At 37.1% G+C, this 288358-nt stretch overlaps 1 protein-coding gene across 3 annotated transcripts; it reads right to left on the bottom strand.

Moving 5' to 3' along the window:
- Positions 1-138374: 138374 nt before the first annotated feature.
- MTX2 (metaxin 2) lies at positions 138375-274537 on the bottom strand. Of its 3 annotated transcripts, none has more exons than XM_056794028.1 (11): positions 273951-274534; positions 231824-231871; positions 230781-230827; positions 198859-198931; positions 195493-195569; positions 194246-194338; positions 193042-193080; positions 192500-192625; positions 191137-191213; positions 169581-169748; positions 138375-138393 (listed from the first exon to the last, which is right to left on the bottom strand). In XM_056794028.1, the coding sequence occupies exons 1-11, from the start codon at positions 273988-273990 to the stop codon at positions 138390-138392; spliced, it is 792 nt and encodes a 263-aa protein (XP_056650006.1). In that variant the 5' UTR covers positions 273991-274534; the 3' UTR covers positions 138375-138389. The 3 variants fall into 3 exon arrangements, with proteins under 3 accessions (XP_056650006.1, XP_007494483.1, XP_056650007.1); XM_007494421.3 differs by lacking the exon at positions 138375-138393 and adding an exon at positions 153943-154215 and having other exon boundaries at positions 273951-274537; XM_056794029.1 differs by lacking the exons at positions 138375-138393; positions 273951-274534 and adding exons at positions 153943-154215; positions 207198-207349 and having other exon boundaries at positions 231824-231877.
- Between the last annotated feature and the right edge of the window lie 13821 nt (positions 274538-288358).

Below are 288358 nucleotides of genomic sequence, written 5' to 3'. Positions count from 1 at the left end.
TATTACCTAAGAGAGTTCTCATTTACTGATAAATAAGAAGCAGTTCTCCCCCCAGCCTGTAACAAATGTCAGTCCAGTGTGATGCCTTTAACCTTGTTATCTTTAACAAAAACAAAAACTCTAGGCAAAAAAAGGGAGGACCCAATCCAGAAGACCCAATTTCAGAGCCTGGGGGAAAGACTATTTTATAGTTTTAAAATCAAGCTGTTTTGGGGGGCAAAAGAGGGAAACCAATTCAAAATCACAATTCAATATTAATTTTCCCCAGTTTTGACAGTAACTCAAATTTTAGGATCATAGATTTAAAACAGGAGTGGGCATTTGAGGTCATTTTGTCCAACTCCTTCAGTTTAACAGATGAGAAAACTGAAGCCTAGAGGTTGAAGAACTTGGCCAAGACCACAAAGATGTAAATCTAGCAGATCCAGGCCTTGAACTCAAGTTTCTTATATCCAAAACCATGTTCTTATTTCTTAGGCTTCCATTTCACAAAAGGGATTCAGTTTTTATGACTTTCTGCCTTGACACTAACTCTCTCTCCCCACCACGTAGTCCAGACCTGCAATTTTATCAGTATAGAGAAATTATAGCATTGAAACCTCCTCCTTCAATTTAGATAGGCCACTCATCTGTAATATAATTTTACAGAATTGCCTGGAACACTGAGCAGATAAGTGATTTGCCCATGGGCACCAGATTGTAGTATGTGTCAGGGATGGGACCTGAGCCTTGACTTTCCACTCCAGCTAGGCAGCATTTCCTCTCTCTAAATCTATTTTTTCCCCTTCAAACCCTTCCCTTCTGTTTTAGGGCTAAGCAATAAGATTAAGTGACTTGCCTAGGGTCACACATCTAGGAAATGTCTAAGGCCAAATTTGAACCCAGGTCCTTCTGACTCTAGGTCTGGTGCTTTATCTTTTATTAAGTCTTTTATCTTTATCTTTATTATCTTTATCTTTATCTTTATCTTTATCCTTATCTTTATTAAGTCTTTTAAGCAAGCTTATTAAAAAACCACTGAAAAGCATGAAGCTAATTGCAGCTGCTAATAAACAAAACCACAAGTCTCTCCAGGAACTGGGTCCATTCAAGCTGCCATAAAAGAAAACCACTCCTGACAGAGTCAGCTTCCTGCTTCAGAGCTAAAGTGGGTACTTCGTAATAACTATGGCTGTCACAGGTAACCATTATTCTAATTCCACTACTCCTTCTGAATTAGTGTCAGGGTATGTAAACCCAAATTTATATTAGCATAAATATTGAGGAATGTTTGGAGCAGTGCTGTATTCTTGATTTATAGGAGGACAAAAGAAAACAGATAAATCATTTTCCTTAAGTGCCACAGCAATACATCTTTAAATAACCAGCCCCTCCACACCAGTTTCTAATCTCTCCTTTATCCATATTTGTAATTCTCATTAGTAACCAATGAGAGTTATGCCCACTGGGGAAGAATAAAACTGCCTGCATCCCTCCCATTTCAAAGAAGATTTTTCGGAGCAGCCTGAATAAAGAAGCTTTCTTTTCTTCATTCTCCAGTAAAGCGGCCTGCCCTGTGGACAGGGAACAAAGAGCTTCAGAAGCTCAGAACCTATGGAAAGCTTTGAGGTTCTTAGTGTCCTCTCCCCAGGGGAAAAAATGTCGTGACCTTCCACAAGATGTCTCTTTTACTGAGCTATTACAGAGAAGGAAAAAGAAAAGAGCATACAAGGAAACTCCTTAGGAGAAAAACGGATCCACTTTTGCTTTTAGACCCTCTTCACCCAGCAAATTGCCCTCCCACAGCTGACGCTAATCCTTGGCTTGTGAAGCACGTGATGCCCTGACTCATTCACGAATGGGATTCAAGTGATGCAGAATTGCACAGAGACTGGGTCTCAAAGTCCAGTGGCAAGACAAAAGTTGATGGTCCGGCATGCACTGGGTGGTCTTGGTGACTTCCATGTGTGGCCAGGCATTAGGCACTCCACAACCCTTGCTTCAGCCCTCTTCATGGCCATTGGAACAAATAGTTCTCATCTGCCTGTTCTGCCAGAGGAAGTCTTCACATGCTTGGGCAGACACTACCCTAACTCAGTAACCCTCAGCCTGGCTTTGTGGTGGGAGACCTTTGAAGTAAAACCCCAGATCTGGACAGGTGCCCTTGTCAGAAATGACACGCTCCAATAGCTAGCTGAAAAATAAAAGAGATTTATTCAATTGAATGTAAGTTGAATCAATAAGCCAAATGGCTGTGCAGGTGGGATACTGCTTCCCTGAGGAGATGGAGTTTGGAATACTTTACCCTCCTGACAACAGAGGTTACATGGGGGCAGCACAGGGGGGAGGGAGAGGGAAAGAGGGCAATCAGGAATGAGAGAATGTTTGGGGGTTGGGAGGGCATAAGGAATGTCTGGTGATGGTTGGGGGATTAGGTACCACCCAGTGCTTATCAGGATGGAACTGGGAGGTGCATATCTATATTCATGGAAGATGTAGGGCTCTCAGGGATGAGAAGAGAATTGCCTATGTCCTATTTGACCTGGAACAGTTCTAGAGTTTGGGGCATCTAGAGGGAAACCCTGAGTCCCATACCAGTTTGTCCCTCAACATCCATCTCATTATCTTGCCATAATAAGCACTTACAAAACATTTGTTGAAGGCATCTGTGGTGATTTTAGAGTCATAATCCCTGAGCCAGAATCCTGGTTCTAACTTATTACCTATAGAAACTTGGCCAAGTCAGTTATTAATCACTCTGGATCTCATTTTCCAGCTCTGTCTTTAGAGGAAGCTAGGTGATGCAATGGACAATGAACTGGGACTGGAGTTAAGAAGACCTGAGTTCAAAATTAACCTCATACTATTGTGGGAGAGCTTTCAGGTAAAACCCCAGATTCAGGAAAGGTTGCCCTTTGCAAGGATGCAAGACTTCAAAGCTTAGCTTAAAAATAAAATGAGAAATTTATTAATTTGGAAGCCATATTGAACAGCTGGGAGACAGTGTGCAGGTGGAACACTCCCTCCCCTAGGAAGTGGACTTTGGGAGTTTTATACCCTTTTGACAAAAGGGATTACAGGATAAGGAAGCAGGGATTTAGGTGAATCACATATGAGGTAATTCATTGAGGCTGGGGGTATAAGGGATGATCAGTGTAATTCAAGAGATGATTAGATTTTGGGGTATCCAGAGGGAAACCCTAGGTCCCATGCCAGTACCAGCAGGGTAAATCTGAACCTCTGCCTGCCTCAGTTTCTTCAATTCTGAAATAGGGATAACAATAGCACCAATCTCCCAGGGTTGTTGTGAGGATCAAATGAAACATTTAGCACATAGTGCCTACAACCATACCAACTTTGATAAATGTTTATTTCCTTTCCTTTCCGATGGATTGGACTAGTAGATGACACTTAAATGCCCTTCTCACTTTATACATACCATGATCAAAGAATTGAATTGATGAATCCACCAGTAGAAACTTCATTTTCACTTCTGCCAGGGCAAGTTTATTTTGTTTGAAGAATTGAAAAGTAGTATAAGTAGTTATCAGGGATGTTGCCAGTTTGAATATGTCAGACAGAGCCAAGCCACTTTAAAAATCAATGAGATGCAGAACACCCATTTGTATTCTAAATGGATAGGCAACAAGTGAGGAAGTGGCTATATGAAATCATAACCACTATGTAAAGGAGAAATCAGGAATAGTAGTAGACTGATGATTTTCAAGTTGCTTAAAACAATTCCACAGAAATTCTTTCTCAAATCCACAAATGATGCTTCATTTTTACTCCCTGGGCAGGTCCATATACATCCTCTGCTCATTTTCAAAAGCATGATGCTCTTAAAATTGAGCCATTTTCTTCTATGTTATATTTCAATGAACTAAGTACTGCCTTGCTCTCTTTTTAGGCCATGAAAATACTAGATACATACTAGATTTGACTATACATACATGTGTGTATGTATAGTCATATATATGTATAGTCATATATATGTGTGTGTGTGTGTGTGTGTGTGTGTGACTGACTTGCAATCCCAAGTGAGTCACTTAGCCCTATTTACCTCAGTTTCTCATCTGGAAAAGGAAATGGTAAACCACTCCAGTATCTTTGCCAAGAAAATCCCAAAATGGAATCACAAAGGGTCAACAACTCAGCAATGGCAAATGCACACACACACACACATATACATGTAAAAACATCCACAAATATATATATATACATATATATTTATAAGTCTCCAATAGAATACTTCATTATATCAGTATGGAATGGTGTTAGGATAACACTGGTTTGCACAGTAATTGTTCATGTGTATAAGTCTTCTCTTCCCAATTGGATTCTATGCTCCATATGAGCAGGGACCATATCATTTACTTCTTTAGAGTCCTTCAAAGCCACAGCAGGTGCTCAATGACTAGTTGGAATTCAGTACAGAATAAAGAGCTAATTTTCATCATGTAGAGACCAAAAAAAGAACTTCCCAAGTTTTCCCAAGTTCTCTTGAGAATCAAAGGTGTATAATGAATAAATCATGCTACATTTAACTCAGTTGCCATCTTATGTTACCCAGTAATATGTTGTACTGTACATAGCATAATTTTATTGGATGGTAGAAAGCTATATGGAGGAGTGAATTAATAAACAAATTACTTCTATTCAATAAAAATAGATTTCATCAGATTTTTGGTGAACACCATATCTGCTTTTAAGGAAGCATTCCACTTGTTCCCAGATCTCCCATTCTTCCCACATACAAGAATAATAAGCCACAGAATGGACCTTCAAATTAGAATTCTGTTCTTTCAAGAAACTACACTTTTTTCTATTCAGTTCCTTAGAATTAATTATCTTAATGAAAGAGTAACTAATAAAATGTTTATACTTGCTATATACAAGGTAGCCATAGCTATATCCCTGAAATCCTTGGCCTCGTTTCCCTTTCCTATGACTACCTGAACACCTTCTCTAATGTTGGATACTAGTTTAGAAGTCACCCTGACTTGTTCTTGTCCCCTCGCCTTTAAAGTATATTCAAAATTCACTTTCTTTCTTAAAGGCTTGGGTTGATGTAAATATGTAAATTCTGCCTTTACACTGAATTATCTGAGACATGAACTTCAGTGTGATTTAGTGCTCAAGAAAGTTAGTTCATTGTCTTCTTCCCCTTCCCTACGCTCAGTGGTATCCCCCCCAAACTTTCCTGTTTCTTTTGAAGGTGCCACCAATTTCTCAGTTCCCTGGATTCTTAACCTTTAAAGACTCTCCCTTATCATCTCAACACCATATTCAACCATTTGCTTAATCTTGTTGACTTGGCCTCTGTATCATATCATCTCTCACATCAGTCGCAGTCTCTATAAAATAACCTTTTGCAAGCCTTGAAAAAATCACATATGAATGAGTTAATATTATCTTTCTTTCCACTCTTCTCATAGCTACCAACTACCCCACCACCACCATCATCACATATTCTGTGATCCAGTATCACTGGCCTCCTTGATATTCTACTCACAAGTCACTCTATCTCCTGACTTCATACATTTTCTCTAGCTATCCTCCATGCCTAGAACTCTCTCCTTCTTCATCTCTACTTCCTGGCTTCCTTCAAGTCCTAAGATTCCACCTTCTACTAAACATACTAAAAATAGCAATAAAAGAAGAACAAGAAATTGAAGGAATCACAAAGGACAAAGAGATAATAAAACTCTCTTTTCACAGACAACATGAAGATATATAGAAAATACTAGAGATTCAACTAAATTAGTTGAAGCTATTAATTTAGCAAAGTAAAACGGATATAAAGTAAACCCACATAATCACCAACATTTTATATATCACCAACAAAATTCTATAAGAAGAGATAGTAAGAGATAATCCATTTAAACTAACCATAAATATCTAGTATATCTGCCAAAACAAACACAGATACTACATGAGCATAATTATAAAACACCTTTTATACAAAGAAAGCCAGATTTCAATAATTGTAGAAATATTCATTGTTCGTGGGTGGGCAGAGCTAATATAATTAAAATTACAAACCTACCTAAACTAATCCACTTATTCTATGCCATCCGAATTAAATCACCAAAAAAAGTATTTTATTGAACTAGAAAAAATAATAACAAAATTCACATGGAAAAAAGTCAAGAATATAAAAGGAATTCTATAGATGTGTATATATAAAGAAAGGATGTCTAACAGTATCAGATTTCAAATTATATTATAAAAACCATATGGTACTGGCTAAGAAGTAGAAAAGTAGATCAGTATAACAGAACAGACATACAATAAGCAATTGTAAAAGATCATAGTAACCTGTTTGACAAAAGAAAAAGATCCAAATTTTTGGAATAAAAATTCAGCATTTAGTAAAAATTGTTGGGAAAACTAGAAAGCAGTTTGGCAAAAACTAGATATAGACCAATATCTTACATCATTTATCAAAATGGACACATGATGTAGGCATTAAGGGAAATATCATAAATATATTAAAAGAATAGAAAACATATTTCCTATGAGATTTTATTGATAGAAGAATTTAAGAATAAACAAGAGATAGAATGCATTGCAAAATATAAAATGTATAATTTGAATACATTAAATTTAAAAGGTTTTGTCCAAATAAAATTAATGTAGGCAAGATTAGAAAGAAGGCAGTGAATTGGGGGAAAAATAAAGTTTCTTGGATAGAGATCTCATATCTAAACTATATAGATACCTTTATCAAATATATAAGAAAATGAGCAATTTCCCAATTGATAGTCAAAGATATGAACAGATGGGTTTTGGATGAAGAAATCAAAGCTTATTTATAACTTTATGAAAACATATTTTAAATCATTATTGATTAGAGAAATGCAAATAGAAATAACCCTGAAATATTTTACACTTTTCATATTGATTAAAATGATAAATATTGGAAGGCATGTGGGAAAACAGGGACACTAATGAACTGTTGGTGGAACTATAAACTGATCCAATTATTTTGGAGAGAAATCCAGAATTATGCTCAATGTGTTTTAAAAACCTTGTATACCTTTTAACCCAGCAATTCCACTATTAGGTTTATTTCCTAAGACAATCAAGAAAAAAAGGAAAAGAACCTACATGTTCTAAAAAGAACTGACAAAAATATTTTAGAACACCAATTGGGGAATAGCTGAAGAAGTTGTGGCATGTGATTGTCACGGAATACTAACTATTGTGCTGCAGAAAAATGACAAGTAAGTTAATTTTGGAGCTTAATTATTTTATTAAATTTAATTGAACAGAACTAAAAAGTGAAAGTTAGCATCAATTGGAAGATACAGGTTCAGATTCTAATTCTGCTACTTTTTACCTGTGTAGCCTTGCCCAAGCAAGTGACTTCACTTCTGGGTCTCAGTTGCCTCATCTATAAAATAGGTGCTTAGACTAAATCTGGGATTCTTTACCTTTTTTTTTTTTTGGTCAAAAACTCCTTCAATTGTTTGTTGAAGCCCTTCAGAGAAAACTATTTTAAAATGTTTCATTTATATAGGATTATAAATGGAGCCAATTCTATTAAAATAAAGCTATAATTTTTTTTTCACATCCAAGTTCACAGACTCTCTGAAATCTATCTCTAAAGGTTAGATATCTTCAAAGGATCTGGGTTAAGAATATCTATAATAATCTCACAATTGATAGAACCTGAGCCTGAAGTCGGGAAGACTCATCTTTCTAAGTTCAAATCTAACCTCTGACTCTTACAAGCTACGTGGTCTTGGAAAGTCACTTGACTTTGTTTGCCTCAGTTTCCTCATCTGTAAAATGAGCTGGAAAAGGAAATGGCAAACCACTAGTATGTCTGGCAAAAAAACCTTAAATGAGATCACAAAGAGTCAGATACTACCAAAGTCACTACACAACAATAAGATGCCATTAAAAGTTAAACAACATGCCTGAAAAGACACCATGCCAGCAATAGAAGAGGGTTTAGAAGTGGAAGAGAATATATAGATCATGTAGTTTAATGTATCTTTTATAGATATGCCCAAGGTCCCCCAGATAGTAAGTGGCGAAGCCCAGATTTACACCCCACTACAACAATAAATTCATGCAACCTTCTAGTCTTCCCCCAACCCTCACTTGCTTCAAATATCTCTCCTTATTGTAGGTTCTTATCTAGTGGTACACTGGTAGAGGTTTAAAAAAGTATGACTTCTTAAGTTAAATCTGCATCATTAACATTTTCTCCATCCCTTTCTTAAGACAAGACAACCAAACAATAAAATAAATCTAGTCCTGATTTGTAGTTTTGCAGCTTTCTGGGGTAGAAATACTCATGTTGAAAATTTAACCACCAGCTTATAGGAACTGATGGGAGCAGGTCAATTCACCATTGATAGCGTTCCTTATTTAGATCAAAAGTCTTCTCAAAGAAATACTTAGGTCTTTGGTGGTCTCTTACCAGCACACTCACAAAGATTTTGTGATTACTAAACATATGAGAGGTAGTGAGCCTTCTGAATACCTTTTCACTCTTCCAGATGCAATGCAAACCCAGACTTTCTTATGGTCCAATCCAATCCATTAACTGATTTTATTAACTAATAAGCAAATTGTAGCATGAAAATGCTACCTGCTCTTAAGTAAAGCTGCAATTGGTCCATCTAGCTATTCTTTGGGGTAAAGGCTGAAAGTGCTCACTAATGGATCCCAAGAGAACACGATGGAGGACTACTCAGTATTAAAAGTACCAATTCTCCTCTATACATCCACAGACTCTTCCTGCAGCTGGACTAAATTCTAGGAGAGCCATGCTGAGACATGTTAATTGTAGGCTTCCTACACTTTCACTCAGGATATGAAAGGAGTCCTTATCTTCTCCATAGGGATGGAAGTGGTGGGGTAGGACCGTGGGGGAGAGAAGAGAGCACTGGAGAGAATAAATTCATAGAATCTCTCTTCCTGGCCATTTCCAGGGATAACTTCTGGCTCTAGCTCCCATCTCCAAACTGGAATTCAAACTCCCTTTCCTGAAACCCTGGGCTCTTGATCTGTAATCATTCCTCTTATATGGCCTGGCCCCAAACCCACCTAGGTACTTTCTGGTTGTCTTCATGACTATTAGAATATAAACTCCTAAAAGTCAAGTGCTGTCTCTCTTGCTTTATTTAACACAGTGACTGGCACAAAGTAAGTGCATAATAGATGCTTTTTCCATTTGGGTATAGAATTTTAGAGCTAGAAAATCCAATTCCTTCGTTTTAGAAATGAGTGATGTTGAAAGCCCAGTGAGGCAAAGTCATTTTTCTCAAAGTCACACAGCTAGATAATACCAGAGCTACAACCAGAATTCAAGTTTCCTTAGATCTTTGCTTTGCACCAAGAGGCCTCTCAAAATTTCACAGGAGAATGGCAGGAAGCCAACATATTGTACACATACTCTCGCTCCTGAGAAGGATTCCAAGCTAGGCAAGGCTGAGCCGAAAGATTTTGAGCAACAGTGATTTCATACCACTGCAACCAATAATTATTTTTCATCTACTTCTTCTAATGTGTACATAGAGGCCTAGGGATGGGCGACATCTTTATAAATCTGAGAAAGAAATGAAAATGAAAAAGGAATGTGACTCCTACATTCTTTCATTTTAACCTTTCTCTAACTCTCTCCTTCTCCCAGGAGACACCGTTCTGGGGCATCCATACAGAAGAATTCAATCTTGCCAAATTGTGATTCTTTACTGGCCTGAGTTTAAGGGTTTCAGTCTGGGTAATAACTGGATCTTTTCTTTTAAAGTGACAAAGATTAGCCACCAGGTGCTCTTGGAAATATTCATCAACGTCTGAAACATGCAGAATGTTACTTAACATTCAGCTCTGTATAATCCTGCCTTTTCTTGAATCTTGCCATTTGATTAAATGGCATTGGTATTAAAGAAATATAAACAATGTTCCCTGAAAAACCCATAGATATAAGATAGCTATTGATTCATTTTGAGAGTAATAGCAGCCAGCCAGAATACTCCTATGAAATTATCAAATTTGGGCTAGAAAGCCTTAAAGAATGAGGGCTGGGGGAATTTATTGTACAATCAACATAGTGCACCTTTGCAACAGCAGAGAGAAGGTGGGGAGCTGTTGTGATCGAAAACATCAATGTAAATGTTATTATGCTGTGCTAGCTCTCAGTCATTTGGGCTGATGACATCTCTTAGTTCTGGCTGATTGTCGGCAGCAAGAAAGCCGGCTGTCTGTTGGCTTGCCAATGTCATACGATCCCATTGCCTGCTGTCCACGTAAATCACAAAGTGAACTGTTGTGTGAAATCATTCTTATACCCTTTGGTGAATTTGCAGTGTGATAGCTCATACTGAAAATATGTCAGATGTTTTCTGACCACATTTACACTCCCAGCAATCCATATGAGCTGTCCCTGAGCTCTGTCTGCCATTGAAATCCTTATTCTCTCTCTAGCTCATACATTCATTTCTGAGAACTATGTTCACTCATGTGCCAAACACCTTAATTGAAATTTTAAATTAACCCCTTCTGTTTTTTATCAGTTCTAAGACTGAAATGCTGCAAGGGCTAGGCAGTTGGAGTTAAGTGACTTGCCCAGGGTCACACAGCTAGGAAATGTCTGAGACAGATTTGAACCCAGGTTCTCCCAACTCAAGGCCTGGTCTCTATCCATTGAGCCACCCAGCTGCCCCTTAATCATTTTCTTTTTAGCCTTTCTTGAGGGATAGGGATAGAAACTGGATCTATAATTTCACTGATGTGGGTAATTCCTTGGTGACTTGAAATTCTTTCTGCTAATGAAGATTCACACCTTCTCTGAAACTTTCAGACTTAGCAGTTTAGACTAACACCAGAGATTAAGCAATTTCTCTAGGGTCACCCAACCAATATATGCCAGGGACAACGCTTAAATCCAGGTCTCTCAGCTTCTAGACTGACTCCTTATTCACTTCCCAAGCTATCTCTCTATTCCTGTAGAATGTCACTGGGGACTCTTGTGGAATGTGGACTGTCTTACAAAGATTCCTTTTTTTTTTTGCTTTTTCTTTAATCTTACTAGATATCACATCCTACCAGAAGCCTTCTCTGCCTATCCAAGTTGTTTGTACTGTCTGTTGTTAGTGTTCAGTCACTTCTAGTCATTTTGAACTCTTCAGGACTCCTTTTGGGGTTTTCTTGGCAGAGATACTGGAGTAGTTTGTTGTTTCTCCAACTCATTTTACAGATGAGGAAACTGAGACAAACAGAGCTAAGTCACATGCCCAAGGTCACAGAGCTGTATCCACATGTGTATTCATGTGTATTCACAGAGAAGTATCCAAGGCCAGATTTGAATTCAGGAAAATTAGTGTCCCTGACTCCATGCCAGCTGCTCTAGGAGCTACATCACCTAGCTGCCCTTGTGCTGCCTACAACTTTAAATAATCACATTAACTTGTTATAGCTTCCCAACAGACTATAAGCTCTTTGAGGTCAGAGACCTTATCATTTTTGTCTTTGTATTCCCTACACCCAGCACTTGCAGTAGGCATAGAAATGCTTGTTGGCTTAGATTGGACAATTTTTTAAATTGGAGAAATAATCTTTGCAGCTACAGATGTTAAAAGAAAAAAGAAAAAAGTTGTGACTCCACTTGGGAGAAATACAAAAAATGAACAGACATCCTATTGTAGGTTGTCTGTTTTCTAAAGAAAACCTGTCAGGAAGCAAGATGGCTTAGTGGCTTGAAAATCAGAGATAGAGATGGGAGAGCCTGGGTTCAAATATGGTCTCAGATACTTTCTAACCATGTGTCCCTGGACAAGTCATTTAATTCCCATTGCCTAGCCCTTACTACTCTTCTGCTATAGAACCAAAATACAGTATTGATTCCAAAATGGAAGGTAAGGGGAAAGAAAGAAAGGAATGAAGGAAGAGAGAGGGTGAAGAAAAGGAAGGAAGGAAGGAAGGAAGGAAGGAAGGAAGGAAGGAAGGAAGGAAGGAAGGAAGGAAGGAAGGAAGGAAGGAAGGAAGGAAGGAAGGAAGGAAGGACCTAAGGACCGAAGGACCGAAGGACCAAAGGAAGGAAGAGAACCTGTATAATGTCTTAAATAGACCACATAAGCAAACTTCTAAAGGAAACCCATTATAATGAATTAGCAACCATCCCTTTGCCAGATAAATGATAGCTTTGTTTACATGTTTATATTTGGAAATATCCAAATGAATGACTGATTTTACCCCCTTTTTAGCTGGGTCTTCTTTCTGAGGACTTGGTCTACTCAGAGGAAAAAAAGAAGCCAGATGTTCTAACATTCCATCAACTGGGAAATTCCATAAAGTAAACCTGTGTATCATTCTAGAAATTCATGTTCCCTCCAAGGGAATTTTGTTCCTAGCTTTCTGATTACAAATATATTCATACATTAACATGTCATTCTTAGAAAATTATAATGTGCTACCAATACCCTGAAAAACAACAACCCAATAAGGGGGAAAAGGGGGGGGGTCAATGGCATTAGAATTGCCTACCAGTTGAGCAAAAGCCAGGAAATTCAAAGTGAAGTTTTACACTCCCTCCTCAATTCCACACTATTGTGAGATAGAAATACAAGGCACAATGGTTTAAGTTGCAGATGCCACGTCAGCACTGGGGGAATTTCCAGACTTTTATTGACTTGTGTCATAACCTTAACATTCTATAAACAAGGGATTTGACTTAACACCTGGCTTTTCAAGAAGAGAAATGTCTTCTGGAAATCACAGACTGGGCAAATCCAAAGAGATTTCCCAGTCTCCTAGGTGTGTACAGTACATCATTATGGAGAAGAAATAGATAATGTTATTATAGAGATTACAGCCTTCTGGCCTCTTGGGTAAATATATAATTACAACAAAGACATTATGAGACTAGAAGAGACTCCTGAGTCATTTGGTCCAGCAGCTAATTATTACTGCACATTCTCTGATATACGGCTCTGCATTGGGGGAATAAAAGTACTGCTCGGCGGTACTTTAAAAAGGCTAATAGTTTACTATCTCTTTTTCTAACCCCTTGCCAAATACTGCGCTATGCAGCAAGCCTCTTTGGAATAAGACATCCCTGGTATTCCAGCCAACTTGTGGACATATTGGAACATAGTCCTAAGGCTGCATAAAAATCCACATAATTTCATTACAAGGCAAGGAGACATCTGGAGCTTTTTCAACCTGGTTTCCAATATATATCATTATAGAAGTTCAATTAGTAACTTAATGAAGTTCAGTTTCATTAATTCAACTCAATAAGCATTTTTTAAACACCAGAAGCTAGGATCCTAAAGACCAAAATAGGAAATCATGTGTGCCCCTGGGGTGGGGTGCTTATTTGAAGCTGGAGAGAACTCACTTGCATGCAGATAAATAAATGCAAAACTAAAAGCAGAGTCATCCTAGGTGTGGGTGTAGAGCACTGCCCCTTAATGAAGGTATTTGATAGATCAATAAGGCTAGGCTGGCAAACAGTAGGGTTTTCAGTAAAAATGGGTGGAGAAGATCTCTTCCCACAGAGAGAGGCAGAGATAGCTCTAAAGTCCTCAAGGTCAGAAGAAAAGGAGCTGTGCTCTCTGAACAAAGCAGAATTACAGAAGCTCAAAAGCAACACGAGATGCACAAATTTAGAAACCTTTCCTTTCCATACACGCTATTTGTGCCTGCCCCTGAGGTAGAGTCTATATTGACTTATATTGGTCTGATCTGTCACAGTCAGACACACTGCGTTTTGACCCCAAAATTATGATGCCATTTTGGTATTCTTCAGGTCTGAAGGACAACAACCAACCGTGGTTTTCAGCAAGGAGGGAATTCTGGGAAAATACCACTTTTCCCCTGAATCCTGTTGTCAAAGGTGCATTTTGACTTAGTTTAGCACTGTTTGTAGAAGAGGGAGCTAAAATTCAGATTATAAGTAAGGGACAGATTTGAAATTAAAGTTCTGCTCCCCAAAGAAATACAACCATCTTGGCAGTGTTAAACACTGGACAGTGACAATGAAAAAAAGGAATACAGGCATCCTTTCCACATCTCGACTTTCCTCATCACAGTTTCTATATATAGAATATATAAGATACTATATAATAATAATAAAATATAAGAGGTAGCTGGGTGGTTCAGTGGATTGAGAGCCAGGCCTAGAGGCAGGGGGTCCTAGGTTCTGATCTAGCCTTAGATACTTCCCAGCTGTGTGACTCTGGGCAAGTCACTTAACCCCCATTGCCTAGCCCTTACCACTCTTCTGTTTTAGAACCAATACACAGTATTGATTCCAAGACAGAAGATAAGAGTTAAAAAAAAACTAACAAACAAACAAACAAAATATATATATATATATATATATATATAATGACATACTCAAAATTAGTTTGGCATAAGAAGTTAAATGGGGGAATTTTTAGGGAGTTTTGCAAAAGCTGAAGATGACCTGAGAAGGCCAGCAGACAACACAGAAAAAGTTTAGAAACATTATAGTCTATGACCAAATACTAATCCAAGTTTTGCAATAAAATACTGTAAACACCCCATTAAAGAAAAAGAAAAAAAATCAGGATTCTTCTCTCGTACAAACAGGGAGCCAAAAAATATTACGCAGTTTTTCCAAATCATGTGGGACTCTTTGACTAACCACCAGATGGGGAAAGGATACCTGTACTAATTGAAAGTCCTTTGCTAGGAATTCTACAGTTCCAAAGTATTGAGAAACTTGGGAATGTCATCAAGCAGGATTGGCTGGAACTATAGCCTACATACATTATTCTCCTCTCAGGGAAATGTATATTGATAAAGAGTTAATGTCTCAGGGGCTCTTTCCGATATTTCCAGTGCATGCTATCAGGTCCTCCAGGTTTGATTGAAGGGATCAATGACTTCAATATATCTGCATCTAGGGAGTGAGGGGACCCAGGGGAGTTTGACCTGCGGATGCACCCCAAGGGCTGGCTGACACAGTTCTTCTGGAAGGAAGAAAAGCCAACGATGCAAGCTCTTACAAGTAATAGACTTTCTAATAAACCAGACAGGCAGCCTCTGAAGCCACATCTGTATCCCAGTTGCCTCAGGGTGCTAAGAAAGGGAGATTATGGTAGAATGAGGACAGTCCCCACCCTCTCCACCCATCAATATCACTTCTAATACCACTTCTGAATACTTTTGACAAATAAATGCAACAGAATCAAGACAGAAGCGAAGTCCAATTTCTTAAGTATTTAAATACAAGCATGGCCTTTGGTTCAGACTATTCCTTTTGATAATAAATGCAATGAGGAGAAAAAATGCCACTACCTGATCTTGTCAATTGTAAAAGACCTATAAATATATATATATATGTATGTATATATATATGCTTATTGATATTTATATGTATTCTTGAAAGCTTTGCTACTATGATTTTTTTGCTTATTTTTTTCTTATTTGACCCCTCACAATTGTGTATATACTTATTGGAGATATCTCTTTGAAAAATAGAAACATTGCAAAATCCAACATCTTTAAATATTTATTTTATTTTTTTAAACCCTTTACCTTCCATCTTAGAATCAATACAGTGTTTCAAATACAAGGCAGAAGAGCAATAAGATCTGGGCAATGGGGTTTACGTGACTTACCCAGGATTACACAACTGGGAAGTATCTGAGGGAAGATTTGAACCCAGGTTCTCCCAATTCCAGGCCTGGTTTATATCTACTGAGCCACCTAGCTGCCCCCATATTCAAATTTTTAAAAAAATAATGAGCCAAACATTTACTGAGTGCTTCTGGTATGTAAATAACTGAGAATAAAAAAGACAGAAACTAAAATGTCCCTGCCCTCAAATTGCTTACATTCTACCATATGGATTCAGATAAATAAACACAAAATGGGCTGACTGAGCAATAAAAAGAGAATACAGACAGAAGACCTGAGTTTAGGGCCAATTCTTTCATATATTGAATTTGTGACCTACAATAAATACTTAACCTCAGCACCCCAGGTGCCCAATTACATTGGTGAAAGGAGTTCCTTCACCAGAAGTTTTCCAGATGGAAAAAAAAATGATATATCTGGACCAAAAAAAAAACAATTTAATGAATTAATTAAAATGGGTAATGATAATTACCGATAATTAATTAATAACAATTAAAAATAAATACAAATAATTTAGAAAGAACCAATGTAGGGGATGACACTGGGGCTTTGAAGGAAGTTAAGGATTTTTGTTTTAAATAAAAAGTAAGCAAAAGTAAGATGAAAGAGTGAGTAGTTCTCATTTTGGATTTTTTTTCTTTTGATGTCATGAAATTTAAATAGACTCTATTAATAGGGTATTAGAACTGGAGAAGACTTCAGAAATAATCGAATCCAACTCCATCATTTTACAGAGGAGAAAATGGGGGCTCAGAGAGGAAAAATCTCCTGCTATGATCACACAGCTAATCCGTAGCAGAGCCAGCCTCCAAGTTCAGTGTGCTTCCTACACTCCCAGACTGCCTCTAAAATGAGAGAGGGCTAAAGGTGAGGAGTTCAGTGTGAAGGTAAACATGATGGGTGAGATCTATAATTCTCTCTATATCCCCAGGGACCTTTTGTGTGTCTGGTTCTCACAAACTTCAAAGTGAACTCTAGAGGGAGAGTTTTACAACAGAAATGAAATCTTGCTCTACCTTAGAAGTTAGTTTATTGAAGCTGAAATTTTATCTAAATGCCATTTTAAAAGAACTCTCAAGATTTAGTAAAGAACTGAAATAGCCAACCTAGTCACAGAAATGTTCAAAGGTAGTATCTTCAGCCCAGCTACCAGGGCCCTTGTTGTCATAATAAAGGTATAAGAGGACATTATCGAAGATGTGTGAGCAGACTTCAAGTGGCACATTAGTACCTTTCCCTACCCCAAGAAATAAAAAGATCATGAACAGAACATCATATCTCTAGATTATGAGGAAACTTGGGCAAGAATAATTCAGGATACAGAGCCTAGAGGAGCTGTAGTCCATGCCTATGAAGAGAATACCCACACCAGCAAAATCACAAGCCCTTCAAAGAACTGAGTCCATCAATAGCCCAAAGCCAAATGGCTCACATCTAAAAGGAACATTTTACTTTTGTGTGAAATGTTTCCTTCACTGAAATACTTCATGCTAGTGTGGAAATGATCCCGGTCATCAAAGGGCAACCTAATTCAACCCAAACTCTAGCAGGTCCTGACAAGTGGAAAGACTTGAAGAAAAAAGCGCTTGTGAGTAGCATGGGGCACGGACATGGAAGAGATTGGGTTCCTGCTGAGATGACCACCTCACGGATATCATAGTCTCCTGCTAGCCCAAGCCACCATGCAGTACCCTGGGGCACCAAAGTCCCATCACCAGCTGGCAAGGCAGCTCTCTCCTAAGGTACTCACACTGCCCATGGAACAAAGGTACACTCTTTGGGAGACAGACCTACACTCTTTGGGGGACAGACCACTTTCTCTCCCCTTGTGACCAAGTCTCATAGTCAAACCCCACCCCCATTCACTAACCTTGTGTTCCTTCCGGGGAAGGGGAAAAAAAAAAAGAATTCCTAGTCCTAGCTCTGCCTTTGCCTATGGTATATGGTACAAAGAAAAGACTGCTGGATCTAGTATCAGAGGACCTTGGTGCAAATTCTGATTCTGACACTACTAGTGTGACCATTTTATTGTTGCTTGTATATGTCAGTTGTCTCCAACTCTTTGTGACCCCATTTAGGGTTTTCTTGACAAAGGTATTAGAGTTGTTTGCCATTTCCTTTTCCAGCTCATCTTACAGATGAGGAAACTGAGACAAATAAGGTAAAGTAGTTTGCCCTGGGCCATGCAACTAGAAAGTGTCTGAGGCCAGACTTGAACTCACAAAGATGAATCTTCCTGACTCCAGGTGGAAAGAAAGGAAAAAAGAAAGGAAGGAAGGAAGAAAAAGAAAGAAAGGAAAAAAGAAAGGAAGAGAAAGAAAGAAAGAAAGAAAGAAAGAAAGAAAGAAAGAAAGAAAGAAAGAAAGAAAGAAAGAAAGAAAGAAAGAAAGAAAGAAAGAAAGAAAGAAAGAAAGAAAGAAAGAAAGAAAGAAAGAAAGAAAGAAAGAAAGAAAGAAAGAAAGAAAGAAAGAAAGAAAGAAAGAAAGAAAGAAAGAAAGAAAGAAAGAGAGAAGAGGGAAAGAGAGAGAGAGAGAGAGAGAGAGAGAGAGAGAGAGAAAGAGAGAGAGAGAGAGAGAGAGAGAGAGAGAGAGAGAGAGAGAGAGAGAGAGAGAGAGAGAGAGAGAGAATAGGGATAGGACATGCACTTGTTATTTCACTGGCACAGAGAAATCTTGGGTAAGGAAGCTTCCATCTAGCAATATAGTTCAGGACTGAGACTTTGAGTAACTTCTCAAGGATCAAATAGCCAATAAGTGACTGAGGCAGGGCTTGAAAACTTTCTGGCTTCAGGTAGAAGATAGCATTTTAGTAGAACCCTTAAAGGAAGTCAAAAAAGTGAAAAAGTGGAGAAAAGGAGAACGAAAATTCCAGATATAGGGAATAGCAAGTGAAAATGCATGGAGTTGGAAGATAGAATATCTTGTTCCAGAAATAGCAAGATCTCAGAGTACACGGAGGAGAGTTTGGTGGCCTTGTTGCAACTCCTCCTTGTTCTCCTGACGTATACTAGCCCCTAAGAACCTTTTGAATTACTTACTCCCTTTTTCTAATCAGTTTATGATCTAAGGGCAGAAATATTGAATGGCCTATTATTCTCTTACCTGCATGATAGCTTTAAAAAAAAAAGCTGTTTCCTACATCCTCGTGTTACCATCATTGATGGTGAACTCTTCCTCTCCTTATCGCACGAGTTGGCTCTGGAAATCACACACATCTTGAATGAGAATGATCCAGTTTGCAGAAAGAATGAATGCCAGGTGTTGAGTAAGCAATGTTCAGCCAGGAAACTCAGGGCCAAATCAATACTCCATCAGGATATTAGCAGACATTGGGTTAGTTCCCACAGGAAAAACCAAGAGGCAGTGGCCATCAAGCATTTACAAACTTTCTGTGTGTTTTTTTCTTATTAGTGAGAGCCATTAGGTCTACTAATCAGGTGAATGTCACTTCAGGATTTCATCTGAAATCTCCATCTTCTCCATCTCCCATTCAAGGGCAACAGGATGGCGTGATAGGAAGAGTATTTGCAGCAAGCATTTACTAAGTATCTACTATGTGTCAAGCACGGTGCTAGTGTCTGGGGATAGAAAGACAGCCTCCAAGAGTTTGAGTTCAGTGGGGGAAACAATGTGAACTCAGATATTAAATACAATTTTAAAAAAACCAGATCTGTAATTTCATTCATGTGGACAATTCCTCCACTAGTGAAGCTGGCACTGTCTTGGAAACATATAGACTTAGAGAGTTGTCTGAGGTGTTAAAAGGTGAATGACTTACCCAGAGTCACACAATCAGTAAATATCAGGGAGAAAAGATTTGAACTCAGGTCTTCCTGATTCACAGGCCAGCTCTCTATTCACTATTCAGCTGCATTTATATGTACAAGACATATATAAGTAATCTGTGGGGTTGTCTGGAAGGCACTAGTAATTGGGAGGGAAAAAAGGTAAATAGAATTCATTAAGCCCTTACTAAGCAGGCTAAGCAATTATCCGATCCTCACAACAATTGAGTAAGGAACACCCAGTTATGATCCCTATTTTACAGTTGTGGTTAAATGACTTACCCAGGGTCACATAGCTAGTGTGGATGCCAGATTTAAACTCAGGTCTTCCTGCCTCCAGGTTTAATTATCTATCTGTGGTGCCACCTAGCTACCTGGAAGATCAGCATAGGTTTTTTGGAGGAGACAGCAGATGAGCTGAGCCCTAAGAAGAGCTCCAAGAATTCTAAGCAGAGGTAAGAAGGAAAATATTCCAAGTATAGCTATATCTGTGCATGTTCTCTGTATAAGTGACAAAGAAGGAGAAATCTGAACATGCTCTAAGAATGAGGTCTTCAATGGTCATTTCTCCCATTACTTCTCCCTAGGTAAAGAAGACAGACTAGAAATAAAAAGCTGCGAACAAGGAACAGCTAGAAGGTCATTTTGGATGGAATCGAGGGGGTATTTTGTGCAGTAATCCTGGAAAGGTAGCATGTAACAGGAGTGTGAAAGGAGTTAAATGCCAAGAGCACTGGTTCTTAGCCTAGGGTTCATGAATAGACAAGAAAAAATTAAATCTTTATTTATATATATATATACATTTATATATGCACATATAAATTTTATTTTATTTAAATATAAATTTTATAATATTTATACATGTATAAATATTATACATGAAATTCTTTTTATTTAATCTTTGATTTCCTTTGTAAGCAACCCCAAATATTTCACTGTTTGTATTTAAAATCATTCATCTGAGATGAGATCTATAAGCTTCACCAGACTGTGAAAGAGTCTATAATACATGTAAAAAGAAAAAAAGATGAAGAAACCCTGTCCTAAGACAATTGGGAGCCACAGAAGCTTCTTGAGGAAAGGAGTTGCATGCTCAAACTCTTGGATGCTTGGGTTTGAATGGGGACTCTAGCACATATTCATTATCGAATCAATCAGTTTTTCTGAAATCTAAATTCCTCTTCTGTCAAATAGTATGATAATACCAAGACGACTGAGCTCAGAGAGCCATCATGAGGAAATCATTGGACAAATATGGCTTCTTGGTCCTTCAAATGAGTTAGTAATTTTTCATCCATTCTTCCAAATGACTAAATACCTGCCTTTGGCTTAAAAAGACCACAGGTAACAGGGGATCAATTGGGACAGAATCCAGTCCAAATGGTTGCGGACATTTTTGAATCAAAGAATTGTCCTAAGGCAGACCTTCTGCCAGGCACCAGGGTCAGCAGAGGGATTGGCAGCAGCTGCCCTGACGGAATGGCCCAGTCAGTCAGTGTGTGTCCCCTCAGACCTCTTCTCTAAAGAGGTCCCCATCGCAGCAGCTGGCTCCCAGTTTCCTGGATCAGGACCTCAGGAAACATACAGCACAAAGGAGAATACGGCAAGAAGGAAGGAGAATCGCTTCTTGCCCATATCCCTAGTTGGCTGGCTTTCAAATTGCATGAGGAGGAGAAGAAACCCAGGGAGAAGGAGATGATGAGGGAGAATGGAAAAGGTGGGGTCTCTGATATCTGGTCATTTCCTAAAGTAGCCCTTGCCCAGGGACCTTTGTGTCTCCTAATTAGAGAAACTGCTAGAGGTATACCTAGCCTCTCACTTTTAGATGATTATATATATATATATATATATATATATATATATATATATAATTCTGTGTATAAAGAAAGAACCCCAAGGGTTAGGGAAGAAGTGAGATTCATGGGTGATTTGCAGGACAACTCCACTATTAGAGATTCACTCTTTTAGATGTGAATTGGGGGACAGCTAGGTGGCTCAGTGGACTGAGAGCTGGACTTAGAGATGAGAGATCCTGGGTTCAAACATGAACTCAGATACTTCCTATCTGTGTGACCCTGGACAAGTAAGTCACTTAACCCCTATTGTCTAGCCCTTACCACTCTTCTGCCTTGAAACACAGTGTTGATTCCAAGACAGAAGATAAGGGTTAAAAAAAAAAGTGAATTGCATTGTCTATGCATTATCTTTAAAAATATAACTGTTGCTAGCAAAAATAACATATTAAATATTGATTTCTGTTGGTTTTTTAATTAATATTCAATAACTAAGTATTATATCTTAAAAGTTTTAGTAATAACAACTAAAGTAAAAAATGAACTGGCTAAAAAGGTGCTAACCCAGGCCACTTGCGGAAAAGAGAGGGAGGGAAGGGAAGCCTCAGAATTATACAAATGTGACCACAAATTGTGGTGGAGAGATTAAAAGGAATTTTGGGAAATACTAAGGGGCTTCTGGGGGATGAAGTCCAAAGGTTCAATATCTCCATTTATACAGTTCTCCGATGTGATTTAGTTGATCTGCGGAGGGAAAAAGACACCTCACTAGAGACCTGAGAGATTCCCTAAAATGGGAAACTCGTGGAGGGAGCCAGTCCTGCTGAGGCAGTCCCTGGGAACCAAAGCAGCTTCCTCCAGGGACAGATTTGGTCACATCTTTATTAAAAGCCAAAGAACTTAGCTAAGGGCAACATGGCATCTGAGTGCTGGGAATGGCTCTGACTTTGTAGTTAGGGAACTCAGCTCTGCCAACTGGGTGACTTTGAATAAATTACCAAACTCCTCTAACCCTGGATTTCTTCATCTGTAAAAAGGGGTTGTATTATATAGTATCAAAGGTCCCTTCCTATTGTATATCTGGGATCCCATAATCAGAATGGAAACATGCATCTTCAGACAATAGACATATTTATATATGGTATACATGTAAATACACAAACATATATATACGTGTGTGTGCACATATGCTCTCTAGAAGTAGTTGATGGCAAAGTCAAGAAAATCAGGAAGTTGTCCTTCAGTCATCTGAGTCATGTCTTGCTTCTTCTTGACCCCCTTTGAGATTTTCTTGGCAGAGGTACTTGAGTGGTTTGCCACTTCCTTCTCCAGCTCATCTTACAGATGAAGAAACTGAGGCAAACAGTGTTAAGTGACTTGCCCAGAATCATATAGCCAATAAATATCTGAAGCTGGATTTGAATTCGGATCTTCCTGATTCCAGACCTAGTCCTCTATCCACTGTACCACCTAGCTGCTTCTAGGATTAGGAAGTCCTGAGTTCAAATCCAGTCTCAGACAACTGGCCAGTCATGTGATCCTGAGCAAGTCACTTAATAGCTAGCTGCCTCAGTTTCTTCATCTGTAAAACAGGAATAATAATAGCCCCTGCCTCTAAAGTGTTTCTTGGGAAGCTTAAATGAGATATTTGTATAAAGCATTTAACAGAGTGTCTGGCACATAGTACGGGCTCAGTCCATGCTCATTCCCTCTCTAGGCAGGTCTCTACCACCTAAATTAGTAAAAGGAGTTTCCTTATCTGGGAATTAGATAGATAGATAGATAGATAGATAGATAGATAGATAGATAGATAGATAGATAGATAGATAGACAGACAGACAGGCAGGCAGGCAGGCAGGCAGGCAGGCAGGCAGGCAGGCAGGCAGGCAGGCAGGCAGGCAGGCAGATAGATAGATAGATAGATAGATAGATAGATAGATAGATAGATAGATAGATAGATAGATAGATAGATAGATAGATAGATAGATAGATAGATAGATAGATGGATGGATGGATGGATGGATGGATGGATGGATGGATGGATGGATGGATGGATGGATGGAAGAATGGATGGCTGAACAAATAAATAAAAAAATGAAATCACAACTTCAGCAGCTATCCCTCTATGTGAATCTATTTCCATATCATATCGTATGTGTATCAAACAGAGCATGTCAATTTCATATACCCATTAAATTGTCACAGACCATTTTCAAAATCTGGGGTTGAGTTACACATAAAAGGATCCTGGCCGGGAAGTTGAAGAAATTAACAGATGATATTTAGCAAACATTTTGACGGGTCATAAAGAAACATCTGCAGCGAGTCTGGGAACTTGAAAGTGCCTAGGAGCGGGGCGTACTGGGGAAGGAGGCCCCTCTGATAGCCGACAAAGCAGCTGCTTTCGGTTAAACGGCCAGGCAAGGAGCTAGAAGAAGCCTCGTGGTCGGCCAGGCTCTAGTGGGGAGAAGGAGGCTGCAATTTTCCGAGTCGCCAGCAGGGAGAGCCCTTCTGCAGTAAACTCTCGCCTTTTCTAAACCCGCTCTGCTCTGCAGACCAATAGTCTTTGGGGGTTTTCCTCACAGCCAGACACTTTGGGAAACTGTTCTTCAGCGGGAGGTGGATGAAGCCAAGGGAATAAAAGACAAAGTACGAACGAGCCCCCGTTTTCCCATCATTTTTCAATGAGAATAACGAGAAAATAGGAATGAACTTCAGTGTGGAGATCCCGCCATTGACCTCTAACCGGGAACACAAAATTGGGGAAGATTGTCCCCTGGGGTTTTCTACAGAAGAATTTAGTTCAACCCCGCAGTAAATGAGTAGGTACCTACCGAGCACCAGACACCGTGCTAAGCACTAGGGATTGTTGTTATTCAGACATATATAGCTGTGACCCCATTTGGTATTTTCTTGGCAAAGATACTGGAGTGGTTTGCCATTTCCTTCTGCAGCTCATTTGACAGATGAGGAAACAGAAGCAGAGTTAAGTGAAACTTGCTAGGAAGTGTTTCAATTCAGTTTTGAACCCACAAAGCTTAGCTCTCAATCCACTGAGTCATCTATCTGTCCCCCGAACAACTGTGTTGTTTTTTTTTAAGGCAACCAGGGTTAAGTGACTTGCCTTGGGGCACATGGCTAGGCAGTGTCTAAATCCAGATTTGAACCTAGGACTTCCTGTCTCCAGGCTTAGCTCTTCATCCACTGAATCATCTAACTGTTCTAATAACTGTTGTTTTTTTGGTTTGTTTAGTTTAGTTTTTTTGTTTTGTTTTGTTTTTAAGGTAAATAGGGTTAAGTAACTTGCCTAAGGATATATAGCTAGGAAGTATCTAAATTCAGATTTGAACCCATGTCTTCCCAACTTCAGACATCCCTTGTGCCAACTAACTGCCTGATTTCAGTCATTTTCTTTTCTTCTTTTCTGTTTCTGGCATTTTAAAAACTGCTTTCCTTATACATCATTCCAAGTGCATTTCTAGTACTCTAGTATTCTAGTCTTTGTTTATTTGAGGTGTGTGGGTAGCTTGTGTGTTTGTGTATACATATGTATGTGTATGTATCTGTATTAACTAATCTCCAACTCATTTGTTAAAATAAAATTCTACTAAATTCATTACATTTCTGCTACACTGCTCTACAGATAAAAGTCTGTTTTACAACCTACATTTGGACTTTTTAGAGCATATTCTGAGGAATATAATTAGTAGTTTTTTTCCTTCCCTAGACTCTTTACCTATCTATTTTCTATAGTTCCCTCATATTTTAGTCTTTTCAGAGCCACATATCAAAAACCAGTAAAGAATGCTTATTTGATCATAACCAAATGAAATTAGCAAAAGAATAAATGCTCTAAATATCCAGGACAGGGATTCTTAACCTTTGTTTCATGAACCCCCTTTGGCAAGCTAGGGAAACCTATAGACTCCTCAGAATAATATTTGTCACCTACATTCATAATGGAAGGAAATGCTATATTTCAATTAGATGGTTATGAAAATAAATGTTTTTTTTTCTCATCCAAGTCTTCTTCTTAAAATGTATCCACTCTCCCCTATGGGAGATTATGGACCACAGATTAAAAACCCCTATTTCAAGATGATTCACTTTCATTTACAGATACAAGAACTCGGATTCTGACCTGCTATTGTCTTTAAAAAGACTGGCTACTGTCAAAACAATTGTCTGTCTGAGAATAAGAAGTTTCAGTTCAGATCAAAGAATACTTTGGGATCTTTAAGAAAAGATAAGAGGTATTTGGTAGTCAAAGCTGATGGCATTTTAGAATTGCAAAATGAGAAATAAAAAGCAAAATAATTATAGCAATCACCAATACTTTAGTTAGGTCCGATTTAACTTGATGTCTTTAGTAGCCTTTTTTCTTATGTCCAATTTTTGGATGCCAAAGGAAGAATGAAAAACCATGTTTTCCACTTGCATTGGAAATGAGTAAATATTGAGAGGATGTCCATCACTTGTGGAATGGCTAAACAAATTGTGGTATATGGTATTGATGGAATGTTACTATGCCATAAGAAGAAATGAGCAGGCTATTTAAAAAAAATTTTTTAAGTACTATACAGCATAATGAACAGTGAAATGAATAGAACCAAGAAAATGTTATACTCAGAATTTATTATTTATAGTTGTAATATGTATAATAGTATAATTATTATTAATTATACTATAGAATTAATACTAGAAGAATAAATTGTGAATGTTACCTCCGGAGAGTGAACTGAAAGGTGAAACCATGAAAGACTTCCTTTGTATGAATGTGTCCATCTCCCAGATAACAACTTCTGTGATGCAGGGAGGGCCAGGAGGGACTGAGACACTTGTGGATGGGATTTATTATGTAGATTTGAAGAAGAGAAAGTTAACCGTGTAAGAGATGTGCAATTTCATTCATGTACAATCTTCTTTTCCTTTGTATATGGAAATGCTTCTTTTATTTGGTTTTATAAAATTAGGAATTAAAAATAAAATTTTATATATATATATATATATTTTTTTTTTTTTTTTAAGTGAGTAAATAGGAAGAAGAGGTCTAAGATGATAAGGCAATGGAGGGCCTGGCTTATCAAGCCATCTCATCTCCTCGTGTTCCTTTTTCCCCCAATTATATGTAAAAACATTTTTTTTAAGTTCCATCATCTTTGCTTCTGCTTAGACTTGGTCTCATTTTCTCCCCTGCTCCTTGTGGCCTGACTCCTCTCCTCGTCCTCTCCTGGAGCAGCTGTTGAATCATGAAAGAGACTAATGAGTTGGTTTTGCTGCTCAGCGGCTATGACAGGGGGCAGGTGGCAGCCAGGGAATGGGGACAGGATGGAGCAGTCCTGGCTTGAGGTGGTACCACGGCACCTCAGCTTCTGCTGAAGAGCCTCCCTTGTGGAAAAAAATGAAATTGGCAATTAGGTAAGCAGTAGTTATTCTTAATATTGGATTTCAGGCCATAAAGGAAGCCTGCTTAAGCTCACTCAGACTGCAGTAAGATTTTCCAAAAGTTATATCTGGCTCACCAAAAAACAGTATTTCTTTATTATTTGCTGGTAATTTGCATGGACTGCCACCCAGAATCATTCTGCCATGGCTACCACTTTTGGATAAAGGTTGCAAAATGTGACCAGTAAATTGGGTAATGGATTGAGAGTCAGGGATGAAGACTGGAGTTCTGGATTCAAATTTGGCCTGAAATACATCCTAGTTGTATGATCCTAGGCAAGTTACTTGACCCTGTTTGCCTTGGTTTCCTCACCTGTAAAATGAGTTGTTCACACAAGAGTACCCTGCTCTACCAAAATCCCAGATGGTCCTTGTGCCATTATGCTAGTTTATGGACTTCTTTCTTCTCTATTCCTTATTACTCCCTATCACCAAAGACCTTACCACTCTTCTGGATTGGAACCAATACATTGTATTGACTCTAAGGTGGAAGATAAGGGTTTAAAAAATCTAACAGGTAAATTCCTAGGCATGGAGTTAGAAAGACCCCAGATGACACTTGCCACTGGACTTTGTTGACTTTGGAAGGATGAGGCTGATGACTTTCTGCAACTCTGCCTCACCCAAATCCAATTCATTCACAAGCCAAGACATTCCCCTGCGATGCTATTAGTCCTCTTTAAAAGTAAAAGACAAATAGTAACACTTACTCAGGGAAGCTTGGTGGCATGAAGGATAGAGAGCTGGGACTAGGGTCAGGAAGACCTGAGTTCAAATTTGGACTCAGATACATCTATGTGATGCTAGTAGGCAAGTCACTTAACCCTGTTTGCCTTACAGAGGAGTTTCCTCCTCTGTAAATGAGTTGCTCACACAGGAATGCTCTGTTCTTCCAAAGTCCCAGATGATCCTTGTACCATTATGTTAGTTTATTGACTTTTTTCTTCTCTATTCCTTATTGCTCACCCATTATCACCAGAAGGGATTTCTTTCTTTTACAAAGCACATATTGGAAAAAAGAGAAGATGGCACAAGAGGGATGAGGAAACAATGAGACCAACCAAAAATAGTTATTACCAATCTCATCTTGAAGAATACTGGTGTACGCAACAGCTCTTTTTCTTTGAATAGAGTATTCACAAGAGGTGGCTTCATGTAGCAGATAGAATTTTTGAATTTGGTTAGGGAAACCTGAATTTGAAACAAATTTCAAGCACTAACTAGCTGTATGACCCTGGAAAAGTAACTTAACCTCTCTCAGACTCAGATTCCTCATTTGTAAAATGAGGAAAATAACAATACCTACATCATAGGGTTGTTGTGACGATTAATTGAAATGTTCTGTGGATAGAGTGCCAGACCTGAAAGACCTGAATTCAAATTTGGCCTCAGTCACATAATAGTTGAGTGACACTGGGCAAGTCATGCTTGTCTTCATCTACAAAATGAGCTGTTAATGCAAGAGTGCTCTGCTCTATCAAAATCATAGATGACCCTTCTACAATATGTTAGTTTACTGATTTTGTTCGTCTCTATTCTACTAAGCCACAGTAAAACCTGATCTGTTTCCATATCCTCTATCCCACCAAATGTTAAAATTTCAGCTGAGAGATCAAAGGGAAGGGAACATCAAATATTGAACTGAAATGATCAAATAGGAAGAATCTAAGTTCTTGAATTGATTTCAGAAGGGTAGCAAGCTGTGTGGCACTAGATTGTCTGAGTTTCTTTATCTGTAAAATGGGGATAAAAATTATAGCTCGCTCCCAGAATTGTTGTAAGGTTCAAATGAAATTATATTTGTAAAGTGATTAGTACCGTGCATAGCACTGTGCTACATAAATGTTAGCTATTATTATTGTTATTATTATTATTATAAGGGCTTTGTAAATGTTAATATGTTGTATAAATGAAAGCTATTATTATACTTATCCTTATTATGAGATGCCACAGGGACTACACCAAGGAAAATTTGGAATATGAAGTCATTTATTCTAAAAAATAGATTGCAGAGAATTGTTTAAGGAGACAAGGCCATTTTGTATCATTGTTTCCTTAAGGAGCCTTATTCTACAAGCAGTGCAACAACTAATTAAGGAGCCTAAAACCACCCTTTAGAAAGAGAGCACTTAATTCTTCCATTAAACTGAAGTCCAAGGGATGCTGCTTTGAGTCAGAAGGTGCACTTAACTCTATCCCAGAACTCAACGTCTTGTTCTGACACCACACTTTAGTGTAAAATCTGGAAATGGAGTGACAGACTGTATAGAGCTACACCAAAATTAATACTGTCTGGAGAGTAAACATGCCCCATTTACCTACCATGTGGAGAAAGGATTTGTGCTGCAATTGTCTGAGTACCCTTCCCTCTGGATCGCCAATTAGAACCCTGGACTTTCTCTAACTTATGCCTAAGCATAAATGCACTGCTCTGGTTGATGGGACATCAATATTAATTCATAATTCATGATACGGTCAGACCTTTTCACATGTAATCACAACTCTGTCTCAGGAAATGTTCTTACTGCTAGCTGGAAAGACAGCTTTCTCTTCAAAGCCTGATCATCTGTAGCATTTCTATGAATTCTGAAAAAAAATGCAAAGAAAATGATGCTGGTGACAAAAATTTTGTCCACATAATATATGGCACATTTCTATAGAAGCACTCAGTTTTAGAATTGTCATCATTGTCATCATAGTCGTGTTCTTCATTGGCAGGGATGGAGGTGATGGCATTTATATAACTTTAAGATTTTTTAGTCCTTTATGTACATTATCCTATTTGGTGCTTACAACAACCCCGTGGGGTAAGTGCTATAGCTATTTATTATTTCCCTTTTACAGATGAGGAAACTGAGGCTGAGAAAGGTTAAGTCACTTGCCCAGCATCACACAGCTAGTTAAGTGTCAAAGGTAAAATCCAAACACAAGTCTTACTGAAGGCAAGTTCAGCCCACCATTCACTAAGTCACAATAAAAAAACCAATATTTCTATATTCTCTATCCCGCCAAATGTTAAAATTTTTCAACCAAGAAAGCAAGGGGAAGGGAGCATCAAACATTGGATTGAAAATGATCAGATATGAGGAGTTGTTGAATAGATTTCAGAAAGGTAACAAGTGTTTTGCTACAAATGTTAACTGAAAGAAGATTAAAATTTAAATTATATGTAAAAATTTACAATATTTTTTTAAATATTAACTAAATCTGAACCTCTAAGACCTTTTCTCTCTCCCTTTTTTTTAAAACCCTCACCATCCACCTTAGAATCAACACTGTGTATTTGTTCCAAGGCAGAAGAGTGGTAAGAGCTAGGCAATGGGGATTAAGTGACTTGCCCAGGGTCACACAGCTGGGGAAGTGGCTGAGGCTAGATTTGAACTCATAAAGATGTCTTTCTGATTCTAAGTGCAGTGTTCTATTTGATGTGCCATCTACCTATCCAATTAAATTGATTAAAGCCTCGCCTATCCAAATTATGTATGTTTAAAAGATTATATATACAAAGATGTACTTTTCTAAAAAGTTAAATGCTTGAATTTGCACTGGAGGACCAGGTGAAAGGAAGACTATCTTTCTCCACTTTCTTCCTTTCTCAGACACCACCTCCATTAAAGACTTTCCAATTCTGTAAGAGAATTTTCTGTCACGAGGAAACTTCAGTTGGTTCAATAAGCTCAGAATGGCAGCTCTTTGTCTTAAAGTATTGGAAACCACTCTGAAATTCCTATGGTCATGTTCACTGATAGTCTTTGGGGAGTTCTGGGTGCTAATTTGTATATATAACAAGCCAAAACAATTGACAATGCCCTTCACAGAATAGAAGGTCCACTTTTGCTATTCTTTAAATTGAAAAGGAGTTTAGTCAAGTTTCTTAATGGAAAGCCATGATGGACAGGTGCTATTTTTTCAAGCTAGATCTTAAAAAGCCTAAAATACAAAATAGTAGAGTTAAAAGGCAAAAATTGCATAACTAACATAATACCTTTCATATGAATTGTCTGCTTCATATTAAATATTGGCCATGCAACTGTTCCTACAATGAATTGACAAAACAGTTCAATACACCTCATTTAAAGCCATTATAAAGCTTTTCATCAAAGATCTGGTTATGAATGTCTCCAAAGAAGTAATGAATGATGGTTTTTATTGTGGTTGGGATAGATTTCTTTAGGAATGAAAATTTCTAGTAAAATGAGTGCATTCATGTTGCATCAAATGCAAGCGATATCAAAGATACAATCTCCTTTATTTAACTTAAGGTAAATGTATTATTTATATTTATAACAGTAAACTTGCTTCCATCATGTAAGATCCATGTCATTTCTTGTGTCAAAAATAATTCCCCTGATATAGGTTCTATAACAATATTATACATAAGCCTTGCTATGCTATAAACCTTGAGCATCTCTTAGGGAGAATGGAAAAACTTCCTTTAGGCTGAAATTTATTTCAGCATTAGCTTGTGGTAATTCCTGAAACTAGTTTTGGCCCCTACCTGAAACTTCATCTATGTAGGAAACTCTTGGTGTGAGAACTTCTATCACCTATTCAGATTAACAATTTTTCTAGAATGTTGAGCCCTAGAGAGTTGAGGGGAAGGTAGAGGAACTGCATTAGTGACATGTCCAGGCACACACAGTGGGTGCTATATGTGTCAGAGATGGGATTTGAACCCAGATCTTCCTAATTCCATACTTTATCAACTACAGGAGTCTGTTTCTATACTTCAATAATTATGGTCACATCAATTTTGTTACTGATTCCATTTTGCTGACTTTATTAACTGCCTTCTAAGTACTAAAGACTCAAAAAATAGCTACAACCCAGACTCTACTCTTATAGTTTAATTAAAGGAGTGAAAATTATACAGGGTCTTTCCATTGGCAAGGTCAACAATTATTATTATTATCCATACTTTTAAGAATTTATTCATGTCACTGTTTAATAAGAGATTATGTTAATTCTGAGTTAGAGCAACTTGATTCTCTATTTTTCATTTTGAAAAGAAAATCATTTCTCATTTACTTTAATAGTTCTTCATTCATTTGTACCTAATTATAGTTAACAGTTTTCGTTTCATTTTATAAACTTAAAAAATTTACTATTTTTGAAAAAAGAGAAATTTCCTCTTGACAACTCCCCAGCTTTGTTCATCTTTATCAGTAACGATATTTGGTATTGAATCATAGAATCAATGTCAAGTAGGCCCACAGACACCATGAGCATCTGAACAAAACAGAGTCTGGATGCCTGGAATTTGCTTCATATAGTCATGAATTCCTGCTACAATTGTGGTTGAGTCATACCTACCTCTAATAGGGCAATAAGCTTCCTCTAAGGTCAATGACAATGATGATAATAATAATGATAACTAACATTTATATCTAACTTATTATTTGCCAAGCCCTATGGTAAATCCTTTACAATTATTATCTCTTCTGGTCCTGCCCTTTTTTCTTTCACTATTTCCTTCTACACCAGTGTTTTGCTTTTACTCAGTCCCCCTATTCCTCATCCTTATTTTACTTTCCTTCCCACTCTCTCCCTTCTTATTCCCCTTTTATTTTTCTTTGAGGTCTATTAAATGTACCCCCACTATTTTTCCCTCCCTTTTAATACTCCCCACCCCACTCCTCCCCTTGGTTTTTCCCTCTCAATTTCCCTGATAAGATAATGTAGAATTCTATACCCCAATAGATCTGGCTCCTCTTCCTTCTCAGAACTGATTCCACTAAGAGTACAGTTTAAGTATTACCTATTACCACTCTCTTCCTCTCCTTCTTATAATAGTATTCCTACCCCATGTGCCTATTTATGTAGTATAATTTATCCTATTTTTCTTCTTCAAGTTTCTCTTAGTGTCATCTTCTATTTCCCCCCTTTTTTACATATCATCTTAAGCAATTTAGTACCCCAATTTCTGCTTATGAATAATAACTCTAAAAACCAGTGAATCTATGAATATTTGAGTCTATAAAAGGCCGCTAACATTATGCTCTGAGACACATAGCAAGTGTTCTGGTGTGTTCTTCCTGTTCTTCTCCCAAAAAGTCATGTCTTTAAGCCTGAAAAATGATTGGGTTATATGACATAGATCCCTTCCAGTGCTAGAGCTATAATCCCAATCTATGACATTAGAAGTTTCTGCACCTCGTCTATTTTTCTAACCAGATGTACTGAAACAATGTTGTTGTTTTTTTATTATGATTAGGGATACCTAAACTATATTAGATAACAGTGTTTTCTTAGAAGCCTGTCTGCAATATTCTAATTTTCAATAAAGGCTTAATGCCTCTCTTAGTCATTTAAAATAGAGGAAGGGAGGTAGCATTAAGTGCATTCTTTCCTGAACAAACTCATAACAGAATGTATAACAGATGTCATGGCAAAAGACCAACAATAGGACATTGGCTGGACCAAGGAGATGGCTTTCCATAGTAGGATTTTCTCAATTAAAACTGGCCTACAAAATTCCATATTAGGAACAGCCACCCAGCCAAACTCTCCCAAAATTCCCCTCCAAACAACTTTAAAATAAGTTAAATCAAATTTTGAAACATCAGAGCCAACAAAAAGTCGGAGTAAGACATTTTTTCTAGTCTAAGAAAACTTAAGAGGTTGGCAGGAGAAGTATGTGACACCAGATGTCCAGAAACCATGTGGTAGCAGCAACAGCAGCAGCAGTTTTGGGAGCTCTCAGCCCAGACATGCTAAGGGGGGTCAAACAACTGGTCAGAAGGAGATTACAGAGGGCTCTTTGCTGGCATTGGATACAAAGAATGCAGATTAACCACTCTATTGCCCTTTCACAGTTACAGGGTGGAGAAGAGTGCTGAGAGTTGGGTCTAGTCATAATTCCAAAACAAAGAGAACACTAGCACTTATGAATATCATAACAAGTGTCTCATCCAGCCTGGAATCCCAGAAACCTGCCCATGGACAGTGGAACCAAGCACTCATCCATTGCCCCACCCCATTCGCTCTCAGAAGCTTAAAGAGAATCAGTCTTCTCACACAACAAACCTGCCTTTTCCTAGACATAAGATTGTATCTCTAATGACTGATAAAACATGTAATAAAGAATCTGTGTAAGATTCAGTACTTCCTTTGGTCAAAAAAAATTGATGGGGAAGAACAAAGGACCTTTCCTGGGTAAAGACTGCATGCAGACCAGGAAAACATTAGCCACACCTCTATCAGAATCACAACATCTGGGAAAGAGCAAAATCTTGCAGAACCCCAGAAGTAGCTCTGAAAACAGAAGTTCTAAAAAACCTGAAATTTTGGGTGATGTCTCCCCACCTCTGGGTGAACAGAACCCAACTTTAATATTAAAGTTCAATGTCAAAATGTAGGCTGGAAATATTAGGAAATAGAAACAAAAAGGATTTGACTGTTTAAAAAAAAAAAAACCTATCTCAGTGGCACAGAAGATCAAGACAAACTTGGAAGACAACAATTTGAAAACAGTTACCAAAAAAGACTCAAAGAAAAATGCTAATTGTGCTGAAACCCAGAATAAGAATTCCTGAAAAATTAAAGAAGGAGTTAAGAGAAATAGAGGAGGGAAATAGGAAAATAAATTAGAATACTGTAAGAAAATAATGAAAAGAAAATTAATAGCTCAGTAAAAGAGGCGCTCATGTGCACGCACACACAAAACCCTGAAGGAATTGGTCTAATGGTTTAAAAAAAGGTACAAAAATTCACTGATGAGAACAACTTAAAAAGTAGAATTGAACAAATAGAAAAAGTGGTACAAAAGCTCACTGAGGAAAACAATTTCTTAAAAGTTAGAATTGGATAAGTGGAAGCTAATGATTTTATGAGACATCAAGAAATAATAAAATCAGAAGAATAAAAATATAGAGGAAAATATGAACTCTCTTCAGAAAAACAAGTTACCTGAAAAACAGATCAAGGAGAGAAAAGTTAATAGAAAACTTCCAAACATTCCTGGTGAAAAAAACCAAATCTCACTAGAAAATTTGACATTCAAACAAAAGAGCATAAAAAGTTAAACATGAAAGAATAACAAGAAAAAAGTTAAGTTGTTTATATTCCTACATGGGAGTATAATATATGTAATTCCTAATAAGTTTATCATTATCAGGACAGTTAAAAGGGGTTTATATAGACAAAAGGCATGAGTGTGAGTCAATTATGTGGAATAATTTCACCCAAAAAATAAAGAGGTGAGAAAGAGGGATGCATTGAGAGAAGGAAGAAGAGAGGTAGAACAGGGAAAATGTTTTTACAAAGAAACAGATAAGGAAGAACTTTTACAATAGAGGGTATGGACAATACGTAAAACTCATTAGAATTGGAATTGGCTCAAAGAAGGAAGAATATATCATCAAACACTTAATGGTTTATAGATATGTAACTTACCTAAGGAAGAAACAGGGGGGAAGTGGGAACAGATAAAATGGGACAAATGATAAAAGGAAGGGCAGATTAAAGGAGACAGTGGTTAGAAGCAAAACAGACTTTTGAGGAGGGACAAGATAAAAAGTGAGACAGAAGAAGAAATGGAAAAAAATGTAATAAAAATACAGTTAGTGATCATAAATGTGAATGTAAATGGAATAAGCTCAGCCATAAAATAGAAGCAAATAACAAAATGGCCTAGAAACCAGAATCCAATGATATATTGCTTACAAGAGACTCAAGAAACAGAAAGACACACACAGAGTTCAAATAAAATGTTGGAGCAGAATCTAACATGCTTCAGCCAAAGTGAAAAAGGCAGGGAGAGCAATCATGATTTCTGGCAAAGCAAAAGGAAAACTAGAACTAATTAAAAAGATCATCCGTGAAACTACATTTGCTGAATAGTATCATAGACAATAAAGTAATAGCAAAAAAATTTACAAAAAGTTTCTCTGATAAAAGCTTCATTTCTCAAATATATCATGAATACAGAACTGATTCAAAGTTATAAAAATAAGAGCCATTCCTCAACTGATTAATGGTCAAAGAATATAAATAGGCAGTTTTCAGAAGAGGAAATAAAAACTATAATCATATGAAAATATGCTCTAAATTATTATTGATTGGAAAAAGGCAAATTAAAACAATTGTGAGATACTACCTGATACCTATTGGAAATGACAAATGCTGGAGGAGAGGAGGGAAAAATAGATAAAATAATGAACAGCTAGTGGGGTAGTAAACTTGTTTACCCCATTCTCAAGAACAGTTTAAAACTGCCTGAAGGGCTATAAAACTCTGCATAATTTTTGACCCAGCAATGCTACTACTAAGTCCATATCCCAAAGAAAAAGGAAAAGGACTTATACATGCAAAAATATTTGTAACAGTTCTTTTTGTGGTAACAAAGAATTTGAGATCAAAGGAATATTTATCAGTTAGGGAATGACTGAACAAATGTGGCATGTGATAGAGTACTATTATATTATAAGAAATGTCAAGGTGGGTAGTCTCAAAATAACATGGCAAGACCTATATGCATAAACTGGGGCAAAGTGATGTGAGAAGAACCAGAAGATCATTGTTCACAGTAACAACAATGTTGTAATGATGACCAACTGTGAAAGATTTGGATACTCTGATCAATACAATGACCCAAAATAATTCCAAAGGACTCCTCTGTTCGACTTTTTTTGTTACCATTTATTTTTATATGTAGCATATACATATTTATGCTATATGTACATATGATTTGTTATAAGTATATAATAAATTAAAATAACTATACTTCTCCAAGAAAAACAAATTCTCTCATTAATTATGTCCAAAAATCTGTCTCATTCCTCTTTTTTTCCGCTTTCCTACCCTTCCCTTCTCCCCAAGAAGGCTGATAATATTGTACAGGTTGTCCACATTTAATATATAATACATATTTTCCTGTTTGTCATGTTGGGAAACAAGATACATATTGCTCACACTAGAGAACAATTCATGGAGGAAATTAAGTGAAGAACGGTCTGTTTCAATCTCTGTTCAGACAGTGTCTGTTCCTTCTGTAGTGGTGGATATCCTTTTATGTCATGAATCCCTTGGAGTTGTCCTGGATCCTTGCATTGCTGATAATAGTTGTCATTCACAGTTGATCACCATACATAATTGTTGTTACTGTATACAACACTCTCCTGGTTTTGCTCTCTTCGCTTTGCTTCACTTCATATAAGTCTTACCAGCTTTTCTGTTTGTTTTGTGATCATCTTGTTTGACTTTTAAAGCCCTCCAATCTGTGGCCCCAACCTATCCATTCAACCAGCCTCATTTTATATTATTCCACTTCCGAAATTCTACAATTCAGTCAAAGGACATTTTTTTCTACTCTTCATCTCCTCTCTCTTTGCCTTTGCTTTGGTGGTCATCTCCCAAGCCTGGAATGCACTCTTTTCACCTCTGCCTAATAGAATCCATCTATTCTTTAAAGAGTCCATTTACGTGTCACCTTTTACATGAAGCCTTTCCTGATTCCCCCAATTGCTAATGCCCTCCCTACCAAACTACTTTGTATTTAACTACCCATTACTAATTTACTGATAATCACACATGTTATCTCTCCCAAATGCAATGAAGTTCCTGGAGAGGAAGAATTGTTTTATTCTTTGTACTTGCATTTCAGGCAGTTAGAACAAGTCATATGTAACTGTAAAGGAAGCTGGATCTAAGCCCCTAAGCTTATCATTAGGAATTTGAAACATCTCCATGAGTTTGAAGTGTTTTCAGAAATCACACAGATAAACCTTACCTACTGGCTGCAAAGAGCAAACGTAAATTACTGCTTTTCCCAGTGTTATTGATGGAAGAAAAATCAAGAATGGTTGATCAAATTCTGGTCAGTCCCCCACCCCATGGTTATAGGATATCTCAATGTCCTATAACAGAAATTATTCTTTGAATAGAAAACTCAGTGTCTGGTTTTAATGTGGTTCCACTACACTTTGAATCAGTCAATCAATGTTTATTAAGCCCCTTCTATGTGCCAGGCACTGTGCTTAGCTTCAGAAAAAAAAGAAGCAAAAGAAAGTCTTGGCTCTCCAGGAGCTTACCATCTAATGGGAGATAACATGCAAACAAATAAATTCAAAGCAATATACAATAACAAAGCAATCCAAGAGAAGTTGGAAACAATAGTAGGAAGGTGCTGGAACTAAGAGAAGTTGGGCAAGATGGACTTTTAATTGGAACTTAAAGGAAGCCAAGGAGGTCAATAGTCAGAGTAGCAGAGAGAGAGAGAGCATTCCAGACACAGGGAACAGTCAGAGAAAATGCCTGGAGCCAAGAGATGGCACGCATTGTTTACAGAACTGAAAGACCAACATTAATGGAACAAAAGATGTGTCTTGGAAATAAATTATAAGAAGACTGGAAAAATAAAAGAAGCCTGGGTCATGAAAAGCTTTGAATACTAATCCAGAGCATTGTTTATTAAATTTATTAAGTACAAAAGCTGAGGAGGTGACTTGATGGGACTTCCACTTTAGGAAAATCACTTTAGAGGTTGTGTAGTTCAGGTGTGTTGGAGTAAGGAGAGATTTGAGGCTGTGTAGTTCAGGTGTGAAAACATGAGGGCCTATACCAGCAGGGATGGGAGTGTCAAAAGAGAGAAGTGAACATATTAAAGAAGTGTTGCAGAGTTGAAATCTTCAGACCTTGACAACAGATTGGATATAGGGTAGGGGTGAGAGAACATGAAGAATCCATGATGACTCTTGGGTTGTGAGTCTGAGGGACTAAGAAAACAATGCTACCATCAACAATCATTGGGAAAGTAGGAGGTGAAAAGGGTTTGGTGGAAAAGATATTGAATTCTGTTTGGGACATATTGAATTTAAAATGTCTCCTGGACATTGTAATTCAAGATGTCTGAAGGGCAGTTGAAGATTGGAGCTCAGCAGAGAGACTGGGGCAAGAAAGATAAAATTGAGAATCATCAGCATAGAGATGGAAACTTAAGAGATCACCAAGTGAAGTGGTATAGAGGGAGAAGAGGATAAACAGAGGAGAATGAGGGTTGAGAAAAAGCCTTTGGTTTGGATGATGATTATTTTTGAAAAAGTGGCTTCTCTCAGCAATGCACTGATCTGAGATAATCTTGAATGACTTATGACAGGGAAAGCTATACACCTTCAGAGAAAGGACTGTGGAAGTCATCTTTCACATCAGTGTATTTATGGTTTTATTTTGGGGTTTTGGTTATCTATGAATTTGTTCTTACAATAATGACCAATATGGAAGTGTATTTTACATGACAATCAACAAATTAAAAAAAAAGAAAAGACCATTGAATTTGGCAACTAAGAAAAGATGATTAATAACTTTGGAAAAAGCAGTCATATGAAATATTCAGGAAGGACTAACACCTCTGGTATGAGGACTTGCCAAGCCCTTTTCAGGGCTGCTCATACATTTTTTTATTTAAACCCTTACTTTCTATCTTAGAATCGATACTGAGTATTGGCTCCAAGGCAGAAAAGAGTAGTAATGGCTAGGCAATGGGGGTCAAATGACTTGCCCAGGGTCACACAGCTGGGAAGTATCTAAGGTCACATTTGAACCCAGGACCTGGCCTGGTTCTCTATCCACTGAGCCACCTAGCTGCCCTCATGCTCATCTATTTTTGGTGTCCACCTTTTACCCAACTCTCACCTGTGGTGCCAAGAAGCTATAGCACAAGCAGTGGCTATACTTAGGCAAAGCTATCTCAGCAGATGTTCTAAACTAGGCTGAGGGTAACTGACCAGCCTCAAATCCATCAGTGAGTTAGCGGGATGTCTACCCCAAATTTGCAGAGACTTTCCCTGGCAGAGTGGGTAGTTGAGAACAATTTTTCCAACAGTCATAAAATAGATCAGAGCAACTGATTTGGAATGCTTAGACCTTGGTCATACATCAAAGATGCCAGAGTCATCCACTGCATCCCAGACCATCACCAGCCATCTTGACTTTTGTCCTGCCACTGGACTTGGATGGTTCTAGAAGAGACAACAAGGCTGATGATTCTGTACAAATCCACCTCACTTAAATCCAATTCATCTACAAGTCGAGACATCACCTGTAATGTCATTAGTCCTCTTCAAAAACGAAGGTAGGAACAATAGTGCTGGCATATTGTAAGAGCTTAATAAATTCAGACTGATTGCTCTGACCCTGGTGCCTCAGGTAGAGGAAAAAACTAGTCAACCTCTTTTAGGAGAGCAGGAGGCTTAGTGGTCTCATGTACCTAGGACAGGTCTACATTTGTAATCTAGGTCCATCCCCTTTGCAGGAATGAGTGGATACCTGTACCTTTGAGGTTGGTAAGGAATTTTAAAGCTCATTTTTGTGGGATTTGCATTTTTGCATTGAGCTAGAAGGTCCCCTGAAAGCCCATGTACTTACTAGTCCTAATTCTACACCCCCCTCTCTCACTCTCCAGGAAAGCTGCTATTGTTCAATCATTTCAGCCATATCTGACTCTTTGTGACCCCATTTGGGGTTTTCTTGGCAAAGATACTAGAGTGGTTTGTCATTTCCTTCTCCAGCTCATTTTATTACCTGGGATTCAGCCTTCTACATTGTTATACATTTTAAAAGCCCTAAGAGTTATCAACTGGAAAGAGGAATCAATTACATCTCAAAACCTCTTCCCAGTTTTTCAAACAGATTTGTCCACATGAACACTTTGGGGCAGGAAATGTATTTTTAGAAATCATAAATGCTGGAATAGAAATCTTGGGGCCATAGGATGGCTCTTGGCCCAGACTTGGGATTTCTTATCAATGTAAAAACTCCCTCCATTGATATAGATTGGCAACTTGTCTATAACTTATAGCCTTGGAGATTTGTGTGGGCCATGGAGAGGTTAAACAACTTTCTCATGGTCACACAGCTAGAACATATCAGAGGCAGGATCTTAACCCAGGTCTCCCTGACTTCAAGGCCATTTTCTTTGGCATGAGGCCTCTAGAACCATGGGATAAAGTGGGAATTGGGAGAGGGGGAGGCAAAAGAAAGTAAACTATACCTATTTTCACATTGAAAAAATGTTGTATATTAATATTTGCAGAATACGGTGATGGTAATAGCATTTCCCTCTGCCCCTCCCAGGGAATCAGTGCTTACACACTCGGAACAAACATCAGGATTCCAGAGCAGAAAGCTTTTAGTTTAGGACAACCATTAATGATCCACACTAACCAGTTCAATTATATAATATCTGGCTTCATGGAGATGTTGAAACAGAAGTGTGGAGCTTGAAAAGCAGTTGTCTGTTACCATGATGTGGTTTAAAAGGCACTGGAGTAAAAGTCAGGAAATCTGAGTGCTAGGACCAGTTTTTCCATTAACTTTCCATGTGATCAGAGGCAAGTGAATTCTCTTGTGGTTCTCAATGATTTCATCTGAGAAACAGATTTAGATGACCTGTAAGGTCCCTTCCAACTCTAAAATTCTATCATTGTTAAGACAGCACCTGTGACGTTGGGCTCCTGGACTATTTCCAACTCATTAGCTCTGGGGCAGAAGCAGAGTAAACCAGTCTTGCAAATAACCATTTGACCAATTGCCCAGGGCAAATAATAATTTGTACCAGGCAGTTAGGAAGAATCTTACTTTTATTCTAGTATATCGATGAGTGGGAGCAGGCCAGTGGGGCATGGAGATGGGATGGGGTAAAGAATAAGGATGAGGATTTGGTTTGGCAAATACAATGACAGAGTTTTTAAGACTACTTTAAATTTTGTCTGATGTCACATATCTCTTCTACACCATAAGTCATCAAACCATATAATCTACTTCCTAATGAATTCATCTTCCCTTGGAAACTTCCATCATTTCATTCATGGACCTTCTCAGTACTAATAATGGGGGTCCTAGTTTGGTTATGTATTAGACCCCTCACTCAGCTACTAGCAGGCATTGCACACTAGTCAAATGGTTATAGTTTCCAAACGCTATGGGCCTAGACAAGTGTTTTGGCAATGAAAGGCTTTAGAAGATTCTATTAATTCCTCAGTCACTCAGTTCCGTATCCTTTTGCTTTTCAAAAAGGAAAGAAGGAAAGAAGGAAGGAAAGAAGGAAAGAAGGAAAGAAGGAAGGAAGGAAGGAAGGAAGGAAGGAAGGAAGGAAGGAAGGAAGGAAGGAAGGAAGGAAGGAAGGAAGGAAGGAAGGAAGGAAGGAAGGAAGGAAGGAAGGAAGGAAGGAAGGAAGGAAGGAAAGGAAGGAAAGAAAGAAAGAAAGAAAGAAAGAAAGAAAGAAAGAAAGAAAGAAAGAAAGAAAGAAAGAAAGAAAGAAAGAAAGAAAGAAAGAAAGAAAGAAAGAAAGAAAGAAAGAAAGAAAGAAAGAAAGAAAGAAAGAAAGAAAGAAAGAAAGAAAGAAAGAAAGAAAGAAAGAAAGAAAGAAAGAAAGAAAGAAAGAAAGAAAGAAAGAAAGAGAAAACCATGATGATCAAAAGTCATTTTCACATAAATTGTTCTATGGGTTTGACTGGCGGTTCTGTGATTTAGTTTGGTCATAGCAGTCATAGCCAAAAGCCGATTTCTCTTTACCAGTTCCTATTATGTTACTTGTTATTGGGACATGATAAATACCAGGTAGTATTTGCTCCTTAGCACTCCTGCAGTTTAATCATCTATCATCTGTTCTGGTGGAGGGGGGAGAAAGACCTGCTCTTTCCTTAGTATTAAGGCTCAAAAAAGGAGTGCTATTGGGCCACCATCAAATCAATTTGTTGGCCCAGGAGATAGAGATGTAGATCTGAAGATGGGACTTCCTAGGTTCAAATCTGACCTCAGACAATTCCTAGCCCTATGACCCTGAGCAAGTCACTTAACAACAATTGCCTAGTCCTTACAGCAATTCTGCCTGGGAATCAATACATAGGAATGACTCTAAAGCAGAAGGCAAAGTTTTTTTTTTAAAGAAAGATGGCAAATTCACAAGAAGATAAGAGATATGGATAGTAGGCTGGTTTCCTAATAGGCAGTAACCAGGACAGATTGTCCTAAACTTAATTAAGATCTCTGCAGATACATATGCAACAGTGACTGCCTTGACCCCCATTGCCTGAGGGCTGCGTGTGTTACACCCTCCCCTTCCCTATGGGTTCTCAGGATCCCTTCAAGGGGTAGGGATATGTAGGCTCTGCTATCAGCTCAAGGCCCCACTGACTATCTTTCCCACTTAATAATCAGATTAGCTTTTACATAGGGAATATTTGCTTTAAAAATAAAGCAATAACAAACATAAATATTACTCCCCCCAATATCTGGGGGGGGCATAATCTACCCCCACTAGATTACCTCAGTCTCTATGGAGGGGGAAGAGATTAGATTCACCTTTTAGCTCAATTTCTATCACTCTTACCAAGTTCCAAGTACAGAGCACCTCTAGGCTCAAATCCTGATACATTGGCTTCTCAAGACTCTGGGCTCAAGTGCTTCCCAAGACTTCCCAGCTGGGCTGGCAACAAACAAAATCTGATCTGGTCCCCTTGTCTTAATCTCCCTGATCTAAGGATTGCCCCACACGCACATAGCACTAAAAAGAACACAACAGATCAGAATTCCAACTTCATTTCCTGGGGCCCTGGGGTCTATAAGGAGGGGGAGATGATCCTTCCCCTACCCAGCTTGGAAATGCAAGGGAACAAAACCTTCACTCCTGGACAGCACCGGAGAGAGAATGACACTGTCACAGCCTGGAAAGTTTAAAGATGTAGGAAGTTCAGGCTGCATAGATAATGATTGGAAGCTGTTCCAATCCACATGATTGGGAAATAGAGAGTATGTTCTGTGAGAACCAAGTCCCTGGCATCTTCCTCCCAAGTAGCTCCATGATAGGTGATGTGGGCATTTGACTATAAAGAAACAAATATTCAAACATTCTTTATTTTTCTACTTCATTTCCCTATACCTCCAGAAATATCAAATTCTACTATAAGTATTTTAAAACAACATATGGCAATATTCACCCCTTTGACTTGAAACTGGCTTCTAAAAAGAAAAGTCTTCTTAAGAATCATCCAGAAAACCTTAGAGTAGTTTGTAGCTCTCCACAGTGGTATGATGGAAACTAATATCAGGTAAAGACTTTTGTCAGTAATAATAATAATGCTCTTGACGTTCTCATCACATTTTGATATATGGGAGGCTGTTGTCCCCCATGTTTGATAGCTTTTCATTGTATGGGATGGAGGGTAGCAGCTTTTTGAAGAGAGAAAAGTTGTCAATGATAACTGGCAAAAAAGCAGCTCAAGGATCTCGTGTTTTGCTCAAATGATAATATGTAAATAGAGCCTTTTTATCACTAACTGAATCCAAATATTTTACTCATATTCTACTTATCTTTAACAAATGGAGAAACCAAGGCACACAGGTTCAAAGCACTTAGTGGCAACAGCATAATGGAGGGAGAGGCTCACAAAACTTAGAACTGGAAGATCTGTTCCTGAAGCTCACTATCTGTCTATCTTTGGGGGGGGGGGGGAATCACTTGTCCTTTCTAAGTGTCAGTGTTTTCAATTGTTAATAGAATTAATAATACCTACCTTGCCTGTTTCACAGTGTATGAGGATCAAATGAGATGGTGTATGTCATCTGCTCAGAAACCATAAAAAAACTACCCAAGCATAAGCCATGTACTCTCCAAAAATCCTAATAAAAGTTTTCTCTCAACACACATAGTATTGAGGCATATCTTAGCCTTTCTAACATGTCTTTAAATGGAAAATACCTTGTTTCTCTAACAGTTGCAAAAAAGGAAGCAAGACTTTTCCTGATGATTGAAACAAACTTTTACTTTAGGGCTGGTCAGGCTCCTAAAATATGGGGAAACCCAGCCATCAATTGCCTTCCCCTGCCTCCATGAGAAAGAGATCCTGACAGAGACTTACACAAATGAGTACTTGACATGGATTTCCAAATGTTGGGGGTGGGTTTTTTTGGAGGTGGGGAAGGAAATGTACTAGCAGTTAAGATAATCTGTTGTTTTAACCACTTAGTCTTCAGCCCACAATACATTGTACACTTGATTTAAGTAAAATGGGTAGACTGAAATTTATATCTGGAATCCTAACTTCAGCTGTTACACTATTGCCCTCTACACTTTCAGTGAAAAGAGTTAGTAGATGAATAAGGGGAAACTGAGACGTCATGGGCTTTGAGCCATAAAGGATCTTTAAAGAGCATCTTAAAATTTAAAGCTTTCAACAATATGATTCCCCTGTACCTTTCTTACCTTATTTCCTAGTACTCCATTTTTCTCACTAGTCCAACTCACTTCATAACAGTTCCTTTCACATGACATTTCATCACCCATCTCCTCACTTTTGCATCATTGAATCCAAATATCTGGAACATGTTCTCTGTCTCTGGCTCTGTCTCTATCTCACTCTCTCTTACCTTTGACCTCTTAGAATCCATAGTGTCTTTCAAAACCTAGCCCAGAGGCCACCTCCTACATTAAATCTTTGTCTCTGTCTCTCTATCTCTGATCCTCTTCCCTTTTCTATTTCTGATTCTGTCCTCTCTTTCTGCCTCCCTGCTTGGCATTCCCCAATAGAAACTCCTCAAAAGATACTTTCATTTCTGTTTTTGTATTGCTAATACACCTCGATAAATGTTTGTTGCATTGATCAAATTGAATCTAGTCCAGCCTCCTGTGTTAGAGATAGGTAACTGAAGCCCAACAGCATGTTTTATACCTTGTTAGATAATTTCACTGGTGTTTTTGCTCAGCTGTTTTCCCTTGTAAGGAAGAATTTAATCTTGAAATGATGAGCAGGGGAGGAATATCTCTAGACATGTCAGGGAGAGAGACAGACAGTGGGGGGGGGGAAGAGAGAGAGACAGACAGAGAGAGAGAGACAGAGAAAGAGAGAGAGAGACAGAGAGAGAGACAGAGACAGAGAGACAGAGAGACAGAGAGACAGAGAGACAGAGAGAGAGAGAGACAGAGACAGAGACAGAGACAGAGAGACAGAGAGAGAGAGAGAGAGAGAGAGAGAGAGAGAGAGAGAGAGAGAGAGAGAGACAGAGAGAGAGAGAGAGAGAGAGAGAGAGAGAGAGAGAGAGAGAATACCCCTTTGGTTGTTATTGTCAATGCCTTGCCCCAAACCTTTTGTTGTTCATTCATTTTTTCAGACGTACCTGACTCTTTATGACTTATTTGGGGTTTTCTTGGCAGAGACACTGGAATGTTTTGGCATTTCCTTCTCTAGCTCATTTTACAGATGAGGAAATTGAGGCAAGCAGAATTAAGTAACTTGCCCATGGTCACACAGCTAAAATGCATCTGAGGCTGGATTTGAACTCAGGAATATGAGTCTTCCTAACTCCAAGCCTAGCACTCTTTCTACTGCACCCCCTCTTATGCCCAAGGTTGGACTTGATCCAAGGTCCTCTGATACCAAATTCTCTGCTCTTTCTACTACACATATTAACTCTCCTAAGATCCATTTGAGGGCAAACCTTCCTCCCCTCCTTGGAATAACCCCTCCAAACTGAGTGCTTCTACAATCGGAGTCAGTCAGCCTTTTGAAATGATTTTCCTTCAGCATAGTTGCATTTTCAAAAGGAAAAGCTTCTTTGACCCCCACCTAATGATAGACCTGCACCAGGCTGGTTCAGTATCTCCTGGAAGGAAGCAACTCCGCTGCAAGTGCCCAATTCTTGCTGCAATTTAAGCTAGAGCAAATAGCCCCGGTGAGATGAAAGCAAGAGGCTGGAAGAAATTGTTCTCTTCTTCAGCCCTGCAGTCAGCCAGCTTCCCAGAAGGACTAAAGAAGGTGAAAATAAATGCAAATGGCCCGAGAAAGCCTCGCAAACCTCATTTGTCCCCTTTTATATTCTGGCAGAAATCATCCACGCATATCAACCGTCCTTAGCTCCATCTGAGCCCGAGATGATTCCGACAGCATGGCGGCCACGGCAGCAGCCGCAGGACCCTTCCTTCCCTCCTTCCCTCCTTCCTTCATCTGTATTCACTTTCCATTTCAGTCGCCCTTTACAACTTGCTCATGTGGTGATTCTCAAAAGTAGGTTCAAAAGTTAATGTGAAAAAATGTCTATGTGTTTTTGCTATCTAATTTCCCTCTCATTTAGGGTTAAGCGTTTCAGCCAGGAGGGCTGTTCCCTGCCTCTATCTTCCCATCCATTTTACTCATGTTGGCCCTAGGAGAAGTCAGGCCCAATCTGCGGAATAATAGGCAGGCAGCCAGGCCCCTCACACCTTGGCCTGCCCATCAAGGTCTGAAATCCTGGAATGAGAGATTTGTTCCCTGGGGGTGGGGAGGACGTGCAGTCTTCAAGGACCCAGGAAAAGTCACCCATTTTTGTGAAAGGTAAACTTCTCATCCGGGAGCGGCCCCAAACTAGTGAAGAGCAAGGCCCTGCAGAGAGCGAACACTTTAAGAAGGGAAGGAGGGCCCAAGAAACTGTGCTTAACTATGTGCCAGGCCTTGTTTCAGGGGCTTTACAACGATCGTCTCCTCCGATGCTCACAACGACCCTGGGAGGTAGGGTGCAATGAGCATCCCCATTTTACAGATGAAGAAAGTGAGGCAAACAGAGATTAAATGACGTGTTCCTGAGCGCAGACCCAGAGCTTTATCCACTAAGCCACAAGAAGGAAGGTATCAAAGGGAACAGACCCCTCCTCAGGATTTTGTCAGGGGCCAGCCTGCATTTAAGTCGTAAGCCCATTGCTCTCAGGCCGTGGGTCCGTGTTCCAAAGAGCCCGTTTATGTGTGCTGGACACGGACAAAACAAAAAATAGCAACTGCATGCAAATGAATCACCGCGAATAATCGCGGTTCAGAGAGATAACAAATGTCCCTCCTCTTGGCAGAGAGCTTGGGAGCTCTGAGGACAGAATGGACGCTTTGCGGGTTCGTTTTCTTTAACTAGGTTTTGTTGTTGTTGTTGTTTTACAAGAGAATTCAAGGGGATGGAGGGAGTATAGTGGGAAATGACTGAGATTTTCTTCAACAGCATCCGTGAGCAAAGGGAAAATCACATTGAAGCGTATTGATGCTCCATAGCTGATGTATTTTAAAAGCACAGATACTAAACTTTTTAATCTCCATTTTCTGTCATGTCTAGGCACATTTACCCACAGATCTATCTTCCCAAATCACTACAGATTCTCATATAAAATCCCCAGGGTATAAACAGCAGACAACCTGAAACTCTCATTTTTCTTCACATCTGTTAACAAAGTTCCCTCTAGTCACCAGCCACAGCTTAATGACACATAACAAAGCTTTCCAAAGAGCATCCAAAGTGAGACCTCCTCATGCAAGAGAATGCCGCTTGGCCACTCCAAAGCCGCATGGCTACAAACCTGGCTAAGGGTCTCCTAGTTCCGCAGCTGCTGATACACCTCAGAGCCCTAGACACGGCTATCCTGGTGAGAGTTTAACAGCTGCATCTCCAGAAAAAACAATACTCACCCCCTTGTAAGTTTAATCTGCACTATTATCATTTCCCCATCACTTAAGTCTATACAATCAACAGAACAATAAATCAAGTCCTAATTTGTAGCATTTTCTCATTTCTGAGGTATAAATTGACACATTGAAAATTTAACACTCAAAATTCCCAAGCTGGTTCCAGCTGACTCCAGCATACCCTTAAATAGGTTGAGAGTTAAAGCACATATCTTTGTCATCCCCCCCCCCCTTTTTTGAACCCTTACCTTCCATCTTGGAATCAATACTGGGTATTGGTTCTAAAGCAGAAACTAGGCAATGGCAATTAAATGACTTGTCCAGGGTCACACAGCTAGGAAGTGTCTGAGGACAGATTTGAACCTAGGACCTCCCATCTCTGGGCATGACTCTCAATCCACCCAGCTACCCCCTATGACATTCCCTTCTTGAAGAAGTGTCAATAGCTCCCTATTCCCTCCAGAAAGAAAAAAGAATCTCCTCTCTCTGGACATATAAAACCCTTCACAGTCTGACTCCAGGTGGCTTTTCTAGACTTATTCGTGTTTTCCTCTTAGAGAACTGGTTTTTTTCCAAGAAATTTTGTAAAATTTTCTCAATTACATGTAAAAGCAATTTTTAACTATCATTTTTAAAATTTTTTGAATTCCAAATTCTCTCTCTCCCATCCCTTTCCTTGAGAAGGCAAACAATTTGCTACAGATTATACATGGAGGAGTCTATGTTCCATTCTAACTAGCATACATGATATTTCATCTGTGCCTTTGGGCAAGTACTCATTCATTCCTGCAACATTCTTTTTTCTCACCCTGCCTTTTGAAATTTACCTTCTTTCAAGGCTCACCTCAATTGCCATCTCTCATACTAGTCTTTACTGATACCCCTCATTGTTAGGGCTCTGGCTTGAAAATTGTTTGGGTTTTATCTTATTGTACTTTATATTCAATTATAGAGAAGCTAGATAGTGCGATGTCCTGGGTTCAAAGTTGGCCTCAGACACTTACTAGCTGGATGACCCAGGGCAAGTCATTTAATCCTGTTTGCCTTACTTTCCTCATCTGTAAAATGAACTGGAGAAGGAAATAGCAAAGTATTCTAATATCTTTGCCCAGAAAATCCCAAATGGGGTCACTATGAGAAGGGAACAACTGAAAAACATTCACAAACAAATATTCAATTATCTGTTTCTAAACACCAGGGGGATCTTAGGAAAATATAGTTCATTGCAGATATGTTGTTATGGAAGCTTTGCTATAGTAAATAAGCCTCAATAGTTCTAATTCTCCCCTTCCCTCTTGCAATTAGGTTTTTTAAAATATATATGTACATAGGCAGAAATATATCTATATACATGTGTTTATATGTATGAACCCAGCTCCCCCAAGCTTACGCTGGTGATGGCGTCCTTCTAGGTAACTGCTCCTGATGATTTCTCCTTACTCTTGCAATGGTCCTACCACAGTCCACAATTGTCCTGATTCATGTTTTGTACGAGTCACCCAGGATGACTCCTGATATCCTTTTTCATTCTACAAACCCATTCCAACTCAAGGTCAAAGCCAACCAGGAATCTTGAGAATACTGGGAACACTGCCATCAGCAGGTCATTTCACTCCTCTGAGCTTCTTCTGAAGATGGGGCAAAGGTAAATGTATGCAATTTATACCTCCTCCACTAGATCATAAATTCTTTCAAGGCAAAATCTATTTTGTCTCTGTATTTAAAGCACCATTTTTGACAAAGTGCCTTGACTATTTGTTGTTTACTCATTTTGGTCATATCCAACTATTTGTAATTCCAATGGAATTTTCTTGGCAAACATACTGGGGTGGTTTGATCTTTCCTTCTCTAACTCACATGGCAGATGAGGAAACTGAGGCAATAGGGGTGTCTTGCCCAGGATCATAAAACTAGTAAGTATATGAGGTTGAATTTGAACTCAGATCTTCCTCATTCCAGGTGTTCTATCTACTTTGCCACCAGCTGCCCTAAATATCATAGGTGTTTAATAAATACTTAATTTTTTTCAAGATTTTTTTCTTAAGGAATAAAGATAGCATTGGTCTATAAAAAGATTGGTAGGGAGAGAAAAAAATGTAAACTTTTTTAAAGAGGGAATAAAAAATTTAACAAGATTCTTTCCCTTTCAGACTTTCTTCTTTTACCTTGTTTCCTTGATGAATTTCTATACAGTATGACTCCTTCTAATGTTAGACATAAGAAGGGATTAGATAACTCACTTTCAAGTCATCCAAAGCATTTCTTCAATTCATGACCTTGAGTTTTCTTCTGTTATGTAATCTCTTAATAAAACTGTTTTATTTCATTGAAAAGGGATAAAAATAAATGAAGTATCTATAGACTTATGTAGGAGTCCTATTCCTGTAAAATAAAAAAAAACAGTTGGAAAAAAGTCATTCATCCATGGATCTCAGGGTTTTTCAAAGAAACAATCACCTGATCTGGCTTACTAGTTCAAAAACAACATCATCTCTATCATTATTCAGGAGGGTCTGGAAATTCATAAAAATCCTCATAGGTAAGATAAATGATGACAGATGAGAATTTTTCTCCTGGAAAAATTGAACATTGTTTGAATAACTAATAACATTTTTTAACATGGAAGATTTTTGTTCACTGGCAGCAAAATACTTCATTATGGGAGACAGGGGGCAGTAGGAATTTGTGGAGATATGCTACCCCAATAATAATTATGGCACAAAATAGTTTTTAGTGATATTAAAAAGTCCTTTCTATGTTTCATTTTGTGAGAAATATGAAATTATTATGAAATATACCATGCATTCCTAAAAATTGGATTGAGAGATGACAAAAATACAAAGTATCCCAAAAGTCATAGACAGCATCAAGCTACTAATGCTTCTAGATATAGATTTCCATATTTCCTAGAGATATCCCATTTCTCCTTATCCTCTTTTCATTAAGTAAAATATAGCTTCATTAAGGGATTAGATAAAGCTTAAAGCTATACTAAGACAATAGGACACCCTGTTTTTGAATTGAATTTTTTAATTGAACTGGTCTGGAAAAACCATAGGATCAGTTGAGTGAGTTGACACACAATGGCATTTTTTGCATTAGATTATTTTATTTTAGATAGTAATCTCCCTGAAGGAAGCACCACACTTGCCTCATCTCTGTATCCCATGAAGTGCCCTGCCCCTTGTAGTTCCTTAGCAAATGATTGTTGCCTTGACAATTGCTGCTGTTCTAACAACCCTTTCTCCCTCCCACAAGAAGAGAGAAATGACATCATATAGAACAGTCTTGGAGTCAGGCAAGTCACTACTCTACCTATATAACTCTAGCTGTACACGTTCCAATAAACCAGTTAACCTTTGGCTCTCAGTTTGCTTATCTGTAAAAGAAGGGATTTGGATTGGAGAGTTTAACAAAAATGAAAATACACTCCTATTGATTGCCATCCCTCATGCAGTTTCTAAGGACAAGATTTTTCATCTCATCCTGTTATCATATTTCTCATGATATAAAACAAAGAAGGTATTGTACAATATCACTAAACAGATTTTATTTTATGCCATAATTATTAATAGGATAACATCTTTCTACAAATTCCTATTGCCCAGTGACCTTGCAAATCTGATTTGGAAGGATGGTATTCTCTCAACAGAAATAGAGAAGTTAGGAAGAATATATTTAGGGGAAAAAGATGAGTTACCTTTTGGGCATGTTGAATTTGAGGTGCCTGGGAAACATCCAGATAGAGATGCTGAATATTCAATTGGTAATTTAGAACTGGAGTCAGGAAAAAAGATGAGATCTGAATATGTAGATCTGAGAATCATCTGCATAGACTTAATAATTGAACTAATGAGATTTAATGAGATCACTGAGTCAGAGAAGAGACAGTCTTGAGATACACACAGGCTTAAGTATAAGAAAAGGAGAATGAGGAGTGGTCAAGCAGGAAGAAAACTAAAAGGGAAAAATCACAAAATTTTTGTCACAAAAAATGAGAGAGGAGAACATGTCTAGGAAGTATGCCATCATGACAAAGGTAGAAAAGAGGTAAATAAGGATGACGACTGGGAAAAGACCATTTGATTTAGCAATTAGGAGATCATTGGTTAAATTCAAGAGAGTAGTTTCAATTGAGAGATGAGATCAGAAGTCATGTTACAACATTGAGAACTGACTGGGATATGATGAAAAAGAGGAAAAGAGTTTTGAACAACCGTTTTCCCTAAGAGTTAGGATAGAAAGTCCAGAAAAAGATACAGGGCAATAACTTAAGAAGATGGTGGGCTAAAGAAAAAGATATTTAAGAATCAGCGGTATTTGGGCATATTTATAGGCAGCAGCAAAGATCCAATGGATAATTAAAGATTATAAAGAAAGAAGTCATAATGAACAACATATTTCCAGGAGAGATAAAAGGGTCACTAGTAGAGCTACTGGCCTTGAAAAGAAGAGCTACCTTTTTCTTAGAAACTGGCACAAGACACAAATAAAACCCAGTGGAATTGCTCACTGGCTATGGGGGCAGGGGGAAGGGGAGGGAAAGAACATGAATCATTCAACTGTGGAATAATATTTTAAATTAATTAATTAAATAAAATTTCTCAATTAAAAAAAAACTTAAAGAAATAACAAGCAGGATGATTCTTAGACTTACATGAACTGATGCAGAGTGAATTGAGCAGATCCAGGAAAACATTGTACACAGTAATAGCAGTATCATATGATGATCAACTGTGAAAGACTTAGCTATTCCCAACAATACAATGATCCAAGACAATACCAAAGGACTCATGATGGAAAATGCCATCAATCTTCAGAAGAAAAAGTAATGGAGTCTGAATGTGGACCAAAGCATACCATATTTCACTCGCTACATTATTTTGTTCAGGTTTTCTACTACAAAATGACCAATATAAAATATATATATATATATATGTATATATATATATATCTTACATGATTGCACATGTAAAATCTGTATCTGACTACTCACTATCTCGGGAGGAGGGGAGAGGGAGGAAGAGAATTTAAAACTCAAAAGTTTTGTAAATGAATGTTAAAAGTGCTTTCACATGTAATTGGGGAAAATAAAAATATTAATAGATTTAAAAAGAAACTGACACAAAAGAAAGAATAGGGAATAATCCCGAGAGGATTTGAGATGTAGAATTAGAAAGAAAATGCAGCTTATAACAAATAGCCTATTTTCTTAATAGGAGGAAAGAACCTTTACTGACAGGGAAGGGGAAGGGTAACATAGGTCACCTGAAGAGAAAAAAAGGTTTGAAATAGAAGTTGTGGAGTAGAGAGTAAATCAGGGAAGAATGAAAAAAAATTTCCATGCAGCAGTAAGGGCCAAGTTGCATTTAAATAATGTGTTTGCAGGGAAGAAGTCTGCAGTGTTGTGTGATTCCTTTCAGTAGCACTGAGTAGGAGTGGACAAGGCAGATGGTGGGAGTACCTCAGTTCTGAGGCTTGTCCAGACTTCCGGTGTACTCTGTGGAAAATTATCATAGGATCCTATGTTAGAACTCAGAGGAACCTAAGACATCACTTAGTATAGCCCCAAGCAGTCATATGAGTAGCTGTAATAGAACCAATATTTGAATCCAGGTCCTCCAACAGCAAATCTAGTCCTTTTCCCACTGTGCCACCCTGATGACAAATTACTCCTAGTAAATAAAGTAGCCTCTTTCTCTCAAGGAAAATTTGCTCCTCTATTTTTTCTGTCTGACTTGTCCCAATGTCCATCAGTGTGTTGAGGTATCTTAGTATATTATTTTTAAGGAATGGTCAGAACAGATGTGAAAGCTTAGTTTATGCCCTTCAATTATAACTTTTTTCAGTCCTTTAAGAGAAATCTATCTATTTTGAATCTATACCTAAAATCAAAATGAAGAGAGTCCGTTTGAGAAAGAATATGCTAAAAAAAATCAGAACAAATTAATTATCTTTTCCTCTTGCAAAGAAAAACTTGTATGTAGTCTACATACAAAGCATCCCTTGAGAAAATGATATAATATTTGAGAGAATTATCTGTAACAACTAAAGAAAATCATACATAAAAATTGAAGAATGGAATATATTATAGAACAAATTTGAGACATGTTCAGTGATCTGGTGGTGAAAAGAAAGTTCAGGTCACTTGTGTCAAAGGCAAGCCCCCAAAATAGGAAACTCCTCCATGGTATTCCTTTATCTTAGCTTTGTAATTTCCTGAAATAGGAATTGTATAATTAAGCACATGATAGAAGAAAAAATGAGTTTAACAAGACAAATTAGCTACAATCCATCCGAAAAGAAGAAATCTATGCCATTGCCTTCCAAACTAGAGCTGGCTGAGAAATTGTCCATGTCCTCTCTGAAAGCCTAAAGAACAAATTTAAGAACCCTAGCAAATGGTAGCTAATGAAGCAAATAAGTCTATTTTTCATGAAAGGATAGCGTCATTGTCTTTATTGTTCTGGCAAGTTAAAGTTCAATACAGTACAAAGTTTGCTTAGAGATTTTTTTTCAATCAATCAACAAATATTTATTAGTTTCCTTCATGCCAGGTTAATGTGGATTTAAATACAATAGTGTGCAGGTATGGGAAGCAAGAAGCAACTCGGAATCATGTAGCATAATTGTGGGAGAAAAAGAGAAAACCAAAGACATAATAATAGCAATGACTTGTTTTTAGATAGCTCTTTATAAGCTGAATCTTAGATATATTTTTTAATTTACTAATGGCTAATATTATCATTATCCATAAAAGCTTTCTTGGGTTTCCAAAGCACTTTTTTCATAAAGGAAGAATAAAATCTTGATTAGATACTATAGGAAGAAATACAGTAATAAAAATAATAGATCTCACATATAATGTTTTAAGATTCCAAAGTGCTTCACATAGTTCCTTACTTTTTTCTTACAATAATTTTGTTGAGTTGTACTATTACCATAGTTTGTGTGCTGTAGTTCAGTTGTGTCTGACTCTTCATGACCCCATTTGGGGTTTTCTTGGCAAAGATATTGGAATGGTTAGTCATTTCCTTCTCCTACTCATTTTACAGATGAGGAAACTGAGGCAAACAGGGTTAAGTGGCTTGCCCAGGGTCACACAGCTATTAAGGGTCTGAGGCCAGATTTGAACTCAAGAAGATGATAGTTCCTGACCTCAGGGTTGGTACCTATCCACAGCACTACCTAATGGCCCCGACATAGTTCTACAGATAAGTAAATTGAGATGAGAGTGATAGCTGGTAAATAGCTGGTGAGGTATTTGGACCTAATAATCTATACACTTTGAATTTGTGACCTCTCAAATATAATCTCTCTTCTATTAAAGTTTAAGGAAGAAAAACAGATCTATAGCCACTGTCCCAAAACTATTCACTCTGGGAAGCAGAAGTTGAACAAAGGATTTGTTAGCACTGCTCCACTTCTCTAGACTATATAGTTTAGATTAACTGAGAAGTTGAGATGATATTCAAATAGGAAGAAAGTAGGTTAGTCACAAGATTTTCAAGAACCTTAGTAGCTCAGTTCTCTATTTTAGCAATAGAGTGGTTTTGATTTTATTTTTTTCTCCCAGTTTCCTTGTTCCTCTTTCTACCTGAAGTCTTGAAATCAACTAACCAGTTGAGTAACTGAAATGTCAATAGAATTATCTGTTAACTTCTAAAATGCAGTTTCCACTAGATCACAAATTAAATATAACACAATCTTTACTTGGTCATGGTGTTTTGATTAATCAGAACTGCTATCACATTCATTTGGTAAACCATAAGTGCAATTCTTGGGTTTCTTAATAAAATTTCCAGATTTCCAAGTTGTAAGATTTTCATTATCAATAAATAAATTTAGGAAATTCCAGTCCAGGGTTTTGAATATTTTTAGAAACTGTGACAACACCTAGAGATGCTTTAGCGATGTTTGACTCACAATATCTGGGGACAAGGGCAGGTAAGTGGCAAAGTGGATAGAGCACTGATCCTGGAGTCAAGAACCCCAGAGTTCAAAACCAGTCTCAGACACTTATTAGCTGTGTGACTCTGGGAAAATCACTTAACCCCATTTTCCTCAGTTTCTTCATCTGTAAAATGAGCAGGAGAAGGAAATGCCATACCATTCCAGTATCTTTACCAAGAAAACCCCAAAAGGGGTCACAAAGAGTCAGGCACAGCTAAAACAAGCTGGATAAAGTTTCTTATAGACTAGTGGTATCAAACTCAAATAGAAATGGGTTCACTAGGAAGGAAATAATGTGATTATTGTAACCAAGGAATAATGTTCTAAATTGACTAAATAAATGAATTCAAATGAAAAAAAAAAAGAAATAGGCTCACTAAAGTGGACATACAGATCTTTCAGGTTACTTATTGACTTAGTTTTAAAATGTAATATTATCTATATCATATTTTAATTTTTATTTATTCATTTGCTTATTTTCTTTAAATATTTCCCAGTTAAATGAACTCTAGGAACTGATACAGAGTGAAAGGGGCAGAACCAGGAGAACATTGTACCCAGAGACTAATACTCTGTGGCACAATCGAATGTAATGAACTTCTCTACCAGCAGCAATGCAATGATCCAGGACAATCCAGAGGAACTTGTGAGAAAGAATGCTATCCACATCCAGAGAAAGAACTGTGGGAACAGAAATGCATAAGAAAAATATGTGATTGATGATGTAATGTGATAGGGATGTGATTAGGGTTTTGATGTTAAAAGATTGCTCTATTGCAGATATGAATAACATGGAAATGGGTTTTGAACAATGATATGTGTATAACCTAGTGGAATTGCTTGTCAGATTTGGGAGGGGGAGGAAAGACGGGGATGAATCATGAATCATGTAACCATTGAAAAATATTCTAAATGAAAAGAAGACATTCTAGTGTGTTGTAGGATGGATGGACAGTGTGTTTGACATCTGCACTGTATATAGTGATGCAATTGTTATATAGCACACACAATTTTTAAGCAGTTTAAAATCATTAAGTTTTATGCAGCAGTAAATTTCAGCTCCTCAATTGGCTGAATAGTCATCATCAGAAACACATATTGCTGTTAAGTGAGGCCACAAAATGTGGAGGGTCTTGTAAGATCTCTGACTACAAGGCATTTGAAGGCAGTGAAAGAAAATATTACTTAGGGATTATTCCAGTCCATTCTAGGTTTGTACTCTCTACCTTATCTTAGCTAGATAGGATGACTGAAGGAGCTTTACAGGGTTTCTAATCCAACCCCATCACTTTTCAGATGAAGAAACTTGGTCCATAAAAAACAAATGATTGGTCCAAGTTCACATGAGTAAAAGTCAAGACTCAATTTGAACCTAAGTCATAAGATTGTAGCTTTAGACCTGAAAGGGATCTCAAAGGCCATCTTGACCAAATCTTTCATTTTATAGACCAGGAAACTGAGCCACGAAGAAGTTCAGTGGTCTGTCCCAGGTCACACAGGCAGTAACCGTCAAAGGTAAAACCCAAACCCAGGTTCTCTGATGCCACATCCAAAGTTTTTCTTTCCACTGGGCCATGAGCTTAGTTAGATTTAGCCACTACCTAAGAATTTAATATTTACCAAGAGATAAGCAAAGAACATTTCTTGACCTTGAAAACTCAGGAAATAAGGAATTGAGTCTATAAATTACATCTTGGGGGAAATTATTTTTCATACTAGAAGAAAAACTTAATCAGACTCTTGAAGTCATATAAAAATGTATTTAGTGTGGGGAAATTGATTTCTTTGATACATGTCAGAATTTCAACTGTGGTAAGCCTAGATAGGAAAAAAAGGCTCCTTTTGCACATATCACATTGCTCTTAAAACAATACAAAGAAATCTGCCAAGGTTAATCCTACTTCTGAAAACCTTTTTATTTTTTTTTGAGTAATATTTTGAGATTCTAACGAATTTAGGCTAGGATCTGATCAGAATGACTATTTCTCTACTAGAAACTATAATCCTGACTACATACAGTGCCTGGCACATAGTAGGCACTTAATAAATGTTAGATGACTGATTTTTTCCCATATAATTTTTTATCCAGTTCATATATTTAAATTGATATTGCAGACAAATATTGTCACCAATACCTTGCTATGCTATACCCTAGTGGTACCTGAGTATTGGGGCTCAACTCTATATTGGGGCCTCAATATCCAATTCAGGGTTTGGTCACATAGTCTGTCTAAGTGGGCAAGAAGAGAAACAAGAGGACAAGCCCAATGGGTCACTATGGAAGAATGAAATTTGGGTGAAATGTGTCCAGAGACTACTTATGTCTCAGGACCCAACATTAAGTGGAAAGATCAAAAATATTCAGGCTTTGGTTCTGACTCAGTCAGAACCTTATGTAATTTTAAACAAGTCACCTAATCTCACCGGACCTCAGTCTCTTCATCTATAAAATAGGAGGAGGTGGCTAGATGGAACCTCAGTTTTCTCATTTACTAAATTAGGAAGTTGAATCCCTTCTGCCTCTAACTTTATGATCCTGTGACCAGGTATTGTCTTGCTCCATTCCAGCTCTAAATCCCATGACTCTGTGTTGAAGTCAAGCAGAGTACAGATGACATGAGGAGTCACAATTGATTCCATGTGGAACTGCATGTGTTTGCAACTCTGCTCACAAACTATTGGGATTCCTGAGCTCTTCAAATTTATCTCACCCAGACCATGACTAATGAAGGTAGCTAACACTAACCCTGGGAGAAGCAGGTAGTCCTTTGTCCTGTTATCAAGATGTATGCTACTAATTCCATTTTTAAACAGATACATTTTCTTATTCTTGAATATATGAAAGAAGCAAATTCTGACCACAAAAACTACCTCTTTCTATTTTCATAAAAACCTTAGAGCAATTCTTTGATCTACCTGTGGGGTCGCCTTTGCACCTTAAACACCCAAAGTGAATCCTTTGCATTTTCATTCACACATTCATTCATTTACCAATTATCTATGGAGCAACCACTTACTTTGTATAAGACATATTTTCATCAATTTTCAGTGAAACCTGAGGAAATTAAGCCCATGGTGACATAGTCCTTTTTTGCTTTTCTTACCCAGTTTCAGAAGGACTAATTAAACATATTACCCATAACAGCTGTTTTAAAGATGGAGGGAATTAGGCAGGTGGCACCACCTGTGGCTATGTAATTCCAGGCCAAATAAACTGCTAACTCCCCAGTTATGGAGAAATACGCTTATTCAGGGCAGTGTGTGTGAAAGAAAGAAAGAAAACCTGAAATGACTGTGGTGTTCAGTCTCAGAAATATTCCTATGGGAGAATGGTTGTTGTTTGTCCTTTGTTTCAAAGAGGCCCAAAGACACCAAGGAGTGAGGTCTTGACTTATGAGCGTGAATTGTATTTAAGTGAGGCACCGTTGCACAAAGTCATCAGTTTCTCTCTTCCGGAGTCATCAAAGTAAAGTGACACGGCAAAAGCCAGGATGGCTGACAGTGGACCTGATTGCAGTGATGACCCTGGCATCTCTGATGTCTGACCAAGCTCTAAGAGCTCCACAGCACCTGCTTCAGCTGCCTTCATGGCCACTGGAACAAACCGTTCTCATTTGCCCATTCCACCAGGAAGTCTTCACAATAGAAGAATCATAACAATGATACATGCCAGAAAAAAATGCAACACTATATTGTCTCTGAAATAGTTGTAAGGGCTCGTCTCCCTTTCTAATTCTTCATTGATTGTGGACAAATATCACATTAACTAGCCATAATGTCTATGACAGCCCTCCACCAACGAATCGTTGTGATGACCATTCTAGTGAAGTACACCCTCTAGGAAGTTCTGCCAAAGAAGAAAGACTCTGAGTGTGGCCCCATTGACAGACTATTTGTCCATTGAGATCCAAGCTAGACTCTTCACTGGGCTGGCTGAGGGGGTGCTACTAGGCCAGAAAAGGATTTTAATATATGCTGGCAGATAGAAACCCTACACTGTCCAATCCATGAATACTTAAACTATTCAGTCATATTGATTAAAATCACAGATTTAGAACTGGCAGGGTCTTTAGGCACCACCAAGATCAAACTTCACGTTTTATAGAAAAGGAAACTGATCTAGGCAGTGAGGTAGTACAGTGGATAGATGGCTGGATCTAGGGTCAGAAAGTCTGGTTTTAAATATGGCCTCAGACACTACACTTATTAGCTATGGCATCCTGGGCAAGTTTTCTGTCTGCTTCAGTTTCCTCACCTATAAAGTAGGAAGAACCTGCCTCTCAGGGTTGTTGTGAAAATTAAATGAGATCATATTTATAAAGCATTTTTGAAGCATTATATTAATGCCAACTAAAAAGCAACCACAGCAATTAAATCCAGAGAGTCACAGTTGTAGGAAGTATGGTTGTTCAGTCGAGTCTGACTCTTTGTGGACCCCATTGGGGATTTTCTTAGCAGAGATATTGGAGTAGGTCACCATTTTCTTCTCCAACTCATTTTACAGATGAGAAGACTGAGGCAAACAGGGTTAAATGCCTTGCTCAGGGTCACACCATTAGTGTCTGAAACCAGATTTGAACTCAAGAAGAGGAGTCTTCCTGACCCCAGTTCTGGCAATCTATCCATTGTACCACTTAGTTTCCCCTGCCATTACAGAACTGGGATTCAGACCCAAAACTTTCTAATTCCCCAATCAAATGCTCTTTCCACTACCCAATAGCAACCACAGGCACTTACATATCCCAGGGCTGTCCTCTTCCATAAAACTTGCTGCTATGTGCTTAGAGTTGACTACCCAAGGATTCTCCTATGGAGAGAACATGTGTAGGCAGCAGGCAAGCTTCTGGCCATTTTTTGAGTCACCTCTCTGTGTATTTCTGTCTCTTCCAGGTTATTTCTCCCTCGAATACACCAAAGAGGTTAGGGAGAAAAATGCTTTCTCAGCCAGACTCTTCCATGAAGAGAGTCACCCCGTCAAACCCTCTCCATGGTGATGCTGACATTTCAAGGAATAAACACTTAGAGAGATCATAGTTTAAATTGCCTTTGACTGACAGCATTGAGCAGTTATGATATTCCCCAAGTCAACCTCAGCTTGCCAGGCATCCCTGTCCTTTAATTATCCAGTTTGCTTGTACTGTTACCTGCATGCTTTCTGGGACAGAGAGAAAGAGGAAAAAATAAAAGGCAGCATTAGCTCCTAGGTGTTTAACAGTATTTGATGCTTCATTTTAACCGGACTGTCACAGGGGCATGAAGCAATGTGCTTTTTATTGCTTGTGACTCCTTGTGTTTTACCATATGGTCCTGCTGCCAGTAATAACAATGGGACTATAAACTCCATTAGTTTACTGGAATGTACCACTCTATATTATATAGCTGTAGCTATCAATATCATTGCACATTATAAGTTCACAGAGGTAATAGGAGGCTATTTTAGCAATATATTATTTGCTACTATAGTTACCAAGGCTTAGAGTACAAGTAATATAGAAAACTTACAAGAATGTTATAGAATGTGAAGGTGCTTCAGCATTCCGTTTGTTCCTTGGGATTATGAATGCGTGCATCCTCCAGGCAGTCAGCCCCACAGAAAATAGGAAGAAGATTGGGTGATAATGCACCACCCTGGAAATTCTCAAGAGATCCCATTCCATCTTTATAGACATGTTACTTCATTTCTTTGCATTCTGACTTCTTTCATCCTGACAAACCAGATAATAAGTGGGACCAAAATCAAAACTGTTACAGGAGGCAGAACCAGTGGAAAGAATGTTGAACTTGGAGGTAAAGGAAAAGAGGAAGTGGGTGAAATCAAGCATTTACTAAGCAGTCTTTTTGTGCTGTAAGGGGGAAAAGTGGTTTAATTTTTAAAGGATTGGACTTGATTATTTAAGAGTGTGGTCTCCAGGAATTTAATCAATTCCTAAGAGATTTTATTTACAATTTATTTACTACATTTTAATTTTTTTTACTACATTATAATGTAGAAAGAGTGAAGCAAGAAATCAGAGAGAGGATAAGTTAAGATATCTAGCCTGAGCACTAATTAATTTATGCCTGTCCCCTCCAGGCAGAAAGAATTAGTTTCAGACAGCCTTGGCAAATTTGAGGACCCTGGAAGTATCTCTCAAGAGCAGGTTTCTCCAGAGGATAGTTTTTTCAAAAAAATCCAGCAGTTAAGAGTCAGTCTTTCACTCACCATATGTCAGTCCAGTCAGCAGATTCTTCTGCCCCTCTTCACCAGCCTCAACTCAAAAGCATGAAGAATTACTCCAGTTTCCACTTCCAAAAAATGAAGAACTATCTCTCACAGGAAGTAACAACTCCTTTTCAAGACACTTCTTTTGCTTCACTTCCTGTGTCTTCCTCTAATTCTACATCTACCAATCACAGTTGATGCTCTGCTCTAGGACTTCCCAAAAGGCAGCCAGTCAATTCTGATTCATTATTCACTATCACACACGTGGGTCACAGACCATCCCCACTCAATGTGTGAAATGAGGTGTTTACACCTTTGGTGATTAAATCTAAAAATGGGTAGATCTCCCTACTTAACTTTTAAGTACAGTTTTCTAAAAAATAGACAGGGGTTATAATTTAATCTTCACAATCAGGGAAGAGTTAAATATTTTCATTGTTACAATCAGGGGAGTGTTAAATTTAATCTTCATAGTGCTGGTACTAGGCTAAGCATTTTATGAATCTCTCATTTGATCTACGCAACAACACTGCATTATACTATTATACCCATTTTACAACAAACAATTCCACTGAGTTGTACATGTGTGTCAACTAACTTTAATTCTAAAGAAACTAGTCTTTCATGACTCGAATCCCTATACCACCACCAGTAGTCAACTGGTATTAAAAAGATGAGTTTAGGAGCAACTGGCTGGCTCAGTGGATACAAAGTCAAGCCTAGAGATAGGAGGTTCAGGTCAAATCTGGTCTCAGACACTTCCTAGCTGTGTGACCCTGGGCCAATCACTTAACCCCCATTGCTGAGCCCTTGCCTGGCCCTTACTGCTCTTCTGCCTTGGAATAATACATCGTATTGATTGTAAGATAGGAGGTAAGGGTTTTAAAAATATTTTTAAAAAAATTTTTAAATAATAAAAAGATGGGTTTTTATTTTCAAGACAACTTCAGAGTTTTTAACAGATCTTCATAATTTCCAAAATGTGATCTAACCTGTTTTCTTCCTATTTAATTCTGAACTGTACTGATCTCCTTGCAGTCTGTCCAAAACATACACAAATATTTATATATGTATACATATGTGTACGTGAGTGTATTTTTAGAGAATTTTATAGGGTTTTTTTTTCAACTAACTGCACAGTATAATTTACAGACAATAGTCATTCTTTATACACTTGTTTTTTCTTATGTGAATGGTTAAACCAAACTATTCTGAGTGGCTATGGATCTTGTCCAGGGTGTCTTGCATCAGATATCTACAAGCAGAGGTATCTGGAGTAGCTCATCCTCTATAGAGAACCACTTTTCTTTTTTAAGTGAAAAATACATTTAGACTCTTATTATTTCTTTCTCTGGATGTGGACAGCATTGTCATAAATCACTCAGATTTGTCTTTTTTCACTATATTGCTGGTAATAGGCAAGTTTTCCTACAATTCATCATCTTACAAGAATGTTGTTTCCCTGCATACAGTTCTTCTCACTTCACCTTGCATCAGTTCATCTAGAGCTTTTCAAGTTTTTCTGTAACCATCCTACTTATTCATTGCTTCTTGCAGTGTGATAGTATTTCATCACCTTCTATATCTTAATAAAAATCTGAGATTTTGAATTTTTTTCAAGAAAGATCTTCAAGGAAGAAGCTTGATAACTCCTAAATCCAGAGAATGAACTATTGCAGAAAGATGCCAGAAAACCTACATATATCAAGAAGATCCAGAATGAACTTTGGATATAGTTGATTGAACTGAAGTTTGATTGAACATTTATTGTAAATGTACACTTTTATGCCAAAGGGGACTGCCCCTAATTTGGCTTTTTAATTTTGCGTCTAGCAAAATATTGGTTTTGCTTTCTCTCTTTTCTACTTCTCCCTAACTATTGTAATTTCCTCTTAGAAGTTGAATATTGTATATATCTGTTGTTAGAAGTGCTTTTGGACTACAAGATGATTATGTTAAATGATCAATGGGGGGGGGTGGAACTAGTCTCCCAGTGATCATCAGGGGGGATTGTGAAGATTGGATTTAGCTATTTCCTGTTTGTACCAATGAAGATACTTAGTTTAACAAAATCAGGAATGTCTTGGGAACTCTAAATTACTCCACCCTACTTAGACCATACTTTAGGAGAAGATAAAGTTGTAATATCCTGATTGAACAATGAAGGTACTTAATTATCACCTTATAGTGAAGCTAGAACTTTAAACTGTCTATTTTTAGTATCTTAATACAAAAGATGTTAAGTAACTATAGAGGTTAAATTAATCACAAAAAGGTCAAGTAACTAACAAAAGATGAACTTAACAAAGAAGTGTTAAGTGACTCAAAAGATATAATCTAATCAAAGAAGATGAGAACTAAAAGTATGGGCAGTCCTGGAGAAAGCCTTTGATGTGATTGATAGATGTGAAAATTTAGAGGAGGAGACACAAGGGTGAAAGGTCTATATATTTGGGATTTTTCATCTCTCGGGGACTCTTTCCCTGATTGGTGGTGGAGAGTTATCTGAGAGCAGAGTACTGAGCTTTTGGCATCTTAGCATGGCTACAAGCTATTGTCCAGTTCAGTGGTGAGTTTATGGCTGAGTTTCCTCCTTTACTTTCCAACTTTATCCTCTTAGAAGCCTCTAATCTTCTTCAGAGAACTAGACGGGGATTTTAAACTCCCCCTGGCATAGGCCAGGTGGGAGAAATCCTATATCCTCTTCCCTACTTCTCCTTAAATTCCTTCTCTCTATATTAATTAAATTACCATAAATTTCCAGACTGACTTGGGTATTTTATTTGGTGACCAATCAAATCTAGATTATGAATTACAATGCTAAAATTATCCTTGCACTTCACATATCACAATTTGCTCAGCTGTTCCCTAATTGATGAATGAACATTCTTTCAATATTCAATTCTTTGTCACCACTATCATAAATATTTTTGTACAAATAGGGTCTTTTCCCTTTTCTTGATTTCTTTGGAATATAGACCAAGGAAAGGTATTGTTAGAGTGTGCCCAATTTTATAATCCTTTGGGCATAGTGCTAAATTGTCCTTCAGAATGGCTGGATCAGTTCACAAATTTACTAGCAATGCATTAGTATCTATCTCTATTTTATCACATCTCCAACATTTACCATTTTCCTTTCCTATCATATTAGCCAATCCAATAGGTGTGAGGTAGTACCTCAGAGTTCTTTTAAATTTTCTTTAAGAGAACCACTTTTCAAAGTATAATCTTTTCTGAATTTTCTCCATGAGACTAGAAAACCACTTTGTCAAGTATAGACTTCCCTTTTAAATGACTTACCTCATACCAATAATCAGAGAATCATCAAATTATCTTTACTGGCATAGCTTTCAAAGAATCTTTAAAAAGTTACACACACACACACACACACACACACACACACACACACACACACATATAGTAGTATTCTCTCGGTAACTGAGGATGACAATTGTCTTTGTGCATTTTCATCTATGATAGATGAGTGTGCACAAAGATACTTGTGCATGAAGGAGATTTAAGTGGAAAAGTCAATGCACAAAGACAGTCCCACTCTCTCAGCGTTGGAAGCCTGGGTCCAGTGGCACAAAAAGTCATTACACCTGGAGACTTCCTCAGCTGCATTGGATGGCCATGTTGTCTTTTGTGCTCCAACACACCCTAAGCACTCCACAGTGCTTTGCTGCGTCGCCATCTCAGCCGTTGAACCTTCTTATTGGTTTCTACCGTCTGTTCAGCTGAATCAGTCTTCACATGCTGGGTGAGCAAGGCCCTGGTGCACCAGGGATCTACAACCCGATGGCTATTCTCACAAGGTTTATATATACATAATATACACACATGCAAAATACTTTGTTGGAAAAGAGCCTTTAAAGCAACATTTTAAGGGAAGCTAGATTTTGCAGTGGTTAGAGTCCCAGACCTGGAGGACCTGGGTTCAACTCTGACCTCAGACACTTCCTAGCTCTGTGATCCTGGGCAAGTGCAAGTTATCTAGCCAATTACCTAGCCCACTCTTCTTAGAAAGGATATTAAGACAGAAGGAAAGGATTTAAAGCACACACACACACACATACAACATTTTGAACCACCAAACAATGCTTTTTTAAAAAAATAATATTAAACAATAAGTAAAGTGGGACCTTGTATTCCCTATATCTTTTAGTCAGTTGTGTGATGATAAGATGGAGTCTGATAGTACAATACCTGTACAATTATGAAAGCTGCTTGTTTCCTATTAATATCTTCATTGAGGGTGTTCTTGATATATGTGAATTGTATGTCAGGCGATTATTCTTTTTTAAAAAGGCATACATGGTGATGTAGCTTGGCAATTTGGCACTTTTTGTTGTCCCATTAATAATGAGGTCAGACTTTTTTTCCTCCACCTTGGCTATCTTTCCTTCCTTCAGATTCCTTTTGAATCAATCAGTGCCTTCAAATTGTATCACCAGCTCCTTAGTTCTCTTTGATGTACACTTGGACTAAGCCAGATACTTTTCCTATCTTTTTTATGCGTATCGAGTGTTCACTGTATGCCATGTACTATATTTAATTCAAAGAAGAGGAGAGAAAAGAGAAAATCCCCACTACTTTCCAGAAGTCCCTATCTTCTAGAAACACATGATCAAGTTGGAAAAAGAGAAAATATAAAAACAAGGAGAGAGACTTAATGAAATGGAAAAGAACAGTGGGGTTATCAAGAGAGAAATACTAGAATCTAAGCTGAGTATATAAGGGTTTGGAGAGTAACACTGAAAGCAAGTGATAGTTGTTGGGTAGAACACTTAGGCAGGTGGTGGTTACAGTTGGGATAGAACAGTGAAACCAGAAGTCAGAGGAACTAGTGAGAGGGGGTTGACTTTACTGCTGAACCTCTGTATTTTTCTTCTCCACTTCCACCTTGTAGAGGTACCTCTGTAGTTTTTCAGGACAAGAAGATAACAAAGAGCCAGATATTGGAAAAAACCTGGTTCTTGAATTCATATTTTCTTTTGAGGTATGGACAGCAACACTCAATTACTTGACAGTAATTGGGAACTTCAGGGCCAACTCTGTCCTTCTCTAAGTGATGGATTTGTCCAGAATGGAATGGAACTCTTTTAAAAGTACAAAATGGCAGTCTATAATAATGAAGCATGTCTCCCACCTCTTAATAGCTAGGTAATGGGCTAGAGGAGCAGGAGACAAACAATTTCTGACATGGTCAGTGTATGAATTTTTTTTCACTTGACTATATTTATTTAGTAAAAGGAAGAATTTGGGGGATAGAAAATGAGCGAATGGGAACAATGAAAGGAATAGTGGTAGTGATCTCCCTATTTCCTACAAAAGAAGAAAAGAGCAGCAATGAAATGTTGTGTACCCCTATTTTCTGTCTTAGAATCAACACTAAGTATTGGTTCAAAGGTAGAAGAGGAGGAAGGGCTAGGAAGGTGAGATTAAGTTGCTTGCCCTGGGTCACACAGCTAGGAAGTGTAGCCATGTAGTCCATGGTTTCAGGGTCCACCAGGAAGCATGGATGAAAATGATGAGGAAATTCTAGGACTTCTCATAAAACTTTGGGACTCATATACATTTATCATATTTTATTTTTGTTTCACATTTTTGTGTGCATGTATTATTGATCCCACCAGATTATAAATTTAATGAGGAAAAGAATCACTTCTTATTCATCTTTTCATCTCTGGGATTCTTTGTACAAGGCCTCGGTAACAATGAAATGAGACAATTATGAGTCATCTAACATTTAACAAAGAAAGGCTGTTCAGCAGAGATACAGTATTAGGTTAGGTAGATGCAATCCTCTTTGTTTGTAGATGGAAATACACTTGATCAGAAGAGAATGTTGCCTCACATGACAGTGGTACCTCCATCAAATCTCCCCTGATGCCTGGTGGGCTGAATTTTTTGTTGTTTTTTGGTTCTCTTTTGCTTGTTTTTTATGACATTGGTAACCAAGAAGATGTGTCCATAGCTCAAGTCCTAATCCTTTGGAATCAAAGTCTTGGAAATGGCTGTCTTCTCAAGTGAAAAACTAAACCAGCATACATGGCAGGAAATCTACCATATATTTCTTCTACCCTGAGAGTCAAACATAGTTCCTTGTACAGAGTACAAACTTAATGTTTGTTGAATTGAATGAAAATATGAATGCCCTAAGTAGAATTTCACGGCTATATTCAAATACCTAGAACCTGCTATTTTCATTACCTCTACTCAAGCTCATAGCTCACAAACCTCCATTTCCACTGAACTACAGCAAAGTGACAAAGTGGACCTGGAGTCAGGAGGATCTAAGTTCAAATCCTATCTCTGACAGCTTAGCTATGCTATGCTGGGCAAGTCCCTTCACCTCTCTCAGCCTCCATTTCCTCAACTTTAAAATGGGGATAATAATAGCACCTGGTTCACAGGGGTGTTGTGAGAATATAATGAGACACTATATACATAAATTTCTCTGCAAGCCTTGAAGAACTATATAATGTTAGCTATTGTTGAAATAAAAATTCAATGTTTGATATTTGAGGACAGTAAAGAGGATTCACTCAAAACAAAATACAAGGTAAAGAACAGTGTTAAATCAAGTAGCAAACACTCACATCACCCATTTCCCTAAATGATCACCTCCCAAGTCTGCAATTCCATTCATCTCAGCTCCCCATGCTGGCTTGCCAATCTGACATGGTAAACCTAGAGGGACAATGGGAGGAAAAAGTAGATAAATTCACTTATTTCCATTGTCTGTGTTTGTTTATCAGCTTGACTCTGTAATCTAGGAAATGATAACAGGATTGTACAGACTTGCCTATCAGATGTACATTATACTGGAGAGTGCTATTTTTTTATTTTTGTTTTTTGTTTTTTCTTAGTAGACAAATTTCCTTGTGGTTTACTCCCGCCTGGCTGAGAGGCAGAGAGACCTTTTACAAGACCTGCTGCTCTGCCCATGGGGACTGAAAGGAAGCCTCCTGCTGCCAGTTCTAGATTGGCAAAGTACAGACCCATCTTTAGAGAATTCTGCTTCTCAGGTGCCAGAAATACAGGGCTCTAGAATCAGGACTTTACAGCAGGATCTTTCTCTGCCATTTATTTCTTCTCTCCATCTCATCCTGTCTTTGTTATCTAATACCTTTTGTCTGCTGCTTCATCAGGCTGTCTTGTTCCTCCCCAGGCGTGCTTAAGGAGAGACATACTCAGAAGCCTCTGAAAGGTGGAGAGGCATCAGGCTCTTCCCATCTGTTACCAGCACGTGACCTGTAAACATAAGGCTTTGGTCTCTGCCTCATTGCTTTTGTCCTTTCCTCTTTTAGGTGAAAAAGATTGGGGATGGCTTTGAAAAGGGCAGAAGAGTAACCCATGTGAAATCTGAGTTGCTGGAGTCCATGCTGAGTTTTGTCAAAAGATAGACAGTGAGGGATCAGAGTCTAGAACAACCTGTCCACTTCAGTCCAGCAGTGATGGGGATGCAGTCTCAATCACCCATTGAGCCATGGTCCTGGACTTATAGTCAGGAAGACTGCAAAATGGGAATAATAATAGCATCTCCCTGCCAGGGTTATTATAAGGATCAAATGAAATGGTATTTGTAAAGCACTTAGCATACTATTTGATACATAATAGTCACTATATAAATGCAAGCTGATTTTATTGTGGTTGTCATCACCTGAATTCAAACCTGGCCTCAGACACTAATTTGTTGTGTGATCATTTTTGATCACACATTTTGATAAACTTTGTAAACGCTCAGACTCAGTTTCCTCATATGTAAAATGGGGCTAATAATAGAACCTACCTCACAGGACTGTTGTGAGGATCAACATTTTTTTTGCAAAGTTCTTTTATGTACCTATGCTATATAAATATGCTATATAAGTGCTATTATTGTTATTCTTTTCTGACATATAGGAAGCTGCAAAAGTGTGTATCAAGGATAAATTTTACAAAATTTTTTAGAAAGGATTCAACACAAGAAATATAAGTGTCAGAAGGAGGACTCAGAGTAAATAAAATAATAAGACGCACATTTAAAGCAATCCCACTTTGAGTATAGGAGAAATTGAGAATCAACAAATGGAATCATCTAGAGAATTTGAAGTGGGTATGGATTCAGTTTATAGAAAGTAATACTAGGAAAAGAGCTAAATGTAAACTATCTGCCCCTAGAAGAAGTCTAATTCATATTAACTGTAAAGGAATGCAAGAAGTGAGAGGCAGGTTAAGTTCAGGAGACGCAGAATGAGAAAAGAAAATTCCATTCCACCAGATCAGTGGAGCGGTTCAGGAATCCCTACACAGTCAAATCTGCCTTGGAAAGGGTTTCTCATGACTTTATTGTTCCTTCTGGGAATTCAGGTGGGAGGGATTGAGTTTATTCACAGAGTTTCCCACAATCTTGAGAACAAGAAGAAAAAAACTCAGATTTACTTGTGGAAGAATTCAACTGTTCTGATTCAGATCCTTACAAGAAGGCAAGAACCAATGGAGGTGGGGAAATAAGCAAGTCATTTCCCTTCCCTGGGCCTCATTTCCTGTTTCCAAAATGAGGCATTTGGACCAGATGATCTCTAAAGTCCCTTTCAACTTTAACATTCTATGAATTCTATGAATATCAAAGAATCTGCTTGAGAGAGATTCAATTTCACCAGCAATCTCAAAGGGTTTGTGATAAACCATTGCAGTTATTCTGTTTAGAAAACTGGTTTGTTTTGCTAAAATGTTTTGAAATCTTCATGGGGGGGGGGGGGGGTGGAAGCAGCCACCTCTCTACCCTTCTATGAATTAAAAGCATGTTTTCCAGAAGGTTCAAGTTGGTTGGAGGAGGAAAGGAGAAACAACTCCTGAGAACAGTCAACTAGTTAAAGAATTATCTGTAGTTAATTTCTCTAAAATAAACAATCAAATGCCTCTGGGGCAGGCTGGTGATAAGTATATGGACTAGAATATTTTCATGAGTGTCTCCTTTAAAGATTGAGGCAAAACCCAAGTAGAATAAGCAGTGTTCAGCTGGGAATGTTGTCCTCTAGTTGGTCTCCATACCTATCCATAATCATGACCATCCAACTTGTGGCAGATGTTAGAATGACAGGCATTGTGCCTAGGAGAACTTAACCAGCCTTTTAAAGGATTTGCTTATAAATACACACATTTTAAGGGGGAGCAAATGATGGCTCATTTAAAAGGTGAAAACATGTAACAACATGTGAGATTCTGGGTTCAAATCTGGCCTCAGGTAATTCCTAGCTGTGTGATCCTGGGTAAGTCATTTAAACTCCAATTGCCTCCCCCTTACTGTTTTGCTGCCTTGGAACTCATAATTAGTATTGATTCTAAGACAGAAGGTAAGGGTTTAAAATTTTAAAAAAGAACACATAGTAACTTTCTACAGACTAAATTAACAAAGCTCAACTTCCATTTATGGTTTCTCCATTAACTTGTATCACCCCAAATTACTACCTCATCATTCATGATTCCAAAATGCATTCTCTCTCTTCTATTCTTTTATTAATCTGCTTGCTATCCAGGACACACACCTTGCAAATTTTCATGTAGCTCCCACCTCAATGCCCTCCCCCTTCTTTTCTGCTAATCAGATTGTACATAGTTTTCATTCCTAAGCTCAGCATTCACCCACTTCCCAGGATCCTTTGGTGATCTCACCATTTTGATTATTCTGTCAATGCATGATCCCTCTCGGCACTTACATATGAATTTAGATCTTGACTTTTTACAGTATTTTGTTCCTATTCTCTACCTCTTTTCAAGTTGTTTTATGTGTGCACAGTTTTGCTTCCCTTGCACAGGATCTTGGTTCTTCTTAGCTGCCTCTAAACTAGTATAGTGCCAGGCGCACACAGTAGGAATTCAACAAATGCTTGCTGAATAAATGAATCAATGTGTCACCACCAATTTCTAACTAAATATGGCAAAGAAAGAGTCTTTCATCTTCTTCCACATCTCAACTACAGTGCCCTACTTATTCATCACCATGGCAACCCTGCTATTTCCAGATCCTCCCAAGCAAGAAATCTGTGAGTCATTTTTGACTCACTCATTGCATGTGCCTTTTCCCACCATCGTTAGACATTTTCCTTCTCCATTCCCATTCTCTTAACATCCACGGACAAAGCATTACTCCAAGTATTACAGAACCTCTATTAGATTCTTCCCTCATAGAGTCAAAAGGAACTTCAGAGTCCATCCAGTCCAACTTACAGAAATTTCTTTTACAAGACACCCAAAATGGTCAGCCAGCCTTGACTTGAAGACTTTTAGGGAGTCAATCAAGAAGTATTTTTCAAAGCATCTATTATGTACTGGGCACTATGTTAAGCCCTGGAATGTGGAGGACTAGTCACTTTTTTGTGATATTTGTTGTGCAATTCTAGTTGTTTTTTAATTCTTCCCTTTTTTCTTAGAATTAAAATTGTGAATTGGTTCCAAGGCAGAAGAGTGGTAAGGACCAGTCAATAGGGATTGAGTGACTTTCCCAAGTCACATCACTAAGAAGTGTCTGAGGCTACATTTGAACCCAGGAGCTCCCATTTCTAGCCCTGCCTCTTAATCTAGGGAGCCACCTACCTGTCCCTTCTAGTTGGATTTTGCTATTTCTAGTTCTGTCCTTGCCGAGGTCAAACAGAGCTATATGTACCTGAATTGTCCATCATGTCTTCCCTTCTCTAGGACAAACATTCCCAGTTTTTTCAATCAGTTGTTACTGGACAATTTTCCAGGGGTCACTCAAGCTGCTCAAGACCCCCAGTTTTTCCTCACCATTTCTAAAATGTCCTCAACTGAATACAATATACCAGAAATGGCCTCATCCTTCTAGCTTATAATAGGGCTAAAATTCCTTTATTCTGGACCCTAATTTTCTTAATGAAATTTAAGGTAATATAGGCTTTTATTTAATTTCATTTACTTTCAAGTTGTACTAAAAACTCAGATTGAATGCATTATACACTAAAACCTTCATATTTTTTTTTCTTTTACGTGAACCATTATCTAATCACACTTCCCCATATTGTAGTTATAGATTTTAGTACTTCACATGTATCTGTCTCAAATTTCATCTTATTAGATTTACTGAAAAAGGTCATACATTTGGAGCTAGAAGGAACCTTAGAGATGATGTATCCCAACCTTTGTTTTACAGGTAAGGAAACTGAGGTCCAGTGAGGATATATAGCTTGCTCAAGGATTATATGGCTAGTAGAAATCTGAGGTGGGATTTAAACCCAGGTCTTCTTGGGTCTGGGATCAGGGTTTCTAACTACTATACCATACCACTCGGAGATCTTTTTGATCCTGATTCTGTCATCCTATTTATTAGTTGTCTTTTCCATGTTTCATATTACATCTGAACATGTGATGTATGCCATTGATTCTTTTTCTAAGTCAGAAGTTCTTAACCTGGATTTCATGGATAGATTTCAAGGGGAGACACTATAAAATGTGGGCACTGTCAACGGAGAAAAATACATCTTTATTTTCCTACTCTCGATTATTCTGAGAAGGGATTCATAGGCTTCATCAGAGTGCCAAAAACAAAAGTTTTAAGACCTCTAATCTAAGTTATTGTTTAAAATGTTATAAAGCACAAGATCAAGAACAGATCCTCAAGTCTCCATAAGAGACCTCCCCTAAATTGGCATCAATACTTTGAGTCTGATCATTGAACCAGTTCTGAATGTGCCTAAGTGTTCCCTTATCTAGCTTACATCTCTCCATCCTGTCCACAAGGAGAGCATGGGAAACTCTATCAAATGCTTTGCAGAAATCTAAGCACATGATGTTTACAGCATGCTCCTCTTCCATTCTCACTCTAGTCTATCAAAGTATTAACTCAGTATTAAATAAGGAATTGAGATTCATCTGGTATAACTTGTTCCTGATGGTATGATCCTTTATATGATCTTAGTACTATTTGGAATATTTCATTCTACTATTCACAAAAGTCCATACCATAAGTGAATAAAGATCAAATGAGAAAATGGGGTCAACAGTATAAAAGTATGGGTGTCCTATTCAGGAAAAGACACATTCTTCCCTGAACTAATAACATGAAGGAGAATAATCACAGAATATGTAGTCTGGGAAGGAGATCCTATGTCCCACCTCTGGACCACTTATACTAATAAAGTCTATAGTTTCATTCTTCATCCTATTAGCATTCTCTCCTTCCTTTAATATATTTTTTATTTTTCATTTCTTACTTCTAGAAACCAGTGGGAAGTCCTGTTACTAAAAATGTTATCCTTGTAACAACCACAGAATGTGATTTGCTTTTTTTTCATTATTGACAGCAATCACCGTCATATGTGCAATAATCTACCATTTCCAAAGGAGAAAGGGAATGGTCTTCATCATCATCATCATCATCACTTCATCACTTTATCACTTGAATTCCCTCCCCTTCTTGCCCTAAAAGGCATGAGAAGTATTTGAATCACTTGCCATAGCACATCCAAGAAGGGCTATATAATGCTACTCTGAAGAACTGGTCTTAAATTTCTTTTTTTTCTCCTGGGAATGGGCCTCTCAAGGACCTTGGAAAATTCTTGATGTCCCAGATAAGAGCACAAATAGCCTGGGCCATTACCCAAAAGAGGCAGATTATTGATATACAAAGCACGAGACTGATGCAGTTACACTTTCCAATTCATACAGCTGTGGGAGACCAAGCTTTATTGCACAAGAATGGCATGTGTGTAACTGTTAGTTCTCAAGGTCCCAGAGAGAATAGATTTGGAATCAATACATCTAGGTCCAAATTCTACCTCAGACATACATACTAGTTGTGTGAATGTGAATGTCACATTACCTTTCAGAGATTCTGTTTTGTTTTCTCATCCGGAAAGTGGGGAAAATACCTCACCAGGTTGTGAGGCAGGTACTTGGCACAGCTTTAAGCACTGTAAAAAAGTGAGTTCTTATATTATAATCTTAATTGTGAGGAAGGAAGAATTTGTTTCCATTTTAGGAATGTGTCAAGAAGTATTTTTGAGCTTCATAAGGCAATAGAAAGAAAATTTGCTTCTGTCTTTCCTCCTCCACCCTTCCCTCACCATGCCACCAGCCACCATTCCACACCCTCTTGCCAAATTAGGACAGTGAATGGACTGTCTGGTTATCTGCCAAGGGATGGATCCTACTACAGAAGTTTAATAGGTGCTATAAGAATGATGAACAGGATGATTTCAGAAAGAACTGGAAAGTCCTACATGAACTGAGGCAAAGTGAAAAAAGCAGAACCGAGAGAATGTTGTACAAAGTAACAGCAATATTGTGGAATGATCAAATATGATAGGTGGATACTCTCAGCAAAACAAACAAACAAACAAAAAAAAAACCACAATGATGCAGGATAATTCTGAGGGACTTATGACAAAGAATGCTATCCACCTCCAGAGAAAGAGCTGTTGGAGTCAGAATGCAGAGGAAAGCACACAATTTTTCACTTATTTATTAGGGTTTTTGTTTGGGGTTTTGGTTTTATAAGATTAGTCACCTATAAAAATGAATATGGAAATCCATTTTGCATAATAATACACATATAACTCAGATTGAATTGCTTGCCAGCTCCAGGAGAAGGGGCGGGGGGGAGTGAGGGAGGGACAGAGACAAGTTGGATTTTATAACTTTAGAAAACTTGTGGTGGAAATTTATTATATGTAATTGGTAAATTAATTAATTAATTAAAAGTAAAAATTTAAAAAGCACAATAGGATAGCTTATGAATCCTAACAACCTGCTCTGAAGACCTCCGTCCCACATCAAGGCTTTGTTTCCAGCCCACCTATAGTAATACCACTGGTCTATTGAGGGTTGATGAATAATAGTTCAGAAAATGTAACTGATATTGACTGCAGAAGCCTATGGGACTTGCTTTGGGCAGTCTTTTTTGTATTTCAGCATAATCTAACTCAAGGTCAGTTTCTCTGCCAGGTCTTTGCCTTAAGGATTCAAAGAGATAATATCTTTAAAGCTCTGGGTGAATTGTAAAGCCTAAGTAAATATCTAGTTTAAGAAGTATGGCGCAGTGATTTAGATGGCATTAGTAGACACCTGGGTTTGAATTCTGCCTTCAATACTGTGTGACCATCTGTAAAGTAGAGATAATTATATCTTAAATACCTGCCTCACTGGCCACTGTGCAAGTCAAAGATTTACTGGATGAGATAATGTATGTAAAGAACATGACAAACCTTACTGTCAACAATTATAATTATCATCAAATGAGATAACACATAGAGAAGGTTTTGCAAACTTGAATTATTATGAGGATTTAAAAGCAGTACATGTGAAAATACTTTTAAAATATTTTATATGGCATGATAGTTTTTCCTTTAACCTGTCAATTCCCTGAAAAGAGGAAATCTTTTAAAACTCTGCATCTTCCCCATTGTAATGGGATGCAAAGCCTGGCAGAGTAGGCTCTGAATGGATTTCTATCGTTCTTGTAATCAACATTGCCCTCTCAATTTTCAACTTTCATCATATGGTCTACTTCTTTTGAAAATCCCATAGTGTTGTGCCCTGTAGATGTGAACCAAATTCTTTATTCTCTGGACGGGTCTTCACTGATGCTAACAAATCCTTCTACTGCATCCATTTTTACTCCTTATCTCCTTCCTCATAGCAATTGTCAAACATTTTCTTCTCTTTCTACTCCTTTCTTCCTTCTTCTCCTCCTTTTCCTTCTCCTCCTCCTCTTTCTCTTCTTCTTCACCTTCTTTTCTTTCCTTTGTTCTTTTTTTCTTCCTTTCTTTTCTTCCTTTTCTTCCTTCTTTCCTTCCTCCCTTCCTTTCTTCCTTTCTTCTTCCCTCCCTCCCTTCTTTCCTCTTTTCTTCCCTCCCTCCCTTCCTCCTTTCCTTCCTTTTTTCTTCCCTTCCTCTCTTCTTCTCTTCCTTCCTTCCTTCCTTCTTTCCTTCCTTCCTTCCTTCCTTCCTTCCTTCCTTCCTTCCTTCCTTCCTTCCTTCCTTCCTTCCTTCCTTCCTTCCTTCCTTCCTTCCTTCATGATCTCTCTGCCATGCATCTTAAGTTTCTCCTCTGCAATCTACCAACAAATATAATCAGGCCTCACCAATTTCTAGAAAGCCTCCCACTGATGCATCAATAACATTCAGCTATCATTCAGTCTCTCTCACTGCTAACCTTCCAAATTATTGTTTCATCTTTTCCAGAAATTCTTATTGAATTCATGCCCCAGCTGTGTTTTTCTCTGAGGCTTTACTTGTAGATGGTTTGGAGTCATTCTCTTCTTCGGGTTTTGTGTCTTGAGCATCTCTGTCACCAAAGCTGATGTTCAGGGTGGGGTTCTTTTATCATTTCCTCTTTCTTCTAGCTCATTTTCTGACTTCAGGTTTGATATGAGGTATAGACTTGTTTCTGGAGGGAATGTCTGGCTGCTACTTTTACAGCTTTCTTAGAGGTACTGAGTATTGTATTATTCTAGGTCATTGGGGATAGCTCAGGCTGGGGACCTGCAAGTTTTCATTTGCTCCCAAAGATGCCTCATCCCAACTGATCACTACCCCATTGCTAGAGTCCTGGGATCCAAGCCACAATGTGTAAAAATTTAATATTGAATTTGGAAATAATTTTTTCTTTGCCACACTCCATCCATTTTAAAAGTCAAACAGTCTCTTCCCCAAGTTATGAAATTAGGTTGGGCCCTCCCTTCTTTTGTCTAGATCTTTTGTCTTTGCCAAGAATAATAGGATTAAAGCATATTACTGGCATAAGATTCCAGATATAAAAATTATGCTTATTTATGGTTAAGTTCTGATCTCTAAGCTGAATGGTTAAGTTTATGACCCTTAGTTTAATAAACTTTCATCTTGGGTGGAAAAAAAGAAAAACCCTTACCTTCTATCTTAGGCTCAGTTGTTTCCAAGGCAGAAGAGTTAAGGACTAGGCTATTGTTACAGGTAGGGTGGAGACTTGCTCTTTATTTATCTATAAAGAAGAGCTCTGGTAAATGAAGTCAATCACTTTTAGCCACCAGGATGTTTCACTGACATGGTAAGGACGAAAGTATGTACTGGTGTCCTCATGAGACTTACCTCTTCCTGTGAGGAAGTGAAGTGGTGAGAGAGGAGTTGAGGTCTCTGAGGCTATTAAATGAAGGCCTATTTTCCAACCAGAAATGGTCCATGGAAGGATCTGGATGAAGATGATGATGCCAAAACGGATATATTTTGGCTAAGGCAGGAAGTCTCTCTCTCTCTCTCTCTCTCTCTGTCTCTCTGTCTCTGTCTCTGTCTCTCTGTCTCTGTCTCTCTGTCTGTCTCTCTCTCTCTTTCTCTCTCCCTCTCTCTCTCCCCCATCTCTCCTTTTTCTCTTATCTGTCTGACTGTCTATCTATCTATCTATCTATCTATCTATCTATCTATCTATCTATCTCTATATAGTTATCTATCTAGTTCTGTGATGTTGGAATTGTGGAGGGAGTCCAAACTAGTTAGGAATCTTGAGCAACTGATTAGTAAATTAATATTAAAAAAAATTTTAATGCAGCTCCCAGAGAATTTAATTCATTACACTTTGGTTCTGAGCTTCCTTCTTGCCCGGTTAACAAAATAGGGCCTGTGACCACTCCTTACCACAATTAAGCTGCTCATGGCATAGGTCCCCTCCTCAATCCTCTCTGAATCAGAGATCTCAAACTGGGTACTACTGGCAGAGCTGCTAATTGGCAGCTGTTCTCACTCCTTGTATTAAGTGGAGATGCCCCAGTTGTGGGTCTGAGACCTACTGTTGCCCTGGACATTGTCCTCTCCTTGAGCATTTTATATCATGCTTGTGTTATGATCCTGGCCAGGTCCATTCATAGAATTCTCAGCCTTCTCTATCTGTCTCCTTATGCCAATCTAGACTGGGGAAGGAAAAAAAAAGGTTCACTGTGACTTTTTTCCCTTTGAATTTCCCCATAAGGATTTGGTTTGGTACATTTTCTTGATGTATATAGAGGAGTTTGAATGGGAGGATGAAGTTTGGTTATACTTCTTTCTGTTCCTCTGCCATCTTGGTTCTACCTCCTACTACAAAACTTCTTTAAAATGTTTTTTATATCTAATATTACATGCTCAATTATCATTTTCCCAAACCTTATAAAAAGACTTTACTCCTCTCCCCACCTATACTAAAACTGCTCTTTCAAAGACCAATAGTTACCTAATTTCTAAATCATAAAATCATACCTTGTAGAGCTTGGAGTTAATCTAATTCTTAAATTAAAATTAAAAGTTAAAGTACCTTGGAGTTAATCTAATTCTTTTTTTAATTTAAATTTGTTTATTTATTATTTGTTATATTAAAATACTTGGGTAATTTTATAGATAAGCAAACTGAAATCCAGACAGATTAAATTACTTGTCCAATGTTACACAACTAGAAAATAAGAGAGGAATATGTTTTGCAGATTCTCAATTTCCTTAACTTCTTGGCATAATCTCCTGTCTTAACTTCTGTTATAACACTCTGTACTGCTTTCTTCCAACCGTTCTAACCATTCCATTTTCTACTTTCTGCTTCCTCATTCTCTTTCTATCCCCTTAATATAGATGTTCTCAAAGACTTGTTTAGTGCTATCTCAGCTTCATGGAGCTATCCCATCAACACCTGAGACACCATATATCCAAAGTAAAGTTTATTCTTTCTTCCTAAGTATGCTCAATATTTTGTTTCTTCTGAAGCCACTCTTATAAAGAGTTATAAGCTTTGGCATCACCTTTTCTCCAGGTCTCCCATGCTTGAATCTCAGTATTATTAGCAAATTTTTCCTCTTTTGATTTCATATCCAAGTCAGTTACCAGTCTTGATTCCACTGCCTTAGCATCTCTTAAATTTGTTCCATCATCTCTCCATCCATCCACTCTGCCTCACTATAGCAAAGCCTCCCTTTACCACCTATTTGAACTATAGGAATAACCATCCAACAAGTCTTTTTGCCTGCATTCTCCTCTACTCATCTATCAGTCTGGTCATACCATGCCTATTCAAAAACATTCAGAAGGCAATCTCTTATTACTAAGAAGCAAAATTCAAACTCCTCTGGGGAGCATTCAAGTCTTTCCACAAAATGGAACCACACTACATTTAGAAACTTAATTTATGTTACTCCCTTCCAAGAATCCTGCATCCCAGTCAAACAAGACAACTCTCCTGTCTCCACGAATATACGTTGAACCCTCACACAAATGTTCCTTTGTTCAGACCTTTCCTTTTTTCTAGGAAAGCAGCATAGTGTAGTGGGATTGTAGACCCCTGAATCTATATGAGACCTTTGTTGTTATTCAGTTGTTTCTATCATGTTCAACTTTTTGTGATCTCATTTGGGGCTCTCATGGAAAAGATATAGAGTGGTTTTCCATTTCCTTCTCCAACCCATTTTGTAGATAAAGAACTGAGACCCTTAGAGATCATCTCCTTTAATACACTCATTTTACAGATTCAGAAACACCTATTTTTATAGGATTATCATAAAGGAAAAAAGAAGATAATATTAGTAAAACATTTTGCAAACTTTAAAACACTATATAAACTTTATTATTATGAGGCAGCTAGGTAGTTCAGTGGATAGAGTGAAGGCCCCAAAATCAGGAAAACCTAAATTCAAATCTAACCTCAGATACTTATTAACTGTGCGACCCTGGACAAGTCACTTAACCCTGTTTGTCTCAGTTTCCTCCTCTGTAAAATTAACTAGAAAAGGAAAATAGCAATCCAGTATATATTTGCCAAGAAAACTTCAGATTTGGGTCACAAAGAGTAAGATGTGACTGAAAAACAACAAAATTATTATTGCCGTCTAATAATATTTTATGAATCAATCACAGGACCATAGATTGGAGGCTCTGACTCCAAATCCATCTTTTATCCCACAGAGATAGTATTTGTAAAAATATCTCTTACTTTCTGTCTTAGACTCAATATTATGTATTGATTCCAAGGTAAAGAATGATAAGGACAAGGCAATTGGGGTTAAATGACTTTACCAGGGTCACACAGCTAGGATGTATCTGAGGCTAATTTTGATCCCAGAACCACCTGTCTCTAGATTTGGCTCTTAAACCACTGAGCCACCTATCTGCCTCCAGAATTAGCTTTTAATACAGTTGTTCATAAAGTTTTGAGAAAGAATCTGAAATAAAAAGTCTACAAATGGAGGAGGTAACCAATTGGTATGGTTGAGTTTCCTGGCGAAGAGAAGGAGAGAAGAGAGCTAAAGAAAGTGAACAATATCCGATCCTTTCCTGTTCTATTGGTTGGAGAGAGGAGGAAGCTGCTCTTGAGACTCCCTAAAGTGGAGTAGGGTGGGGAGAGAGGGAGATGCCATTATAAAGACGAATTTCAGTGCCTTCCCAATTTTATAGCAGACCAGTCCCGTTATCTTCATCTGCCCAGGGACTAATAGAAGTTGCGGACTGTGCATGAAGGTATGTCATGGGCTACGATGTCACTCATGCCCTCTCTTAGGGAGCTGAATGTGTATGGGCTCACACTGCACTTGGCATATTGAACTGAAGTTGATGACGGAAATTCTACCCATGGAAGCTAGGGAGGAGTAAGAACACACCAGATTTTGTAAAATTGACCATCGAAACAGTCTTTTCTGGGGGGGGGGGGCTCCAATAAAATGGGATAGTTCTTTGATTTTCACTCATGACTACCTCTTCCCTGACTCTTTTATGTGTCTTTGCCACAAGCATTTCATTAACCGGGGAAATGCCAGGTCCCGGGGAAGGCATAGTCAGGAACAGTATTAATTACAGTAGCCCCTGTAATCAGATGGTTAGCATGAGTGATTCCTGTAGGAAGGTGACCTGACTAGTATCTAAAAACACTCACATGTCTCTGTTGTGTTGATGGAGGGCAGGATGTGTAACCTTTGACCAAGCAAGTGGTAACGATGTTGGTCCTTCCTGCAAACAAGAGCTGAAGGAATTAAAGTTGAGTCAGTCACCAAGTGGATAGCATTTAGGGTCACCTATAAATCTCTCTGAAGCATTTACCAAAATGTTTACTTTCTTAGTAATTTAAAACGAATGGGAAAGACCTTGCAGCTAAACTGAGCTTGACAAATTTGGTTTGTTCTCTCGCAGAGGTTCATGGTTCAGTCCTGGGATTTTGTTTACCCTTCTTGCATTATGATGATTGGAGCACATCTCTTCAACTTGTTGTAGCCTGTGATTTATCAAAATTCCTCCACTAAATAAGAACATTTTCCTGATAAAACTGAAAGTCATTTGAATTCCACCCCACAATTCCCAGCCTTTTGCCCATCTCACTCTGAACCAGCAGGTCAGGTCCTAGAGAAAAGAATACTACTGCTCCCCATCAGATATAACCAACCCTAAAGTGTTGTAACTTCTAAAGACATCACGTATAAGGCCCCCATCCTAGGTGGCCCTCAAAACAAACCAACTAGGTGATATCAACTGTCACAAAGGAATATTTACTGAGGCACGGCAAAACCAGAAATTACAAAAAATATCCTCAGACTGGGGGCACGTTCTTTCCTTGTACACACAAGGTGTGTGAGATGAGTGAGCCCAATTTTAAAGTAGTTGGTATGTAAAATATTCCTCCCAGTCTAAGAGTTTGCTCTCCCCTCTGCAAGCAGGCACTATTCCTAAGGAGAATAGGTTTAAAGTTGAAATACAAAGAGAAAGAGACAGCATGTAGTGTAGAGGACTCCCTCACAACTGCTGGTCTTTAGAACCCTCACCAAGTTTCTTCTGATAAAATGTGTTAGTGACAGACAAAACACTCCCAGGCTCAACGAGGCTGGCTCCTTGAAGGATGTGGTGCCTCAGATGATAGAGAAATCCACTTCTGGACTGGGACAAGCAGGACACTTTTCTGCTGCACTGGATAGTAGCTAGACTTGGGTGACCAGCAGCTACAGGGTCTAATGGATAAAGCACTGGGCTTGGAGTCAGGAAGACTAATCTTCCTGAAATCAAATCCAACCTCAGAAACTTACTAGCTGCGTGATCCTGGACAAGTCTCAAGAGTTTGTCTCATTTGTAAAATGAGCTGAAGAAGGAAATGGCAAACCACTCCAGTATCTCTGCTAAGAAAATCACATATGGGGGTTACAAAGAGTTGGACTTGACTAAGCAACAACGTCAAACTGACATCAACTCTGGTTGTCAGCAGAACTTCTTTGATGGAGCTCACCAACTCACCAGTCACTTAAACACTCCCTTTCAAAATACTCATTCGCCAAGATCAGGTGAGGATAAACATGGAAACGTACGCACACACTCACAGATACATGGCGACTGCCTGTGCCCATCCACATCCCCTACCTTGCAGTTCACAGCAATCTTCCGCATCTGAGAGCTACCAGGGAAGAAACTGAGAGACTGTCCAACTGGACTGTCCCTTCCCCCTCAGACCTTCCCAAGCCATCAGTCCTCCCAAGCCCAAGCCAGTTAGAAGGCTTTTCAGACCCTCCATCATTCATGACTGCAAATAAGATAACCAAGCGTCCGTGTGTTAGATGGAAGCCACACAGATACTCTCCAGGCATTCTTTGTATGACCTACCAGGAGGGGCAAGTCTAAGTATGCTCAAAGTACTTCTCCTCCCCACCCAGACACACACTCTTCAAGGATCTCCATATGACATACACAGTTTCTTATAGGCTAAAGAAGAAACAATGACAATCTATTTTACATACCCCAAATACATGAAGTGCCTGTGAGTTAGTCAGCTTTGGATATCCCATTTGGGGAACACCCTCCACTAATACATTGTCTTGAAGTGTGATCTAGAAGAAAGGACCAGGATGCAGAGGATCTGGATTCACATCCTAACTCTACTACTTACTACCCTGGGAAAGACACGGTATCTCTGGGCTTCAATTTATTCACTAACTTGTTGAACCAAATGACTCACGAAATCCCTTCTGTACCTAAGTCTATGATTTTATGCTCTGTCTAATTTAGCAAATAAGTCCCAGGAGATTGTCTGATGTACAAAGGGTTTAACAGATTTGCTCTAAGTCACAGAGCTAGTATCAGAGATGGGATTTGAATCTAGGTCTTCTTGACTTCAAGTCCAGCCATCTATTCATGAGGCCATTCTCCTGCCATGTTCGATCTAAATTTTTAAAAGCCCCCCTCTTTTCAACTTCTTTTTTAGTAATGTTCAAATTTTCTTTTGCAGTGTCATCAGAAATTCCAGGGGAAGATTAAAAAAAAAACCTCAACTTTGTGATCTGTGTTCATATTTTAAACTATTTTATTTGTTGGGTTTTTTTCTTTTTAGAGTGGGGTGAGGATAGAATAAGGGCATAGTTCAAGAGAGCTTTAAAAGGTAGCTTAAATCTAGCAAAAAGAAAATGTAAAAGTAACACAGAATCTATATTTGACTCCTGGTTCCCTCCCCATCCACAGTGGTTGACAGGCTTTGCAAATCTAAAGGCTTCATTTTTTTGTTGTTTAACAACTCTGGATTTTTTCCTTTCTCACAAGATGTACCAACATGGACCAGGGAGGCAAAAAAACTACAGCTTCTCCTTGATAACTTAAATCAAGGAAATTCAGTTTGAATTATGCTTCTGATTTTAACAATGTATCACCTCATTCTTTTAAAGCAATGTATTGATTTTAAAATTGACTTCCTGACTTTTAAGTAAATGTCAATTTTTTTTTTAATGGAATTGCTTTCTACTGGGTAGTCAAGCCAACCTCCACTGAAGTAAAACAAAAGAGTTCTGGCTCTTCCCAAGAGAGTCACTCCACTGGCCACGGAAGACAGTCTTAACATTTCCTTTCTCCTTGAACTTCAAAATAATAATTGTCACCTTGGGTTTTATATTAATTTCCCTAGGATTATTCACTTTCGCTGGTTTCTGCACACACTTTTTTCAGGGAGAAAGCACTGCAAAGTTTTTTCAGAAATACAATTCTGACAGCATAGCATCCTGACTCAGTGTCTACATCCTGTCTCATTTCCTCTTGCCAATATTTCATTGGCACTTTAAACTTGACATCAGTTCTTCCAAACCAATTTGGAGGACAATTTGGTTCCAGAAGTCCTTTGGGGTTTTCTTTGTAACTTTTGTTATGTAAAAGACCAGATTAATTTTCAAGGCTTCTCTTACTTTCAGTCATTATTCAGAAAATTGAGATGATCTTTCTATTAGACAAACTGGTAGGCAAACCTTTAGGAATACTGAAAGCCCAACTCTTGACTCTGTGACTTTTTTACTGGCTCTCCTCCATGCCTAAAATTATCTTCCTTCCCATCTCTACCTCCTGACCTTCCAGGCTCCCTTCAAAGCTCCACTCAAATTTTGCTTTATGTAGGAGTCTTATCCCAGGCCATTTTGTACCCACAGAACACTGCTCCATGCTAGTGCCTTCCCTCTGAGAGTACATTCCATTTCCAATCTACATATCTTGTTACAGATAATATTTTTTGCATGCTGTCTCATCCATGAGAATGTGAACTCCTCAAGGGCAGGACAATGTTTTGGTCTCCCTTTGTGGCCTCCACACATAGTCTACTGCCTGGCACATTGTAAGCACTTAATGGGGAGTGGATAGAGTAAAAAAAATTGAGTTCTAATCCCACCTCAGACATTATGTGACCCCAAGGAAGACACTTACTTAATCTTGTTTACCTAGGAGACAGCTAGTGGCTTGGTGGAGAGAGCACTGGGCTTGGAGTCAGGAAGAATTGAGTTCAAATTTGACCATAGATACTTACTAGCTGTGTAACTCTGGGCAAGTCACGTATTTTGTCTGCCTTAATTCACTGGAGAAGGAAATAGCAAACCACTCCAGTATCTTTGCCAAGAAAACCCAATGACAATATGGTGCCAAGGGTCACGAAGAGTCACACATGATTGAACTACAAAAGACTTAATGACTGACTGGTAAATTTTATAGAAATGGGAATTGAGCAAAACCATCCAATGTCCAATGTACCATACGAATAAAGGTCTTTATAAACCATCTAATACACCCCATCTCATGCTATAGATAAGGAAACCAAGAACCAAAATGGTGACATGATTTGCTCAAGGTCAGAATTGGGGGGAAAACTGAAATCCAAGTAAGTGACTATTAAGCCAGCCATGAGCTCTGATCATATGTGTGTGTGTGTGTGTGATGTAACTCATCATGTACAGGAGATCATTAGAAAAGACACAAATGTTTGCTTTACATAGCACACACACACACAGATAGAGGATACCTTTATTTGGTTGTCATACTCCTGAATGTTGCAAGGGATCCTTCTGTACATTTCTTTCTTTCCGAGCTATCTTTTCCTCTATCTTTCCCTCTACCCTCCAGAGCTAACTATGTACAGATCTGTAGAAGATAATCGGCCTTTTAGCGATAACTATTATGTGTTCTCTGTATAACCTCAAGCCCAGATAAGACCCTTTTTAACACCCTTCAGTCAAGTGTGACAGCCCAAGGCCCCAAGGCAGAGACCTGGAAGTGGGAGGAAAAGATAATATTTTAGTAACAGGGAGTGATAGACTGATAAATGTTTAACAATCAGCTCTCAGAGGAGAAGAAAGTAGATCTGTAAGACTTATTGTTTGCACTATTAATCTTTTGTTCACATTTAAATCTCTAAAGATTAGAATTAATAATTTGATGCTCCAAGAATTATTTTAATACTATTTATTAAAAATGCACTTGATTTCAATAGCAATTGATTTCTGAGGTGTAAATGCTCATGCTGAAAATTAAACAATTGAGTTCTGTTCCAGCTGGCTCTAGCACATCCCTCCGAAGCAGACCTCCCTCTGGTACTGGACATCAGAGAACAAGCCAGTCTCTTTGTTCCTTTGCCCACGAACGTCCTGTGCTTCGCATCAGCACTGGGTGACAGAGGCCCTAGAGATATGCCTCTGGGGGAATTGGAAAAGCATGACTCATGGAGCTGGAAGCAGCCACATCTCCTCCTACATAGGACCAGCTGGCTGTGGGCGGGTGTCCTTCCATTATTGCTGAATCAAAGTGAAACCAAGGACAGAAAAGCGAGTGCTTGGTTTTTATTTCCACTCCAAAGGGAGCACAATGTTTCCACGGCTGTCCAAACTTCTGAGGTGGAAAGGACTGAACATCTCACCTTCTTGGAGAAAGATAAGGACATGGGGGCTCCTTGAGGGCAGGACCCGTGCTGTTCCTTTTCATTGTATTCCTAGCACTTAACACAGTGTCTAGCAGAGTGAACACTCAATGCCTGCTGACTGACTTACCAACTCCAGTGGAATAGCCTCTTACCACTTCAGAACAAGCCCCTCTACTGTCATTAAGTCTTCCTACTACCCATCGTTGATCTAGACATCTGGTGAGTCAGTGTCAGCAAAGTCTGTCTTTAGCAATGCATTGCCCAACTAATATCTCTTTAAATTGAATTGTCTATCCAGTGAAGGATTCCAGATGTCCCATAATATTCTGTGTTGGTTTGGGCTTTCTTGCGTTTAGGAGCTTTGCTGATTATCTAAAGAGGCCACCCTCAGTGTCTCTTTGCTCAGGTGAAGTTGTCCAGACCTTTATCCAGCCCTAATGCACTTCTTTTTATTTTTTAAACTCTAATCTTCTGTCTTAGAATCAATAGGAAATATTCATTCTTAGGCAGAAGAGTGGTAAGGGCTAAACAATTGGAATTAAGTGACTTGCCCAGGGTCATACAGCTGAGAAGTGTCAGAAGTCAGTCGTGAATCTAGGACGTCCCGTCTCCATCTGGCTCTTAGTATGGAGATTTGGACCCCTTTCTGGGATCTACATTCAAGTTGTTCAATCCTTTTAGAGCAAAAATCACTTAGGACTGTGGATAGCATGAGCTCCAAAGGGCCAATATCCTTACTCCACATCGGTGGAGCTGCATGCAAGGCATAGATAGTCCTATTTACAGATGCACTGAAATCTCTTAATTTGTGGACTTTTGCAATATTTACATTCTGGCTGTCTTTGTTCTTGGCCAACATGGAATCTGGAGGTGTGTGAAAATGACAAAGTAAAACTGGGTATGACTTAAAACTAATCTAGAAATGGGTGGGGAAGAAAAAAAAGGAAAAAGAAATGGCTGGTTTTGTAGCCCTTCACTCTCAAACACCCCCAAAAAGGCTTGATTAAAGTTCATTTCTTCTTTTAGGTTCTAAAGGTCTTGTATGAAGAAAGTCTTTCTCTGAAAGCCTCACTCTGTGTGAGTCTGTCTCTCCCTTTCGGTTACTCATTGTCCCTCCACTAGTCTCTATCTCAAATAATGACTATAGGGAGAAAAGGCCAGCAATAAAGAATATATGCAAATCATCTATAATTCTATCTTTTTTTTTAAACCCTTACCTTCCATCTTGGAGTCAATACTATGTATTGGCTCCAAGGCAGAAGAGTGGTAAGGGCTAGGCAATGGGGGTCAAGTGACTTGCCCAGGGTCACACAGCTAGGAAGTGTCTGAGGCCAAATTTGAACCTAGGACCTCCCGTCTCTAGGCCTGACTCTCAATCCACTGAGCTACCCAGCTGCCCCCTATAATTCTATCTTAAAGAAAGGAGGGTACCTAAGACACTCTAGTCCCCACTTCAATAATAGCAACAAAAATTCAAAATTAGCATCTGCTATATGCAAGGGACCATTTGAGGGTGGAGTGGATAGAGCACTGGGCTTGGAATCAGGAAGACTCATCTTCATAAGTTCAAATCCAGTCTCAGACACTTACTAGCTATGTATTCCTGGGCAAGTCACTTAACCTTGTTTGTCTCAGTTTCCTTTTCTGTAAAATGAAAAGAATTTGGAAAACCACTCCAGTATCTTTGCCAATAAAACCCAAGATAGAGTCACAAAAAGTCAGGCAGTGACTGAAATGACTCAACTCAACAAAACCCTTTGCGAGGTTGTGTAGTGGATAGAGCACTATACTCATAATCCGAAGATTTAGTTTGACTCCTGCCTGAGATGCTGTAACCCCCAGTAAGTCACTTACCTTTCTCAGTTTTATAAAACTGTTTTATATATATATATGTATATATATATATAAAAGTTTTATAAAACTTATAAAACAGGGGTAATATGTAAAGTACTTTGAACCCCTCAAGTATTATATAAATATTAGCTATCATTTTTGTTGTTGTTTTCATCATTTTTTGAGCCCAGGGAGTTTAGACTAGACAAAGGAGAGAAGACAACATAATAAGCCCCAGGGAAGTTAAACAATATGCAATAATAGTGTAAGAAATGGCATGAAGCCGTATGTAATTAGTAACCGAATGGGAGGCATAGACAGTGGATAAGTTCTCCGAATTCAGTGGACAAGGGAGTCATTTGGGGCTGATGTGGTCTAGAATGGTGTCAATGGAGGTATATGAATCAAGCTGGAACTTGAAGAAGAGAAAGAATGATTCTAGGTGAGAATTCTTAGGGAATTCTTGCTATCTGGAGAAGTTTCTTAAATCTTTCCATCCAGGATGCTGGGATATAAGAGGATTTGTGTGAAGAAAATAAAAATTCTTGTACTTTTTGTCACTGGTGAATAGACCAGTCTATCTAGCAGAGAATGGTCCCTCATCCTCCCAATGTTGGCCATAGTAGCCAGGGAGTGTCAGCTAGACAAGTACAAGCACCAAGAGGGAAGGAAAGAGATCTTAGCTCTAGAGACTTCAGTAAATATCATTTTTGCTAATGATATCATGCTGCTTTCAAACTCCCCTTTACAAATAGCTCCTTTTTTTTCTTTTAGTGGTCCTTTCAAGGACTTTGAGTCCTAGGAAGTAGAAAAATAGGGCATCCCATTTGGCCATGCTCCTCAAGCACAATAACATGCTAGCCAGTGTCAAAACTAAGGAAAACATGAACATGCTTTTCCAGTGTGGCATCTATCCATTCACATTTAAATAGCATGACATTGTGTGTGTAGATATGTAAGGGGGGTAGTGTGTTCCTTTGAGAGCTAGAATGATGAAAAGAATAAGATTAATTCAGGGATCAGTTATTAAGAGGTCATTAGCTTTCCATTAACTAGTGCTGTAAAACTTCTATCTAAAAAAAATCAGGGGGAAAACCCTGCAAATAAACTGATCCACAATGGCGCTAACATCCAGTCATGGGCTGAAGCCCAAGTTAGCAAGTGTTGCCAGGAATTAAATGTATGTGAAAGTGATAAGTATCTTGACAGTGAGGATTCCCCTTGAATCTGAATTTTTTTTGCCTTCTGTATTGCCAGAAGTGTGGATACTCAGCATGTTTCAGTCATTTATCTTTGTTCTCCATCAGGTGCACACATTCTATTCTCTACCTCTTAGTTTTACTAAAAAGCTTTCAAAAGATGAAGCTCCAAGATAAAGGATCAAACCCTTGAATTATCTATCCTACAGTTACATGGAAGACATGGAAATCCACAGAATCATAACTCTCCGGGTGTTGATAAATAGCACTTTTATCCTCACCTTGGGTTTCTAGTATGTTATGGTAATGTAACATGCCACCTTTCTATATTTACTGTCTCTGTCGCTTTTTATTTATAGGGGAATGACAAAAACAGACAACTATATTTGGGGGGAGGGAGGACAGGGGGTCCTATAGAGATAGAAATGTTATTTTCTGGAAAATATAGAGAAAGTACAGCCCAATACAGTTGTTTTAAGGAGAGGCTTCATATTCTGATCAGGTAAATTGGAAGAGAAAGTGCAATGAGAATATTTTTCAAAATTACTACTGATAGCACAGTGCCCAGTGCTTTCTTTTTGTATGGACTGTCTCTGAAGATCTTACAATGACTTAATGAATAGCCTCTTGGGCAGCAGAATTTGAGAACTGGGAGGTAGTAGGTAGCCTAATCCCCTCATTTTGCAGATGAGGACATTTAGACCTGGAAAGAGTGAATGGATTTGATCAATATTATACAACAGGTTCACGGCAGACACAGGAATAGAACTGAGATAGTCTGACCATCCATCCAATAGTCTTTGCACAATAACATGACACCTCCTATCATCATCCCAACATCTCTGATAAGTCGCCTTAAGGCAGAAAGAAGGCAGCCATCTTTTCTAGTCAAAGTGCACTAACCTAATTCCACTCTCACTAGGGCTGACTTCCTCTGCGGCACCTGATGCATCCATTTAGGATATGTCACTTTTAAGAATTTGTTTGGTTTCATCTGAGACTTGCTCTGAATATTGGGTTGAATATCATTGTCCTAATTCATTGTACTTAGATAAATTTCTTACATTTTAAGGCATGTGAGCATGATATGCAAATTTATGCAAATCAAATGCAAATAGGTTTGGACTAATTCACAAGGTTGTCCTAGTAGCCTAGGTGAGGTAAAGGTTTGTGGGAACTCTTTGTGCTTTGGAGGTGCAAAGTCCCAGGGGAAAGATAGAGCTCTTAAGACCCACTCGGAGCCATTGATTCAGATCAAGGAAAGTCACATCTCCTAAAAAGCAGCTCTCTGCCAGCTACATTGATAAGTGAAAGGTTTCTTCCATGTCTTTCAACCAAATGCAATACACATAGCACCAGGGAAAACTTTATCCCACCACGTGTTTTCAGTCATGACCAAGTACCAGAGGGGCACTTAGAGGAGGAAGATAGCTCCAGGGCCCAGCCGACCTGGACCTCTCCCTGGTGGGTTGGGGCTTGAAGGAGCACCAGCTGAAATGGTTATCATTTGAACAATGTTTTCAGCTCCCCAGCTCCTGGCAGGGGCATGAGAAGCACCCACCTCATTTTACCAAGGCTCTCAGTAGCCCTCACATGCAATAACTTTTAGTAATTGCTAAGCACAACTGCGTTTGAACTGGGGTGACCTGGCAATCTTGAGAACAAAGACCCCCTATCCCTTTACAAATCCCCGGAGCCTCGCTATTAAAGATTCATGTCATTTCCAACATTTCTAGACCTACACTTAAAGGCATATTATTGAGTGGGGGAGAAAGCAGATCTTGAGTATGTGAATACTCATTTTGGCCAGGGCCAGCCCTTCCCACTGCACTCACAGCTGTGGCCTTAAGTTAAGGAATAGAAAATGAACACCGGCTATTTTGCTTGTTTTTAATATTTGCCTGTTTATTAGCTGTGAGGAAAATGGAGCTTGAGGAAACACATCTCAGAGCAGGAATGATCACACATACAGCTGAAAAATAGTGACACAGCAAGCCCCAAGCTTTCAGACATATACTGATAGCTTTTCCTGGACAATTAAGCATTTGTCAGTGATGTCAAACAAAGAAAGTTTTATGTTTCCAATGCCATTTCTGCCTCCAGAAGCATTTGTTTAATCCGTGACTAGCTGGCAGACCAGAAGAAGGCAAGCTCATTTCATTTCTGTTGGATGGGTCGGATGCTGCTTAGCTTAATAATAACAGCTTGAATTTCTCTAGCCTTTTAACACTTCCAAAGTGCTTTGTCTACCTTTGATCCTCATAATAGCCCTATGAAGTTAGAGCCATTGTCATGGGTCATAGAACTAGTAGAAGTCTGGGGCGAGATTCAAACCCAGGTGGTCCCAACTCCAAGCCTAGTGTTCTGTCTACAGTAGTCTGGGTCTTAAAAAAGTATAAGCTCCCTTCAGAGCCTCTTGCTACCAGTAACATAATGAGGAAAGGGGTAGGAAAAGGGAGGGGCACAGCTGGGTCTGGATTTGGGACTTCACTGACATGAGAGAATTTCCTCCATTCATTCATATTGGCAATTTATCTGTAACTTGTAGTCTTCAAGAATTAACCTGAGGCAATGGATTGATCGACTCGTCCATGATCATACATTAAATATATGCTAGAGGCAGGACTTGAACTTATATCTTCCAAGAGTGATCAGCCATCCCCTCTCTGCTTCTCATTAGAATAGAACATGCAAGGAAAAAGAGTATTGAATGAGACATTAACACAATAGCATAAAATACCAAACAGAACTGTTGAACAATACCAAACCTCACCAGACAATTGGATATCCTAACAGACAGCATGTCCCAAAAGTCTTGGTGCAGTCATAAGTTTCAATAGCCATATAGTAGAATATATTTGGTTTTCATTTTTCCATTTTTAACAACAATAACAGTGACAATAATAATAGCTAACATTTATATAGTACTTGCTATGTACCAGGCACTGTGTAAGCACTTTATAAATATTATCTCATTTGATCCTCACAACAACTCCTAGAGGTAGGTGCTATTATTATCTCCACTTTACAAGTGATTTCCACTAGTTGGTTCTTTATGGCTGCTAATGACCATCCAGTTTCTTCTCTCTCTCCTCCAGCTTCTACACATATACTATACTGAAAATCCTAAAGTATGGACCTGATCATGTCATTCTCCCATTCAAAAATTTTCGTTGACTTCATATTCCTTCTAGTATAAAATATAAAATCTTTAGACAACTTTTAAAGCTTTTCCATAGTCAAATTTCTACTCAGCTTAACTGTTCATTCCCCTTCACATATTTTCTTTTCCAGTCAAATTGATCAGACTATTACCCATATGTGACATTTCACTTACTGCTGCCATCATTTTGTACATGTCTAGAATGCCCTTCCTCATTTCCACCTCTGAGAATCCTTGGTCCTTCCAACTGTTAGTAAATGTTCTCTTTTGAAATTACATTACAGATGGTTTTCACTTTATATAAACTTGAATTTCACCAAATTTGACTTTACTAAAGAATTCTGAAAGAAATCTACATTACCAAAAAAAAATAGCTATGTTAATTTTACTGAACAATACTGTGCTCTCTCTTTGCTCCTGCTTCTCCACTGGGAGCATCATGGTCCCCTTCCACCACCACCACTCCCAAAAAACTAAAGAAAAACCAAAACCCTCCAAGTAAAAGCAGAACAGAAGAGTGGAGAGACCTCTACCGCTGTCCACTGATTGAGAGCTTGGTTTCAGTCCCTCTTGCACCCAGAGAGGAGACCTTTGCCCAGCTCTGCCAATCTACCAATATATGTGTCTCTCCCCTCCGCACATGTCACCTGTCCTTACCTATCTGTGTCTTGCCAAACCCCCAAGTGTCTGCCTCCCACCCAGGTTCTTCCACTCAGCTCCTTCCAGGCCCTCATGTGGCTGACCCAGCCCTGGTTGTGTTCCTTCTCCTGCTCTCAATTCTCTGTCCTTGGCCCCCAAATGTCCTTGAATCGTGGATTGGTCCCTTCCCTCCATGGGCAGCCAGAAGCCTTCTTTTTCTCTACCCTCCCTTTCCCACACCAGTGAGCAAGTTTTTATTATGTAGAGATTCACTTAGGTAAAGCAAGAACTGTCCGTATATTACTTTGTATATGTTTATACCTGCTTACTGATTGTTTAGCTATGTATTCATTCTATTTCTCTAAAGAATGTAGGCTCTTAGAGGGCAGAATTGATTTCCTTTTTGTCCTTCCATATATACCACCTAACACAGTGTCTTGCATGGAGCAGACACTAAGTAAATGTTTCTTGATTTACACAACTGAGTTTTTATAAAGTTCCCTTGTATGGAAAGCAAGTAACCTCACTATCACTATTTGTGCTATTATTGACTGATATTTATGGTCAGATCAGAGATATGTTCAAGCAAGCCTAAGAATCCTATCTCCTATTTTGTTGACTCACCTTTCATATTAAAATGGAAGTCAAAAACCTAGAAAAGGTCACATTATTAAAAGGATGTATCTTAAAGTGACTTCCCCAGGATTTCACTGTCATTGTCCATTCATTATTAAGTTTCCTGGGTTGGGGGTTGTTTTTGTCTGTTTGATGGAGAGAATGGTGTTGGTTCTATAGAAAAGAAACTCAGTAATCACATCTTAGATTTAGTGACAAGTTTAAATTCTGACCATCTCTGCTACAGTTTATGTAAAGGTACTTCCTCGAGAACACACCTCTTTTCCATCTTTCCTCTCCTTGCCCCTGACTTTCTGAATGGAGAATCCTTAATGAATGCTGAAGTTTTATAATATTAAAAATATCTTCCAAAACCACTTTTGCTTCTTTTTCTTCCTGGTTAATCTCTGTAATATTCCCCAAGAGATTTGGGTAAGGATGAAAATAGCGATTATTCCCAAGAGAGAAAGAAAACATCATGGAGAGAAATTGAAATCCAGAAGGACTTAGAGATCATCATATGGATGATAGAAAAAAAGTCAGAATTAGATCCCAGTTCTCTTGTCCCCCCGCCCCCCCCCCCCATCTGATGTGATACTGACTCCGAATGAGATTGTGGCCTGATAGAAGGGGAAGAATGAGACCAATCTGCTCTCCATCTCTAATCTTTGGGGAGATATTTAAAGATGTGCGAGAAAAAGAAAAAATTCAGTTGCTCCAGAGCTCTTACAAGGGACTTTCCAAAGAGGAAAGTTTTATGAAGGAAAACATTCAGCCCACAAAAAGTTCTGTATCTTATATCTGGCATCTCTGTTGATGATGCTTCTGTACAAAGATCCACTTCACTTGCAGAAGGAATTCTGGATATCAGTGTCCCTCATCAATGTTCACAGTGTCCCTTGAGGTCAGATAATTTTGTAACTCGGAGAAAGACGAGTACCTTCTTTTTTCATTTTGGATGCCCATTTTGGAGTTAAAGTTTTCTCTCGTTATCATGACTTATCATCAATGTGACCTAACTCTTCTTTTGTGTGGCATGCTGGCCCACTCGCTCTCCCCCGGTACTGGACATTCCACCTCCTGCCTTAGCACAGGTTGCCCCTAGTCCTGGAATGCCCTTCCTCCTCCCCTCTGCCTCCTTTAATCACTCACCCCCTTCAAGGGTCAACAGTACACATGCTTCCTCTGACTCAAGACTTCTCCTGAAATGGCTATCAGTAGCACCCTGGGCATCAGCCCCAATTATTTGGATTTAAGTATTTATATTTTGTATTTCTTTATCTGTATCCTCATTATTTTCTCTCTTTGCCCTAGCTGAATTGCCTTTGTATTTCTAGCACTTAGCACAGTGTTCAATACATTTTTGTTGTTGTTCAGGCATTTCAGTCACATCAAACTCTTCAGGACCCCATTTAGGGTCTTCCTGGCAAAAACCTGGAGTGGCTTGCCATTTACTTCTCCAGTTCATTTTACAGATGAGGAAACTGAGGCAAAGAGGGCAAAGTGCTTGCCCAGGTCCCACTGCTATTAAATGTCTAAGGCTAGATTTGAACTCAAGAAGTTGAGTCTCCTTGATTCCAGTCCTGGTTCTGTAGCTGCTGTTCCACCTAGCTGCCCAGTTCATTTAGCACAAAGGTACTTAATAAAGGTTTGCTGAAACTAAGGCAAATTCTGGGAGAGGTCACATGGGCATCTTGCAACGAAAAGCTACAACATATTCAGATGGATTACAGGAATGTGTCCAGCTGAATTCATTTGTAAAAATGTTTGATATGCTGTCATGTCCTATTGCCAGGTGCTATGGTAACATTGTCCTACAACCTAAACTGATATTTTGCAGTTACCAGGTATATTAAGTGCTTCTTTCAAATATTGGATCAGCTTATGCCACATTAAGAATTTTCCGTATGCAAACCAGTTCAAATCTGCAAGCACTCAACTCCCCATTTGTCAAACCAATGTGCCCATCACAGTCTCAACGGGTCCCAGAAATTCTTGGAATCACATTGCTCCTGTTTTTTCCCTGCAGTACAGTAGCAATGTGATATATTCTCTAGGCTGAAAACATCCCATTAGAGTGTTTTCTGAAACTCGAATCAAATGGCTCCATGTGGTTTTCTGTTAGATTTCTATCTTCATCTTGTCAGATCTTTATGTAGCTTTTAGCACACCCAGTATTGGCATCAGTGGTGAAAGCAAATGAATGGCATTGTCATCAATAAATGCTATGTCTTCATTTTCCAAGGATAACAACCCTTGTGTGCTCATAGGAGGACACTGGGGCATTTTACATCCTGTATAAATGCAGCCACATTTTATGCCACACACAAATCCACTATGAATCTTGTATACATCTAGGAAACTAGGCAGAATTATAGAATCATAATACTCATTTAAACTCAATGTACCATCGAGGATAGAAAACCAACCGCAAAGCCAAGAAGACCTGGGTTAGTGCCCCACTCTCACATATATTGGTTGAGTGATCTTGGGCAAGTCATTAACATATTTGTGTCACAAAGAACTCAGGAAGATATCTCTTAGAAATGCTGCATCCCTGGTCATCCTCTCTGGTGCAGAATTCATTTCTTTCATGCCCCTTCCCACACCCTCCTCCCCACCAATACATTGGATTGGGATGAATAGTAAGCATATTCCTTGCTCCTTGTTACTTCTAGACATACCTCTCCTCCTCTGAGGTATACTCTATCCAGAAAACGTCAACCTGCATTGGCAGAGGGAGTTTCCTCATGTGGGAATTCCCTATATCAATGAAATTCTAAGTCCAATTCATATCCTTCTAACACTCATCTGGGTTTGACATCAGACTCCATCTCCCTTCTTCCCAAGTACCTGAAAGAGAACTAGTGCTGACTTTTGCCAGCCACAAGATTCTTGAGGGAAGTGGGGAAGCCCATCCAAAAGGCATTACATCTTCATCCTATAAGTAGCAAACTCCTACTTTTCCCTCTGGGGCAGTTGGGCAGCATAGTGGATAAAGTACTGGTCCTGAAGTCAGGAAGATTCATCTTCTTGAGTTCAAATCCGGCCTCAGATACTTACCAGCTATATGACCCTGGCCAAGTCACTTAATCTTGTTTTATTAAATTTCCTCATCTGTAAAATTGATGTGGGACTTTAGGTTTGCCTTGCACCCCCAAATTATAGAAGTGCTTCAGGCCAAACTGTAAGCTGGAAAATTCCTTTGCTTCCTTGCATTCTTGTGACTACTAACCCTAAAACATCAAAGTACTCCTGATAAGGCACTGGACATCCAAGAGAAAGTCCCTTGAGAGAATTGTCCTCCTTGGATTCTCCCCTAGGTTTTGAGATGGACACAGAGATACACCTCCAGGTTATGCTTTGATACCATTGGGTTGTACCTAAGACATCTATTTGTCCCCTAAACTATGAGGGTCACCCCCCATGTCTTCAGGACATAAGACACTGCTCTGACACTGGTCAGATGACCAACCTTCCCCCCCTTGTACCTGAGTTCATACCCTCCTCAAGTCATGTATCATCTGCTGTAAGGAGTATAAAAATCCCAGAATTGATCTCCTCACAGAGGCGACTTTCCATCAGTGCTGTCCTCCCAGCCAAATTCAACATGAATTCCAAATTAATAAATTTCTCTTTTTCTTTCTAAGCTATGGAGTCTTGCATTCTTGCAAAGGGTACCCATCCTGAACTCAGAGGTTCACCTCAAGCCCACCATAACAGAATGAACCGGACAAAGAAATGGCAAGCTATTCCAGTATCTCTGCCAAGAAAACTCCAAAGAGTGACAAAAAGTCAAACAGGACTGACCAACAACACCTTTTCCTCCACTGATTTCGGTGATACAATTTTAGCTGCCTTGGTGAAAACCGTTCTCCTCTGCTACCATTTCCTATTCTTTTTTTTAAAATATATTTTATTTGATCATTTCCAAGCATTATTCGTTAAAGACATAGATCATTTTCTTTTCCTCCCCCCACCCCCCATAGCCGACGCGTAAGTCCACTGGGCATTAGATGTTTTCTTGATTTGAACCCATTGCTTTGTTGATAGTATTTGCATTAGAGTGTTCATTTAGAGTCTCTCCTCTGTCATGTCCCCTCAACCTCTGTATTCAGGCAGTTGCTTTTCCTCGATGTTTCCACTCCCATAGTTTATCCTTTGCTTATGAATGGTGTTTTTTTCTCCTGGATCCCTGCAAGTTGTTCAGGGACATTACACCGCCACTAATGGAGAAGTCCATTACGTTCGATTATACCACAGTGTATTAGTCTCTGTGTACAATGTTCTCCTGGTTCTGCTCCTCTCGCTCTGCATCACTTCCTGGAGGTTGTTCCAGTCTCCATGGAACTCCTCCACTTTATTATTCCTTTTAGCACAATAGTATTCCATCACCAACATATACCACAATTTGCTCAGCCATTCCCCAATTGATGGGCATCCCCTCATTTTCCAGTTTTTGGCCACCACAAAGAGCGCAGCTATGAATATTTTTGTACAAGTCTTTTGGTCCATTATCTCTTTGGGGTACAGACCCAGCAGTGCTATGGCTGGGTCAAAGGGTAGATATTCTTTTGTCGCCCTTTGGGCATAGTTCCAAATTGCCCTCCAGAATGGCTGGATCAGTTCACAACTCCACCAGCAATGAATTAATGTCCCTACTTTGCCACATCCCCTCCAGCATTCATTACTTTCCTTTGCTGTTATGTTAGCCAATCTGCTAGGTGTGAGGTGATACCTCAGAGTTGTTTTTATTTGCATCTCTCTGATTATAAGAGATTTAGAACACTTCTTCATGTGCTTGTTAATAGTTTTGATTTCTTTATCTGAGAACTGCCTATCCATGTCCCTTGCCCATTTATCAATTGGAGAATGGCTTGATTTTTTGTACAATTGATTTAGCGCTTTATAAATATGAGTAATTAAACCTTTGTCAGAGGTTTCTATGAAGATTTTTTCCCAATTTGTTGTTTCCCTTCTGATTTTAGTTACATTGGTTTTGTTTGTACAAAAGCTTTTTAGTTTGATGTAGTCAAAATTATTTATTTTACATTTTGTGATTCTTTCTATATCTTGCTTGGTTTTAAAGCCTTTCCCCTCCCAAAGGTCTGACATGTATACTATTCTGTGTTTACCCAATTTACTTATGGTTTCCTTCTTTATGTTTAAGTCACTCACCCATTTTGAATTTATCTTGGTGTAGGGTGTGAGGTGTTGATCTATTCCTAGTCTCTCCCACACTTTCTTCCAATTTTCCCAACAGTTTTTATCGAATAGTGGATTTTTGTCCCAAAAGCTGGGATCTTTGGGTTTATCGTATACTGTCTTGCTGAGGTCGCTTTCCCCCAGTCTATTCCACTGATCTTCCTTTCTGTTTCTTAGCCAGTACCAAATTGTTTTGATGACTGCTGCTTTGTAATATAGTTTTAGGTCAGGGACTGCAAGGCCCCCATCATATGTGTTTTTTTTTTTCATTATTTCCCTGGATATCCTTGATCTTTTGTTCTTCCAAATGAACTTTGTTATGTTTTTTTCTAAATCAGTGAAGAAGTATTTTGGTAGTTCAATGGGTATGGCACTAAATAGATAAATAAGTTTGGGTAGGATGATCATTTTTATTATATTGGCTCGTCCTATCCATGAGCAGTTAATGTTTTTCCATTTGCTCAAGGCTAGTTTTAGTTGTGTGGCGAGTGTTTTGTAATTGTGTTCATATAGTTCCTGTGTTTGTCTTGGGAGGTAGATTCCTAGGTATTTTATTTTGTCTAAGGTGATTTTGAATGGGATTTCTCTTTCTAGTTCTTGCTGCTGAGCTGTGTTGGAGATATATAGAAAAGCTGATGATTTATGTGGGTTTATTTTGTATCCTGCAACTTTGCTAAAGTTGTTGATTATTTCAATTAGCTTTTTGGTTGAATCTCTAGGATTCTTTAAGTAGACCATCATGTCATCCGCAAAGAGTGATAACTTGGTCTCCTCCTTGCCTATTTTGATGCCTTCAATTCCTTTATCTTCTCTAATTGCTACTGCTAGTGTTTCTAGTACAATGTCAAATAGTAGAGGTGATAATGGGCATCCTTGTTTCACTCCTGATCTTATTGGGAATGCATCTAGTTTATCCCCATTGCAGATGATATTAGCTGATGGTTTTAGATATATACTGTTTATTATTTTTAGGAAAGACCCTTCTATTCCTATGATTTCTAGTGTTTTTAATAGGAATGGGTGTTGTATTTTATCAAAGGCTTTTTCTGCATCTATTGAGATGATCATGTGGTTCTTGCTAGTTTGCTTGTTGATGTGGTCAATTATGTGGATGGTTTTCCTAATGTTGAACCAGCCCTGCATCCCTGGTATGAATCCTACTTGATCATGGTGAATGATCCTTCTGATCACTTGCTGGAGTCTTTTTGCTAGTATCCTATTTAAAATTTTTGCATCTATATTCATTAGGGATATTGGCCTATAGTTTTCTTTCTCTGTTTTTGACCTGCCTGGTTTTGGAATCAGTACCATGTTTGTGTCATAAAAGGAGTTTGGTAGAACTCCCTCTTTGCTTATTATGTCAAATAGTTTGTATAGTATTGGGATTAACTGTTCTCTGAATGTTTGATAGAATTCACAGGTGAATCCATCAGGCCCTGGGGATTTTTTCTTAGGAAGTTCTTTGATGGCTTGTTGGATTTCATTTTCTGATATGGGATTATTTAAGAATTCTATTTCCTCTTCTGTTAGTCTAGGCAGTTTGTGTTTTTGTATATATTCATCCATTTCTCCTAAATTGGTGTATTTATTGCCATATAATTGGCAAAGTAATTTCTAATGATTGCCTTAATTTCCTCTTCATCAGAGGTGCTGTTCCCCTTTTCATCTTTAATGCTATTAATTTGCTTTTCTTCCTTCCTTTTTTAAATTAGATTGACCAGTACTTTGTCTATTTTGTTTGTTTTTTCAAAGTACCAGCTTCTTGTCTTATTTATTAAATCAATAGTTCTATCACTTTCGATTTTATTAATGTCTCCCTTAATTTTTAGGATTTCTAGTTTGGTTTTCTGCTGGGGGGTTTTAATTTGATCACTTTCCAGTTTTTTCATTTGCATTTCCAATTGATTGATCTCTGCTCTCCCTTGTTTGTTAATATAAGCATTCAGGGATATGAATTTACCTCTGATTACCGCTTTGGCTGCATCCCAAAAGGTTTGAAAGGATGTTTCGCCATTGTCATTTTCCTCGATGAAATTATTAATTGTTTCTATGATTTCTTCTTTAACTAAACGGTTTTGGAGTATCATATTGTTTAACTTCCAATTGGTTTTAGATTTGGTTTTCCATGTACCATTACTAATCATTATTTTTATTGCTTTGTGATCTGAGAAGGCTGCATTCATTATTTCTGCTTTTCTGCATTTGTGTGCTATGTTTCTGTGACCTAATGTATGGTCAATTTTTGTGAATGTGCCATGTGGTGCTGAGAAGAAGGTGTATTCCTTTTTATCCCTATTTATTTTTCTCCATATGTCTATTAATTCTAATTTTTCTAAGATTTCATTCACTTCTTTTACCTCTTTCTTATTTATTTTTTGATTTGATTTATCTAAATTTGATAATGGTTGGTTTAAGTCTCCCACTAGTATGGTTTTATTGTCTATTTCTTCCTTCAATTCTCCTAGTTTCTCCATTAGAAATTTGGGTGCTATATTATTTGGTGCATACATGTTGATTAATGATATTTCCTCATTGTCTAGAGTCCCTTTTAACAAAATATAATTACCTTCCCTATCCCTTTTGATCAGGTCTATTTTTGCATTGGCTTTATCAGATATCATGATTACCACTCCTGCCTTCTTTCTATCAGTTGAGGCCCAGAAGGTCTTACTCCATCCTTTAATTCTGACCTTGTGGGTGTCAACCCGCCTCACGTGTGTTTCTTGAAGACAACATATGGTAGGGTTTTGGATTCTAATCCATTCTGCTATTCGTCTACGTTTTATGGGTGAGTTCATCCCATTCACGTTCAAAGTTATGATTGTCATTTGTGGACTCCCTGGCATTTTGATAGCCTTCCCTAATTCTAACCTTTTCTTCTTCGGCTCTACCTTTTAGTCCAGTGATTTACTTTGAATCAGTCCCCCTTGTCCCCTCCCTTGATGTTTCCCTTTTTAGTCCCTCCCTTTTTGTTCCCTCCCCCTCCCCCCACCATTTCCTATTCTTATACCAATCCTCTTCAACTATGTCCTTTCCTTCCTTCCTTCCATCCTGTTTTTATTCTTACCCACACCATTTTCTCCAACCTTTCCCTCATTTCTAGGTGACTTCACAGGAAGTTATCACTTTTGTTCTGACTTCACTTTCTCCCCCTTCCCAAACTTGACCCTATAGTTAATCTCACCAGTATTCTGAATTTAGTAGCAAACAATATTTATTATTGTGAATATATTACATAAAGGGAAATAAGAGCTAATCATTTAGATGTAGTAATTATTACAAGGTTTTTTTATTTTGTTTTGAATTTTTTCTGGGAAGAAAAATTGTCAGTATTCTAACAACAGTAATTATATCTCATTATAAACACAGATTGCACTAAGGTATGAATTATCCTGTATTTGGTTGAATAAAACAATTCTGTCTACATCTAATTGTCTTTTAAAAACACCTTTAATGATGAAAGCACCTTTTAAAATATATGAACTAGATTAAAATTATAAACAGATGATATCCACTCCTTTTCATTTGGGGGAGTTGCAATGCTAAGTAATTTTCTCCCTAATCCTATTCATGCCTTACCAAATTTGTTAAGATTAACCCCATTTTAACACTCCATCTCCTTCCTCTAAGCCAGGGGTTCTCAACCTCTCAATTTGTAGCAATGAGCATATATAATGCATATCAGGTATTTACATTCCGAATCACAACTGTAGCAAAATTACAGTTTTGAAGTAGCCACCAATATAATTTTTTGGCTTGGGATCACAGCTACATGGGAAATGTATTGCAGGGTCACGGTATTAGAAAGGTTGAGAACCACTGATCTAAGCCATCACATAGGTTCCCACACACCATGCCTGGAATGTATTCTGTCCAGTCTCCTACCTCTTGGAATCCCTTCTTCCTTCCTTCCTTCCTTCCTTCCTTCCTTCCTTCCTTCCTTCCTTCCTTCCTTCCTTCCTTCCTTCCTTCCTTCCTTCTTTCCTTTCTTCCTTTCTTTCTTTCTTTCTTTCTTTCTTTCTTTCTTTCTTTCTTTCTTTCTTTCTTTCTTTCTTTCTTTCTTTCTTTCTTTCTTTCTTTCTTTCTTTCTTTCTTTCTTCCTTTCTTCCTTCCTTCCTTCCTTCCTTTCTTTGAGGCTCATTTCAAATGCTACCTCCTACACGAGACTCATCTCCATCTCGTTCATCTCCATTTCCCAAGTATTAAAGCATCTCCCTTCCTAGAAATTACTTTGTATTGACTTTATAGCATTTCAGTTAGTCACTTGTGTATATGAGGTTCTCACCACACACGCCATCCCCAAAAGGCTGTGCATTCTTTGAGTGCAGGAATTACTTTATTTTTGTGTTTTTAAAGGAGATGCTTAAGAATAAATCTAAGAATTTAGTGATTGGAGGGACCTTAGAAATCACCTAATCCAATCCCTTCATTAGGGATAAAAAATTGAGGCCAAGAGGTTAACTAGCTTGCCCAGGTCGTAGGACTTTCTCTAAGCCACCACGGTTATAATGAATTTCTTACATCACTTACAGCCTACATTACACAATTTATAGCTTAATATAGACCAAGCTCAGGTTTGTGTTTGTATGTTGTTGGATCTTTTTGTTTATGTTCAATTCTTCATGACCCAATTTGGAGTTTTCTTGGTAAAGATACTGGAGTGGTTTGCCATTTCCTTCTCCAGTTCATTTTACAGGTGAAGAAACTGAGTTAAACAGGGTTAAGTGACTCCCCCAGGGTCACACACACTATATCCATGTATGTGATTCCAGATTTAAACTCAGTTCTTCCTGACTATAGACCCAGTGATCGAATATTTACCTGATCTAATTCTCCTAGAGCTTATATTTTTAATCTATTTTGTGTCATAGACCCATTTGGCAGTCTGGTGAAGCCTTTAGACCCCTTCCCTTCCACTCTGAAGCTCCTCCCATTCCATCAGCATTCTGAGCCCCTTCTCCCATTAGTATTTCTCATGGACATTCCATTTTGTAGTCAGGCCCAGGCCAGCCATACTTCACTCCCCTCCCAGCCATGTTTCTCACTCTTCTGGCCTTGGCCACCAGGTACTTGTACTAGTATCTTTGCCCCTCACTCTTTTTCAGCTCTCTTTTATGTCTTATCTTTCCCCACTATAATGTAAGATCTTTGTATTTACATCCCTGCTCCTCAGCACAGTACCTGGAACATAATAAAGATTTTAATAAGCATTTGTTGCTTTCCTTCTCAAAATAATGTTTTTAAATATGTAATATATAATTTCTAAGATTCTAAAAGAAACTAGTTTTTTAAAAAAATATTGTAAATATGTTAATATATTTAATATTTATTTCTATAATATATAAGTAAATACTTAAAATATTTAATAAGTATTCAATATTTAAATATTTTGGAATATTTATTAGAATACATTTTATTGTTTTAATTATAATTAATTATGTATTTATACTTATACATAATGAAATATAGCATGATTAATTATAATAACTAAATATTCTACATTTATTCATACAATACAAGTTCACAGACTCCAGGTTAAAAATTCCTTTCCTAGGAGAGAGGTGTTACTACATTAATAGTGAATTTAAAGCAGGATGGATAATTCTGGACTCAACCTACCATCATTTGAATTAAATGAGCCCTGGACTTTCAAAGACTACTTTGATTCGTGAGCACTTGCATTTGTGTAGACACCGAAATTATAGCTAGATTGCAGCTAAGCTGGTATCCTTGAGATGACTTGGCTAATATCCAACATTAACCAGAATAGGCAACCAAGAGCAGCCTAAAGATACAGTCCAGGACTGGGAGAAGGAATGTGCAAAGGAATATGGCCAACAGAAGATGGGAAAATACTGGCTATTAACATGGAAGTGTCAGTAAGACCAGCCTTATTGATGCATAAGCTTCCATAAGTAGATAGCTGCTCACCTGTTGAGAGTTGAGGGGTACCATCTGCCTTGGGACCTGCAATTCCCAGCTTTTAAAGATCATTCCACTGAATTGGAATGTTATCTGGTTGCCAGAGTCGCCTTTTAAAATTCAGTCCCTTCTGAGAAGAATGCACTGCCACTATTAGTCATTTATACTTTGCCATGAATTCATTTGTGGAAACAACAAGCCAATTACCAACAAAGCCTGTTGAGAATTAAAGCAAGAGCATGTAAATCTTATTGGTGGCATGAGAGAAGGCTGTAGATAAAACCCGAAACCACAAAAAGGGCAGGTTTAAGAGGAGTACTGCAATGCGGTTCCCCTAAGAAATCAAAGCACTAGCAGCTTGCTACAGGGACCTGGAGAGAGTGTAAAGAGTGGGTGAGGGATAGCGAGGTGGCAGGCATAGTAGACTAAGTGATGGACCAGGAGTCAGAAGGACCAGAGTTCAAATTTGGATTCAGACATTTCTAACTGTGTGACCTTGGGCAAGTCACTTAACCCCATTTGCCTATCCCTTGCTCTTCGGTCTTAGAGTTGTTACTAAGAGAGAAACTAAGGGTTTAAAGGAAAAAAAGAGTGGGTGAATACTGTGGGGATTCAAAGAGGAACTACTTTTCCTAGTCCCAGTATTGAGAAAGGGAAGGCAAAATAGAAAGAATGAGAATTTGTTCACTGTAATTTGTTCATTGCCACTCAGAATTAGTGACCCTAGGATAGGAAGAAAGAGGCTTTAGAAGACCTTTCTTGAAACCTAGTTCTTATTTTTTTAATGCAAATATTGATTTCCAGAATGTGTATCAGACATTAAACAATAGCCACAAATGATCAGTTGGCCAAATTGTGTTCAGTTCAGTAAACATTTATTAAAGCTTAAAGAGGTGTCAGGTGCCAAGAAAGAAAGGCAAAAATGAAAAGAGTTCTCAAGGAGCTTACAGACTACCGGGAGAACACAAGCACACACCGAAGTAAATGTTAAGTGGCCATCATGAGATGGGTTTAGGTTGGACTACAGTCATAACAGGAACTATGCTAAAGCCAGTTCACACTAATCCACAAATCCTCTTGTTAAATTTTCCCCTTGGAAATCAGTGAGTGCTAGAAATTAGGGTGTGATGTATTGCTTTGTTGATTGCCTAGATTTAAAAAAAAGTGATAGAGAAAATGCTAAAAATTAAATTAAACTTAAATATGTTGTGCATGCATTTTCTTCAAAGAGGCAATTGATAAACATCTACCAGCACACTCCTCTATGGGTGATTCTCAAGGAGTTGTATGCACTAGCAAAGTAATATGTTGCAAGTTTCCCATTGATAAGGAAGAATGAAATTCTCAATGTATTAAAGGGAGGGATAAATCAGTATAGAGAGAGAGGAGAAGAGTGGAGACACACATCCCCTAAGAGAAAGTCAGGTTGACTCACCCTGGGTTTGGCCCCTTGGCCACAGTTTAGACTCAGGGTAACAGGAGCTGAAGTAAAGTCAGAAAGAGAATTAAAATGTCTTTCTCAGGTTTCCTCTTCAATAATCTTTTCAATTGGAAAGTGCTGGGGGGAGGGGGAAAGATTTCCATTCACCAGGAGGAAAAGTGGGTAACGCTCAGGAGAAAGTTTTTTTCCACCTCTCTTTGGCTTCTCAAGACTGAGAGAGCAACTCCTCTACCAGCCAGAGTCTTCTCCTCCTCAAGATTCCAATCCCTTGGGGCCCTTCCCCTGTCAAGGTGATTAGTTTCACACCCTCTTCAGTCTGGCACTTTTCTTATGTGCCAGCCTCTGTCACAGCTACCATTCCCCATGGGAAGTAATGACACTGTATCACACACATACACACACACACACACACACACACAAACTTGAGGATCATTGAGTGTATATGTATGATGTGTATGTATATGCCTTATGGTATATGCACAAAATTCCAACTCGTACAATTAGCTATATGATCCAGGACAAATCTCTTTTAAAATGTGACTCAGTTTCTTCATTTGTAAAAAGGTTGCTATAATGTGATTATCCACCTCAGAATTAAGAGGAATGTGTAAATTTTAAAGCATTCTACCTAAAAAGGAAATATTGTTGAAATGAATTAAAAATATATTCCTCAAGAATTATAAATGACTGAAAACCTCTCTGCATTTATTTCAAACTTCTCGTTCCAGAATTCTGCCAACAAGAAAACTGTTTATCATCTCTCTAATTTTAAAAATCTTAAAGGTAAAAAAGATTCACTTTCATCGAGTATAAAGTATAGAATATTGGCTCTGTAGGCAAAGGACCTACAGATTCCACCACTGATGTGTCCATGTATGGTTCTTTGTGTAAATCACTATTTATACTCCTGAGCCTCCATTTCAAGAGTGTGCTGGTAAATGTTTGCCAGTCAACTCTCTAGGGAGAAAAAAGTAGACCCAACATGTTTAAAGTTTAATCTGCATTATTGACATTTCCTCCATCATTTTCCTAGATGATTAGTAAAACAGTAAGTCAAGCCCTAATTTGTAGTATTTGCCAGTTTCCAAAGAAGAAATGCTCACACTGAAAATTTAACAATTAGCTCTGCAGAGTTAAAATAAACTGACTTCTTGTTTGTTTTTTAAATAAATGAGGTTTTTGTTGGCATTTTAAAAGTATCTATTTTTCCACTGTACCTTTCAAAGGTAAACTTTCTCTGTTAACCATCTTTAACAAATTATGTTAATTTCTTTCTTAAATTTTCTAGGATCTTAGGATCAAAAATTTAAAAAAGCCATAAGTCACTTGGAACAAAAAGGTACAAAAACAGAAAGGAAAGTCAAGGATAACATTGGTTATGTTTAGGAGCTTGTATCCTCCCACCCCATCCACTCCCCACACATTGTCAATGACTACAAATTTGACACATGTCCATATTTCCATTTTCTTGTCACTAAAATGAGAGTTTTCAGTGAAATGATTTCTGATGCCTCTCCCAGTCTTGGAGCCCATGATCCTATTAATAGTGGAAGAAGATGCCATTAAAAAAGAATTTAATGCAGGATTGTGGGAGGAAAATTACCTCCACCCTGTTTGATGTCACAGATGGCATCCCCTGACACATCCCCTGGCATCAGTTGAAGCATCAGCGTACAACACCACTATGGAGGGGAGAGCTATGGGAGTATATAAGCCCAGAGAAGCATGAGACTCTCTCTTTTACTTCTACCTGTTGAACTGACTGAGGGCCGGCATTGGTGCAGAAGAGCCAGCTAAATGGAGATGCTAAAATCAGGGTAATGCTTCCTTAGAAGTGATGTATTTCCATCTCCTCTCTCATCTCTCACTTTCTCCTTTCTGTTAATAAATGATTAAAACCTCTGGCCTGGTCCCACAATTTTATATTAACAGAAATATACCTGTTTGGGCTGAGTATCCTAAGAAGGCTTCATGAGTTAATAGCTACAGCATAAATCCAGGAATCAAGATGATCTTTGGTGGGGGAGCTAAGTGGCTGAGTGGATGGAGAGCCAGACCTAGAGAAGGGAGTCTTAGGTTCAAATCTGCCTCAGACACTTCCTACCTATGTGACAAGCCACTTAAACCCAATGGGCTAGTTCTTTTCACTTTTCTGCCTTGGAACCAATACAAAGTATTGATTCTAAGATGGAAGGTAAGGGTTTAAAAACAAAAAGATGATCCTTGGTTTCACATCCCCCCTTAAACCATTGATTCAGGTTGTGTTTGCCTACATAGAAACCACGAGGAAAGGTATGAGGAGGAAAGTGGTTGAAGTCAAGCAAATGACTTTTTTTTAACATCCAGATACTACCTCATTTGATTCAATACAAACTTCTTTCCTCAACTCTTCGAGTATATAAACACATCCTAACTGGGGTGCTAGAGTCATTTAGCATCTATCTCCATCCCTGAAACAGATTCTCCTTTGAAATGAGGTATTGGAGCAAAGCATTGTCTTCCTAGGTCAAATATTTCTGAATGTCCCAGCCCAGAAAGGGCACCTACATCTCAGGACAAGGAAAGTTGAATATACAGCAGTGAATAAAATATTATTTTCTTTTTCAGTCCCTTCACCAGTCACATTTCATGCCCTCTTCCCTGAATGTTTATCACCACCAAGCACCATATTTCTGCTTGAGTATCTGGCAAGTGACTCCCTGCTGAACTGACAGCAGAGTAGCTCCATAAATCAGGAAGGCAGGGGTACCATAAAAGTCAAGCAGTTCACAGGCAGCCTTCCCTAGCAAGGGTGGAGATGCTTGAATATTCGGGAAAGCTAAGTATTTCAGAATGACTGGAGAAATTGTCAGGAACCTGTTAAAATAATGATCCAATTACTCAAAGCTGAATGACAGTGGAAATTCCCCAAATCCCCAAGATAGCCAGACCCCAGGGACTCCTCAGTTTCTTAAGATGGATCTTTGATGAGAGTGCTGCCCTGTGAGTTCAGGGAAAATACACCGATGTCTGCAAATTTGGGTTCTCCCTAATGCAAACAAAGTTACTACTTCTTAGGATGTTGAGTTCTGGTAAGACAGTACAAAAATATGTGACTAAGAAAGTCCAAAATGTTGTTTTGAGAAGTAATTTCATTGGTGCTTTGTCATTCAGTCATTTCCATTGTGTTCCACTCTTCGTGACTCCATTTGGGGTTCCCTTGGCAAAGATCCTGAAGTGGTTCGCCATTTCCTCCTCCAGGTCATTTGACAGATAAGAAATTGAGGCAAGCAGGGTGAAGTGTCTTGTCCAGGATCACACAACTAGTAGGTGTCTGAGGCCAGATGTGGACTCATGAAGAGGAGTGCTCCTGACTCCAGGCTCAGGGCTCTATCCGCTGCTCCACCTGGCACATAGTAGGTATTTCAATGCTTATTCATTTCCCTTCTCCCTTACCTAGTCCAAGTCCCTCATTTTACAGATGAGAAAACTGGGTTCTGGTAAGAATGAATGTGGTTTACTGAAGGTCAGGGGCAGAACCTAACATCAGGTCCAATACCTAACCCAGATACCTAACATCAGGTCTGATAGCTCCAAGGCGGACACACCCTTCTGGCCACTACGAGTTCATTGGCTCCTTTGCCTTTATGTCTCATTTTATCCTCATGACTGTGAGGCAGACAAGGCAGAGCCACGTTCTTGCACCCATAATTTGGCCCATGGGAAACATTTTTCAAAGGTTTGTGGAACTGAACTGAACTTAACAAATAAAGAAACTGGGGCTTATAGGATTTAATTGAGTTACTCAAAATCACATGACTGGTAACCCATCTGATTTTAAATCAAGCCTTCTACCTTGAGGGCCATGGATCCTTCCACTAAAGTACTCAGAGCAGCAATACTAAGTGGAGGCATCAGGTAGGTGCTGAACCTGGATCTAGGCATTGAAGAATGGTTAAGATTTGGCCAGGAAGGGGGAAGAAAGGAAAGCCTTCTAGGGGAGGGCGCCTCTATGGGCAAAGCCAAGAAGGTAAGAATAAACGTGATTTGGTGGGCTTGTGCCACTGGGAAGAGACTTGACTAGAATGAACAGAAGTGGAAAATAGGATTGACTTGATTTCAATTAACTTTAAGCACCCATTGATTACAGACACCTATGCCAAAAGACCGAGAAATAAAATTTAGATAAGGTGCAATCCTCTCTGCAATCACGGAGCTCACTGCAGTCTCTTAAGGAGATATGAAATATGCACAACTCTCACATCAAACACTACATGGTAAATAAATACGTGTGAGTGGTGCAAATAAAATGATATGGAAGGTCTTAGGAGAAGGGAATACCATTACTGACCAGAGGAGGATTCCTGAAACAGCATTTGAGTCAGGCTTTTAAAGATGAAATAATTTTAATAGGCAAGTCTAAAGGGAAAGAGCATTACAGGAACAATACTTAGAATTATTGAATATAATTCCAAATGTAAAGTTATGCAGAGATGACTTAATAGGAAATAGGGAGCCATTGAAAGATTTTAAGTGGGGGAGTGAGGTGATAAAAGCAATGTTAAGGAAGATTAATCTATAGTGTTATACGGGATAGCCTAGAATCCAAAGAGGCCAGTGGTTGAATTAATTCAAGTATGAAGGCCTAGGTTCAGGCTGCAATAGTGAGAATGGGAAAGGCCAGATTATTATTAGAGATATTTTAAAGGAAACTTTATGGACACTGCCTATATGCGGAGAAGTATGGCTTGAAGAAGACCCAAGCCCTAGAAAACTGACAGAACTTTTGGAAGAGATTCCAAAATTGAATGGGGTAGTGGTTTACAAAAGAAATGGTAGTGAGTTGAAGTGGCAGGTGACTACTGGACATTTCCATTCAGATAATTAGAGACATTGGATTAGAACCTGAGTTAAAGAACAGTAATGAAAATACAGAATCAAAAGTTAATGGTTTAAGGGAGAGCTAGATGACTTAATGCCTGGGTACTGGGTTCAAATATGGCCTCAGATACTTCCTAGCTGTGTGACCCTGGGCAAGTCACTTAACTCCCTTGCCTAGTCCTCACCACTCTTCTGCCTTAGAACCAACTTAGTATCAATTCTAGCACAAATGGTGTGGGTTGGGTTTTTGTTGTTTTTTTTTTTTAAGCCAGTGGTTTAGAGCTAATAGGTGAAACCATATGAATGAATTCTCTAAGGGAAGGGCAATAGATCATTGAAGATTAGAGGACTGACTGAGCCTCAAAGATCATGAACCTTTGTCTTTGACCAGAGGAAGAGGGAAGAGGAAAACAGACTAAGGGAAACAGAAAAAGGAACCATTAGAACAACAGCAATACCAAGACAAATGCATGGATTAACTGCAACATAAATTATAACAGCTGGAGGATTACCATTGTGTTAAAAAACAACAACAAGCACCAATAGAACAGAGCAGCTAGGTGGCACAGGCCTGGAGTCAGGAAGACTCATCCTCCTGAGTTCAAATCTGGCCTCTGACACTTAACAGCTATGTGACCCTGAGCTAGTCACTTAAGCCTTTTTGCCTCGTTTCCTTATTTTTCAAATGAGCTAGAGAAGGAAATGACCAACCACTCCAGTGTCATTGCCAAGAACCCCCCCCCCCAATGGGTTTATACAGTTGGACATATTTGAACAACAACAAACCAATAGAACTTAAAAAAAAAAATATTAGCAGCTGGAGGGCTTAGTGGATAGTGAGCAAAGTCTATAGATGGGAAGTCCCAAGTTAAAATTTAGCTTCAGACACTTTCCCAGCTATGTGACACTGGGTAAAAGTCACTTAACCCCCATTTCCTATCCCTTACCGCTCTTCTGACTTGGAACCAATATACAATATTGATTCTAAGATGGAGTGTAAGGGCATTTTTAAAAATTTATTCAGAGTATTTTTCCATGGTAACATGATTTTTCCTGCCCTTCTTCCCTCCCCACTCCCTCCCAGAGCTGACAAGCAGTTCCACTGGGTTATACAAGTATCATTGTTCAAAACTTATTTCCATGTTATTCATATTTGTAGTAGAGTGATCTTTTAACATCAATACCCCAATCATATGCCCATCAAACCACATGATAGATCATGTTTTTCTTCTGTGTTTCTGCTCCCACAGTTCTTTCTCTGGATGGGGATGGCATTTTTTCTCATAACTTCCTCAGAATTGTCCTTAATTACTGCATTGCCACTAATGGAGAAGTCCATTACATTCAATTGTTCCACAGTGTATCAGTCTCTGTATACAATGTTCTACTGGTTCTGCTCCTTTCGCTCTGAATCAATTCTTGGAAATCTTTTCCAGTTCATATGGGATTCTTCCAGTTCATCATTTCTTTCCACACAGTATTTCCATCACTATCATATACAACAATTTGTTCAGACATTCCCCAATTAAAGGCATCCCTTCATTTTCCAATTTTTGGCCACCACAAAGAGCGCTGCTATGAATATTCTTGTACAAGTCTTTTTCCTTATTATCTCTTTGGGGTACAAACTCAGCAGTGCTATGGCTGGATCAAAGGGCAGAGATTCTTTTAAAGCCAAGAGTAAGGGTTTAGAAAAAACACTAGCAAATATATTTTCTGAGTTAATTGAATGATAAAATTAAAAAAAAATTTTAACTAAATTTTCAGTGCTATAAAGTATATGATCTAAATATTGTTGTTGTTTTAAGGACTAGAAATCTGTTAAGAAACTCTAGTCATAATGTTAAAAGGGAACTGACAGGACCATTCTAATTAAGCAGAGTATAGTTGGAAATCATAAATATTTTCCATTTCCTTTCTGAAGATCATAAGGCAGTGTTATATCTTTAGTATATTCCCAAATGCATCTTCATTCTTGAGCAATCTAAAGCCAACACAGTAAAGATGACAAATAGGTAAAAGATCTTTCCTCCCAGAGATACGGGGGATGGTGGGGGGTGGGAAACACATTTCCCATTATTTCCAGATGTCAATCTGATAGGAGTCTTGGTTGATATTTTTAAAAAATAGATCCTAGGAATCTAAAATGCTTCTCCATTTAAATGTGAGGTTTTCCACTACCTGCCCTGCTTTGAGTATCTTAGAGCAGTGGCCAGCAAATAAATTTGAACCTAAATATATACACATTTTGGTGGGACAGAAAACTGCACTTTATTCAAACTGTAGATTAGGGATGAAATAGTGGTTTTAAGGTTGTTTTTGACATTTAAAAAGGTCTGAAGTATTTTTATCCCATTGCTGCATGTGGTTTTGCTAGGTACCTAATAACATCTTAGAGAAGACCCCAGTGCATTATAGACGCTGAAATCCAGTCCAATGCAAAGTGATATTTTACTTTCTATTTTTCATTCCTGGATGCTGGCTCCAGTCAACAACTTAATCAGTTACTCTTATTGATTTTCTTACAAAATGCATCCTTGTTAGATTCATTGATGACTATACATTACTGAGGCACCTGATAACAAAATTTCAGTGTGTTTGTACCCCAGTGCAGGAAATTCTTCTCAGTGTGAGACAAAATCTTTTCACACCGGTGATGAAATTGAGTTTAATACAGAGCAAAGGAATATGATATCTCTATTTGAAAACCTGTCCTCAAAATACCCAATCTTTATATCAATTCCATATTATATTCTGCTGAGAAGATGCCTGGATCTACCTCTAGGTGACCTTCCCCTTCTCTGAACTTTGAGGAAAAGTGAGCTTTTCAGTATTTTTGCCTTATCAATTTTTTAAATAAAAAATTGGTCTTTGAACACAACTCTCAAGTCACTCTAAATAATCTTACATGGCAGTATAATGTGTCCCCAGTCACTTGGGTTGTTTTTGGCCAGAAGCATTTGCTAAAACAGCAAGATTTATATAGATACAGAAACCCACTCCTCTGTACCAGCCACATCATTTTATTATTTCTTGTTTATTTCTGTAGCAATAATGGCATAATCAATTTCTTGGCCTTCCTTTTAAAAGCCTGTATTATTAAGAGGGCTTGTCTCCTTTGCCAGCATGCTGGCCTCTAACCAAACTGAGACAAATTCAACAAAAAAGCAAAGAGGGTTACGATAATATTTGTTTCTTTATTGGTTAAATTATTCTGTATTCTTCTTAGAAGATTCATTAAAAAGGCAGCTCCCAAAACATGCTTTCATTCATGGTAGCCTCAAAATTATATTTTTACAACTAAAGAAGTTTTGCTGGTTGAGTTAAATGTCAGTCACCTCAGCTTGAGTTATTACTAACAGATTTACTTAGGGAGGTGATAGGTGTTTTAAAAGTTAAGTCCATATTTCCTTCTTTCCTCATGGTGGAAAATGATCGTCAAGCCATCTACTTAAAGAGAGAATGTTTATTTTCCATAAGGGAATTTATTTATGTGCCCTACTCAAGACAGATTTATTAAGGAGAATAAAACAAACCTTCCAAGAAAAGGTAACAAACAAATGAAGGCACTTTGGGGCTGGAAAATCACTGATTTTGAATTGAAGTCATTTAATCTAGTCCAACCTCTCATTTTGCAGATGAGGAATCTGAAGCCCAACAAGGCTAAGTGACTTGTCCACATAAAGGGGTGGTAAGTGGCAGAACTAGCATCACTAGGAAGGCTTTCCCAATCAAAGTCATAGGAAGGGCATCATGTACTATATTACATGGGCAGCTAGGTGGCTCAGGGGTTAGAGTACAGGGCCTGGAGTCAGGAAGACTTTAATTCATATCTGGCTTCAGATACTTACTGTGTAACCCTGGGCAAGTCATTCAACTCTCTCAGTCTCAGTCTGCTCCTCTGTAAGATGGAGATAATTATAGCGTCTACCTGCCAGGGTTGGTGTGATAAAATTGTAAAGCTCTTAGCCCAGCACCTGACATATATAGTTAGTGCCATGTAAATAATAATATAATATATAATAACTATATAGTTATTTGCTATAATCATGTGCCCCCAGTCATTTAACCTGAATGCAAAAAGGCTGATCTGAATAAATATTTTTTCAATACAACATCCAATTAAAAGAAATAAAAGTATAGTTCAAATCACTAAAGGAGACATGTTGTCAAACAGATGACTATTCAATGAACAGATAAGAAACAGAGATAAGAAGATAATATGAAACATGTACATCGTAGGCATGCAGGAGTTGGTTCATTGAATTACAATTGCAATTGCACATTTCTAGGGTTGGCTTCCAGTCCTGAAACAGGGAGATTAAGAATTTATCCTCTCTATTTGCTTAAGAAGTCCTTTCATCATTTATTGCATATAAAGTCAAGTGTTTGCCCAATTCCAAAGTTTTAACAAATTCCAAATTAAGGTGGTTTTACTTTAGGATAACATACCTGAACCTCAAAGAAGCTGAGTAGTATTCACAGATGCCATATGGCTGTCTTTCTGTTTTTATCTTGAGATAATCATTTTTAAGATTCCTGGGCTTTAGTTTCCATGAAAAATGAGAATGAGAATATCTGCCACAAGTTCATATAGGAGCAAATTTTGAAAACAAATTGGAGCTAAGAAGGTATCTGACTGAGTGATTCTAGGCAGCATGTGAGAAGAGAGTCAGAGGGGCTGTGTTGAAATCCTGGGATCTGTTGCCAACAACATGACCTTGGGGAAGTCCCTTCCCCTTCATGGGCCTCAGTTTCCTCGCCTATGAAACAAGGAAGTTGGATCAGATGGCTTCTAAGTTCCTGCTAGCTCTAAATCTGTGATTGAGCCAACAGAACTTTTCCTTCATTAATCATTTCTGAGTGAGTTTTGGCCTTGTTAAGGTTACCCAGAGCCATTGTAGTAAAAGTTCTATTTTGCCAATTCCTAAAAATGTTTGGCTAGGGACTTTTAAAGTGTTTATTCCTCACCCATTAAATCATAAAAACAGGCTGTGAAGATGTTTTTGGGAGCACATAAGAAAACATTATTCATTCAGCAAAAGAGTTGTTATGGTTTATAATGCAAGCTTGTCATTTGGGACTATTTTAAAACTCCAAATGGGAGCAGGCAGGGGTCATTTTCCTCCTCTCCCAACCCCCATGACAGGTCAAACATGTTCAGTAGGCCAAAATGCACAGTCTTTGGGGGCTTAAGCAGCTGGGAAAGCTGCAGACATTTTTGGGTAGAGCATTGCTGAAAGCAACATTAAAGGCACACACACAAACTTTCTGCTAGAGAAGGAAAAAAAAGTTAACTTTATAGTCTTGGTTTTCTTTTTTAAACATTTATTCAAGCTTCTCCATAATTTCAAGCCTCACAGCCCAAAGGCATCAAACCATATTGGGGCTTAATGGTCTGAAAATGTTCACTTAAAACTAAAACACATCCAGCTAGAGAGGGCAGAAAGGCATCTGCAACTAATCGGGAAATTCAGTTTCTGTTCCTAGACTCCCATGACATAAAAGTAGTCACCATCATTGTTTTCCAATTATACAGGGGGGAGATGGTTTCTGGGAGCTGTGTTCCTATGCCAATGTCCACTTACGGGAATTTTCCATAAGTAGGGGGTTGATCTGCATCCAGTTTATTGAGCCATTCTAGGGGGAAAAGGGTAGTGGGCGAAACCATGAGCCAGGAGACAGTGACAGTCAGTGGAAAGATCCCTGAACTCTTCCACTGAATCTGGGGCCACTAGACCTGAGTTCAATCCTTAGTTCTCTTATTTCCTACCTGGGTCACCTCTGGCAACCTTATTTCACATCTTTAGATTTGTTTCCTCGTCTATAAAATGAGAGAGTTGGACCAGAAGTATCTAAGGTCCCTTCTAACACTCCCTGTCTATTTCCAGGTCTGAGAGTGAGCAGTGAACCCGATAGGACAGTAGAGGGCAATGCTGTGAAAATAGACCTTTGCCTTTTTTTTTTTAATAAGTGAGGGTGACTGAAGCAAACTCTGGAAGTAAACTTTTAGCTCATATCAAATGAACGAAACCTCAAGCAAGTTGATACCTTTTAAAATAGTGAAAAAGATATGGCTTCAATTAATTCCTCCCAAAACTAATCATCATGGAATCCAAGTCTAACACCTTTCATTTACAGATAAAAGGCAATATGTTGTCTAATTGCAATTTCCCTGAGGCACAGTCACTCTGATTGGCCAAAGGACACACAATATTAGTTGTTTTGTTCCCAATTCCTGGTACAAAAAAAGTCATTCTTAAGCCAGACTAGGCCCTGCTGAGCAAACCATACCTGAACAGGAATCCATTCTCAAAGTGGTCATTCCGACCTCTATTGAAGACCTCTAGTGATGAGACCCTGACACCTCAGGCCAGTCCACTTTGGGGACAATTCTTTTCCTCCATTTTTTATTATTGCATGGCTTCCTATTCATGACTTCCACCTGGGGTTATGCCTTAACTACAAACAGCTGAGACCTGCAACAGACCCTAATCTCATCTGTTTCTGAATAGCATGTGAATTTAGATTATTTTAAAACCCAATTCTGACTTGTATTAACATAAGTTATCTCAGTTACTTCCTAGAGATATTTGATATGTTCACGGATCAGAGTGTACATTGTCAGCATCAGCTTCAATCTGTCCATTTACGAGTCCATTACTTGAAATCTAAAGGGACATTTTTGTCTTTCTACAAACAGGATATCAAGGGTAACTTTCTTTTGTTGATTAAGTGTTGGCATGTCCTTTTGTGAGTATGTGTAGCTGTTTAGTGAAGGGAAGAGGAGTGGTGGTTCATGCATGGGGAGGGTCTGAAAATGTAAATCGTAAGTTTCAGGATGTTCTAAGGAAACAGGAACAATGTGAATTATGATTTGGGGATTTGTGACATCATGCAATAGACCCAGAAACAACATGTGAGATTACTTATCGGGTGTGAGTTCTCCCTCAGGATCTCTATCTCAGCACAGATGCTCAATTTGAAACCAAAAAAAGGAAACTTAAAAAAAAAATACAAAATTGTACAAGTGCATTAGGGAATCATGTTTTCTTTGCCAGCTGACATTCTGTGTAATAATTCCAAGCTTTTAGAAAACTCTTTGTTCTCACATTCATATTTTTAAAGAGATAAATGTCTTATATTTTAGTGGTACATGGAGTATCCCCAAAGCTTCAATGAGTAGTTATAAATAAAATGATTTATTATCATTAATGTGCTTAATCTACTCTCTGGGTAACAGTAAGAAGCCTTTCCAACATCTGTCTTCTTCAGCAGGAGTCACTGTGATCTTAGAATTGTTTTTAATGAAAAATCCCATAATCTGAGTTTATAGGCTCTTAACTATGGCTTCTTCTAGGTCATCTAGTCCAACCCTTCTCATTTTATAGACAGGGACACTGGACCCCAGAAAAATTAAGTGATTTGTTCAAGGTCACTTCGGCTCAACTCATACCTCTGAAAAAATCCTCACTACAACGTATCTGAGAAGTGAGTCACCCAGTCTTTGCTTGAAGATCTCACATGAGGGAAAGCCCACTACCTCCCAAAGGAGCCCAAAGCCACAAGCATTTAATAAACAAATAAGAGGTAATCAGCCAAAGGGAGGAAACTGTGACTACTTTATCTCAATCAAACGTATGATGGATGCACTCATCTCTGGAACGGACTTCAGAAGTATGAATATACTGTTATCCTGAGTTTATTTCAAGGAATGTTCAGGGAGAGCACTTAAAATCACTTTCCTACAGATAATATTTGTGTTTCAACACTAGAGAATCATTTCAACTGTGTGGTAACAGGATTCCTTTGGATTGCAGATGGTTCTTGGGACACAATGCTATAATGCATAACTCAAAAAACCCTCTAATTATTTTGTAGACCTAGAAAAGCTCTATTCAATAGGACCTCTCCCCTTCTCCCAACCTTTGGAAATTGGCAGATGAACACAAGAGGGGATTGACTCCTATTTTTCTTCAAGTAGGAGATGGATGTTTTTAACTGCAGTGAAAAATTATTATTCAATTTGAGGAAAAAATTAAGCATATTAAGGATAGATGAATACTGTAACTGATATGAAGGCTTCCGCATCTCTGGAGGAGGGAAATTAGTACAGATGGTTTCCCCCATACTAGGTGTGTTAATTACAGAACTACCTATATAGAGGACCCTTGGCCAAACGACCTTTCATGACTTGTGTTAGTGGCTAGGATTATCATTTCCCTCCTAATTATTGGAGATATTTTTTCTCTCTCCTACTAGTGATATCTAATATTCCAGGTACCTAGAGCATATCTTAATCTCTCTTTTTGTACTTATCACCATTCTTCCTTGTACCATAGTTATTTGCATACATGTCATTTTTACCCCCATTGAATGGTAAGATTGTTGAATACTAACAGTGTATTCATTCTTATGAAATTCAGTCCAGAGCTGAGTCCATCCATCTGTTAGCCTGAGTTTATTTCCAAGAATGTTCAGAGAGAGCAGTTAAAATCAATTTCCTACAGATGCGATTTGTGCTTCAACATTAGAGAATCACTTTGACTGAATGGTGTCAGGGTCCCTTAGGACTGCAAATGGCTCTCGGGACACAGTGCTACAATGATCAACTTGAACAACCCTCTAATTATTTCGTAGACTTATAAAGAGTCCCTTTTCATCTTTGTACCTCTAGTGCTTATTATAATAGTTGTATGATATTGGGTGGGTTGTTTGTTGTTTGTTTTTACCTTTGTTTAATTGAATTAACTTCATACAACTTAAAATAATCAGGTACCTGGCAGAAAAGAGTTTGTGTTGATGTTATCAGGCCAAACATTATCCTTTCTCATGCACTGGAAGTATGGTACACTGGGAAAAAATGTCAGATTTTTTTTTTTTAGGTCAGAGGATCTGGTTTCAAATGCTGTCTCTATAGCATACTATTTTACCTTGGGCAAGTCATTTGACCTTCTTCAGAAAAATGTTGTTTCTTCCTCAGAAAAATATGGAGGTTGTCCTAGGTGTCTTTCAAGATCCTGTGAAATTCTAAAATCTATGACCTAAAGTTTTAAGTTCTCATTAGGTTGACTTTTATTTTTCTTGCTTTCTTTTAGTGTGTTTTAAAGTAGACTCTAAAAGAGACAATAGAAGCTAGAGTGCTGGAGGGGGAGGCAGTTAGACCTAGGTTCAAACCCTCCCATTGACAATTACTAGCTGTGTGACACAAGGCAAATCATTTAACTCTCTGCCCCTCAAACACCCTCATCTGTAAAAATGAGTGAATTGGATTTGATGGCCTCAAAGGTCCTTTCCAGTTCAAAATCTATCATCCTATAAGTCTGAAAGTTTTCATTCACTACCATTTTTCTAACTATTAATTTTGCAGTTGACATTTGTAGTAGGAAAAAATGCTTTAAAAAACATACTATTATATAAAACCATTGAAGTTGGCAGCCAAGGTTCTTTCAGGCTGCATCTAGACAACATAAATGAGTTGTAAGGTAGAAAGGAAAAAAAAAGAGCAGATATATTTGTTAAGATGCCTAAAAACATATCCATCAATTCATTGAGGTTTTAGATGTCTTCCTTGCACAGTCTGATTGGCTCCTAATGGAATGCCCTGACAGGTTAGGGAGGCTTTTTGTGACCTTTCTCACTCTGAGAATCAACAACAACAGTAGTAAAAATGCAGTAGTGGGGAGGGAACAAGAGGGGGGGGGACAACTGGTCTGTTTTTTACTGGAGCCTCAGGGGAATAAATAGCCACTGGGGAGTTTATTGTGTGAGCCAGTCACACTCAGTAGAGCTCTTAAAGCTGGCTGATGCCTGAGATATTCCACGTTCATCCATTTGAACGCCTGTCAATTTCAAGGAGTCTTGAGGTTGAGTGGGCAGAAAAAAATTTGGCCCACTTGAAAATGCTAGTTTCAGACTAGAAACCCTGGCTAATATTTTCTCCCTATGCGAATGCCATTCACTCTTCCATTCACTTATCAAAATCTTACCTTTCTCCAAATCCGTAGCTCAAGTACCATCTCCTTCATACAGCTAATCTCTCCCTTATCTAAACCGCTATAGCACATATCATCTGTATTATCCATTTTTAGCTATTAATCATATTGTTAGTCACTTGTTTCTCATCTCTTGTCTTTTCAAATAGATGTAAGCTCCTAGAAGATGGGGGCTATGTCTTACATTGATTTTGACATCCGTCTCAGCATCTTACATAGCGCTGTGCATATGGTAGAAACTTAATAGATGAAAGGACAAGAGAAGGAAAGGCTGATGAGAGGGAGGTAGAGGGAGAGAAATTGATGAATAGTGGCTGACTCGGAAAAAGGGAAGTGGAGTTTCTGACAGCTACCCCTGTCCTTTACTGCTCTCCTCTCCTTGCTACCCCTGGCATGGCTTTTGGAGCCAAAGCTCTGCCCAGAGTTGTCATTCATCTCCAATGAAACAATTAGGAAAGTCAACAGAAAAGCCAGGGATATGGATAGATTCATCGAATATCATGGGCCTCCATTTGTTGTAAAATGAAAACAAACTAGTCAATTTAGAGGAAATCATGTAAATTCAATCACAGTTTCAAAGTGTATAGTGTGTAGATACTTTATATGGAAATATGTATTTATATACATAAAAATATGTACATAAGAGGCAGCATGGATTAGCTGCCTAGGATAGAAAGCCACCTCGGAGCTATGAAGACCTGATTTCAAGTTTTAGTTAAAGCTGTTTAAGTGGACAAGTCACTTAATCTCTGCCCTAGGCAAAGCTCTAAATTTTAGGTTGTAGAAGGATGGCCAATCTGTAATAATAGGAGTTCAATATTCCAAGGGAATCATACATCTTAGCACATCATAATACATATATACACAAGTATATGGGGTGCTCAGGGAGGAGTAGTATCTCTGGTATGGAAGGCTTGTCATGCCCTACTAGGGCAGCTCTCCAGCCTCTGACCCCCACCTGACACCCAGCTCTCACTTGTGGCTCCCAGTAGCTGCTAGCATGTGGCAGCGGCCACACCCTGGGCAACGGCTTCAACATACTGGCTAAACCTTGTGAGGGTAGCCATCAGGTTGTCATCGACCCCTGGTGAACCAGGGCTTTGCTCACCCAGCATGTGAAAACTGCTTTGGCCAAACAGACGGAAGAAACCAATAAGAAGGTTCAACGTCTGAGAAGGCGACGCAACAAAGCACTGTGGAGTGCTTAGGGCGTGTTGGAGCACAAAGGACAACACGGCCATCCAATGCAGCTGAGGAAGTCTCCAGGTGTAACGATGTTTCGTGCCACTGGACCCAGGCTTCCAACGCTGAGAGAGTGGGACTGTCTCTGTGCATCGACTCTTCCACTTGAATCTCCTTCACGCACAAGTGTCTTTGTGCACACACATCTACATCACAGATGAAAGCGCACAAAGACAATCGTCATCCTCGGTTACCAAGAGACTACTACTATGTATATATGTTTAGTTAGAGAGAAATATTAAATATTCAAACCTCTGTGTGTGTGCCAAACTGGTAATGAACTTCTCCAGAATTTAATTGGCTAGTCTCCTTGGACAACAGTCCTTGCTAAGCCCATATTTGAAGATTTTCTAGCTTGGCAGAACTTGTCAGAGTTGGCATTTTGTAGTTATAGTCTTCACTCTGTACCATAATGTAATATGTAAGATCAGCTTTAGTGAAGGTAATATGATTCTCAATAGATAGACCAATAGATAAATACATAGACATATTATATAAATATAGCTATATATGTGTGTGAATTTTTATACATCTATATGCACATATACATGTCTATATATCCAAATATATGCATATACACACATATAAATATACATGCCTTCCTATATGAATATAGATAGATAGAAAAGATAAAGCCATCTAAAATATAATTCACATGCATGACTTTGTACCAAAGGATAGAAGAAAATGTGAATATACAATGGAACATTCTTCAAATGACACTCTTTCCCACAGAACAACTCAATATCCTGGAAATATAGTATTGAAGGGATACATGCACACCCCAGAATATTTATCAGGGGGAAATCAGCCCATGTGGATTCTCCTTCCAGCTCTATTTGCGTGTTGCTTTGTAACTCTGAGAAAACCACTGAACTGGCTTGTATCTCCATTTCCACATGGGCAAAATGTTGTTGGTAGAGGATGAGAATCTCTGACCCATAATTAGTAGGGCACCCACTTTGGTTTGGTCTAACCATTAGTGGGGAGTATTTGCACTGATCCACTCACATTTTTCTATTCCAGCCGCCCTTGTGATGAACTGCAGACATTTCAAGATAGCCGGCTGGGGTGAAGAGTGCAAGTTGGTAGGCACGGAGCATAGAACAGCTAAGTACCCAAGAGGGGAATGCAATGCAAGACCTTGGCCTAATTTGCCTGGTGCTTTAACCCACTGAGTTAGCTGGGCGAGACAAAATAAGGACATTTATCACTTATTTCTCTAAGAGGAATACAGCAAGAAGAGTTAAGTTATAGAAGATCTCAGAATCTTTCAGAATAAAAACAGCTATTTAAATAGCAACTGAACATAAAACTATTTCTTGCTAAATCAATAATTGGCTAGTAACTACATGCTCTAAGCAATGATTTCATAAGCTCACTTATTTTAGAAACTTCAATATTAAATTGGCAGGAACAGAAAGTGTGTTTTTTTCCTAAGTTTAAGCACTATTGGAATTGGTGTTATATTCGCCAAACAACAACTGAGCAAAGTTCCTCTTCCGCTGCCTACATTTCCCCAAGTTCAAGTAAATGGGAGCATGAACAACACAAGCTTTATAAAATAGCCTAGCAGTAAGTATGCAATAATAGCTCATTTCCTGGCCATTAATTCAGACATCATGCAATCAGTCAAATGAATCTGTTTTCCTTTGCAGCTATTTTGGGGACTGCTGCCCTATTGTCATCTCTGCCTGGGACCCCCGACATAGTCTTCCTTTAATTAGAGCCAGTAAGAACCATTGGGCAGTCAGTTTGCCAATGGTAATCTATCATACAGATGTCCCTCTCTGTCCTCTATAGATTACTGTTTATAAACAGGCCATTTTTGCTATCAAGACAACTGAAACAAGAGAAATAATGGTGATCATCATGCATACGATTTCTCTGCACTGGTAAGACCTGGGATTCAACTCACAGCTCAGGGTTGCCTTTACTTTCTGCCCTAGTGTAGGCTCAAATCCAATCAAACTGGAACAAAGAGCAAATCCAAACAAACTGGAACAAACACCTCTCAAAGGTGTGCTGTGCTTGTCTTTGATTGTTTGACGGTATACTTAAAGCTTAACATTGAGACTGATGATGAACTAACCAACCATTTTAGCCAACTCTTTCAAATGTTTAACAGAAAACATCAACATTTATTTTTACTTTTAAGACAATGTACGTGTGTGTGTGTGTGTGTATGAACTTAGAACCAAAAGGGTTTTTTTGCAAATTCATTATAAACAAGCTTTGAACTGATCCAACCATTTTGAAGAGCAACCTGGAATCGTACCCAAAGAATTATAAAACTGTGTATTCTCTTTGACCCAGGAATACCCCCTCTTAGGTTTGTTTCCCAAGGTAATCAGGGGAAAAGGAAAGAATGATATGTTCTAAAATATTTATAGTAGCTCTCCATAGTGGCAAAGAACTGAAAATTGAGAAGATGCCCATCAACTGGGGACTGACTAAACAAGTTGTAGCATATGGTTGTGATAGAATACTATTGTGCTATAAGAAATGACGAGCATTTTAATTTTTTTAAATATGCTAAGACCTGTGTGTAATTATGAAGAGCAAAATTAGCAGAACTAAGAGAACATTATATACAGCAACAGAAATGTAGTTTGAAGAATAACATGTAAATGTCCACCTCTGGAGAAAGAATAAATAGAAATAAGCAATGGGCCTCTTTTGTTAATAATGATTACAAATGTGGCTCTGGGAGAGGTCTCTGGACTTATAGTCTGGGAGCATGGGTTTAAATCCAGGGTCAGTCATATTACTGCTGTGTCAATTTGGGGCAAATCACAAGCTCTCTACATTGGGGCAGTTAGGTGATTCAATGGATAGAGTGCCAAGCCTGGAGTCAGGAAGACTCACCTTCCTGAGGTCAAAACACTTCCTAGATGTGTAACCCTGGGCAAGTCACTTAACTCCAGTTGTCTAGCCTTTAGCCCATTTCTGTCTTGAACCTGATACCTTGTATCAATTCTAAGACAGGAAGTAAGGGTTTCAAAAAACACACACAAAGAAAGCAAAAACTATCTCTACTCTCAAGGAGCTCATAGTCTAATGTTCACTCTGGGGACAAGCAGGCTCCAGGAGGGCAACTCTTTCAGCAGCCCCTCCACTTCCATAATGTGGGGCAAAATTGTATCTTGCTACTTTCAGAGAACCAGGATACTTGTTATTGTATCAAAAGCAACTTATATTGTTCCTCTACCATCTTGTGGCCTAATTAATGGACAGAACAAGATAACTTTGTTACAAAAGAATATTAGGCTGCATACAAATACATGTTCTTATAAATCAGAAGCCTTCCTTCTATTTATAAACATGTTGGTTATTCTTACTCAGGATTATTTCCTCCCTGGGTGAAGGTGTTTACACTTACAAAAATTTTTACGAATGTCTTTACACTTTGTAGGTCATAATGGTCTCACTAGATGCCTTTGTTTCTAGCCTTAAGTTCTCCTTTGGAACAAAGAGAAACATTTGTGAAAAAAAGACCAGTTCAGTCTTCATTTCATCCACTTGGCTTCCATAGTCCTGTGGAAGACCTATCAGCTAATCTTTGGATTCAATATAGCCCATTAAATTTATTATGAGTTATCATTTTGTGATGTTTTAATTTACATTATTATAGATATGTACATTCCTTCAACTTTTCTTATGTATTTTCTTGTGTGACAAAAATTTGTTAGCCAAGGCACCAAAAAAATAAAACAAAGTCTCCAGGCTAAAAAGAAACAGATTTATTGAGAGAGGGTCAGTCTCACAATAAAGCCAGACTCTGGTTGGCAACTGAAGACCACTAGCCTTGTGAGGGCCCCCTTATATAGATAGCACTGCTTTACAGAGGTGGTGTCAGTAGTGGTATCACTTGAGTAAATTGGCCAGTGTCTTCATCCTATATCTTGGTCTCTACAGCGGCCAGTTATGCCATTGACATAACCTCTGCCCTTTGCATGAATATGCTGTATGCCATGATGATTAAGCAGAGGTCTGCATAAAAACAGGCTGTTCTGAACAGTTATGAGGCTAGCATTGGGGGGGGGGGGGAGAATCTCACATTCACTCTTGTTTTCCATAATTCTCAAAATTCTACATCCTTATATTACTTTCCATTCATATACTATAATTCATTCAACCATACCCACAAATGATAGGCATGCAACTTATTTTCAATTTTTTTTGCTACCTAAAAAGTGCTACTTATAAATGTTTTGGGTAGATATGGGGACTTCCTTTTATCTTTTTTTGGGGGGTAGTACATGGTTAGTAGTGAAACTGCTGGATCAAAGCTCAATTGGGGGGGTAATAAAGTTACAAATATAGTTTGAGGAGTACAAATCTAATGTTGTTAGAATGCCTTCTGCCCTTTAGGAGTTTTCATGTATTTGAAACAACCCACTGTTCTGGAAATATACCTGCAACACATCATATGCTATGGTTGACCTTTTCATAAAATATTTATTAGGTTTCATAAAATACTCTTCCTCATTCTCCTCAGTGGAGTTGCTAATGAATCTAAGAACTGCCCTCAGTTACCTTTCACAGCCTCTCCACTCTGACCTTCCCAACTATCAATAGAGAGCAAATCTTCTCTTAGAGTAGGAGGCAGAAACCTAGATAACTTAGCAATCTTCAAATGAGCTGGGATTTCTCCACAGTGAGTGCTCCCTCCATCCATGCAGATTTCCATAATTTATCTTATGACATTATTGTTGAGGTCTTATGACAAATCTTGCATAGATGATCTACAACCCATGAAAAAGTGCATGAGAAGAAAATACAAATCATGTCGATATTGGTCAGTTGTTAAAACAAAATTTATCAAAATTATCAAATTTTCAAAATTATCAAATAAAAAAAGAATCTCTGGACACCAGCTAGTCGCTATTTTCATACAATAACAATTGCCATTTACAAGTAATCCAACCCTATGCAAAGCATTCTAATAATAGGCAGGAATAATCCAGGGGAATCTCTCAAATAAGAGCATGTTCTGGTTTGTTCGTAACATGAATCCAAGTCACAACATAAAGCAGACATAAGGCAAAACTGGCAATATGGCAAGAACCCTTTGCCTTAGGGTGGGAGAATCTTATCTGGACTAAATGTAGAAGGTGAGAAAGAAGTGGCAAGAAATGACAAGAGGAGATGCCCATGAGTGAGGGTATGATGATAGATGAAATAGAGTAGAACTTGTAAAAGTATGTTTCATAGGCCACAGAGACCCAAGCAGGACCATATCAGTTAGGGAGTAAAAAGCAGGGAAGACTCCAAGAAACTTGCAATGTCTCCATTGTGGTGGTCTCGAGTTCTAGAAGGGATTTCATTCATTCCATTACTGGATGCCATGACATGAGTTGTGGTCCCTCTCTGCAAATGCTCTGAGCCTTGATTATTTAAAAGCTACTTAAATGTGGATGACTTTCCCTCCCAGCCAATTGCCTCATTCCCTTCTTGACTTAAATGGAGATATTATCATATCTCAAAAAGGAATCAGGTCATAGATAAAAGCCTTTTCATTTTTTTCTTTACTATATTCTATGACTATATCAACTGAGCTGATAACAGGGAGGGAGGAGAATCAGATTCCCCCACTTCTTTTGATTGTATTGTATGTAGCTCAACTTGTTGTGCCTCTAGAAGGAATCATTCATGAGTTCATGTGAGGAGGCAGCTAGATGGCTCAGTGGATTGAGATCCAGGTCTAGAGATAGGAAGTCCTGGGTTCAAATATGACCTCAGACACTGTTTAGTTGTGTGACCTTGGGCAAGTCATTTAATCCCCATTGCCTAGCCCTTATAGTTCTTTTGCCTTGCAACCAATTCATTCTAAGACAAAAGACAAGGGTTTAAAAAAAAGAGTTCATGTGATATCTCTGTGGAATCTTATGTGATACATGGCAGGTTCTTATGTGTCTTAGAGTAAGAACATAGCATGCCTAAGAGGGGATCTGAGCAATGACAATGTATTCTTCAGATTTGGCCTCAGGCCATATGTCTGATCTTTCACAACTGAGCTTAATCTCCCATCCCTGTAAAAGACTGCTCAATAATGGACATGAGCCACTGCATGAAAGAGGCTAAAGCATACACTACCCCCAGGAGATGCTAAGAAATCTTCATGATGGCATTTTCTGCAACAGATAATAGTAGAACTGTTTTTCATGTCTTGCTTGTCCCACTCAGAGACTCGGAGGGCAAAACCTAAAACTTTAAGGTAATTTCTATAAATCCTGAAGCAACTCATCTTGCATAATTCTGAAGTTGTGTTTAGTTCACTTAAAACCTAGGCTAAAAACAAGGGGGACCATGGAGTATTCGCATAACCCTTATATGTCATGAAGATCCATTGTCCTCATGAGAGTGGGGACTATTTGACTATTTGAATTTCTCCCACAATAGATTTAATAAATAGATTTAAAATCTAATCGATTTCAATTAATCAATTAATTAGAAATTGATTAATTGATTAATTGATTACCGTGCACCAAGTATTGTGCTGTTTCCGTCAATCTGTAACCTAAAAATCAGTATATCCACAAAATATCTTGGGGTTAATCCTGGGCTAGATGGATCATCAATTGCAAATAACATTTCTCATGCTTCTAAAGGAACATTTTAGGAACACTCAGTAACAACTGACATGATAACTATAAAGCACTTACCTCCTCTGCTATTTCTTTGAGGGTACTGTTTAACTGGCTTATGTCAATGTCAAGATCTCAAAACTTCTGGCATGAGAAACCCTAAGAGAATAGGGAAGGGCTCAGAAGGTATTGTCAAGGACCCAACTATCTCTGACCTTTTGACACTAGTCATTGTTTCCCAGACCTTTAGTTTACTCTGTTTCTGAGACCTCAGGCAGTTTGCTACACACAAAATTTTCCCAGGGACACACACAAGGCAAAGTAACATTAACACAGGCATACAAAAATGTTACATGGACATACTGCACCCCTAAACCATGGCTCTTTGCCACCAACAGGCCTCCCTGATTTTCTTGTTTTCCTTTTCTTTTTTCTTTTCATTAATTTTTTTTTCAGATTATTTGTCAATAAAATTTTTAACAATTGTTTTCTGACATTTTGTGATCTATGTTCTGTCCCTCCCTATCTTCCCCAAGATAGCAGAGAACACAATATAGGTTGTATATGTGTTATCATACAATACATGATTTCATGCTTGTCATATTGTAAAAGTAGACACATATTGCTTATACTAGAGAAAAATTCATGGAGGAAATAAAGTGAGTAATGGTATGCTTCAATTTGCATTCCAACTCTGTCAGTTCCCTCTATGGCAGTGGATAACCTTTCTCATCCTGAGTCCCTTGAAATCATCCTTGATCCTTATATTGCTGATGATAGCTGTCATTCATAGTTGATCATTGAACTTTATTGCTGTCACTGTATACAATAATCTACTGGTTCTTCTGACTTCATTTTTGCATCACTTTCATATAAGTCTGCAGGTTTTAGGGGGATCATCTTGTTTGTTATTTCTTATGGCCCAACAGTATTCCATTACCATCACACATCACAACTTGTCCAGCCATTCCACAATGATAGACATCCCTTTAGTTTCCAATTCTTTGGCACCGCAAAAAAAGCTGCTATAAATATTTCTGTATGAGTAGGGCGTTCCCCCCTACCTTTGATCTCTTTGGATACAGACCTTGTAGTGGTTTTCTTGGGTGTTTTCCTTCTTTTCAACACACATGGCTCTATCACTACAACATAATGGACTGACCCAAATAGCAGCTGAGAGTCTTGGTTTTTGCTAAATTTTCTCTGCTTCTGAAAAGGTAGCCATAGAATGGGACAAAGTCTGGTGCCTTTTTTAGGTTTATTGGCAACAGATGTGGCTTTTCTGAACCCACAGCTCAATTATTCAGTCTCCCTAATTGTAGTAACAAAATATACAATAACAACAATAACAAAATAATAACAAAAATGCTTGAATGTCTGCTGTAGTAACAAAAACCATGTTCAAATACTTGCTGGAATAATTTGCTCAAATGGTACTTGTCCCCTAACCCTGAGCAGTGGAACCCTCTTGAACATCCTTGGCAAATGCTAGCTTGTTGCTTATTTGCTGAACAGTGGACTTCAACATCCATGACTATCATTTGGGATACCATGACCAAACACACAAATCACCAAGGAGAAGAAGAATGTCTCTTGAATAGAAACTGCTATGGCCAACTTTCAGAATGATGCCATTTGAAATACTTTGTCAGAATCAATAAAATTATGGTACTTCTGCATCCTAGAAACCATTATAAACCCTGGGAAAAGAAAATGCCTTCCTTGGGATTTGCATATATTACCAGCATGTGCAAGACATATGGAACATTTCTGTATCCAGCAGGACATGGAAGTTTGACTAAAAATCACCCGAGTTTTCATTAGTTCTTGAAAGGTAAATGTGTTTTAAATTAGAGCTCAATTATCTCAGTGTGGTAAACATTGGTGGTGGCCTACACAACTGTGTGACAGCTAAACTTTCAGACCCAGGCTCATAGATTCAGAGACTGTATAGTCTAGAAGAGGCCTTAGTGGTATTTGTATTCAAATTCTTCACTTTACAGATGAAGAAACTAAGGCACAAAAGAGTTGAACAGACTTGCCAAATGTCACAACATCGAATTAAAAACAAGCATTCTCACTTCCAGCCAAAATTCAATTTTATAAATCCTTATAAAGAACCTTCTGTGAGTAAGGAAACAGTATAGAACTTGACCTCAAGGAGTTTGTTGTCTAGAAGGAGTTAGGAAGAGGAGAAAGAATATGTACATGAATAACCATTAGAAAATGATTAAATGGACCAGTTCAAGTCAAACAGTGACCCAAGAGATTCAACTAAAGAATCATGTCTAGTCAGAGGACCAAGAAAAGCTTCATAGAAGAAGCAGAATCATAGCTTGGTCTTAAAGAAATAGGTCAGAAGAGGCAGAGTCTCTCAGAAATGGAGTATAGTGTCTAAAAAAGGTAAAAAGGCAAGAGGAAGGAAGAGATCAGCAACAAATGAATAGCCCAATTTGGTTAGAGTATATGATATGCCAAAGAAATGCTATGAAAATAAGCTAGAAAGGTAGGTCAAAGTTAGATTGTGAAGGGTCTTGAATGCCAACTTCAAAAATGTGTTTCATTAAGTAGGAAGCAGCAACTAAATGAGAGTTCTTGATCAAGGGAATGATGTAATCAAATCTGTGTGTTGGAAAGATTACTTTAGCAGTTATATGTGAAAGATGGATTGTAGGGTGATCAAAGAATCATAGATTTAGAACTAAGAGAACTCTTAGAGTCCATCAAAACCAACCCCTTCATTTTACTGAGAAAACGGAGGCTTAGAGAATTTATGTGACTAACACAAGTTGCACAAGTAGCAAGTGGCAGTCAAGATTAGAGCCTGTGTCCTCTTGAATCCAAATCTAGGAGTACAATTTTAGCAGGGAATGGAAGGCAGATTACAGGAGCTGAGGAATTGGAGGATAGAGTGAGGGCAGAACTTGAGAGGGCAGTGAATGCCCATCAACCCACCCCAGGCCAAAGCTGTCAGTCATTTGTTTCAATCATATCTGACTCTTTGGGACCCTATTTGGAGTTTTCTTAGCAAAGTCACTGGAGTAGTCTGCCATTTCCTTCTCCAGCTCATTTTACAGATGAGGAAGTGAGACAAATGGCGTTAAGTGACTTCCCTAGGGTCACACAACTATTTAGTATGTGAGGCCAGATTTGAACTCAGGAAGATGAATCTTTCTAACTGCAGACTTGGCACTCTATCTACTAAACAACCTAGCTGCTCTCTAGGATCTAGGGTCCAAATAAAAATAAGCACAATTCTCTTTTCAACATGATAATCTTTCATATACTTGAAAATGGCTGTCATGTTCTTCCCAAATCTCCTCCTCCTTAGGCCAAGCAGTGTCACTTTCTTCCACAGATCTGCCTATGAATGCTTTCAAGTTCTTTCACCGTCCTAATGATCCAGAATGTTCTTGTCAGCTAGGGTCCTTTCCAAAACATAGCATCCCAAACTAAACATATTACTACAGATGTGCAATACTATGGATACACAGATACTGCAGATCCTGATCATGGCAGGGTGAAGCAGACTCTCACTTCACTTGTTTTGGACATATTGCTTCCATTAATGTGACCTAACATCACATTTTGCTTTATGGCCTCTTCATTCATATTAAGTTTGCAGACCACTAAAAATTCCAAGGTCTTCATCATAAATTTCTATTTATTCACCATATTTTCCCAACCTTTTACTTATGTAATTGCTTTTTTGAACCACAATGTGAAAATTTACATTTATTCTATCACATTTCAACTTATTTGCACCACCCTTTCAGATTGCTAAGATTTTTTTTTGGCTCCCAATTCTGTCATGTGACATTTTAGCTCCCACCCACCTTTGTTTCCCCTGAAAATATTATTTGGCTTCCCTGACCAATATAGCCTCAAAATAACATCATTAATATATTCTAAATGATCCCCATTATAAACTTTTAAAATTTTACTTGTATCATACTTTGGCTGATTGGCCATTTATAAGATGGTTATTATGATATTAATTTTCTTTGTCCCTTCTTTTACCCTCAGCATTATTACACCTGCTTCTTTAGAAACAATTAGCAATATTTGATCTCTGTCAAGAGTTTACAAATTTATTACCAGTCAAGAGCAAAATATGAATGTACAATCTTCAGATGCCATCCTGAAATTTTGTTATTCCAGAAGCCTCCTTTTTTTGAGAATGATAAGTGTGCTTCAAGAAAAAGGAATCTAGCAACTCAATATGTGCTTATTCTTGTCTGAAGAATGCTGCCTTATTGTATGTAATGTGTTTAGATCAGCTGTGACCCACAGACAATAGATACCAAAGCCCAAATCATCAGATCCTATAGTACAAGGATGTTAGTTTAGTCCATATGAAATACAGCACATAGTAGGACTGGAAGAAGCATAATAGGTATTGTTCCATGGTTTTGTCCCTGAGATAATAATCTAGTCTGGAATCGAGATCATTCCCATTATGTTAGGAACACTTGTAAAACAGGCAGGATTTTATGGCTACAGCCGTTAAGTGTGCATTACTAACAAGACAACAACTAGCAGGGTTTAACCACAGACCTCAATGATATTTATTACAGGGAAGTGAAAAATTGTCAATACTGCCCTCATGGATAGGGTTGAGTTTTCTTTTGGCGAGTTAGGTTTTATTTTTTTAAACAACATAGACTAGATCTTGGAATGGCACCAAAAATTTCACTAGTCTGAACAAATTACTTTTTTCCTGCTTCTGCCATGAGAGAAAAATAAATAAAACAGAAAAATCTCCCCAGGAAATCCACTTTTCTTTATACAACTGTATGCCAGTAAGTAGAGGCCACTTCTTATTTCTCATTAAGGAAGATGGCCCAAAGGTTTGAAATGAAATCAAAGAGTTCATTTAAAAGAAGACAACCACACTGGCATTAAGACCCAGGAAGGCATCTATTTGGGCAGTGAGGTGACACAGTAGCTAGAGCTTAGGGCCAGGAGTCAGGAAGACTCATCTGCCTAAGTTCAAATCTGATCTCAGATGCTTACAAGCTGCATGACCCTGGGCAAGTCACTTAACTTGTTTACTTCAATTTTTTCAACTGTAAAATGAGCTGAAGAAGGAAATGGCAAACCACTCCAATATCATTGCCAACAAAACCCCAAATGGGATCACAAAGAATCAGATGCAACTGTAAAAACCGAACACACACAGACATCTATCACATATTATACAATCTCAGATGTATGTTATACTTTTCAGATCGAAGGAATCATTCTTCTCTAAGCCCAAAGGCTCTACTGTTATTCTTGAATATTCTTACTAATGTACCCTATTAGAATCTGAGTTATTTTACAATGCACATTCAAAGATCAGAACAGTGAATAAAGCCAAAATTAAAATAAGGCACATTGGAGTTTGAATAATGATGCTATTAACCTTGGAAGAGACAGATCTACAGTCAAGAAGATGGGTTCAAATCTGGCCTCAGACCCTTCCTAGCTATGTGATACTGTGCAAGTCACTTGACCTCCGTTTGCTTTAATCCACTAGAGAAGGAAAAGGCAAACCATCCCAGTATCTGCCAAGAAAACCCGATAGAGAGGCAGAGGTTAGAAACTAAACTGGGGTAAATAGGACAGAAAGTAATACCCAGTAGTCATAATGGTACAAAAAATTTTACAAATGTCTCTAATAAAGGCCTTATTTCTCAAATACATAGAGAAACAAGTTGAATATAGAAGAATACAAGTCATTCTCCAATTGATAAATGGTCAAAGAATATGAACAAGCACTCAGACAATCAAAGCTCCTTAGTCAAGAAAAAAAATCTAAACTTAAATCACTATTATTTAGAGAGAAATGAAAATTAAAACAACTCTGAGGTACAAGCCCACACCTATCAGATTAGCTATTATGACAAAAAGGGAAATGACCCAACTTTGAGGGGATGTGAGACAACTGGGACATGAATGCACTGTTGGAGGAGTTGTGAACTGATTCAATCATTCAGAACAACTTGAACCTCAAATTGCCCAAAGAGCTATGAAACAGTACATACTTTTTGACCCAGAAATACCATTACTAAGTTAGTATCCCAAAGAGATTGAAAAAAGGGGGGGGGGACCTATGTGTACAATAATATTTAAAGCAGCTCTCTTTAGGGAGGCAAAGAATTTGGGGAAAAAATTTGGAAAGTGAGGGGATACTCGTCAATTGGGGAATGGCTGAGTATGTTAGAGTATATAATTGTAATAGAATACTACTGTGCTGTAAAAAATGACAAGCAGGAGGAGCTCAGAAAAACCTGGAAAGACTTATCAGAGTGAAATAAGTAGAATCAGGAGTAGCACAGTGACAGGAATACTTTATAGTTATGAACAACCATAAATAACAGCTCTTCTTGGCAATATAATGATCTAAAACTATCCCAAAGGACTCATGATAAGAAATGTCATCTACTTCCAAAGAAAAAGAACTGAGTCTGAATCCAGATCAAAGCAAACTTTTTTCAATTTCTTAATTTTTTTTTCAATTTTAGTTTCCTTCTATAAAATGACTAACATGGACAAATGTTTTACATGATTGTATATGTATAATCTATATAAGATAGGTTGTCATCTAAAAGGGGAGAAGAGTTAAGGAGAGGGAGAAATAAAGGGAGGGAGAAAATTCATAACTCAGTATTCCAATGTTGGAAATTGTTTTTATATGACATTGGGGGAAATTAAATTCAAAATTTTTTAAGTTTTTTTTTTAATAAAGAAAACCCCAAAGATAGTATGGTCCACAGGGTCATAGAGTTAGACACAACTGAACCGAATACAACATTATACAACAAGACTGAATAATAATAACATTTACTGTAAGTTCAGGTGATGTAAGGCTAAACTTAATCATGTCTTCTCAGGCCCTAAGAAAATCAAGGCCCAGCTCTAGCCTGAGTTTAGACAGGTATCTCTCTTGATTGCTCTAAGGTCCTTGGCACCACTCTACCTCCTTCAATTTCCAAAAGGTCCTCATGTCTCACTCCTGAGTTCCAATCATGAATCACCATCTGCCCATTTGGCATTTCAAACTTGATGTTTCACGGGCAACTCAAGCTCAACTTGTCCAAAAAAGAACTCATTATCTTTTTTCCCAAAACCCCATCTGTCTTCTGAACTTCCAGGTAATCAAGCTTGAAACCTAGAATTAATCCTAGAAACTTCATTTTCCATTGCCCCACATGTCCAATCAGTTGTGAAGTCTTATCAATTCTCCCTTGCCATCTCTCCCATCCATTGCCTTCTCTCCACTTACAGTCTCTACCCTAGTTTAGAAGCTCATCTCCTCTCATCTAGACTATTGCAATAGCCTCCTCACTGGTCTCCCTGCTTCAAGTCTCTCTGTGATATTATTAAAGCAAAGTCCTCACCATATATATCATTCCCTTTTTGGAAAAGCTACAGTAATTTTTCTCTTGGGCAGCTAGATGGTATTGTTGATAGAGTGCTCAGCCTGGAGGCGGGAATATTCATCTTGAGTTCAAATTTGGCCACAGACACTTACTGGCTGTGGGACCCTGGTCAGGTCACTTAACTCTGTTTGCCTCACTTTCCTCATCTGTAAAATGAGCCGGAGAAGGAAATGGAAAGTCACTCCATATCTCTGCCAAGAAAACCCCTAGAAGGGTCAGCAAGAGTCAGGCACAAATGAAATAACAACAAAATCTAATGCATGGTATTATTCACAAAAGGATCCAGACAAAAAGACATTCATGGCTCTGAGCAAAACCTTCATCATTAAATAACTGAAAAAAAATAACTCACAGTATATGAGCTTTTCCAGGGGTCTCAGAATATCATGTTTATATGGGATGGGGGGAGACATACCTTTTATATCTTTTGTGAAAAAACATCATAAAGTCTGAATTCTTAATAGGAAATAGAGAAGGTAGTCAGGCAAAATCAGAGATGTCAGTCTAAAAAGTCATTATAGTTTTCATGATATGTTGTATATAGTTCCTTCTTTCATTTTATCTTAATTTGTTTTCTATTCTCTCTTCCTAATTCATCAAGATATCAATGGAGGTTCTAGATCAGTGATTCTCAACCTTTCTAATGCCGTGACCCCACAATACAGTTCTTCATGTTGCAGTGACCCCAACCCAAAAAATTATTTTGGTGGCTACTTCAAAACTGTAATTTTGCTACAGTTATGATTCGGAATGCAAATACCTGACATGCATTACGTATTCTCATTGCTACAAATTGAGAGGTTGAGAACCGCTATTCTAGATAATGTCCTACTTTACCTTAAGGCACCTACTTTACTTACTTTACCAGAAAGACAAGAGTTTGAATCTCACCTTAGAGTAGATGTGCATCTCTGGACAAGTCACTTCAACTCTGATTGCCTCAATTTCCTCATCTGTAAAATAAGGATAATAATAGCACCTACTTCCTAGAGCTATTAGGAGGATCAAATGAAATAATATTCATAAAGTGCTTCACAAACCTTAAAATGCTATATGTTAGGCAAACCTTAAAGTGGTATATAATTGTTATACATTATTATTATTTGCAGCTATGTTCCTACATATAATATACATCTCAAACTAAAATCTTCAGTATCCCTGGAATATCATTCCCTCATAAACCCTTGAAATCAAAGTGATATTGCCTGTACCTATTCATCATTAACCCTATCAAATCCAAATTCATGTATTATATACCCTAGACCTGTGAGGTTGAACCTATGGCACACATGCCAAAGATGGCACACAGAGACCTCTCTTTGGCATACAGGCCCACCAGAGTTAGTTACTAGAAAGGCAAAGAGACTTGGGTGGAGCTGCTCCCTTCCCCCTCTCCACTGTGCCTCCCCACCCCTCTGCCCAGCAGCTCAATGGAAGCACTTACTCCCTCCTCTAAGTAGAGCACCCAGGCTACTCCCCTCTCTTTTTCCCTCCCCTGTCTGGGAACAGACTCAGTCTCTTGGGGGGAGGGGAGCAGAGTGGTCTCTAAAAGGTTTGCCATCACTGCCCTAGACCCTCATTATCACCCTGTCATTGAGCAGGGTTTAATAGACTTCCTGTGTTCTGTTTCTGTGTCTGAATGGAGGAGTGGGATATAGCAGAAAAAATCAATAGAGTAGGCATCAGAAAAGACACAAGTTTGAATTCTGCCTCTAACACTTTCTAATTGTTTGTCTCTAAGCAAGTAAATCTCTTAATCTTTCTGAGCATTAGTTTCCTCATTTGTAAAACAGGGATAATAATAATAATATCCCTAGTACTACCCCATTCAGTTATTGGGACAATTAATGATATAACTTTATTTAAAGTACTGTACAGAGTGTCCTGAAAGTTTTAGTGTTTTTTAAACTAATAAAGCTTAAGGTAGCTTATTTTGTTCACCCATTTTATTTGTTGGGATTAAGAATGAAGTTTTTTTGTTAGCTTGTTTTATTGGTAGGATTAAGGATAAACTTTAAAGTTGCTTATTGAAACTTTAGTAGTTTTAAAACTATACTAAGACTTCTGGAACACTGTATACCTGTCGGCTATTATTGTATTTGTTTATTTGCATGTTTTTTTCTTCCCTAGATAGTGAAGTCATTTAGGAAACCATATGAAACCACAAAGTTAGGAAGACCTGAGTTCAAATGTGACCTTTGGATACTAGCTGTGTAACTTGAAGAGACACTTAACCCTGTTCACCTCAGTTTTCTCATCTATAAAATGAACTAGAAAAAGGATGTGGCAAACCACTCCAGGTTCTTTGCCAAGAAAACCCCAAATGGGGTCACCAAGAGTTGGGCTCATCTATGATTGAACAATAACACAGAACCATGAACCCAAGAGGTAGCCATCAAATATTTAGCTTTGATATTGGAAAGAGCACCTAGGACTTGTCATGAATAAAGACAACATTCAATAAATAGGTTGATAACAATAAAAGATGGGCATAGAATGAGAAGCAGAAGAAGAGAAAGGAAAGTTGGAATATCATCTATGAAGCAAGAGCTCATACTAGAGAGAAGGCACTAAATAACTCTAAACCTGTAGGAGGCACTTCAGCAGAGAGTTCCTAGGATAAATGGAGGTAGAGAATTAGAATATTTGTGGAGGTCCACTCATTTATAATATATTCATCAGAACACTCAGCAGAGACTTGGAATATTGGCAATGTTTCTTGTAAACACTAAGCATTTTAAAGACTATTAATAGCCTCTAGCACCATTTCAACTTTTTGCCATTATGAATATGCTTCTCAAAGTAGCATAAATACATTAAAATACAATTATTTTGGAAAAGGTTTAGATGAACTAAGATAGCTTGAGGAGAATAGAAAAGCTATTCTAATTGTTTTGAAACTCTGCCAAATAAATACATTTTTGGCTTTCTTAGCCAGTCCCATTTTAACTTTTTTCATTGACTCCTAGACTGAAGCCACCAAAGTCGGGCTACGTGGGGTCAATTTATATACAAAGGCAAAGACTTTGGGGATTCCTCTTAATATCAAATTCCCTGTTGCATCCTATGAATAGAAGGCAGATTAAAGGAAGTTATTTGTAAGTATTTCCCTTCACTACACTTATCAGGATAGCTATAAAATAGCTTGGTGATAATGCCTGCCTTCAAAGTAAAAAAAATATGTTATTTCAAGGATGTAAATGCAATAAATCTTTCGGGTTTAAGGGCTCTGTAAAGATAGAAAAAGAAGATTCAGTTCTGCTGATATAACTCAATGGAACTAACTTTTCCAAAGGAAAACAAATCATGCTGCTCCATACAAATTTCTTTGTACTCAATTTTAGAATGTCCTGTTGGGGGAATTTATAGTTCTCTTGGCAACTCCAGAAAATTGAGGTAATGTCATCGAAAGGCATTTATCAGGTTGCTTAAATGCATGCAACGCCACAGTGATTCAGAACCATTTAAAACACTTGTGCTCTGTATGGTTGAACTGTAAAACACAGATTTTCAACATCAATTGGCATCAGGGCCCAACAATGGAAATATGCCATATGGCATTTAGTTTACACAGTAAAAACGAGGGTAACACCAGCTGATATTTAATCACCATTTACAGGAATTGTCCTATGCTGATAGAAAGAAATCAAATGATACCAGCTAAATATAAAACTTAAAAAAAAAAAAGCCAAATACTCAGGTATCTTTTCTGAAAGTCTGGCTTCCCAAGAGATCCGTGTTCCTATATTTGAATCTCCCCCAATCACACACATCCCCAAAAAATCCTTAAGAGAAATACTTGTAGCACATTAGATTAATTTGTTGCAAGCTCGATTTTCCTGTAGAGTAAGAACAAAAGCCCAACAGTCTTGCAAATAACCGCGCTGACTTGAAAAATGAATGGGAAAAGTTGAGTAATGGTGTAGACGGAACTCTTGCTATTCAACGACCAGATCGCCATGATATCAAACGGTAGGCTGCCTCACAATTCCAGTAGCTTGCAGAGTGTTGTTTTTTCGCCTTTTTTATCTAAGCAATGTGCATGATACAGTACATGACTAAACATAATCCGATTTGATTTGTGTTGCAGTGGTTTGCCAAAGAACAAATCTGTAAAATTACAGCATGTGAAAGCTTAACCCAGTGATATAAAATGGCCGTGGCATGGTTCATATCTTAAACTGACAGACTGATGGTGATTATTGCAAGGACAATGCCCTGCATATGTCAAACGATTTGCAAATAATTTATGTCACCTTATCCTCCATTATTGTTTTTGCAGAGGACATAAACTGTGTCACCAATATTAAACTGTCGGCAAAAAAGAGCCGAGCTCAGCGTTCTCCTCGAGGAGAGCGCAGGGCCATCTGCACCCAGACAAACATGCATATGGCCGTCATTTGTCCAACGTCTTACACAATGTGAAGGTTTTTTACTTGAAATGCCAAGCGATGTGGCAGATGATGTATGTGTTTCTTCAGTCCTGTGATTACCAGCACAGAAGCTGCTTGCGGTGTTCTTCACCTCATCAGTTCCACAAGCTGCACTCCAAGGTGTGTGAAGCATTTGCAGCGAGATGGCTTCTGACACACCGCAAGGTAAAAGCATTCTGCTGTGAATATTTGACTCCAGATTTTGTTCCAATCAGGGTCAGATTCTGACCTCTAGAAATTAGTGTGGGTTGAGATTTAGCACTCCAAAAGAGCAATTTTAAAATGAGAATGAATATATTTGGGGGGCAGAGAAAGCAAAGAGAAAGCAAAGGGCATCGTGGCTCTATCTCAGTTGGCTAGACCAGAAGTGGATGCTAGCTTTTTGTTGTCCTTATTGCTGTTCTTTGGAAGGGTGGTGGAGAGCTTTATACCTACTCCTTTTCCATCACCGTCCTAACCATGAGTTCTTGCATCTGAAACCACTCAGGGAGCTTTTGTAACTATTTATTCCTGTGGGAAATTCCATTCAAGATCTACTTGGTTGGTTGTTTTGTTGTTGTTATTTTAAAAATCCTCAATCTAGAATTTAAAGCCCCTTGCAATCTGGTTCCCACCCACCATCATATCACTGCCCTTTATGAACCCTTCATTCTACTCCAATGGGGTTGATATCTGTTCCCTATATATGGCATTCCATCTCTTGCTTACACACCCATTTATGCAAGTGGTCATCCTTTTCTGAAATGCCCTCCCTCCTAGCCCATGTCTTGTGGAATCTCGAACTCCCTTCAAAGTTCAGCTCAGGTTCTAGTTCCTCTGTGAGACTCTTTTTTTTTCTTCTCTCTCAGATTTTATTTAACTTTTTAAAAAATTTCCCCATGATTCCATGATTTTTGTTGTCTCCCTCTCCTCTTCCCTCTGGCCATCCAAAGTTGACAAGCAATGGCCACTGGTTTACCCACAGATTGTTACTTAAATCCTATTTCTGTATTATTCATTTTTGCAATAGAGTAGTCCTTTAAAACCAAAACCCCAAATCCTATAACCATATAAACAATTAATAAATCATATGGTTTTCTTCTGCGTTTCTGCTCCCACGGTTCTTGCTCTGGATGTGGATAGTGTTCTTTCTCATAAGGCCCTCAGAATTGTTCTGGATCACTGCATTGCTATTAATAACAAAGTGAGAGACCCTTCTTGATATCTAAAAAGTTATCAAGGCTCATCCCCTGGAAATGATATGATTTATATGTGTGTATGTATATATGCATATATACACTCTGTAATTATATGTATTATATATGCTTTTATAGTATATGAACTATATTAACTATATTCTTTGTAATTATATGTATACTTTTAAATAAATCATGTATTACATATTATACTCTATAACATTTATTATATAATTAATTATAAAGTAATAGCAATAATTCTATATAATACTATAAGTAATAATATGTTATATATATACATAACTAATTACAAAGTAGGACAGCTAGGTGGTGGATAAAGTGATGATCCTAGAGTCAAGAAGACCTGAGTTCAAATCCAATCTCAGACACTTATTTGCTGTGTGATCCTGAGCAAGTCACTTAACCCTGTTTACCTCAATTTTCTCATCTTTAATTATGACCTGGAGAAAGGCATGACAAATCCATTCCTCAGTATCTTTGTCAAGAAAACTCCATTTGAGGTCACAAAGAGTCAGACATATCTGAATAATAAAAATTACAAAGTCTATATAAATTTGTTATTAAATAACTTTTTGTAGATAAAACAAGAAATTTTAGATTTAAGTAAAAAATAAAATAAAGTTTAGGTTTAAATAAAAACAGGTTAAAATAAAATAATAAAACATTAAATACTTTATATGTATGTAAATAGATACCCATATACTTCATAATTAGTTTTCTATTTACAAGTTGTGACCCTATCAAGTAGAAAATAAACTCCTTGAAGGGAAGGACTATCATTTTGGAGGGAAGTTTTTTTCATACTTATCACCTAGTTGCAATATTTTTGTTGTTTGTCAAATTGAACTAAGGAAGGTAATTCCACACTTGCCACCCCCAAATTATAACAACATTCAAAGGTTCTTTGTCATCAGTTTTATGAAGTTTTGGAAATATTGATTCTAACAAGGCATCCTTTAAAATGAGATAAAAATGTGGCTTTAAAATATGCTTAGGGGGAAGCTGGGTAGCTCAGTGGATTGAGAGCCAGACCTAGAGATGGGAGGTCTTGGGTTCAAATTTGGTTTGGGACATTTCCTAGCTATATGATCCTGGGCAAGTCACTTGACCCCCATTGCCTAGCCCTGACCACTCTTCTGCCTTGGAACCATTATACCAGTATTGATTCTAAGACTGAAGGTAATGGTTTTGAAAATAAATAAATAAAATAAAATATGCTTGGCCAAGTTACTGGAAAAACATTTTTTTACCCAAAAAAAGGATCTAGAATCTCTATGTCTAACTTGAAGAAAACTCCAACATTTTACTCTTTTATTTCTATTTCTGTCAAAACACAAGTCTGTTTTTATGGAGACTGGGAGAGTCAAAGGAGGCGGGTGAATTTAAAAACCTTATAGATAGTCTCAAGAGGGTGTATTGGGACATCAAATAGCTCTTAGAAAACCACATTTTGATGAGTTAAGCATAAACAAATCAGAAACATATGTATTTATTGTCCCATAAAATACACATGGTCTTACATAGCTCCCCCCTATTTCTCTTTTAATGAAAGGAGCAGGGGAGACAAAAGAGGAGACATGAGTTTATTTAGTTCTTATCTTCTACCATTAGCCATCTTTGGTCACTTGCAAAATATTTTGTAAAGAAAGACTTTGAAAATCCAATTTAAGCCATCTAATTTTTTAAAAGGAAGCAAATGCCACTTTTATAAAGAGAAAAAATCTGTAAATAGATCAACATCAAGACATTTTCCACTTGTGTTTAAACTTAAGCTGACTTCTGGTTTGGCATGAGGGAATAATGAAGTTAAGCCCACCAGACAATAGGAACAATTGGAAGCCCAATATATTTAATTTCTAAAATGCAGGGGCCCTCCAGTGCCTGACAATAACTGACAGTTAAAGGAATTGCATCCATAATTGCCATTTCTGAATACCTGTGTGTCCTTCAATTAATAGTAGGATGGTAGGAAAGATAAAAATGGAAATACACTTATGTTATTAATAATAAAATTATACAAAGCAAGTATCAAATAAGGTTATATTTAGGGAGTTTTTGAGGTGGGACAACCAAACACATGGGAGTTTTTTCTGCCTGTTTGAATGCTCATGTTTAAAATGGATGTTGTTGCCATTGGCAGAACTGAACTGAACACCATTTTCTCCCCTTTATGCCTTTTGTTGACCACGGAACCTAAAAATATTGATGACATGGATATTCAAGGAAGCACCAAATATCATGTCAAAGAAATAAAGCTTCTCCACAGAGTATTATGAATTGACATCATGGGAGCTTTCTAACTCTTGGAGACATTTCCAAGTGGCCCCCCCATTGTCACCTCAAAGTCATCATGTTTTAAAATCAAACCCAGTAGTTCCCCCTCATTACTTTTCTATGTCTGTCATCAAGGGTCAAAACCTCAGAATCATCTTTAATTTATCCATCTTCCTCACTATCTATAATCAGTTAAGTCTTGAAGCCCTGTGGCTTTTTACTTCTCAACGTTTCCTCATCTAAGATTTCTTTACCATATCTATTGCCTTAGTCCAGTTTATCCAGGCACCAATGGTATATTTATTTTCCTAAAATACCAGTTATCTCATTTCCCTCTCCTACTCAAAAACTTTCAATGAGTCTCCATTGCTTACAAAATAAATCACAAACTTTTCATGTCTTTGTTTTCACCTATCCAAATTCTACCCACATTTCAAGGCTCATTGCATATCCCAACTCCTCCATGAAGCTTTCCCTATTGTTCCAGGGTTCCACTACAATGATATTGTCCACTTCTGAGCCCCCGCTATACTTGTCTGTGATGCTTATTTGATGGTATCCCTTAACTATAAAGACTATCTGTATTGTCCTTTACATTTATCACTTGGGTTCAAAATATCAACTGACGAGCAGGTAGATTGTTCAATGGATAGAAATCTGGAGATTGGAGATTCTGGGTTCAAATCTGGTCTCAGACACTTTCTAGCTGTGTGACCCTGGGCAAGTCACTTGCCCCTATTACCTAGCCTTCCCCACTCTTCTACCTTGGAACCAAATACACAGTATTGATTTTAAGATAGAAGGTGTTTCAAAAAAAAACAGAAGAAAGTAAATGGAAAAAGAAATAAAAGGAGAGCGGGCATCTAGATGGCTCAGTGGAGTGAGAGCGAGGCCTAAAGACGGAAGGTCCTGGGTTCAAAACCTAGCCTCTGACACTTCCCAGTTATGTGACTCTGGGCAAATCACTTAACCCCAATTTTGAGCCCTTACTGCCCTTCTGCCTTGGAACCAACATATGGTATTGATTCTAAGGTGGAAGGTAAAGATTTAAAAAAATATCAATTGTGCATATATAGCATATGGGAGACATATCTAGGCAATAGATGGAGTACACTCAGTATAAAGCAGCAATGTGTGCTGGAGTTGTGAACTGGCTCCAGGTGCTGGAGGGCAATTTGGAACTATGCCCACCAGGCTATCCCTTTGATCCAGTATACTACTACTGGGTCTGTATCCTAAAGAGATTTTTAAAAGGGGGAGGGGGAAGGACCTGCTTGTATAAAAATATGTGTAGCTGCTCTTTTTAAATAGAAATTGAAAGGATGTCCATCAACTGGGAATGACTGAACAAATTGTGGTATATGATGATGATGGAATACAATTGTGCTGTAATAAATGATGAACAGGATGATTTCAGAAGAAGTCAGAAAGACATGCATAAACTGATGCAGAGTGAAATAAGCAGAACCAGGAGAACACTATACACAGTAACAGCAATATTATGGAATGATCAACTAGGATAGACCTAGCTACCCTCAGCAATACAAAGATCCAAGACAATTCTGAGGAACTTATGACAAAGAATGTTATCCACTTCCAAAGAAAGAACTATTGGAGTCAGAATTCAGATCAAGCACACGATTTTTCATTTGTTTATTTGGGGTTTGGGTTTTATAAGATAACTCAATTACAAAAATGAATAATATTAAAATGTTTTGCATGATAATACACATATAACCCAGATCAAATTGCTTGCTAGCTCCCAGATAAGGAAGGGAATGCAAGGAGGGAGACAATTTGGATCATAAAACTTCAGAAAACTTACCTGGAAATTTGTTATTACATGTTATTGGTAAAAATAAAATATCTATAATAAAAATACATATACATACATATGTGTGTGTGTATATATATATATACATATATATATATATATATATATATATATATATATATATATATATAAAGCAGCAATGTGACTTCTCCAGCCCTATACTCCATCCCCCAAAGAATGTTAATATGATCTTAGATCCCATTAATAGAGGTCTAGTATCTAGACTGAGACATCAGGGCACACTGGTCGGGCCATATAGTGCCTGCTGTGTTCAGTTTTGTGTGACCGCTTTCAAAGGACATCACACACTAGTAGAGAAGAAGTTGAACTGGATGGAGATGGGCCAGTGCACTATGCCACATGAGGATCAATAAAATGGACTGGACATGTTTCAAAAAGAAAAGAGAAAACTTAGGGGAAATATGATGGTATGGCTTCAAGAATTTGAAGATGTAATTTACAACAAGGATCAGATTTTTTTTGCTTGGCCCCAGAGGAAAGAGCTAGGAGATAAATGTTGCAGAGGCAGCTTTAGACTACGTAGGGAGGTAGTGAGTTCTTTCTTACTGAGGGTCTCCAAGCAGAAATCATTTGTAGAGATTTCCATTTAGGTATAGGTTGGTCTGGAAAAATGACATCAAAGGTTCCTTCTAACTTTAATATTCTGGGCTACTTGAAAGGAGGGTCTTTCTTTGTATCCCTACAGAACTTTGCCCAAGATGAAAGTTCAAAAAAAAAATTATTGAGTGTAAGACTTTGAAAATGCAGCTCTTCACATTTAGAAACTTTTGGGTTTTCATCATAACACTAATATGAAAGTATTTAGACACCCAAATGAAGTAATCAGATGTTTTGGTCCAATTCTAATATCATCTAGGTTATTCTTTATTTTCCATATAGTCATATGCTTGATTTCTTCTTTGGCTTCTATCCTCTGTGGCCAGTTAGGTTTCTAACTTTATACAGGGAAGTCTAGCTGACAAAAATGCTAAATGCCTTCAGGATTTAGGAATTTAACCACTGAAATTAAATTGGGCCTTCCTTGGACTGACATCTTATAAAGCAAGTTTTGACTCAATATTATTTTGTTCCTTGTCTATGTGAGTTAATTTGGGTAAAAACGGTTGGAGATAATTCCCATAAGGCAATCATAATTCAGTGTGGTGGAAAGAACATTTGACTTGGACTCAAAATTCCTGCAGTGGAATTCTAGCTAGCTTCATTAGTTGGTTGAAAATCTCTACATTATCTAAGATGTAATATAATCATTACATTACCTAAGAAAGGAGGTTTAGCAAATCTCAAAGTACTATTCAAATGGGTGCTATTATTTACTCCCAATTAAAACATAATATTATAAATTATTTAACTATTATGACTTTAAGTAACAAAAATTATGAAAATGGTACTGAAATTTTTTTATTTCTCTAATACATAATTACTTTATCTTTTTTTTAATGTCTTCTTTAGTGGAATGTTTGGATGAATGAAAATAGGTAAAACTGGACATTTTGTTTGGTCTTTAAGTGGTTTTCATCACTTATTCTTCAAAAAAAAGTACAAAAAACTAACTAACCTAATTGTATTCATAATTGACTTGAATCTTTTGGTGAGTTAAAGGTTTGTTGTTGTTGTTTTTTTTCTTGTCAAATTCAGAGAGTCCTTTTCAGAGGGTATGCTATAATGTATTGGGCACTGGTCTTAGAGGAATACCCAGATTAAAATCTCAAAAAGGAAACTTGCTAGTTGTGTGACCATGGATGAGTCACTTAATTCTCTGTGCCTTAGTTTTTCATCTGTGAAATGTGGGGGGAATGGATTCACAATGACCTTTGAAGGTTCTTTACATCTCTAAATCTATGATGGTACAATATCCTGAAATCTCCTAGCACCATCTGTGTGCTTAGAACAGCATCCATTTAAAAGAAGGTGCAAAGGTTTAAAAATTGCTTCAGATTATAAAATCACAGAATCAGCAAAATAATTTATAAGAAAACTATTTTTCCTTAATTGAAAGAAAGAGGAAAAAAAAGGGAATTATTCCTCTTCAAAGGATCACTTCCAACATGGCAGTAATTTTTGTTGTTGAACCATACATAAATGCTTAAATTATGCTTAGGTACCTACTTAGAAACAGATTTACCATCTTAATTTTAGGCTCTTTGGGGGAAGATATCCAGTCCTTCAATTTAATCAGCATAATGATCTCTTGGTGTAGAAACCCTCAACTAAAACATATGGGGTGACGCAGCTAGGTGGCTCAGTACTTAGAGAGCCAGACCTAGAAACAAGAAGTCCTAGGTTCAAATTTGACCTCAGGCATATCCTAACTGTGTGACTTTGGTCAAGTCACTTAACCCCAATTGCCTAGCCTGTACTGCTATTCTGACTTGGAACCAATACTTAGTATCAGTTCTAAGACAGATGAAAAGGGTTTTTTAAAAATAATAATATATGGGCAATTTGCCAAGTTAACAAATATTTATTAAACACCTGCTGTGTGCCAGATATGCTAAGAGCTGCAGGTACAAAGAGACGGAAAAGATGGCACTTGTCCACAAAAGCTCACAGAGTTGAATAGGGAAGATAATATGCAAACAACTAGGTGTAAATAACATATAGATAGGATAAATTGGAGATCATCTCAGGGAGAAAGCCTTAGAACTGAGGGGGTTTGGGAAAGGCTTCCTACCTTTGTGATTTACTGCCTTGGAAAGGCACCTGGGGAAGTGAAAACTTAACTGCTTTCCCAAGAGTCATTCAGGCTTTCTAAGTCAGAGAAGAGACAAATCCAAATCTTCCCGACTCTAAGGGCTGCCCTCCATCCACTAACATGGACGAATTGGAGTTTTCCCCCCAACAAAATCCTTTTATGGAGCACAAATACCTTTGGCAAAGCCAAATATTTTGGCTAAAACAGCTTCAAAATGCAGGAAAGATTTCCATTTCTGTCCTTTGGCACTGAAAAGAAAACTACAAGTAATAGACTGACATTCTATCCTTTCAGAGATGGAGAAAGAATAAGGAATGAAGAGAAGAATGATATGCATAGAAATATTGGACAGAGAGAGCTGGTACTTTTTTCTTACAAGTCCCTCTTTGTATTGGTAAGACCAGATAATGAGTAGCACTTTTTCTTTGTAACAATTCATTAATCAGAGAAATGATCCTTGCTAGTGTTTAGATGTTTTACTTAATTTGGTACCTCTGGCCTGCTGCCCCACTAGTGCCAAAATTATTATTTCTCACCCAGCAGGTGATAAATAACAACTTCAGTCATGATTAATACCACGAATCCTTCAACCTGACTAATGCAAAAAAAAAAGGGAAAAAAGAAAAAAAAACTTGAATCCTCCAGAACAAGTGGGTGATAATTGTTATGGGAGCCATTGGAGTTCTACTCAGCTTCTAAGGGAAGGAATCCACAGGAAATGAAGCGTTTGCTAGCAGTCCAGCTGATCCTAAGAGGCTTCATTAAGCCCATCTCAGCAACATTTGCCATTGGTACCCTAGTGTCAGGCTTGCTCCCTCCCAACACTGAGTTTTAAGTATCTTTGAAGACAGACAACCATCGACTGATTTTTTTTTTCCATGATAACTAAACACAGAGAAAAGAAACATTAGCCAAGCAATAACAATACCATATGCACTTTAGAGGTCTTAAAGTACTTTAAAATATATTAACTCACTTAGCTTCTCAAGGGTGGGACCACTTCATTTTCATCTTTGTGCAAAGCCGACCTCAGAGCCTTAGTTTAATAAATTTATTGAAGCACTTTAATAAATACTGAACTGCACCCAGTGAAGGAGTCTAGACAGGAATTATTAACCCATTTTATGGAGAAAGAAACAGGTTGAGAGAGATAACGCTAGGATATACATCTAGGAAGTGACAAGACTAGGACAGGAACCCATATTTTCTCATTCCTAATTAAAAACATTTCCCCACTGTATCACATCATTTAATTCTATTCAATACACAAATATCTCTCCATCTAAAGCTTTGTAATGCTGGTAACCTGATCCATATGGGGAAACATGCCATCTTCTACATTAAGGAGAAGATCATTTCCTCGATGATGTATGCAGAATGGGGTTGTGCTGAAGCCCACAGAAAATGACCCCCTCTCTGTGAACACAAAGAAAATGAGTATATTAACAGTGGCTAGCAAGGAAGCCATATGGTGCCATCAACTCAATTATTATCATTTAGTATTAGAGGCCAAAGCTGTGCAAAGTGCACTGTGGAACAGAATTAACTATTGCCCAGTGGACTGAGGGTCTAGACTGATAAGCCATGGCCATAACTAACAGGTAAATTACACATGATGGTAGTCTTTTTTTGATGGGGGTTTTTCTGTTAATAAAAGTCCAACCATCCCATCCCATCCCATCTTCCCCTTTTCTCCTCTCTAATTCCTCCCATTTAAAAACAAAAACAAAATCCTTGTAATAAATAAAACAATCAGATTTTGAAAGTATCGGTATGAACCCATCCTTCTAGGGTCTTTGGGTTTTGCCATCTTCTTCAGATAAAAATAACATCATGGGCCAACTTATGCTGCCATACCCATCAGAAAACTGGCTTTATTAAGGATCTCTTCTTTTCTCCACTTCACCCCTTCACCCAACATCCTCCATTTTTTCCCCTCAAAAACTACCTTACTTAAGGAGATTCGTTTGTGCCACTGATCCTGAGCCAAAGGGCAAGAGGGACAATAGAGAGGGTCAGGACAAGTCTTTAGAAATCTTGTAAAGGGGGTCCAAGTAGCAGCTTCATGAAATGATGAGACTTTAAAATAAATTATAAAAGGGGTCTGAATCTGTACTTAAAAGTGGAAAGCAAAGGGGGAAAGAATCAAAATAAAGGAAGGATTCTTTTCCCTTTCATCCCTCCTAATACTGCAGCTACCTTGATCATCTATTCCCCTTCACGAGAAAATGAGCAGAATAGCCTGCAAAAGTGATTTGTAATCTCTTTTTGTGTAAAGGAGCCCATGGACAGTCTGGTGAAGCCTATGAATCCCTTCTCTTGGACTGTTTGGCTTTGTTTGTTTGTTTTTTTAATACAGAAAATAAAACACATATGATTGACTACAAAGGAAACCATCTGCTATAATGAAATCATTTTTGAAATATTTTTAAAACAAGTTTATAGGTCCTAGGTTTAGGTCCTTGGACTAGATGATTTCTAAGGTTCCTGTTAAACTATAAATCTCAACATCTCTTATCTCTTATCTCTTACTGACAACAAACTTCACCTATCTCAAATGTTAATATGGTGGAAGGGGGAAAAAAAGAGAAACCAGGATAAGCAATGACATCCTGAGATATCTATGCATTAAAAAGTGATAGCAAGGATTCTGGTCCTCAAAATAGAAAATAAAATATAACAGCCTCTCAACTAAACCTCCACTCCAAATTCTAGCCTTCAAGACTTTAAGAATTTAGGGGTCAGGGGCCAGCTCAGTGGATTGAGAGCCAGACCTAGAGACAGGAGGTCCCAGGTTCAAATCTGGCCTCAGACACTTCTGGGTATATGACTGTACAAGTCACTTGACCCCCATTGCCTAGCCCTTACCACTCTTCTGCCTTGGAGCCAATACACAGTACTAATTCTAAGATGGAAGATAAGGGTTTTTTTTTTTTTTAAGTTTAGGGGTTAGAGTAAAATCACATTTATTCTATCCATTCCCAAAATGTATATACTTTAGGAATCTGAGCCTCATTTTATGTTGACCTGTAAGCTCTTGAATACTAGTGCTAGACTCTAAAAATATTTCCTATTCAAAAAGTCCAAGGTATGAAACTATTTTTAGAAAGCTTTAACTGAAGTTTGGAATTGAACTTTGGCCTAAATGGCCAATGAGTAATGGAAAAAGTAACATACTTCTTACTCTTTTACTAATGCATTCTATCTGGGAAACAGATTCTCAATATGTGTCTTTTGTTGCTGTTGTTCAATCGTATCTTTGTGACTCCATTTGGGGTTTTCTTGGCAAAGATAGCTGAAGTGGTTTGCCATTTCCTTCTCCAGCTCCTGTTACAGATAAGGAAATTGAGGCAGAGTTAAGTGACTTACCCAAGGTCCCACAGCTATTGAGTGTCTGAGGCTGGATTTAAACTTGGATTGTCTTGATTCTAGGTCTAATAACCTAACTAAAATACAAAGTAAATACAAGACTGTTTTGGGGAGGGGGTGGAGGCACAAGTAGTTTGAGGATTGTCCCCTGGTAAGAAGAACTTACGATTTTAATGAAACTAGGGATTCTAAAGGCAAAAGCACAGGACTACTCCCAGGCAAAAAGGGGCAGACAGCCTGGGAGAGGAGACCAAGAAATGTGATATGGACCATCTTAGGTGAGAAGCCTCCAGAAGTCAGTCTGGCTCACATCAAAGAATGAATAAAGAAGAGGAATCTTTTCTGGGGAGGGGGGGAGAGGCAGGCTGATGGGGGCTTTCAAGATAAGCTGTCAGCTAGGTAGAGGATGCCTTAAGGCAGAAGACCAATTAGGAGGCCATTGTCAGTCCAAGAGATAAAGAAAGCCAAGATGACCCGAAGTGAAAGAAGGGAATGGCACAAAACGTATTTGTGAAGGTTGGGTCCATACTTAGCAGCCGAAGGTGGGATGGGATAAAACGGAGTTTCTCCAAAGTAAATGGCACCAGGAACTCTCCATCCCAGGTCTCTGGCACGTGTGGATAATAATGGACTGCAGATAGGCCATTTTCCTTGAGCACATGGGAGGTCAATGTTTTATCCACTTTTGTGAAATAAGGAGAATTTATTCAAAGAAGGGGATACTGATAGCCCGACTACAGCATCTAGGAACGTAGCTAAAGCCAGCAGTGTTCTTCCAGGGGTAAAAGAGGGAGGTTAGCCTTCACATCCCGAGGCTCTAATAGCTGTTGGTCAATCTCCAGAGAGGCAGAGTCTTGACCAGGCTACCTCCCAGTGTTCTCACAAGTATCCAAAGCTTGGATTTTGCCTTTCTCTTCTTTAGCGTATTTTCTTCGGACTGGGTTTTTGATTTTCTCCTGTAGAGAGGAATACTTAATCAATAAAAAATAATTGATCGGTCAATATGACTAAGCATTTGCTGTATGATCCGATGGTTGTAGTAAGGCTCAATTGAGACACTATATATGAGAAGCTAAATAAAGATGAATTATTACTAATAATTTCTATAGACGCAGCTGTGACTCAACAGTTAGAGCACCAGACCAAGAGTCAGGAAGTTCAGGAGTTTAAATCCAGCCTCAGATACTTCCCAATTGTGTGACCTTGGGCAAGTCAATATGCCTAGGAGAGAGCTAATTGGCTCAGTGGATAGTCAGGGAGAGCCGAGTTCAAATCCAGTCCCAGATATTTCCTAGATGAGCAAATCACTTAATCTCTGATTGCCTGACAAAAAGATTCTTTATAGTTAGAAATTCTTGAACCCCTAAAACTACATTACCCAAAATTCTTTTCTATATTATCTAGAATAATTTCCCTTTTCCTGAGTCCTTGCATTTACATGATAGCATTTAAGTTTGCTGGGACTCCTCCCATGCCCTCTTTATTCGAGACCAGCTAAGTTCAGGTAGTTTTTTTACTTTAGTTATTATTAAAATAACTTTATAAAATATAATACTTAGTTACTGAATATTAATTTTAAAACTCACAATCCACTGGAGAAAGAAATGGCAAATCACACTAGAATCCTTGCCAAGAAAGCCTCATGGTAGGGAACAAGTTAGTGGCTCCTTGGATTGAGAGTCAGGTCTGGAGACATGAAGTTTTGGATTCAAATCTGGCCTCAGATACTTCCCAGTTGTGTGGCTCTGGGTATGCCCCTTAACCCCCATTGCCTAACCCTTACCACTCTTCCCTCTTGGAACCAACACACAGTATTGATTCTAAGATAAAAGTTTAAAAAAAAAGAAGGAAAACTCCATGGATGGCTATGGTCCATAGGGTCACCAAGTCAGTCATGACTGGATCATGACAAATTGTTATAAAACAATCTATTCCATCTTTTTAAATTTTAAATTTTATTTTTATTGTCATGTTTATTTTATTGTCATGCAAAACACACTTCCATATTGGTCACTGTCATAGGAGCGCACTCCTACATAACCAAAATCTGAAAATAAAAACCACAAACACACTGATGCAACAGGCAACTCAAACAGTTCTTTCTCTGGAGGTGGATAGCATTCCCTCATAAGTCTTTCAGGATTATCCCAGGTCACTGCGTTGCTGAGAGGAGCCAAATTTTCAGTTATTGTGTATAATGTTCTCCCAGTTCTGTTTATTTCACTCTGTATCAGTTCCTTCAGATCTTTCCAGCTTTTTCTGAAATCATTTTATCATGTCTTATAGCACAATAGCATTTCTTTGCCATCATGGATCACAATTTGTTCAGCCCTTCCCCCAATTGGTGGACATCCCCTCAATTTCTATTTCTTTGAAACACTGAAAGAGCTGCTTTAAATATTTTTGTATAAGTAGGTCCTTTCTACTTTTTTATTATCTCTCTGGGATACAAACCTAGTAGTGGCATACTGCATCAAAGGGTATGCACAGTTTTATAGCCCTTTGGGTATAGTTCAAAATTGTCCTCTAGAATGGTTGGATCAGTTCACAACTTCACCAACAATGCATTAGTGTCCCAATTTTCTGCCATATTTCCTGCAACATTTACCACTTTCCTTCACTGCCATCCTGGCCAATCTGATAGGTGTGAGGTGGTACCTCGGCATTGCTTTCATTTACATTTCTCTAATCAAGAATGATTTAGAACATTTTTTCATATGATTATTGATGGTTTTGATTTCTTCATCTGAAAATTGCTTATTCATATCCTTTGACCACTTGTCAATTGGGGAATGGCTTGTTCTCCATACATTTGAGAAATTAGAACTTTATTGGAGAAAATTGTTATAAAATTTTTTCCCATTTGTTGTTTCCCTTGTTTACATTAGTTTTGTTTGTACAAAAGTTTTTTAATGTAATATAATCAAAATTGTTCACTCTGTCTCTTGTCTGGTCATAAATTCTTCCCTTTTCCAAAGATATTTCAGGTAAACTATCCTGTGTTCCCCTAATTTAGTTATGCTATCACTCTCTGCATCTAAATCATATATCCATTTTCATCTTATCTTGGTATAGGGTGTGATATTGGTCTATACCTAGCTTCTGCCATACTATTTTCTAATTTCCCCAAAAGTTTTTGTTAAAGAGTGAGTTCTTATTCCAAAAGCTGGGGCCTTGGGGCTTATCAAACACTAGGTTGCTAAGGTCATTTACCCCCTGTATATCATGTATCTGATCTATTCCATTGATCTACCATTCTATTTCTTAGCCAGTACCAGATTGTTTTGATGACCACTGATTTATAGTACAATTTTGAGATCTGATACTGCTAGGTCACCTTCCTTCACATTTTTTTTTCATTAGTTCCCTTGATATTCTTGACCTTTTGTTCTTCCAGATAAATTGTGTAATTATTTTTTCTAGTTCTATAAAATAATTATTTGGTAGTTTGATTAGTACAGCATTGAATAAATAAATTTAGGTAGAATTGTCATTTTTTATTCTATTGGCTTGGCCTACCCATGAACAAGTGATGTTTTTCCAATTGTTTAGATCTGACTTTATTTTATTTCAACTAGTTTTCTAGTCAATTCTCTAGGATCCTGTAAGTATACCATCACATCATCTGCTAAGAGCGATAGTTTAGTTTCCTTATTACCCACTTTAAATTTCAGTGGAGTTCAAGGAGAAATAATCCTGGGTTATTCTTTTATTTTTTATATTCTTTGGACAATTCACAGGTGTATTAAAATTATTCCTTTTGTAGGAATCATCTCTGGGTTTAGTAGAAGCAACTCCAGAAAGAGAGGATAATGGGGACAACATATACATCCCATCCTGATTTGGATTTCTTCTACTTTGTCTCTAGGTTTTGAAACTTTCTCATTGTGTGGAGCTTAGAGATCTTGAGTTTTTTTTTTTAATGGTGGCATCAATCTAATGTTCAGGAAATTATAGACAATAGTTTCATTTGAGATAATGCTCGAATTCCAGTATAGTTTACTGGTTGACCTCTCAAAGAATGTTTTTAGATATGTATTTGTAGTTTGGGGATTTGTTCCCTGTCAGTTGCATGTACGATGAGTTTCTGACATAGAATGTCAGAGTGTCAGGGTTCTATCTTGGGCAGATGCTAAACTTTTGCAGCTTCCAATAATGTACTTACATAGTTTCTACCTTTCCCATACATAATTTGCATTAATCTAGACATTCAGGCTCCTTAATTAGAATATCTCTAATTCTGTACCCTTACCTACTCTTAAATTGCCATCATCATTAAAGCAGAATAAAGACTTTCTAGCATCGGCCCCCACTCCTCTTCCTCTTTCCAGTTCTCTCAGATCTTGGAAAACCAGAGAATAAACCAAAACTACAGTAAAATATAACCAGCCTATACAGAGGACTCACTTTGTTCATTTATAGTCTTTTCAATTTATTTCAATAAATATTTGTCATGTATATATCATGGACAAGGCACCGGGCCAAGTGTTGAGGATTAGGGGATGATTCCTTCTTCTCAAAGAGCTAAAAGTTTAATAGAAGGAAATCCACACTGGGCATCACAATCTCAGAGTACAGTGCACTCTTTGCAGCAAAGACAGCCTAAGGTAATTTCTTCATTGAGGAATCCCAGGAAAAAGGAACAGCCTAAACAAAAGCACGGAGGCAGGAAACTAAGATATGCGGTACACATAGTGAGTAGTATACTATAAAAAGTCATGGAAAATAAGGCAGGAAAGATATGGTGATGGTATATTATGGAAGACATTGGATGCCAGAGTGCCTAATCAACAGAGCTATCTTGGGCATGTTTGTAAGAGAATTTGTATAGCACAACCCTGTTAAGCCACTAGTACTTTATTCAAGAAGATATAAGTCTGAGAAAAGTATTCTCTCCTTCAACAACTACATGCTTCAATGAAACATGCTTTAATGAAAATAGACCTGCCTCATTCAAAGACCACTTTTTTCAATCCCTTGTTTTCAAATTAGAGATAATATAACTTAAAATTAAAAAAGCTACAGACATTTGAATAGGGATTTACATCTGATGAACATTAATTCTTCTTTTATATACTCAACTAACCAATAAATTAATCATTTTTGTCATTTCTCATATCAAAGGTGAAGTGGCAGTTTTGAAACTAATATGTTTTAAAGCTATTACTGAGATTTTCAACTCAAGGCAATATACAGTAACAATTCTGAAAGAAGCAAATTCTACTTCAGTAATAACTATGTCAAAAGCTTACATACTCCTGGGCTCCCAAGTATATATTTACATGAAAGACCAGTTGCAGTCTGTGAAATCAATGATCCACAAGCTAAATGGTCCCAAAGTACACAGCAATCATGGTATTGTTTCCATTTCCATAGCCTCAAAGGAGGAAACTTCTCTGAATCTAAGTAACATAGAGGGATTCAAAACCACTTTTCTGTAAAATAAGCAAATTAGAGTGAGTTGATAATAGTGTTTGACAATACTTTAAATGTTTCTAAGTTTGAGATATCAGAACTTCTCCTTTAGAAAGGTGGACATTTTGAAATAGCAATTTTGGAAATGAAAAAAAAATGTAGTGGAATGATACCACCAAAATTAAAAAAAAAAAGTGACAAAATAGAAAAAAATATTCCAAACATTGATGATAAAAAGAGAAATGCAAATAAAACAGCCCTAAGGGATTCACTTCACATCATTATATTGACAAGATGATGGAAAATAGAAATGGTCAATGTTGGTGAGGTTGTGGAAAGATAGGCACACCAATAATGCACTGCTACTAGAACTGTGATTTATATAAACAAATTGTGCAAAGAAAGTGACTAAAATGTCAATCAGTCAACCCAAAGGTTCTACTATTAGACATGTGCCCCAAGGAAGTCAATGACAAAGAGAAAGGTCACACACACACACACACACACAAATGTATAACATTGTTGGAGTTTTTTGTCGGAACAAAGAATTGTTAAATAAATGGTAATACCCAGATGTCATGGAATACTTCTCTGTGGCAGAAAAGTGATAAACACTATAAATACAGAGAACCATGGAAAAATATATGAAGTGATGCAAAGTGAAGTAAGAAGTACCAGGAAGATAATGTCTGTAGTGACCACAAGAAAGTAATGTGAAACAATATAAATGAATATGGTTTGATGATTAAGAGAATAGCATCAGTTGAAGCATCAGATTATAAACCAAGTAGCAGAGGGCTTAGAGAGAGAGAAAAAAGTAGGAACATGGAGCAGAGATGGATTTTTCAGTTTATCTGAAAAGGAAATGAATGAGTATGTTAGAATCTAGGATCTTTCTTTGTTTTAACAATGAAAGTGATTTAGTAATGTTTGTAGGCAGCGGGGAAAGTCTAGTAGATAGAAAGAGATTGGAGATTAAAAACAGAGGGAGTCCAACTAATAAATTAGCCAACCAATAGGAATTAATTAGACCACCACTATGTATCTGGCACTGTGAAGGCACTGAGGATACAGGTATGACGAATGAACCAATCTCCCTTATAAGAAATATATGTTCGAATGTGGAAAACAATAAGACTATATATTAGTACATATAGAATAAATATCATGTTAATATATACAAAATAGTTAAAACGCAAGGTAATTTCAGAGGTGGGATACTCAGGTGTTTGAGGGGAATCAGAAAAGGCTTCATGGTGCTTCAGCTGTATCTTAAAGGAAAAGAAGAACTCTGAATCAAGTAAGGAGAGAGTACACCTCAGCCATGAGGAATGGGGCAGTTAAAGGCAACGAGATGTGGAGCAGCTAGGTGGCTCAGTGGATAGGGAGTCAGGCCTAGAAACAGGAGGTCCTGGGGTCAAATTGGGTCTCAGACATACTTCCTGCATGTGTGACCCTGGGTGAATCACTTAAGCTCAAATAAGAGATGTTTTGAAGATAGAACAGCAACATTTGGCCATTGACTGGATATGTGGAATCTAAGAAAATGCCAAGATGGCAGCTAGGTGGTACAGTGGATAGAGTGCCAATGCCTAGAGTCAGAAAAGACCCATCTTCTTGAACTCAAATCCGGCCACAGGCTCTTGGCAAGTCACCTAACCTCTGTTTGCCCCAGTTATCTTATCTGTAAAATGAGGAAATAGCAAAATACTCCAGTGTTCCAAATGGGGCCACAAAGAATGGACATAACTTAAAAAAAATGATTCAAAATAAGTTTAAAAAAAAAGACAGATAATGCCAAATCTATGAACCTGGGAGATTAGATGAGTGGTGGTACCATGAACAGAAATAGAAAAATGAAGGGAGGGAGGGAGGGAGGGAGGGAGGGAGGGAGGGAGGGAGGGAGGGAGGGAGGGAGGAAGGAAGGAAGGAAGGAAGGAAGGAAGGAAGGAAGGAAGGAAGGAAGGAAGGAAGGAAGGAAGGAAGGAAGGAAGGAAGGAAGGAAGGAAGGAAGGAAGGAAGGAAGGAAGGAAGGAAGGAAGGAAGGAAGGAAGGAAGGAAGGAAGGAAGGGAGGGAGGGAGGGAGGGAGGGAGGGAGGGAGGGAGGGAGGGAGGGAGGGAGGGAGGGAGGGAGGGAGGGAGGGAGGGAGGGAGCCCAGTTAGATGGCATGAGATGGGTAATAAGCCGGCTAAGGAAACAGAGAGAGGTAGAAGAACTTGGAATGAATAATAACATGAAAATCCAGAGAGAAGTGGTTATTCAGTGGCTAACTCTGGAATACAGCAGAGAGGTCAAAAAAGACAATGACTAAAAAGATCAATCAGATTGAACAAGTTGATAGGAAGACATTGAGTTTGAGAAAGAACCAGAGAGAGAGTCAGACGGACAGAGAGAGACAGACAGACAGACAGACAGACAGACAGAGACAGACAGAGAGAGAGAGAGAGAGAGAGAGAGAGAGAGAGAGAGAGAGAGAGAGAGCAGAGCAGAGCAGACAGAAAGAAAAAAGGAGGGAGAAAGAGGGGTTTGAGGATGCAATCTGCTGGGGAAGACAGGAGGAAGATTAAGCTCACATAAAGGAGGACTGGCCTTGGCAGAAAGGGCCAATTTTTACTAGAGACTCGGGGAAAGGATTAGAGAGTGAGAGATGATGTCAAGGGGAAAAATGAGCAAAATAGAAAAGGAAGTTCACATACTGAATTCTCCTAGGATGAGGTCAGTGGGGAGGCAGATTAATCAGTCAATAAACATTTAAGTGCCTACTATGAGCCAGGTACTGTGCTAAACTCTGGCAGTACAAAAAGATGCAAAAGTAAGTCCCTGCCCTCAAAGAACTTATGACAACATGCAAACAAATACATCTGTCTGTCTGTCTATCTATCTATCTGTTAGTCTATCTATCTCCACCTACCTACCTATCTATCTATCCATCCATCTATCTATCTGAAACAAACTATATACAGGAGCACTAGGAGATAATTAACAGAAGGAATTAAGATGGATCGGGAAAGGCTTCCAGTGGGATTTAGCTGAGCCTTAAAGGAAGCTGAGGAAGTCAGCAGTCAGAGTGGAGGAGGAAGACCGTTCCAGGTGTAGGAGAGGAGGAAAAGAAGAGGCCCTGAGCTGGGAAACGAAGGGTTCTGTTTGTGGAACATCCAGGGAGCCAGTGTCACTGGACTGAAGACTACATATCAGGGAATAAGATGTAAGAAGCTGGGAAAGGCAGGAGGGGGCCACGTTATAAAGGGCTTTGAATGTCAAATAGAGCATTTTGTATTTTCTCCTTGAAGTAATGGGAAGCTACTTTGCTGGGTGAGGGAGTGGGGAGGAGGTGGGAAATGACATGGTAAGATATACACTCTAGGAAAATCGCTTTAATGGCAGAATGGAGAATGGCTTGGAATAGGGAGGGACTTGAGACAGATAGACCCACTTGCAGTCATCGAAGCCTGCCTGAGAGAGGTGGAAATATGAGAAGAGAGACAAGGCATATGGGAGAGACATTTCAAAGGTGAAATCAAAAATACTTGGCAACAGATTGAATATGGGGGATGAGAAAGAGGGGGTGATCTGCTGGAGGAGCAGCAAAGGAGCTAGAGGAGGAGCCGGAGAAGTGGAGACAAAACCAGGACAGTGATATCCCAAAATCCTAGAGAGAAGAGGATTAAGGAAGAGAGAGGGATCAACACTAGCCAAAGAAGACGAGGATGACTGTAAGGAAAAAGTGTCACCGTTGAGGAATGGGAGGGTGGAAGGACCAGCAAGGACAAGTATTGACTGGAGGAATGCCAAATAAATTGTGCTACATAAAAGTAATGGAATTCTATTGTGCTGTAAGAAACAACAAATATGAAGAATTCAGTGAAGCAAGGCTGACTTATATGAACCAATACATAGTAAAGTAGAAAACTAGGAAAACAATATACACAGACAATTTAAATAAATGAAAAGAAAAAAAAGAAAAAAGAAACAAAACATTGTAATTCTAATGACCATGCCTGGCCTTAAAGAAGAGGTGAGAAAATCAGCTTCCTCCTTCACGGCAAAGGTTGGGGTCTCTGGGTGGGGAAGATTTCTGTCAGATACAATTGATGTGGGTTTACTTTTTCTTTGCTTCAGAAATGAAAGATGTAAAATCCAGAATATTTTTTAAACTTACCAGGGGCTCTGAGAGGTGGGGAGATAGCTGGCAGGCACAATGGATAACTCTCCCACGTGCCAGGACAGATGCTCCAAAGTAGAGCAGGAAAGGATGTGCTAACACCGTGTCTCCAACAAGAGGGTATTCAGGTATTGAGCAAGAGGGAGAGAGGGAGTCTACAGCAGCATTTGAGAGCTCCCAGGATTTGGCATGTGGTGCTGCCATGTCTTTGCTGGTAACTTCTCTCTTCATCTTTCCCCTGTGCTTCGGGGACCACGTTAGCATCAGTGTTTGGTGTACTGCTCAGGAAGGTCTGGTGAGCACCAACGACCCAGGAAACTGGAAGTCCCTGTATCAGAGGCTTCCTGGTACTGAAGACCCAGATTGGGTGGTGGGGAGATATGGAGGGATGGGGCAGGCAGGAAGGACCGCAGTTACTCAATAGGACTTGTTGGACAAAAACTAGACCCTTAAAACAGCTTTAATACTGCCCAGCTAAGCAATGTAAGGAACAGAGCAAGGAGGTGAATACTTTGTTTATTCAAGAATTAATACTAAGTGTTGATTCCAAGGCAGAAGAGTGATGAGGGCTTGGTAGGGCAGTGGATACAGTGCTGGGCCTAGACATTTGGTAGCTGTGTGACCTTAGGCAGGTCACTTAATCCTGTTTGCCTCAATTTCTTTACCTGTAAAAAGAGCTAGAGAAGAAATGGCAAACCATTCCAATATCTTTGCCAAGAAAACAGCAAATGGGATCATGAAGAATCAGATGACTGAAAAATGATTGAACCACCTTATTCTTAACATTTCATTTGTACCTCTTTTCAATTCTCTTTGGTTTTCTAGAAATGCCAGGGGGTAGCTAGATAGCATAGTGGATAGAGCATCAAGCCTGGAGTTGGGAGACCCTGAGTTCAAATCCGACTTCAGATACTTTTGGCTAGGAGACCTTAGGCAAATCATTTAATCTTAATTGCCTAGCCCTCACCACTCTTCTGCCTCAGAGTCAATACTTAGTATTAATTCTAGAACAAAGTTTTAAAATGAAATTTTATTTTAAATGCCAGCTATATTTGTTTATACGTATATATATATGCTTACTATGCTGCATTTCATTAAATTCAATTTTGCTGTTTTGAGAACTACATTTAATACAGATTGAATATAATTACTTCTTTCTAAAGAATAGTAAAAAATTGTAGTCAGCTCAACTTTAAAACATACATTCTATCTTCAAGAACATATTTGGAATAATTAAAGTATGAGCACATACAGCTAAAAATTTTGTCATGAAATGACCAATATCACTGAACTATATGAGAAGTCTGTCTTAACAAAACCAAAAATTGAGTCTTAATTAACCAAAACAAATATCCCACCATTTAAATGAACATGAAGTTACCATTTCCTATGCCCATCAACAGTTTTTAAAAATACTTTGTAAGTACACTTACTCTATTTATTGAGAAAAATGTTGCCTTGCTTCATTAAGGGAAAAAGCGAGTAAGTTTTCTAGTTTTCTTTTAACTGGAGTCAACAGTTGCTGCTATAATTAGTTGAATGTTTCAAAACAGAGCAAGTCGATTATTAAATCAACATGTGCAACAATTCTTGCTCAAATGGAAGAACATCACTTTTACCTTTTTACACGCTTTGTAGTTTTCTGACAACCTATTTTCTCTGCCACCCAATAATCCTCCATCGAAACAAAATGAAGCAAAGTTCAAATGACAGAAAACCCATCACTGACTGTGTCTGCACTGCTAACCTTCTGTGTCTCTACTGAGAAGAGAAACGTGCCTCCTCCTCTGCCCTCTACGGAATCAAGAGTGCCCACTGCCACGAGTCAGAAGTCTGCTCCCTTAGAGCATTCCTTTCCTTGGCATTATGGCAAGCCATTGTGCACTGTCCTCATGGCTCTGATTACTGTGCACTGACTCCCCCAAATGTTGGAGGCTCTAAATTCCCTATATTTGTCTTTTCTTTCAGTTCAAAAACCCTCATAGCTCCAATTTGTTTAACTATTTTCCAAATTGCAGGATCAGAGATTAAAAGCTAGAATGGACATATAGACAAGTCCCATTGTTTTACAGATGAGGACAAATGAGGCTTATCGGAATTCAGGTAACTCGTCCATGGCCATGCAAACACTCACTACCAGAGGTGGTCTATAAACCTGGGACTTTTTGATTTTTGACTCCAAGACCAAGAAACTCAACATTATCATATTATCAAATATACATGTGTGTATGTATGAGTACATGTATAAACACACATACATACATGCTTATATATGTGTGTATTATAAACACATATACACACATGGATGTGTGGGTATGTTACAGCATATACATATTATAGCTGCACATACAACTGTATGCATAATGTATTGCGTATGCACATAGGCCTATGAGTGCATGCACACATGTATGCATCTGCACTGCACGTTATATATACACATATCAAGCCCCCCTGGCAGGCAGGTGGGAATGTGTGTGTATACACATTATAGCTATATAAAAGCGAGCTAAAATAGCTATGCATGCATTATGTATGCATGTATATAGTAACCTGCTATTTAGCCAGAATATTCAACTAACTAGTACATACTATGGAGAGATCCCAAAGTCTCTGTGCAGGTTTAAGCTTTAAAGCTTTGGGATCATCCTGTACTTGAATTTGGCAGAATAAAATTACAATTTATCCCACGGACGTTGTATGGCCCTCAGAGGAAGGGGCAAGTTGACTTATGAGATATAGAGTGTAGCCACCACACCACAAATAGCAAAAGTGATATTCATTCCAAGATTTATAAAATCTTTTTGAAGTTATTCTGTTACACGGTGAAAGTGAGTATTACTAAACCTTGTAAACGATCAGGAATGCCCCTGGTAGACTCCAGGAAGTCTTAAGAAACAGGTGAATCTGTGCTCAGCCCTTGTATCAGTGACAATGTAGCTCAGCAGCAGATTTCTGTAAAAATGGAAATCATTAAGCAAAGCATTCCCATTGTCTAACCTGTAACAAGAACCTCAAACCTCTCCTCTAGGATGATGATAAATATATCCAACAGATGGCAAAAAGGTTTTTTAATTATCACATGAATGACATGAAAAATCCTTCTCAGGAATCATGTAAAAGGAATTTGATTCTTAATCCTTTATTTTTATCTCAAAAATGACAGTTAATACTCAAATAAAAAGTAGGTATACTTAACAATATCATTTATTCATTAGATTTTTTAAAACGCCACACACTGCTATTTTGATTTCTACTATTGATATTTGCACTTTCTTGATAAGTATGATACATATCTATATAGCAAATATAAAATACTCTCAATTAAGACTTTTGTTCTTGTTCATATTGATGTGACTTTTTAAGACCCTTACCTTCCATCTTAGAATCAATACTGGGTATTGGTTACAAGGCAGAAGAGCAGTAAGGACTAGGCAATGAGAGTTAAGTGACTTGACCAGGGTCACACAACTAGGAAGTGTCTAAAACCAGATTTTAATCCAAGACCTTCTCATCTCTAGAACTGGCTCGCAATCCACTAAGCCAACTAGCTACCCTCTTAATGTAACTTTTAAGACTACCAATCCTCTCTAAGGAAGTCATGGCAGTTTCCAAACATCATTCTTCAAAAACAAAACAAAACAATAACAAAAAAAACCCCAAACACTTGGAAAATAATTAAGTAACAAATATTCATATTTTAAAGATATAGAGCTTGGGACATAGAAAAATTACCCCAAGTCACAAAGATTTTTGGAAGATTATCCACTAACAGAATAGACTCTATGGCTACTGGATAACAGTTTTCCCAAACAGAACAGCAAAAAACACATTCAGAAGTAAAATAAATTAAACTGCACAAAAGAAAGGCTTTTCACTCAGTCACATTATAACTCTGCTTATCACTGTTCATTAGGACAAGTAATATATGATGAGGGCTTCAGACCAAATGACTAAGAGTATACAGCATAGTATAGACACAAATGTCAAGTTAACAAAGCCTATATATATAGAATAATCCAAACTCACTTAGGAATTGAAATAGAATTGGTGAATCATTTACATAATTTGAAATATATTAAACATTTTTTTATTTGAGAATTCACATAATAAATTAGAAACCATAACATAAAACATACATATATCAAAAGCCAGGAGCTAAAATACAATTGAAAAATTAGGCAATTACAAATAATTTAGAATTTTCACATTCTATCCATAAGTTTTCTTTTAGCATTGGATAAACTTGAACTCAAATAATCAGCCACTTATTAGCTATTTTTTAAAAAATAGTAGGTGCTATACTATATGCATTAATCATTAATCAACATTATCAAAAATAAAAAGTGATAAATGAATTTGATATAGAACATTCCCATCTATTTTTCTCAAGTTTAGGATTCCTAAAAAAATACTAACAATTTGGCTCTGTTTATTATTAACTAGATGATCTTAGACAAATCATTTAAATTCTTTGTGCCTCAGTTGCCTCATCTGTAAAATGAAAGGGTTGAGTTAACAATTCCTAAAGTCTTATTCAACTCAAAGGTCATGATCTTTAAAAAAAAAAAGTTTGCTCATCCAAAAGTTTAAAGCAATCAAAAGGTCACCAAGACTTTTAAAGAAAAAAAAAAGCTTCACAGAAATAATTTGTTTTAAGTCAAATGGAAGAGAAGATGTTAGTTAGGAAAGAAGTTGAAAAGTGGGAAGGGAGAGGGAGAGGGAGAGGGAGAGGGAGAGGGAGAGGGAGAGGGAGAGGGAGAGGGAGAGGGAGAGGGAGAGGGAGAGGGAGAGGGAGAGGGAGAGGGAGAGGGAGAGGGAGAGGGAGAGGGAGAGGGAGTGGGAGAGGGAGAGGGAGAGGGAGAGGGAGAGGGAGAGGGAGAGGGAGAGGGAGAGGGAGAGGGAGAGGGAGAGGGAGAGGGAGAGGGAGGGAGGAAGGAAGGAAGGAAGGAAGGAAGGAAGGAAGGAAGGAAGGAAGGAAGGAAGGAAGGAAGGAAGGAAGGAAGGAAGGAAGGAAGGAAGGAAGGAAGGAAGGGAAGGATGGATTTTTAAGCACCTAATATGTACAAGACATGTACTAAGCTCTTTACAAATATTACTTCATTCATATAAGAAACTCAAAGTACATTAACATTATGTATATAGTATCTCTTGACTGCAATGATTATTTTCCTTATTCTACTCAGTTTCCTAATGAGTCACTCTGTAAAATTACACATGGAAGTTCACATAATAGGGCATATGCTACTTTTAGAGCATTCAGAATAACCTCAAACATTTGGCAGGAGAAAAGAAAACAACCAAACACACATCTAGCTTTCTTTGTCAGCAAGCAGAATGGGAACAAGCTGCGCTGACTTTTCAGTGATAATTTTTAGCTACTGTGACTTGGCTTTAAATGCTCCAATTTAAAAGGTAAAGGCAGGAAACTGAATCACCATAATGGGATGTCAAGGTTTCCATTTTCTAATGCATTCTGCCTTGATGCTGATTCACCTTGACAGAGGACAGCAACAAGACCTAAAGTGATCCATACATAGTAAGTCTTAAATAAGAGCAGAAATCTCAGCTTAGAATAAATATCCACTGTCTCCTAAAGCCCTTTATCTTTAGAAAAAAAGAGAGTGAACTGTAATGAAAACAATAAATGTATATCTTGGTAATGCTAATATTGGTATCTTTCCATCCAAAAAAGCATTAAGAAAAGGCCTAGATTGTGTGTACTGAATGATCCAGAAAGAAAATTAAAAGTACAAAAGTATGTACAGAAGAGATAAGATTATCAAATTAATACCATGGAGAAACCCAAAAAACTTCAAGAATAAAGATTATATAAAAAAAGAATTAGGACATAATAGGCCATAAAGGAAACTCAACATAAACTAAAGTAACTGAGTATTAGGGACTTTTGGGGAGGGGGGGGAACCTGTGGGGAAATAAGAATAAAAGGAAGAGGGATCCATGGTAAAGTACACAGTAAAAAGAGAACTTTCTGAAAATAACTTATATGTTAAAATTTATACCTAGCAGTTTTTTCCTAACTCCATATTACTACTTTTGTGATTAGTAATTTTTTCCTCCAAAGGGGAGAAAAATCATTAAGAAAAATTCTTAACAAAATGAGGTCCCTTCCAGCTCTTAACCTATGGTCCTCTGATCTAAGTGTCACAAGGTAGATTTATTCCTTTACTAAATGTACTTTAACCACCTTCTAAATATTTCTTTTACCCAACTATTTCCAAACAAGAATTACATTTTAAAAAGTTAAACAAGTATATATGATCTAAACACTTTATACATAGGCAGCCTTTCTCAGTGTATATTTATTCAGTCCTAAAATGATCATTTCCCACCTCCATGGCCAGTTTTCCCATCTAGTAAGATTGCCATCATGAATGTCATCTTTCATCTTTGTCCAGGGAAGATCTTAAAGCATTCTTTCAATTCATATGCATAAAGCTGACAGAGGAATTAGGGGGGTAAACCCTCATATAATTGTTAAAGCTTTATTTTTATGTACATACACGTTTCCACATATAATCTGGAACACAATAGAGTGATTCAGAATAGTTTGGTGTATACATAGACTATAAAATACATAAGAAGGGGCTGTTATACAATGGAGGTCTCTACAAGCTGTATTCATTTTTTAAATGTTGATACTATTACAATCATGAAGTCGAACCTAATTTAAGAATTAGACTTTTCCTTGAAGAAGCTAATTCAACAAGTTTCTCTAGGCCAACCTGAGAGGGACGCGTTCTTTGTCTTCAAAGTAGTTCTGTTCAATTCTCCTACAGAAAGCAAGGAGGTTGCTGTAATTTTTCACCTTTTCAGAGAGCTCATCATTGATCAACTGAGTGGTAAGGATTGTGAAGAGATGGCCAAAGACCAGGGCATCAAGTTCAGTTGGTCTAAAAAAAAAAAGGAAGGGAAGCATTAATAAAATGTAGCATGCTTTTGCTGTATCAGTATGAACACATCCCCATTGACTATTTTAAATTCCAAATTTTAAACTACAATATAAAGAAATATGAATATTTGTTTTTCACAATCCTAACATTTTAGAATGGCAGTCTTCTAGATCTTAAATTGAGCCACAACAAAACCTGGCTGAATTTTATTTTATTTTGCTATGTAGTATATGTTTTAAATATTAACTCAATCTTTGATTTGTTTTGTGCAATGGTACTATCCTAAAGGAAATAAGAAAACAAATTTAGGCTGAATGCTTATCAATTAAAATTATGTCAATTCTAGATGCTACACAACATTTTTTAAAAGTCCTATATTATTCTGGATGTACCACTTTCAAGAACTTCATTCCAAGTTTCTTTCCTCAGTACTTTTAGTATTTCTTTTAGGGATATCTTTCTCCTACTTAAAATGTTTCTCAAATAGTTGTTCTTTTATCATTTAATCAACTCAATAACTTAAAATGGAAACCTTTCCCTCTATTAATTCAAACTACAACTCACCCTGGACATTTTCCTTCATCTTGGGTAACAAAATTTCCACTTAGACTTCATAAAATATTTGTCAACATGGAACCTAGAAACCCTTTTAGTATCATTGTAAGCAGCCCCTTCCCTTAGACTCTAGCCTCTAGCTATGATTCTTTCCCCAAGCTTGATTGTATCCTGTCAGTGTAGTTTGAACACTCCCATTTTCTTTGTAGCTATAGTAAAGTCACTCATCTTTCCCTGCCCCTGGATTTCCCCCAATTGGTATGTAGGTTCCCCAAATTCTTTTGTTCCTTGGAATCATCATCTAGCAGGGTAGTACTCCCAAGGATAATGTCACAAGAGTCTAGGGTGTAAACCCTGTAAAAGTTGTGGCACCAGACTCTGAATAAAGGGCCAAATATTGGACTTATCCCTATCCTGATTAAACAGTGGTTTTTCTGACTACTTTGGTAGTTCTGTGTTATTTCCAAGTTAACATATTTGATTTTGTAACTCTCTAATAATGCATTTATATAATACAGTTTTTTAACTTTTTTTTTTGTCCTAGTAACAACTCTTAAGACAGAAGGATACTTAGCCAAGATCACAAAGCTAGGGAATGTCAGAGGCCAGATTTGAACCTAGGCACAGCTAACTCCAGTCCTTGTGGTCTATCTACTGTGCCACCTAGCTGCCCCTTGTAATACAGTATTGGATATAATAGCTATCAGTTGGGGTCTCATCCTCCCTTCCTACACTATATGATTTCCTAGAGGCTCTGCCTAAATTTACTTTGTATGTCATATCCTTTGCACACATTTGGCATTTAATAAATGTCTGTTATACTATTCCTTAATACAAAAGCTACTAATTAATTCTGAGTAACAAAGAAATGTGTTGTCTCTCATGTACAAGGACAATACTATTGAACCAACATCAGTAAGGTACAGGAACCCCAACGTTCTATCTCTGCCACCTTCATTGGGCAATGATAAGAATCAGATATTGTAGGCTTGCTTGAAAGGAAAGCTAAGACCAGGAGGAATTTACAAGTGACCTCTTTAATTAAGTTAGGCAGCATGTCACAATACATAAGAGAGCTGGTCTGGAAGTCAGCAGGACCTGAGTCCAAGTTCCACCTTTGACACATTTTACTTTGCAACCCTGAGCAAGTCATCTAATCATGGTGTTCTAAGGCAATGCTCTAAGATACAAGTTGCAGAGATGCATGTGGGTTGAGGGAATTTCCTCACTTGGGAGTTCCCTGTAACAATGAAATCAAAGGTCCAATTACTATCTATCCTTAATTAAGGAATTGCTTTTTATCTGTGGCCTAAAAGATAGTAAGCTGCAGGCACAACAAACAATTTACCCTTGAAAAGAACGAAGACCATAAAAAGAACAAAAACATAGGAGAAAAGACTGAGAAAGTTGAGGGAAGTATCTCAAATACTGATTTTTTTCTATTTCCTGCAAATATTATTATAGCACTTTGCTTTATAGCATCAAATCCAAGGGAAGGTGAATCCAACTTCCTGCAGTCCTAACAAGAAGTCCCTGGGTACCCTACAATGGGTACCCTACAAGATCAGTAAAGATGATGACAACGAATATGACGTGTTTTCAAATTAGAGAGCTCTGGAAATGTATCTGAAATGTCCAAAATATTATTTGCTGCAAAGATTTATCTATATAACCCCAGAGGTGCTGAATTATGTATAGATATGACATATAAAAATTGATTTGATGCTATATAATCTTTGCAACTATGTGGAAAGTTACTTTAGAATATTTAAACAGGAAGTAGAACAGTATCTATTACAACAAACTGAAGCCAACTTTCTAACAAATCTCTCTTGGCTTTTCATTGGTCTGCTGCATTTGTGACCACAGTCTTACCCAAAAATCATCAAAGCAATTTCTGCAAGTTAATTTCAGAAAGTGCTCTATACACAATAGCCTCCAATTACCATCTTTCATAAAACGTGCCTTTCCAATCAAATTTTGTCTTTCACCATTTAACCAACTCAATACACTGCTGCTACCCTTTCTCATTATCTTGTATCTTCTCTATAGCCCAAAGTTAAAGGAAAACACAATAAAAGTTCTTCTGCTTGTCAAAGAACATTTACTGCCTAAAACTTGGATTCAAAAGCAATCACCTTACAAGAATTTTTAAATCTTTCAAATATCACATTTGTAATTTAGAAAATTTGTCACAAAAATTCTGAGATGACATACAAATGTTTATTTCAAGCTATCCTGGCAGGCTTGTCTTTAGGTATTCATTTTCATATATTCTACATTCCAAACAAGACTAAGAGATGGGAATAAGCAATTATGTAACACCTTCTAGAAACCAAGTAGGCATTATGCTAAGCACTTTCCAAATATTAGCTCATTAGATCTTCATAATGACCCTTTGAGATAGGTACTATTATTATTCCCATTTTGCAGTTGAAGAAATTCAGGCAAAGGAAGTTGTGATTTATCCAGAGTCACACTGTGAGTAAATCTGTAAGTTGGGATCTGAACTCAAGTCTTCCTGTTCCAGGCCTAGGGATCCTTCCACTGCACCACCTCCTGCCTTGTCTATTAGCTGTTTCCCAAATAAATTCTACATCATACTTGCTTTTACACCTTTCCCCAAATTCCCCATGGAAGTAATGCCTTTCTTCTTCCCTATTTTCACCAGTTAAAATCTTATCATTCAAAACCTAATTCAAATGCCATCTCTTCCATGAACTTTTTCCTAATCACCCAGATGTGATCTCTCCAAACTCTAAATTCTTACAGCACTTCATTTTGTATTTCTATCATGAATTTTGTATTACAGCTACTCAAGGGTATCTTATCTCACCCTTATCTTGCATCATCAGTTCTAACAGAACTCTTTAAATATCTAAATTGCAACTACAATGTAAAAAAATAGCCTCTTAAAATTTCTCAAGTATGGTTCTCCCTCCTTTTGGTTAAAATATCTCTTTCCCAAACATCCTCAATTCTGCCTTTTTCCCCTACCCTGACTGGGCCTTGTTTCATAAACACCTCATCACCATACCTTGATCCTTAGTTCCCAGTATCTTGATCATATATCAGCCCTGGAATCTTTCTTGTATACTTTTTCTTCTGGTACTCCAATATTTGACAACATAAATGCTTTCTGCACTAGGTGCTCCTTGGGACATATTTGGGATACTGCTTCCTTTCTTTCTCCCTATAAAGTGAGCAGATCACTCCACATCTGGGTAACTACTCTTCATGAATTGCTTTGGTCAAAATGTTCTTACCTGGTGATCAAAAGAATTGCTAATAGTTATTCTTTCTCTTTTACTTTCCCACTGTTCTGCTCCCTTCTACTCTCTTTTCCCAGCAACCACAGTGGCAGGAGCTTTTTTTAACCATTCCTTTCCTTACCTAAATTGTTAAAAGTTATTCTTGACCTAATACCTATTTCAAAAAGCTTTCCTGACTTCCGGGTAATCATGGCTGCAATCTAGACACCACACGCTTCCTCTCCCCAGCACCGAACGAAATAGACCACATCAAAGGAACATAAAAATCACCTTTGGCGGAACAGGACTCCCCAGTATCCCACAGAAGTGAAGGTACCTGGGGCTTGAACATTTCCACACTATAATAAGAAGGAGGGAAAGCTTGCACAGAAACGTGAACTGAGCCGCCCTTCCCCCCCCCCACCTCCCCCACCAAACCAGAGTGAGCTACCGGAGCGCTCACTGGGACAGCGAGTGAGTGGGGAACATCTCTGTCTGAGGGGGCACTCCAGGGTCCTTGGGATATGGGGACTTCCAGGAAAAAACGTCTCAGGGCGGTTTCACAGGAGAATCCTGCACTGAGCACAGGGGGCCCAAGGAGCCTTTCTCAGGGCGGTTGCGCTGAGCATCTGGGCAGAGCTAAACACCAGGGGCAGACTACGCCCTGATTATCTGGGCGGAGCTGAACACCTGGGCAGTTTGGCTGTGATTAGGGGCCCAGCTCTTTAAGAAACCTCTGAGGCTGGGAAGAACTAGTCTGAGGCAACCTAAATTCACAGAAAACCCGTCCATATCACCCAGACCCCAGAACAAAAAGGAAAGGGGAATAAAACCACCAAAGGGATGGCTCACATGGCCCAAAATTAAGCCTCCAGGAAGAAAGGGAAAAAGGTGACTATTGAAAACTTTTATGGTGGAAATACCCAAGGAAAAGAAGAGAATGAGGAGGAAATCCAAAAAAATTCAGAACATGCCTCCCAAAATGGAAACTATCAACAAGCTCTGGAAGATCTCAAACTGGAACTTACTCAAAAGATGGAAACCTGGAAAGAAAAATGGGAGAAAGAGATCAGCAGTCTGACAGATAAGACTGCTCAATTGGAAAAGGAGCTCGAAGCATCCAATAGAAGGGCACACAAAGCTGAAAATCAAAACCAGACCCTAACAACCAGAATTAAGCAACTCGAAGAAAATGAGATCATAAAACAGCAAGAATCAATAAAGCAAAGCCAAAAAATTAATGAATTAGAAGAAAACATAAAATATCTTACTGAAAAGGTCACAGACTTGGAAAACAGAGGAAGAAGAGACAACCTCCGAATTATCGGTCTCCCAGAAAAACCAGAGATAAACAATAAACTCGATGTTATTCTACAGGAGATTATAAAAGTAAATTGCCCACACGTTCTGGAGCAAGGGGGCAAAATAGAAATAGAAAGGGTTCATAGAAAACCCTCTATACTAAATCCCCAAAATACAACCCCTAGGAATGTAATTGCCAAATTCAAGAGCTTCCAAGAAAAGGAGAAAATCCTACAAGAAGCCAAGAAGAGGAGCTTCAGATATAGGGGGGCTCCCATAAGGATCACACATGACTTAGCAGCTAATACACTAAGAGACCGCAAAGCATGGAACACGATATTTAGAAAGGCAAGAGAGCTTGGTCTCCAACCAAGAATCAACTACCCAGCAAAACTGACTATATACTTCCAGGGGAAAGTATGGGCATTCAACAAAATAGAAGATTTCCAAGCATTTGCTAAGAAAAGACCAGAACTTAGTGGAAAATTTGATATCCAAGCACAGAAAGCAAGAGAAACATGAAAAGGTAAATATGAAAGAAAGGGAAAAGGAGATAAATCTTATCTTTTTCTTTAAGTCAAACTCTCTTCTATAAGGACTACATTTACATCAAATTATATATATATATATATTAATATGTGGGGAAAATGTTTTGTGTAACTTTCAAAAATTGTATGCATCATAAGAGTAGTCAGAAGAAACATGCATAGGGAAAGATTGGGGCATTAAGAAGATTTGGGGAAAGTGGGGGCAAAGAAAGGAAAAGGGAGGGGGGAACCGACGATAACACTAAGATTTAATAGGGGGGGACTTAATAGAATAATCTTTCCCATATAAAGATACACATGGGAAGGGGAGGGGAAGAACTCTCATATGAGAAGGAGAGGAAGAGAGCGTGAAGTGGAATTACTTAAACCTTACTCTCAGTGAAATCAAATCTGAGAGGGAAGAACATCTAGATCCAGTGGGATCCTGAATTCTATCTTATCCAATAGGGCAAGAAAGAAAGGAAAATTAAGGAGGGGGAAGGGGAGGGAGTATGAAAAGGGAGAGAAGGAGAGGGGGGAGGGGAAGGGAGCATAAAAAGGGAGGGGCTAGAAAGGGAAGCATCTCAAGGGAGGAGACTAGGGGGACTGACCTAAAGTAAATCACTAGCTTAAAAGGATATAGCTAAAGAAGAAAGGTCAGTACTAGGGGAAGATATCAAAATGCCAGCGAATCCACAAATGACGATCATAACTTTGAATGTGAATGGGATAAACTCACCCATAAAACGTAGACAAATAGCAGATTGGATTAGAACCCAAAACCCTACCATTTGTTGTCTTCAAGAAACACATATGAGATGGGTTGACACTCACAAGGTTAGAATTAAAGGTTGGAGTAAGACCTTTTGGGCCTCAACTGATAGAAACAAGGCAGGAATTGCAATCATGATATCTGACAAAGCCAAAGCAAAAATAGACCTGATCAAAAGGGATAGGGAAGGTAAATATATTCTGTTAAAAGGGAGTATAGATAATGAGGAAATATCACTAATCAACATGTATGCACCAAATGGTATAGCATCCAAATTTTTAATAGAGAAACTAGGAGAATTGAAGGAAGAAATAGACAGTAAAACCATATTCGTGGGAGACTTGAACCAACCACTATCAAATTTAGATAAATCAAACCAAAAAATAAACAAGAAAGAGGTAAAAGAGGTGAATGAAATCTTAGAAAAACTAGTTAATGGACATATGGAGAAAAATAAATAGGGACAAAAAGGAATACACCTTCTTTTCAGCACCACATGGCACATTCACAAAAATAGATTATATACTAGGTCACAGAAACATGGCACTCAAATGCAGAAAAGCAGAAATAATAAATGCAGCCTTTTCAGATCACAAGGCAATAAAAATATTGATCGGTAAGGGTACATGGAGAGCCAAATCAAAAATTAATTGGAAATTAAATAATATGATACTCCAAAATCGGTTAGTTAGAGAAGAAATCATAGAAACAATTAATAATTTCTTTGAGGAAAATGACAACGGCGAGACATCCTTTCAAACCTTATAGGATGCAGCCAAAGCAATACTTAGAGGAAAATTCATATCCCTGAGTGCATATATTAACAAATTAGGGAGGACAGAGATCAAGGAATTGGAAATGCAAATTAAAAAACTTGAGAATGAACAAATTAAAACCCCCCAGAAGAAAACCAAACTAGAGGTCCTAAAAATTAAGGGAGAAATTAATAAAATCGAAAGTGATAGAACTATTGATTTAATAAACAAGACAAGAAGCTGGTACTTTGAAAAAACAAACAAAATAGACAAGGTACTGGTCAATCTAATTAAAAAAAGGAAAGAAGAAAGGCAAATTAACAGCATCAAGGATGCTCCAATGAAGAGGAAATTAAGGCAATCATTAAAAACTACTTTGCCCAACTATATGGCAACAAATATACCAACCGAGGTGATATGGATGAATATTTACAAAAATATAAATTGCCTAGACTAACAGAAGAAGAAATAGATTTTTTTTCTTTTTTTTTTAAATATATTTTATTTGATCATTTCCAAGCATTATTCGTTAAAGACATAGATCATTTTATTTTCCTCCCCCCCACCCCCCATAGCCGACGTGTAAGTCCACTGGGCATTAGATGTTTTCTTGATTTGAACCCATTGCTTTGTTGATAGTATTTGCATTAGAGTGTTCATTTAGAGTCTATCCTCTGTCATGTCCCCTCAACCGCTGTATTCAGGCAGTTGCTTTTTCTCGGTGTTTCCACTCCCATAGTTTATCCTTTGCTTATGAATGGTGTTTTTTTCTCCTGGATCCCTGCAAGTTGTTCAGGGACATTACACCGCCACTAATGGAGAAGTCCATTACGTTCGATTATACCACAGTGTATTAGTCTCTGTGTACAATGTTCTCCTGGTTCTGCTCCTCTCGCTCTGCATCACTTCCTGGAGGTTGTTCCAGTCTCCATGGAACTTCTCCACTTTATTATTCCTTTTAGCACAATAGTATTCCATCACCAACATATACCACAGTTTGTTCAGCCATTCCCCAATTGATGGGCATCCCCTTGTTTTCCAGTTTGGGGCCACCACAAAGAGTGCAGCTATGAATATTTTTGTACAAGTCTTTGTGTCCATTATCTCTTTGGGGTACAGACCCAGCAGTGCTATGGCTGGGTCAAAGGGTAGATATTCTTTTGTCGCCCTTTGGGCATACTTCCAAATTGCCCTCCAGAATGGTTGGATCAGTTCACAGCTCCACCAGCAATGAATTAATGTCCCTACTTTGCCACATCCCCTCCAGCATTCATTACTTTCCTTTGCTGTTATGTTAGCCAATCTGCTAGGTGTGAGGTGATACTTCAGAGTTGTTTTGATTTTCATCTCTCTGATTATAAGAGATTTAGAACACTTCTTCATGTGCTTGTTAATAGTTTTGATTTCTTTATCTGAGAACTGCCTATCCATGTCCCTTGCCCATTTATCAATTGGAGAATGGCTAGATTTTTTGTACAATTGATTTAGCTCATTATAAATATGAGTAATTAAACCTTTGTCAGAGGTTTCTATGAAGATTTTTTCCCAATTTGTTGTTTCCCTTCTGATTTTAGTTACATTGGTTTTGTTTGTACAAAAGCTTTTTAGTTTGATGTAGTCAAAATTATTTATTTTACATTTTGTGATTCTTTCTATATCTTGCTTGGTTTTAAAGCCTTTCCCCTCCCAAAGGTCTGACATGTATACTATTCTGTGTTTACCCAATTTACTTATGGTGTCCTTCTTTATGTTTAAGTCACTCACCCATTTTGAATTTATCTTGGTGTAGGGTGTGAGGTGTTGATCTATTCCTAGTCTCTCCCACACTGTCTTCCAATTTTCCCAGCAGTTTTTATCGAATAGTGGATTTTTGTCCCAAAAGCTGGGATCTTTGGGTTTATCGTATACTGTCTTGCTGAGGTCGCTTTCCCCCAGTCTATTCCACTGATCTTCCTTTCTGTTTCTTAGCCAGTACCAAATTGTTTTGATGACTGCTGCTTTGTAATATAGTTTTAGGTCAGGGACTGCAAGGCCCCCATCATATGTGTTTTTTTTTCATTATTTCCCTGGATATCCTTGATCTTTTGTTCTTCCAAATGAACTTTGTTACAGTTTTTTCTAAATCAGTGAAGAAGTATTTTGGTAGTTCAATGGGTATGGCACTAAATAGATAAATAAGTTTGGGTAGGATGGTCATTTTTATTATATTGGCTCGTCCTATCCATGAGCAGTTAATGTTTTTCCATTTGTTCAAGTCTAGTTTTAGTTGTGTGGCGAGTGTTTTGTAGTTGTTTTCATATAGTTCCTGTGTTTGTCTTGGGAGGTAGATTCCTAGGTATTTTATTTTGTCTAAGGTGATTTTGAATGGGATTTCTCTTTCTAGTTCTTGCTGCTGAGCTGTGTTGGAGATATATAGAAAAGCTGATGACTTATGTGGGTTTATTTTGTATCCTGCAACTTTGCTAAAGTTGTTGATTATTTCAATTAGCTTTTTGGTTGAATCTCTAGGATTCTTTAAGTAGACCATCATGTCATCCGCAAAGAGTGATAACTTGGTCTCCTCCTTGCCTATTTTGATGCCTTCAATTCCTTTATCTTCTCTAATTGCTACTGCTAGTGTTTCTAGTACAATGTCAAATAGTAGAGGTGATAATGGGCATCCTTGTTTCACTCCTGATCTTATTGGGAATGCATCTAGTTTATCCCCATTGCAGATGATATTAGCTGTTGGTTTTAGATATATACTGTTTATTATTTTTAGGAATGACCCTTCTATTCCTATGCTTTCTAGTGTTTTTAATAGGAATGGGTGTTGTATTTTATCAAAGGCTTTTTCTGCATCTATTGAAATAATCATGTGGTTCTTGCTAGTTTGCTTGTTGATGTGGTCAATTATGTGGATGGTTTTCCTAATGTTGAACCAGCCCTGCATCCCTGGTATGAATCCTACTTGATCATGGTGGATGATCCTTCTGATCACTTGCTGGAGTCTTTTTGCTAGTATCCTATTTAAGATTTTTGCATCTATATTCATTAGGGAGATTGGCCTATAGTTTTCTTTCTCTGTTTTTGACCTGCCTGGTTTTGGAATCAGTACCATGTTTGTGTCGTAAAAGGAGTTTGGTAGAACTCCCTCTTTGCTTATTATGTCAAATAGTTTGTATAGTATTGGGATTAACTGTTCTCTGAATGTTTGATAGAATTCACAGGTGAATCCATCAGGCCCTGGGGATTTTTTCTTAGGAAGTTCTTTGATGGCTTGTTGGATTTCAATTTCTGATATGGGATTATTTAGGAATTCTATTTCCTCTTCTGTTAGTCTAGGCAGTTTGTATTTTTGTATATATTCATCCATTTCTCCTAAATTGGTGTATTTATTGCCATATAATTGGGCAAAGTAATTTTTAATGATTGCCTTAATTTCCTCTTCATCGGAGGTGCTGTCCCCCTTTTCATCTTTAATGCTGTGAATTTGCTTTTCTTCCTTCCTTTTTTTAATTAGATTGACCAGTACCTTGTCTATTTTGTTTGTTTTTTCAAAGTACCAGCTTCTTGTCTCATTTATTAAATCAATAGTTCTATCACTTTCGATTTTATTAATTTCTCCCTTAATTTTTAGGATTTCTAATTTGGTTTTCTGCTGGGGGTTTTTAATTTGATCGCTTTCCAGTTTTTTCATTTGCATTTCCAATTGATTGATCTCTATTCTCCCTTGTTTGTTAATATAAGCATTCAGGGATATGAATTTACCTCTGATTACCGCTTTGGCTGCACCCCAAAAGGTTTGAAAGGATGTTTCGCCATTGTCATTTTCCTCGATGAAATTATTAATTGTTTCTATGATTTCTTCTTTAACTAAACTGTTTTGGAGTATCATATTGTTTAATTTCCAATTGGTTTTAGATTTGGTTTTCCATGTACCATTACTAATCATTATTTTTATTGCCTTGTGATCTGAGAAGGCTGCATTCATTATTTCTGCTTTTCTGCATTTGTGTGCTATGTTTCTGTGACCTAATGTATGGTCAATTTTTGTGAATGTGCCATGTGGTGCTGAGAAGAAGGTGTATTCCTTTTTATCCCTATTTATTTTTCTCCATATGTCTATTAATTCTAATTTTTCTAAGATTTCATTCACTTCTTTTACCTCTTTCTTATTTATTTTTTGATTTGATTTATCTAAATTTGATAATGGTTGGTTTAAGTCTCCCACTAGTATGGTTTTATTGTCTATTTCTTCCTTCAATTCGCCTAGTTTCTCCATTAGAAATTTGGGTGCTATATTATTTGGTGCATACATATTGATTAATGATATTTCCTCATTGTCTAGAGTCCCTTTTAACAAAATATAATTACCTTCCCTATCCCTTTTGATCAGGTCTATTTTTGCTTTGGCTTTATCAGATATCATGATTACCACTCCTGCCTTCTTTCTATCAGTTGAGGCCCAGAAGGTCTTACTCCATCCTTTAATTCTGACCTTGTGGGTGTCAACCCGCCTCATGTGTGTTTCTTGAAGACAACATATGGTAGGGTTTTGGATTCTAATCCATTCTGCTATTCGTCTACGTTTTATGGGTGAGTTCATCCCATTCACGTTCAAAGTTATGATTGTCATTTGTGGACTCCCTGGCATTTTGATTGCCTTCCCTAATTCTAACCTTTTCTTCTTCGGCTCTACCTTTTAGTCCAGTGATTTACTTTGAAACAGTCCCCCTTGTCCCCTCCCTTGATGTTTCCCTTTTTAGTCCCTCCCTTTTTCTTCCCTCCCCCTCTCCCCTCTCTTTCCCTCCCTTTTTGTTCTCCCTCTCCCCCTCCCCCCCTTGGTTTTCCCTTCTCCTTACCCTTGTTGGGTAAGATAGAATTCAAGATCCCAATGGATCTGGATGTTTTTCCCTCTCAGAGTTGATTTCCCTGAGATTGAGGTTTAAGTAACCCCCCCCCTTCCTCTCCTTCTTATAGGAGTTTTCTTCCCCTCCCCTTCCCATGTGAATCTTTGTGTGAGAATGATTATTCTATTTGGTCTTTCTTTACCCCCTATTTATACATTACATTTTCCCCACATATTAGTATACATAGATTGATATAAATGTAGTCCTTATAGAGTAAAAGAAGAAGATAACATTTTCCCCTTTCCTTAATATTTACCTTTTCAGGTATTCCTTGCTCTTTGATTTTCGGTATCAAACTTTCCACAGAGCTCTGGTCTTTTCTTTGCAAAAAGTTGGAAGTCTTCTATTTTGTTGAATGTCCATACTTTCCCTTGGAAGTATATAGTCAGTTTTGCTGGGTAGCTGATTCTTGGTTGGAGACCCAGCTCTCTTGCCTTTCTGAAGATCATGTTCCATGCCTTACGATCATTCAGAGTAGAACTTGCAAGGTCTTGTGTGACCCTGATTGGCATTCCTTTATATCTAAATTGTCTTTTTCTGGCTTCCTGTAGGATTTTTTCTTTTGTTTGATAGCTTTGGAATTTGGCAATTACATTCCTGGGAGTTGTCTTTTGGGGGTTTAGTGTAGAAGGTGTTCTGTGAGCTCTGTCAGTGGCTGTATTGCCCCCTTGTTCTAGAATCTCTGGGCAATTTTCTTTGATTATATCTTGTATCACCATGTCCAGTTTCGTGTTTATTTCTGGCTTTTCTGGGAGTCCAATTATTCTTAAATTATCCCTTCTCCCTCTATTTTCCAGATCTATCACCTTGTCGGTGAGATATTTTATGTTCTCTTCTAATTTCTTGGTATTTTGGCTTTGCTTTATTAATTCTTGCTCTTTTACACGATCGTTGTCTTCCAGCTGCCTGATTCTGGCCTTTAAAGCCTGGTTTTCCTTTTCAGTTTCATCATACCGGTTTTGTAGATGCGTGAATTTCTTTTGCATTATTTCCAACTTTTCCTCCCAGAAGGCTTCCATCTTTTTGGTCATTTCTGATTCAAATTCTTCATAGGTTTGTGGAGAGTTTCCATTTCCTTTGGAAGGTTTTGGAGCATTTTCTTGTATATTATCTTCTATCTGCTCTGTATTTTGAATTTTGGCTCCATAGAATGTGTCCAAAGTCGCCCCTTTCTTCTTATTTTTCTTGGTATTTTGGGGCTTCTGTGTTTCTGTGGAGTTTGCCATCTCTGAATGTGGAGGATTAGCTTTTCTTATCTCTGTCTGGTGTTCAGAGGCTTTAGTCCTGGGCAGATGGTTCTATGAGCTTTCCCTGGGTTAAACTGAATATGCCTCACTGGAACTAGAATGGAAGGGTCGGACCACGTTGCTTTCCGGAAGTTGCCTTCAGAATCGCTGGCCGTGAGGCTGTTTCTTCGGCCTGCAGGGGGATGGGCTGCAGCTAACCCAAGCTCTGAGGGCAGGGACTTTCACTGAGACTTGGATAGCAGGATCCAGCCCCTGAGGCTGTCTTGCTCCAGGCAGTGACTTTCACTGGGACTCGGATAGAAGGCCCTGAGGGTTGTTGTTCCGAGGACCCTGCTCTCTGAGCCCGGCCGGGCTGCGGCTTCCGGGAGCCTTGGACTCTGCGCTCCTACCCCTGAGGTCCGAGGGATCTCGGGTTCTGGCTTTTGAGGGGAGCCTTACCTTTTGATCCGGGTCCAGGTCCAGGAGGAGGGTTCCCAGGGTCTGTGCTGTTGATCGTTTTGAATTTCGGCGCCTTAGGAGCTTATAGTTTGAGATCGGTCGGGAAGGGTTTTCCGGAGATCTGAACTTTAGCTTTCTCTAAGCCGCCATCTTAACCGGAAGTCCAAGAAATAGATTTCTTAAATAATCCCATATCAGAAAAAGAAATCCAACAGGCCATCAAAGAACTTCCTAAGAAAAAACCCCCAGGGCCTGAAGGATTCACCAGTGAATTCTATCAAACATTCAAAGAACAGCTAACTCCAATACTATACAAACTATTTGACATAATAAGCAAAGAGGGAGTTCTACCAAACTCCTTTTATGACACAAACATGGTACTAATTCCAAAGCCTGGCAAGACAAAAACAGAGAAAGAAAATTATAGACCAATCTCCCTAATGAATATAGATGCAAAAATCTTAAATAGGATACTAGCAAAAAGACTCCAGCAAGTGATCAGAAGGGTCATCCACCATGATCAAGTAGGATTTATACCAGGGATGCAGGGCTGGTTCAACATTAGGAAAACTATCCACATAATTGACCACATCAACAAGCAAACCAACAAGAACCACATGATTATCTCAATAGATGCAGAAAAAGCCTTTGATAAAATACAACACCCATTCCTACTAAAAACACTAGAAAGCATAGGAATAGAAGGGTCATTCCTAAAAATAATAAACAGTATATATCTAAAACCATCAACTAATATCATCTGCAATGGGGATAAACTAAATCCATTCCCATTAAGATCAGGAGTGAAACAAGGATGCCCATTATCACCTCTATTATTTGACATTGTATTAGAAACACTAGCAGTAGCAATTAGAGAAGAAAAAGAAATTGAAGGCATTAAAATAGGCAAGGAGGAGACCAAATTATCGCTCTTTGTGGATGACATGATGGTCTACTTAAAGAATCCTAGAGATTCAACCAAAAAGCTAATCGAAATAATCAACAACTTTAGCAAAGTTGCAGGATACAAAATAAACCCACATAAGTCATCAGCATTTCTATATAATTCCAACACAGCTCAGCAACGAGAACTAGAAAGAGAAATCCCATTCAAAATTACCTTAGACAAAATAAAATACTTAGGAATCTATCTCCAGAGACAAACACAGGAACTATATGAACACAACTACAAAACACTCTCTACACAACTAAAACTAGACTTGAACAATTGGAAGAACATTAACTGCTCATGGGTAGGATGAGCCAATATGATAAAAATGACCATCCTACCGAAACTCATCTATCTATTTAGTGCCATACCCATGGAACTTCCAAAATATTTTTTCACTGATTTAGAAAAAAACATAACAAAGTTCATTTGGAAGAACAAAAGATCAAGGATATCCAGGGAAATGATGAAAAAAAAATACAAAGGAAGGGGGCCTTGCAGTCCCAGATCTCAGACTATATTATAAAGCAGCAGTCACCAAAACAATCTGGTACTGGCTAAGAGACAGAAAAGAGGATCAGTGGAATAGACTGGGGGCAAGCGACCTCAGCAAGACAGTATATGACAAACCCAAAGATCCCAGCTTTTGGGACAAAAATCCACTATTTCATAAAAACTGCTGGGAAAATTGGAGTACAGTGTGGGAAAGATTAGGCTTAGATCAACACCTCACACCGTACACCAAGATTAATTCAAAATGGGTGAATTACTTGAACATAAAGAAGGAAACCATAAGTAAATTGGGTAAACACAGAATAGTATACATGTCAGACCTTTGGGAGGGGAAAGACTTTAAAACCAAGCAAGACTTAGAAAGAGTTACAAAATGCAAAATAAATAATCTGGAATACATCAAATTAAAAAGTTTTCGGACAAACAAAACCAATGTAACCAAAATCAGAAGGGAAGCAACAAATTGGAAAACAATCTTCATATAAACTTCTGACAAAGGTTTAATTACTCAAATTTACAAAGAACTAAATCAATTGTACAAAAAATCAAGGCATTCTCCAATTGATAAATGGGCAAGGGACATGAACAGGCAGTTCTCAGCCAAAGAAATCAGAACTATTAATAAGCACATCAAAAAGTGCTCTACATCTCTTATAATCAGAGAGATGCAAATCAAAACAACTCTGAGGTATCACCTCACACCTAGCAGATTGGCTAACATGACAGCTATGGAAAGTAATGAATGCTGGAGGGGATGTGGCAAAGTGGGGAAACTAATTCATTGCTGGTGGAGTTGTAAATTGATCCAGCCATTCTGGAGGGCAATTTGGAACTATGTCCAAAGGGTGATAAAAGACTGTCTGCCCTTTGATCCAGCCATAGCACTGTTGGGTTTGTACCCCAAAGAGATAATAAGGAAAAAGGCTTGTATAAGAATATTCATAGCTGCACTCTTTGTGGTGGCCAAAAATTGGAAAACGAGGGGATGCCCATCAATTGGGGAATGGCTGAACAAATTGTGGTATATGTTGGTGATGGAATACTATTGTGCTAAAAGGAATAATAAAGTGGAGGAATTCCATGGAGACTGGAACAACCTCCAGGAAGTGATGCAGAGCGAAAGGAGCAGAACCAGGAAAACATTGTATACAGAGACTGATACATTGTGGTACAATCGAAGGTGATGGACTTCTCCATTAGTGGCAATGCAATGTCTCTGAACAATCTGCAGGGATCTAAAAAATACTATCCACAACCAGAGGATAAACTGTAGGAGTAAAAACACTGAGGAAAAGCAACTGCTTGACTACAGGGGTTGAGGGGATATGACTGAGGAGAGACTCTAAATGAACACTCTAATGCAAATACCAACAACAGGGAAATGGGTTCAAGTCAAGAACACATGTGATAACCAGTGGAATCATGCTTCGGCTATGGGAGAGGGAAAGGTGGTGGAAGGGGGGGTGGGGGGGAAAAGAAAATGATCTTTGTTTCCAGTGAATAGTGTTTGGAAATGACCAAATAAAATAATGTTTAAAATAAAAAAAAAAAGCTTTCCTACAAGGGTTATAAAACCGATGGTTTCTTTAAGAAGGAAAAAACTGGGTAATATGTTTAACTGTTATTCCACAAAGAGTTTTTTCCTATGAAATTCTTAAGATAGTATATGTGAATTTAACTTTGATCTATGAAGAAGTCATAGAGTAAGAAGCTGAGGAGAAATGCATTCCTTGTTAGAACTATCTTTTTTAAATTTTCAAAATTTTTTATTTACAATTTCAAATCCTTTCCCTCCTTTGACCCTCTTCCCTATTTATTTATAAGGTAAGAAATGTAATGTGCATTATACATGTGAACTCATGCAAAACATTTCAACATTAGCTATGTATAGAAAAAAAGAAAGAAAAATATGTTTCAATCTATTCTCAGAATCCATCAGTTCTCTCTCTGGAGGTGAATGCTATTTTCAATCATGAGCACTTTTGGAATTTTTGTGGAACATCATACTGATCAGAATAGCTAAGTCTTTCATGGTTATTATCAAAATATTGCTGTTTCTATGTACAATATTCTCATAGTTCTGCTCTCTTCCCATTTTGTTTCAGTTTACATGTCTACCTTGATTTTTTCTAAAACTATTCCCACTCATCATTACTTATAGCACAATACCATCCCTTCAGCCATTTCCCAAATGATGGGCATTCTTCAGTTTCTAATTCTTTGCCACTACAAAAACAGTGCTTTGATCTCTTTGGGATATAGCCCTAGTAATGGCAGTGCTGAGTCAAAAGATGTACACAATTTCATACCCCTTTGGACACAGTTACAAATTGTTCTCCAGAATGGCTGGCCTAGTTCACAACTCCACCAAAAGTGCATTAAGGTTCTTATTTTTCCACATCCCTTCCAGGATTTATCATTTTCCTTTTCTGTCAAGTAAACCAATCTGATAGATGTGAAATGTTAACTCATTTGTTCTCTAATTATTAGTGATTTAGAGCATTTTTTTTGACATGACCACTGTTAGCTTTGATTTCTTCTTCTGAAAATGCCTGTTCCTATCCTTTGATCATTTATCAATTGGGGAATGGCTCTTATTTTTATAAATTTGGTTCAGATCCCTATATAATTGAGAAACCTGCTGCAAACAATTTTCTCCAGTTTCCTGCTTTCTTTCCAATTTTGGCTACACTGGTTTTGTTGCTTGAACTATATTAACAGTAATTTTATGGAGAAACACTCTAAAGAAAGCTCCTTTCTTTATGAAATGATTGTAACCTTTATTTGTGAAGAGGCTTTATTGTCCTGAATGAATTAAATGGTATAGACCTATGATGTCATAAGGGAGTTTGAGGTAACTGACTGTGGTCTCACAGCTAAAATAATGTAAATAATTATCTATGTCTTTATTTTACCATGTCTTTGATTTCACTATTAAGAAATTGTATTCTCAGTAATTTTGGAGCAGCTAGATGATAAAATGGATCGAGTTTGAGGCTTGGAGTCAGGAAAATATCTTCCTGAGTTCAAATCTTACCTCAAACACTTACTGGCTAGGTGACCCTGGGCAAGACACAATCTTATTTGATTCAACTTTTTCATCTACAAAATGAACTCGAGAAAGAAATGGCAAACCATTTCAGTATCTTTGCCAACAAAAATCCCAAATGAGGTCATGAAGAGTTCAGATATGACCAAAATGACTGAGCAACAACAAAGAGATTATGAAATTTAAAAGATTTAATAGAAAGATATGCTTAACAATATTGGGAAATAAGTTTTCTCTAATTTACTAGAGTAAATAATATTTGACAAATTGAGATGGGAACTCTGAGCTTAGTTGACTGAGATACATGTTGAAATTTTAGCAATTAATGAGGAAACACCCATATCTACTCTTAGATTATCCTAGCTTTTGAGATGATAAGATTAAATAAGGGAATGAGAGATAGCTAAGAGATGATTCAGAAGTGAAATTGGATCAGACCAAATAGCCTTTGCTTCATTGGCTTTTACTCAATAGCTAACATGACGGGGAAAGTTTATCTTCCTTTTATAGAGAAAAAAAGTAATGCACAAAAATAGTCATCTGTCTATGGTCCACAGTCAATGGTAGAACTAGGAAGAGAATTCAAAATACAATAACGACTCAGACTTGGTCTGATAATCTAGCCACCAAACTATGATATTTTCCACAACCGGAAATTTAAGAGAAATTCTAGTTTAGTAACATGAAAAAATAAAACACTTTTTAAAAATGAAGTTAATCTATACAATATGATTATTAAGCAATTAAAACATTCTGTGTACAATCCCCATGTTCTTTACCAGATTTTAACCACAATTTATAGTAAATGTAAAGAGGATGCACCTATCTAAACTTGGTCTAAAGTAAAATTATTCCAGTGTTCCTGAAAATAATTCATTTTCATGTCAATCAAAAGTCTTTCACCTTTTTACAAGCAGGCCTTCTTTCATATCTGTTATGAATTCTGAATCCAAAGCAATCATTAAGAATTTAATTCTAATTTTTTTCATATTATGATGAAATAGATATTTTTATATTTCACTTAAATCACTCCCCAAGTGATCTCTGGCCATCAACCCATTCACCTTTGAGATCTAAGGCTCAAACTTCTTGGAATGGTTCTTTATACCTCCCACCAGGATGCTGTGCATCACAAAAACAACCCTTAAAAAGGATAATGCACTTCAAACACTAAAATCCACCCCTTTGGGGTCTTTCAATTCCTAAGAATTTCCAAATTAGTAAGAAAAGAAACTACAGAGTAGCAACATTTGGATACATGTCTTTTGTGTTGGGGACTAAGGGGATGGAAAAAGTTGCATAGTAAAAATCAAAGAACACTGATTTCTTCCCTGCATAACTATAGAGTGTACCTATTTGGCCTTCATAATTTGAACTCTGTGACCTTCCTGCTTCAGGGATCAATAGGCCCTAAATTGTGTTTTAATATTTCTAACATATATCTTGTTTTGCTTGTGCTTCAGGTTATTTATTTTAAAATTGTTAAAGCTGGTCACAGAGCCATTTAGACTAACCGAATCTCCCAAATAAATGTTTGATATACACATGGAATGCAACTTACAAAAATGTCATTAATAATCAAAGGGTAAAGCTGTGAAAAGAAAGAGTAAGAAAATTCAGTGGATTAGAACTTTAAAACAAACCTCTGGGTTTACGAATACTAACTCAATTTAGAAAAACTTCATCATAAAACCAGGTGGCAGAATTCTCCATGATATAATGACATAACTTAAAACCATAATTCATGTGGGGAAAAGAGAAAATTACATATATTCTTTATGTTAGAAAATGATTCTTTGCCATGAAAGTAATACATAAAAATCCTTTTACTATAAAACGTGAAATACATAACTGATATTTTTAAGTTTGTTAGCCCTTTATCTTCACTTCTTTGCTATATAAACACTTTAATTAACTTAAAAAATAAACAATTTTGCTGGCAATGTATAAAATTGTTCCCCATTTACAGAAAGTAAAATATATAGCTTAAGATATATAAATGTGTGAGAGTGAGTTGGAAGGTTGTTCAATTTTGTATAAATCTAATTGTTAGAAAGTTTTTCTTTACATCAAGTCAAAATCTTTCTCTATACAATTTCCACCCAGTGCTCCTGGTTCTATTCTCTGAAAGCGAGCAAAGAAAGCAGAATCTCTTCTCCACACAATAGATCTATTTTCAAATATGTGAAGGCAGTTGTAACACGGATTGGGGTAAGAGATGGGATAGAGAAGAGGTATAAGGGAAAGAGTGAAAGATTAGGAGACAGAGAACTTAGGTTCAAATTCTAGATCTGCTACTCACTGCCTATGTGACCTTGGGCTAGCTCTTTAAATCTCTCTAGGCTTCAGAATGAAGTTGGACTAGATCATATCTGAAGTGCCTGAAAGGTTTAAGGGACCTCACCTCAAAGGACATCTAGTGTAATTCTTTTATTTTACAGATGAGGAAACTTCGGCCCAAGAGAGTTGACTTGCCCAAGATCACATAAGAAACAGGCATGTATCATGGATGGAATTTAATCTTAAATCCCCTCCCTCTCTAAGACTTTTCATCTCTATGATTACTATCTCCAGTTCTTTCAACCAGTCTTCATTTAACATGATTTCAAGATCTTTCATCATCCCAAATTCTGGGTCCTCTCCTAACTATCTATCTTTGCCACTACTGTTGTTTATTCTAGGAAAAAGTCGCCTGAATATTTTAAGCTCTGTACTAAATAAAAGTGCTACTACATATAACTAATTAACTTTACATTGATATCACATTTCCTATGTTCATCTATAATTTTTCTATGTTTGTAGTTTATTTTTAAGAAATTAAAAGAATTTTATTATACATTTGTCATACATATAACATATAGATAACCTAACATTTCTATTCCTTATGCCAACTTTATGCAACATAACTTTACTTTCTGTCTTAGAATCAATTCTAAGTATCAGATCCAAAGCAGAAAAGACTAGGTAATTGAGGTTAAGTGGCTTGCCCAGGGTCACACAGCCTTGGAAGAGTCTTGAGGCTAGATTTGAACCCAGGTCCTCTTTTCTCTAGGCCTGGCTCCCCATCTACTGAGCCATCTAGCTGCTCTAACATATTATGCTTTAAGAATAATGATCCCATAAAATAAAATTACTTACTGTTTATTGAAAAAATAAGGTTGTGTTCCCAGTCTTTGAGAAAGAGCTTGACAGCACTGGTCTACATCTTCTAAGACCTAACATATTCAAAAGACCCCATAAAAATAACTTTAATTATCAAAGCAATGAAATTTATCTGTAAAAGACTTAATACATCATCAGATTCTTTAGTAGAATTCTAAATGAGGAACAATATAACTGTAAATATAAAATATAAAAATATTTATATGTAGTAAATATGCACATATATGTATGTATACATATATACACGCAGACACATGAATTTCAGCCAAACTATATGTCAAATACTCCTCTAACATGGAGGCAATGTGGATTTTTTAAAGGCCCTAAAAGTGTTGGCAGGTGTGCTGCAAAGACTTTTAAACATGAGCCAAGCAAGACCAAAATTATATTTGGGAGAGGTTTTTCCCAGAAAGGTCTGACATTGGGATGTCAATCTATCAGATATATCAACTAAATGAACCCACCTACTAAAGTGTAATGAGGTTGTAACTTATGTCAGTGCGGGGGGAGCTATCTACAACTAATGAAATTGCAGCTTTGTTAAGGCACTAAAGCCCACTCCAGACCATATCTCTCACATTGAAATATGTAAACCTTAAAATCCTCAGTCTCCCCATATTCCCTAAATTTTAATCTTTACAAATAGGAGTTTAAGAATATGGAGCATTTGGGGAGAAAAATCTGAGATGGTGACCTGTAAAGGCTACATACTGAAAACCAAGAATCTTGAAATATTATCTTCAAATATGAGTAATTTTTTCCCGAATACTTGTACAAATAAGCAACAGGATAAGTACTTTTTCACTGACTAATATATTATTCTATATACAATATGAAAGAGCTTTTCCCATCATATATAACAATTCTAAGCCATCCTCAGTTGAACTGGTCAGGGTTGTTTTTCTACTGGTTTTTTGATCAATTTTATTTGCTCCACCCTCACTCTTTGTGACAAACAGCTATTAAAAGTAAATCATGGGTAAGGTCATAGCTAATTTGCCAAGATAAGGCCTGAAAACATTATATTATCTTGGAAAGTTTAAAAATATTACTAATTCTTCAGTAAATCAAGTCAAAGGAAAGGGGGGAAGATATGTTCAGAGGTGTATAAATAAGTCAAAGTACATATGGGGTGTCCCAAAAGTTTTAGTGTGGTATTAAAGTTTAAAAATAGGTGTCCCAAAATAGCTTAACACTACACTAAGACTTTTGGGACACTGTATTAAAAAGTAAAGAAATTATAGGAAATTATTTCAATAACAAATCATGATAACATTGAGGATTTAAAAAAATAAATAAATAAAACTAGAAATTTCAACTTAATATTTACTGGACTAACCTGATCCAGAGTCTTGTTACCCCATCCAATGGCTTTCATCTTGCGTTTGACTTCCCATTGTTTTTGGTAAGCCAAGATGTGGTTCAGAGGCCAAGGATAAGGATATCCATATCGAGAGTGAGTGATCTAAATCAGAAACAATTTAAAAAGGGAAATGATATTTTACTCCTAGAAACAAAAGCTATTATCAAAAAGAAAATTCTGAGAATACTGTGTATTTTAAGAGTTGACACTACTTGTATACATAGAATATTTTCTCAGGAATGGGTAAACAACAAATATTGCCATCTAAAAAAAATTAAAATTTTAAACCATTCCCTTTAAAAATATATAAACTTTTATGTACTTTAAAACCAGTTATATCAAACAATGACACATAGCTTCCTTAAAATGTATATGCAAGCAAAATTAAAGTAAGTGAAAAACTATATCACTAATGGTATAAACCACAATGTTTCATTTATGAGCAGGGACTTGCAATTGTGAGCAAAAGTGTTTTCTCATTAAATTTTAATTAAGATAAATGTTGCAGAACCACTCACCTCCCCTACTGTAGCTTCATCACACCACTGAAGATACAACTAGGAACAAAAGAACATTCACTAAAACTTTGGAATACCAAAGAAAAAGTAAATGAATAAAATGATGTCTTACAATTATAATTTTTATAAGCCAACTTTTTATAAGCTATATCTGTGGGGCTTTTTCTGGCTAATGTTTCTAAACAGTCATATACTTGCTATACTTTATAAAAAACAATACTTCTTATTCACAAAGCACATCTCTAAGGAGTTTATACTGCTTTACAGATGTTATTTAAGAAAGCCTCAAAGAATCCCTATTAAAAACTGCAGGTAAATTTAAGATAATAGAAAGCCTCAGGACATGGAACAGGCCTCCAAGGCCATCTATCCCAATTTCCTTATCTTACTGATGAAAAGTAACTTGCCCAAGGTCACATACTTAATAAGCCAGGTTTGGAACCCAACTCTCCTGACTAAATCCAGTGATCTTTCCACTGTGCTATCCTTTATCAAAAATTTTCATACTAATTGAATAAACTTATTTCTTTAAAAACAAGAGAAATTCAAACAAAGTCAACCAGCAGAGTATTTGTAGAGCCAGAAAGAACTCAAACCTCTTGACTACAGACTATATTGTTCTATGCTAGAAGCTAATATCAGTCTCTGTATATCAAATAGCTAAGGTAGTGGGTAGAATCCTGGCCCTGGACTCTGGAAAACATGAATTCAAATCTGGCTTCAGACTCTCACTGTGTGATTATGGGAGCTGTTTGCCTCAGTTTCCTCATCTGTAAAATGGTGATGATAACAAGAACATCTACTTGCTAGGGTTGTTGTCAGGCTAGAGTGAGATAATATTTGTAAAGGACTGCAGAAATGCTATTATTAATATTATTGTTATTACGTCACACCTGGAATTATGTAACACTCATCAACTTTTCAACGAAGGTTTCACAAAAGAACAACTTGAAGGGTTTTTATGAGCCAAACACTTTGTAAACTTTATGGCACTACATAAATGTGTGCTATTATTACTACTGTCATTAGTAGTAATAATAATAAACTAATAGGCATTTTTAAATGATCTAATTTTTCAAAACCTAACCTGTTTTCATCACTTAATTAAAAATAAAGCAAACTAGATATTACTTTTTACTGAAAAATGAGAATATTTTCAGTTACCTTCTTACACAAAACCACACAAAGTTATTATTTATTATACCTCTGCTGTCAACAGCATATTATTGACTAATTCCATGTAGGCTTTCATTTCTGCTTTTTGGACTTCATCCAACCCATCACTAAGAGAATGGCCCTAAAGGGAATTAAGAAAAAATTAAAGCATTATATTATACCAAACTATACTAAAACTTCCATTTATTTTCCTATTAGTGTACATAGCACCATGTCTTAACATAGTTACAACCATATTAATTTCCTAAATACTTTCTAAAGTATATAAAATCTTTAGTATGACGCTATCCATAAAACTTTACATCCAATGATGTAAATAATGAAAATTAGTTTCAGATATTTTTCCACCATAGGAATGTATGTACCTTTCAAGGTGAATATAGCAAAGTCACTTAAATACTGTAGTAGCTTACATTTACCAAAATGTCAAATCTATCTACAAGGCAATTTTTCATTATTCATTTACTTCCACCCTTCCCCCTCAACAAAACAAAAACACAATGGTTATTGAATCCTTAGATTAACACTTGGGAAACTTGTTAATAACACTCTTCATTATAAGCTAGAATTCACTCTATAAGTAGGTCTCTCCTGGCTTGCCATCCAAAAGAATTTAGCAACTGAAACACAGAGAGCAAACTCTTAAAAGGTGATTTCATCTATAAGGCAGCCAGTTCAGTGTATTTACAAATGGGAGTCAAAGCACTGAATATAAACACAAGCTGCTTAATGTACAAATGATACTTTTACAAGGACAAGGATGCAAAAAGCAAAGGCTTTTATTAGCTATAATTTTAAGGCTTAAGCATACAATGCATCTTTTCTAAAAGTATCAAACCTGTTGCCAAGAAATGAAGTATGATATAAGGATGTGTTAGAGCTGTATTCTTAATGGAATTGGGAGTCAAACCAACAGCAAACATGCATAAAGCTGAAAATCCAAATTGAGCAAATTTCTGGTTGAATAACTCTAATGGAGAGATTAACCTTCCTAGTTAACAAACTTGATGTTTTGTAATATTTCAATACTTTCTTTTAATGACTGAAGCTCACATAAGCTATGTTAAGTTAGAAAAGCATTTACCAAACTACCACTTGCCAATAATTTATAGTAAGAAAAAAATTAATACTTGAGAAAAATTTTCCCACTAGTTTATATTGACATTTCATAAACCTAGGTTAAAATCAATGTAAATGTAAAGACATGCTAAAGAATGATGAATGACTTATTTAACAGTAACTGTGATCAAATGCATTTAATATCTTTTTTATTACCTTGGCTTTTACGAATTGGACTATTGGACCAAGTTCTGATACCACTTGATTTCCCACATGAATAAAAGGTACTTTACCTGTTGAGGGAAAAAAATATTCTTCTGGGGTAAATTAAAGCTTATATGAAAAAAAATTATTGCAGTCATATACAAGATTTGTTAAAATGGTACTTTCTGAATCCCATACTGATTTTATCAATTTTTTATAAAGGCTCCAGTTTGGAAAGAAAAGAAACAAATTGCATTCACGTCTGAAGTTTGACATCCACATTTAACAGTTTTGTTTCCCAGTGCCATTGTGAGGATCAAATGAAATAACACACATAGAGTGCTTTGTAAACCTTAAAACACTATACAAATGCTAGCTGTTGTTATTAATATTGCCATCATCATCTTCTCTTCCTTTTCCTAAAAAATCTGACAGATAATTATGATCCAAGAAATTAGGACTCCTTCAAATCACTGAGGAAAGCATGGATCCAGAACTACTGGGTAATCTCAAAGGGAAAAAAATGGAAAGAAAAAGAAAAAAATTATACCATGCTAACACTGGCAATAAATCCCATCAAAATATCATCATATTCTGATAGTATTCTTTATATGATATGATTTAAAAAACACTTTTAAAACCTTTCCTTTTAAAATTCTTAGTGACTCTAAATCATCAATACATGCACCAAGGATATCTGGTATCCTTTATTTTTAATACTCTATTGTTATGCCTCATAGTCACTTTGGTCAAAATCTATTAATCTGTGAACTGAATAATATAAAATATGCTGCCAATGTGAGGGTCTGGAGAGTGAGAGGAAGAGAAAGGGTTGCTATGGATTTTTAAAAACTGACCACCACATCAAACATTTAGTACTTTATTCCAATTCATATGCACCCTAGATAATATTATTAGAATTTATATGAGTAAAATATTTACCAAAAATGAAAAAAAGTGCCTCAAAGGCCAATGGATGAAATCTGCTGTCAGACCTAGTTCAAGCAGAGTTCACAGTAACAGCAGGTTCCTTCATGCTCCTTTTCAATAGATTTGCTCTTCTCTGGCTCACAGTCAGCCTAAGGGTAATGGATGAGGTGCACTGCACCAACAAAAGCCTCATCTGCATCCATAGCATAAAATGCATTACAAAAGAAATGCAGGCCTTTCTGAATTACAACTGAACAGATTTATTTAGAACATACTTTCAGGATTGCCAAAGTAAGGAAGTGGTTTGGGGGTAATGCTCCTAATTTTGCACATCTTATTAGGAAAAGAAAATTTGTTTCTACTTAATGCTGTCTCTTCTTTCTTAAACTTATCATATCTTACTTGAAAATGACTATATATCAATTTAAGCTATAAATAAATAAACAAATATAAATACTATAAATACCCACATCCTTCTCTGAGCCTTTTATGAAAGAAAATAATTCATGAATGAAAGGGTCCTACTAATGGGCCAAATTGAAAGCAATTTCCCAGTATGCTTGATTTTAAAATAAAATTTAATTTTTAATCTCCCACAAAAACAATTTGAATCAATAATTATGACCAAGAATATGTGGGAAAGAAGACATACTACTCTTTACACCACCAGCTTTGTTTAGAATTGGAAACAAAGCTATTGCCTGATTATTTTGCAGGTATCTGACATCTGCACACTGAGACTTGTCCTTGTCTGGCACCAATCATGTGACACCATCTGAATTATTCTCTCCACAAAAGAAAACTCTGGGTTTCATGCTTTTCACTGGATGTAAAATAAGAACTGGTCTCTCCTTGGTTTCTATTTAAAGAGTTTCCTCCATTTCTGTGCAAAAAATAACAAGATCAAGACACCAAGGAAGTTTTTTAAAAGGAAAGATGTTCAACATAAAGTGTAGCCTTTTTTGAGAACAGGAGAATGGACTAGATAGCTTCTAAAGGGATTTTTCCATATGAAATCCTATATTATAATTTTTTAAGTTGACTGTCCTGGAAAGGTCAAATGGAATTTGTGAACTAGGAATCCTTTACAGATAGTCATACTGACACAACCCTTTCTACCCCACACCTTACTCCAATGTTTTTCATCACAGAAAAAATAAAAAGGCAAAAAAAACTATAACCTTGAATTTTGGACCTTAATTAAAGGAAATCTGGGTTTGAATCCAGCCTCAAATACATATTCCCTCTGTTGCCATGGGAAGTCATCACTTGTGCTCTCAAAGATTCAGTTTTCTCATTTATAAAATAGAAATAACACTGCACTACTAACTTAGTAAAGCAGTGAAAAAATTGTTTTGTAAACCTTAAACCTCTAAAAATATGCAAGTATTTATTATTGTTGTTGTTACAGCAAGGACCCAACAAAATATCTACTTAAAGATATCTGGGAAATTTTTATTACAAAAATTGCTATTAATGTATGGAGTAATCCAAGAAATAAGAACTTGAAGCTATACTTTAAATGAGAGAGAATCATAAATCTACAAATGTTGATGGTATCCAAATGAAATGTCGAAGAAGGATGGGGAAGGAATCTTTTTCATTCTCATTTATTTTATTGCTATACTTAGGGATGGAAATAATATTTAACACTATTCTTTGTTCAGCTGTCTCTACAATGATAGCATACCATTTTTCCCAGAAAGCACAGTAACATATTTATATCAACTGATCATCACCAACAGATGCATTCATGAAAGATACTTCTACCAAGGTGTAATTATTGTCATATCAAAACTAGCATTATAATAATCATGTGAACTACATTTGGAATTCATTTATCTTGGAGAGTTCAGAGCACTACACTAGACCTTATTTTGTAACTAAATGAACTAAAGTTATTTAGTCCCTGTTGTGTAATGACATTTTAACCAATAAATATTTTTATATTTGTCATTTTATGTCTCAGAAATGACAACAGCCATGATATCAGAAAAGTGGTGATATTAACAAAATAGCATCCTTAAACTGAACATCTAAAAAGCACTCTCAACATTCAAAGAAATAAGAAAGATGGAACTAGAAGCCATGAGTTTTCAATTGGTAATTTCATGTAAGATCTATGGCAAGACATTTTAGTTATCCTACTTATTGATGTTCTACATCTGTAAAATAGTAGAACTGAACAGAAAGTCTTGAATAGATTTTTACAAAATGTTCTAAAGATGAAAGAGCTCTGTGTAAGAGCTAAATATAAGAAGACAAGGAAGTTTTGAAGAATTCAGGGACAGAATACTAAGTTATATACTCCCTTAACACCTAATTTTTCATAGCAATTAAGATAGCATTCTAAAAATGATCTTATTAAATGGATATTCTATTTTTAACAAGAATGTTATTTAAACTTTAGTGGTTTATTTAGTACAACTAAAAGAGCACCCCACTTACCAGATGGAGACATATATTCAGCATTTGCTCTACAAACCACTTTGATGGGGAGATCACACATTTGCAAAAAGGCCTGGAAACCAAAAGAAGCAGAGTAAACCAATGAGAATTATCATTCATAATGGTTTCCTAAAAACAAACCTATGGTAGAAGAGTCATAGTTCAACTCAGTAGCAATTATAATATCTTTTTTATGGCAAGAGGAAAAAACTTCTCTCATAAAAAACAACTATAATTTATGTGTTATAAAAAAAGATGAGAAGACCCAACAACACAATTAACTCTGAAGCAAACACAAGTAAAATGCCAGTTTACTATTTTTAAAAATCAGCATAGCTTAAAGTTCAGATGCCAATAGATGAGACAAAATATTTATACATCCATAAGGATGTAAATATAAAACTGTACAAACCTATGCTTTATATCAATTGTTGTTATTTTAATAGTTCGTATTCAATTCTTTTCTTGCGCATTCTATATCCCAAGCCTGAGAACTAAGAAAAATTGTTGCTTGAATTTTTTTCTCCTTGAGTTGTGGTTAATTTTCATTTTCTCTTGCTCCCCCCCTCATCCACTCTTAATGATCTTCCCAAAATGCTGCCTATTTTTGCTGCTTCAATTCCTCTAACTTAATCCTTTAAAATCTGGTTTCTTTATCAATTAGTCCACTTAAGGATGCTAAAGGTCAATAATGTCTTCCTTGCTGGGGTCAAGATCCCTCTTTCACAGCTTTTCACACCCTTCACATATCTAACTGGCCTCCTTGTTGAAGGCAATCTACTCAGTTCTCTTTGCTCATGTTTCTTTTTCTGGTCCACAATATATGACTTCTCTTCACTCACCAAATACAGAAATCCCTCTTCTTTTCTTCCTTTAAAATAGATTTATTTTTCATGAACCTCCTGCTTCTATGTAACTTAAAAACTAAATTCTCTAGGCTTAAGAAAAATGTTATAATTAACTAAATGTAAACTGAGGTAAATGATCTCAACCTGTTATTTCATTGGCATAGAATCCTCCGATGAGGACGCTTCCTCTACTGATGCACATATACAACTGTTCTGAAAGTTAGGATCTTAGTTTCCCCTAAGCAGTTTTTAAAGAAAGAAATCTAACTTACCAAAAAAATAAATAAATAAAAAATAAAAAATGCTCCAAAATACAAATAGAGATACGTAAAGTAAAGCAACTATGGGGCTTCACTGCATCCCTATCAGATTAGTAAGGATAACCAAAAAAAAAAAAAAAACAGGAGAATAATCGTTGGGAGGGGCTGAGAGAGAGTAAGCACACTAATGCACTGTTGGTGGAACTATGCATCAATTCTTCTCCTCTGGAAAGTACTTTCAAACTATGCATAAAAAGTCGCTAAATAGAGGGACAGCTAGGTGGCTACCAGTGGATTGAGAGACAAGCCCAGAAATGGGAGGTCATGGGTTCAAATCTGACCTTAGACACTTCCTAGCTAGGTTACCCTAAGTCACTTAACCCCCATGGCCTAGCCCTTACCACTTTTTCTGCCTTGGAATCGATTGATTCCAAGACAGAGGGTTTTAAAAAAATTGCTAAATGGGCACTATCACAAGGAAATCAAAGAAAGGGGATATGGTACCAGAGGTACAAAATTATTTATAGCAGTTCCTTTCATAGGAGTAAATTGGAAACTAAGGGAGTATCCATACACCAAGGAATGGTTAAACAAGTTATGGTATATGAAAGTAATGGACATTATAGAGAAATCTAGGAAGACCTGTATAAACTGATACAGATTAAAGTGAGTAGAACTGGGAGAACAATTTGTACAACATTATAAAGAAAAACAATTTTGAAAGGCTTGAGAAGGATGATTGATGCAATGATCAACTACAGTTTTAGAGAAACGATGGTGAAACACACTATTCTCTTCATCACCAAGGTTTTGTGAAGTGATTTATATTTCCTTTTATCTTCACAACAACCCTGGGAGGTGGGTGCTATTACTATTTTCATTTTCAGAAGAGGAAACTGAGGAAGAAAGCAGATAAGTGACTTTCCCAGAGTCAAGAACAGAAAGAAAAGGTCTGCTACAAGATGTTAGGGGAGAGCCAAGGATCACTCTTTTTCTTTTGGATTATGCTACCACCACCTAATATAAATAACCTGCATACCACAGGTTTGAAATCAAGTAAATGTTTTAATCATTAAAGTCAATAAACTTTAATAATGCCTCTCAACTCTATCAAATTAAAACTCCTGATCCTACTAGTGCTGGATCTGATATATCTAATTAGCTATGTCTTGGAAAATGGTCTTTGGGAATATTATGTCTGAAAAATTCATCACCCCCATAGACAACCTGATGATGAGTCTCTCTGCATTTAAAGCTGATTCTTAGACAAAAATGTACAATTACTGGGTCCCACTCAAAGCTTTTCCAATTTAGAATAACCTATAAGAGGATATGCAGTGTTGGCATGACCTTCAAGAATCCAGGATCACCTCCATACCACAATGAGGCATAAGAATAGGAATTTAATGGAAGTATAAATATATCTGATAAAAATTGACATTAAAAATCAATAAAGTATTAACCCAAGTTTATAAATGTAAGGTCTATTCCCAATGGATAAATGGTCAAAGGACATGAACACACTGTTCTTAAAGATGGAACACAAATAATCAGTAATGATCAGAGAAATACAAATTTTAAGAAGTCTGACATACCATAATATATGCATTAATCAGCAAAGAAAATTTAAAACAATAAAATTGAGTGCTGGTAAGGCTGTAGGGAAAGACATGATTCCACTGAAGGAAGAATTGTGGAATGGTACAAACTTTGAGATATAACATGGCAACATATAGCAAGAGTTACAAAAACGCTCAATTCTTTGCTATAGTGTTTCCAATTGTTACTATACACTAAAAAATTTTTAAAGGAAAAAAGTAAATTATATATATGTACATATATATCACATATGTAGAGCTAGAAGAGACTTCAAAGTTTGTATGGTTCAATTCCTTCATTTTACAGTTTAGAAAATGGAATCCTATTGTGGATAAATTATTTGTTCAAGGTCACAAAGATATTAAATGAGAGATATGGGATTCAAATCCAAGTACTCTTACATCCTGTCATCTTTCTCCATTCAGTCACCAAAGAGATTTTCTTAAAGCTCAGGTCATCCCATCTCCCCTCTACTCAAACACTCCAGGTTGAAATATAAAATCTTCTGTTTAGCAGTCAAAGTTCTTAATAACCTAGACTCCCTCCTATCATTTCCTTATCTGGCTGTTCCACAAGTAAGTCACTCCCATCTTTTTATTCTCAATATTTTCTCTGGCTATCTCCATTGCTTGAAATGCCCTTCCTTGTCATCTCGGACTTCCTTTAAGTATTAACTAAAATCTCATCTTCTTAAAAAAAAAACCTTTTCTAACTCCTCTTAATTCTAGTGCTCTCTTTCTATTAATTACTTCCTATTAATCTTGTATATATATTCTCTATTAAGTATTTGTTTTCCTGAAGTCTCCACCATCTGAATGTGAGCTCCTTGAGGGGAGGAATTCTCTTCTGCCTCTTTGGGTATCCCCAGGGCTTAGCACAGTGCCTAGCACATAATAAGTGCTTTAAAAATGTTTACTGACTGAAAAGATCAATGTTCAGAGAAATTTTATTTAAAAAAGCAAAAAAAAAAAGCGAGATCTCAAACTGGAAATAGTCCATATATCCAACAAATAAGTAATAGTCAAGTAAATCGTGCTGAATGAATATAATGCTATTATTCCTGTGTCATAAGAAATATTAAATATGAACATCCAAATATGGGAAGATTTATGTGAAATAAAAGTAGGCTGAAGAAAATAAAATCGGAATAATATATACAGTGACAATGACTAAAATAAATAACAACAACAAATATTTTTATGTAGGCAAGAGAAAGGCCAGAAAGAAGTATGGAATCAAACCAGTTTTTAAAATTATTTTATTCAAGTTGACTAGATATTTTTTAAATGGAGCATAAATACTGGAATTTATAATTTTATGAAAATTCTTTTTATTTTAATAAAATATTTAAAGTTACTGTTACTAAGGTGATGGTTTTGTTTGTAGTGACTAAGTTCAGGAAAATTTTTAATAATACATTCTTCAATAGTCTCTGTGACATGTCAGTTTTCCATTAGTTAATAAATTCTATAGTTTGTAAACTTGTGAACAATATCTTTTTGCTGTTACTACTATGGAAAGGGACTATGAACCAATAAATAATCAGAAATGCTATATATCTCACAAGCAAATAAGATAATAAAGCCAATTACTAGTCAAGACAATGCCTACTTTTCTTTCCTTTTATTAAAAAAGCAATTGCTATCTAATTTTGTTTGGTTTTAAAATCTTGCAATTCTTATAGAAGGATACCACAAAATGGGTGATTTAAGTTAGGTTGGATTAAAATTTTATAAATCCTATGCATATTTTCTTCATCTTTGGATTCAGAAGAGCATTTCTGATTTACAGAATTCAAAAAGGGAAACAAATTGAATGTTTTTGATAACAGCAAGTATCATGGATATACTTTTCTATTTAAAACTTTGTAAGCCTTTATTGAGTGAGGGAGATGAAGCAGTGTACACGTCTATAACTTAAATCAGTATGAGAAAGTTCTGGTGATTCAACTCCCCCTACCAATGTGTACTGTATAATTTTTCTCTTCTCCACAGTATCACTAATTGATCTGTAACCTAGAACTTTCAGACACTAAGACATTAAGTAAATGACCTTCCTGTAAATTACTACAAAGATTCCTGATTTTAACTATGTTCATGAACCCATCACCCATAAAAATCACAATCCTGCTACAGTTTATTAAACTATATTCCATGGGTTGCTATAGCTCCTTCCCACCTCAAAAAAAAATTAGGGGCGGGGGTGGAGGGAGGGAGGGAGGAAAAGAGTTTTCAACCTTTTGGTATTATACATCTGCAAACTAGGCCTTTCTAGCTTCTCAAGGCCTATCTGCTTTACTGGTATGATATTTGAGGCCAGAGCTGGTATACCACAAGACATTTCTGAAAGTAGAGCTTTAATTAAGGCAGTAAAGGAAAGAAACATTTAAAAGTATAACATCAGTAAGAATTAAGTGCCAAGAACCACTAGGTAGATAAATTTGAACCTGAAATCAAGAAAACCTGACAGGTTCAAATCCAACCTCAGACTGACTATGTACCTTGAGCAAGACAACCGCTATTTGGTTCAGTTTCCCCTTCTATAAAATGGGGAAAGTAGAGCATCTACCTTCCAATGTTGTGGTAAGGATCAAATGAGATAATAATTGCAAAGTGCTTACTTAGCGCAGTGCTTGGTATATAGTAAGTGCAATGTAAATGTTAGCTATTTAAATTATTTAAAGAAAAAAAGATTGTGAATGTCAGGCTAGAGGTAAGAGGACAAAAGACATTCCAAAATTAAAAATGATTTAATTATTGGGGAAAGTTACCCATTTATCAATGTAAGCTACACTATAGGTTTTTAATATGAGCAAAAATGAAGTTCTCAAATAAAAATGAATTCTATAGTTCTGGATACTGAACAATCCATTCAAATAGCACTTTCTCCTATGACTTTAGAAAGGAACAAATGTAATATAATAGTAGTACCATCAACAAGATCATCATATTTTCAACATAATGTGAATGGTATACCAATTATAAGGTTTTTTCCATCTTTGACCATAGAAGTAGTCATTTATTTTTTATATTTTCCTGAACCCAAAATGAGCCAACATACATTTAATTATGATATATAATCAAGATCACTCAACTTGTTCTCATATTTTGGACGGGGACTTTAATGCAAAATAAATGACTGACAAGATGAAATAATTTTGATCAAGGATTTGGCACACCCTACCAGAATAATGTTCAATACCAATGTCAATCACTGCTAAAATCAGACCTCCTCAAAGACAAAGCTGACATCTGAAAGTGATTAGGCTAAATAGAATGAAAGCAACTTGCATTAATAGAGCAGGTATTATGGCATCCTGTGGGTGCTCAATCAATATTGGATGATTATATTAAAGACCATAATGCTTCTGACTCAAAAAGGGATAAATAATAACTAATCTGAGGTTTCTTTCATTTACTGTATAATTGCCAGCATAAAAAATTATTACACTATAGTTGTTGTATATGGTTACACAAGACATAAGAAAAATATATGGTTCTGAGATCAAGGAAGTGTTGGAGAAAAAAAGGAAATATCTGAGTATGTTTATTTAATCACCAACTTGGGTAGGCTAACAGCTTGGATAGAAAATGGCCCATCTACATGAATTAATGCAGAGTGAAGTAAATAGAAACAAGAAAGTAATATACAACAATGACTACAAAATCTAAATGGAAAGGATCAACATATACATACCCACAAAGGTAAGTGATGAGAAGTTATAAAGAACAAGCCTGGCCAGAAAAGATTTAGGTAGACACTTCCATTCCATCCCTTTGTAGAGGTGGAAGGTCCACAGGTGTTGCATGCTACATGTATTTTTAGACTTTTAAATTTATTAATAAGTTATGCCAATATAGGATGGCTCTTTGAGGGGGGAAAGGAGGAAAGATACTGAGGAAAACTATAGTGGATGTAAAAAACAAAATATATTTTATGAAAATCTTAATTAAAAAGAAGAAGAAAATGAACCAGAAGCTATAAAATGTCCTGAATCATTTTCAGTCACATCTATACCACATGGACCCACCAGGTGTCCATGAAGATCAGGGCAGAAATGCTCTACTCCTCAGAGTAGTACTGGAATATTGGTCCACAGTGACAAGCAGAAACCTATTTCTTGAGCAATCATTGGACAATAGGCAGAACAATGTGCAGAATCTTCCCATGTGATCGATTTTTAAAAACTCTTTCCTTGTAGGATCAATACCAAGTAACAGTTCCAGGGCATAATAGTGGCAAAGGCCAGGCTACTGGGGCACAAATGATTTCCTCAGAGTTGGACAGCTAGAAAGTAGATAAGACCATATTTGAACCCAGAACTTCCTATCTCCAGGCCTGGTTCTCTGTCCACTGAGCCCTACTAACTGCCTTCCTGAATGATCACTTGACAAATTACAAACTCCAAAGGTAGAAATGGCAGCAGTACTGGAGGTAATTTATCATGTAATGAGATGCTGGGCAGATCACACAAACAAATATGATGACCAAGAGATAGATGGACTGCATTTTAAGGAGGATCCTAGGGATCAGAAAGGGGCAAAAACAAAGTAGGATAAGACAATGGACTAGTGATTTATATGAAAATCAGAACAGCAAACCCAAAATTGTAAATCTGGGCACTGAATAGATCTGTTTATCATACTGAACAATGACATCTCAAAGTGAATTATATAGATAGATTAAAAAGAATGAAGATTTCTAATCAGAAATATGATAAAGGAAAACTATGACCAATGTTTTCTAAATTATAGTATTATTATTTGAATTGTTCAGTCAATATATTAACATGAAGACATGATAGGTAAGATAAGGCAGAGGAAGGAAGTAAAGGAATTAAAACAACTATATTCTATAAATAATCTACAAATGACTATAAGTAGTCATTCAAATCCACTTGAGTACTGGTTGTGTTCAAGATACTCAAAGTGGGAATTATGAAAATGTATCTAAATGAAGAACAAGAACACTAAGAACTTAAAAATCTCAAAAGAAGCTAGCGTTTCATATCTTGAGGGACTTCATGTCAGAAAATTTCACCAAATAGAATGGGCAGCAACATATCTTTAATTAGTTTAACAAAAAAAACTGAATAGCAATAAAAACCATTATGTCATTGGCATAACTAAAAAATAGTATCTAATTACCTCCAGATGAAATGATAGCCAATCATGAGTTACAATTATGTTAATTTTAAATAGGAATGCTTCAAGGTTACATACAATGGAGTTGCCCCTTGTGCAGGGGCTAGGCTCCAAGGTGATTGTGAGGTCAAAATTACTCTTGAAAATTTCTTATGTTGCTTATAAAATAGAGTACATAATCCTTAAACAGATGTAAATAGAAAAGCGCTAAGTTTTCTTTTAAAGAAGATGCCCTCAGAGAATATAAACAAGAAGATGGTACAGAAGTAGTTTTCCTACAAGCTTCTCTTACCTAAAAACCAAAAGAGAAAAAAGACAGAGGGAAAGGGAGGAAGAGATAGGAGGAGAGAAAAAGGAAAAGGTCACTTTAAATTCACATACTCTCCTGTAAATGATTCAATATCATCTATGGGAGGGAAAACAGCACAAGATGAAGCCATGAGATTGGGGAGAAAGTAATCAAAAGAGAAGTAAATTAAAAATACAACCTTATCCAGTCTGATGATAAACAGAGAAGGCTGAGTAATTTTTCTGTATCAAAAAGAGTGAGGGCTGTTGGACAAACAAGATAAAATCAGAAGAGAAGAAATACTGGAGTTGAAGCAGTAGAAGTTGAAAAGGTGGGGATCATGAACTTGTCCTTAAAAAAAAAAATATAGAGACTAATTAATAGATGGGTAGGTAGCTAGATAGGGCCAGCTAGGTGGCACAGTGGATAGACAGAGAACCAGGCCTGGAATCAGGAAAACCTGGGTTCAAACCTGGACTTGGATATTTCCTTGTTGTGTGACCCTGGGCAAGTCACTTAGCCCCTATTGCCTAGCTCTTGCTGTTCTAGTCTTGGAATTGATACTAAAACAGAAGGTAAGTGTTTTTTAAAAATAAATAAATGGGAAAAAATATTTTGATAGCCATATTGCAATATAATGTTTCCTTTGTAATACTATTTAATCTATTTTATTCATTTAAAATATTCTAAGCAGAGTCATAGTGTAATGGTGGAAATTGTGGGCTTTTGGGAGAAGGTTATAATATAGTAATGGTTAAGAATGTGGCTACAGGATTTATGTAATATTAAACAATGGCCGCCAAGGAATTTACTTATGAAATTCCTAAAAATGAAACACTCAAGTCAGAATGAAGTTTATGGAGGTTTAATCACACTGGGAGTAGGGAAAAGGATAGGGAGAGGAGGAGAGAAGAGAAAAAGGGAAAGGGGCTACTCAACCTCTGACCAAGGCAGAGGGAGTTTTAGGCCCAAAGGCCCAAGTGGAAAGAGTCAGTCCTTAACTCACGTGACCAATCTGAAGGAAAGCTGTCTGCGGGCGTCCTCCCTCTCCAAGCTCCTAACACCAACTCTTCCTAACACCAACTGGCGTCTCCCTCTCCCCACAGGAAGTGAGCGAATCCTAGAGGCTGTTCCCTACCTCACTTCCTGTGTCTCACAAAATCCAATGGTTGGCTCTAGCTTGGCTTAGGACAGCCCAGGTGGGCAGTTAGTTATTTCTGCTTTGTCATTGACTAGCACATGCCCGTGTAGTGTGGGTGTGCACAATTTTGGGTGTTAGACCAAGATGGAGACTTTTTAAAATTCACAATCCCCCCTGATGATGATTGGGAGACTAGTCTCCCCAATTGATCACTAAACATAAGCATACTGCACCCCAAAAATTTCTAACTGTAAGTGTATACAAAAAATTTTTTCCACTAAGAGGAAAATTATAATAGTTGTAAATATGGGGAAACAGAGGAGAGAGAAAGGACAGCAAACCAATGTTTTGCTGGGCGCATTGACAAAAGCCAATTAGGGGGCAGTCCCCTTTGGCATAAGAGTGTACATTCAAAAAATGTTCAATCAACCACACCCCAAGGTTCATTCTGGATCTTCCTGTAGTGAAACGGTTTAGATATCTTTCTGCAAACAGTTCATTCTCTGGATTCAGTTAGCAAGCTTCTTCTCTGAAGATTTATCTCGAACAAAATTTAAATCTTGGATTTGATGAAATACAATAGGTTTGAGATTACCAAAGAGGTCCATGACAAAAAAAAAAGGTTAAGGATACCTACATTAAATCTAGTATAATTAAAAAAAGGGCAATATTACCTAAATTAATTTAAAATCAGTGCTATACCAATCAGTCAAACCTACTGAGAAAGGTACTACGAATTTAGACAAAATTAAAATGAAATTAATTTAGAAGAAGAGTTCTGAACCTGGGATCCATAGAATCCCAAGAGATCTATAGATAGAGTTTAGGAGATCTATGAATTTGACTGGGGAGGTTATATTTTAATTTTCACTACCCTCTAACTGAAATTTATCATTTCCTTCAATTATGAATATAAATAACAAACATTATTCTGAGGCATCTGTAGGTTTGGCTATATTAGCCAAAAAATCCATAACATAAACAAGTTGAAAAACCCCTGATTTAGAGGAACTAAAGATCTAAAATCTCAAGGGAAATCATTTTAAAAAGTAATTTAGAAAAAAAGGAGATATAAATAGCCCTCTAGATCTGTTTTTATTATAATGCAGTAATCATCAGAACTGTTTGGTACCAATTTTAAAATAGAAAATAAATCAATAAAACACGGACAATAAGGAATAATCTGAAGCAATTAAAGTCAATAATCCATTGTTCAATAAACCCCCAAAAATTATTTGAGGAAAGATTTAATATCTGCCAAGAACTACTTAAAAAACCAGAAGTAGTTTGGCAAAAAAATAGGCTTAGACCAGCATTTGATACCACATACCATAAACAATGGATGTTCATCTGATATAAGTCATATAAAAAGAAATGAAAGAAAATGAACAGAGACATCTTTCACCTCTTTGGAAAGGTCAAGACTTCTCTGTTTAGTTATGAAACAGAAACTTTATTACATATAAGTTTTTTTTAAATAATAAATGTTCAACTTAATCATGGTAGATTCATCACTGTCATGTCTGTGTTTTTTAATGAGGACAATTCTTAACCAAAAAAGGGACTGCTGAAATCAAAAAGAGAAACTAGATTATTTGAAATACATGAAGTTAAAAAGCTTTGGCATAAACAAAATCAGTAACACTAAGATAAAGAGAGAAACTGCCTAAGGAAGAGAATTATAAAGGAAGCAGTTAAGTGGGAAAAAATCTTTACAATAGTTCTCTTTGATAAAGGTTAGATAACAAGATAAATAGGGAATTAATCAACACTGACCCAACCATTCTGGAAAGCAATTTGAAAATCTATCTAAAAAGTTACTCAACTGTACTTTGATCAGTGATATTACTAGTAGGGAACAGTGATATTACCACAAAGAGGCCAAAGACAGAGGGAAATATCCAAAGATAAAAATATTTATATGGGTAATTTTTGTTTTATCAAAGAATTGGGAACATTATGTGTTCAACAATTTAAGAATTTGCTGAGGAAATTGTGGTATATGAATGTAATAAAAATATTGTACCATAAGAAATGATGAATGATAAATTCACAGAAACTAAAAGATTTGTATGAATCAATGCAGTGTGAAAAGAGCAGATCAACTTAGATGACAAACAAAATATTATTTAAGATGTTGAAAAACTTTAGAACACTTATCAAAGCATTGTCCAATCATGATTTTAAGACTGAAAATGAAGCATGTATCTCACTTCTTGACAAAGAGATAATGGACTACATACACAGAATTAAACATACATTTTCAGAGATGGCCAATGTACTAATTTATTTTGCTAGAGTAAACTACTATTTGTTATAAAGGAGTGCTTATATTTTGGAGGGCTAGTTAGTGAACAGTGAAATAGATGGAAAAAAGTTTTAAAAACAAAAATCAACAAATCACTAAAAACACAAAGAAAAACTTTATTCAGGAGACAAAAACAGGTCAATTTTGCTTCTGGCTTGATGAATTCATTATACACTTTATAAAAGTCAAAATCCTATATGCTATAAAGTCTATATGCTATATTCTTTTTGCATATTGAAGTGTTTGCTACTTGTAAAGTAATAATAAAAAAAAGGATATTACCAAATGGAAAAATCTTTGGGAATAATGTGAAATCAGTTTAGAAATATAGGTTGGAGCCAGATTATGAAAGAGGAAAACCAAATTACCAAAGCAAATGCCAAATAAAGTAGATTCTATTTATCTGACAGGCAATGGAGAACCAATGAAATTCTTAAACATGAGAATGATATGGTAAAACCTATGCATTAAGGAAGTTTAACATGACAAATGAATCAGAAGGAAGTAGATTACCTGAAGAAGAGAAACAGAAGGAAAGAGAGGGATTACCATATCTTAATTTTAGATTCCACTTGTTATTCAGGTTTTTCAGCTATATCTGGTTCTTCAGATTCATCATTTGAGGTTATCTTCACAAATATACTGGAGAGGTTTGCCATTTCCTTTTCCAGCTCATTTTACAGATCAGGAAACTAAGGCAAACAGAGTTATATGACTTACCCCAGGTCATATAGCTAATAAGTGTGACTAGATGTGAACTCAGGAAGATGAGTTTTCTTGACTTCAGCCCTGGCCTACTGTGCTACCTAGCTGCCCAAGCCAGGTCTAGCAACCCCCTTCTCTCCCTACCTTCCAGTTGAAAGGGATACCTCAGACTCTAGAAAACCAATTACAGCTGATGCTAACTCTGGGCACTGTAACATAAGTTCCTCAAGAGCAGTGACTATTTATCCCCTTTTATTTTTTTTTGCCTCTATACTCTGTATAAAGTGTCTTGCACTTAGTAAACTCTTTTTTTTTTAAATCCAATGAATTATGAAATTAAAGCTGAAGCAATTAGCTAATTATCACAAAACTGGAACCAATGAAGTTTATCAATATACATCTTTCTTCAGTCTGAGGTAGTTATTAGCCTGCCATCTTGAAACAAAATTACTAGTATACAGTACATTGCTTTCACATTGCCATCTGACACAGTGAAAAATAAGAAAATGTTTTAGAATTTAATTTTAGAATATAGAACCTAAAACTTAAAAAAAAATTTTTAACTTGAATTTTATTTGTTATACAATAGTTATATGGCACTAGATTTCATGTTATAAAGAGTAAATAGCTGAAATCAATGGTTCTTTTTTATTGAGATGTTAGCATAAGAGGTCACAGAATTCTAGGAAAATACTAGCAAGAAAACATGTATTACATGTTACAAATTTTATTTTATATGCTCTATTTTATGGGTTATTTCATGGTTGCTGTGTTGGGAACAGTTTATATAATTTGAATTAATGTTGTTATAAATAATGAGCTATATACAGAAAAAATGTATTTTTAACAATCTCTAGTGAAAGATTACAGTTTTTGGTGGCCATGTTCATGCATCAACATTTGGGCTTTTTACTTTTAGGCCCTGAAAGTTGAGGATTGACTGTATATGTATCATATGAAATAGCTTCTAATTAAGGTAAAAGAAAGCAGAAACGAAAAAGGATTTAGGTAAGCCTAGGTTTTATTAAATTGTAAAAATATAAAATCTTATTAAAATCTAAACATATTTTAATTCTCCTCCATCAGAATTAGAGAAAGCTGACAAAAGGATTTAAAAAAAAATAAGCCCTTGATTTCTGTTCTGTTGAACAAAAAGAAAACTGGAACTGACAGAGAACCAATGCTTAGTAGAGTTCTTTGTATATGTTAGGCACTAAACAAATATTTGTTGAATTAACTATGAAAAGTGATTAATGGAAATATTAGTCAATTTTCTTCTTAAATATACACAGTGAATTTATAGAAACTGACCACATAATAAAGTTAGAGCTCATTAATTAAATACAGAAAGTCAGTAATTTTAACTATTAAATTGACTTTTAATGCAATAAAATAGTGACTAACAAATGAAAGATGAGCAAAAGAAACTGACCTAAATGGAGACTGATTTTCTTAATAATAAGTAGGTCACATTAGCAAAAAGCTTTCAATAGTGTGGGTGTTCAGCCATTGGCAAGATCAAGTTGTGACACATGAATAAAATAGTATATTGAAATGAAAGGAAAAGAGATAATCAAAAACTTTATTAAAGATAGTGACATCAGAAATATAAAAATAGTAAAATGTATGGGACATAGCTAAAGCAGTAGACAGAAGTGATCATATTCCTGAACACTTATTTTAATGAAAGAGAAAAATAATCCAATGAGATGAACATTTTTTTAAATTAGCAAAATAATCAATGCAAAATAACCACAAGGGGACACAAAGTTAAAGGTAAATAAATAAAAATAATAACAAAATTCATATGGAAAAACAATGGGTGAAGATTGTGCTCAACATATCTAATGTTATGTATCTTCTATGAGGTCTGCCAATCCACACCAACAGGGCCATTCCCTCTTCCTTTATAGATACATAGATAGGATCATAAAATTGGATTTAGAGCTAGAAGGGACTTCAACTTCCTCATCTTACATATGAAGAAAATGAGGTATAAAGAGGTTAAATTGTACTATAAAGTAATCATAATCAAAACTATCTGGTACTAGTTTTTTTTTTTTTAATGGATCAGTAAAACATTAAAGTTTAGAACTAAATGCTTATAGAAGTATAGTATTTGTTAAATCTAAGGACACAAGATATTAAAGAAAGAATTCAATGCCCCAATGGATATGAGCTCTCATTAATGTTGGTACTTTCTCCAATGAAACAGATCAAAATTCAGCCACATCTCATCTTGCCCAATTCTTAACCTTATCTTCCTACATATATCCTCCACCAGGCATCTATTCATCACACTGGAGGGCCTTCCTCTACATCTCTTGACACTGCTTGGATAACTCATGGAGTATACATTGCTTATCCTTTATTATGTGGCCAATACAGCTCCTTTTCTAGTCATGTATTTCTTTGACGGTATCATTTATACTCTGCCCCTCATGCACAATTCTTTGTTGTTAATGTCCTACACCTTACTAATGTCTACCACATAATGTACCTACTTACAAGCCTTGGGTAAGCCACAAATTGACATTTTTGTAAACTGTCATATTATGTATCTGTTTTATGAGAAAATACTGCTCATATACTCTCTCACCAACCTCCTTTCAAAAATATTTATACCATGTATATTCTAAACTGTTATGGTCTTTGGCTATTAACTGTTTCCAGGAAATAGAAAGATCAAGCAAACACTGAGTTCCTCTGGTTTCTATATTATAATAATAAATCTGTTCAATTTTCCCTATGGAAATGGTGATATCTTAGTCAATTTACTCATGGGAAAAAAAACTCACAGGTGCTTCAGTTTGCATCTCTTATTACTAGTAATTTAGAACAGTATTTCATATGGTTGATAATAGTTTTAAGGTTTGTTAAAACTTCATTCATAATCATTTTTTCATTTATCATGGGAAAATGATTCCATGTCTTGTTTCTTTGTGTACATAGACATATATACACAGTCATCTTCTGAATTTTCAAATTCACCCAATTTAATCTCTTTTTACCAGGCATGAAAAGAAAACAAAAACCCAAATCCCACCATTATGCAAAGCAAAATAAAATGATCATGAATGTCACCCCCATACTCTTTTTTTAAACTTGCTGATTAATAAAAGAAGCAATCTTTTACATATTATGTGCATTATATAATAACATGATATGTACAAAGAGTACCCAATTTGTGAATTGTTCCCATTTGAAACTTCATTAAACAGTGGATATCAACCTGTATGCTTTTCTTTTGGGTCTACATTTTTCACCTAGGCCTAATTTCATATAAGTAAGTTTTCCTATTTGCTATGCTTTTTATATTAAAAGACAGAGACCTGTTCACAGTGTAGTAGATAGAGCAACAGACTTAGTTACAAATCCTGCTTCAGGTGCTCATTAGTTATGTGACAGATCACTTAATTTTTATCAGCCTTACTCAAAGGGAAAATGGGGATAATTATGGCCTTAAATCTCAAGGGCTGATAGTAAGGATCAAATAAAGTCATATATTTTAAAGTACTTTGCAAATGTCAAAGTGTTATGTAAATGCCGACTATTACCATTTTTGGCATCGTATTTGGTATGATATTCCATTGCATTGATACAAAACATTTAAAAGTTATCACCCAAATTGCTGACATATCATTTGCTTAAATATTTTCTTGTTAAAGATAGTGCTAGTAACCTATACAGGAGTGTCTTACAACTCAACATTTAACTATCTTTAATCTATAAATGGTTTTGGTAACAACTTAGGGTTCTTAGATTTTTTTTTTTTATAATTCAATCTTCTACCACTCCTTACTGTTTTAAAAAAAAATAGTATTATAAAATTTGACTAAAATATCATTTCCTGCTTGTTCTCAACAAGAGGTATTTATAGACACCAAAGTCTGTCCTTTTTGCAAATAATTACTAATTTTTATCTTCCTAATATAACTTAGAGCTACTCTGTCAGACCTGATCCCTAGAAAAATAATTTTTATGCCCTCACTAAGGCATGATGAGAAACTGGTAGCAAGTGAAAAATTTGTCAAGGTTTTAGACAACTCAGACTATCTTTCATATTGATAATGAAGCCTTGTTCTTCATGAAAGGAAACAGGAAGAAGATTCCTAACCAAATGCTTTCTATGCATTCTGTGCACCAAATGTTAGAGCATCCACATTTTTAAAGGAACAATTAAATGAGTTACAGTTGTAAATAGATAACAAAATAATAATAGTGGAAGACTATAAGCTCTCTCTCTTACAACTAGATAAATCTAATAAAAAATAAATAAGAACAAAAGTCAGGGAGATAAACAGAATCTTAGATAAATTAAACGTGATACCTATCTGAGGAGAAGTGAATGAGAAAAGAAGAGTTTATCTTCTCAGGAATACAAGGCACCTTCACAAAAATTGAGCATACATTTGAGCACAAAAATATTACAGATAAATGTAGGAAAGCTGAAATACTCAATGCAACCTTCCCAGACCATAATGAATAAAAATTGTATATAAAAAAGAATCATGGAAACAAAGTAAAAACTAATAGGAAATGAAGTAACTTAATCATAAAAGAATGTGTGAATGAAAGAAAAAATTATTAAAACAATAAATAATTTCATTAAAAAGAATGATAATAATGAGACATCAAACCAAAAACTATAGTATACAGCAAACGCAGTAGAGCAAAATGTATATCTCTAAATGCTCATATTAATAAGAGAAAGAAAAGATCAACGAATTGGGAATGCCATTTTAAAAACTAGAAAAAAAAAACAAATAAAAATCTCCAACTAAACCCAAATTAGAAACCCTAAAAATTAAAGGTGAAATCAATAAAAACAAATGTAAAAAAACCACTGAATTAGTAAATAAATTTAGGAATTGGTTTTATTAAAAAAATCAATAAAATTGACAAACCATTGATTAATCTAATCAAAAACGAGAGAAGAAAAGCAAAAATCACTAGCATTAATGATAAAAAGGGTGAATGTGGAATTAATAAATATAGGAGGTTTGTGACTTCATCTGTGTACTATCTTCTTTTTCTTTGCATGTGGAAATGCTTGTTTGGTTTGGTTTTGTAAAATTTGGAATAAAAAATAAATAAAAGAGATGCTTTAAAAAAAAAGAAAAAAGAAACTACTATGTGCCAGACAATGTATTAGGAAACCATGAAATCATCCTTGAGCCCTCAAGGAACTTTTCTTCTATTGGAAAGATATAAAATGTACACAGAGAAATACATTCAAAATAATTTTTTCAGAGATTGCAAGCCCTGGGATATGTGTAGGGGGCACTAATAACTCAAGAGGACATGTAAGGAAGCTAGGGATTCAAAAAAGTAGGGGTGAAGAGGAAGAGCATATCTCCATCAAGAGCCATGTACTGGGAACATCAAGTTCATCTACGATGTAGAATCTCAGGGAAAGTAGTGTGAAATAAATTTGGAAAAATAGACAGGAGGCAAGCAAGATTCTGAATGCCTGAAATACCAAAGTGAAGGGATTTTTCTTTTTTCTTAAAGGTGATAGGGAACCACTATGACTTCTTGAGCAGAGAAGCAATATGGTCAGATTTGTATTTTAAGAAGATGACTTTGACAGCTCTACGAGTATGAATTAGAGAGAGGATTTCCTGGAAGCAGGAAGACTATGTAACTAGTCACTGCAATTGTACAGGTGAGACCTAGGTATGTAGTGAGAATGAGATAGATGGGAGAAATGTGTGGATAGAATCAGTAAGATTTGGCTACTGATTAGATATGAGGGGTTTAAGGAATGGTAAGAGTCAAGGATGATTGAGGTTGTGAAGATGGATCAAAAGAAATTATACCTTGAAGGTTCACTTACTGAGTAGTTACAATATATACACATAACATATAACACATATATGTTCTTTTACAAGCAAGTTAAGGGGCAGCTGGGTGACTCAATGGATAGAGAGCTAGGCCTGGAGACAGGAAGTCCTAGGTTCAAATCTAACCTCAGATATTTCCTAGCTCTGTGACCCTGGACAAGTCACTCAACTGTAGCCCTTATGACTTTTCTGCCTTTAAACTGATACTCCATATCAATTCTAAGACAGAAGATAAGGATTTTTTTAAGGCAAGTTAAGGCATTTAAATAACAATTCTGAATATTAATATTTTGGTACATGAATATATCTTATTAGGTAGATTTATCATACTGAATTGCTACTAATCTTTTTGGAGAGAACAGGCAAAAATTGCCCATTCAAACAGAAATTAAGTAAGAATGATTAATTTACTGGAAAGAAAAGGACAAATGTAAGGTACATGAAAGAAAATCAACAAAGTCCAGCAAATAAAGGAGGGTAAAGAGTCATAATGACTCTTAGCTTATAAACATGAGTAACCAAAAATTAGTGGTACCTTCAACAGAAACAGGGAAGTTAGAAAGAAGGAAATAATAAATTTTGAACATGTTGATATTAAGATGCTTTTGTAACATGCTGGTGAAGATGACCAATAGGCAATTAGAGATGTAGGACTAGATTTCAAGATAGAGACGAGGGAGCCACAAAGAAAAGGGACCAAAGTTTTATCGATGGCAGTGGGATTAAGTTGTCATAGAAGAAGGAAGCTACAGCACCAGATGAGACAGACTAAGTGCTGCCATTAACTGCCAAGGAAAATCAGGAGGAGCATGGCACCTCCAATGAGAATGTATTTGACTCAAATCAGACCCACAATTGAATCCTTTCCTAAGCCGGAGATAAAGATCCTTGAGGAATATGAAAAAGAGCTCTTTAAAATGAGAATATGAGAATGAAAATTACAAGAATTTGCTGTAACATAAGGAGAAAGGAATAATCTTCACAAGAAAAAATAAAACTTCAAGATCTGTGCAAACATGGTTTGTGATAACATGGTTGATGGAGATGAAGCCTAACATAAAAAGTGACAGGATCAGCCGAAACTGCTGGGGATTTTATTCCAATGCAAAAAATTCCCATAAGTTTAAAGCAAATTTTGAACAATAAAGGATTGAGAAAATAGAAAATAAAAAGGAGCAGGCAAAAATAGTAATGCTGACAATGTTGCAGTAAAACTAGAAGAGCTTTCAGTAAAGGATGACAGAAAAGAACTCAAAAGCCAAGAGTTGGAAAAGACAAGGCCAAGGACAAAAACCAGAGAAGTGGCAATAAATCATCTTGGGCCTTGCATTTGTTCCTTATTTTTTCTTTTTATAAAGAACTAAATTTCAACATCTAGGTTATTTTTTCCCTTTAGAAAAATATCTTCAGTCAATCCATTCCTAGTCATAAAAATATGCCATGCTATATTTTCTACACTTGTTTATAGTTTATCAGAAAGAGTGAATAACACTTTCCCTTTTTTTTGTTCAAGATCTCTTCCACAAAATGACTAATATGGAAAAGTTTTTTACATTATTGCACATGTGAAATCTATATCATACTGCTTACTGTCTCAAGGAGGGGAGAGGAAAAGGAGGTTGGGAAGGAGAGAGAGAAAAGTTATTTTAAAAACTAATGTTAAAACATCTGAAAAAGGTCATATGAAAGAATGGGGATGGGGGGAACAATGTGAGAGAAAAAGAGGGGTATGGAGGAGTCAGAGACAGAGATTCAAAGAGGTAGACAGACAGAGGCACTTACTTAATGTTAGTAATTCAAATACAAGTAGAAAGTCAGCCCCTGCCCTCAAGGAACTTACATTCTAAAAGAGGAAGACAATTCAGAAGTCAGAAGTTGATTTGGGAGTCATCTGCTAAGAGCTGATATTAGAGATTCACCAAAGGGGAGAGGGTAGAGAAAAAAAAGGTGAGAGTCCTGGAGTACTCACACATAAGGAATTATCAATGTTGATCCTATAAAGGAGAGATTGAAAAGGATCAGTCCAAGAAGGAGAAAGAACCAAAATAGGAGTTTCATGAAATCACAAGGAGGAAAAAGTACCAGAAAGGATGTCTACTATGAAAGGACCATTGACTTTAGTAATAAAAATATCACTGGTGACCTTGGAAAGAATAGTTTCAGTCAAATAGTGGGAGAAGTGAACAGAATATAAAACAGTGGTGGCAATGAGTACACAGTTTTTCATAGGAGTCTGGCTGAAACAAGGAGAGATATAAAGCTTTCATATGAGGAGATGCTAAGTTCAAGTGAAGTTCTGTATAGGAATGGGGGAAATTTGGGCATATTTGAAAGGCTGAAGGAAGAAATCACTGAGAAAGCCATAAGGAGAAGCTGAGAAATAGGGATAGAGCTCAGTCAAAGGGATAAGCTTTTGGAGAAGATGGGAGGAGTTAGAATGAAAAGAACAAGAAGAGAAGTTGGCATTGGCAAAGAGAAAGGCAACTTCATCCTTGAGGCTAAAGCAAAGGAGCAAAAAAAAAGGGGAGGGGGATGATGCTAATGTGATCTAAAGTATAGAATTGGTAGAATGAGTGTTTTCAGGCACATGGGCTCATTTTTTTAGTGAAGTTATGAGGCAAAGTCCTCTGATTGACATGAAAAATTTTGCCACAGGTGGCTTGAGAAGAGAAGAAAAAAGGTCTGAAATAGCTGCTCTGAGAAGTGATCAGGGAAGTAAAAAGACTGGCATGAAGCATAGAAGGTCCAGTAACGTAGTAGACCCTGTTGAAGCAACTGTGTGGATTCCTGGGAAAACAGAGGGGCAGTTTTGATGAGGACAGAGAATAGGTTAAAGAGGTATAAAGCAAAGTAAGCTGGAAGAACAGAAGATTATTATCAGATATAGGAATTTCAGATGGCAGTAATGGAAGGCCTTTGGTAGTTAATTGGAGAATGGTAGTGTTCCTGATATAAAAAAAGAAGTTTAGGGTCACTCAGTCAGTCAATAAGCATTTATGAAACACCAATACCAGTCATTGAGCTAAGGGCTGGGAATAAGAAGAGCAAAGACAGTCCCTACCCCTGAGGAACTCAAAAAAACAATAGGGGAGACAAGTTAATAATTATGTACAAACAAATTATATAGAGGATAAATAAAAATAATAAACAGATACTAGGGAGAAAGATGAAGAGTCCCATTTCAGATACACTGAATGAGAGACATCTATGGAGATATCCAGAATCAAACACATAGATGTTCAATATTTTCTAATTTCTAAAAATTGGAAATTATAGATGAGGGAATGAAGTTTGGGAAAGACATTAGGAGTAGATACGGACATTGGAAACAAAACACAAACGTCCTCTGTCCTTAATAGCCCTCCACAGTCTTGCTCCAATCTATTTTTCTAGGTTGATTTAAGTAGTACTCATTCATCTATGTTACAATTCAGTCAACTGACCTATTTACAATTACAAGTACACAACAGTACATCTGCTAAGTCAGTATCTTTCATGGCACAGGCTGGCCTCCAAGCCTAGAATGCTCTCCTATCATCTCCAACTTGTAGAATTCCTAGATTTCTTCAAAGCATGGTTCTGGTTCTGATTCCTACAGGAGACCTTTTCTGATAATTCCCATGTGTTAGTACTTCCACTACCCAGAAATCACCATATATCTTCTATACAGAAGATGTTTCCTCCCAATAGAACACAAACCACTTACAAGTAGGGATTGTTTCATTTTTGCATTTGCATCCTCAAATACTAGTACAATACCAGGCACATAGCAGGTACTCAATAAATGCTTACTGAATTGTTGAATCTATAGAGAGGAAAATTTAGCCCTTGGGAGTTAATAAGATTACCACCTGAGAGAGTTTAAAGAAAGAACAGAACAGAGTCCTGCCAAGATCTGTACTGACCCTGATATGTAGTGCATAAAGTGAAATGGATTAAGAAACTAGCAGAAGAGGAAAGAGAGAGGGAGAGAAAGAGAGAGGGAGAGAGGGTTTTTTTTGTTAATGAGGAAAGAGACCTGGGTATGTTTGTAGGAAACAAGGAACCATTAGAGAAAGAAAACTTAAGATGAAAGGAATGATCAATGTAGCAAGCTCTATGAAGAGATGGGAAAGGTCTAAAATATTTGGAAGGTTTGAAACAAGTGCTTTTACATTCTTTCACATTGGTTTATTTTATGACTTGGGGCAACTATTTCCAAACATTGACTAATTTCTTATATGATGCCAAAGATTGAAGATTCTGAAGCAGCCGAGAATCAAAATCATACAAAGGACTTGACTCCTTTTTACAGGATTTATTGGGAGAAATCCTAGACTCCATTCCTGGACAACCTATCTAAAACTACAATATACTGTACAACAGTTGAATATTAACTTTCCGATCTCAAGTCCCAACTGTGTCTAATCAGGTGCACTAGTTTTCTCATATTCCTGTCTTTTAATCTTAGATCCAAGAGATTTGTAACAACTAACTAATTCTATTTAACTTTCTCATAAACTAGCAAAATTGAGGGATGCCATATTATTTAACGTTCAGTGGATCTGAAATGTTTAAAAGGAAATTCACTGAGTATACTTGCAACTAAATACATGAAGAAACTATGATTATCATGTTAAGATACAAATCAGGATAATTTTATGGGGAAATGAAGATGAACATAAATTTTTCATAGAATCATAAATCTAGGATTAGAAAGGACCTCAGAGGACATCTAGTCTAACTCCCATATTTTATATTTAAGGAGTAATGGGTATTCAAAACAAAAACTTCATACATTTCCTTTTCCTCTCCCCAACAAAAGTTCGTTTAAAAAAAAAAAACTTCACCTTGGCTTCAATTGTTTCAAAATTTTAAATCTCTCTTTATGGGCATTACTACAGTATTATTTACTAAAAAAGGAACAATCAAGGAAAAGGAGCATCGTGGTAGTGTGTACCACTTGCTAGGCCCTCCTAAGTAAATGGATTGCCAGATGCTAGGAAATGGAATATATACTGGATATTTTTGAAAGATAGGTATGTATATAAGGGAGTAGGGCAAAAAAAGCACTCAAGGAGTATCATATACTTTGGATTTCAAGGCTTCCTAAGTGAAAAACCTTTTAATGAGTTTAGGGAAAACCTAAACATTAATACAGGTTTTTTTCTCATGGCACTCCAGTTACAATCACTAAGAAGGTCCTACCCTGAACAATATATTTAAAGAAAAGACACTAGTGCTAAGGGAAAAAAGCAGCCATTGCTAACTGATGGTCATTTCTGTCCTCTAAAACAGTGACTATAATCTTCTAGCATTAAAGCTAATAAGACATCTGCAGCAAGAATCTGAAATATGCATTCAAATCTAGTAAATGCACAAGGAAGAAAGGTGATAAGAATTGCAGCGACATTAAAAAGACATTGCCTACATAGCAAAATGAGACAAAAACTGATCACAAATATGAGCAGCTCTGGCAAGCAAGAGCTTTTCCATTTCCAGGGAAAACAAATAAATTGACAGCATTCGAGAAATAAAACTTTAGAAAAAACTAGTGAAATAAAAACAAATGCCTGGTCATGTCTTTAACAAAAAGAATCAATAAGCAAGCAGGTTTTTGACAGGAGTGAGGGAATAAGGTTCACAATAGCAATAAAAATTTTACCTATGAGGAATAATTCAAATATTAAACATCTACTGTGGTTTCATCAAGGTTCAAAAATAATAATAGATAAAACAAAAATTCTCCAATTGGTAGAAGGGCAGAACCCTGGCTAAAGGGAATAAGATGCCTAGCTATCTAGTTGCCAACAGAAAAGGAAGCTACTATTAGCTTACATTTTCCTTTGTTAAATTTAAGCAAAGCATACTGCTTAGACAGTATAAGAGATATTGTGCATTCATAGCTTTGCCATGGTAGAATCATAGTGGAACAAGAACAGTCAGAAGCTGAGTTCAAATGTAGCCTCGACATTTACATGCTGTATAGAGGCAAATCAATTTCTCAGAGCCTTAATTTCCTAATCTGTGAGGTGGGTTTAGCACTACCTATAGAGACAAGCTCACAGAATTGTTGTAGGGCTCAGAGGAGATATATGTAAAGAATATATGTGCAAATGGAAAGCTTTATATAGATTAATCTGGTTTCATTTATATCTCATAATACTTTTTCATACTGTACAGGCACCATAATGAATAACTCCAACCCTTCAACCCCCCCAAATCCAGTGTCTTTACAAAGCTTAACATAGTAGCAAGAATCAGGTTTCCACATAACAAGTACAAGATCATTCTAATTATGTGTGTGTATGCTGAGAATTCTAGTTCTCTGTATTAGCCTTAAAATGAACCTCTTCTTTACCAATATAGAAAGAAAAGCAATTTTAGCTGAGATACCTATAAAGAAAATTAATTGTATTTATTTTACTACCTAATATCTCCTTAAAAGGAATGGATTAATAAAGAACTAATACATAGTCTAAAGTTTCTCCTGTCTATCTTCCAAGTTGTTCTAAATATACTCTCAATATCTAATTAAAAAATAAGCCCCTAAAAGGAAAAATCTATCTGGGAAATAATAGATGAGGAAAAAGTAAATAAATATACTTGCCATAAACCAAGCTAGAAAAACATTTCATGCTTTTAAATAATTATAAGAAACAACTGGAGCTTTGTCTTTCACTTAAAAAAATTAATCCACTAAGTAACACAAAAGAACTAATTAATTGTAAAAAAAAGATTAAAGAAAAAAGCAAATGTATCTAAGTGGGCAGAACAGAAAGCAGGCATCACAAAGATTAGTGGTCAACTGGTTTATGGATGTTATGCTAAAAACCAGAACACCTGCTAAAGTTCAGAGGCACCAAAACATCATCGGGCTTAAAAAAAAATATGACTAGAATAATATACATTATTAAAAAACAATAAAGATCAAATTTAGAGAAAGGAAAACAATTGCTGAAAAGAAATAAGCAGAAGGGGCAATTCAAAAGGCAAGAGAAACTATAAAAAGAGAAAATCTAAAATCAGGGGGGGAAAAATAATGTTAGTAGGAGTCATAAAGAGATATCATATCAGAGAGCAGGATTCCCTTTCTTTACACAACTTTCACCTGGAAATTACACCTGAAAAGCAAGGTTCAATTTTTATTAGTTATGGGTACAATTCAAGTTGCAGGCCTGATTCAAATCATAAGTTTACCAACAAGAGTGATCAATGAATAAGGGAATTAATACAGGTTTTCCACAGGTCATAGATAAACTAAGTTATAATATCTACAATGGAACGAAAGAGTTCCAAAATGTATGATTATAAAGAGAATAGAAATCACATAGAAATGGGTTTTTTTACAGATCTGCCATCACAGGTATGTACAAAACACAGAAGTGTTACTCAGGAATTACTATGTAAATTTGAAAATTATTTAACAAGAATAGTAATTTCTGTACAAAAATAGATGTCATTAACTTTAAACTTACAGCTAAATATCATATTCTAGATGATTTATCAAAAGAAATGCCTTAGTCGCTTAAAGAGAAAATACATTATATTCTTTTTTCATGTTTAATTTTGATAAAGAGTAGCTCTTAAAATGGAATAATTTAACCCTGAGCTGACCTATTTTCTCTCTCTCTTTTCCTATTCTCCATGCAAAATCATTTGTTCCAAAAAAAGTTACATATTATTTTTTACCTGAAACTATTAATATTACTTGCAAATAACAATTCTGATTTTTAAGACTAACATATCAGAGTTCATTTTAATATCAGATAGCTATAATGATTCATAGTTTTGAATTTTAGGGGTTATGATAGCTTTTAAATGAATTTAAATTCCCAATTATAAAAGTTACCCACAATTGTCACAGTAATGACATAAAAATTATCCTTAGACATCAGACCTCAAATTTTCTTCTTCAGAAACAGATATCCTATTCACTTAATAATTAGTTCTGAAATATTTTGTGTAATAACTCACCATGGAATATTTAAAAGCATAAAAAATGCCACTATGGAAAAACAAAGTAAAAATGGTTTTATGTTTTCATTCATATTCTGCTTCACCAAGACACAAAGGAAAATCTGTGAAGACAACTAAAGAATTATTCTCTACCTTATTGAAGAGACATGCTTTAAAATTAAAAACCATGAACAAATCTATCTACAAAATAATTCATTTTTTATATCAAACAGCTGCAGACCTTGTAATTGAAATAATGTGTCTAAGGTTACAAATGAAAAGTGTTAGGTATCATTCTTGAAGTGACAGATTAAGTTCCTAATCCAGTTATGGTAATGGCCACATTTGTAGTTTAACATAAATTAAGACCTTAATTATATTTGTGGCTATTTTAAACAAAATAACAAATTCCTTTGTACCTGTGAATGTAATTTATAGCAAAGCCAGGTTCATTTTCCAAGCCAATCTATTTCCCACTGCAGAAGAACCCTGTTATAATGGTATAATGTAATTCTTGTTGTAGAATGTTGAAGGAGTAGATTCGCTGGTAGCACAGAGGAGGTTTTGAAGATAAATGAAGATGCTATTCATTCAGGGGTAATTTCATCTTAGAACTATATGAAAGATGTTTCACTCACATGTGGTAGCTGTATGGCCTGGAATTTAAGTGTATTTTCGGCTCAAATGTAATGCTGCTAGATCGATTATGTTGATACTGTATATCTAATAATGAAGAATTCTAGCCTTTTTCTGTTTAAAAAATGGGCTGTCATTTTTTCATTTCACTACTGTGTCTTTGTTGTTCTTTTTACTGCAACAAATTAAAATTTGGCTTGCTGTTTACTTCATAAATAAAAAGTATACAGCTGGTAATGTAACTCAAAAGTATCTTGGAATTCTTGACCAAGAAAATTCATTTTTCATAGAAATAATCACATAGTTGTTTGAAGAAGTCTTTGGAAAGGCTTTAGTTTTACATTTCAGTAACCTCTTAGTATATGACATGTAAATTTTAAATCAAATTGTTCACATATAGTAACTATCAAAAGGAAAAAAGAACTATTTGTTAAATTAGATTCTATACATAATAAAAAATAATATAAGCACAAAGACTCAGTTTTCTTTTACAAAATTCATTTTATACATTATACATTTAAATCAGCCCAAGGCCAAATCCTGTTTGCCTCAGTTTCCTCATCTGTAAATTAAGCTGGAGAAGAAAATGGCAAACCATTCCATTATCTTTGCCAGGAAAACCCCAAGTGGGGTCACGAAGAGCCAAACACAACTGAAATGACTCAAAATGTTTTATTATATCACATATGCAAATATGATATGATAAACACTACTTCAGCTTAGGAATCTGAATTAAGTGAAAGCAAACAGAAAGCCTTCTTTTTAGAGTAGAAAGGCTACTCTAATAACACTGAAATTGAAAAAAGATGTAAAAACCCCTACTTTATTCAAATTCTCCTTGAAGTCTCTTTTAGTTCTTCTATTCCTATCCCCTTCCCAACATAATACCAATAAGAGGATCAATATTTTTAAAGATTTTAGGTGCCTGACAGAACAATTTCTTTAGGAAGTGATTAGGGAGTTTGTGGGAAGAGACAGACTAAAGAAGAAAATAATCTAATGGGTAACTTGGGCGGGGCGGGGTGTTCATTTTATCCAAAAGACAAGTGGTTCCTTTTTATTTTCATAAAGTTACATCGAATTTTATCAATATTTTAATGTAATTTTATATTACTGGCTCCTACTATTAAATATGTTAATTCATATTAATGAGGGATGTCAGGTCAACTTCTACCCTTAATTGGGATGTATACACCCCTGCATTTCCTATGAAAATCTTATTTAGAGTAGAAAGGTACCTGACCAATGAAGGTCAGTGTAGAAATCTGAAAATATCCTCTCAGGAATTTTTCATTTTGTCTACTGAGTTCTTCTGAATGTCATGGTATAAGTTTATATGATTGATAAACACATGTTGTAAATCATTTCAATAAAAGTTACTGTTGATTTCTACAAATTCCTTCTCTAAAATGTTGGGGTTTTTCCCCCTTCATGTACACATGCAGTGATAGAAATCAGGATAATGCTAGAATTGATTCTGAGAGTCATTTTGGCTAGCCTGAGAACTGTCAATCTGACCACTGAGTATTAGTTAAGAAATGACCAGTGATTAAAATAAAAGCAACCAATAATGATGAACCATTAGAATGCAACTGTTTCACCACCAATTAATGTGTCAACAAAAAGGCACATTTTGCTAAAAGGAAAAAAGCAAGAATCAGCTATTTCTTTATCGGCAGGTCTGACATGTTCATGTTCATGGCCCTGCATTAATAGGGACTATAAAAATGCTGACTTAAAAAAAAAAAGAACGATTCAACTGACTAATATAAGGTAAAGAGTTAGTTCCTGTTGACATCTCCCTTTCCTTTTTGGAGTCAGTTTTATTTTTTCAGAAAGAAGAAACAAGCTAGGTGGAGGTCATTAGCTTTTTTCTCTCTAAACTCACCAAAGAAAAAGTTTACATTACAAAATGTAAAAATACCTTTGCTATAATGTTGGATTTTTTTTTTTAAGTTCAGGCACTTTGAACAATCCTCATAGTCTAACTACATTCAAATTCCTATGAGTATTATTATTCAAGAACTGTTTAGATAGATTTTCAGGCTTAAAAATTAGTAACAGGATAAAATATTATCTTAAAACATTGCATTTTCATTCCACCATAATCTGTTATGGCAAACATACAAATTTTTTCTGTTCAATGAAAGTTATTTATTCAAAACCTAAATAACACTACTTTCATTTTTTAAAGTACTTTTCATGTTTTCAAAGAGATTTCCTACCTATGATTTAATCTGAGCCTGATAACAGTCCTTTGAGGTAAGCTAAGACAGTATTATGCCTATTTGACAGGTGAGAAAAATGAAGGATACTGTACTAAATACCTTTCAATGCTACAAATAAACACAAGTTAAAGTATTTTATAGAAGGTCAAAAATTAACATTCCCTAAGTCTGCTGGATAAATATGCAAAGGCTTCTTATAAGCTTAAAAAAAATTGGTGTAGCATCCATTTTTAATGTTTGTGAATATATATGAATGAATGAATGAATGAATGAATGAATGAATGAATAGGAAGCTAGGAAAGATATTTATTTCCATCAACAGAAATCCTTCATCCCTCTATCGACCACCTTTGGGTTATCTCACTACATACTTCGATAAAAGAAGAGAATAAGGAAAAAACATGGTAATTCAGTGGTATCCATTTTTCAACCATAAGAGCAACCAGCTCCTAGAATTTGTGGAACTTAGTACTTTAATCAACAGGCTTAGGTGAATAAAAGATGATTTTTTTTTTACTACTACTAATAGCATGTCTGTATATTATACTTTAAAATCTTTACAAAACTTTTCTTCATAGACAACATTGTGAGGTAGATAAGATAATCAGTTTTATTATACCTATTTTACATATGTGAGAATTGAAGTTGAAAGAGAAGAAACACAGTCACAGAGATAATATAAGTTCTGAGATATAACTGAAACCCAATGCTAAGAAAATAGGGTCTACTTCATTTTTCATTATCAATAATATTTTCTCCATGTATAACTCAGATTGAATTGTTTGTCAGCTCTGGGGCAGGGGTAGGGAGATGGAAGAAAGGAGGAAACCAACATAGATCATGTAACTTTGGAAAACTTGTGAGAATATTTATTAAAATTTTTTTGATTAAAAAAAAAATTTTAAAGGCAAGTTAAAAGTATTTTCTCCAAAGTAAGTTTCAAGCCAGAGAAAAAATGGCAGCAATGTACCATAAATGGATCTAGTGTGTATGTTGCTCTGTCTCTCTCTTCTTCCCTTCTTTTCCTCTTTCCACTTCTCTTTCTCTTCTTTTCCCACTGCCCTCCATCAACCAAAGGAACCAACAAATTCTAAGGTATTAAATAAATGGCTATTAGAATCAACACCCAAGAATTGTTTCTTAGCAGGGATCCAGATGGATCACATCAAATGTCATGGAGATGGAGGAAGAATATGCTAGGGAAGATTCTAATTTCCTTTTAAACTGAAATCATAAAAATGATCTGACCATGTCAGTTTTACAGGTAGAATAAATACTATGTCTATGTGGTAAGTGGCATTTAAATTTCCTGATGGTTAAACTGGCAAACTATTAAAATAGTTGATGTTTGATAGTTTGTTATCATTTAGAAAATAATTAGGCCTTTTATGGATACCTATCATATTGTTTTAATCAGTTTTGCACATCACAAGTGAGTCGCTTTACTGACTCTTCTAAACCAATCCTGTTCTACTCTACGAAAGAAAATTACGCCATAAAGTTTAAATCAGATATCTACAAAAGTCACATTTATAGTCATGGCTACTATCAGCTGTCAAGCCAAAGAATATTGAAGAAAAACAAGAATTTTTAATATATTCTAGTTAATTTATCATCTAAGTGACACGTGTAGGATAACAAAATTAAAATGGTAAAATGGTTAAGTAAAACTCTACATTTAAAAAGTAACCTTTCTTCTTGTTTGGTTTTAAATCAAAACTGATTTTTTTTTTAAGGAGTAGTCCCAATGCTCAAAATGGAGAAGCACAAAGATATAAATGGCTCAATAAAATCAACATTAAGATCAAGTTATCAAACATTCAGGAAAAAAAATGCTTATTTCTCTCTACTTAAAAGGATTATTTAAGATATATAACAACATAGTGGGACACTGCCATCTTGGGATTTTTCTAAATAAAGATACTTATTCATTTATTTCAACATAAAATACATTTGTACTAAAATGTACTGCAATGTTTTCAAAGATGCTACTCATTGGCTAAAATATTCATTCACTATTAGCAAGGATGAGTTTTTACACATGAAAAGTGAAAAGCATAATGTTATACTTATCAACAATCTTCTGTCAGTTATAAGTCAAAGTAGGTTACAAGTGTGAAAGAAATAAAAGTCTCAATTGGAATACATGTGGACTTTATGAAGAGTCTCTATATTGTAATTGAAATCCTGTTAGTTAAGATGATGAATATAAAATACTAATTTTAAATGAGAATACATTACAGTCAATTGAGAAGTTCCACTCATCTAAAAAATTACATATGCAAATGAAATATATTAATTAGCATAAAGTACATAAAACTTTTAGAATGTATTTAAAGGTATACTTTGAGTTCCTAAAAAATATATATAATTTTTAAATGAAAGAATTCTATAACTTTTTGTACTCACACTTGTATGCCCAAATACCTCTTTTACTTTTCATTCTCTAAGAAATACTTCCTTCCATCTTAAGTTTCTCATATTAGCTTGTTAGTCATCTTTTACTTTTTTGAAAATATTTTTCCTTGATCATTTTAAACTACTCAATCCAACTAAATGGGATTGAACCTAAAAATGAAATATTGTCATTTGTATTAACCTACATTTGTGAAACTCCTTTCTTCCTAATAAGATTTTTGTAAAAGCATACAATTTCAGTATAGTATCCTTTTCAAAGTACAATCTATGGATGATATAGGCACTGATCTTTTCCAATATAATTTTAATATACACCAATTTGTGATCAGTGTCCCTATCCTGAACACTTATAAATGAATAGTTTCTTCAGGATGATTCAAGTTGGATTAAAGGCAGAATGAAAATGAAGATGTCTAAAACTAAAGATGTCTAAGCTATTATTCACACATTTAAATCTTTGTAAATATTACCATAAGAAAACATGATTACACCAAATTCCAACTTAAAATGAAGTAAAATTTCAAAAGAAATGTAATATCTCTTATTTAAAACAAATATTTACCTGAACAGCAAGAGAAGAAGCATTATCAGAAAGCAAAATTTGTTCCCCTGTAGGAAGAAAATGAAAGGATGTCCATTCAAAAATGTGGCTTCTAAATTAGTAAAACAGTCATTTTTTATAAATATTAATTGTGGCCCTCTTTTGTAAGAAAAAATAATTACACACCAATATCATTGTGTAATAACAGTAGTACTATTATGTGATGATGGTTTTTGGCTATATTACCTAGTACGAATATAAAAATGTAACAAGATCATTCCTTCAGAACTGCTTTATCATTAATCTTATCGGTTATATATACACACACACATATGTAATCAGAAATCCCTCCTAAAAAATATTTGTTTTAAATTTTCTAGGATAATTTCTTTGTACTCAATCAAAATTAAGTAAAATAGTATCTGCTCACAACTCTAGTTAAAAGTAAAAGCATTCAGAATCCTATAAAACCAGCTTGCAGTTAATATTGCACAGTGTGTCTAGGTCTGTCACACAAAAGAAAGATGACAAGTTCGCTGCAATAAAAATTCCATGCTTAGAAGACTAGGGCCGCTGCCTATTAGTCTTCATTACTTTGCAGTCTTCTGACAACTGTAGCAGGCTGCTGAGCCCCAAATGGGGTCCATAATGTGATCTGATGATATATGAAGAGCTGCTAAAGGGAGCCTGAACCATCCTAGCCTATACATTTTAACAGTTCCTTTTTACTGAGAGCCCACTTTACCACAAGACTTCAAAAATCTGCTGCCTCAGCTATTGGTGCAGTAAATCTGCCAACGGTGCCTGCAACCACATCATTTTACACTGCCTACAGCAGCCAATATAATGAGTCAATAATAAACCAAGGACCTTATAAGCCATGAATACTTGGTTTGTATTGGCAAATTCAAGTTTAGCTAAAACTTATTCTTAAGACAAATAATATGAGGGAGTCCCCCTCCTAATGTTCTCTTTCTCTCTGCTGTCAATAGTTACTGAATAAGGTTTCTTTTAAATATATTTTAATAGTAAGTCATTCTTAATTGAAGAAATAAAGCACCCACCTTTCAGCTGCTGATAAAGTGTAGCATTTTCAGGCCAAGGTTCTGTAGCTGTAGAAAAAAAAAGTTGAAATTATACACCCACACAGAAAAAAATAGTTCCCAAACCAAATTAATGAATGGGTATTTGCCTATAACAATGAGAGAGTTGCCATGGTTACCTTAAATATGGTAAACTTTCATTACACTGACTTCTAGGTGATAAGATGAAATGCATAAGGAAGGGGGGAATCTTATATTCAAAAATTAATATAATTCTTAAAAGATCTATATGAATATTCTCATCCTCATAAAAATCACTCTGTTGCTTCTTTCAATCAGATCCATATGAAAAGAAGAAATGCATCATATCAGGCTACATATTTTCCCCCATTGTCTCTGGACAATACTATATTGAAATAAAGAATCCTTTTATAATATGCTAGAATATTTCATGGCCCTCAGCTCACAAAAACAAGCTAAGACAAGCAGAAACAGTATGATGAAGCAACATGTAACCACAAAGTAAAACATAAATAGTAAAGATCAGTAAATAGTAAAGCCTGAATTCAACCTTAGCCTTATTCCTTTATAACCTCTTTTCTGATGACCTGTGAAGGCCAAATTATAAAAAGAAAACATTAAAAGCAAACTACATCTACAAAACTGGGAATATCCATGGTGATGCAGTCATCTAAATAAGATTAAAAATATTACTGACAAGACACGAACAGTTTTTTTTTTCTTAATTCTCATTTCTAATCATAGCAACTATGCCAAAAATAGCCACAGCTGGCAAAAGAGTGAAGTTAAAGGATTATTTTTTAAGGTTACATACTTCAAGTGCATTTTTTTAACCCTTACCTTCTGTCTTAGTATCAATTCTTAGAAAAGTGGCAAGGGCTAGGCAATCAGTATTAAGTGATTTGCTGGTCACATAGCTAAAAAATGTCACATTTGAAACTAGATCCTCCATTGTGCTACCAAACTGCCCCCTTCAACAGCATCTTAACAAGCAATTTCTTATTATTCATGTGTTACTCTTTTGACAACATACCCATCAAATTCTAATGTTTGTTATTCAGTACTAATTGATTTGTCTTGGGAAACATTATGGCTCTAGGAATTATTTTTAAACCTGATCAAGATTTATGACAAAGTAACCCCCATTCTGGTTCAAAAAACTTACATTTGCTTTAGTTGGAAGGCTTCAGGTTTGTTTTTTTAATGGGAAAAGGTTGTAGCATTACTGCATGACTTTGAGTTAAGGGCTAATTTTAAAAATAATTTTAGGTAGTTCTGCATAAGAGTTTGGAATAGGAGGTTAGGGGAGGAGGAGCAAGGAGGGCCTGAACTTGTTGATTTCACCAGTAGAGGAGATTCCCAGTAAAGACACTCCCTCTATTAATGCAGATGGGTTCTGCAACTCAGAGAAAAGCTAACTGATTGTCCTGCCAGAGTCAAAGAACATGTCAGAGAAGCAGGACTTGAACTCCTTGAACTCTTGACCTACTATGGTCAGATCTCTATCCACCACACCATGCTGCCTCTCCTTACTATTTATATAGGTTATTACCCAAAATATTTTACTCATTATATAAATATCATCTGAAATATTATCCAAAATTTTAATAGCTGCTATTTCACTTCACATGCTAGACCTATATAGACACATCATAAATATAGGTAATTTTACTCATTTTACAACCCACTCATAAAAATTCTTATAAATAAAAAACCCTGAAGATAAATTTTTAAAAACTAAATTCTTTGAAGTTTGTCAATTTTTTTAAATCACTAAAACTTCAAATAACCAGAATGAAATAATACTGAATTGTTTCCCAAACTCCATTTTCATGAGCTGTCCTGACTACCACTGCTACTACTCAGTCCTGACTAGTCCACTCCTGGACTCTTCAATACTGATCTCAAGTGCCATCTGCTCCAGAAACCCTTTCCTGGCTCTCCCCCCCACCTCAACCATTCAACTAGTAGTGCATCCCCTCCAAAGTTATTCTATTCCTGCTTTATATGCTTCTTCTATACACTTATTTTATGTACATGTTGAAATTCTTTAAAATGTTGAGGACAAGGGACTTTTTTTCTTTTATTCCAATTACATGTAAAAACAACGTTTAATGTTCATTTTTTTTAATTTTGGGTTTTAAATTCTCTCCCTCCCTCACTCTTCTCCCCTCTCATTGAGATGGCAAGCAATATGATAGAGGTTATACACGTGTGATCATGCAAAACATTTACATATTAGTCATAACAGGAAAGAAAACACAGACCAAAAAGAAAAAAGAAAAAGAAAAAGAAAGTTAAAAAAAAGTATGCTTCAATCTGCATTCCAACTCTATCAGGCCTTTCTATGGAAGTGAATAATATTTTTCATCCTAAGTCCTACAGAATAGTCTTAGATCATTATATTGCTGAGAAGTGTCAAATCATTCAGTTGATCATTGTACAATATTGCTATTACTATGTACAATATATTCTCCTGGTTTTTACTCACTTCATTTTGTATCAGGTCATGTAAATCTTTCCAGGTTTTTCTGAAAGCATTATTGCTCATCATTTCTCATATCACAATGTTATTTCATCACAATCATATACCACAAATTGTCCAGTCATTCCCAATTGATAGATAGCCCCTTCAATTTCCAATTTTTTGCTACCACAAAAAGAGCTAATAAAAAAAATTGTACATTTAAGTCCTTTTTCTTTTATCTCTTTAGGATACAGACCTAGTAGTAGTATTGCTGAGTCAAATGGTATACAATTTTATACCACTGTGGGCATAGTTTCAAATTGCTATCCAGAATGATTAGATAAGTTCAAACTCCACCAACAACAGTGCATTAGAAGACCTATTTTCCCATCCAACTTTTCCTTTTCCTTTTGTTATCTTAGCCAGTCTGATAGTTATGAAGTGGTACCTCAGAGTTGTTTTAATTTGCCTTTCTCTAGTTAATAGTGATTTAGAGTATTTCTTCATATGACTTTAGATAGCTTTGATTTCAGCATCTGAAAACTGCCCGTTCACATCCTTGGACTACTTATCAATTGGGGAATAACTTCTATTCTTATAAATTTGCCTCATTTCTCTAAATATTTGAGAAATAAGGTCTTTATCAGTGAAACTTGCTATAAAATTTTCCCCAAAATTTCTGCTTTCCTTATAAGGGCTTATTTTGCTTATGTCTTTATATCACTAGTGTTCCACATGGTGCCTAGAACATAATAGGTGCTTAATAAAAGCTTACTGATTTATTTTAATTCAACATACATATATTAATCACAATTGTGTACAAGGCAGATACCAAGTGATGGATTCCCTCTTCTCTCAAAAGAAAAAAAATCCCTATTCTCAAGGAATTTTTATTCTTCTAGAAAAGAGACACAACACGTCCTTGTCTGAGGATTGTCAGGATTATTCAAAATAGGGGGAGGGAAAATTGGTGCATTCTCCCTCAAAGTTGGGAGAGGTAACCAACTGTGAGCCTATGCCAGCTAATACACATGTGTGGGTTTAGGCAAGCCTTGATTACCTCCTTCTGCTTTATTTCTTTCCAGTCTAGTACTGCCCAAATAATCAGGCTGAAATAGAGGTGTGCAGCGCGGGGAGCAATCTTGTGAGAATAAGAGATTAAAGAGAGGCCCAGGGTCCCTCAACTGAAACTGACTGCTGAGAAGGGGAGTTTCTGTATCAGAAAACATAACCACATATAAATGAAGTAACTTAATCTGTAGTCTGACTTGGCGGAACAGACCTGGAGCATATTATCTGGACAGTTTAGGACCTCAGTACTAAAATATAAAACATCTCTTTAATAGTCCCATCAACTGTTTCATATTCTGAAGTTTAACTCTCCTGAGTAGGTATAACTTATTCTTTCTGTTTTAAGTTTTAGTTGTGTGAATTAAATATCTGGGGGACATCCAACCCAATCCAATCCTGGAAGACTCACCAGAATAAGTAGCCATAGGAGTCACAGAGTCATGTGCCCTAATTTGCCATCATGGCAGGCGAGATTCCTGACCAAGAGAAGTCAAGGAAGTCAGGGGATGTGACAAATGGAGCCTGAGGAGAAACCCTGAGCCAATTGAAGGATCCTGGGGGGAGGATTAGACTTGAAAAGCCAGCACGGTAAGCTCTCTGGGATGCCATTCCTTTGGGTTTGTGAAAGACCCCCTCAGGATTATCTAAGTAAGTCATCTCTGGCAAGCAGAAAGTCACCAAGCTGGAATCCTGGAACTCAGTCTCTTGGTCTCTGATGCCTTCCTGAACTCAAGCTCACTTGCTCATTGGCTGGCCTTAATTTGTTTGACCTGACCATGTGGGTAGTTGGGCACCCTAGTCCCATTTTGTGAAATGTACCAGGGCCCATAGATCTATGTATTAGGTATTAGGACCTTATGGAGCAGAAGCATCTCAGCAAGGGACTAACTTTAAGTCAGAAAGGCTGGAAACCTTATTTCTCTCTTTCTTTCTGTTTGCTAATAAATATAAATTTAGTATGACATCTCCAAGATTAATTTTTATTCATAACACTGTTACTAGGTATCTTGTAAAAAGCTTTTGTGTTTGGCATTTCTTTCGTATAGAAGAAATTAATAGTTGTCTCATATTGGATTCCTATTGTACACTATTACCTTTCTATTTCCCTTTTTGGGAGAGAACTTAGACAAAACCAAACTGAACTTAATTTTACCTAAGGGCCTCGGGGGAGGAGGACCCAGATAACAAAAGGTAAAAGAAAGAGACTTACTTTGCTTATCAGGCCTGAACTAAACCAAGTATGGACCTATCTGGATACAGAACAAAGAGAAGCCCCTTAGTATTCCAGGGAGAGGGTGTAAGGCTCATCCATGGCTACAATGGTTAAATATTTATGAGATATCAATGAACAGAGTAATTTTCTGATGATAAATGATTACATTTATATAAATACTTTACCACCAATGCAGACTTTAGGAAAATTACTTAAAGCTTAGTTAAGTGGCCTAGCACAAGTCATTTAACTTCTCTGAAACTCAGTCTTGTCATCTGTAAAATGTATACTGGTTACTCTACAAGGTTGTATTTTTGCCTCATTTCCTTATTGCTATTTTTATTTTAGGAGAATATACTAACAGAGTGATTTTATTACCTTGTTAAACTTAAAAAAAAAGAATTCCTAACAGTTCAGAGTTTTGTATGTCATCTTCTTTGATTTTTCATATATTTAAATATTAATATTTGCTGATGCCTATTAATTTTATTTTTTAATTAAATTCTGTAAATAAACACCATTACTAAGTAAGAGTACAGAATGAAGCCATTTTTTGTGTGTGTGACTAATTCTGGAATTTGTTTTGCTTGACTATATACATTACTAATGGTGCTTATTTTTCTTGCTTTTTCAACAAAAGGAGGGGAGGGAGATTGAAGGGAGAGAATTCAATGCTAAAAATAAAATACATTTTTATTTTAATAAAGAAAGGAGAACTGTTCAATTCTTGTTTGCTTCTATTTCCTCTTTCAAGAATATGACTTTTATAAGGAAAATGATCATAAAAATGGCTACTAGGGGGTTAATACAATAAGGAATGGCATCATAAGAAAGCACCCAACTGTCCTTAATGAATTCAAATCACCTAATTTAAATGAACTACAGAGGCTGGGAAATGTGAAGGCTGAGCCACTACCCAGTAGTTTATTCTAAAAGCAGGAAAAGACTTAGAACAGAACAGGACTTGAGATGTGTAAATGTTTCCATTTTCAAAAAACACTAGAGTCTGCACACTATAGGTCAGTGAAAGTTTTATAAGAGACTTCTGGTCAAGATGGAGGCTTAGAGGCAGCACAAGTTCAGACCTCAGAAAACCCTTCCTTACTGATCTTACTTACTGATGATACAAACTGAATGCTCCTAGGGCACCGAAATTCAAACTGAACAACAGGACAGACCCGGGGAACCCTCCTTCTGGACTCGGATCAAAAGATACACCCCCCGAAAGCCAGAATCCTAGATCACTTGGATCGAAAGGGAAGGCAGAAGGAAGGTCCCAGGACCCCTCCCCCCCCAACCCAGAACGCTGAGCGGACAGTAGCAGCGGGATCCTCAGGGCCGGCTATTCTGAAGGACGCACCTTGAAAGCAACCTTGGCCAGTCTCAGGGGCGCCCAACACAGACAGCAGGGAAACAGAGAGAGACCGGGGGGGGGGGGGGGGCCTGTAGCCCCCTGGCTGGGTCCTTCCATCTGAGTCAGTTCCTGCTTCCATTTGAGCAGATTCCTGTTTCAGGGCACATTCAGTCCAACCCAGCTGAACCTAATCCCATCAGGAGCCCTCAGAGCTTCTAAAAGGACAGAAACCTCAGGGCCGGCAAAGGGGTTGCTCCGAAGGGCGAAGGGCTTACCTTGAAAGTAACCTGGGCCAGCCTTAAGGCATCTAACACAGACTTCAGAGGAGGTTTCTTTGCTTCCGGGCTCATTCAGCCCAACACAGCTGAACTTAATCCCATCAGGAGCCCTCAGAGCTCAGGGAGGCCACTACCCCTACCCCTTAGAGTGCACAGTCTTCTGAAAGAACAGAAACCTCAGGGCTGGCAAAGGCATTGAGGCACCTTGAGGACAGTGCTGTGCCAGGTTCAGAGCATGGAAGTAAGGTAGCGGAGAAGCAACTGGAGGGAACTGAGAGCAGTAACACCTGAAACTGCGGCAGGCAGGATAGGGCAGGCTCTGGGCTTCCCCCGGAAGACAAAACAGCTGCGGAGAAAGGACAATCTGCCTGGGGCTAAAGCCTCGGACCATCAGACAGATACACGAAGAGCCAGTCCTCCTCACTCAGATGGAGATGGCAAACAGTACAGAAGTACAAAATCCTCCAAACACCAAGAAAATTAAGAAGAAGGGGGTGACTTTGGACACATTTTATGGAGCAAAAATACAAAATACAGAGGAGATAGAAGAGGAAACACAAGCAAATGCTCCAAAACCCTCCAAAGGAAAAGGAAACTCTCCACAAACTCTTGAAGATTTTAAATCGGAAATGATCAAAATGACAGAAGCCTTCTGGCAGGTAAGGTGGAAAATAATGCAAAAGAAAATCAACAATCTGAAACACGAAAAAACGCAACTACAGAAACAGTGTGACCAAACTGAAAAGGAAAACCAGGCTTTAAAGGTCAGAATCAGGCAACTGGAAGACAATGATCTTGCAAAAGAGCAAGAATTAATAAAGCAAAGCCAAAAGACAAAGAAATTAGAAGAGAACATAAAATATCTCACTGACAAGGTGATAGACCTGGAAAATAGAAGAAGGAGAGACAATTTGAGAATAATTGGCCTACCAGAAAAGGCAGAAATCAATAATAATCTCAACCTTATAATACAAGATATCATCAAAGAAAACTGCCCAGAGACTCTAGCATAAGGGAGCAATACAGGCATTGAAAGAGTTCACAGAACACCCTCTACACTAAATCCCCAAAGCACAACTCCCAGGAATGTAATTGCCAAATTCCAAAGCTTTCAAGCAAAAGAAAAAATCTTATGAAGCCAGAAAAAGACAATTTAGATATAAAGGAATGTCAATCAGGGTCACACAAGACCTTGCAATTTCCACTCTGAATGACTGTAAGGCATGGAACATGATTTTCAGAAAAGCAAGAGAGCTGAGTCTTCAACCAAGAATCAGCTATCCATCAAAACTGACTATATACTTCCAGGGGAAAGTATGGGCATTCAACAAAATAGAAGATTTCCAAGTTTTTGCACAGAAAAGACCAGAGCTCTGTGGAAAGTTCCATATTGAAAAAGCAAAGAGCATGGAATACCTGAAAAGGTAAATATGATGGAAAGGGAAAAGGAGAAAAATGTTATCTTTTTCTTTTATTCAAACTCTCTTCTATAAGGACTACATTTATATCAAAATATATATGTATATATATATATATGTATGTATATATATATATACATTTTCCCTACATATTTATATATATATTTATTTATATATTTATATATATATATATATATATATATATATATATATATATATATATATATATATATATATATATATATATATATATATATATATATAAATATGTAGGGAAAATGTAATGTGTAACTCACAAAAATTATATGCATCATTAGAGTAGTAAGAAGAATCATGCATACGGTACTTTTGGGGCATCAAGATGATATGGAGAAAGGAGGGGTAGAAAGAAAAAGGGAGGGGGGAATCGTTGATGGTACTGAGATATACTCCAAGAAATAAGGGGGGGAACTAAATAGAATAATCTTTCTCACACAAAGATACACATGGGAAGGGGAGGGGAAGAAAACTCCTATAAGAAGGAGAGGAAGAGAGTTTTTACTTAAATCTTACTCTCAGTGAAATCAACTCTGAGAGGGAAGAGCATCCATATCCATTGGGATCTTGAATTCTATCTTATCCAACAGGGTAAGGGAGAAGGGAAAACCAAGGGGGGGGGGGGAGGGAACACAAAAAGGGAGGGAAGGAGAGGGGGGAGGTGGAAGGAACAAAAAGGAAGGGGGTAGAGAGGGAAACATATCAAGGGAAGGAACTAGGGGGACTGATTTAAAGTAAATCACTGGCTTAAAAGGTTATAGCTAAAGAAGAAAGGTCAGAATTAGGGGAGGTTATCAAAATGCCAGGGAGTCCACAAGTGACAATCATAACTTTGAACGTGAATGGGATGAACTCACCCATAAAACGTAGACATGTCTGAGGAGAGACTCTAAATGAACACTCTAGTGCAAATACCAACAACATGGAAATGGGTTCAAATCAAGAACACATGTGAAACCCAGTGGAATCGTGCGTCGGCTATGGGGGGTGGGGGGGAGGAAAAGAAAATGATCTATGTCTCCAATGAATAATGTTCTGAAATGACCAAATAAAATATTGTTTCAAAAATAAATAAATAAATAATAAAATAATTAATAATAAAAATTAAGCTAAAAATTAAAAAAAGAACGTTTTATAAGGAAACTCTGCAGCAACTCATTAGAGATAGTGAACATCTAGAAAAGAAATTATTACAAAGAGGAAATATGATTTCATTAAGAACAGTTCATGCCATACTAACCCCATTTCCTTTTGATAGGATTCCTTCACTAGTAGAACCAAGGAAATTCTAAAGATAGAGATTTACCTAGACTTCAGCAAAGTATTTGAGAAAGTATTTTACATGATTCTTGTGGAAAAGAAAAAGAAACATAGGCAAGCTGACATTCGATAAATCTGAAACTGGCTGAAGATCCACATTCAAATCAGAGTTCCTAATTATTTAATGTTAACTTTAAAGAAGCCTTCAGTGGATTGAGTATCCCAGGGATTTGTACTTGGTCTTAAGCTGTTTTTATTTATCAATTTGTCAGTTTTCAAATTTATCAAATATCAATTATACATTCATCAATTTTGTGGATAATAGCATAGAAAGTATTATCATCAAAGTTGCAGAGAGCACAAAGATAAGAAGAATAATTAAAATAGGTGAATGACAGGATTTTACAAAATTATTGTAGGCAAATAGCTGCAAAGTGTGGATAAACAAACTATGTTGCATGCATATAATGGAATGGAATGCCCTCTAAAAAACTGTGACTATGATGAATGCAGATAAGCATTGGAAGATTTCTATGAATAGATGCAAATTAAAGTAAGCAAAACCAGGAAAACTTACACAATGACTACAACTATAGAACTAAAAACAACAAAGTAACTAGAGCAGAATGTTATGAAATTATAATGTCCAAGCTGATCCCCCACAAAAAAGATACAATGATGTATTCCTTTTCCATCTTTGTGGAGGTGAGGGACAATGGGTATAAAACACTGCATATAAAGGTAGTCTTGGCTGATGTGTTGGTTAGTTTTACTAAACTGTTCTCTCTTTTTTACTGTTTGTTTAAACAGATGGCTGTCTGCATGGATTAGCCTGAGAAATTCTAAGTAATAGAAAAGCAAAAGCTATCAACAGAAATATATTAAAAAAAAAAAAAAGATCATGACAGGTTAGACCCTGGTGTTAAAACCAATAAGATGAAATGCAACAAGAATAAATGAAAAGTCTTACCCTTATGTTCAGGGAATCAGTTCCATAAGGTCAAGAAAGGGTAGGAATTGAGAGGCAACAATTTATTTGAAAAAGACCCAGAGATTTTAGTAAACAGAAAGGTTAATATGTATCAAAATGTGATATGGTAATGGAAAAAACTATTTTAGGCTACATTAAGTAATAGGGGGGCAATAGTCCTTCTCTATATCTTGCCATCTTTAGACTATATGTGGTAGACAATATTTAGTTTTGTGCACCATAGTAGAGTGTGAGTAATAAAAAAAAAAAGAGTACAAGAGGACGAAGAACCTTTAAATCAATAAGGAATTGATTTAAAAAAAAATGAGATATTTAGCCTCAAGAAGAAAACTCAGTGAACACAATTGTTTTCTGCAAAGATTTTCAGGGCTCTTATGAGAAAGAAGGCTGGACTTGTTCTGTTTACCTCAAAAAATGTAAGAGCTTCAAAACCCACCTTCTTTCTTTTCTCCCTGTGAAGCCTGGAAATCTGTCCCCAATTCAATTCAATAAACACTTCTTAACCACCTGCTATGTGTTAAGGCATAATGCTAGGTACTGGGAGTGGTTTGAATTTTTTTATTTTGGAAAGATGCAAAAGGAATATAAGAAGCTCAGACCTGTAATTTTCTAAGAATGGAGAATTCCTATTGAGGAAATAGATCAGCAATTGTTCTGGAACTTAGTCTTAGAGTTTACTGGGGCACTAATCAGTTAAGTGATTTGTCCAGAATCAAACAACCTGTACACATCAGAGGTTGGTTTTGAATTCAAGTTTTCCAGCTCTGTACTCATCACACCAAAGTATCTGCTAGAAAAACTCAAACACAAACACAAGCTATTTGACAATAAATCCTGATGACATTCTAGACCACCAAATAAATATTCAAAGACTGAAAACCAATAAGCAATCTCCATTCATAAAAAAGGATAGCCTAACTTAGATAATTTGTCAGTAGTACTAGCATTAGCAGAGCCAAAAGTCCAAGTAAGGCAGGAAGGAACCTAGGGCCATTTCATCCAAGCGACAACTTAACAAGAATTCCCTCAACAACATTACTGGACAAATAACCTATTTGGCCTTTGCCTAAAGGACTCAAGTGATAGAGAACTCACTATTTCCAAAGCTAACAACTCTGAAGTTTTTCCATATCTCATAACAAAGCTAAATTTGCCTCTCTTCAGTTTCCACAATTCACAAGCTGGGACCAAACAAAACAAGTCTAATCTTCTGCCACATGACAGTACTTTCAATATTTATAGTCAGTTATCATATTGTCCCCTGGCCCTAGCTTTCAATTCTCCAGCCTAAACATTGGCAGCTCCTTGGCACTACTCAATACTCTGTGTTTCTTACATCCCTAAAAATGCATTTGTATTTGTTACCAAGTATTCAAAATGTTGACACTTTATGATCTTAAACAAAATCATTTACTTAACAATTAAGCAAAAGATAATATATATCATAGGTACTTATGTATTAAAGCAAATGTATGAATAATATTTGGAATTCTACATTTCAGTGCCCTCTTTCTGTCTCAGAAATGGTACATAAAGGGGTCACCATTTATAAAATTAACTCTTGAGGGCAGCTGAGTAGCTCAGTGGATTGAGAGCCAGGCCTAGGTTCAAATCTGTCCTAGGTTCAAATCTGGCCTCAGACACTTCCCAGCTGTGTGACCCTGGACAAGTCATTTAACCCCTATTGCCTAGCCCTTACCACTCTTTCTGCCTTGAAACCAATACACATTATTGATTCCAAGACAGAAGGTAAGAGTTTAAAAAATAAAGAAATGGTACATAAAAAAATTCTTTGATGAATGTAGCTTCCATGTTAAATAGATGCTTCCACTTCAAAGTAGCTAAACTATGTTGTACTTAACACCTTCCTAGGCAACACTCCTCAAACTATGATGAAAGTATATACTATTATTTACATAAGGGAAGCATAGCTCTAAATATCAAAATAGCATTAAACTACTTGATACACCAAGTGCCCTGATTGTCTTCTTTCAATCTGTTCCTCTACTCAGCTAGATTTATTTGACAGCTGAGTTGGTATCTACCACTTAGAGCTTCAATCTTAGATGTGCCTGGTACCTAATAGGTGTTTAATGATGTTTATTAAATAAATATTAGTAATTTTCAACCTCTTATTTTTTTGGATTCAGACTCTGGATTGCCTCTTTAAATCATCTCGGTTTATGATTAGTAGTCAAGTTTCATTTTTTTCCCCTATAGTCAGATATTTTCATTATCCCATAACCATATAAACTATGGTTTCCAGATCTCCCAATATACTATAGCTTATCACATTCAAAACTCAGAAACAAAATTCTGAGTCAGTTGTAAGAACTACTTTAAGAACTTTTTCTCTGAAAACTCTGAGCAACAAGATACCCTAGCATCAAGCCTTTAAAAGACCACATAATTACACTAACAAAATATTATTTACATGCCAAAGGAATAATTTTATGTATGAAAACCAAATTGTCTGAGATAAATCATCTTGAAAAAGGTGAAGAATTTGCTTCCTACATATCACTAAAAGATGCATTAGATTCCTGTTACCTTTAAGAGCAAGCAAATCTCTCTATCAGATTTAGAGTAATTAAACTTGAAGAATAATTAAGGAGAGTCAGAGAACTCCTGTGTTGTAGTCACTGAACACTCTAAACAAATGACTATAGTATTTAAATGATAGTCATATACTTATAAACATATAAAATGACTAAAGTCTTATAAATTTGATCTATTTAAAGGTTCAAGTATCCCTTCTCCATCATTGTTCCATATACCATGGGTCTGCATAAGAAATTAAAAGGGAGTTTAGGGTGAGTTTTGAAGAAGTCACAGAGGACACTCGAAGGCTAGCAGATGACAGAGGGGAACAAAAGGGGAATGATATAGGCTATGACCAAATATTTAACCCAAATTTTACAATAAAACACTAAAAAGATTCCATAAAAGAAAAAGGGAAAAATTCAGACTTCAAGAGGGCCAAAAATTTTACAATGATTTTCCAGATCACAAGGGCACCTCTACCCCCACCTCCTGAGATGTGGAAGGGATACCTGTATTTCACATATTTAGGCCCTTAATTGAGAGAGGACTGGGGGTGGGAGGGGTGGGGGAAGAGACAAAGTGAAGGAGGGACATAGAAGTAGTACTAGCCCTGTGGTCACTATCCTAATGACCACTTATAAAAGGATATTATATTCAAAATTCTTGCTTGGAAGAACAAGATGGCCTCTGAGGTCTCTTCAAAAATTTGGCATTTCTATGCTTTCTACTATAATTATAGCCTAGTACTCTCCAAAAAATGAAGCCACCACTTACCATATTTATTAAATGGGGCAAGAGAGGATGGAAGGAGACATTGTACTGAAGAGTATGCATGAGGCAAAATACTAGGGTGCCTAGAAGAGGCTGAAGAGAGGGAAGAGGAAAAGGAGAGTAAAACATGTTATAGAGGGTATCTGGGTAGCTCAGTGGACTGATAGCCAAGCCTAGAGACAGGAGGTCCTAGGTTCAAATCTGACCTCAGACACTTCCCAGCTGTGTGATCCTGGGCAAGTCACTTGACCCCCATTGCCTAGCCCTTACCACTCTTCTGCCTTGGAGTCAATACACACTATTGATTCCAAGAAGGAAGGTATGGGTTTAAAAAAAAAACACCATGTTATAAATTACCTAAAACAAACTTCACCTACTTCCAATTTTGCCAGATTTGGCCCTGGCTTTCTTATGATCTATTTGGTTTTCTTTATTAGAAGTCTTCATTAATGAGTTGATTTTATGCTCAGGATTAAATTTGGAATGCCTTGTAAAATTAGGAATTTGATAAATTTAATGTTTATTTAACATTAGGAAGGCATTTGGATGGCTCAAAATATGTAAGGATAATTTTAGTGTTTTGACTTAAATCTAAATGATTGGTCATGGGGATGACGACGATGACAACGATGATGATGATGACGATGACAATGATGACGATGACGACGACGATGACGACAATGATGACGACGATGACGACAATGATGATGATGATGATGATGATGATGAGCGAGAGAATTTAAATTGCTCTGGCAGTAGTCTGAGGCCTTGGCCAAAGTGGCCTCCCTGAGCCTAAGAGGGAGTCAGTCTTATCACTCACCATGAGGTCTCCAAGCTGGGTTCCAGTCCTCCACTGAACTCAATCTCCTGAACTGAGTTCTGAATAATCTGAACTGACTTTTTACCCCTCCTTTTAAAGAAAATTTTCTCTTATGTCACCTCCCCTAAATTTTTACATCTACCAATCACAGTAGATGCTTTTTTCCAGGACTGTCCATTCTTAGTTCTCACCACTCTTTAGTTCTCACCTTCTCTGGTTAGATTACATCTTCTAAAGTACAGTCTGAGTAGTTTTTAAGATTCACAAATAGGAATTAGATTTGACACAAAGGAATGCTCTAAGGCTTTGCAAAAACCCTTTCTCCAAAACTATGAAAAGTGTTATGAATTCAAGATGCTTTGGCATGAGCAGGAATAGAAGAAGCTAGTGAAAAATCAAACATAGATATTTGAAGATTAGGTGTGAAAAATATACATTAATAAAAATCCCAGGGGGCAGCTGGGTAGCTCAGTGGATTGAGAGCCAGGCCTAGAGATGGGAGGTTCTAGGTTCAAATCTGACCTCAAACACTTCCTAGCTGTATAACCCTGGATACCACACTTAGTCCTCATTGCCTAGCCCTTACCACTCTTCTGCCTTGGAGTCAATACACACTATTGATTCCAAGAAGGAAGGTAAGGTTTAAAAAAAATAAAAAATAAAAAAATAAAAATAAAAATCTCATTTTATAAAGTGATTTATTTTGATTCAAAATGTACAATGATGGTGGAAAGTGGATTTTTACAAAGATGCCTTATGTCTTGCAAAGATGAAAATACCTTATTATCTACACAATAAGGAAGTGTGGCTGTAAATACTTAAACAGTAGATTGTTGATAATTCACGTACAAGTTACACACATACACACACTGCTCCACTGGCACAGAATTTTATCTCTTAATATCCAAAGTTGTACCTATGTCCTTGGTCAACTACTTAATCTATGTTAAATATTTCTACTCCAATAAGAAAACTATTTCCAGTCCTTAACTAGCCATTCTCACAATGTAGTTGAGCTAATTTTGACACTGACCAGTTGTAGACTTATGGCCATAATTTTTGAGCTAAAGGGAATATCAGAGTCATCTAATCTATCCCTTTCCCTCTCCAGTTTTACAGATGACAAAATTGAGACTCAAAGGAAAAGTAGCTTTTGCTAGTTAAAACAGTGAGACTATATATAAAAGCATGTCAAAGATATAATCTGAATACACACATACACTCCACACATCCCTCAGGCACTGAAGTGCAACATGAAGTTACTTCCTATTTCTCCCCTTATAACAAATTTATTGTCCTTACTACTAACCCATTATGAATTGCTTCTACCTCCAAACATTTGGGCAAGTAGCAATCTGCTTTTGACATAAGTATATAAGTATATATTGATGTGTCATTTAGGGTCCCTTAACTACTCCTACATGCCTAGAGAAGACAGAAATCAAGTTCAGTAATAAGTATTCCTATGATAGATGCTTTATCCCATTCAATTCTGAAACAAACAACTCTGAAAGTTTATGATCTTATAAACAAGTCAGAATTCCAAAGACCCTATTTTGACTGTCTAATCTAATAGGGCAAGGGAAAAGCCAATGGAGATGTCCTTTATGAAAAAAAAAATTTTTTAAAGAACAACATTTTAAATATATAACATGATTCTTCTGGCATATGAATGTAGGTGAAGACATAATTTGTAGAATAATAGGTTCTAATATTACACGCAGCTTCAGTTCTGTCATAGTTCTAATCCATCAAATTGATTAATGTTATAATAATGCTACACAAACCTATCATTTGTGCACTAATGAAGTCAAACCCAGTTTATCCTTAGGCAACCAGATTCCAAAGGCCCATACATGTCATCTCCATCAACTTACTAAGCCTATTTGGAGAGTTCAAGATAAAAAGGATAAGAATGCCATTTAAATTTGGAAGACTTTTTGCCAACCCACTCAAATAACATTAACATAAAAATAATTAAAATGCCCATAGTAGTAAAAGAATGTTTGGAAACTCCTCAAATACAAAGCATGTTACTCCTAGACATTGGAAAAGAAATGGCTTGACTTAAGTGAGAGTTATGAGTAAAAGAAGGAAAAGAAAATGGATGAACAAGCTATGTAGCTCTAAAACTACATGAAATTAACATTTAGTATAGGTTCTAAAATTTCCATACTTTTAAAACTGAGATTAGAAAATGAGAATCAATCAATCATAGCTAACATTTTTGAGTGCTTAAGTACTTGATTCAAAAATACCAAATTTAGTATGCTTCAAAAACAGAAACTAGGACACTGCTAAACAAAGAAATTCTAAAAATCATGAGTATTCTTGACTAAAAGGTTCGTTTTCCCTTTTATCCTTAAATATCAGTTCTGGCCATTTTTAAAGTCTTATATTATCATAATCTAAAAATTATACTTCAGAAACAAAACCAATCATCACTGAAAACTAAAGAAAAGCCAGTAAAGGTTGAAAATGAGAAAATTAGTAAGATGTACTTTCTTCTAGGATGCCAAAAAATGCCAACCAATTAGGTCCATGGCAAAAGTTCAATGATTTTCTAGTTACAATTCACCAACATCCCCAGCCAGCTATTTCTCAGAAAATGATAACCAGAGGAAGAGAATGAAGAATCCTCCCAAGTTCCAAAGCAAAAGGAATCTGACCAAAACTAAAAGGACAAGTAGACTTACCTAGTCACAGTGGTTTCAACTGTGACCCATCAGCCAGAGGTGCCTAGAAATGCTAGGCAGTATCTGAAGGGCAGAGGATAATCTTTGACCAATTTCTTGCAAGCATTTAGGGAAGCACTTTCTATGTGCAAAGCACTATGCCAAGTGCTGGGCAAAAACAAAAACAAAACTAATCTGGCCCTTAAGCAACTCACATTTAAGGGGGTGAACAATATGCAAATAACTATATAGATACAAGGCATATACCATCTCAGAAGGAAGGGCTAGAAAAGGAAGTTCTATTGAGAGAGTTCTCTGAAATGAGTACTGAAGGAAAGAAACAAAGTCGAGAGCCAGAGATAAAGAAGGCATTCAGGCAGAAAGGATAGTCAGGGAAAAGATATCAGGAGAGAAAATGGGCTGCCATGGTAGAAGAAAATAAGCTAGTAAAAAACTGATCATAGAGTTTGTGGAGTGGCAATTCTAAAGCTGTGCCATGAAGAAAGCTAAGGATTCTACAAGGTAGAAGTGAAAAGCTGGGGGGAAGTATATGTGAGGAGGCATCAAAGGAAGAGCTAGAATGTAAACAAAATGGAAGAGTACAATGTAAATAATGAATAGAAGAGTATAAAGGAAGGTATATGAAAAAAAAAAGACTAGGAAGGAAGGTGGAAACCAAAATTGTAGAATTCTGGCTTTAAATGCTGGGTTGAAGAATTTTTGTTTTATCCTAGAGGTAAGAGAGAATCGCTGAAGACTTGGAGAGGTAGGAGGGGGTAACCTATTTATATATAAGATGTTTTTAAAGTAAAATTAATAAGACTTAATCAAATATTAGAAATGGGAGTGACAAGTCAATGGAGGCATGATATGAATGATGTACAAATTTGTTGTTTCAGGAAAAGCAATTTGATAATTGTAGAGACTTGACTGTAATGAGAAAAATCTGGGGGATAGGGTAGGGTGATAAGAGATCAATTAGGATTCAGGAAATATTGCAATAATCCAAGGGAAGAATCTATATCACAAAATGTCAGATAACAACTGTCAAAAAGTTGTTTCTATATGTAATTGAAAAGGTAAAAATATATATAAAAAATAATAATAGATGATTCCACAACGAACATATGTGGCACAAAAGCCACAGCCAGTGGGAATAGGTGGATCAGGTGAGGAGTTTTTTAGGATGATAGAGGAATGAATATGTCTGTAGACAGTATAGAAGCACCCAGTGGACCAGGAGAGATTGATGATAAATGGAGTGACAGAGGGGGCAATCTACTGAAGAAAACAGAATGAAATGAGATCAATTGGACAGGTAGGGAGACTGGCTTCTAGAAAGCCACCTCTTCATGTGAAATGAATAAAGAAGCTATAGATGCAGAATGATCTATGTCATAAGAGATGAGGAAGGAAGAGAAAGAAGGAAGCTTTTCAATAAATAGCCGCAATTTTTCATTGAAATATGAGGCAAGGTGAGAGGGGGGAGGAGAGAGGAAGCTGTGGAAACTTTGATTGGGTTAAGAACCACTGTAGTTAGTGAGTGGGACAGTCAGTCAATTAGAAAGATGTAAAAGGACTGCCTTACCACAATGAGGGCCCAGCTGAGATTCTGTAACACAAATATGTAGTTAACTCAGTCATAATGGCTTGGGGATTTTCTCCAGTTTTGTTCAACAGAATCTGAACAGGAACAAAGGAAAATAATCCAAGACTGAGCCTGGCAGAGCAAAATGTGCCATAAAATAAGGGGAAAAGAGACCTGAGAAAAGAGGACAATGTAGAGTTGGAAGTGATTCCAAAGGATCAAGAGAAGGAAGGGAAGAGAATAGCCAGTGCAGGGATGACATCCTGAGAAAGAAATGAGGAGAGGTTCTGGAGGCCAAGGTGAAGACAAAGAGCAGTGTCTGGGGTTGCAAGGCAGTGTAGAAATGACATTAGGCTGGGACCAGATAAAGGAACTTCAGAGTTCATGAATATGGAAGTGGTACATCTGTGGGTGATGCTAAGATCTGGAGTATGATTATCTCTGTATATAGTTGAAGTAATGATTAAGTTAAGGAACTGGCAGGTTAAGGTAATGTATGAGTATGTATGTTGAAGTACCCTAATTTGAGGGTATGAATTAGGAAGGAACGACAATGTGCCAGGTACTGAACTTAATGAGAGAAAGATGAAATGCCCTGGAAGTTGGAAGCCAATAGAAACCAGAATTTTTATTGGTTGGTAGAAATGGAATGATGGAAGGATTACTGAGTGATGATGAAAGAGGAAGAACTTAAGTGGTATTATAGAGCATAGTATTCTAATTCTCCTACCTCAATCACTGAGTCAGAGGGAATGAATGAAAGTTCAGTCAGGGCTAAAAAGGATGGCCATGAAGGCTATCATCAACAGGGAGTCAGGTTCTAATGAGATCTTCTATCTTTTAGAAGACTGAAGATATGGGAATAGACAAGATTTAAGATAAAAACAAGTCTGTTACCCAGGAAGCAAGTATTTAGGGAGCACGGTGAAAGGATGGGTAGATTTAAAGAAGGGATATGGTGAGGAAAGTATGGAGAGGGTTGAGAGGAACAGGAATAAGGAATCTGGCAGTGGAGGACAGAAAATGTAATCTGAATGATAACAGCAGAGATTCAAAATAATTGAGATGGGAAAATTATGACCAAGTAGGAGTTTGTTAATCACTGAGGAATGAATTCAGGTAAAGTTATCAGTATCCCTAGGTGGCTGGCCTCAGGGTTGTCCTTCAGTAGGTCAGAGGAGAAGGATCTGTGGAGGTAACCATACTGAATTGTATTTCTTTCCTTCCCTTGTAGGTAGGAGAGACTAGGCCAAGCAAGGAGACTAGGAAAGGAGGGATCATGAAAGAATAGCATTTCACACCTTCCAAGCAGACAGGAAGAGGCAAGGCAAAGAGAACTTATGGATGGCATCTCCTCTACCCTTTGCAATATGGCTTCCATGTCACTCAACTAAAGCTGCTCTCTCCAACGTTACCAACCCTCTCCAAAGTTACCAAATCAGATGGTCCTTTCTCAGTTCTCAAGTTTCTCCTGATCCCAATGGCTAGTACCCTCCCTAACTACCTTAAGTATAACTACTTTGTATTTATTCTCCTTCTATTCATTCACATGAATGAATATTCTCCTTATATTCATTCCTCATATTCATTCACTATACACACATATACACATGTATATATGTACTTAGCCATTAAATTGCAAGTTCTTTAAGAGTAGGGATAGTTTCATTTTGTCACTCTATCTCCAGCTTAGTACTTGGCAAATAGCAGGTGCTTAATAAATGTTTACTGATCAATAGTAAATGTTGAGCACACAGTAAATATTTAATAGTTTTTCACTCATTTATTCAAAGGAGATTGAAAAGGAAAAATAAAGCAGAAGTAGAACCAAAATGGAGAGCAATTTAAGAGAAAAAAGATCATCCAGGAAAAAGAGGAAATCAATGGTGTTGGAAAACTGCAGAGATCAAGGACAAGGAGTGAAAAAAGGATAATGGATTTGACATTTAAGAAATCATTGGTAACCTTGATACTGGTTTCAGTCAAGTGATAGGGCAGGATGTCAAAACGCAAGAGGTTGAAAAGTGAGTGAGTCTACCAGCAAAGGTACCCAAAACACTTTGTACTGTTGTAAATTTGGAGGAGAGGAAAAAACCATGGAGAAACATACATTAGCACACTGTTGGTGGAGCTATGCTTGACTTTGTTCAATCGTTATGGAAAGCAATTAGGAATTACACTAGAAAAGTCAATAAAATCAACCCCTTTGTTGGAGGTTGTGAGGGGTGTTTTTTAAGCAAAGACTTTTATTTTCTTTTTAAGTTTCAAATTCATTCCCATTCCCTATCCTTTTCCCTATCCAATAAGAAAGCAAGAAAAACAAAACCTATTACAAATATGAAGTTATACAAAAACAAATTTTCACATTAGATGTGTTCCAAAAAAAAAAATTAAAAGCAAGAGAAGAGTAAAAAAAACATGTTTCAGATTGCAGTCTATCATTTCTTTATCTACAAGTGGATAGCATGAGTCCTTTGTAATTGTGGTTGGTCACTGGGTTGAACAGTTCTTTCAAAGTTGATTATATTTGCAATATTGCTTACAATATTGCTGTTACTATGTAGATTATTCTCTTGGTTCTGTTCACTTCATTTTGCTGTTACAATTGTTACAATTATAATATTGCTGTTACTATGCAAGTTATTCTTTTGGTTCTGTTCACTTCATTTTGCATCAATTCATATGGGTCTTCTCAGATTTTTTTGAAATTATTCCATTCATCATTTCTTACAGCACAATAGTATTCCATCACTTATATTCTACATGTTCAGTCAGTCCCCAATTGATGGGCAAACCATCAGGTTCAAATATAAACATTTGTCTATATGAGTCCTTTCCTCCCTTTGTTAAGGGAAAGTTCTACTGGAGAATGTCCCTGGGTAGTGACAGTAATATTTAAAGACATGAAGGTCAAAAAGTCCTTGTTTAAAAGAAAAAAAGCAACAGGTGGAGAGGTAATAAAAGTAGCAATCACAAATGATCCTTTCCAGGAATCTGGCAGCAAAAAAGAGAAAAGATAAATAAGATATAAGCTTGAGGGAATAAATAAGATGTAATCTTAGTCAAAAAAAAAAGACTACTAACTAAAAATCTTTCTCAAGACAGCACAAAACATTTTTGAGGAATGTCATCAAAGTTAAAGCCAGCAACTGATACAGAAAAAAGACACAAATGCCAATCACAGCAAGGAAATAACAGGTTTTTTTCATTTGTCTTTCATCCACTTACCTCTGAAGAATTTGGAAATGTGGACAAGCTAAGGGGAGATGAGGTTGTCTGCAAGTTAATCCATCAAGAAGATTGTTTCCATTTTGCTTTACTTGGTGGTTATAGACATGGCCAAAAGCCATGTTTTAACACTTTCCTTAGAGATTAATATTATGTTACAATTTTATGTTATTCAGAAATAAGCCTTGATTAATGAACTGACACTGCATTTATTTTGGAACCAAAATGGTTAAAAGATAGTTTTTCCATCAGAAGTAATCAATAAGGAAAGTATAATTAAGTTAGTAATTATGAGACCTGAACATCAGCCAATTCAACATACCTATGTGAAAACAGAGATCAATTTTTAAATGGTACTCAGAAATCAATTACATAAAACTGACCAGGTTCTATAAGTTAACAAGGGTCAAGAAAACAAATTCTTTGTATCAACAACTCAATAATTCAGACTAGAAAAAATACCATTAAAGAAAGAGCTTTCAGTATATTCTTCATATGACTGTCATTTTCTCAAAATATCTTTATTTAGCCTGTGTGCTACATTATTATGAAAGTGATTTATAATTTTTTAAAAATCAATTTTCCCAGAAAAACAGAAGATAGTAGAAGGTTATTCATTATTAGTAGATACAAGATAGGCTCCACCATGGCTATGACCCCCAAATTTTTAAAAGAATATAGTAGTTGATTTCTACTAAAGTCCTTTGCTGATAGTTCATTATGGCAAAGAGGTAACCCTAAATTTTCAAAAGATTATGCTTTGTCTTACCAACCAGAAAAGGCTTCAAATAAAGCCCTAAAACAGACCATGAGTGTGTGGTCAGAGAACCATTAACCTAATAAATGCGCAAAGGTTCATCACCAGAAATGGTTTGCCACTAGGTGACTAATTTTGATGGGAGCGGAGCAAGTCATATTAAGACCCTTTACTAAGGTATGTGGGCATTGTGATGTGGCAGTAGTTATACCTACTGACAAAATAAAGATCTTAGAGAAAAAGTACTTTCATACTTAAACAATAGAATAAAAATAATGCTATAGCTGACAAAGCATCTTCCTTTTTACATCCTTGTGCTATTTCCACTTTGCAGGCAAGAAACAGGCTCAGAGGAAAAATAATTTGGCCAACATTGCATAAATAGTAAACATCAAAACCATCATGCACAAACAAGGCTTCTGACTCCAATCTGCTGTTCTTCCCACTATTCTGTGTTGCCTCTCCATGATGAAGGCTATATTTTGAGTTGGTTTGCCAGTGCTGGGTACACATTTGTAGTGGTCTTAGCTGATTTTCCCAATTGAGGTTTTCCTAGAAGCCAAAAAGCAGGCATTGGTAAAACAGCTGGTTTTGGTTGGAAGAACCCTGGTGGCCACAGAATTGAGAGAAGTATGGGGGGAACATTCAACAATGCTCTCCTTAGCACACTACCTAAGTGTGCTAGGTACTCTACCTTACTGCATTCACAGTAACAGGACAACCACAACCACAACTAGATCCTCTTGGCAAGTGGGATGGCTCTAGAAGTATGATATCTGAACATTTCCATATCCCTTTATCCTAGGGAAAAAAGGAAGAGATAGAAGACAGCAACTGCATCATGAAGAAATTCGCTGTCCTTCAAAAATGCATCAGCTTTGGTACTCATACATCAAAATCTTCAATACTCTCTGCTCTTCTGATTGAAGGGATGGAATGCAGAGCAAGGAACTTCTCTCCCAAAGCATGAGTTTAAAGAGGGCTACCAAGACTAATTAACTAATTAACAAACCATTTTTAAGTGCTGGCTATGTGCCAGATATAACTAGATGTTGGGCATTAAAAGAAACTTTGTTTTTAAAGATGTTCAGGAACTTTTAGTTATGAAGAAAAATAAGACGTCTCCCTATAAACATATTAATGCTGCATTGAAAGCCAATACAAAATAATGTGCTGGGGAAGGCATTAGGATGGGAATTATGAACCTGGGGTCCACAGACCCCTAATTTTCAGTGTCTGTGAACTTGGATCAGACAAAAGGACAAATACAAATACAAAAATTTATTTTTATGTATCTATCACTAACTGAAAGTTTTTATTTCTTTTCATTATAATTAAACTCAATATGTGTGAATTAGGAATTCCTCTAAAGCAATTGTTTTATTCAAATTCCTATTGCATATTTACATTGGATTGAAGACAATTATGATAAGTTACATACTTATGACTTATGATTCGAATAGTCTGAATTTGAATACATCCCTCTACTTCAGGAAATTCATCATTTGAACTAATTGGGACTAAGCTTATTTAAAAGTGTTATTCTTGGGAGCAAAGTATGGCTGTCACTCGATTAACCAATGAGTTAGTGACACAAATATTGTAGAACCTTGGTACTCACATTATTTGTCTAACAAATCCTATATTCATGGTTTTTTAGATTTAGAAATGCCCCCCACCTAGTGATCAGAATATTTGGTGGGGAAAAGACCTAGAAAAGGAGAGAAAATAAAAAGAATCTTATAATTCAATTCCAGGAGACATCTGCCTTTGAAAATGGGCATTTGTACACATTTGATTCTTCTCCGCACAGAAATGTAATCAAAAGGGCAATCAAGTCATAAGCTTTTGAGACACTCATTAAAGCAGGCAGAAATTAAAGGATTAAAAAAAAAGTGACCTGCTGTCACTCCTTTGGATTAGACTCTTCTCTCTTCCCTCCCATCTTGCCCCATTGGACTATAAGTTTCTTGGAGGCTAAAACTATATTTTTCATATTTGTATCCTCGGTCCTCAGCACTCTGCCTGGCGCGTACTAGGCACTTAATGTTTACTGACTGATGATCATGGAAGGAACCTCAATTGCCTCTTAGATCAAAGATATCCTGCAGCAGCATCCTCTCTCCCAGTCCCCAATTATTCCAAAGCACATTTTGATGCCTGAGGAAAACTATGATTGTTACTCCTCAACTGGGTAAACCCAGTCAGCTTTGCCAAGGAATAAGAAAATACAATGGAGGAATTTGAAATCTTGACTCCACTCCTGTATTCCTGACAAAGCCAGGTGGAGCTACACATGAAAGCATTACAGAAGGCTTCATTATAGCTAAATGTAGCTTAGAGCCGAAAGTATCCCAGAGCACAGAGGGACAGGATGCCCCCTCCCCCCCCAAAAAAACTCAGCACAGATCTCCCAAAGAGGCAATCTTTGAACTAAGGATTCTAAAGGAAAAGAGTAGAATGATTTTAGGATATGGTCAAACAGGCCACTCCTGTTATTCCCATTTTTTATATAGAGAACCTGAGGGGGGGGGGATCAGTTAATAATTTGCTCAGCATCATTAGGCAAGAATTTTCAACTTTTCTTCTCAGAAGCAGTGTTCAATAATTTCAGAAAAGTAGACTCCTACTTGTCATAGAAATAGCATTGTGGTAAATTAAGCACTAAGGAACAAGATTAGGAAATTAATGAATATAGATGGAAGGAAAAAAATCCTGAAATGACAGATTTAATATTGGCAAAATGACGAATGCATTCAAAGGTAAAAATCATTCCCAACTTATATGGATCAAAATAAAATGTCAAATTAAAAGGAACAAAGCTAAACAAATAATGGTAGTGCTCCCAAGCCATCATTTAAAAACAGTTTAGGGCTTAAGGGTTGTGAAAGGGAATTTTTTTTATCTTAACAATAAAGTACTTGGAGTGTTCCACCCTTTTAACTTAATCAGTCAGGAACTTGAGAATCCTTTTGATAAAAGTTCATATCCTCAGAGGACAGGGAGGTGGATCCCACAGGCACTGCCCTCTAGGTAGTGCCAGGCAAATTAAGAAACTTTGATTGGTTCCTGAAATGTGATAGACCAGCCCACAATGAAAGGAAGGAGAAACCAGAGAGATAGGAAGTGAAGTGGAGAAAACTGCTTATAAAAAAGCCAGCAGAGGGCATTCTGATTCATTCTGCTGCCTGGGTGGCTCTTGCTGGAAGAGGGATTCTTCTGCATGGCACTTCTGAATTGGAGGACTTCTACATTGGAGATTGTGCACTGATAAGACTCTTGCTGAAGAGACTACCGAGACTCCTAGTTGGAGATCTGGACCTGAGGGAGCCTCTGTCCTAGTTGAGCTGGATATCTTTGGATGAACAATTATAGGGTATTTAGTTAGGCAATATTTTCTACTTCCTTCCTAAATTTCCCTCTTTATTATCTCTACCCTACTATAATAAAACTACTAATCGGTCTTGTGACTTAAGAGTTAATGTTATTTATTTTTTAAACCCTTACCTTCTGTCTTGGAATCAATATTGTGTGTTGGTTCCAAGACAGAAGAGTGGTAAGGGCTAGGCAATGGGGGTTAAGTGACTTGCCCAGGGTTACACAGCTAGGAAGTGTCTGAGGCCAGATTTGAAACTGGGTCCTCCTGCCTCTAGGCCTGGCTCTCAATCCACTAAGCTACTCAGCTGCCCCCAAGAGTTAATTTTATAAATGGTGACCACAATAATTCTTTTTAACCCATTATTATTTTTGTCAAAACCAAACTTTTAACTATTACATTTAGCAACCCCAATTTTAATTATTACAGAGAATACTGAGGGGAGAGGTAGGATTAGAACTACAGGTTTATTTTTTTCCTAGCATAAAGTCTTCTCAGACTGCTACATTACTTTGTTTAAAAATATTTTTGCCCTTGTACAATTGAGCACATATGTAACATGTTTTTTTTCAAGAGATATGTGGAAAATATTTTTTGAAAAAAAAACTTTTTTTTCTTTGTATACAAAATTCCAGTCAAGTGCCTGAAACATAATAGTAGGCACTTCAAAAATACTTATTAACTGGTTGTTTCCAGAAAGTAACTATCTTAAGATCGCATTTCACTGGATGAGGTTTTGAAAATGGTGGTTAAGGTTAAAAAAAAACCAGACATAATTAAAATTTTCCTTGAAAAACCCTTAAATTGCCCACAGAGTTAAGTATTTTTATGCAGTGATAGTGAAAATGAGATAGGGTCTCTCTAAAACATGGAAGTCTATATCAGAATCTTATAGTTGCTTTGGAAACAATTGGATTTTTTATTTTTCAAGGCATCCAGCTAAGCCGTTGACTAAGGAAATAGATAACAACTAAAGAACACCAAATAAAGACTCTAAAAAAGGTTGCCTATACCTGTTGCCCGCACTTCCTTTCTTACCACTCACTTCTTTTCCTTATAATCTAGTTTCTGGTTCCACAATTCAGAAGAAAATGTTCATGGGGCAGGTAGGTGGCTCATTGGATAGAAAGCCAGATGTGGAGTGGGAAAATCCTGGATTCAAATCTGGACTCAGACATTTCCTAGTTGTGTGATCCTGGGCAATTCACTTGACTACAACTGCCTAGCCCTTATTGCTCTTCTGCCATGGAATCAATACTTAGAATAAGTTCTAAGAAAGAAGGTAAGGGTTTTTTTTAAAAAGTGCTCTCCACCAAAGTTGCCAATAATTCAATGGCTTTTTCTCAGTCCCTATCCTATATCTGACCTCTTTGAAACATTTGACAGTCATGACTCCCTTCTCCCAGGCTTCTGGGGCACAGCCTTTTCTTGATTTTTCCTCTTGTCTACTTCTCAAGACTCCCTTGCTGAATCATTATCCCAACCTCAACCAACTAAGTGTTAAGTATCCCCCAAGGATCTACCCTGTGCCCTCTTCTTTTCTACACTACCTCATTTAAAAATCTCACCAGGTCCCAAAAATTCAAATATCATCTCTATGCATATGGCACCCAAATCTATTATATCCAAGAAAAGGAATATACATTTCTATAGCACCTACATACCAGGCACTGGCCTATGTGCTTTACAAATACTATCTCAATACTATCTCATTTGGTTCTCACAATTCTCAGAGTAGGTGCTATTATTATCCCCATTTTATAGCTAAGAAAAGTGACTTGACCAAAGTCACATGTCTAGACTTAAACTTAGGTCTTCCTGATTCTGGGTCCAGCATCTTTGCCCTACTGCCACTCACCTGCCTAACGAACCCTAATCTCTTGAATTCTAAATTACAGGTATACTTCAATGATATTGCATATTAAGTTCAAGACCACCACAATAAAGTAGATATGGCAATAAGGCAAGTCACATGAATTTTTTGGTTTCCCAATACATATAAAAGTTATGTTTAGGGGTTGATGGGGATATGATTTGCAGACATAGACTCTAAACAATCACCCTAGTGCAGTTATCAATAATAGGGAAATGGGTCTTGATCAGTGATACAAGTAAAATCCAGTGGAATTGTGCGTCAGCTATGGGGGGGGTGGGGAAGAACATGAATCATGTAACCATGGAAAAATATTATAAATTAAATAAAATTTTTCCATTTAAAAGTTATGTTTACACTATATTATAGTCTAGAAAGTGTGTAATAGTATTATGTCTAAAAAACACTATATATGCCATAATTTAAAAATACTTTCTTGCTAAAAATGCTAACCACTACCTGAGCTTTCATCCAATCAGAATCTTTTTGCTAGTGGAGGGTCTTACCTCGATGTTGATGGCTGCTGACTGATCAGGTTGGTGGCTGCTAAAGACTAAGGTAGCTGTGGCAATTTCTTAAAATAATATGACAATTAAGTTTGCCACATCAATTGATTTTTCCTTCCATTAAAGATTTTTCTGTAGCATGTGATGCTGTTGGATAGCATTAGGTAGTTGGATAGCAATAGAACTTTTAAATTTGAAATAAATCCTCCTAAACCCTACCATTGCTTTATCAATTAATTTTATATAATATTCTTCTGTTTTTTTTGTCTTCGGGAATAAGGGAGTCCAAGGAGAGGAAGAGAGATAGGGGGAATTGCTGTTTTATATGGGTGAAGTTTATGGTGATCCAAAACATCAAAGATCACTGATCACAAATATAACCATGAAAAAGTTTTAAGCATTTTGAGAATTACCAAAAATATGACATGGAGACACAATGTAAACATATACTGGTGCTAATAGCTTGCCTGAGGCAGGATTGTCACAAAACTGCAATTTGTTAAAAAAAAAAAATACACACACACACACACACACACACACACACACAGTAAGGTGAAGCACAATAAAATGAAGATTGCCTGTATTTTTCAGAGCTGCCTGCTGAATATCTCCACCTGAATGTCCTATAGGTTTTTCAAATATAACATACCAAAAAAGAATTCTATTTCCATGGAGTACACCCTTCTTCCTAACCTCTCATTTCTGTTGATGGAACCACAATCTTTCCAGTCACCACAGTTCACAACCTTAACTCTTTCATTCTTGATTCTCTCCCTTCCCTCAAACCCTACAATTCAAACACTTGCTAAGACTTGTCAATTTTACCTCCAAAATACATCTCAAATACATCTCTTCTCCACTAGCACTCATTACCTCTGGTCTAGCCTGTTGCAATATCACCTTAATTGGCTTTGCTGAACTCCAGGATTTCCCCTCTCCAATCCATACACAACTGGGGCCAAATTGATATTACTAAGACATAGATCTCCACATGTCATCTTCTACTCAAAAAACTTAAATGCCTCCCTTTGGCTCCAGAATAAAATACAAATTTCTCAAATCCAGCATCTTAAGTCCTCCACAATCTAGCACTCACTTATCCTTTCACTCTTGTTTCTTATTCCTTTAACTTTTCATGCTCTACATTCCAGCCAAACTAATCTAATTCAGCTGTATCTCCATGACTTTGCACAAATGATCCAGCATGTTAGATATTCTCTTCATATGTCCTAGAATCAAAGATTTACATTTGTAAAGCACAAACAGTCCTCTAGTCCAATCCTCTCATTTTATAAGTAAGGAAACACAAGTATTAAGTGTAACAGCTTGGATCTGTCTCTTTTCCACTGCAATACTATGTACAGTTCTTATAATCCCTAGCTTCCTGCAAGCACAGGTATCAATCACCTCCAACAAAAACCCTCCCAGACAAGTTTCAATCTCACCCCTAGTCATTAGCATCTTCTGCCTCCCAGGACACTTTGTCTATATTTTGTACTTGCTTGTATAACTATATATATAAAATATATATAAAACTGCATAACTTGTATTTCTCCCCCAACTCTGCTCCCACAAGGTAAGCTCCTCCAGGACAAGTAAGTATTGATTATCTGGGAAACTTCAGCACAGTACACAAAGCCCAACACAAAGTAAGAATTTAAATAAATGTTTGTTGAAATGAATTGAGATAATCCAAAAGAGAAAATTGGGACCTATATTTATTGATGGTAAAGGAAGCCAGCTCAGACACATGGCCTAGATCAAGAAGAAGCCAGCTTGGGACAAATCTGTCAGGGACAATCTATAGCATGGATTCATCATAACTGAAGATCAAATATCAGCTTATAATGGGGCCAATGTCAAAAGATGGTTCCCAGTTTTCTCTCAATAACTTAACTAAAATCAGAATTTCCAGTTTTGAAGCACTGCAATAAGAAAAACAGTAATATTACTATTCTAAGGATCTAACAGAAAAATAAACATCAGTTTTATTTTAACATTAAGTTTTATTTCTGTGATATATTTCATAACATTCATAATACATAAGACTATGAAAACCACATGCAAAATTACTGAGCCCAAAAATATTCTCTTTCTACTGCAAATTTTCAAAAGAAAAAAGTCAGCTATGGGTCAAATTTTTAAAGACTCATCTGCCAATATTATTTTAGTGAGATGAAACCCATTGAAGTTCTGTCATCCATTCAATGTTTAATTACTAACATAATTCAGTTATACAACAACTCACGTAGAGTACTTAAAGCCAGTGCTCTAAGCTGAACCAAATCTTGAAATATGGCATCTGTGGGAAAATCCAATTGTAAAGTCTAAGGAGAATTCACAGATTTGGATAAAAATATAAATAAAATATGTTTCTAAAAAAGAAAATTAATATCCACATGGAGGTTTGGAGTCATGACTTCAGGAAGAAATTTCTTTGGCTTACATAAAAATGCTTCAAAATAAAAATATACAATCAGCACAAAAACATAGCTAAGTACATAAGCCCAATGAAATGTATTTTATGGTTTCTATTTTGCTAACGCAGTTACAGTTAATGGAAATTGCCATGACAAAATGATTGTTTTTATGAAAAGAGCCCTCTTTATTACTAACCAATCAAATTTCATTTTTATTACTGATGTTAAAAAGTTCAAAACCACGATTCATTCCTAAAGCATACAAGAATAAGTAAAGTGTTCAAAACTAGGAGAGGTTCATTTAAAAAGCAATAAAAAATTAAAGCATGCATTTCTTTTTACTGGCAGAGCAAATACTTTTCCACAACACATAAATGTGCTTGTTTGGATTTGGTTGCTCATTATATAATTCCTTATCTTTTAGGGATAAATGAATCTGAATTTTCAGTGTCTCTTCAAAGAGCTTAGTCCATCTGACAACTGCTTATCAAGATATAAATGTTTCCAAAATGGTTTAAATGTGTAAAAATACAGTGGTGTTTTCTTTCAGCTTTCATTATAATATATAAAGTATTCTAATTTAAGTGTTTTCACAAACATCTAAGCCTTAGGAAAGCAAGTCCTAAAAAAGAAGGAAAAAAGAAATTTTATGGTGTACAAATTAACAGACATGCTTCTAAGCTAAAGAAATGTCAGGGTTTGGTTTTTTTTTTTTTTTTAAGCTATTGCTACAAAGAGTAAGAAATATAAAAGTTACAAGATCAAAAATTAATACTGGCCTAACTATTGACCATTTCAAGACCAGATAACTAGCCTTTAAGGGTGGCTTATCAACTAGCAACTCATCAACGTTTTATAAAATGTGGCAAATGTTTCTCAGAATCTAAAGGTGGAAAAAATAATTTTAAGCATTAAAAAGCATCCAGATGGGTTTTCACTGCTGTCAAGCTATATAAAACAAAAACCCTCAAAGGGGTCTAAAATAGCACTACCATATCTTTTTAATTTGCCCTAAAACATACTTTTCCCTTTATCATTATCCTCAAGTTGCCCTCTTCATAACCAATCAAATAAGGCTCATAAATGAGTATTACATATGAATGCACTAAACAGAGGTTTACTGTTCTCTTAACTTCTTGGCTCACTAATATTTTTGTTAATTCTGGAAAACTCTCAGAAGTATAACAGAAAAAAAATGTATAACACATCTTTGTTTTTAAGAGTAAAATCAATCTTACACATTTGTAATATTCTTTCCAATAATCTAGTGAAAAGATTACCATAATTTAAGTAATTCAAGTGATGTTACATGTAGTTGCCATGTCTTTTACTGTTTACTTTATTCATCACTCCTCAAAAAATTCTGTGAATTTAAGTCCCACTCTCCTCTCTGAATTTTCATTTTAGATCAATACTTTCCTATGTTTTTGAGCTTAAGAGCTTTCTAAACTATTTTTCACATTCAATTTTTCAATTACTAATGTGATTATTCAAAGTGGGACCTAACTATACTGGTAGAAGTCAACCAAAAATCAACTATATTTTCTTGTAAGAGATTATGATTCTATGGAATATAATTTCTTTCCCAGATCATTCTAAAAGCTAGTGCCACAACTACAAATGGAACGTTAATCAGCTACTTGTTCAAGGTACCCTAAGGAATATTGGGAAGATCCCATACCTTCTATTTTCATCTGTTAAGGTGAATAGTAGTGTTTGCCATGGGAAAAATGCTAGACTAGGAATTAAGAGATTTGGCTCCAATCTTGGCTCTGACATTAATCTCAGAGGGTATTCCTTGGATAGATTGTCTATAATTTCTCTCAGCCTGTATCTAAATGATCTATAAGGTTTCCTCAGGCTCTAACATGGTATATAATTTTGTTTTGTATGTGTGCAACTATTACTCAAATTATTAAAATGAAGAAATTAAGTACATAGCAAGATTAAACATTATGATCAAAGTGCAGCAAATTATTGTGAAATACCATGAAATACAATTCAGAGGTAGTAAGTAGTAAAGAAGAGAATGGTGTCATGGATAAATAGTCAAAATTTATAAGCTGACAGTTCTCAAAGAAATACAAATTACCAAATATATATTTGAATATTATTTAATGCCCTAATAACAAAAGAAATTCCAATTAAAACAAGCTAGATGTCACCTTATTTCCATCAAACTGACAAATATAGTTTTAAGTAATAAAATTAAATGGCAGTAGATTGTCTATGAAGGAAGTTATACCCGCTATATGGCTGACAGTAGTACAAGAATTTTGGAAAGCAAAATGAAAATACACAAGAAGAGTTATAGAGTTATAAAACTGTTCATATCTTTTAATTCAAGTGAGCCCACTGCTAGGAATCTAATACAACAATGTAATATAATATTGAAAGATCAGTCAACCAATAAGCATTTATTAAGTTGTCTACAATGTGTCAGGCAGCACACTAAACACTGGAGATCCAAAGAAAGCCAAAATGTAACTTCTGCCTTCAAGGAGTTCACAATCCAATAGAGACAAATATGCAAATGAATGTGTACAAAGTAGCTATATATTTGATAATGGGAAATAATCGCCAAAGGGAAGGCACTGGAATTATATAAGATTGGGGAAAAGCTTTTTGTGGACAGTAGGATTTTAGCAGGGATCTGAAGAAGTCAGAGAAGCCAAGAGCCTGAGCAATCCAGACTTGAGGGAAGAGTCCATGAGAGAAAATGCCCAGCACCAAAGTATAAAATGTCTTGTTTCTGGAATAGCCAGGAGGTCAGTGTGAATGGATAGAAAAATTATGAGTTAGGGAGTAAAATATAAGAAGGCTGTAAAGATAGGAGAGGGTTAGGCTAAGAAGGGCTTTGAATGCCAAACACAGGATTTTGTATTTGATCCTGTAGGTGACAGAGAGCTACCAATATTTATTATCAGCTGGAGTAGGGAGAGACCCACCAGGAGAAACTACTTCAATAGACCAGGAGTAAGATGATAAGGGCAAACAGGGTGTTGGTTGTCTCAGAGGAGGAAAGAGGATATATTTGAGAGATGTGGCAAAGATGAAATCAACAGGTCTTGCAACAACAGATTAGATATGAGGAAATGAGGGATAGTGAGGAATCAGGGATGATACCCAAATTGTGAGTCTGGGTGGATGGTGGTATCCTCAATAGTAAAAGAAAAGTCTGAAGTGCACAATGTTTGTGGGGAAAGATAATGAGTTCAGTTTGGGACACGCTGAGTTGAAGATGTCTACATCTAGGTCAAGATATCTAATAAGCAGCTGGAGATGTGAGACTGGAAGTTAGCAGTCAACTCAGGGCTAGCAAAGTACATTTGAGAATCATCAGCATAGAGATGATAATTGAATCCACAGGAGCTGATGAGATCACTAAATGAAATAGTAGATAGAAGAAAGAAACTGGGCCAAGAGAGAACTCCTGGGATACCTTTGGTTAGTTGGTATTACCTGTATGAAGAACCCACAAAGGGCACTGAGGAGTGGTCAGATAGGAAAGAAGAAAATCAAGACAGAGCTGTGTCACAGAAACCTAGAAAGAACAGATTATCAAGGAGAAAAGGGTAATAAGTGGGGTCAAGGCAGCTAAGAAGTCAAAAGGATGCCATCTGGAAAGGCCATTGGATTTGACCACTAAGAGAACAATGGTAATTTTGGAGAAAGAACTTTGACTTAATGATGAAGGGGGGAAGGTACTTAGTTGAACAAAGATATTCATAATAGAAAAAAATTATAATTGGTATGTCCAGTGATTGGGGAATGGCTAAAGAACCTCTGAGATAGTGGGAAGTGACAAATATGAATAACAAGCTTGTAAAGAAAATGAAATTGACCTCATCCAAGTAAAATACAGCATCATAATATTCCCCTTGCTTATAAGCCCCCCAAAACCTGAAGAAATTAGAAGGGAATAGGGAAGCATATAATAATTATATAATTATAATGACATAATTATATGATAATTAATATGCTATTTTGTTAAAATTAGTATATACTTAAAACAAACTGTATTTATAGTTTTATATACAATGGTTTTTGTTCTTTAGAATTTTAATGATTTTGCTTTGGATGACTAAGTTTTGACAAAATTTTTTTAAAGAGAAAGATTAAGACTCAAACTAGCCTAAGAAGAAAAAGGTTCAATTATAAAATCACTTGTCCTCAAGAATCTACTTGCCAAAATGGCTAAAAAGTGATCCTGGGACTTAAATAATAGCATAAAAGCTGCATGCAACTCCTTCCAGAGTAGTTTTCAGGTTTGCAAATAGAAATTTGATACACCTGAATTATATTTACCCAGCATCCTTTTAAGATGCATCCTGATGTTTTAGGATATAAATTTGCTGAAAACCTCACCCTAGGGGCTTCTCTGGAGCTCCGTGTGCTCTCCCTGGGAAGCTTGTCTTTACTGAGGCTATTCTTTCTTTGCTTCAAGGTGTTATTATTAAACCAATCCAAGTAGGATTGATGCACTTCTAAGCCAATACAACCTAGGTTCAAGTGAGACTCGAGGTTGCAACGCTTGACATATGTTAAGTCATAGGACTTTCTTGTATCTACAGTCTTTGTGAAATACTCAGACAAGTACTGAAGTTTGGCTATCATCCTGGCTCCCCATATCCCTGAGAATGACAAAAAATCAGACCAGGAAATGACACTTCCCTATCAAAATAAAATTCTAGTTCTTTTTTTCTTAGAGTATGGCAACTTGGCTGCAAATGGGTAAGTGAAATATTACTGCATTCTGTCCTACAGACTTGTGGGATTAGAAATTACTTTAATTGGACCCTAATACAAGGGCCTGTTAGAAATCTATTAAACCCTAATACAAAGGCCTATTATGAATTTATTCTTGGTTACTTAACATTTTACATACATAGATTTTGATATTTTGATTCTGATTTTGAATTTTTTTTTCTTTCTACCAAAAGTTTAACTTTCTTCCATTTTTTTCTTTATATTTTTGGGTGTGTTTTTTTTTTCTTTTGATAATTGACTCATACAACCCCATAACTCGACTATGCATTCTGAGCTGAATTGGATGTTTCTTAACATCCACTTCGGGGGTGGGGGGTGGGGTTGTATTTTAATAAAAATCCAAGATTAAAATTTCTATTCAAGAAAGATCTTCAAGGAAAGAAGCTTTCTAACTCCTAAATGCAGAGAATGAACTATTGCAGAAAGATGCCAGAAAACCTACACTACATCAAGAAGATCCAGAATGAATGAAATCAATCACACTGGGTGTGGTTGATTGAAATGAAGTTTGATTGAACATTTATTTGAATGTATACTCTTGTGCCAAAAGGGGGCTGCCCCCTATTTGGTTTTTGTCAATGCACCCAGCAAACATTGGTTTTGCTGTCTGTCTTTCTTCTATTTCCCTCTTTTATCTAACTATTGTAGTTTCCTCTTAGAAGGTGAAATTATGTATGCACCTGCAGTTAGAAAATTTGGAGGTGCAGGATGATTATGTTTAGTGATCAATTGGGGAGACTAGTCTCCCAATCATCATCAGGGGGGATTGTGACCTTTAGATTTACTCCACCCTGCTTAGTCTAACAAAACAGGAATGTCTACACCCCTACTTAAGGATTAAATATTAAGAAGGATGGCCTGTGGCAGACATATGCTAGCAAATGACAAATCAGAAACAACTGACAGACCCCTGGGCTCTCCTAAGTCAAGCTTAAGCTACCATTCGTACATATGAGACCCAGGAAAGTGATGTAAAAATGGTCTATATATTTTGCATCACTTCCTCCCTCCGGCTCTTCGCAGAGAGGTGGCTCTGGCAGCAGCATGCTGAGCGTCTTGGCATCTTGGTGTGGTCTGGGTTTGGCGGTGAAGGTCCTTGATACACTACTGGGGGACACTTAGTAACCTAGTTCAGGTGAGGCATCTTCTCTGAGCTCTCTAGGAGTTTAGGCCGATTCTTTTATCCTTTACCTTCCAAACACTATCCTCTTAGGAAAGCCTCTAATCTTCTGAAAAGACCTCGTGGCGAAGGTCTTTGAACTCCCCCTGGCACTGGCTAGGCGGAAGAAATCCAATATCCTTTCCCTCTCTCTTCTTCTTAATTCTTTCCCTCTACATTAAACCACCATAAAATTTCCAAACTGACTTGAATTTTTATTTGGGATTTTCTCTGGCAATTAAATTTAGATTAAGTCACAACTTTCCTAAAGTCACTAAAATTCCCCTTACAGTCATAAAAAATGATACTTGGAGTGTTTGGATATTAATTTTTAATCTTACACAAGCCTGGCACTGTTTGATAAGACTTGCGTGCTATGAAAAAACAAAAGGGGACAAACTCTGGAATAAGAGGGGCATCTGTTCTGGAGGCTGGCCAAGAACTAGTGGCAATAGTGGAACAATATCAAAAGGACTGCCCCTCAAAGGCCAAAGGATCAATAAACATAAGGCAGAAAAAAAAAGAAAAGAAAAGAAACTCAGAAAGAATGCATTGGAATCCATTTTATCATATACACCTCCAATGAAAATACCTGGAGGGCAATCTTCAATCTGAACCTGACATTCTCTTTTAAAGGGAACAAACTGTTTTTGTAATAAAGAACGTATATCTAGGATTTATCAGAGCAGGTTATTTACATAATTTCAGACACTGTCCATGGATAAAATACTCAAATTAACAAAATTCACTACATGGGGAAGAATCAGAAGAAAGTAATAAATTGCCAAAATGCAGTAAATAAAATGGGGCAGGAAGGTGATAGCACAGAGGCACAACATAAAAGAGGAAGCTAGAGAGCATCAAATTGGGCCTGGAATCAGAAAGACCTGAGTTCAAAAACAGCCTTAATCTAGCTTTGTGATCACGGGGCTAGTTACTTAGCCCTATTTGACTCAGTTTCTTTATCTATAAAATGGGGATAATAATAACACCTATCTCCAAGAGTTGTTATAAGGATCAAATGAGATGACTGTAAAACATTTAGCACAGTGCTCAGCATACAGTGCTATATAAATGTTAGCTATTATTGCTATTATTAACATTCAAGAGAGATGAGAGGTAACTTACTAAAGGCAAGAAGAGACTGCCCCACTTCCTCAGTCAAATAGAGGAAAGTACAATCTTAAAAATGTCAAATGAATAAATAAATGAGTGAATGAACAGATGAGTAGATAAATAAATGGATAAGTCAGAGAAATACGTAGATAAATCTAACAACCTAACTTTACTTGGTTAAAAGTAAAGAAATAGGCTGGGAAAATGAGCATACCACCACAAAAAAAAAATGATTGAACACAAGTCCAATAGGAATTCCTAGAAGAGCTGAAAAATGCTTTTTAAAATCAATAGAAGCACAAAAAATACTGAAGAAAATAACAACTTAAAAAACAGAATTAGCCAAATGGTAAGAGGTATAAAACATCATTAATGAAAATAACTCATAGAAACGGAAAAAGCAATTTTAAAAGCTCACTTAAGAAAATTCCTTAAAAATTAGAACTGGACAAGTAGAAGCCAATGACGGCACAAGACATCAAGGAACAATATAAACAAGTCATGTGACAATTAAATATTCTGAGAGCCTAGTTTCCAGGTAAGAAATCAATTTATTGATCAGACTGGCAATAACCAATAAATGAATAGCCTATGATCCTCTCAATAATCAAAGACCTCTAAGTCCTGCCATATGCTTGTATAAATACAAATTTGAAAACTTACTCTTTGGTCCTCTCCTAGACATCCAAGACATAGCTATTTGGTAAATAGCCATCACCAAAACTCTCAATCTCTTCCCATCTCCTCCTCAAGAAGTTTAGATTTTATCAAGGGAAACAACATGTGTGTGTGTGTATATCTATGTGATACAAATGGGAGAAAGGGAAGTGCTAGCAGCTGAGGGGATCAAGAAAGGCCTCATACAGAAGGTAGTGTTTGAGCTAAGATTTGAAGTAAACTAAGGATTCTAAAAGGGACTGGTAAAAGAGGACATGTATGCCAGTTACAGGAAGCACCTTGTACAAAGGTACATAAAGAGTTGTATGTAAAGAACCGAAAGAAGGCTAGTTTGGTTAAGCATAGAGTACATGATGGGGAATACTAAATAGACCTAGAAATCTGGCTTCTAGGTTGGAGCCAGATTACAGATCAATCTAACTCTGTCATTTTATAGATGAAGAAACTAAAAATACTAAAAAGTTATGACTTAAAAAGGTTGTATAGTAATAAAGTAGCAGAATCAGGATTAGAACCCATCACATTAAAAGGACTATCCAATTACCCAAAATACAATCCAGACTGCTCTCTCTCTCTTTCTCTTCAGTTTTGGGCCCAATTCACTATCTACCTATACAATAGTACCTGTCTAAAATGAAATTGGGAGCTAACTCAATGGGCTATTTCTCAATTTCACTTCATAATCTGGGCAATAAGTATCCTTCATCCACTTAATTTATCTTGAGTGGTTATTAGGTCACAACTCCCAATAAGAAGGGCTTGTTGCAAATAGCACATGATTTCCCCAAAGAGGAGGCTCTCACAATCTAAGGCAGTGATGATGAACCTTTTAGATACCTCATTCTGTGCCATACTCCACCCCACCCCCACCAAGTGCCAGACATGTTCTGCCCCTCCTTGTCTCATACAGAGGAGGGGAGTATGTACTCCCATTGGGCTGCTGGGCAGAGGGGTGGGTGAAGTAAAAAAATATCCTCAGGCACAGTGGAGGTGGGGAGGGAAGCAGCTCTACCTGAGTCCCTCTGCCTTCTAGTAACACACTATGGGAAGGGTTGGAAGAAGCCAGCACATGAGTTCACAGAGAGACCTCTGCATGCCATCTTTGGTTCTCCAACACTGGTGAAATTCCATATCTATTTGAATTCTTTCCCCAGGAAGATAATGAACATATTTGTAAAATACACTTTCCATTCCTTCCCCAAGACATTCTTGTTTCAGTTGAACAAAAACAAGTTTAAAAAAGTGCTGTATTGATAACCAGGAAATTGCCAAACAAAGTTATCTCTGAAGTAGAAACTATTTGGAAATCTTGTTTCCTTTTAACATATGAATAGAGAAGGCTAGTCTGGAAGAAAAGCTTTAAAACAACAAACCCCACTGCCTTTTTGGTGGGATAAATAAGCAATTTATGGAGAGGCTGTGCTTACTACTTTTCATTTATATGCCTATGAAGATATGATTTGCTATTAAAAAAAAAAGGCAAGAGGTAAGGATTGTGAATTTTAACCCTTACAGGATGCAGATATGTTAATATCTCTTTTTAAAATCCTGGATGCAGTATATATTAACTAGTAGTCCAAACTGATTTTATCTCACAGATATTGTCTCCCATGCCTAGAATGCACTCCACCTTCACTTTTGCATTTTAAATTTTCTAGCTTCCTTCAAATCTGAGCTCAAATGCCATCTTCTACATGAGGACTTTCCTGATTCCCCTCTGCTAATGCTATTTTGCTTCTATTAATGTGTTTATTTTGTATATTATGTGTATATGTTTGTGGATACATACTGTCTTCCAGATGACAGAGTGTAAGGCTGTTGAGGGGAGGGGCAGCTTCACTTCTGTCATTATATCCCAATGGCTAATTCATATTTTGGCACATAATAGACATCTAATAAATACCTGATTTAGTATAAACTGAAGTAACAAATTACAATGCAGCAGACTAGTTGCCAGAAAAAGTTATTACAGGTAACCCTCCCACAATCTAGAAAATCTTCCTAAACTTTTTTGGTCCTCCTTTCATACCAGAGAAAAAGTCTGAATTTTTTCCATACCAGAATGAAAAAATTATAATTTGATGCTGTTTGTGTAAAGAAATATTTATGTATGCCTTGCTTCACTGAAAAATTACAAAGCTTATTTTTGCTTCCTGTATATATAAAAAGAAAAATATTTATCATAGGTCAGCAAAAAAACTTAAGGCCAAAGTGAAAATAACACCCTCATATGTACAGAATGGATTGAAAAACACTTTAGAGAATATTATAATACCTACATTAGGGCTTTGAACTTAACATTCTGATTTTAAAAAGAATACCCATTTGAAGACTTATATGAACTGATGCAAAGTAAAATGAGCAGAACCAGGCAAACATTGCATATAGTAACAGCAATTCCAGATCAAGTATGAGACTTAACTACTCTCTGATCAATACAATGAACCAAGACAATGATTCCAAAGGACTCATGATGAAAAATGTTAACCACATTCAGAGAACTGATGAAGTCTGAGAGGTTTTGAAGCATATTTTTGTTCATTTTACTTCCTTTGCTTTTTTTTCTACAACATGCCTTATATGGAAATGTTTTCTATGACTTCCCATGTATAATGTGTGGATATCATATTCCTTACTTTCACAATGGTAGATAATGGGCTGGAGAGAAGAATTTGGAACTCAAAAAAGAAAAGAATATATATAATATTTTTTTTTAATTTTCATGAATACTGAAGGAATTAAAGGACTTTTTTTTTTTTGCAAACTACTTGTTGACAATCTCGAAGTTCCTCTTAACTCTAAGTGCTAATTCAAATCAATTCCACAAACATTTATAAGGCTTCAACTAAATGAAAAACATTGTATATGGCGTTAGGGATAGAAAAGGCTTAAAAAGGTGCTCTGGAACTCATATTTCTCCACTCCCTATTTCATTTTTTGGCATTTGATATTTTCATGTCATTTCGTTTAAATTCCATTTCTTTGGACTAGCCTCTGATCATCGGCATCTACACGAAGCTATTTAAGAACCAAAAGGCATCCAACACAAAAGAGTTCACGAATAAGATATGTTTGGAGACAGATTTGGAGTCTGAGAATCCAAGTTCAAATCAAGCCGGGCTCTGCTATCCTGAACAAATCGACCAACCTCTCAGGGAATCAGTTTCTCCTCTGAGCGAGAAGGGCTGAATGACCTCTGACGTCCTGTCGAGGTCCCGATGACCTCGAAGGCCTCTTCCAGCCCTAAACTCGAGGACTCCATGCTTCTCTTCCTCTACTAATTCTGGTAAATGCCACGAACCCTCACCCTCTCAGCCTACTACCTAAAATAATAGCACATTTTCAATTCTAGTATCCCAGGGGGAGAGTACCCAGAGGAGCCGAAGGCAGGCGACCATTCCAAGTAGGGGTCGGAGGGCATGAACCATTGTGACGTCAGCCCTGGGGGAAGCACCACCTGCAAGGCACGGGATGGAGAGGGACACCTGGGGTGCCCACCCTTCGCAGCGCAACCCACCCGTCACATTGAACGTAACCAGGGTAGAAGAACCCACACATACACTTTCTAGGACCCATACTGTCCTTCATAAATTCCTAAGCCTCTGGGCCCCCGGAGGAGGCCGGCCCGCCGGCTTTCGCCTCCCTCCCCTTCCCAAGAAAAGTATATACTCCTCCATTCACCTCCTGGGCCCGCGAGGTGCCGGAGCCTACCACCGCCCCCCCCCCTCCCTCGACCCCGGGACTAGAACTCGCTGTACCTGCAACCTGGGAGGCGAACGCTTCAGCCACCAGGGACATGCTGGCGGTGGGACCCGTGCAGGCCTCGCCTCGCCGCCGCTCTTTCTCCTCCTCCTCCGCCGCCGCCGCCGCTTCTGGGCCGCGGCCTGCGTCTGCTCGCGGGACTGGGACGGCGGAATTCGGAGCGGAGCGAAGTACGGCACTTCCTGGCTGTTCTCTACCCCCTTCCTCCGCTCCGGACCGAGAAGTCCCACAAGGTTACAGTCGGAGCACCGACAGGAACTTCCTGTGCAGCTGACAACCACGCCGGGCAGCCGGGGGACGACTTCCCGCCCCACCGCGCCTGCCCCTCCCCCTCCTGGGCCGCCGCTGTCTGCCTGCCGAGCCAATGCCTTTCACTCCTCAGTTTCCCCCTCGGTAAAAGGAGTGGGTTGGCCCACGTGACCTCCGGGGATCTATTGTGCTGTGAAATAGGAATTTCAGTGTTTGGTTTGCAGTGACTCGCCCTACTCAGCTCCGATCTCCCTTAACATGCACTTCCCGATTAGACTTGAGCCCCTTAAGGCTGGTGGTCTTGGTCTTGGTCTTTCCTTGTATCCCCAACGCAGAGCACAGTGCCTGACACATAGTAGGCACCTAATAAATGATGATTGACTTAACCAACTTCACTCACTCAGAAGTCCTGACAACCTGGCCTTGTGAATCACAATTAGAACATCTCTCCCTATTACAACCAACCCTGGGGCAGGTAGTTCATCATTGCCTCCTGCTGAGACTGTAGCAATAATAGGGGTTGCACCAGGGACAGAGCGATGAACCAGGGTCTGTCATTTCTCTTCTGTCCCTTACCTTCCTCATCTGTTCAAAGAAGGACAATGTAGCCCTAGCCATGGAGGGATGTTGTGAGGTCCAAATGAAATATTTGTAAATACTGGACAAGTCACTTCTCTGCCTCACTTTCTTCATCCTTGAAATGGGAAATGATAATAGCCCAAACATGGAAGAATTGTGAGGATCAAATTAGATGGTATTTGTAAAGCTCATGGCACAATGCCTGGCACAGAATTGGCACTATATAAATGTTAATTCCCTTCCCTTCCACCCCACCCATTTCTCTCCGGTTGGTCTCCTAAACTTCAAGTTCCTTCCCCCTCCAATCTATCTTCCACTCAACTGTCAAATTACTCCTAAGGCCCAAGTCTGTCCATGTCACATGCACTTACATACAATAAGCTCCAGTGGTTCCCTGTTACTTCCAGGCCCTTCCTATCCCTTTAGTCTTCTTATACTGTACTTGTTTCCAGTGACCCTGACTTTGCTATTCCTTATGTAAGACCTTTCTCTGTCTCTGAATTCCATTCCTTTTCCCTGGTGGTCCTCTCTTCCCCCTTCCCCCTATGCCAGGAATTCGCTCCTCCTAATTCTTTGCCTCCTGATTCTCCTGGCTTCAAGTCTCAGCTAAAATTTCATTTTTAGAGGCCTTTCCCAACCACCCTAAGAGATCCTTGGGTGTTGGAACTGTCTTTCTATCCCCAAAGTTTAACCTAGTGCCTGACTCTTAAGTGCTTCTTGATTTCATTTGGACTTGAAGGCAGGAATTGCTTCATTTTTACTTTGTGTTTACTTTACATTTCTGACACATTAGGTGTTTAATAAATGCTTCTGGGTTGATTGAACTACTTTTAATGTCTCTTTATTCTGCTACTTGAAATCCCTTGTTCCCTTGAGAGCTTACCTGAGGTGCAATCTCCTATAAGAATCCTTTAGTCATTCCTTCAATAGTTAGTCCTCCTCTTCCCAATCACTTTGTTGAGGGTAACTGTCAGGCCTCAAACCCATAGGTGAGTTAGAGGGGATAACTACCCCAAGCATGTGAAGACTTCCCCATCAGAATGGGCAGATAAGAATAGCCATAAATGTGCCTGAAGCTCTAGAGCATCTAGATAGTGGAAGAAGCTATTTCATCCACTATATGCCAGGCCATCACAAGTCATCCTAACTTTTTTCTTGCCAATGAACTTCTATGACTAGAAGAGAGTGAGTTTGATGACTGTGTAACTGCCTCCCCTTAAATCCAATTAACTTGAAAGTCAGGATATCACCCTCTTGATATTGGTGGTTTTCTTTGAAATCTGGGATGAACAGCATATATTTTAAATATTCTAATCTGAGCATTCCTGGTTTTCCCTCTTTCTCCCCATACAATGTCAGTTCCTTGAGTTCAAGAACTATTTCCATTTTGTCTTTGTGTCACCATAACCTAACATAATGCTTGGCATATAATAGATGTGGAATTGCTGAACAAGATTGTAAAGAAAAATAACTTTAAAAGACATAAGAACTTTGATCACTGCATTGACTGACCCCAAAGGACCATGATGAAGGAAGCCCACTTCCTGATAGATAATGTGCTCAATGTATTAAATGGAAAGTAACATTCTGAGATATGGTGGGATAATATTGTGTTGACTTTTGAAAAGGTATTTTTCTGACCTTTTGCTTATATTAGAGACTACAATATGGTCACAGTGTATTATAGTAGAAAGAATATTGTGATATGAAAATCTTGGTTCAAAATCTTTTTGACCAACTATAAGAACTGAGTCAAATAACCTTCTGGACTTCATTTTCCTTATCTGTGAAATCAAGAGTTAGAAAACCTATTTGATCCCTTCCAGTTTGACCTGAAAGTATAGGAAAGAATCTAGATTCCTCTTCCTAATGATACTACTAACTAGGAATAGAGGGATACACCAGTTATTTTAATAATAAGCCAAAATAAATGTCTATAATCTTTGTCCACTTTTGCAAATCAGGAATTATGTCAATTTAAAAAAACAACGAACAAACCCTTACCTCCTGCCTTAGAGTCAGTAATATCAGTTCCAAAACAGAGTAGTAAGGCCTAGGTAATTTTGAGGGTTAAATCCCAGGGTCACACAGGTGGGAAGTATCTAAGGGAAGATTTGAACCCAGGACTTCTCTCCGAGCTTGACTCTCTTTCCCCTGAGCCACTTAGCTGCCCCAAATTGTACCACTTTATCACATTAAAGAGCAGTTCAAGAAACTCATCACCTTCAGGTTCAAAGAAAAAATATTTTGGCATTCAAAGCCCTTCCTAACCTACTCCCCTCTTACTTTCCAATTTTCTTACACCTTGCTACCTAATGTAGTTTGATTTATTGACATTGACCTCCTTGTTGTTTCTCACAGAAGGAATTCTATATCCATTTCCAGACATTTTCATTGGCTGCCTCCCATGCTTGGAATTCTCTCTCTTCTCATTTCTGACTTCTGACTTCCTTCAAGTCCCAGCTAAAATCCTACCTTCTTTAAGAAACCTTTCCTGATCCCCTTAATGTTAATACCTTCCCTCTGTTGACTTTCTCACATTTTTCCTGTATGTAACTTGTTTGTATATACTTATGTTTCTATCATTACCTATAAGCTCCCTGAGGACAAGAACTGGTTTTTTGCCCCATTTTTTGGTATTGATCACAATACATAGCACACAATAGACACAATGCTTGGTCTAATTAGCAAATTTCCAGTCATTATTTAGTTTGTTTTTTTGCCATTGAGTACTGTTGATAGAAAGTATATATTAGTTCTGGACAGAGTTGTCCAGAAAATAAACTTGAAAGAGGTTATCTTGTTATTTCTTCCTCTTTTTTAAAAACTGAAAAAACAGTGCACCAGATATCAGCCATAATAACTAAAATATAAGTGAAAGGACAGGCAAAATAGTTAATTTTTGAAGTCTGAACTTTATATATTTTTCTTCCATCATAAAATGTCATCATTATCTTAAAAAGAAAAGGAATAGAAAATCCACAAATAGAAGACTGATTTATAATTATTAAATAAAATGTACCATTTATATTTCCATTATACTTCATGATTGCTATTCCTAGCAACAGTGATAAAAATATACAAGGTAAGCTTTACACTTTATAATCCCATTTTTTAAAATGGAGAAGCATTAGAAAAATGAAATGATATAGCCAGTCATGCTAGATTCATATTGGATTCTAATTCCTGTAAATAATGTGGTTTCTATATTTGCTCAGTCCTTTAAGGACCTTCCCTCCACTAATTCAGGTCATGACCTCTCAATTTACCCTACTTAGAAAGTTTCAGAAGCTACTATTACCAAAAAAAGAAAAACCCATCATTCTGCAGTTAAATTTCAGGTGGTTAACCTCTCTACGAACTATATTGGTCTTCATACAACAGCTACACAGGTCATCACCAGGTTTAAATGCAAAGCCTTTCCAGGTTGGTCTGACAAGCTAGTGTTTACATGCCCCTGGTATAGCCTTTGAGAACTCAGAATCACCTCCATTTCATAATTAGACATCAGAAAGGGAATTCAATGGAGATTTCTGTATTGATCATACATACAACAACTATCCATTAATGGGCAGCTATGTGGTGCAGTGAATAGAATGCAGCTGGGCCTAACCTGAATTCAAATCTAGCCTCAGATACTTACTAGCTATTTGACGGTAGGCAAGTCACTTAACTCTGTTTGCCTCAGTTTCCTCATCTTTAAAATGAGCTGAAGAAAGAAATGACAAATCACTCCAATATCTTTGCCAAGGAAACCCCAAATGGGGTTACTGAGAGTAGGGCACAACTGAAATGATTTAACATTTCCTTACCAATTATAGCTCAAATGTTAAAAGACTCTCCCAAGTCATTGGGATCCAGGAATTCAATTCGACAATGATATATCGAGTGCTAATTATGCCCAATAAATCATGCCAGACTGTGACACAACCCCACATCCTATTGTTTGTCCTTCATTTTCTAAGAGAACCACTGATATTACAGGGATATGTCTTGTGCTTGAATTGGATTTAAGTGAGTCAGGGTTGCACAACCCATCAGCCTCATTCTCTCCACCAGGGTGATCTAAGTCCAATGGTGTGATAAAAATCAGAATGAATACTGATGGTCCATGATGCAGTGGATAACATTGGTTTCTTTGATGTCTGACCAAGCTCTAGGGGCTCCACCATACCTGCTTCAGTCACCTGCATGGCCTTTGAGGCAAATTAGTTTTCTTCTGCCCATTTCACTGACTCCCAATATATCATATAGACATGTTTTTTCCTTTCTTTTTTTGTCTCTAGCCTTCACAGTGCCTGGTACCTTTACTGCTAGTTGTCTGACTCAGGTGTGAATTTTAGTTTTACTTAACCCTGCTTAGTCTTTAGAAATTCTACCAACCAGGAATGTATATACCCCCACTTAAGGATTAACTGGGAGTAGGATGACCTATGACCAACATGTGCTAGCAAGTGACAAATAAGAAACAACTGACAGACCCCGTGGACTGCCCTAAGCCAAGCTTAAGCTACCATTGGTACATGTGAGATGCAGGAAGTGATGTAAAGAACAGTCTATATATTTCTAGTCACTTCCTCTCACTCTAGCTTGTGTGGCTCAGAGACAGTCTTTTATCCACGTTGGGAGCTCTTGAAGGTGTGCTTGGTGTCTTGGCGGTTTGGTGTTTGCAGCTTGCCAGTGGGAAAAGCTCTGTAGCATGGGTTAGGTGAAGCGTCTTCCCTGAGTGACCTTGGCTGTGAGGTGACTAATTCCTCCTTTCCTCCTTTCTTTGACCTCCAACTCCTACCTGGCTTGCCAGAGCAGTCCAATTCCTTTCTCTCTCTCTCTTCTTCTTCTTAATTTCTTCCCTCTATTATAATTAAACCACCATAAAAATCCCAAACTGACTTGAATATTTTATTGGGATTGAATTTTAATCCCTGGCAACCACTAGTATAATATATTCAGTCAATAACCCCTAATTTTACTCTTAACACAGGATTCCTACCCTAATGGGACATAATATCTAGTATCTGAAGCATACATCTAAAAATATAATTCACATGTATATGTTTTAAGTGTTTTGTATTTTCTTATGATAATCCTCTCAGTGAGACATGAGACTCTTAGTATACAACTTTTATATATGCTAATTTTTTTTATTTTTCAAAAAATAATGTTTGGATTCAATTCTATTTAATCACTGTAGGTAATGAAGGGTGAAGGAAACCCCCTCTGATAAAACTGATCAGTGGCTGTAGTTCTTCAGTTTATAGCCTTTTAAGTTGCCTGAGGCAATAAGAGATTAATGGTTTCCTTAGGGTCACAGCCTGTGTTAGAGGAGAAACCTGAGCACAGGCCATCCATCCAGACTTTGAAGTTTGCTTTCTATGCCTTTAAAGAAATATACATGAAAAGTAACTTTTTTTACCCCAAATCACTATTAATAAAAGAAATGCAAATCTAAACAAGTTTGTGGTTTTGCTTCACATCCAAAGAATTAGCAAGGATATCCATAGTGGTAGTCTCTCAGTGATCGAGAATGACTATTGTCTTTGTGCAGTTTCATCTATGGTGTACCCTCATGTGGCTTTGGAGTCCAAAGGCTGAGGCGCACAGTTTGTGGCACATGGGGCCTGGGACGCCAGTTGTTATGGGAGGTGCGGGTGTGGCCTGGTGTCGGCGTTCACGCGCAGCGGCAAGACGTCGACGTCGCTCATCTTCAAAGGCGGTGGCGGCATGGTTAATGTGGATTCACCAGCTGCTTCTGTCAGAGGCAGCGAGTTCTAGTTGCTTTGGTGTAATGCCAGCCCATTTCAAGTTGGACTTTAGCTGATCCTTGAATCTTCTCTTTGGTCGGCCTTGTTTCCTGAGTCCAGCTGACAGTTCACCATAGAATACCTGTCTTGGTATTCGCTGTGGGTCCATGCGGATGACGTGTCCAGACCATCGTAGCTGGGTTCTGAGGACCAGGACTTCGATGCTGGTGGAGTTGGGTCTGTCGAGGACTTCCTGGTTGGTGATTCGGTCCTGCCATTGGATCCTCATGATTGACCGGAGAGAGCGTTGGTGGAATTGCTCCAGCTGCTTCATGTGCTTCCGGTACAGTGTCCATGTCTCACAACCGTACAGGAGTGAGCTGAGGACCACTGCGTTGTACACTTTGAGCTTCATGGCAGTGCTTACACCGCTGTGTTGGAGGACTTTGCAGTGCAGCCGCCCGAGTGCCTGGCTGGCCTTTTGGATCCTGGCATTGATCTCATGGTCTAGGGACCCGTCGTTGGCGATGGTGCTGCCCAGGTACTTGAAGGTGTTGACGTTAGAAAGCTGCGTGCCATCAATTGTAATGCACGGCTGGTTAGTTGGCCTCCCTGGTGCAGGTTGAAACAGCACCTCTGTTTTGCTGAGGCTGATAGTCAGGCCAAACAGTTTTGTTGCGGTGGAGAACCTGTCCACAATGGTTTGGAGATGATTTTCTTGGTGGGCCATGAGAGCACAGTCATCTGCGAAGAGAGCTTCCAGGATGAGTCTCTCTGTTGTCTTTGTTTTTGCAGTCAGGCAGTGAAAGTCAAATAGTGAGCCATCCAGTTGGTATTTGATGTAGACGCCCAGGTCTAGATCCATCACAGCATGTCATAATACCTGGGTGAAAAATAGGTTGAATAGTACTGGAGCAAGGACACAGCCTTGTTTCACGCCATTGGAGATGTTGAAGTGATCGAAAGTCTCTCCACCAGATAGGACTTCCCCTGTCATGTCGACATGAAAGAGCTGGATCAGTTTGACGAATTTTGCTGGGCAACCGAGCTTGCTGAGGATCACCCACAATGCGTCCCTGTTCACTGTGTCAAACGCCTTTGTCAGGTCTCTGAAGACAATGTAGACTCAGGTTCTGCTCAAGGCATTTTTCCTGCATTTGCCTCACTGTGAAGACTATGTCGATGGTGCTGCAATCTGGTCGGAAGCCACATTGTGATTCAGGCAGGTTCTGCTCTGAAACAGATGACAGGAGTCTGTTGAGTATAACACGGGCGAGGATCTTTCCGGCAGTGGAGAGTAGTGAGATGCCTCTGTAGTTGTCACAGGCTGCTCGTGAGCCTTTGTTCTTGTATAGGGCTATGATGGAGGCATCTCTGAGTTCTGGGGGCATGTCTTCCTCTTCCCATATGCTGGTCAGCACTATGTGGAATGCCTGGAGCGCCTTTCCATTTAAGGCCTTGTACACCTCGGTTGGGATCCCATCTTTACCGGGTGCCTTGCCTGCACTCATTTGTTTAATGGCTTTTTGGACTTCCTCTATTGAAGGAGGGACGTCAAGTTGTTCAATGGTGCGGTTTTGGGGGATCTGGTCAATAAAAGACAAAATAAAAGATGGCAATGTCAGTGTTGGAGAGGCTGAAGAAAAACAGACATGTTAGAAATATACTATTGGTGGAGCTCTGACTTAATCCAATGATTCTGGAAAGCTATCTGGAAGTATTTTCCAAAAGTGCCTAAAATGTCCATCTCCTTTGATCCAGAGAACTTACTGATAGATACATATATACACAAAGGAAATAGAAAATAGAAAGAAATGTCCCACATCCATTAAAATATTTACTGAAGTATGTTTTGTAGTAACAAAAACTGGACTCAGTAAATTTCATCTACTGGGGAATGGCTAAACAGATTGTGGTACACAAATATCACTGCACTGTGAAGAAATGATGAATATGAAAAATTCAGAAAACCTAGGCAAACTTATAAATAATACAAAGTGAATACAACTATGAAAACATATACCATGACTATAAAAATCTAAATAGAAAGATAAAAAAATACCAAATGCCAATAATTATGATGATCAAAATTGGTACTGAAGTAAAAAATATATACTTATCTATCTCCATCCCCAAAAAGGTGACATACTGTAGGCATAGAATATTGCCTTTACTGTCAGAATCCATTTATTCATTCTGTGGGTTTTTTAATTAATTTTTTTAATTTATAATATTTTTCCATAGTTACATGATTTATGATCCCCCCCCATTTGACAAGCAGTTGCACTGGGTTATACATTCAAAATCTTTCCCCATATTATTAATATTTGCAATAGAGCAATCATTTAAAGCTAAAATGCCCAATTATGTGCCCATTGAGCCATGTGATCAATCATATATTTTTTTTCTGCATTTGTACTCCCACAGTTCTTTCTCTGGATGTGGATAGCATCTTTGTACAATATTCTCCTGTTTCCGCTCCTTTCACTCTGCATCACTTCCTGGAGGTCTTTCCAGTTCACATGGAATTCCTCCAATTCTTTATTCCTTTCAACACAATAATATTCCATTGCCATTAGATACCACAATTTCTTCAGCCATTCCCCAATCGATGAACACCTCTGTGGAATATTTTTTAAGATGCTGAAAAATATAAATATTTAGATATTTAAAATACAACCTTATTATTACATAAATGAGAAAGGAATGGGAATGACAATAAATAAGAGTCACCACTGAATATTAAGATGGGATTGTAGCAATCATATTTGAAACTTAAGAGGATCATAATTGAAATATAAAATAGCTAAATACAAAGGTCCAAATTTTTTAATTGCCATGTTCATTCTGAAGCCCATTCATCCCTTCAGTACCCAGAAGCACACATTTTGTTCAGCTATATAACAAAATGGGAGATATGCAGCTATACTACTGACATTCCGGTGCCTAGAAAACTAGACTTCTAGACTACAATAATTAGACAGAAAATTAGTACAATTTATCAAATTTACTAATTGTCACTTAGGAAGAGGGAATGAGCTATGTGACTGGGGATAGTTGAGACAGGAAAAGCCTCTGGTTTCATTTTCATACAGGTCATCATCATCATCAGGGAGTGAAGATGTGTGAACAATCTGTGTATCCTGCTCACACTATACTACTAGTTCTAGAGAATATACATTGACCAATGAGGGTGCAAGAACAGCTATGGTCACAAACTTCAAATTAGAATCTCCACTACATCTTCTAGCAAACCAGTAGAAGAGCTTTCTTAAAGTTAGATAGACTGAAATGTCATAATACTGTGAACTTTAAATTACTCCACCCTACTTAGATCTTACTTTATGGTGAAGATAAAGTTGTAATCTCCTGATTGAACATTGAAGGTACTTAGTTCTTACTTATAGTGAAGCTAGAACTTTAAGCTAAGTCTATTTTTAGAACTTAATACAAAAAAGGTGTTAAGTAATTATAAAGGTTAAATTAATCACAAAAAAGTTAAGGGTTAAGTAACTAACACAAGGTAAACTTAACAAAGAAGTATTAAGTAACTCAAAAGATATAATCTAATCAAAGAAGATGAGAACTAAAGAATGGGAGTCCTGGAGAAAAGCCTCTGATATGACTGGTAGATGTGAAAATTTAGAGGAGGGGACACAAGAGTAAAAGGGCTATATATTTCATGTCACTGCCTCTCTCCGGTACCTCTTAGTGGCAGAGAGGTGGCTGGTGGCAGCTTGCTGGGCCTTTTGGCATCTTGGTGTGGCTACAGTTGTTGTCTGGTTCAGTGGTGAGTTTCTGGCTGAGTTTTCCTCCTTTACTTTCCAACTTTATCCTCCTAGAAGCCTCTAATCTTCTTCAGAGACCTAATGGTAGAGATCTTGAACTTCCCCTGGCACAGACCAGGCAGAAGAAATCCTATACCCTCTTCCCTCTTTCTCCTTGAAATCTTTCCCTCTATATTAATTAAAAATGCCATAAATTTCCAGACTGGCTTGGGTATTTTATTTGGGATTTTTCCCCTGGTGACCAATTAATTCAGATTTTTAGTCACCACCCTAAAATTATCTTTATAGTACTAAAGATTTTTCTTCCAAAGGAAAACAATTGGGTTTACCTTGGCTTTTCTGTACTTAATATCTACCTTGGTGCTATACTATATAAATATTTTCGCATCCTTCTACCATATTTCTATGCCAATCTCTCAGACCACTAACTTTCTCTAGGCTAGTTGTATCCAGTATAATGAGTTTTTAATAAGTCTATTATTATCTATTAGTATGGAACAAAAGGAGGTGAAGAAACTAAATACCAAGGTGACTACATACTTCTTAAATTCACCAATCATGTCATTTTACAAATACCACCTCTATCATCAACTAATACAAGTTTGAACTGCAGTTGGGCTTCTACTTGGACAGCTATTGTGACAGTTCTTCCAGAAGCATCTCTATCTTTGCGGCACTGAACCAAGGATTCTATTTATTTGTTGAAAAATTTTACTGACCTGTTTTTCTCTAATTTTTGCTCTTTGTTACAGAGAATGCTTCTCTAGACAGGGAAAGGAAAGGGATACTCTATTTGGAAATGAAAGCAACATGAAAACAAAAGAAGGTAAGTGTTTAGTAATATGATATAATATAAATGAATAAATGGTTATTTATAATACTTTGTACATTTTTCTAAACTATTTTAAATTAACAGTCAACCTTAGAGTAGCTTCCTAGTCTTTTGTTACATTAAAATGAAATAGTAGATTCAGTGTTTGGGGCTGTCAAAAGCCAATTTAAATCAATTTATAGTTGAAACAATAGATCATGGCAAAATTAACCCTTAGTGTGACCAAAATGGATAGATACCTATTGGACAAAATCAAGTCAAGACAACTAACATTTAAATGCCTGCCATGTGCAGAACACTATGCTGGGAGCTAAGGGATATGGAGTCGAAAAGCAATTAACAGTCTTTGCCTTCAAGTATCTACTTTCTGCTATATCCCCTTCATGGCTCTGTTTTTGACCTGAACCTCAAAGTCATGCCTATGCTGATGTCCATTCATGGAACCTGCCTTAGCCCCTAAGAGCCTCCTCACCCTATCAACATTGGCTAAGATGTGACACACATGCAGAGTCTGACACTAGGGGAGCTACTCTGTCCCCCCTCTTCCCAGCACCTGAGGATGTTTTTTGCTTACCCCGCCCCTTGGTCCAACAACCCAAAGCAAACATGTCCTCCCTCCAGTCTCCCATAGTCCAGTAATTGGTAAGGTAATCAGTAATCTGTTAATGGGGGTGAGGCTCACATACAGTTTGAATTTGCACCTGGGAATTCAAACTCAGAAAAGGTTCTTCCTTCTTTTCCTTATTCCTACCCTTTTTCCCTTCTTCCTCACTCCCTTCCTTCTTCCTTTATTTCCTTCTTTTCCTCCTTCCTCCTTTCCTTCGTTCCTTTCTTTTCCTCTTTTCCTCCTTCCCTCCTTCCCCTTTCCTTCTTTCCTTCCTTCCTTCCTTCTTTCCTTCCTTCCTTCCTTCCTTCCATTCCCAAGGAGATTCAACTTGTAAGCAGAAAAAATGGATAACAATTTGGGGAAATCACAGAAGGCTTCCTACAAGAGGTACCACCTGAATTTAGCAGTTAAGAAACCCTATATGGAAGACCCACTTCAGGTCTCAGCAATAAGCTTGTTTGGTTTGAACTTTGAATTTGTGAAGAAAAATAATGTGAACTATCTGAAAAGGAAGCCTGTGGTGAGCGACTTTAACTTCTATAGGAATTTATGGTTTATGCAGGGGTTTATCCTGCAAGTAATAGGGAACCATTAAATATTTTTGAACAAAGCAATGATATGGTTAGACCTATTCTTGAAAAAATGGATGACATAGATCTCTCTCTCTTTTTTAAACCTTTACCAAGTCTTAGAATCTATACAAAATATCAGTTCTGGGACAGAGTCAAGATGGTAGCTTAGAAGCAGCAAAAGTTCAGACCTCTGAAAACCCTTCCTTACCGATCACAAACTGAATGCTACTAGAGGACTGAAATTCAAACTTAACAACAGGACAGAGGCAGGAAACCCTCCTTCTGGACTCAATTCGAAAGGTATGCCCCCCCCCCAAAAGCCAGAATCAGAGAACACTTGGGTCTAAGGGGAAGGCAGAAGGAAGGTCCCAGGGCCCCTCCCCCTCCCAAACGCAGAGCGCGGAGCCCCCAGAAGCAGCAGGAACTTCTGGGAGGGAAAAGGTGCTGGTCTGGAGGGTGGACCTTCAGAGCAACCTGGTCCAGGCTCAGAGTGTCCAACACAGGCGGCAGGGAAGCAGCTAGAGAGAGACCTAAGAGCCTGCAGCCCTGTGGCTGGTCCTTCCATCTGGCTCCAGTCTCACCAGAGGTTTTTGCCTTGGGGCACATCCAGACCAACCCAGTTGGACCTAATCCCATCAGGAGTCCTCAGAGCTCAGAGAGAGGCCAGGACCCCTCCCCACTAGTGTGCAGGGTCTCCCGCAAGGACAGGAACCTCTGGGCGGGCAAAGGCACTGGTGCACCTTGTGGACAGTGCTGTGCCAGGTTCAGAGTGTGGAAAGCAGGCAGCAGAGAAAGAGCTGGAGAATTAGAGAGAGCCTGGGCGGCTGAGACATTCCATTTGGCTCCAGCCTTCCAGGAGGCTTAGGCCTCAGAGCACATACACCCCAACCCAGTTGAACTTAATCCGATCAAAAGCCTCCGGACTGGAGGACAGGGAGGCCAACATTCCTCCCCCAGAGACTGTACCAAAAGATCTGACAAAGCTCCAAGAGGGGAGACTGACAGCCCCAAAACCAAAAAAAAAAATGAGAGGAGCAAGAGCACAGACACATATGGGAATCAAAGAAGGGGTAAACATGAGCAAACAACAGAAAAAGAAGAAATAAATTACAATAGACAGCTTCTGTACAGGTAACAAATAAAGAGCAAATGAAACAGAGGGGAAGAGATCAGCAAAGGAAAAATCAGAAATCCCAGTGAATTGGATACAGGCTTTGGAAGAACTCAAAATGCAATTCAAAACACAATTAATAGAGGCTGAACACAATTGGGAAAAAAACTTTAAAATTAAGATAAATCATCTGGAAACAGAAAATAGTGTCTTGAAAGCCAAAATCAACCAGCTGGAAAATGAGGCAAAGGAGATGAAAAATGAGGTGAAGAAGATGAAAGATGAGAAAAAGGAGATGAAAGACAAGGTAAAGAGTATGAAAGATGACCTCCAAAGAAAGTAGACCAGAAGGAAAAGGATGATCAAAAAGCCAGGGATGAAATCCAGTCTTTAAGAACCAGAATACAACAACTAGAATTAAGTGACCTCACAAGGCAGCAAGACTCTATAAAACAAAAGCAAAAGAATGAAAAAATTGAGGAAAATATGAAGCATCTCATTCACAAAACAGAGGATTTAGAAAATCGTTCAAGGAGAGACAATTTAAGAATCATTGGTCTACCAGAAGACCATGACAAAAGAAAAAGCCTGGACATCATACTACAGAAAATTATTTTTTTAATTATATTTTATTTGATCATTTCCAAGCATTATTCATTAAAGACATAGATCATTTTCTTTTCCTCCCCCCACCCCCCATAGCCAACACGTAAATCCACTGGGCATTACATGTTTTCTTGATTTGAACCCATTGCTATGTTGATAATATTTGCATTAGAGTGTTCATTTAGAGTCTCTCCTCTGTCATGTCCCCTCAACCGCTGTATTCAGGCATACAGAAAATTATTAAAGAAAACTGCCCCAATATCCTAGAACAAGAGGGAAAAGTGGAGATTGAAAGAATCCACAGATCACCTTCTGTAAT

This window comes from Monodelphis domestica, chromosome 4 (assembly GCF_027887165.1).
Source record: "Monodelphis domestica isolate mMonDom1 chromosome 4, mMonDom1.pri, whole genome shotgun sequence".
Taxonomy (NCBI): Eukaryota; Metazoa; Chordata; class Mammalia; order Didelphimorphia; family Didelphidae; genus Monodelphis; species Monodelphis domestica.
This window is presented reverse-complemented; position numbering and strand designations above follow the sequence as displayed.

What these genes read in the sequence shown, in the direction of transcription:
- MTX2 (XM_007494421.3), bottom strand. Translation starts at nt 273,990, where the DNA reads ATGTCCCTGGTGGCTGAAGCGTTCGCCTCCCAGGTTGCAG. An exon ending in GTTCGCCTCCCAGGTTGCAG is followed by an intron (nt 231,872 to 273,950) that starts GTACAGCGAGTT and finishes TTTTTTCTACAG; the next exon opens with CTACAGAACCTTGGCCTGAA. An exon ending in TGAATATATGTCTCCATCTG is followed by an intron (nt 195,570 to 198,858) that starts GTAAGTGGGGTG and finishes TTCCCTCAACAG; the next exon opens with GTAAAGTACCTTTTATTCAT.